The 256,757-nt window shown below is 45.2% G+C and overlaps 9 protein-coding genes across 15 annotated transcripts; 7 read left to right on the forward strand and 2 right to left on the reverse strand.

Annotated features, from left to right (window-relative positions):
• Positions 1 to 6,321: 6,321 nt before the first annotated feature.
• Positions 6,322 to 20,030, reverse strand: BDH1 (3-hydroxybutyrate dehydrogenase 1). The gene is made up of 7 exons (XM_065747838.1): positions 19,931 to 20,030; positions 18,743 to 18,873; positions 16,808 to 16,880; positions 15,272 to 15,382; positions 9,908 to 10,049; positions 8,970 to 9,122; positions 6,322 to 8,153 (listed from the first exon to the last, which is right to left on the reverse strand). Exons 2-7 carry the CDS (start codon positions 18,823 to 18,825, stop codon positions 7,684 to 7,686), a joined length of 1,032 nt encoding a protein of 343 aa, XP_065603910.1. The 5' UTR covers positions 18,826 to 18,873; positions 19,931 to 20,030; the 3' UTR covers positions 6,322 to 7,683.
• A 62-nt stretch (positions 20,031 to 20,092) lies between these two features.
• Positions 20,093 to 37,557, forward strand: LOC136055953 (D-beta-hydroxybutyrate dehydrogenase, mitochondrial-like). Of its 2 annotated transcripts, none has more exons than XM_065747839.1 (5): positions 20,093 to 20,179; positions 23,695 to 23,805; positions 30,755 to 30,896; positions 33,910 to 34,062; positions 35,478 to 37,557. In XM_065747839.1, exons 1-5 carry the CDS (start codon positions 20,093 to 20,095, stop codon positions 35,957 to 35,959), a joined length of 975 nt encoding a protein of 324 aa, XP_065603911.1. In that variant the 3' UTR covers positions 35,960 to 37,557. The 2 variants fall into 2 exon arrangements, with proteins under 2 accessions (XP_065603911.1, XP_065603912.1); XM_065747840.1 differs by lacking the exon at positions 20,093 to 20,179 and adding an exon at positions 21,753 to 22,577.
• Positions 37,558 to 44,065: 6,508 nt separating this feature from the next.
• APOD (apolipoprotein D) lies at positions 44,066 to 47,265 on the forward strand. Its single transcript, XM_065748144.1, has 5 exons — positions 44,066 to 44,134; positions 44,523 to 44,676; positions 44,958 to 45,079; positions 46,010 to 46,098; positions 46,495 to 47,265. The coding sequence occupies exons 2-5, from the start codon at positions 44,554 to 44,556 to the stop codon at positions 46,728 to 46,730; spliced, it is 570 nt and encodes a 189-aa protein (XP_065604216.1). The 5' UTR covers positions 44,066 to 44,134; positions 44,523 to 44,553; the 3' UTR covers positions 46,731 to 47,265.
• Positions 47,266 to 48,113: 848 nt separating this feature from the next.
• Positions 48,114 to 59,201, forward strand: PPP1R2 (protein phosphatase 1 regulatory inhibitor subunit 2). Of its 3 annotated transcripts, XM_065748519.1 has the most exons (7): positions 48,114 to 48,304; positions 52,045 to 52,152; positions 52,594 to 52,671; positions 52,962 to 53,065; positions 54,353 to 54,535; positions 57,265 to 57,315; positions 58,650 to 58,738. In XM_065748519.1, the coding sequence occupies exons 1-6, from the start codon at positions 48,138 to 48,140 to the stop codon at positions 57,267 to 57,269; spliced, it is 645 nt and encodes a 214-aa protein (XP_065604591.1). In that variant the 5' UTR covers positions 48,114 to 48,137; the 3' UTR covers positions 57,270 to 57,315; positions 58,650 to 58,738. The 3 variants fall into 3 exon arrangements, with proteins under 3 accessions (XP_065604591.1, XP_065604590.1, XP_065604589.1); XM_065748518.1 differs by lacking the exon at positions 57,265 to 57,315 and having other exon boundaries at positions 58,650 to 59,201; XM_065748517.1 differs by lacking the exons at positions 57,265 to 57,315; positions 58,650 to 58,738 and adding an exon at positions 55,570 to 55,862.
• Positions 59,202 to 60,783: 1,582 nt separating this feature from the next.
• Positions 60,784 to 116,209, forward strand: ACAP2 (ArfGAP with coiled-coil, ankyrin repeat and PH domains 2). 2 transcript variants are annotated; one of them, XM_065747835.1, is made up of 24 exons: positions 60,784 to 60,886; positions 75,429 to 75,486; positions 77,055 to 77,174; positions 78,482 to 78,535; positions 81,479 to 81,537; positions 82,028 to 82,211; positions 83,644 to 83,688; positions 84,700 to 84,795; positions 88,505 to 88,579; positions 94,854 to 94,966; positions 98,312 to 98,332; positions 100,938 to 100,989; positions 102,332 to 102,432; positions 103,243 to 103,348; positions 103,750 to 103,958; positions 104,163 to 104,232; positions 105,424 to 105,518; positions 106,703 to 106,890; positions 107,715 to 107,807; positions 109,047 to 109,234; positions 109,597 to 109,706; positions 110,763 to 110,873; positions 111,104 to 111,165; positions 115,825 to 116,209. In XM_065747835.1, the coding sequence occupies exons 1-24, from the start codon at positions 60,834 to 60,836 to the stop codon at positions 115,926 to 115,928; spliced, it is 2,367 nt and encodes a 788-aa protein (XP_065603907.1). In that variant the 5' UTR covers positions 60,784 to 60,833; the 3' UTR covers positions 115,929 to 116,209. The 2 variants fall into 2 exon arrangements, with proteins under 2 accessions (XP_065603907.1, XP_065603909.1); XM_065747837.1 differs by lacking the exon at positions 98,312 to 98,332.
• Positions 116,210 to 118,695: 2,486 nt separating this feature from the next.
• On the forward strand, positions 118,696 to 152,031 carry XXYLT1 (xyloside xylosyltransferase 1). Its single transcript, XM_065748109.1, has 4 exons — positions 118,696 to 119,127; positions 122,343 to 122,490; positions 136,384 to 136,516; positions 150,887 to 152,031. The coding sequence occupies exons 1-4, from the start codon at positions 118,732 to 118,734 to the stop codon at positions 151,281 to 151,283; spliced, it is 1,074 nt and encodes a 357-aa protein (XP_065604181.1). The 5' UTR covers positions 118,696 to 118,731; the 3' UTR covers positions 151,284 to 152,031.
• A 22,837-nt stretch (positions 152,032 to 174,868) lies between these two features.
• Positions 174,869 to 176,248, reverse strand: FAM43A (family with sequence similarity 43 member A). Its single transcript, XM_065748059.1, has one exon. It carries the CDS (start codon positions 175,988 to 175,990, stop codon positions 174,902 to 174,904), a length of 1,089 nt encoding a protein of 362 aa, XP_065604131.1. The 5' UTR covers positions 175,991 to 176,248; the 3' UTR covers positions 174,869 to 174,901.
• Positions 176,249 to 179,133: 2,885 nt separating this feature from the next.
• Positions 179,134 to 190,575, forward strand: LSG1 (large 60S subunit nuclear export GTPase 1). Its single transcript, XM_065748525.1, is given in 14 exon segments — positions 179,134 to 179,342; positions 179,418 to 179,535; positions 179,700 to 179,820; positions 180,827 to 180,913; positions 181,785 to 181,871; positions 182,945 to 183,005; positions 183,731 to 183,907; positions 185,089 to 185,511; positions 185,793 to 185,894; positions 186,669 to 186,828; positions 187,128 to 187,256; positions 187,842 to 187,921; positions 188,518 to 188,691; positions 190,030 to 190,575. Coding segments are annotated over 14 exon segments (1,980 nt in total). The 5' UTR covers positions 179,134 to 179,261; the 3' UTR covers positions 190,210 to 190,575.
• Positions 190,576 to 204,743: 14,168 nt separating this feature from the next.
• Positions 204,744 to 252,786, forward strand: ATP13A3 (ATPase 13A3). Of its 3 annotated transcripts, XM_065748221.1 has the most exons (34): positions 204,744 to 204,821; positions 206,084 to 206,133; positions 221,571 to 221,664; positions 223,510 to 223,683; positions 224,439 to 224,609; positions 224,928 to 224,998; positions 228,535 to 228,615; positions 229,759 to 229,828; positions 230,669 to 230,803; positions 231,442 to 231,514; positions 231,890 to 232,021; positions 232,963 to 233,142; positions 234,638 to 234,795; positions 235,433 to 235,621; positions 236,467 to 236,528; positions 237,088 to 237,238; positions 237,672 to 237,788; positions 238,395 to 238,412; positions 238,516 to 238,669; positions 238,755 to 238,875; positions 239,615 to 239,739; positions 240,524 to 240,702; positions 241,159 to 241,281; positions 241,365 to 241,444; positions 242,213 to 242,255; positions 242,352 to 242,461; positions 243,290 to 243,386; positions 243,947 to 244,019; positions 244,906 to 245,083; positions 245,717 to 245,907; positions 246,932 to 247,020; positions 247,425 to 247,505; positions 250,598 to 250,687; positions 252,199 to 252,786. In XM_065748221.1, the coding sequence occupies exons 3-34, from the start codon at positions 221,614 to 221,616 to the stop codon at positions 252,394 to 252,396; spliced, it is 3,765 nt and encodes a 1,254-aa protein (XP_065604293.1). In that variant the 5' UTR covers positions 204,744 to 204,821; positions 206,084 to 206,133; positions 221,571 to 221,613; the 3' UTR covers positions 252,397 to 252,786. The 3 variants fall into 3 exon arrangements, with proteins under 3 accessions (XP_065604293.1, XP_065604291.1, XP_065604292.1); XM_065748219.1 differs by lacking the exons at positions 204,744 to 204,821; positions 206,084 to 206,133; positions 250,598 to 250,687 and having other exon boundaries at positions 221,498 to 221,664; XM_065748220.1 differs by lacking the exons at positions 204,744 to 204,821; positions 206,084 to 206,133; positions 237,672 to 237,788 and having other exon boundaries at positions 221,498 to 221,664.
• The last annotated feature ends 3,971 nt before the right edge of the window (positions 252,787 to 256,757 follow it).

Here is a 256,757-nt window from a genome sequence, read left to right on the forward strand (position 1 = left end):
ATGGCCAAGCCCTGGGGCATCTGGTGCTGCCAGTCCTTGGCCAAACAGCTCTTCCCAGAGCTGCTGCACCCCGGCTGGGCTCTGCCAGGCACAGCCTGCTCACAGCCCTGCTGCTGCCCCCCCCGTGGCTGTTTGGATTTGATCAGCAACAAATGACTTTTATTGTACCCAAATTAATCCTGCTCCTTGAAGCTATTGCAAGGGCCGCCATGATCAAAGGCCAACAGGGACACTGCTGGTGGAAACAGCTGGTAGCAGTGTGCCAGACACAGGGATGGTGTAGGCTGGGCTGAAGATGAAGAAGACACCGTGGCACCTCCCGTGGTCCATTGTTCCAGACTTCAAAGGGCCGTGGATCCGCAGCACTGCTACTAGCTGCTATCTTCCAGCAGCAGCAATTATGGGCTGAATGAGGCTCAGAGACAGTGACTGCAAAGGGCCCATAAAGCTGCACCTTTTTGGTTCATTTCCTTGATTGTCTCTGTTTCCATTATATCCGCCCCTCCAGGATATGTCTTTTAATCCTCCGAGCTGATCTATCCCCATGAATATTCACAGTCCATGGCACACTTATTAGTACTGCCTGCATGTCCCGAAGCTGCTATCAATCATGCCTTAATCTTGCATGCAGCTCCTAGGACTTCATCTAAAATGCAAATGGAAAACATGGAAAATGCATAGAACCAGGAGAAGAAAAAGTTGAAGTCAGTAAATGCTGATGTAGGGGCTCCTGGTTCAGCTTCCTATTGATTTTCACATTATTGATACTGGAGCACTAACTGATCTGGAAGCATTTGCTGAAAGGTCACATCTGCAGCACTGTCCCAACCCTTGCACAGGAGATGTTCATACCCCAGCTGCTGTCTCAGCACAGCTCTGCTCTTCCTGCACTGATGCCCTTTCCCAGAGGCACGAGCAGCAGCACAAATGTGAATCCTCATTGCTGCTGGACTGCTTAAAATTGGATGGGAAGTCCGGTGCAGATGGATTTTGGGTACAAATCTTTGTATGTACGGTGACCATCCTTCCTATGTGGGGGGCAGGCTGATCTTTAACAGTTGCTTGTTCTATGCTGTGTTAGTACAGCTCAGTGGCCGTGCCGTGTGCCTTAGGAAGCACTCAGAAGAGGGGATGCTGGGGCACGCCGTAAGGGCGGTTGGTGGCACACAGATGCAGGAATTTGCTGATGTTTGTGTGCAAGCGGGCAAAGTTGCAGGGCAGAGCTGCTCCGCTGGTTAGCTCCCGCACGTACTGAGCTGCTCCTGTCCCCGAGTGCCGCCCCGCTCCTGGGACCAGCAGCGTGACAAAAGCCGTGCTCATGCAGGAGGGGCTGGCTGTGTCGCGCCGAGTCGCCCTCGTGCTCAGCACAGGCTGCGGGAACCGGAGGGTGTTCCCTGAAGCAGAAACATTAATCACCACTGTTATACACATCGCTTTGTTCGCATTTCTTCTTCTACATAAAAAGGGTAAGAACCCTTTTGTCATCAAATGACGGGGAGGAACAATAGCTCTGCTCACTCTGTCACCGCCCCGCGGAGGCTGAATCACCACCGCAAAGCGCATCATCCCCGGCCCGCTGCTCAGCTCCTGCATCCCGGTGATTCATTCCGGAGCAGAGATGGGAGCGGAAGGCGGACGCCGCAGCCCCCAAATAGCAGCCGTGAACTGAGCGCTCATCTGCGGATGGCATCAGTGGGGCAGGGCAGCGAAGGGGCGGTGGGGCTGAGGATGATGCACAGCCACGAGCAGAACTGTGGGGGAGCCACTGGCAGCCCCTGTCTGGCAGCTCTGGGCTCGCAGTGCTAACCCTGGGCTGGAGAAGATCACCTCAGGGCTTGGATCTTGCCGCAGCCCCCTCTGCCAGCCCAGCTTTGCAGTTAGCAGTGGAGTCCTGAGCCGTGTGAGCACCCGGTCAGCCCGGGGCCTTGGCTCTGCCTGGATTCTCCCCAGCACAGGGCTCTGGTGGGAAGGCAGTGGGCGCTGCAGGCTGCTCTGCTGTAAACTGAGTGGTGCAAGAGAAGGTCAGCACATTAGCTCATTGCTAACAGAAAAGTTCAGGCAATTAAGCTTTAAGACACATTGGAGGGTACTGGCAGTGATTGCAAATGTCAGGAAAACATTTTATGGCAATAAATAACAAATGAGCACAGACTTTTACCAGGCTCTTGAAGCCTGGAGGAAAAGGTCTTTTATTATTTTTTTTCTTAGAACTTATCCTCTGCAAAGGCAGTCAGCAAATCCTAGCCATTGTAGGAAGGAGCCTCTCTTACTCCACTGTCTCTGAATAGTCAATTCTACCTCCAAGACAACAAGTTTGCTCAGAGAGATCTTATAAACAGACCAGAAAGTGAGCAAGAATGGCAAGCTGCTGCTGCCCAAAGGGCAGTGTGTGTCCAAGGGAGCTGTGGCACCACTGGGAATTGCCTCTCCCCAAGTGCAGTGCTGGCCCTGCAGAGTGGGAATGCTGGGCATGAGGGAACAAGCAGGGCCAGCTCTGCACCTCACTGCCTGAGAGGGAGAGTGGCATCTCCTCATGCCCTGTGCATAGGTCCCAGCAAGATCAGCCCTCCCCAGCCACGTCAGGGCCACTTTTCCCCAGAAAGAGGAAGGGACTTCAAATAACATCCTGGGACTCCCACTCCCTCCCTTGATCTGGAAGCTGCTCCCAGCAGCTGCAGCCTGCTCCATGGTGAGGGAAAGCAGAATCATATACAGGGGCACGAGCTGGCTGAAAGTCTTGCCCTTATGCTGCCTTCCCTCGCAGAAATCCCCCAGGATGGCCGCAGTCTCTTCAGGAATGCTGCTATCTGCACAGCCCTCTGCCCACTGCTGCAGCTCTGCATGGGCTCCTGTGAGCTCTCCCACCACATCTCAGATCAAAGCCAGCCAGCCTGAGGCACTGCTCAGAGTGGGTTTTAAAGTGTTGCAGCTCAGCCCCAAATAAATCCCATCTGCTTGCAACCTCACTGCAGTTTAACAGACATTTACAGGCCCCTGGGTAGAGCCTCGTGGATTCCCTTTCTCCCTGCTGTATCAAATGGGGACGAATCCCATTGAAAAGCACATTTCAAAGACAATCATCGTCTCCTCTGTCCCATCTGCACGAGCAGTGAGGCAGTGCAGAGCTGGGGCTGTGCTCTCCAGGAGCACATCACTGTGTGCTCCTGTTGCCTGCAGCATTCAGCTCCCAGTCCTCGAGTTCCTGCTACAACAAACCTGCTGCCTCCTGTTAGCAGTGCACGGACCTGGTGTGCTGGTTCGGCTGTGTTTGCTGGCAGCATTCAGACTCCTAAGGCCTGAAAAACTGGCTGCAGGTCTCTGTGGCAACATGTTATCTCATAAGATTTATGGCCCACCTCACTCCAGGTGAAGTCAGAAATACCACTGCAGTGATCCCTCCTGATACTGCCACATTTCTACACTGCTGCTCTGACTCTCACCCCTGAGGGAAAAGCGATGATAGGAACATTGACACTTCCACCCAGGGAACTTTCTGGGGGCTGTGCCGGTAGTGTGGGGCGATGACAGCACTGTCTTGCTATTCTCAACTTGCTGTTCTGGCTGGAGATTAGGTTGTGCTCAGGGAGGAGTACCTGGGCTAGTCTAGGAAGAGAATGTGGGCTTTTTTTCTTCTATTTCCTCCTTTCCATTGGCGTGATGGAGGTAAGTGAGGGGAGCAAACACCCCAGGGACCAGCACGATGGATTTGGTCAGAAATGCAGTCCCTGCATTCCTGGGGTGGCCATGGTGAAAGCACAGCTCCCAGGGCACAGTTTCTCAGCACCATCTGACCTCAGCTGGGCTGGGGACGAGGTGACCTGCATGTCCCATGGCTGTGAAACAGGGCCAGCCCCGCCTCGGGAGAGCACTGCTTCTCCAGGACTGAGCTGGCGCCTGATGACAGCTCTGTTGAGCTTTTCTGCTAAAGCTTTCCCACGTCACACCGGGAATTACACAACCTTGTGCTAGAGGAGGAAGGAGAGAGCAAAACTCAGTGAGCCTGCAGTTGGGGCAGCTGCATGGCACGTACTGGTCCGATCCCTCTTCCAGATAATTACGTATACCCAATGGTAGAGCTCCATAAGCACAGAGACTCATTTGTGATCAGAGACAGACGCTGACAAAGAGTCATCTTCGAACAAGCACACAAACAGCAAACAAAACACTGTGTTAGCAAACACGATTTTAAAATAGCAGCCTACATCTTACCCAGCTTCCCTGCCCCTCCGCTTCCTGCAGGCTGCCCTGAGCTGCAGTCTGGGAGCAGGAACCTGGTCTGCATTTTTCCTGGCTGTCCTCAAGTCCTGGGGCCCTTGCAAGGTGGAACAGGAGGCGGTAGTCCTCCACTGCCCCCAACGGGTTGTGCAGGAGCTGCAGAACGCATTGTGCCACCGCCGCCTCTCACCTCACATCTCTTTCTGTGGGTGAGACCAGTGCTCTGTCCCCCGGGAGATGCTTCCAGAGAGCTGCTGTTGGGTCTTCAGTGAGTTATGCGTACGATCCCCTCCTGGTTTGCTGGAAGATGCTCATTTTTCAGAGCCACAGACCCTGAAGTGCCAGCAGCTGCATATCTGCTGCTGCAGGGTCTGCTTCAGTCAAATCTCAGCACAGACAGGGATTGGGCTTCGTGGCACAGCAGCTGAGCCATCTGCATGTTTAATTCAGGAACTATTTCATTCTTACATTCAGTTCACTTGGGGCAGGCATCGTGTGCTCAGCTATATAGCGCTGCCAGGACTGGACTGACCCCTTTCACTTTCTGTTTCCAGAGCAGCAAGCCATAGACAAACCCACAGGGACAGCAGTTAGATCCCTGACTGTGAGATAATTTTCTGTTTAATCAGGAAGGTCTAGCAAGCAGTGGCCACCAAACGCTTGTCTCAAACACCACTCACCACCCTCAGCACAAGGAACAACGAGATCTTAAGTGGGTAGGGCTTCACAATTTCCTCGCTAAGGCTTAGAACAAGATGTAACAGCTGTAGTTAAAATTACCCCATCTCTGCTGCCTCCCACCACACCAGAGAAGTTATTTTTAGGCTAATAGAGTCTTACCACGGAAAGCACTGGTGACAATCTGCTCATCTCTCAGGGAGCTGAGGCAGATCTCAGCCATACAGCTGCACGGAAAGCAGTGCTGCAAGCTGGCCAGTGGCTTCCTGATGGCCTCTGCTCAGGGACTTGTGCAGTGAACCATCCTTCTCCCGTTTGGTTTGTTATGCAAAATAAAAGCAGCAGATTCCCCATTACTCTAGTGAAGAGGAAGAGAAGGGATGTATTCCCCAGCAGCAACGTGGTCTCAGCCCAGCCTGCTCTGAGGTCCCTCTCCCACTTTTGGGTGAATTTCTCTAGCACTGTCCATTTTATTTTCAAACAAACTTGGTGAGCTGAAGCTACTCCAGGAGTTCCAGTGGCACCACACAGGCAGGACCCAGTGTGCACCAAGTTGCAAGGATAGTCAAGCAAAGCCAAAGGGGATTAGCTTTTAATGCGATTCTCAGGGCAAAGCCTTAAACTGTGGGATTGACAGGATTCCAGCAGGAAAACCACCAAGCTTGCTGCCCCCATGGCCGACAGTCAGACTCTCTCAGTGCCAGGGAAAGTCACAGAGAAGCCTAGGAATGGCCCAGACACACAGCAGCATCCTGGCCATTGCCTCCCACGTCACAGATTTGGCAGCACAGTCCTCTCTGAACCATGCTGCAGTGCAGCCACTGTTATCCAGATGTTTTGCTCTGCTCTGCAAATTGGTGCCTGCTGAGTCTCTTGTGGTTTATCTTACATTCTGTCCCAGAGAGAGGACCACGTACTGGAAAATGTGGCAGTGCTCCTCCCAGATGCAGCTACCACATCCCTGTCACTTCAGGACTCTGGTGATCACAAAGGTCTGCAAGCTGGCTCATCTCACCCAGGGGTTTCTTTTAGGTTTGCTGGGGTCCTGCTGTATGCTGACATGCTGAATCATTGTCATCACCCTTCTCCCCTCTTCATAGCTCAGTGCCTCTTCCCACATGTGGAAATAATCCATAATAACCCTTTGCAATCTGTGGGAGCCTGGTACAGAGGCAGGCTTAAGAGCTGTGAACACACACAGGCCAGGGGTTAGACATATCTGTCGAGAGAGGCAGGAGGAGATGTCTGCTCCTCGTACCAAAGCCTTGCACAATTGTGGCCACATAAGACTGCAAATAAAGCTCTGAATGAAGTGTGTATGTGTAACAATGACCATAAACTGCACCAAATTAAACAAACTAACAAAACAACTGAAGTATATAAGCATTTCACCTTAAATATCCACAAATAAGAGAGGGAGCCTCAGAATTTTGTTACCATCCATGTACACATTTATTAAGCCAAAGGAGTTTGATCACGTCATGGTATGTCACTGGAGCACGAGATCCCTTCTCTTCAATTCACTAACAACAATTAAACTACTTCATTTTTTTTGCCTTTTGAGCTTAAACAGATTAACTCTTTCTACACTTCCCCACGAAAGGCTCTTTTGTGACTTTTTCTTTCTCCTATCCTTTCCTTTCGGTACAAAACAAATGTTTCACAGATATGTAAACATAACCATCATGGAAATTAAACTGCTCTAAAAGTTACCTTCATTATGTTATGGACGTTTTGTTAGACTTATGTCCTGACAGATGTACTTTGGCTTGGTGAGTCCTTCAATGGAAGTTATTATTATCTCCAGCACCTGCACTGTGATGGTGCCTAGAGACCCAGGAGAGGGTTAAGGCCCTTCTGTGCAAGGTGCTGCACAAATACTTTGCTGTAATACACTGAGATCTCTGGCAAAAATGGCATTCACTGATGCTACTGTGACCTTCTTTGCTTCCCTCTGATCAGTGGTGACCCTCTCAAATGACAGGAGATGGAGTGAAACTCTACTCCAAATGTCCAACTACTGTTGAAGAGAAGAGAAATGTTACTGAGGGCCAATCCTGATGACTGCAGTCTTGTCAACAAAGCTTTTCACGCTCATGGAAATGCTCATATGATTAAGAAACTTCTGTGGGAAGGGTCTGCCAAACTGAGTCCCTTGATCACTGAACTGCTTCCTTTGCAAGAAAGCATGCAAGAAAAGCAGACTGGTTCCTTTCTCTAGTAATTATTGGTATTATTCTACAAGAGAAAGGGATATGGTCAGTTGCTTGGTTTCAACACTGTGTTTTGAGTTCTGATCCCCAAATTAAACAAGTCTCTGCTTTGCTTTGGGCTACTGTGACCAGGCCTGGAAAAGCCTGCTGGACACTCACAGTCATCAGGAGGCAGTGGTTTGCTGCTGCAGCATGGACGGCCTCTGCTATATGGTGTGCAGGTTGCATCTTAAGCAGGAATTCTGAAGACAGCAGATGATCATCAGCAGAAAATATTTTGATACCATTTCAGAGCAATTGCAACTTAAATAATGATTTTTTCTCAGTATTTGAGGTGAAAACAAAAAGATCACATGAAATAAATAGCAAAGAAACAATGCTCCTGCAAACGTAATACATTCCTGCCTATGAAGCATCCCTTGCAAGTTACTGCCCTTTAGGTTATGTCGGATGTTTAAATGAACCTTTTAGAGCTACAGTACTCCGAAATGAGGTTAGAAAATTTAAAAAAATGGGAATTGTGTACAACGCTCTCCTTAAAACAAACCCCCCTGGGGTAGCCTGGGAGTGTGAGGCCTCAGTAGACATAGAGCCGATCCGAAATGGCTGCAGGCATGTGTGTCATGATCTGCATGCGCAGCCACCAGTAGTAATCCATGGGGTGGTAGCGAGTGTAGGGGGCCGTGGAGGTGAGCGCGTGGGCGACGCTTTCGATGACGGGCGAGGTGTCCGTGGAGCCACTGTTGCAGTACGTCTCCATCTTGCTGACCTGCTCATCAAAGTACTCTCTGCCATAGTCTTTGCGCACTATCTCAGGGAGCTCGTCCCACATTTTATCGGCTATGGCTTTGATTCGCTCGGGGCTGTACAGGTTGGTGGCAGCTATGAAGTTGCCGGGCTCCACGATGCTGACCATCACCCCCTGGGGCTGCATTTCGTACCGCAGGCAATCAGAGAAGGCTTCCACACCAAACTTGGTGATGCAGTATGGTGACCGGGCAGGACTGCCCATCCGACCCATCATGCTACTGATGTTCACTACACGACCTAGGCAGAGGTCAGGGAAAGCACAGCTGAGCTGACACGTGTGGAGCAGACATCTGACACACACCACCCACCGGATTCATGAAAGGGCATCCAGCTCGCTCTGTGTATCTGTAAGAGCTGCCTGGCAGACCTGCTGCTGGCTCTGCCTGAGCACTGCTGTCCTATATAACAGCCTTCAGGCAGGAGAACAAGCCCACTGCAGGGTGCTCCCTCTGCATGTGGGCATAGGCACGTGGTGATGCAGAAAGCACAGAGCTATGGGGAACACAGAAGAGGATGGGACAGAACCTGCAGAGTGGGAAACAGGATTGCTCAGCAGCAATCAGGACTGAGCTCAGTCAAGAGAAAGCAGCATCAAAGCACGTCTCTGTTACCAAGCTTGGTTATTTGCAAGGCTCAGACACAATATTCAGGAGCCCAGTGGTGCCTTACACTGCCTGCCTCCCAGAAGCAATTGTTCCTGTACCACAACAACATTCTAAGTCCACTGCTTCTTTTTCTACATGACAGCTGAATTGTGGCTTCAGAAATAGAGCTAGGTACCTTCTCCTTTTCAGAAGCCACCCATTTTGGCAGGGGAGAGTGCTAGCAGGAGACTGTGGGTGCTGCAGCATAATCAGAAGCTGCACATCACAGCACTGTCTATCAGCGTTCTGTGCTGAGTTGCATTAAAAAAGAGAAAGTTTGACCACAAAAATAGTTACGTTCTCACAATGGAAGAACTGCTCCCTGGGCCACATATAGCCCAGGCATCCAGCAAGACATGGGGCAAAGGAGAGATCCATTTCACAGAACACCAGTCAGGAGATCACTCACCCTTTGACCTCCGGATGAGCGGGAGGAAAGCCTTGGTGGTTCGCACGGTCCCCCACAAGTTCACTTCAGCTACTTCCATGTAGGTGTCCATACTGGTGAACTCTACCTCCCCAAAAGTGGAGATCCCAGCATTGTTAACCAGCCCCCAGAGCCCTAGAAGACAAATCAAACAGAAAGCTTTTCCCCTCTGAGACAAATGAGTTGAGCTTGGGAAAAGCTTTGCTAACAAATTATTGAACAATGTAACAGAGCACTCATGACCTGCAGCGATGAAGCCAGACAGAAAAGAGTCCAGAGTGAAACTTAAGTCTTCTAAGCAAATATAACCATAATCAGAATCTGTCTTCACTGCCCAACACAGTGGCCAGAAAGTACTGGGAAAAACATAGCTTGCCAAAGGGTGGAATGGTTTCAGAAATTGCAAAAGCAACTGGGATTTCCACCATACTGGAGCAAAACATGCTCATCAGAATGAAAGACCGCTACAGCTACCCCTTGAGCTTTGATATTTATGGTAACATCTACAGTAGCATTAACAATAGCCAGCTTCATAAGAAAACCTTTGAATAGCTTCTCCACTTCCTTCGCCAATCCTTGAACACTGGCCAGACTTTATAAAGGGAGTCACAACAAACGTCAGGTCACGAGAACAAAGCACCAATCCCAGGGTGCTGAAACAGCACTCCAGTTTCTGCTAATGTCCCCTACAGCAGCTAGTTGAGAAAAAGCAGAGTGTTTTTTTCGTTTTGTTTTCTGGAGACATTGTCTTACAGTGCAAGGGGGAAGCTGTGTTCTGATACCGCACATTTAAACAGGTCATTTCTGCCCTCCGATCACATGCACGGCTTCTGAAGTATGCCCTGAAAATGCTCTCAGAGCCCAGCTGAGGGAGCTCTTGCCACCTGCATGTGACTTTACAGGCCTTTGAATGCGCCTACCTTTCTCTGGGTCCCCCAGGCTGCTATTCACGTGCTCCACTGCTCGGTCCACTTCCTTGCTGTCACAGACATTGAGCTGCACAGTTCTCATTCGGTCACTGTTCATGTCGTCCAGCTCCTTGGAGCCACCCTCTCCCTTATTCTAGAGGGGAAGAAAGCTGGTTTGAATTTGACCAAAGAGTTGTGTAGAAGACCAAATGCACAGCAGCCACCAAAACAAACAAAAGAGTATGCAGGGCAGACAGCATCATCAGGACAGCCCCGCAGTTCAAAGAGAAAGGAGACAAACAGGGCTGCAGAAGAACACTGTTCCCTGAGCCATCTGGCCATCAGCCCTGCCAGAGTCAGCTGGCACCAACTGCTTTGACCCTAGGAAGCAGGCAGAGCTGGATTTGCCCCAGCTATGTAACTCTTGCCCAGTACAAGCCCCTGAGATCAAGCTATGATCCACCACCACAGCAGTGTGAATGTGGTACCACTGCTGCTTTTGCCTGCATATGGTGCACAATCAATAGTGTGGTGGTGGTGCGGTATAAAACAGTTGGTGAGTGGCTGCACATGCACATTGCATGTGTTTCTCAGTCACACTGCCAGCTCTGGGAGTGACAGTCCTATAAGAGGGACCGCCTGCCTACTGCTCTCTCCCTTCAGCTGGTCTGTGCACACAGCTCCTGATGCCTGGAGATACATCTGCTGCCTCCAGCAGACTCCTGCAGAGTACAGTCATCAAATGTCTGACCAACTTGCCTGTTAGTAATTCTCCAGGAGTCTTCTCCAGCATCTTACTCTCTTCTCTCTCCACTCCATGAGCTGTTTCTCACTCCTGCTTCCCATCTCCACTCCTTTCTTCCTCATCTCAGAGCAATATCATCCCCAGCTTACCCATACATATGTGCTCGTAGTCCAGCCATGTAATTGCAGACAGCCCCTCAGATACCTTTCACATGGGCAATCAACAAGGCAGCCATGCCCTATGTGCTCTACTTCAGTGGTCCTGCAGCCTAGTTTTGCTACGGTGCTACAAGTACACAGAATATTAATAGGAGTTTCTAACTATCCCTGAACTGCTTTAATGACTACGAGCTACTGGATTGTGCTGGCCATGACAGAGTACTTTTGTAGAGGATACTGTAGAGGACTCAGATCTGGATCTGAAAATGAACACTTTTTTGGAACATCTCTGTCTTTACTGTAAGAAGCGCTCCATGTCCCTTAAAATCATTCCTCACTAGAAGTCTTTACTTCCCATTAACAGTCTAGCCATGAAGCATGTTCCACAAAATGATCTGATGACTGCTCCCCTAGTTGAGCTCTCAATCCTTCAGCTAGCCCTGCTTACTTCGTTAGCATCAGTAGGTAAGCATCACAGTGCTATTCACTCCTCAGCTTTTACAAGGCAGAAGTGTAGATGAAACCACAAGGGTGACTGTGCATTGCCATCTCAGTGCCACCTTATCTTTCAACACACCTTCTCCTGGCTCCCCTTGCTCATGTGCTTATCTGCTGTGCTCACATGCAGTACCCTGAAATTCATTAACTTGCCTGCCTGGTCTCTCCTGCATATTTTTCTCCACCCTCTCTTATTCCAAAGCAAACTGTTAACACTGTTTAGTGCTTTTCTTTAAGAGAAGGCATTTACTGCACTTGTTCCATAAGGAAGCATATTGAATACAGAATTGAGCCACTAAAAATACCATGCATAGTTTAATGAAGTTTAGTTTCAAGGTGACTGAAAATAGAGCTTTGTGCTGTTTGTTGCTCACTTGAACCCACTTTGGTGCTGAAGTCAGTGTACATGGCAAAGCACTGAAAGGCATAAAGATGGCACATGTGGGAACGCCAAGAGGGAATCAGCAAATGCAAGCATACAAGCCCCTTAGAATCAGCAGATATAGCTAAGAAAGAATGGACAACAGCAAAGCCAGTGTGCTTCTTCCCCCAGCCCCATATCTGCGAGGTCACCTCCAAGAGAAGAAAACTGCAGGGACCACCATGAGAGCACAAGGTGGAAAAGGCACACGGCTCAACATGTCAGAAATTCGGGCAAAAGATGTGCAGTGGTGAACTTGGTTCTAAAAAATTCAATTCTCCTTGCAAAACCACAGCAGCACACCAGCCTCAGAGGACTCATAAGCTTCACTGGGAACTCCACAACGCCTTCATCCTCTCTCACAGAGCTGTCTCAGCAAGCCAGCATCCCTTCTGCCTCCCACCTGCATACAGCTAGGTGCTTGGACAGGGACATCCTGGGCCAAGATCCTGACTCTGGAGTTGAACTCCAGACACTAATCCAGGCCCACAGGGTCATTCCCTTGAGTAGATATGTGGTGGTTTAGTCAGGTACACTATGACTGCATCATGCTCTCCTGGCTCAGGACTCAATCCCTTGGCCCATAAGCAGCAGTGAAGGGACCTCATGCTATGCCAAGAGACCAGTGCATCTCTGCTGTCAGCCCCAAGGTTCAGACCCCACAGCAAGAGGACCCAGGTCTGGCATCACTGCCTCATCTTCCTCTTCCCATGGTCACTCTCTGGGGCACATAGCTTCAGCTTGGATCTTTATCACTGTGTCCTTGAAGTGGCATGTGGCTCTGAGCACTTTCTGAGCCCACCAGTAACTTGCTTGCACGCTGAGCTGGTCACATAATCTCTGGCTCTCCACCCTCTGTAAGCCCCAGCAGATCTGAGCACACAATGCAAAGCAAGCAGAGATCCCACAGCACTCCTGACAGCAGTGACAAACATCACTGGATGGATGGACATGGACATGGACAAACATATGTCCACTGGTAACAGATACTGATGGAAAAATACCTTCTTCATCTTGTGTCAGCTGGCTCCTCCAGCTATTAACCAAAGAGGAAAAACAAGACAGCTGCAGTGTGATTGTTCATTGAATCCACTGTCTTTTGGCAATGAAACATTAATTTAACTCTCAAATTAATATATTTGTTAGTGAAAATGTTAGGAAAAAAAAACCTGTGAAATAGCACTGTTAGTACAAATGCACCCTTGGGCTACCCCTAGCTGTGACTTTAAAAACCTCTCAGATTTCCTTCAGTAAAAAATATAGTCAGGTGCTCAAGATCTGCCCACTCTAGGAAACTCTCTGAACAAAGAGTCAGCACTGCACACACTTTGTATATGCAAGGAGAGTGCATACCCTGGGGATATGACAGTGCCCTGAGCTGGAGTATGTTCCTGATGTGCAGCTGTGCTCTGACAAGTAGTAATGTGAAAATAACACTGAAGTTTCATATTCATTTCCTCTTAGTCAAGATAAGATCAAAGATATCCAGTTTACAAGCAAAACACAACAGTTCTTGTTTCCACCTTTATTTTTCTCTGGAGCCAAAATAAATACTAGTATTGTTCTGACCCTAAAATCAGCACCACCAATAATAACACTGGTTTTATAGCATGTGGTTCTGCTCACAGTTTTGCTAATGAAACCTGTAGCATAAAGAGAAATCAGCTCAGTATCTTGGAGTTCAGTCCTGCAGGGTTAAGAGCTTGTTTTTTCCATAATGAATATGATCTGAAGACACACAGTACACCAACTTGTTGACTGTGGCATTTATAGTGTTTTTCTGATGACAGCTGCTGTTACCAGTCTTGCTGTGGTCACACAGACTTTGGAATGTGGTATGTGAATCTAGCTAAAAAACCAACAGTCAGTTACAGAGATACAGTAAAGATTTTTGCTGATTCTTGGAGAGGAAACAAATGTTGATCAAAGAGTTCTGGCATGTTGCTTCATGTCAGCTTCTGCTGAAATTGTCAGAGGCCAATACCTTTCACTAACATGCTGCAGTGGAGATGCTAAGTCATGGCCTGAACCAGTGATGGAGCACCTGGTGGGAAGGCAGGGCCAACCCAGGGGAGTTCAGGTGCATGCAGTGTACCTGAGTGATGAAAGGGGTGGAGCCAGGATCCACCCCTTCCCAGACCTCATTTAATGGTGGGCAGTGGAGATGAAGCCCCTACTTTCTGGAGGTTTCCTAAAGGTAAGCAGTTTTTTCTTCCACTATTTCTGTGTTGGTGGCTGCTGCATTTGGGCTTGTTCTTATTTGCTGCAGTCTGAGATTGTGCTACTCTGCTGTTATTGTTGTACCTTCCACCGCATTATGGTATTGCACACCTATTTAGCAGCATAGGCGCTGAAGACTCCAAAATGGAAGAGAGGCTTCAGTACCAGTTAAGCATGTGCTTGTGTCTTTCTAGCAGCTCAGACTGAGGAAGTGAAATAAGGAAGTAACCCTGTGGCTCTGAATTTTTTGTCTACTATCAATATATAGACAGGCTACTGTTCTGAACAGTGGCTTTTAAGTCTACAGTATTATCTTATCCAATACTGACTTGTAGTTATGAAAGCACAGTAAAAATATCTCTTTAAGTCTCTTCTATCCTTTCTCTTCTCAGAGGCTTTAGAAAAGCAGTAGCTCATAGCATGTATCCTGTTCCTCTGTGAAGCCTGTAGAGGGAGCCCGGGGTAAAAAAAAAAAAAAAGGCACTTGACTCAAAACTGAGACCACAAAAGACAGCATGACCTAAATGCTTTCTATCTCAATTTTTGAGATGTAATGATTCAAGCAAAACTTGTTAGCAATGGCAAGGCTAACAGCAGAAGGAATATTGATATCACTTATAAGAGCGCCTGATGAAGTCTCTTAAAAAATAAAACTATTTAAGAGATGTTCACAGTGATAAGTGAGCTGAATATAAGTGAGAATAAAAGGAGTAAGTTTGTTTCTGCTAGGATATGACCATGTAACTGAAAAAGTAGGGAAACCTCCTATGGAGATGCTAAGGTGTTCCTTCTCTGTGACCAGGTAACTCAGACTGCTCTTAGCTCAGTGATGCGGTCTTTGGTTCACTCTGTGTGTCCTGATTGTTTCATACGCACTAGTGAAATTATCACTTTCACAGTGATTTCAGCATGCACCCTCAGTGCACACTGGAGTATGGCTGTGCTCATGAACATAAAAGAAAACTCATACCACATGCTAGGACATCCACCAAACCACTAGTGATTTTATTACTAATCAAAATAAACCCTGCATAATTATGTATAATGAGTGCGGCTTCAAACGTTCAAACTGGGCTGATTCTAAAATCACTTACAGGTAAGCCTATAAACTCAGATTTGGGGTTTGAGTCAATTGTGTTTGAACACTTCCAAGCTCTGATCAGTCTCGTTATGGTCCAGACCAGGTTCAATTCAAGCATGTATGTCTCTTACTTTGAGCAATCAACAACTCTCCCTCTCCTTGGCAAAGTGTTGTGGAGAGTGGAGATGGAAAGACTGGATTTACTGTGTCTGTTCATTCCACAGATGAAGAGTCAAGTTTTTAGTTTTCTTACCTTTTGCAGGCAGCCAGCATAGATAATGAAGCCTTTGGCATGCAGGTGCTTGGCCAAGGCAAATCCAAACCCAGAGTCACAACCTGTTATAAGCACAGCTCTGCTGCCAATCTGCAAAACAGAATCAAACAATGAACTGGAACTGAGTAATCAAAAATGGTGATTTCCATTCACTGAACAAATTGTGTTCTTGGCCAGGAGCAACCTGTTCTAGGGACATTTGCTATGTTCACTGCCAGCTACTGCCACCCAGTGCCTCCTGAAGAGAGGAAACTGAGGCTTCATTCCAAAAATCACTCTAGTGAGGCAGGATTGCTGTCCTTTCAGTACCTTTGGCAGCAGGCTTTCAAGGCAAAGAGACAAAGCAACCCAGCATTTTCTGTCAGTTCCTATCCATCTTGGAATCTAGAACTATATTAAAGAGCTCTCAAGAAGTGTTTTCCCTTCAATAGGGAGCATATATATATTCTATATATATAATGTTACTATAATTTTCAGAGCAGGCAGGAATCTGCTCTTCCCTACCATGCGACCTGTAGGGTTTGAGGAATATAGCTTGACTGAAGACAACAGGTTAACATTACTGAGTGATCATTTATCCTTCTCTTTCCAGCACATACACCCTCTAGTATTTCATTTTAAAAGCTAAGCAGTATCACAAGGATTGCATACTTGAAATTATGACCAATTGTTTATTAGTTGTACTTCTATTTAAATTATGGGTTTGAATGATAAGACACCTCTTTCCTTTTCCAAATTCCTTCTCATGACACAAAGACACCAGTTAGTGCAGTTCTTAACACAGGACTTGTACCAACCATTTTAGCAGCCACAGGTGTGCATACAGCAAGGTGCTGCTGTAGGTGGGATTAGGTAATGACTGTTTGCAACTCATTTAATCTTATCTCTGTTAAAACTATAAGCTTGGCTTTCCCTGGGATACAGGAGGACTGAAGGTGTTTACACCAGAAGCCTGACAATGACACAAGGGCCACATCTGAATTCCTTTGAGAGTCTATTCCAGGCAAGATGTGCATGCTCTGGTATGGTTGTAGTGCTGAGTTCTGTGACACATGACAGCACCAGGCAGAAGGAAAGAGGGTGTTCTGCCATGTTTTTTTTTCTAGTAAGCCAGCACTTTCAAGGAAGGAGCTATTAAAAGGGTCAGTCTCCAGAGTGAGATGTGAGGACACACCAATTTATTTACATCACTTTATACAACCATACTCTGGAAAGAGTGCTTTATTAAGAACTTGTCATGCAAATTCCCTCCACTCTAAGGTGGAAGATTTCATCTGCTGAGTAAGTTCCAAAAATAGAATAAAAAGCCACCAGTCTGATTGTTTACTGCTATCCTTAGTAGCATGTACTGTGTTGCGTCAATGGAATCTCTGCTAGGAAAGAATGTAGAGTATGTTGAAGAGGTCTAGCTCAGAGTCTTTCTGGCACATAGGAAAGAAGAATTTGGTCACCAGGCTTCAGGTTTAGAGCCTCAGCTCAGCAATTCTAGATCTTGGAAACCACAGTAATACTCACCTGATCAACCTCACTTGCATAAGAGCGGCTGCCACATGAGGACAAGAGAGGGAAGCAAAGTTTTGGCACAGGTCTGTTTAAAAAAAAACAGAACAATCAAGCATGGAACATCCTGACCATACTTTGGTAGTGCAGCATGCATACAAAAAATATGGTGTTGCCTTTATACCAAATGTAGACTGTCAACTGAGAAGACAGAATCTCACTCAGCTCTCCTTAGTCTGAGCCTGCCTCTTTCTTACAGTAGCAAACATTTGTTTCTCAAAAGATTCTGATGCTATTTCCATCTGCATGGATATAAACAAGAATTAAAATAGCTCCTGGCCTGAAGGCACAGAGTTGCATCCACCTGCAAAATGGGCAGTAGTGTTTTCATTTTCAGCAGCAACTACATTCTTGCAGTTGCATAAAGCAGGGTAGTGGAAATTCTGCGTTTGTCTATTGAAAGCATGCTGCTGTGGCATTGCCTCTGATATTCATCCTAATGCTGAATTTGCTTGGAATCATCTCACTTTTTTACACACAGCTCCACCCTTCTGTCATCTGTGACATTCCTTCTGCAGTGTGTACCCATTAGAGCCTCTTAGATCTCATATCCCCTCTTAGCAGCTGTTAAAACAAAGATATGTTTTTGAGGAATATGTGCCATGCAGATCTGAAGTCCCTCTGCATATATGTTTGACTTTGAGGAATGTACAGTGTATTCAAAAATACAGATTGGAGCAAAGCAACAATGCCTTCCAGGGGCGTGTGTGTTTAGAGAAGCTTTGTTACCAGAAGCATCTTATTATCTGAAGTCTTGTTATCATGCAGCAAAACTGGGTCTAGAGAACATACCGGACTGATCCTGCCCTCTGACCTTGCCAGCCACCCCTTTGGATTATATAAGCTTTTTCACAGCTTTTTTCTTCTAGACACACTGTATTTTAGCTGCTGCCTGGTTCCTCTAACATCTATTCTTCAACAGAGCTCCTCTTCCTGGACAAATTTGCTTAATCACTCAATTATTTCCTGCTCAGATATTACAGGCACTCCCAAGGTGACCTGTGCAACACTCAACTGCAGTCTGTGGACACTGACTTCTGAGCTGCATCTTCAGAAAACAAGGCTACAGAAATGTTCTAACAGCAGAAGCTTTGAACTAGGTGGGAAAGGAGCTGATCAACAGTTACTTGATACAACAGATGTCTGCTGCTGATCAGCATAGAAAATCTTTAACAGATCAGCTATCTTTGCTCTTTATAACTCTGTTAGAGAAGCTATCTTTGCTCTTTACAACTGTCTCAAGATCCAACCTTGATAGCAATGGTGCTGTTATCAATAGCAGTGGAACAACACTGGAGGTGTCAATTCTTGCTTAGCACAGACCATCAAATGGCTTCTCTACAATTAGTGACACACACACTGTTATGTGGGAACCCTGTTCTAAAGCCAGTGAAAGTACTCGGTTTGCTCTGAGTTTGGACTAGCAGGGTTCCCATCACAGACTGGTACAAAGATTTGTGGGTTTCAGAGTTAGGCAGGAAATTATCTAATTCTAACTCCTATTTATGTTCAGGAAAAGAACAACTTTATTCAATCTACCTCTATTTCTCACTAAAATTCTCATGAACTTTTTCATTTTACATGATTAATTATTTTTATTAAAGTTATAGAAATTACAGTTCTTTGTACTGCACCAAGGCCTACTTACTGGTATTTAGGAATGTCCAGAAAGGTTGTGAAATCTCCATCCTTGGAGATGTTTAAAAGCTGCCTGGACGTGGTCCTGAGCAAGCAGATCTGGCTGGCTCTGCTTGAGTAGGGTGATTGGCCATGTGACCTCCAGAGGGCCTTTCCAGTCTCAGCCATTCTGTAAATAACTGCCCCACTGAAATCAAGTGAGCCCTCAATGTGTGCTTTACTTAATATTTTGCTCTTCTTCAAGTTACTTACCTGAAGCTGTTCCCTGGGTTCTTGACATTCAGGGTTTTTACAGGGAGGCTCAGGAGAGGTCGGGACAGCTTGGTTGCCAACATGTTTCCACTCAGCACACTCTATTACAGTGAGCCTGTTCTTCCTTAGCTCTGCAAGACAAGATAGTGCCTCACCTTAAGTTGCTCAATTATTTTGAAAGTCATGCTGACTGTGTATGTTTTAAAGACAACATAAAGTCCAAAGGAACACATCTTTCCTTGTGGTTCCTCACCCTGAGATAAATGGCTCAACCTTCAGCCACCTCAAGTTGCTATTAAATAAGGAAGAAGCTATATGCAGGCTGATGAGCAGGAAGTCACTTAAAGAAAACATCTTTTTCTTGTTTAATGCATCTTAAACTGCACTCTCTGAATCAACTGTGAATTGAGTTATTTACTCATGGGATTTATGATGTGGTGTAAGATAACTGAGGTAAAGCAGAAGCTCAAGGCACAGGTGACACTGTGCCACATGTTCCTGAAGCAATATAGCTCATGCAGCCACGTGGTTAAAAGTGCACTTCCTTGTAATGGAGCAGCTGTGATACTGGGTTGCACACAGGAATCCCTGTTACCCATGGGAGAGCATGGCTCAAGAGCGGGAATGGAGCACTGAGAGTCCATTTCACTCGTTTCCATTTTGCTTAAAACCGATCCAGTGCACACCCAAGCTCAGAGCACCGTCTCCTCCACTGTAGCTGAACAATGGTACCCAATCGTTGGGCTTTACGCATGTCTCCGCTGAATCCCGCAGTTTCAGGGCCTGCTGCTAAGCGGGCCTACACTTAAACATGTGAATTGCTATGCAAGAGCTGCTGTTGGCCGCAGCTCAGCAGAGAAAGGTCTAGAAACCGTGCATTAAAGCGCGCCTACGTCGCTCCGCTTACAGGAGGGACCGGGCGGCTCCGGGAAGCCCCGAAACGCTGCCGTGGCCCAGGCGACGTGTACCGGTGCCGGGGGCGTGGGATGGAGCAGCGGGCGGCCCCGCGGGCGGCTGTCACTCGGCAGTCCGGCCCGGCCCCGCCGAGGTTGGGGGAGGGGGGGGTGCGAGGGAAGATGTCGGCGGGTACCTCTAGCCGCGGAGCCCGGAGAAGGAAGAGGAGCGAGAAGGGGCCTAGCTCACTCGCCCCCTCCCCACGGGCACGCAAGGTCATCGGGAGCCCCTTACCTGCAGCCGGCGGGCGTCCCGGGCGCTGGGTTTGAATGAGGCTGGGCCGCGAACCCGGCGGCTGGGGCGCGGCGGGGGGCGGGCCGGGGGAAGGGCCGGGGCGGGAGCGGGCGGCGGCGGCGATTGGCGGCGGCCATAGGCTGAGGCCGCATCACCGCGGCCATGCGCGGCCCCGCCGTGCTGCTGGCGCTGGGCGCTGCCGTGTGCCTGGCCCGCCGCCTCCTGCTGCGGCTCCGCCGCTCCCTGCCCGTGAGTACCGCGGCGGGGGCCGGGGGCGGCCTCGCTCCTCTCGCGGGTAGCGCCGTACCGGGACGGCCGGGCCGCTGAGGGCCGCGTCCCGGCAGCTGCCGTTCTCAGCCGTAGTGCTGTGGCCGAGCTGAGTGCTGCGGTCAAACTGAGCGCTGAACGCGGCCTTCTCGATTAGGGAGTGAACGTCACGGAGAAAACAGCCCCGTGAATAGAGTGACTGCATAGCCGGCCTCCTGCAGTGTGTTTAAGAAGCTCGGGATGCCCTGGCGTGCTGTCAGTGTGTCGGGGTGAGCTCGGCCCCTGGTTGTAGGTTGGATGCCTGGAGCAGCCTGGCTTCAGCTCTGTCCTCTCGCTTTGCTGCCCTTCTGTGCTCTCTGTGCCATTGCACCCCTCTGCCTTCAGTGCCATGTGGACCCAGTGTTGATAGCAGTACCTGAGTAAGGACGGCACCATGGCCTTCTCCAGAGACCCAGGGAGCAGTTCAGTGTCTCTCCATCATGAAGGTGGTGGATGGTGCACAAACTGGACCCCAGCCTTTGCCTTTGGAGGCCTTCCAGGTGCAATGACTTGTGCCTGACTCCTTGTGCTTTAACGTGCCTGTATGACTTTGCCCTGTGAATGTTTATTGTACTGAACAGAGGCAGTGCCTGTGCATCATAACCAGGCAATCCGTGTGAGCCAAACTGCGGGAAAGTTAATAATTCAGAGATTCCTTTAGCAAAGGAATCTTGTGTCTGCTGGGTGTTCTGCCAGCAGGGATTTATGTGTTGGGAAAAAGACCTCTTTAGAAAATATCTTCAGTTCCTTTTCCTGGGGTTGAAAGCCCCAAATTCCTAAGCATGGAAATAAGGAACAAGGCAAGTTTACAATGTAACTGCTTGTTCTTATATTCAAATTAACTTACCTGATAAGAAGGAGATGATTGTGGAGGTCATCCAAGGCAACAGGATGCAGAAATTAACATGGCACAAAGGGAAAAAGGAAAAAGTCGGGGCAAGCTTAGTGGTCTCTTAAATTGTGGGAAGACAGGCTGATGAAGTAGCTTTCCTTTGCTTTGCTTAACTTGTATTGCAATAAATGTGTATACTTTGGATAGATCACCTATGTGGGTAAAAGCTTCTACTGTTTAACAAAGCACTGGTATCCTAGCAGGAAAAGCTTATGGAGTGTGTGTACCTTTGAGTATAATAGCAAATAATTAACAATCACAGAAGCCTTCTGTACTGTAAATTGTTGCTCACCTTTCTAGTTACTGTAGGTAGCTGGGATGATTTTTCCACATCCCTGTTTTTTCTTTTGGTGCTTAGTTTGTTATGCTGGTTTTTGTTTGTTTGTTGAAGAGGTCAAACAGCTACTGTGAGTTAAATTTGATGGAGATAGGAACGCAGCCCAGCCATTTATAGATGGATGTTTATTTCATGCACATGGGCGTCACTTACCAAACTGGCTCACGAGGGAGCTGCCTTTGACTGAGGGCTGCACTTCTCCTTTTGCCTTTTCTGATTTTTGCGTATGATCACAGCTCTCTATTAGAGCTCTTTTACTCATTTTCTCTGCTTTCTCGAAGTTGTCTTCAGGACTCTGAAGCAAATGGTGAGGCAGAGTGAAAAGAGGTCAGGTCCTTTCTTTAAGGGCCAGGTTGCTGAATTAACGTGGGGAGTAACCTTGGCAGATCTGTGACCTGGTTTATTACTGATCCTTGTTTTTCTTAGAATTGTGTAGATTAAGACTGAGCACTATATCTAGTTCTCACCTACCATGTGTCCTTTAGCTGTAGCCATCTTTAAAGCTTCAGTGGAACTAGCCTGTAGCTGGGTGCATTTTTGTCCACCTATAGGAATGGGTATTTGTGTGGATGTTGATATGATAAATGCAGAACAGGCTTTTGATCAGTTCTCACTTCAGCTTCATTTCTTGACTCTTCTTTGAAACAAAGATTTGTGGATGGGAGAGGGCGTTGCTCATTTGCCTGTTGCTGTTTGCTTGGGCTCATTTAAGTATGTGCAGTGATCGCTATCACCCTGCAATTATCCCTTATTGCCGTTTCACTACCAATGTCAGCAAAATGAAGGATCAGAGCACTGGGGGTTGTCTTGTTTCTGTCTGAAACAGTGCTTGGGCAAGATAGTGCAATTCCTACATAGGTATTATAAAGTACCTATGTTTGTATTCCAGATGCCATTAATATGGCAGAGGGGAATTTTAGTTTTGGATACCTCCACAGGGATGGAAATGACCTAACTTCCTAACTGCATTCTCCAGATGTTTATTGCCATGTTACATTATCAGCTGACAGATACGGTGTCAGTTTGAAGCAGTCTGGAACACTGCATTTGGGTGGCTGCTGATTGGGATGCATGTTAAGAGTTCACTGCTTCACAGCGATGCCAAAGAGAGGGTAAGATGGCTTTCAAGCAAAGAAAGAGGATGAATGTGCAATGTTTTGGTACAGAATTCTTTTTGGGATTTTGAATTCTGTTTTCAGAACTATCACGAGCCTGTTATGTCAAAGCAGATGTGGTATCAAATCTTCTCTCTCAATTTAGTTGTCAGTCAAAAGAGAATAACGTAGGAGAGAACTGCAGGATTTGATAAATGGTTCCTGTTAAGAGTTCAGTGCTTCAAATGACGGCCCTAAGCTGTAGAAATGCTCCTGCGTGCTAAAATAGAGCATGGAAAGTACTGCATAGAGTGGGAGTGAGAAGGGTACAGACAATAGTCTCTGCAGTTAAAAGAGCTGCTGTACAGCCTGGACTGGTGCCATACTGTCGTTGTAACTTTTTCTGTGCTGTTCTTTCTAATATGCCTATGAGCTGGTAGATCACTATTTTATTTTAAAACACCTCTGTACAGTTTTGGCCACTGATAGTTGATAGCTGCATTTTAGCTAGGGAGTCAAGATAACACAAGTTGTTACAGACATCAATAAAATAAGCTTAGGATTTCAAGGTAGCTGGGAGCTGGTAATATTTCTACACAGGAATCTTGTCATCTCCTTTATGCTGGTTGACCCAGCAGAAGCTCCTTAAAATCATTGAGTCTAGATTCCTATGAGACAGGTCAGCAGTCATTGTGACTTATCTATGCCCACCACCATGCACAGGGGAAGGGGGCTGAGCTGCAGAGAGGTATGACCAGGCTTCATTGCATTTAGGTTATTGCTGCATTCAGAGTGATACTTGTTCAAAACAGTGTACCAGGTCTGAGCTGGTTGTCTGAGCTCTCTCTCATCTGTAGGGAGGTTAGCCCAGCTCTTCTGGATACGTTCTGAGGTGTACTATAGGGGCTATCTTTCCTTCTCTGTGGATTTCACGAGGATGTTTGACTTCTAGTTTGAATGGCCATCTTTCAGATAGCTCAAATCTGGTGAGCTCAGTCCCTCACAGTCTGTGTGTCAGCCATACAGTACCTTCTGCAGATCTACAAACTGCTCCTTTGCTGTGCAGCTCAGTGCTGCTGGTACCTGCACCACTGCAATGTCTGATGATAACATATTATTCTTGTTCCCCACACAGGCTGAAGGGAAAGCGGTGCTCGTAACAGGCTGTGACAAAGGTTTTGGACATGCCTTGGCAAAACAGCTTCATGCAAAGGGCTTTACTGTTTTTGCTGGATGCTTGCTAGCGGTGAGTAATAATATTGATGAAAATTCTTCTGTGACTGGAGAACAGTTTTTCTCAATTAACAGCCTTTCAATCTGCAGCTTTCATTTGCCGTAATCCAAAACCTGTGGGAGGTAAGGTGGGCAGGGATCTTTATGTATCTTCTGTTGCTTCATCCACCTGTTGAATCTTGTTGTTCCTGTAATTCTGAGTTCTCTAGGGCAGGAATTGTTTGTCATCTGTATGTCTGTACAGTAGCTTGCACAATGGGATGCGAGGTTTGAGCTTGCTGCTGGAAGTGTCTCAGCTGCAAAATACACAATAGATCTGATGGCTCAAAATTGCTATGGCACCATACTTTCCTGTCGTTGCTATCTTTCATTTCTTCTCTAAGGACATTTTTCTCAAACTTGTCTCTGAGCCACCTTGGTTGGGTTTATCTCTGAAGTGCTTCTGCAGGTTCTCTGAATACTGTCTGCTTTTTGGATAGATGAATAAACCAATTAGCTGTACCATTCTGATACCAGTAGGTTTTACCCTCTGTCGTTTGTTCTTGGTAGGTGGTACCACCTGTAAGAGATTAATTTAGGCTCTCTGGATCAGAAGGGGCTGATGGCAGAGCCATCAGTCCAGTCCCTGCTCTTGTAGGTAATCATGTTGTGTAATCCTCTATAAATTGGGCAAGGTCCACTTCCATCTGAAGTTTTATCCTTTTTTTTTTCCTCTTTTGACTGTCAAAACTTATGTAATTTCCAGCATGAATTGTTCAAAATCAGTTCATGCTCACTTGTTTCTCTATCGAAAGATCTTTAATTTCTCATCTCTTCTCTGGATCCTATCTCTGTGATATAATGACAGTGTGTTCAAACATTCTCTCAACATTTGTTTTCCTAATCTAAGCAAAGTTGCCCATATAACTTCTGTTAAGTGCCCTCCATTGCCTTAAACACTCCCATCTAAATGAGTGTCAGGCTCATAACTGGCTTTTCTTATCATCTGTAGTCTATTTCACACTGTATCTTTCATCCCATTCTTCTCCATTCTTCATGGCCATCCATGTTTACCATGTTTCTCTGTACCTCTAATTTTAGTCATACACACTCCTGTGTTATGGATGAAAGTCACTGATGAAAAATAGTGAATGAGGTTTCTCCTTTGGTAACTTCACTGGTGACTCTTAACAAAAAGAATATTTTCTTTCCAGTATTGTCAAATGCCATCTTTCTTAAGGGGTACTTCACATCCTTATTTCAGTCTCTTATTTCTTAGATGTTTTATTTTCTTTTGGTGCAGTGTGTCAGCACAAACATGGGAGAGTTCGAGAGGAAAACTGACTTACCTATTTCCTTAAGCCAAGATAAAAGGGAAGTAATCAAGTGTAATAAGTAAATTCGGTTGGCAGTGTAACAATCATTGCTTCTAGTGCTAACAGATGACATTGAATAGTGCAGTTTTTCTTTGTTTTGGTCTCTTACTGCTTCTCAGTTGAATAGATTTTGTTTGAACGTGTCTGTTCCAGACTAGATGCTCAGACTGATGACCACAGATGGATGAAAATTATGAAGGGCAAAGACAATAGAAAAACAGTGTGGCCATCCTTGCCTGTGTGATTTCAGAGGAGGTTACGTTCTTCCTCCTGAACAGCAGGGAAATTTATTATCAGCTGACATATTGTGTAACATGAGAGCAAATGTGTCCTGTTGGAAAGCTGCCATTGATGGAAAATTTCCATGCAGAGGCTCTGTAAATCCTTCAGTAATCCTGTCATTTGCTACTTTGGGGTGTCTGTCTTTGTAGTGATAGCAAGTCAGGCACTCATTTTGCACAAGAGCAGGTGAAAGGTACAGAAAAGAGGTGATGGAGTGGTTCTGGGGAGGCTTTTCCAGGAGGCAGCACACTTTTGCATGACAGAGGAACAATCTCTATTTGAAGCCATGTAAATGAAGTGCACCCAATGTGAGCCTTGTTTGCTCACTTTATTGACATGCTAAAAAAGTAATTATTTCTGATTATAGACTATTACTTGCTCTCACACAGGCCTGGCCACTGTTGGCATCCTCTCTGATCTGGTCTGGAGGCTTTTTACTTGGAGCCAAAATTGCTGTGATCCCCACAGTGTAAGTGGAAAATTCATCAGAGATCATAGCTGGCCTGCCGGTGACTTTAAAGATGTTAACTGAGTGCTTTGATCCTGAAGAAGTGGAGAGTGGAAACAGCTTTGGATTTTAGATGGTTGACGGGGGGAAAAAGTCCTCAGAGCACTGAGCAGGAGGTTGCTGAAAGCCTAATGGTAGAATGCATTTGGGATGAAAGGTTTTAAATCTAAAGCTAATTCTTCCAAGAAAAGGAAGCATATAGTCACTGCAGAAAGGAATGATGGGTCCAAATGAAGTAAGAAACAGCAGTGAAAGCTGGGAGCTGTTAGGTAACATCACTAGTGAAGAGTAAGATATGAGCCTGTGAGTGATTATTACTAGTAAGTGAAGTTGTTTGTATGCAGTGTGGCTAAGGATGCAGCTACCAGAGAATCGACAGTGTACACATAACTGCTTTGGGCAAATGCAAGGAAACTTATCATCAGAAACGCCTGAGAAATAGAACAACCTGCTGTAGGTTCGCTGCTGGGTCAGAGCTGGTATTGGGACAGTTGTCACACAGTAGGTGCCTGGCTATTCGTTCACAGTTACTCCAACATCACTTGCTTCCTTTCATGCTGAGAATTAAAGGATCCCTGTCATACTACCAGTCACAGAAAGCTCTTACATTAAATACAAGTCAGTACACTGTGAAGTCCTTTAGGAGCATTTAATGAACGGAAAGTAAAAATTGAAGACAGATCAAGAATACTGCAGGCAAGTTGGGCTAGACCTGTTCAGAATCAGGTGCAGGAGGAGTTTTGTTTAACAGAGACAGCTAACTCCACAGGAAATATTTCCCTTAATGTATTAGAATTAAATGAAAAAATGCACTGAACTCAATTACAGAATAACTGAAAAATAGGAAGTACTGAAATAATTAGTCTTTTCTTTGATTTTGCTGAAAAAATGTTCTTTTCAGATGCATATTGATAGCAGCTTTCATGAGGAGATAAGGGTTTTTGTTCTGCAAGAAGCAGAAAGGGGAGAATAAAGAGTGTGTACATCAGTGTATGTGTTGAAATTCACCAGGCCTGATTAAATACAATAGAGTAGTTCAGCAGGAAGGGACCATCACAGATTATCTAGTTCAACTGCCTGATTGCTTCAGTCCTAACCAGAAGTTAACACATTAATGAGGACATGATCCAAATGCCTTTTGAACACTGACCAGTCTGGGGCATCAGTTACCTCCTAGAAAGGCTGTTCCAGTGTTCGGCCACCCTCATGGTGTATGAGAAGTGCTGAATCACAGTCTGAACCACTGATTGGTCACCTGAGGTGAGCACCAAGTCAGCCATGGGGCCACAGGTGGAGGTGATATACCTGTGTGATTGGAAGGGGTGGAGCCTGGCTCCACCTCTCCCAAACCCCATTTAAGGGCTGGCCACCACCAGGGAAGGGTCTCTTGTTGGAGATCCCTCCCACGTGGAGTCCCCTGCAAGCCTTGACATCCTGAAGGTGAGCCATCTTCTCTTTTGTATTATTTGTATACTATCTATATAGCACTACTCAAAATATACCATCATCTATGCTATTTCTTTGTGAAGTACCATCCTTGGGAGTTATTTACCCCACACATGGGCAATATATTTTTCTTAATGTAATAAATGTACCAAAAGAGCATCGAGGGGATGAGCCAAAGTGGTTCCTACCATGGGTGATATCTTCAGGAACTCTTGAAGGCTAGTGCATTTCCAGAAGGCTGAAAAAGGGCAGATGCTCTGCTTGTCCCTGAAAAGGAGGTAGACCTCTGGAGTTATCTACTAGGCAGCTTACCTTCTGTGCATGAGATGAAGCAACATACTGAACTGTCAGTGTGATAAATGCCTAAACCATAGTGTCATGTGCACTGTACAAGTTCACTGGGAACAGGTTGTGCCATGTCAGCCTAATCTCATTCTGGCTAAGCAGCAGCGTGGTTAAAGTGAAAGGAATAAATGCATCTCAAGTAAGGCCTCTGATGCAGTACCTCGTAGTCTGATGAGCAAACTTATGTTCTAAGCCTGTGACTGCTGTTCATCCCCAGTGAAATTTTCTTGGAAGTGCCCTGGAACAGGGTTCACACGGAGGAGCAATAAATAAATATGTGCATGGTGCTAAGCATGGAGGACTGCAGGTCCCTGAGGGAGTAGGATTCAAAATGATGCCAACAAATCAGTTGCAATCTGAAAACAAGTAGCTGGAATCTGGTAGTGACAAATACAAGCTTTTTTTTCCTGAGGAAGTGTGGAAGTGGAATGCAAACCCCATGAGTCAACTCATGTCCTGCTGTGCTGTGTCACTTTTGCTGTGGGGAGCAGTCACAGTGAAGCTGTGCCTGAGTTGCTGTGTGCTGCAAGTAGGTCTGAGGCACATGGGAAGGAGAAGGAGCACAGTGATGAGGCGTGGGAGGGCTGCCTGTGGGATGGATGGCATTCTGCACTGAGTATGTTGCTTCTTGATTCTCACTGAAATCATTGCAGGTGTCCATACCCTCGCCAGGGCCAGTGCTGCTATTGGAACCAAGATATTGTGCCCCATTTTGGTGGCAGCTTGGATGGGATTGCTTGTAAGGGTAGAAGAACCAGCCGGTGTGTGAGGAAGAGCAAATGCCAGGTTCAAAACTTGTCTGCAAAATACAGGGAGGAAGAACCGTGGGAGTGTAAGAACTGTACAGTGCTCACTGTACCTGAGGTGCCCTGGAGAAATGGTTTTATGGCTAAACAGTGTCTGGAATTATGTCTTCTTGCTAAAGTCAGTCTTCCAAGATTATTGTGTTTTGTCAACAGTGATTAAACTGTAGCTTTACAGATGGGCTTGTATTGGCAGAAGGGGAAAATTTGTTTCAATGTGAATAATACAATTTATATTGGATTTTTAAGTTATTGATCTGCAAGTTTTTCTTAAAAAAAAACAAACAAACAAATGAACTAAAAAACCCACCAACCAAGCAGTGGAGCTATTTTTTTATGATGTAAAGAGTGAAAGATAAAAACAAACAAAAAAACCCAGCACGCAGGAAGGTGTGTTCTGTGCTCTGTGGTTACAGCTGTAGTTAAGTGCTTGTTTGCACTGAGATGCAGTAAACCTCTTCAGAAGCAGAATTAACTCCGCTTTATTCACAGTTATGTATCTGAAAGTCACTTTGTGTAATTCAGAGCTGAGATGCAAGAGCATCTTCCAGAAATAGTGAGGCATCACACAACCTTCACTCATTTCAAAGGGAATATAGCATTTTGATGACTGTGTTATTAACTACTCATAATGTCAGTTTTAAAGGTTCCTTTCATGGCTGGATAAGGGTCACTGTGCACTAGAAAACTTCAAGTCTTTCTTCTTGTGATACTTCGAAATAGATCAGTTGTGACGCCATCTGCAGCCATAGGGGTAGAAGCAGATTCCTACTATTACCATAAATCTGGGATAATTATATGCTCATATTAACAGGGATAGTGTTTTTCTCAATACCCAGATGGGATTTCAGCTCTTTTCCTTCATTACATGTCAGTGTTCACTGAACTGAAGGTGTAGAAGCAGCGTGCTTTATGCTGTATTCATAGAATAAGTAGCTTGCGGTACATGTAGAAAAGCAAGTGATTACAGTTTTTACATTAGCTTTGCTGTGGAGGCAGTATGTTGCTCTCCTTGTTTGCCCTTGTGCCGTGGGTGGTGTCAGTATCAAGTACTAAAGGAAGAGTGGCAGCCAGGCATGTGACTCACCTATTCATAACTTCTTCCTCCCTAACAAGGCAGATCCTGTAATTCAGGGAGTAGTTTGGTGAACTAAATCTCAAGCCTACTTAGGAACTGCGTGGCTGATCTGTGCTCTATTCAGTTCCATCTTTTCGTGTGTTATCTGAATGTGGCTATCTATCCTGTCTGGAAGTGGCCAGGTCAAATTTGAAATGTGAACCACATTTAGGTTTGGTATACAAAAAAAAAAAACAACCCACCAAATAATAACAATGTCTGATGGTAACAGCAGTAAGCTATTAAGACATTAAGGGCTTATAGATCTTCATCATTCTATTCTAAGTTAATTGCTTTATATACATTAATTTTCTTAAACATTTCTATATCATTCTTTAAAAATGAAGTCGTGAGAAGGATCTGATAGAAAAGACTAAAGAAAGTAAAAGGAGAGAAAGGAAGCCATATTATCTGCAGAGTTAAGAGCCTTGTTCTTGTTTCTTTGGTCAGATCTTCCCCCTTTCATACTTCAACCATGCAAGATGAAATTATAGATGTCTTCAGTGCTTATGCTTTCCTGTGCATCCTGTTCTGCTGCATATTTAGTGCAAAATATCACTATTATATAGGTTAGATTATAAATGCTTTCTGCTGTATCCTGTAGCATCAAACTGTTTCCTGGAAGGCATGCCAGAGGCGACCCTATTGTCTTGTTGTCTGACAGTACTATCTCATTAGAAGCCAAACAATATTTTGAAATTGTATGAGTAAAATGCCTAATTGGCCTTTTGCTGTTAACCCTAGAAAAACTGCCTCTGATTTGTGTATAAATGTTAGCTGTGTTACCTGTAGAGCATGGGGATTGGGGCAGCAGAGCCACCTGTGCTTATCCTGGACTGATGCAGTATTTGACATTGATGATTGTGAAACCCTTCACGTGAGGAGCAAACACAAAGGGCTGTGGCCCTTCAGAGCAGTGGGTCACCACTGTAGATGTAAGGGAAGGAATGGGTCGTAGCCGTGGGTTGCACAGTGGTTCGTGTGAATTGTGTGCCTATTTCTGCACCAGGTTTGCACCTCTGCATGCAGTTTCAGTAGGTGGTGCTTCCTGTTTCTGTGGTTATCTCTTCCACCTCAGCAAAGCATCTTTCTTTTCTGCTGAGCAGGATAAGGATGGAGATGGAGCCAGGAAGCTGAAGGACATGAAGTCAGATCGCATGAAAGTGCTACAGATGAATGTATGCAGTGACCAGGAGGTGGCTCAGGCTGTGGATTATGTGAAGATGGCCCTGAAAGATTCAGAGGAAGGTGTGTGGAGATCTTTGTTTTTCTGGGCCAGGTAATCCTTTGGTGCACTCAGAGAATCCTTCGTATGGATCAGGCCCAACTCTGGCCAGGTTGTTTCTGCTATGCAGTGCCAAAACATGATTAGCAAACTTGGAGGCCTGTCAGTCAGGCAGTGCTGTATTTGGGTCAGTGAGAATTCCCATGTGGCCAGCACATCAGTGCCAGGATAAGGACCAAGACTGGCTTAGATGGTAAGGCTCAAACCCAACATCCCATAAAAAGTGATGAGCGGCAGCAAGTCCCTAACAGCTTATTTCTTTGAGTGACCATAGTGACATAGAGTGGCAAGACCTTGATTCCCTTCTGATGCTCCTGCTACACAGATGTTTGTATAGCAATCCTGCAAGTGGAGAGGCTGCAGCCCCTGGCTCCTTACTGCTATACTGGTACAACCCTGTTCACGGGTCTTAGGAGCAAGTGAAAGAAGAAACATGCAAAAGGAATTTCTTCTTTCTTGGGAATGTGTGTGGGGCTGGGAAGGCAGAAGAGGAGCAGCCCATGACAGCACTGCCAGCTCAAGATGCAGGTGACAGGATGCTCCGTGTCTGCCCTTGCACTGATATCTGGCTTGAATGGGGCAGAGGTACTTGGGAAGAAGGTAGCTGACTGCATTGCTGCTGCAGCACAGCTTGGCTCCTGGATTTGGCTTCGGACAGCTTCTGTGAGTGGTTTGGCAATGGGATATGAGCTTATAGCCAGAGCCTATGTGACACCTCACCTCTTCCGACATGTTGAGGCTGTAAGGCTTTATTGCCCTTTCTTGGGTTTCTATGTGTGACCTCTGTGTGAATAACAAACTGGGCAGCAGCTACAGTGTATGGCTGAATGTGGACTGAAGTTCCACATCTGTGTCTCCAGCATTAATGGGTTGTGTGGTTGGAGGGTGATTGCTCCTGAGGCTGGGATGAGACTGCCGTGAGCATAGCATCCTTATTCATATAAATGCATAAAGCAAGTAAATAACAGCTCTAATCTTCTTGCTAATTATGTAGCACACCCTTCCTCCTAAAACAAGCATATGGAACTGAGTTACATACAAGCTCTGTTCCCACACATGCTCTGCATGATTTTTCGTCCTACACAATCATCCAGCCCTCGTCATGCATTTCACAGCTTCTCAGGCTTTTCCTGAAGAGCCCAGCAACAGCAGTGGTGGCACAGTGCCATTTCCCACTGCGCCCACTTGTAAGGGTGCAGCTCTGTTGCTTCTATAAATGCAGCAGTGTTCACAAAATCTTGTGTGCAGAATGAACAGCAAAAGCCTGTGTCCTTGATCAGCAAGTTGGACCGGTTCCTCCTGCTCCTGAGAGCCTTACCTTGTAGTTGGTTGCTGCAGCATGGAGTGCAAAGCAGTAAAGACCTCTTTTTAGGAGGCATGTGACTGAGGTTTGGAGCTTGCTTATAAATAGTGCTCAGTAAAGTACTGGAGTATAGTCTGCATTCACACTGAGGTGAGTTGCAAACCAAGTGTGGCCCTGGAGGAAAACAGTTCTTGTGTTAGACTTCTCTACCTCTCTGCACTGTGTACTTAAGCCTAAACTCATTCTGATGTTGGGAGTGCCACTGTTTGTCTTCAATGTTATGTAGTTCCCACTGTATTATTGACATTAAAGAAGTAATAGTGATAAGGCTGTGCTCTGTCCTGCATGCAGTCTTGTGACCATTTAAGTATTAGCTCTTTGTTCTGTGTGTAACATGGCCTGACTGGGACAGACTGTCAAGGAAGGTTATCAAGGAGTAGGACGTTACTTCCACTGTCCAGAAGCTTTTTCCCTGTAAGAAGACAGTGAGGGTCCCTACTGCCATCATGAAAGCCAGTCTAGCAAGGGCAGGTTGAGCTTTTAAAGTGAACCAGGAGGATGCTTGCTTAGACTGTATTTAGTAAAACGTATGGTTACTATCTCACTGCAGATAAATCCAGGCTGGAAGACTTTCATATATGAGAGCAGGGGAGGTGTGGAGCAGAGGCTGGGTAAACAGCCCAAATTTTTTTCAGAGTTTGATAAGCTTGTTATCAGGGTGGCATGACATGGGTACTTTCAATAGCAATATCTGGAAATGAATATGCTTTCCTACTTCTGTGTATGTGTTCTTAGTACTAAGAAGAAGGTCAGAAAGTAGAAGGGGGTCCCAGTTCAAGCTTGCTTCTTACATGAAAGGTAACAACAGCTGGACATCTAATTGGGACAACTCTTTATCTTGTTCCAGCTCTTCTGTTTGTTCTTCCTGCAGTTTATGGCTGTGTAGTCCTGTGCTTAAGCAATTTCATGAAGTCTGGACTCTGTCCTAAAATATTTGCCATGGGGACTGCTACTGTAATCACTTTGAAGGGTCAAATGCTCAGTGACCTGCTAAGTCTTGGACATGTAAGGGGCTGAGTACAGGAGCTTGTGGTAAGTGCAGTCTATTTAATCTTGATGGGACTGCATGCACAGTAGAAGTTCATTTTTTAATTCTAGTAGTTTAAGGGTTGGTTGTAAATTTGCCATGTCCTGCAATAGTTAAGACTGAGGGAGTCCAAATATCTGGACTGAAGTACAGGAGCTGGTAACTGGGCCATGACCCTGCAGATCAATACCACATGCTCTCCCAAGTACTGCATCACATCCTGGAGTTGTGAAGTAGATGTAGAAATCTAAGATAGCTGTTTTCCTTTTGGTTTTTTTTTTTTTTTGTTTGTTTAATTGGAGGAAAGTCCAGCTCCCTCTGAATGCAGGAGACATGATGAAGTCCATGAGAGAACACAAACCTGGGACCTACAGGAGGCATAAAAGAGGGTCAGCCATATCCAACCAAGCTTTGTATCTGGTATCTTTAGTTTATTTTTATTCCTTGCTGAGTTCTTCTCTATAACTTTTTCTATGAAAGTGTCTGGTTCTTTGTCAAGGAGCTGGGTTACTTTGAACAAAGAGAGCTGCTTTTCTGTGTCATTCTTCTTTGTTGTTTTCTTTAACCACTTCTTTGTTGTTGGCAGGTCTGTGGGGCCTGGTGAACAATGCTGGTGTCTCAACTTTCGGAGAGGTGGAATTTACAAGTTTAGACAGCTACAAGGAGGTGACAGAGATCAACCTGTGGGGCACTGTGAGGGTGACGAAGGCTTTTCTGCCCCTCATTCGCAGAGCTAAAGGTATATGCTGGACAATGTGGCAAGGTTCAGGAAAACTTTGTCACACAGCAAAGAAACGTGGCTAAGATTTATGAATCAGGCTGCTTCAAAGAATGCCAAGAAGGGCATCTGTGGCATGCAGGCAAAATAGCATTGTTTGATGCAATGTGTTTCAGGCGGGGGGTCTGTCGAAGCACTACACAGCAGGTGTTATCTTAAACATGCCAGGATATCAAAGACCTTCAAGCATTACTGGCAGATAAGACAGGGAAACTTTGGTCCACCTTTAGAAATAGTGACTGAAGGCCATGCAAAATACTTCTGGCTTCCAAAGTCACAATGAGTCCTTAAGTTTGGACAGCTGAATCTTTCCCTTCATGTTACTCAGCTCACAGATGATTGCAGAGGAGTAGTCATGGAATAAATGAGTCTGTAACAGCCAGTTTAGATCTCATGCAAGAAGATGGTTACCATCAAAATTCTGTTTTATGGAGGGGAGGAAGATACCTATGAGCAAAGCTCTGAAGAACTTCTTTATTTAGCATGTGTGGGAGAATGCTGGCACAGCTATATGTTCTGTGAGGACAGAAAGAGACTATATTGAGCACAATGCTCAGATACCATTTCCAGAAAGTACCCACTAAATAAGCCCCATCTTACTACAAAATGCCACTTATCCGTCAGGTCAGTAAGTGGTTCTCACAGTCCCTCCAAAGTTTGCTTTGCTCTGTAATAAGAGAGCAGAGCCACCCACTTGGTTCTCAGCTAAAATTCTATGCTGCACAAAAGTGTCATATGGTTGTGAAAATCCTCTCTGCAGGAATAGCTGATGAGATTTCAAGGGCCTGTTTCATAAGTGCAGCCGAAGCTGTAATCCTGCACATCTTGGGGAAGGACAGTTCCCCATGGAGGGTGACTACTACTACTGCTGCTCCTATGCAGTGCATGATCTAGCACAAGCTGCCAGGGCTCTGCTATTAGGCTGATAGGAGTCTGAACTGTTCTTTGCTGCTCTGCAGACAGAAGCAAATCAGTTCTCTTCTCTGTTTATCCCAAGCATGTTCAGCTGCAGGCAGTCCTGGCCAGCCAGTGGGGTGAGCAGGTTACAGTGCTCGTGCTGCAAGTTCCTCTGCTGGTGGACACTGGTGTAGGAGCGTACAGCTCGTAGGCTGAGGAGACACAGATACTGACTTTCTTGGAAATTAGAGGGAAGGAGGTGTCTTGTATGCTTTGTATATCCTTTTCTATACTGAGGCAGGTATGTGTACCACCCACAAAAGAGGTCAGAGCTGAGGCTGGCCTTCTTGAGTCTGGTGAGAGAGGCACCTGACAGGATTTGGACAGTGCTTCAAGATACAGATTTCACAAATCAGTGCTATCCTCTGGCACCTCACTGGGAACAACCGGTCTGTCATTTCTCCTTGCTTTCCCTGCAGGCCGTGTAGTGAATATCACAAGCATGTTAGGGCGGATGGTGAGTCCATCTCGCTCCTGCTACTGCATTTCCAAGTACGGGGTGGCAGCCTTCTCCGACTGCCTTCGGCAGGAGATGTATCGTTGGGGTGTCAAAGTCATCCTCATCGAGCCCAGTAACTTCGTGGCAGCGACCGGCATCCTGACAGAGGGCAGCATCGACAAGCAGGCTGAGGTGCTGTGGAGTGGAGCCAGCAGCACCGTGCAGGAGGACTACGGGAGGGAGTACTTCACTCACCACGTGGCCCTGATGAAGTCCTTTGTTAACAGTGGCCTGAAGGATATGTCTCTTGTCTTGAATGACATCACCACGGCGCTCATTTCCACACACCCAAACAACCGCTACAATCCCATGGAGACCTACTGGTGGGTGAGGCTGCAAGTCATGACGCATCTGCCCACTGCCATTGCTGACTGGCTTTACGTTCCTGGAGCCACGCTGTGAGTGGCCATCCTTCAGGCATCCTTCCAGTGCTTGTACGTATGCACAGCTTAGAGTCGAGTTAGATCTACACTAATTGCTGGTGCAGCCCCTCTGTAGATGTTTGTGCCTTTGGTCTGGGTTATGTCTTCACATCTTCTGTTGTGGGATGCTGAGAAAAGTTATATTTTTTCTGTCCCTTTCCTAACGTGGTCTTTGTATTTCCTGCTGCCCCTTATTAAAGTTGAAAGGTGTTTTGCTGTTAAATGTGGAGAAGACAGAGGAAGGTTAACATAATTGGTCAAATATGTTGCTAATGTAACTAGGTCAACTGAGTTCCCCTAGTGATAAATTGGACCCATTAATGGGCTCTTGGTTTTCCTTACAAGGATAGGCTGGTAATAGCAGAGTGAAGTCGTTGCTATGAGATGTCTCAAAGGGAAAAAGCTAAAATGGGAAACAAAAGCAGTTTTCTATTTGATTAAAAATGGGTCAGTCACAGCCTTATTTTGTTTTCACAGTACTGGTAGGTAGCTCTGCTGCTCCATAACTGTTTGCTCTTTCCACAAAAACAGCAGGACTGCCTCTCATCAGCCTCCTTACCTAACTACAAAGAAAGGTTCTTCCCTCCCTGCCCTGTGACCAGGAGCTGCTGGAGCTGGCAACCGGAGGCAAACTGGGCAGGCAAAAACCCTTGCAGTAACTCATGGTGTCTGAGCTGCACCTCAGCCAGTGGTCTCTCCACCCATTGCTGATGAGCTTTGTGAGACAGGCTTGAATCTGATGTAGCAAAGAGATTTGGCTCCTTTAATCACTGTGTCAGGTACCAGTTGAAAAAGTCACAGTGCAGTCAGTTTGGCCTGGCTGTGAGCTCTGGAAGGGTGTTTCAGGTGATGCACTTCTTTTTGACTTAATGTTGCACAATGAAATGTCCATGCACGCATGATTGTCTCCTCAGAACTTCATGACATCTGATATGAGCTACTTTTGCAGAATATCCCTGAGGGTCTCTCCTGTTGGCCATACCCAGAGCATTCAGTCATTTTTCTAAGTGCTGAGGCTGCCAAACCTCACACCTTATGTCCTCTTTCCAAGCAGAGACCACCAGCAAAGCAGCTAGTGGAGATCTGCACTCCCATTCTAGGGGGTCAGTTTTCCATTCTGCTGCTAAATTTTATTCTGTTTTGTCTTATGTGAGATTAAACGAATATGAAAAGAGCTTATTTGCTCTTTCCTCCTCTATCTCAGGTAGCTATGACTTTGAAACTGTGTCATAAACTTTTATATGCCATTGTTTGTAACTGCTTGGAGACTGAGTGCAGCTGTGAATGCTGTGATGCCTTAGGAGGCAGCAGGCTTCCTTTGGATATGCTGTGGAGGTAGCTTGTGTTACAAATAATTTCTGAAAATGCTGGCCATGCAGTTCTTTTTTTATTTCGGACCCTCATCACATGGGGACTGTCTGGGATTCAGTACCCTGAATGATTCCACAGTCCCACTGAACTGCAGCTTGTTTAGGCAGTGTTGAAATCACTTCTGCCCCCTGCACTGTGAAATGTGAGTAATGTGAAGTAGCACTAATTTGCACAGAGAAAAATAAACTGTGAGATTTGTAAAGCACATGTCCGTGACTCCAGTGCTCGTTTCTGTGATGCTTTTTTCCCCCTGTGAACATCTTCGTGTCCTGAGCAGTTTTGTGTTGGTTGGTTATACACATTTTTTGGTATTTTTTTTTAACACTGAAGTAAAAAATAGGGTGAGGAGAAGGGGAAGCAGTGAAATTGCTTGAGTTTACTTGGAGAAATGGGCAGCGAGGTGTTTGAGCTGCTATTCAAGTTGATGGCTTCAGTTACCAGACCAGCTCTTCTCTGCAAGGTGGCTTTGTACTGAGGCAGTGACAATAATGAGATCCTTCCTCCAGCAGCTCCCAGTCTGGACTGCTGGTAGGGAGGGAAGAAGGAATTGTAGGTAAGGTTCTCCAGAAGATCCCTATTTTGGAGCTGTGCTTGAGAACCACTCACTGGTGGCTGTTTGTGATCCGTCTTTGATGTAGAGCAAAAAGCCTCTTAAGTTGTTCTGCCTTTGCTTAGGTCCTCTCAGCAATCCAGTTCAGGGAAGCTGTGTCTGTGTCTCTCAGTGAGTGCACTGCCTGTGTTGCAAATACCATTTCCAGAACAACAGTGCTCTTGCAGTTCCACAGGTCTCGTGTTTAGTGAGCAAAAGGCAGTTGAAGAAAGGTCTCTGCAAACACACATCACAAGTGTTTGTATTTTATGTGGTTTCCCACAAGTGACACTGGTGAGAGAGCGTTGATGCAAGTTATTCATTGCCTCAGCATTCTACATGTAACTAATCCAAATGCTACAGCTGTCAGGTAATAAGGATTAGCTCTTCTTACAGGCAAAACTGAGACTTGCAAGCCAAGAAGTTCCCAAGGCTGTGCAAGGACCTCATGCCAGAGCCAGTGTTAGGATTTCACAGCATGTGAGGTCCCTTCACCTGCCCCTCTAGGAAGTGCTTGGGTGAGCTGCCACCACCCAGTCTGATTTGTGCCTCACTGGGAGCTCTGCATGGATGGCTGGGAGTGAGAGGAGCGCAGTGCTGACGTGGAAGAGTAAGTATCAGATGTTTCTGGACAGTATGTGAGCACTGATCCAGCAGGGGAGAGACAAGCTGACTGAGCAGGTCCCTTTCCATCTTGAACTTTCAGCAGCTGTTTGGTGCTCAGTGAAAACCTGGTTTTAAAACCTGCTTCCTGAGGCAGTTAGATCACTGTAGCAGGTTGCATTTCTGCAGTCATTGTGGGCAGATCATTGTCTTGCAACTTAATTCCTTTTGAGAATGATCTTCGAGTCTGGAGTACAGAGGGGTCAGAAGCTAAGTGATATCCCATGGAAACCCATGCTCATTGCTGCCATGGTATCCTGTGAGGAGTTAGGCTGTGGCCTTCCTAGAGGGCCAGCTGCTAAAACCATGGCAGTCCTGCTTTTTTCCTCATGTTCTTTGTGATGCTTTGGAAGACATACAGCTCCTTCAGTCTTTGCAGAATAGTTTTGTTCTCCTGTTCACACCGGGTTAGTTCTCTATGATGCCTCTGGGAGCCAAGGAGTGGTTGTCTGCATGTTATGTTTGCTCTGGTCTGGCTTAACACAGCAAGAGTACTTCTGCAGCCTCCCAGATGAACTCTGTGAATCTGTCTGGGTGCTCCAAATAGCTCGAGGATCTCTGAACCACAGAACAAGTCCCAGAACAGTGACAAGTCCCAGTGCATGTCCCTGACCTCAGGGCACCTGTGGTACTTGGCTTACACCCAATGTAAAACTTCCACTGGCAGCACAGGGAGAGAGTTAAGAGGGTGAGGTTCACTGGGGGTAGAGTAAATAAAGATCATCTCTAGAAGTCCAGATAAACCAGAAAGCTCTTCTAAGCAGCAAGAGCAAAGCAGCGGAGGAAGTGGTTCATCACAGGCAGAGAAGAAAAGCAAGAGGTTGCTATGGAGACCCCTCACTGATGGTCTTGTGTGTGTAGCTGTAAAGGGAGATGCACAGAGGAAAAAGAATGTATGCTTCTTCCTCTGGGCATCAGAAGTTGTTACCCCTGCTGTGAGTGAGTTTTCTGTTCTTGTATGGCTAGAAGAGCTCAAACAGGAGGCCAGCAATTCTCACACACAACGTGTCCCTGAAAGCAGCACAGGATGTCCCCCAGGGCTGCTCTCCTCAGTGCCACTCCTCTGTTTACTTGGGTACCCAGGGCTCCTGGACTTCCAACCTCAAATACCACCTCCACCAGTGAGGGACGCAGACAAGAGCCTGCTCCCTTCGTAACTGCTTTCTATGTATCTGAGGGCTGCACTCAGTCTTGGCTAACGAACCTTCCATCTTTGAACCTTTCCATCCAGGTCATTTGTGAGTACTGAAGTGCACTGCACAGGCAGCTGTTGCCTCCTGCTTAGATGAAGAGCAACATTAAGTTTGAAAGACGGAGAGGGTTTGACAAACAAATTCACGTGGTCTGGCAAGGAGACAAGGCTGAAAAGGTGCTGAAGCTGTACGTGCACGTGCTGTCCTACCAGCTTCTGCTAGCTGGAGCCACTGGGTTAAACCACCACACGTGAATTCTGTTGGATCTTGCCCTTGAGAAAAAAATCAAAGATGAACATCAGCATTATAAGCTGAGAAAAAAAAGAAAGGATTCAACTTGTTAAATGAAGATAAGAAGATTGTACTCAAGATTACTACAACTGCTACATCTGCTCTGCGAGGCAGCTGAGCCCTGCCCTGCACTGACTGCTGCTGGCCCAGCTGCACCCACTGCAACAGTGCCACCCAGTGCACCTCAGCTGGAGGCTCATTTCAAAACCATTCCGTGTGTTCTAGGTCTTAATCTTTCTAGCCTGGGGGCTGCCCCAGGTACAGCGATGCTGTAAATAGTGAGACTCCAGCAGCAGCAGCACCTGTCTTTCTGGCTGGGGTTTCAAAACGTGAGTATTTAGCTTTTTCTCTGACCACAGTGCTGAGAAATGCCTTTCTAACAAACCAAAACCCATACTGGCGTGTTTCTCAGCCAGCAGCCTGAACGCTGGGCATGGGAGAGGTGCTACAAATAGCATGAGAGCCTGCAACAGAGCCAGAGTCACCTCTGGGGCCTGGCCCAGAGCCAGGTGGAGTGCATTCATTCTCAGAAGAGCTGGAAGAGCCTCAGGGGTGCTCCTGACATGGCAGGACCACGTTCTCCCTTGGCATGTGTTCAGGGAGGTGGCACAGCTGTGTCTTCCCTGAGAACAGTGATGTGAAACAACAGTCCACCCCCGAGAGAAGCTCAAGGTGCACAAAGGTGCAGTGCCTTGATTGTGAGCAGCTTTTCACATTGCTCTTCAGCACCCCCGTGTGCACATCCCCTGCTCAGAGCCACGACAGCATCGCCTCGCTGGGAGGAGGCGGCTCCAGGCACCGCTGATCAGGTGTGGTTATCACATCCCTTGTGCAGTGATTCACTTCTCTCAGGGAGGATCATTTCGCTTCCCTCGAGGTGGTTCATCTCCCAGCGCTTACTGCCGGCACAGCAGTGGCAGAGTGGGTCTGTCTCCCACCAGCCGTGTGTTTCCAGCTGCGAGGCTGTCCACCTCGAGTGCTGTGCCAGGTGCTTTGGCCCCGTGTCTTTCTCGTGCAGGACGGGGCAGGCGGTGCTGCAGGAGTGCTGCGGTTTCCCAGTGCTTGCCAGCTCCTGAGCGTGGCCAGAGCAGCGCAGTGATCTGCAGCAGCCCGGTCCATCTTCACTGTGTGCAAAGACATCGATGAAACAGGCGAATGTGAAGAAAATAGCTGCTTTGGTTGTAAAGTGAGCGTTTGGGCACGTAACCGTGAGAGCTGCTTCGTTTTAATGCTGTAACACGGACTGGGCTGTAGCAGTTCTGCTCCTGGCGCTGCCGTGAGAGGTGTCCGAGCAGCTCCCTCTGCCTGTGCTCAGCTTCCTCACATCTCTGCTGCTGTCTGCAAGGTTGAAATCCAAACTGTACGAATTGCAGCCTAATGCTGCTCAAATGATTTTGTTGTTATAGCTGATGTCCAAGTGGAATGGCTTTTTGTGGCAGAATAGAATACATTGCTCCAGCACAGCGCGGCACAACCACGGGAGCAGCTGGAGGACTCCTCTGCCCTCTGCCTCACCCCTCCTTGCTCCTGCAAATGGGGCTGAACGCATGCAGTGCCTGGTGCCCAGTGCAGAGAGCAATAGCACAGCAGTGAAATGCAAGATAAACTTCCCCTTGCAGCCTGCACCACTGGGACTGCCCTGGAACGGCAACATCTTGTTCAGTTTTACAACTCCTTAAAGCTCTCTTTGCCTTCTTGTGTTTTCAGTATGTAACTGGATAATTTCCAAGGTGGAAAATTACTCACCAGTATACACACATGAATCATAACATCTTTTGTGCAGTCACCTTGGACCACATTTCTCCATCCCAGAGGCCAATTCTTGCTTCCAGAGCTTGATTACTTCCTTTGGCACTATAGCTGTAATTGGAATTTTTACACCATTTTGCACAAACAGATTTCAAAGCACTTTCTGCCACTCCTAGAAACAGAGGAGAACTCCCACCTGCCCTTCTTTTCTCTGCCTTTTCCCCTCCAGGCTCATTTTTTGTATCTATACATGTTTTGGCCTGTTTGGCCTTCCCAAACCGTATTTCCTTTGGGGGAGGCAGAAAAACAACCCAAAGGAACTTGCAGGGGCAAAGACAGAGAAAAGGAAGGAAAGAACCTTCTGTATGAGGAAGGGCCATTCACGCACAGTGTTGTCTCTGTGCTGGGACTCAGCCCTGGCCCTGGGATGTTTTTGCCCCAGCACTGGAGCAGGAGCTGCTGGCATCCCACAGCAGAGGCTCAGTTATGAGACCTGGTCCCCATGGTGCCTCCACCAGAGGCTTTTCACCAGCTGCTGCAAGCTTGGGCAGTTTCTGGGCTGCTCTCCCATCCCATGCAGCTGGGATGTCAAAATCCCAAGGCAGCTCCAACACACTGCTACAAGCAGCAGCCTCAGGACCCATCCAGCCCTGCATCCACCACAGCCTTTACTCCATGAATAGCACTTCCACCTGAAGCTTCCGACCAGCACCACAATCAGTTTGCACACTGCAGTGCTCTCCATGGCAGACATGGATGGGAGAAGATGGCATTTGGAAGGACACCCCTCCCTGCTTCAGGGTCTCAGTGCGAGGAGGGGTTCTGGGGCACATGGTGAGGAGCAGGCAGCAGCATCTGCTCAGCATGCTTTGTCACCTAGACGAAGGGAGAGGCTCCATTCCTGCAGACAGTGCTCCGGGCACCTCCTGCTCTCCCTTGGCCCCAATTCTCCCCACCTCTCCTCCTTCCTGTGCTCCCAGCCCTGCCCCAGCTTCCTGCCCTTTGATGTGCCTCCCTCCTCTGCCCCGGGCCAGGAGCCACCTGCCAGGTGGAGATGAGCTCTCTGCACCCCACAATTAGGCTGCTCCGGAGGCTCAGCATCCCTCTGACCCTTGGCTCTGCGTGGCTGGGCTGACACAAAGGGACAGCCCAGGCACCAGGCAGTCCCAGCAGCAGAGCCCAGCTGCTGGCTCACTTCGGTTCTGCCTCAGTGCACCCGGAGGGGCACATGGCCTGACTGTCCCTGCTTGGGCTTTTTGGGAGGGATTTTTTTGTCTCTTGGGGCATCATGTGGGCAGCCAGGGTCTCCCTAGGATGTGCACACACATGTAAGGGCGCACACAGAAAGTTTCAGCAGAGATAAGGTATTAAAGACTGTAGTTAACCACACGGGGCAGCTGGCTGGCACCAGCTCCTTGCATAACACATGGGCCGGGCGGACTCACAGATGACTGCACTGCTGTCAGAGCCATTTGCCGGGCACCTGTTGGAAGAGCCGTCAGGTCGGAGCACGGCTAATTACACTGACACCTTTCACTCGGGATGAGACACGTCTGGAAAAAACACTGCCAAAAGACCTCACGGCTCCTCAGCACTCCTGCAACGCCTCCTGTGACTTCATCCTCGCCGTGCACGAGGACTGAGCAGAATGGTCGGGAGCTGCCTTGCACTAGCACCACACACACTGCCAGCCCGCGTCACCGGGCAGACCCCGTGCAGAGATGGCTGTGAGGAACCGGTGCTCCCCCACAGCAGGAGGACCCTCTGTGGGGCGCCCATAGGGCAGCACCACGCCACAGCCCAGACCCCATCCAGTGCCCTTGAGCACACAGAGGGTCCGCGGTTCGGGGGACAGGGGACCGGGGACTGGGGACAGGCTCTGCGCGGGGCAGGACGGTCACATCTCAGCCAGGAGCACAGTGATGGGCCAGGGGAACAGGGCAGGGCTGCTGCGCCTTCTGCGGAGCTCTCCCTCCCGCCGTGTGCAGCCGCAGGGCTGTGTGCGGCCGGCCCAGGCTGCCCGGCAGCACGGAGCGGAGCGCAGGGACCCGGGGTGCTGTTTGTATGGGTGAGCAGCCAAGGCGCAGCCCATCCCTGGCCCCGTACCAGCTGCAAATCCAAGGCAACTGACCGGCCCTCCGCAAAGCAAAACACGTCCAGGGCCAGGGAGTGGCTAGTACCGGTGCTGAATAATGAGAATCCCGACACGCTTATAAAACGAGGGGTGGAGAGCTCCTCGCAGAGCTGTTCTGTGCTGACTTGGTCCTCCGCGGAGCATCACTGAGTCTCGTCAGCCAAGGTATGTGTCTGAGCTAGGAGATGCTGTGTTTGACAGCAGAGAGGCCGTGCCCTGCAGCTGGAGGCAGACTGGGCTGGCCTTCAAAACCTGGGGAAATGCCACTGCTGCTCCTTGCTGGACGCAGAGTGGGGCATGTGGGCAGGGGCCTGGTGCTGGGTGTGTGTGCGGTGGATGGCACAGATCCTGCCTGGCTCTGCACTGGTCAGCACATCACGAAGGATGCAGCATCATGTCCGGGGCACGGGGCTGGAGGGAGCTGCAGGGAACGTGCCCTCTGTCTCCTTGCAGGCGTTGGATCACTTTTATTTGGTGTTGATGGAGTTGTGAAGCTGTGCTGTCCCTCCTGCCGCATCTTGGGGGCAAATGCAGCTGTTTTCCTCCTTCCCAGGTCTGTTTCCCACCTGCATCCTGTCACGGCCATGCTGGGCACAGCAGTGCAGCTCTCAGTCCTGCTTGGACTCCTTGGCTTGGGGAACGGACAGATGTTCCACATGGGACCATGCCCAGACCCACCAGTGCAGCAGGACTTCAATATCAATAAGGTGTGAAGTGCTTCTTAAACCTCACGGCAGGCAGTGAGAGGGTTTAGGTGGCACAGGAGTAGAGGCTCAGTGCCCAACTGTGGGGTGGTAGTCACCTGGATGCCCCAGTGATGCTGGTGCCCTCCTCTCCTGGTCCCCAGCCCTGTGCAGGAGCAGCCACCCTGCTGCAATGCCCGTGGCTCACACAAACCCAGTGGGCTCAGCTGTGCTGCCAGCAGAGCCCAGCTGCTCTGCTTCAGCCCCTTGTGCTTCAAGGTTCTCTCTTGACTTTCTTTTCTCAGTATTTGGGAAAATGGTACGAGATAGAAAGGCTGCCCTCAAACTTTGAGAAAGGAAGGTGCGTCCAGGCAAACTACTCGCTGAGAGAGAACGGGAAGTTTAAAGTGATCAACAAGGAGATGCTGTAAGTGCTGGTGTGGGGGCTGTGCTGGTGAGGGTTAGGGTGAGGCTCCAACCTCCCATCCTCCTGGCCCAGGGGATGATTTTTCTCCACATCCCCTGTTTCTGGCTGCTGGGGGAGGCACAAGCACAGACGTTGATGTATCAGGCTCCATGCTAGCCCTGGTGCCATGGGGTGCCAGTGGCAGGAGGAGCACGTGAGCAACTGGGGGGATGTGCGGTCCCCGCGCTCCCTGGCATGGCATGGGGACTTTGTTCTGCCTCACAAGAACAACAGCATGGCACCAGGCGCCTTGTGGCCGGAGGGGAGCTGCATCCATGCTGCTCTCTAGCTGCACAGCATTGTCCCTGCAGCTCCTGTGCTGGCAAACAGCTGTGTGCTGTTTGTAGGATGCAGGCAGGGAGCCAATGGGACTGCTCACTGCTGTCCTCAGGGTTCCTGTTTCACAAGAAGCAGTGAAACTTTCCTGCCCCACGGATCAGCCTTCAGGTCTTGAGGCATGTGGCGGATAAAGGCAATTATCAGATGGGTGGCCAAGTGTCAGAGCCTGCTGCCAGCAGGGCCGTGCTCGGCACCTGCAGTGGAACAAACCCCAGCTCACCGAGCAGGGACGGGTCATTGGTGTGCGGAAGAGTGTGTTGACCTGGAAAAAACACAGGTGATTAAACAGAGGTGAGCATGCACAACCAGCAGGGTCTGGCAAGCCCTGGCACACTGCAAAAGATGCTGGGCTCTGCCTCTCCTGCACAGGGAGGACTGCATCCTTGGTGTGTTCTCGGTGCTGCTGGGTATAGCCTTGCAGTGGTAGGGTCAGCCCCTGCTGGTAGGCAAGGCTATCTGGAGGGATAATTACATGCACATAAAATCTAGCAGTTGAAATGTGATTACAAGCATGCATGATACAGTATCTTCCCTGTGTCCTCCTGCCCTCAGTCCCAGCGGCAAAATTAATGAAATCGAAGGAGAAATCATGCACACAGATGTGAAGGAGCCGGCCAAGCTGGGTGTCCGCTTCAACTGGTGTAAGTACTGCTGATGGGAGTGGGCTCGGCTTGCTCACAGCAGAGGAGCGAGGCCATGAAGTGAGGGGAGAGCCCCAGGGCCTGGTAGCACAGTGAGGTGAGGGCATGGGGCTCAGAGCAGGCAGGAGCCTGAGTATGGACTGCACTCTGCCAGAGGACTGGGCAAACAAGTTGGGTTATGGCATAAACTCCACAGCTAGAGCTTCCCATGGAGGCCTTTGTGGCATTCTTGGGTCCCTCTAGGCAGAACAGAAGTCCTGATGGGGTTTTGTCAGCCAGAGCTGCAGTTTCACAGCTCTGCAGAAGCAAAAGTGGGGGCAGCCCCGAGCCTGAGGCTGTGGCCACCTGCTGTGCTGGGATTGCTGCCCCTGGTGTAACTGAGCCTCTCTCCTCCAGTTATGCCTTCCGCCCCATACTGGGTCATCTCCACTGACTATGAGAACTACTCGCTGGTGTACTCCTGCACCAACATCCTCTGGCTTTTCCATTTTGACTATGCCTGGATTATGTCCCGATCTCCTGACATGCACCCAGACACTGTAGAGCACTTAAAGAGCATGCTCCAGTCCTACAAGATCGACACTGACAAGATGATGTCCACGGATCAGCTCAACTGCCCTGCTGAGATGTAACCCTGCCCTGCACAGCAGGCCAGCTACAAACTGGGTTGCTTCCTTTATTAGCCAGTAGTGCCTCTGTGTAAGAGAGCAAAGCAATGATCCCTTCGCTCGCAGTAGTCTGCTAGCCCTGGGCACTCTGTGCATCACTCCCGCTGCCGCTGTTGCTCTCGGTCCATCTCACCCCACCTGACCTCTGCAGTGTGGCTGACTGCAAGCTGATGGGGGAAGATGACCAGCCCTGATGTGCAGGCATGGGGCTCTGCTGCTGCCATGGGTCCTGCAGCATGTGGATGCAAAAAGCTGTGAGATGCAGGGGAGACTCTCATCATGCACCCAGTTTTGGTTCTGAACCTTCTAGGTCTGCTGGGAGCACAGAGGCCAGTGCTGCAGCTGGGGCCAGGAGTTTTGCGTGTGCTTTCTCTGTAGGTTGCAGCCACGCGTGATTTCCTCCCTAGAATTCATATTTGGTCTTTTGTATTTAAAACCTGAGAAGTCTCCAAATGCCCAGAACCTACACCACAGCTCCTCCCCAGGGTCTGCACGTACCCCCCTGCATCCCCAGCAAGGCCTTGCAGAGCCCCAGGACCAGCAGGCAGCCCATAGCGGGCCCTTCCTGGGGCATGCTGTGTCCTGCTCCTGCAGCCTGCCCTGCTCAGCACCTCCTTACTGCTGCAGCTCTGCTCACATAGCACCGATGCAACTCATTAAAAATGAAACCAAGCACCTGGTCCCAGCCCTCTGTGCCTCCATGCTGCGCCTCCCAGCCACTGCTTGCAAGGGGCCCGGCCAGCCCCCGCCTCCCTCCTCTGCCCCTGGCTTGGGGGCCCCGGGCTGCACCCCACAGCTGTGTAGGGCTGCACGCAGCTGCCATGCTCATGCCATCGCCCCTTCACACCTCTCAGTCCTTCTGCCATCACCCCATGGCACAGCCCAGGCCCCTCCTGCAGCCTCAGGTTAACACGGGGACGCAGACAGCTGCACGGCCGCTTCCCACCGCGTGACATTTTGGGGCAGATCACTTCCTGGTTTCTTTCGGGGTTCTTTCCCAGTTTCTTTCCCAGTTCCTGAGGCAGCATTCACTGCGCCGAGCTCTGAGATGCACGGGGACGGGGACGGGGACGGGGACGGGACAGCCGCGCAGCACTACCCCGCGACAAACCGCACCCACGGGCCGCGCACGTGAACGCCACGTGACAGCGAACGCCACGTGACAGAGCCCGGTGCACGCGCAAGAGCCCGGCGCTGGCGCGCGACGCCCCACCGCGGTCACGCAGGAGCACCGCGGACGGGCAGCGACAGCGGCGGTCCTCCGACCACCGGGGGGCGCCGCGGCGGAGGCGGAGGCGGAGCGATACTCGCCCGGCGCTGGCGGATGTGACGCACGGGGACGGGGACCGGAAGCGGGCGGGCGGCGCGGCCATGGAGGCGCCGTCGGTGCCGGCCGTGTCGGCCGTGTCGGCGGCGGGATCGGCGGCTCGGGCGCCCATTAAGGGCATCCTGAAGAAGGGCGGCGGCAAGACGCCCGCGGGGGGTGCGGATCCCGGGGCCCGGCAGGCCAGCCCGGCCCGCGACGACGACGAGCACGGGTGAGGGCCGCGCCCCGGCCGAAGGAGCGGCGGTGCGGGGCGGAGTGCGCTCCGGCGTGGGGCGGCTCGGAGCGCGGCGGGGCCGGGGCCGCTTTGCAGAGGGAGGGCTGCGTGCACGCCGAGGAAATGGGCACGTGGTTTTCTTTATATCGTAGTAATTCCCCTTTGACTCGTCAGTCGTTCGTACAAACCGAGTCTGCGGGGTAGGACAAAAAGTTTTCGGTTTGCTCTCTTGCCTGTGTGAAAGGTTCCTGCTGTCCAGTGAGGAATTACTGCAACTGAAGGGATGACGTGATGTTTTTTGGAGTGGAATTAAACGTGAATAGGAACGTGCTACACAGAAGTTGTAACTTTTCTTATTTTTTTTCCTGTTCTTTAGTTTTAATATAAGCACGAGAAGCTTCCTCTGACAGCAGGCATAAAGTCAAACTGGCTGTTAGAGCCACTGCTTCGTTTTGCTGGAGTCTCTTTTCTACCACCTTGCAGGATGAGCAGCAGTTAAGAGTACAAGCTGCCGACCTGAGGACGTGGTACATTTAGTTTTGCAGTTAAGTGGGCAGGAGTCCATCTTTTGTTGTGTGTTTTCCAATGTGAATCAATAAATGCACTGTTAGATAGGTTCTGAAATTGCCTTGCAAGTTAAAGTACACTGTCTAAACATGGCACGTTGCATTAGAAAATTCCCTGGGAAGATCAGAATGGGATATTTAAAGTTAGACTGTGTGCAGCTGTTATTTTCTGGTTGGCAGTTCTTCATTAAAGTGATTTTTCTCAGTCAGGAGTAGCACCGTTTTGCTCTCTGAAGGAGTTACAAGCAGTACTGCAGTTATTTTCCTTTAAGGTTAAAAAATTGGTTTATAAATTAACATATCTATTTTCTTAGTGCAGCTCTATCAGCAGCCTGTGTCTTTCTAATGTTAAATGCAAATCTGAGTGCCTTTAAAAATAGCTGTAGATAAAGGAACTTATTGTGTCAGCTGTCATCTCCTGAAGTACCGTGTTCAGAAGAGCTGTGCTGTACTTTCATCATTATCAGCCTTGTGCTATTTTAGCAATGGCAGTGTTCTTTGGAAAATGCCCTTAATGAAGATGTGATTCAAGAGAGAAATTTGCAAAATTGGGACTTCGCTGGGACAGCATCTGAAGAGCTGAGTTGATGGCTTAATACGTTCTTGGCAAACCAGCTACAAAGTATTTTTTTTTTGCCTTCACGCTCCTGTTAGAGTTTCTGTAGCATCTGACACGGTGTTGTACAAAGTAGCTGGCTGTGTTTAGCTGGCTCCCTTCCCTGGCCAGGTTTGCTGGGTAGCCCTGCAAGTAGCTGTGCTGGAACAGGCAGGAGATGTGTTCCTTCAAGTAATGCTGCAGAAGAAACCTCTGACCTGTCAGCTCATGGTCTTAAAATAAATGATTTATACATTTGAAGACGTGAAAGAATGCAAGTGAACACTTGTGGAATTTTTCATCTTTTAAATCAGATTTTAGTAAGGAAGATTCTATTTCACTTGCAGAAATATGCACCTGGCCCTTGGAAAGGATGTCAGGAAGTGCTTTGTGGTGATGGTCTTAAGTATTAGTGTTAGGCTGTAACGGCATGCTTAAGCATTCTAAATTGGAGGCAGTCAAGGAGGTGTGTTTTTTAGAGCACTTAGTCACCCTCCTGTGATGCTGTTTTCCACAAAGGGGTGCTTTATCTTGTCTCTTATCATTCATGCATACTTGCATACTTGTCTCTTTATCATTCATGATCATTTTTTCCCTAGCTGAATGTTGTGTTCTGAGTGTGTGCACCACAGCTAAGGCTTTTCATGTTGAAATGTAAGTTTAAATATGTGAGTGTGAAAAACGAGGCCACCAAAATCTTTTTCCGTGTTGTATTTGCAAGTTACTGAATTGCCAGCTCTGGACCATCTGATTTCCAGACTGGTATATGAGACAGAGATTGGGTATTGTGTTGTGAACTCGTGCAGATTAAACCTGGATGTCCTCTGAGCAAGTGCAGTGAGCACCTAGGTGTATGATGTTTCCACTCTGACTAAGCTATGGCTGGTAAAAATTCTCATGTGCTCTCTGTAACCACGTGCTTGTGTTACTTTAGTCACAGGGGAGCTTGAAGAAGGTGTTCAGCTGGTGTTTAAGCAGTGATTTTTAGAACCTTAACTAGGTAGGTTTGAGTATTGGCCATTCCTAGACTAGAGCTGTTGCTTTGTCATCGTGAACTCACGACTCTCCACCCTGCAGAACTCTGTGTTTTGTCCACTCAAATTGCAGTCCTGGTGTTGCAGTTTGAACAAAGTGATTAAATAGGAAACTTCAGATGTGAACTTATGACATTGGTTAGTTGATGCTGAAGCTATTAAGCTCACTTGTGTGCAGTTCTACAGTACAGGTTTGTGGCACATAGGATTCAGCATCAACTCCTCCACTTGTTTCGTTTATCCCTTCCATTTTCTTCCACTGTATTATGGAGAGCTCTCCATGAAGGCTAAATTTAGTTTGTCCTTGGAATTTCACATTATCAGTTTTGTATTCTGCTTAAAGGCAGCAGTATTACTGAGGCTGAGTTCATATTCCACATCTGGTGATTTGTTGTTGGAGCAGTCTGTACTTAAATAAGGGTACGTGAGCTGAATTCTTTCAGCCAACTGTCCCCCTGTAAGGAAAAGAAACCTGTAGTGGAATTCAGTGCTGTTCTAAGATTACATTTCTTGGTTTAATCTAAGGGAAAGGCCAACTCCTGTGAAGGTTGTGCTAATGCTTCAGGAAAAATGTGGAACCTGGTAGGTCCTGTTGGCTAAATCTTCCATAGGCTTTGGTTGGAAGGGGTCTCAGAGATCCACCCCCCCCTCTGCCACGGGCTGGTTGCCAGCCACTAAATCAGGCACTGGATCAGGTTGCCCAGGGAACCTTTCAGTGGCTTCTAGATCAGCGGAGCAGGGACTTTTCCACAAGGCAGTTGCTTCCCTTGTGGCTTTCATGTTGTGTCAGTCTGGGTGGGCTTTTGTTCCTGCAGATATAAAATGATAGGCTCTCTGACTAATTGAGGAAACTGTAAGTATTGCAGCATGACTGGTGCCTGGCTGTATAAAGCACGAAACTCCCTTTGCTTAGTTCCAGCCATGAATCAGTTCTGTTTTACGATTCCAATTCAAGATGACAAAAGCTCTATTAATAACCACCTGGTTCAGTCCGATCAGTTTTCCTGCAGGAAGTTATGTGTTGGTTGCTACTGTTTGTGCAGCAGTTCTGCAAATGATCCTAGCAGCTCTGTGAGCACTGAAGTGGAAGTTAGTTGTGGTTTTTTTTTTTTTGGGGGGGGGGGGTTTGCATCAAGTGCTATGGGCTGTAATAGCAGGAAGAATGACTGTTACAGTAACTTGCAATGAGCAGCTGGTTAATGGGGCAGTGCGTGGAGGGACTGGTTGTCTCCTGAAGATGTGCACGGGTGTGTGAACATATTTACGAGCACTGGGTTCATTTAAATACTGTGATTTGTTAGGAGAAGGTAAGTCACAGTGGTAACGTGTCACGACCCAACAGAAGTATGTATGAGGTGGTGCTTAGTAACCATGTTTATACTTTGAACATGTCCCCGTGTCTTAACAACGCTCTTTTTCCATAGAGTAGAATAGAGGACAAAAGTCACTCTCAGCATTCATTTTCTGTGGCCAAACAGAATGAGCTGATTTTAGGGCATTAAAAAAAACCAAAAAACGAAACACTTTGCTTTCTTGTTTCAGTAAAAAATCTCAGAAATGGGACGAAATGAACATCATAGCTACGTACCACCCAGCGGGCAAAGATTATGGCTTGATGAAAATTGATGAGCCTAGTACTCCTTATCACAGGTAGGTTTCTGAGTTGCTGTCCGTCGTGAGGGCAGCTGACAGAGCAGTTTTGCAGTGAAGTAGACTTCCTGGATGGCACGTTATTTACTGTGCTATCCTACTGATTACATACAGCATACTTGAATTTACAGAACTTCTGAATAAAGGCTTATGGCCATCAAGAAGGACCATCAGAGTAAAATTTTGGAGACCTACCTGTACTGGAAGGAATATGCATCTCAGCTTTCGCTCTTGTAATTAATATCTTGTTTGAATTGATTTTTTTTACAGTTAGCATCTGTGCACTAGAATATAAATTGTCACTCATCAGTATTTAAATTGAAAGCTTTTAAAGTATGACAGGAGTCTTTTAATTGAGCACTATAATGTTTTGACTTTGACCAACTGAATTTTAAGCAACAAATGATTGATAGAGGCTGCTCTCTTTGTTTGTGTTCCAAGCATGGTAGGAGATGACGATGAAGATGCAGTGAGTGATTCAGAATCAGAGCCCTTAAGAGCAGATGTGTTGAGTAAGAAGTAAGTATTGTCATAGAAAATCAAATAAATATTAAAATCATTGTCTTGGAGCATTTTGCTTTTTGTAGAGGTATTTCCTTTTTATCTAGAGGCCAAATGTTGGCTATTGTCATACAGAGTCGTATTCTGGGTTGATGGTTCCACTGATACTTAAAATCTCTTTCAGATTGTTAATATACATAAGTACAGCAAAAATAATGAACTAAGTTTGTATGAGTGTTCTGAAATTTCATGCATTTTATACAGTGAAAATCTGAATGGTTTGTGACATTGTATTTTCTCTTTGTTAGGCTGGCTGCTGCAGCTGAGGGTAAAGGACCCAAGATTATAGCGAGGCAAGAGGAAAGCAGTGAGGAGGAGGAAGAGGAAGAAGAATTAACACCTGAAGAACGAGGTAGGCATAAGTCAGTGGAGTTTTTTGGGTGGCTTTTTTATTATTTTTTTTGTTCTTGTTGGTTTGTTTTTGTTGGATTTTTTGATACGTGCAGTTCTACCTCTCAGTTGGAAGGATTATTGAATAAAAAGTACTAGCTAAGAAAGATTTTTGTGATTTGAAAATGGAGCCACGTAGTCTTTGAAAGGTAAGTAAAAGATCAGAGACAAGCAGATCAGATGCTCAGTCAGAACTGTTTGGTTTGATATATGTGAAGAGAAGTTGAATGTAACTGGCTCTGCCCCCTTGTAAGCAAGTGTATCATACAGAAATTCCTCTTGAAACCTGGACTTCTCAGATGGAAAGCTTTTCTGTTTTGGAGGTGAGGAAGTACTTAATTTTAATATATTTCAGATAGTACTCACTAAATCGTTACATCTACTAGTATAGACTCTATAATTTGCAAATACAGGTTTTGGTTTTGTTGGTTTTTTTTTTAATTATTTTCAAAGCAGCTGGTGGATGGATCCAGAAGGATATCAGCAACTATTCCTAAGAAAATTCTCTCATGAGTCCTCAACAAAGCAGTAATGTTACATTAACTTAGAAAACAGTAAAGCTAAGTAAACAGTAAAGCTTCTGCTGTTTCAAGCATGTGTCATTTAGCTGTTGCTTTCGTCTTTCCTGGCTCCAGTCATCAGCTTTGTGTGTAACCTTACAGTTCTAGAGGAAGAGAAAAACAGTGTTGGGGTCAACAATAAACAAAGTTTAGTTAAAAAATCTACTTGGGGGAATGTTGGATGTACAAAGCAAAGATAAACTTCAGGCGACAGGAAAGAGGAGAATGTTTTCTTCTGCATTTGGTAAATATATCTCTTATAACTAGCTTTTGATAGCTGGCCAGGAGTCATGTTAGACATCTGCAGAAGATGGTTTTCTGTTCCACCAGTATGTCTTGGTTTGCCCTTCAGTTTCCTTAGAAACAAGGTTTGTGAAACTTGGGAATTTTTTACTGTTACTACTTGCTTCTCTTGATTCAGACTTCCTCATGCTTGCAGGCAGTTCTTTTAAATGTCCTCCAGCCATTCCAGTCCATTAATGACTACATTTTTTTGTAAGTCAAACCCATTTAAAAACAAGGATTGCTTGGTCATATAAACAGTGTATTTTCATGGCAGGAGTAGAACAGACCTACAAAGCAGTTGATACTGGTACCTCTCTGAAGAGGAGAAAATTGATGTTGAAAGTAAAAAATAAATTAAAAAAAAAAATATATATATATAAACTTTTGTTTTTTGTTATCCACAGAAAAAAAGAAACAGTTTGAAATGAAGAGGAAAATGCACTACAATGAAGGACGAAACATCAAACTTGCAAGACAGCTAATTGCAAAAGAACTACATGGTGAGGATGAAGAGGAGGAGGAAGAGGATGAAGAGATGCATGATGCTCCAGATGTAGAAACAATGAATACGGAAGCTGTCGAACATGGTGAGGTGCTGATTAATCAAATGCCATGTGTAAACATTGGTTGTCCTTTCATCTGTTGGGCCGAATACACTGAACTGTACAGAATGAATAGAAAGATTATGCATATAATGCTTAATGTGCAGTGCTGCCTGCTATCTTGATAGGCAGATCTGTAGTGTGATACCAAAGCAAGCATTATTGTTAATTAGTCTGGGCTTTTGGTTGTTATAGCACAACAGAAGAACAAACACCTCTGCTTCAGGCCAGTACTGTCTCTGCAGCATAAATGACACTGGGAAAACTAGCTTGAATGCTTCCTCCCTGTTGAGAGCAGCATATCTAATGAGCTTCTGCCTGTCTTGCTATAACTTAAAACTGTTAATGAGTTCAGTGTGTGTTTGTCCTTAAGCAGTAATGTTCATTTCTGTATGGGCTGTGAACTTTTTAGCGCAGCTGCTGGAAGAAAGTCTGGGACCCTTGGCTGAGAGCTATTTCTGGAGTCTGCCATCTTTAAGCTTCTCTCTGGGACTGTATAACAGAAGTCTGATTTTTGTGGTGGCCTTCTGGTGAATAACTACATCTGTTTAGTACACACATCTGTTTGGAACAGCGCACTGAACAAGTTTCCTGGCATTAAAAAAAAGACATCTCTTGTTTATGAGAGTAGTGTTGATGAATCTGAAATCTGTAAGCCTCATTCATCTGTTGCTTGGCAAGGCTGTGAGACATTAGAACAGCATGCAGACTTGGGAATATGCTGCATGGGTTTAGCTTTGCTCACAATTGCTATTCACAACCATGTGAACTATAAATTCTTCCAAAATAAGTTTGAATTCCACCAAATAGAAAGGTGATTTTCCAAGTAGACTTCTTGTATTTTAAGTTCTGTGGATTGCAGTTTGCCTCCATTGCATTTTCCAGGAAGGCTGATGCCTTCATAATGGCTTTGAGAGGGTCATTCAGTATGTGAGCCTGAGACCCATTCGTGGACCAAACTTCTGTGGTAATTTCTCATGCGCCTTATAACGGCTATTTACTAGAACTTCACTCTCCAGGGGAAAGGAGTACTCCAGTAGGCAACATTATGACCTTTCTCCGTGGCTTGAAGCTGCCATCTGTCTGCATTCTGCTGTAAAACAGAGGCAACTCCATTCTCCAGCTGCATTCTCCAGGGAACAGAAGGCACACCTTTGCAGCATTTTTCCATCTCTATTGTTGAAGTCCATTCCACCTTGCCTCATAAGCAGCTTCTGAGCCACAACTGGTAACTATCAATTTTAGGCTACTCGTGGCCAATGGATTCTATAAATATGACTGTACACCAGTTTATCAATCCATTAACTAACTGGTTCACCCCTAAGACGTGGCATATAGAAATACTCTCCATTAATTTGATGTGATTCTCAGTTCTTCTGTTTTGTGATACTCTGCTTAACAAGCCCTAGTGTTTTGTTATCTCCTAATCTCTACGTCAGCTATCACAACTTTGGGTCTCTGGATTCCATCAGTTCTTCACAGGTCAAGTACTGAGTTCACTTCTGTAATGGCTGGTGAACTGTACACCCTTGAACTGATTACATGCAGGTTTTTTTTTGTGGCAGGTTTGCTCTAAGGACAGTGGAATCTAGTAAAAACTGTTGATAAACAACTGTCTTCTACCACTGCCCATGCTTTAAGAAATTCCCTACATTGAACTGGGAAGTGTTCAGCAGCATAACCATTACAGTAATGTCAAAATTTTACTAGAATTGCTTTTTCCAAGGTGGTATCTTTTGATTATTTCACTTTTATTCATTTATTTTGGCTGTGGAGCATTTCTCAAATAGCAAGTTTTAAAACTAGCTACTTGGATTCATTCATTCTGTACTTTTGATCATGCTAGGCACTTGGATATTTAAACAGTATTGCAGTTTGACTGTTTCCTTCATGGAAGTGGATTGAATGCTAATAATATTCTTCCTGAAGTTCCCTCCCTGGGACTGTAAGCATATTAGGATATTTTTGGAGCTTTCTGAAGCTATATGGAAAGTCTGTAATTCATTTGGATGGCTTTTAAAGAGTTCTTTGACTTAAAATTGTGTCTTAAAATGCTTTCTTATAGTGCAGAGGAGGGTTTCCTTCACTCATTGTGTTGGGTGTTGCAGGCAGTAACCCTTGAGATGGCTTGTTTTGGCTTCCTTTTGTTAAACTAACAGCTCTCACATTTGCTTTTACCTGCAAAGGAAATGTCTTTTATTCTGCATGTTGTATTGGAGCTACAGTTTAACATAATTTTTTTCCCATTGACTTCTGAACTTGCAGAGATCACCTGGTGATGTGACTACTGTTTGTTAGAGCTGGCATGCAATGTCTGTTTGTCCCAGTGGAATAGCTTGGCTTCCCTTGTACCAAAGATAACTCCAGAGATGTGACATGAGGTGTTTCTTGGTGTCTGCTGTGACTCTAGGGCTCCTCTGGTTCCTGAGAAGTTTGAAGGGCAAGTTGAGACCCCCTTTTCACTTGGAAGGTTTTAATCTATGAAGATCCCTTCAAGGTTCTTTGCATCTTTTATCCAATGCTTCTGTCTGCCTTCTAACTCTTTCCTTTTTTGGTTTTCAGTAAAACTAACAGTGCTGTCCTGATGACTGCAATTTTTCCTTTTTGTTATGTCTATGCTGAGGAGGGAGGTAAAGACTTGGGACAGGATTTTAAGAAGTTTTCTGACAGGTACCACAAAGTCTGCTAATTTAAGTTGCACTTCTTGATTACAGACTGAGATTTGTTGCTGTATGAAATGAAGATGGCCAGTCCAGTCAGTAATGGTGAGAACTATTTGTACGTTTATGCCCCTGTTTTCATCTTGGGCTACCAAGTATTTTAAATAGATGGGTTGTTCCTTTCTTGCCTTAAGTAGCCACACCTTATCCCATACATGGATTCTGCCAGCCAAGCTTTTTGGAGAACAGGAAAGTTAAAGTAGACTGTGTTAAGGCTGCTTGCTTCGGCATCTCAGCTTCTGTGGCGTTTCTCTGGCTACTCCTTAAATATAACTCCACAAACAATGTGATGGACATTGCCAGAAAAATAGTGACATTTGTTTCTCTCCAGGAACACCTTTCATTTAAAAATTGTTTGAAGTCACTGAAGGGAAGGATGCCAAATGTAGGCTGACTTGACATAAAGATTTCAATGCAGACGTGTTTTCTACTACATCACAGTATCTCTCTTCAGCAAGTACAAGGGTGTAACCTATAGAATATCCACTGACAAGCAATAAAACTGTTCTCTGCTTATAGCTCATTAGCATTCATTGCTATGATAATCTTCCTCAGATAGTGCTGATCCACTCAGCTGTCAGCTGACTGGGTGTGTTCTGTTGGACTTTGAGAGATGCAGAATCCATTGTGTTTTCTTAACTATAGTGAGCATCACCCTAAAAATGACTTATGCCAGAAGACTGGGAGCCTGTGCAAATTGTTTCTGCTTGTCAGACATGCTATTTGCTTGTTAAATTGCACTTGGAACCAAGTCTAACTCTATGCATAAGCCTAACTGGCTTTCTTTAAGAAGGGCTGAACGTGGCTTCCTCTGATCTTTGCATTAGGCAACACATTTATTTGTAAATAATAACCAGAGGCAGTGGGCTTTTTCATTTGGTAATTGATAATGAAAAGAAATCTTTTCTCTGACTTATTGACGTTCTTTGCTTCAAAGCTGTGAGTTGAAGGATGCATCAGACTGCTACCTCATTTATTAGCCTGTTTTGTTTTAAGGGTCTTATGTGGAATTGAAACTTGACCTGAAAGGTGCTATGCTTACTTGTGTTTCAGGAACCTTGTATGTTGTATGTTAGTTCTGTAAATTGATCTCTCAAGTCTTGAATTAAATCATCTCAATTTCAGGGGAGGCAAGCATCCAGTGTTTGGTGTGCAGAACGATAGCAGTGGCTGTGTCTTCAGAACACAAGGGTGAAATAATCTTAATAACCCTGAAGGTTTCTCACTCTGAAACTGAGAGGTGCTAAAATAGGTTCCAAACATTACCTTTGAGGAAGCAAAAATGACTTCTGGAGTACATTTTTGTGTACTTTGGTTTTGTTTTTTAAATATCCAAGAAGTGTGAATAGTTAACTGTTTTTGTAATCTTTCTTATGCAGCACATGCTACTCATGACCAGCTGGAAAGCAGAGCACGCAGCGTAGAAGAAATCTGTCCAGAACTGTAACTGCTTGTCAGAGACATGAACATAAACACTGCTTCATGACTTTTGCAATTAAGGCTCTTAAATATTGAGAAGCATATCACTTACAATATTGTGTTGCCAAGATTGTTAATTTTAGACTTGTCCATTAGGCAGAAAAAAAAAAAACACCTGTCTAATTGATTTATTCCTGTGCCTCGTATTTCATGGAGAATACTGCTTCATAATCTGTTCAACCAGAATGGCATTCCCTGTATGTATAATACTGATTATCTTGCGTATTGTACTGTTACTCTTCATGCTTTGAAACACAGACAGTATCTCTGTTTTTTCACTATTTATTTGACAGTGCTCCAAGCGTGTTATCTCTTATGGAAGAGTTTGGGATTCAAGAGCTTAATGGTACAGTGTATATCAAACTGACACGCAAGCTGTTATCAGGTGTGTTAAGCAGTTGAGAAAGGGATTCAAGTTTTACAGCATTTTTATAAAATATTGACCTCTTAAACTAGATGTCGGTGTATTATTACTTGTATTTTCATAGACTCTAGAAGAAGAGCTGTATTATTTTTCAGAGCAGTGTATGGAATTGGTTATTTGCTTTTGACTAAGGCAGTACTAACATCTGGTGGAGGGAGTGTTTTACACTGGAAATGTGTTAACTTGAACTTTGAATTTATCTGTCATTTTCTCTTCCACTGGATGTTTTCTTTTCTTAAAACCACACAAACTGTTATTTGTCTGGCTCGTTTCACACTTTTAGTCTTTTCCAGTTGCATGGAGAGTGCCTGTGCTACTAGCACCTGAAAAAGAAACAGCCATGGAGGAAAATCCACATCAGGACTGAAGTTGGGCTGTGTTTAGACTCCATCTGTTCTTTATATAAGGATAACTGCTGGTGATTTCCTCACTTGGGGTTTGTAACCTGCATACTGAAAACCACTGGCTTACATCTTTCTGCATCCAACGAGACTTAGAGCAGCTGTTGTAAAATGAAGGGTGTTTGAAAGGATAGAAGGGAAACTGCCTAATTCAGATACTTGTTTACAGTGGTCGTAGAGCCCTGGCAGAGAGGGGCTCTGAACCTCGTTGCTGTAAACAATGATGGAAATTGACTGGTGAATGTTCTAGTGCTCAAAATAGTTCCTGGGCTTTACTACACGAAGTATACACTTAAGCTTAAGCTTGGTTATGAAATACAGTGTATATCTTAATTTTAGTCCGAATTTGATATGTTGCAAAAATCCATATAATTAAATATGGATCTATTTTAAAATGTTTTTGTCCACTGTATATGTGACGTTTGAATAAAGGAATGAAAGTTATTTTACAGATACATACATCTCAGGTGTGAGCTTTCTGAGTGTGAACACCGACAGGGGAACAGTGAGAATGGGTGCATCGCCAAAGAGCTGTGCAAGTGAGTGTTGGTGCGTGGGTTTCCCACGTCTCCCCTCAGTAGCTAACACGGTTGCCAACTGTGGGACATTTTGTCTCCTAAAAGCGCCTGAGAGGGCGCGACCCGGGGGCACCGCCGCGCCCTTCCCGCCGGCTGCTGTGAGTGACAGGCGGCTCAGCCTATGGCAGCGCGGCGGCCGCCCCCTCCTTAGTGCTGAGAGCTGGCATTGGCCTTTCGGGTCGTCGTGGCAACGGAGCCGACCAATTGGAGCTGGCCGCTCTTCCATTGGCTAGCCCGGCTGTCACTTCCGGAGCCCGAAGAGGAAGTGATCCCTGTGGCGCCGCGGTGGTTGGCGCCTTCCTCCCAGAGAGCGTTCATTGGCCGCTCTCCCGCTGTGCCCGCCTCTTCCGTTCTGCGATTGGACAAGCCGCTGCCCCCGGGTTGCCGCTCTCCCGCCCTGCGCCTGTGCGGAGAATCCCCGCCTACCTGGGGTCTCTATTGGCCGTTCCCGCTGACGGCCGCCTCCTGTTGGCGGCCGAGCCGTCTGCTCCTGCAGCGGGAGGAGGATCGAGGGGGCTCCCGCTGAGGCGTCCTCGCAGCAGCCGCCTCCCGCCGCCGGGACCCCGCTCCCCGCCATGAGCGCCGCCCCCTCGTAGCCCCGCCCCGCCCCGCCCCGCCCGGCCGCCGGCCTCGGCGCGGCCTCGCCCCGCACTCCGCAGCGCAGCCCCGCCGCTGGGCAGCATGAAGGTGACCGTGGACTTCGAGGAGTGCCTGAAGGACTCTCCGCGCTTCAGGTGTGCGGGGCCGGGAGGCGAGCGGGGGGCGGCCGTGCGGAGCGGACTGCGGGTCCCGCCGGGCCGGCCCCGCTGCCTCCGCGGCAGCCAGCGCCGTGCCGCGCTCAGGCCCCGCTGTGCGCTCTGCTAGCTCCTCTCGAGCCGCCGTCGCTCTGTGACGGCCGTGTTGCTGATGTTTCCTGTGTGTCCTCGCCGGCACCGCTGGGTCCGCCCCGTATGGTGGCGATGCGATCGCTGACCGGCTTGATTTCATCACGGAACTGTATGGTTAGGCGTTATTCGCTTTGATTACCGATTGCTGTTAGGTATACGGTGCGCTTAAGAAAGGAAGAAATGGGAGCAGAGGTTTGTCAGCAGAAGTGTGCCATTTCTAAGAGTTATGTTGAGTTCTCATCGTATTTATCCCTCAATTCTCCTTTTCTCCGTTCTTGGCCCTTTACCTTTAAGGAGAGAAACTGTGTGAAAGCCCCTGCCACAGTTTTCTGATACTCAGTGGTCTTTCTGACAGCCTCAGACACTGCTGCCTTTGGAGAAACTGCAGAAAACTTATGGTGGAGTCATTTGGTGCCTCCAAAATGTTCTTCCAACCTTTGAGCGCTAGGAAGTGCTTAAAGCCATGAAGCAGGAATCCTGCTGGGGGGGAAGGACATTTATATCTTTTATTATTAATTCGTATTTGTTGTTATAGCATAGGTCGTTCTCAGCGTTCCAGTTGTTCACCTAAGGTGGGTGCTCAGAAACCTTCCCCTCACGTTGGGTTCTGGTGAGTGTCGGTGTGTGCTGTGCTGCTGCAGGGAGCAGTGTCCCTGCACTGTGTTCCTCGTAGCAAAGTGGAGCTGTGGCTGTCTGCTGGCCCTGCTCAACAGGTGGGTGCAGTCCCACTCCTTGACACTGCTGCACCTGTCAGAGTGGTTAAATGAATGCAATGGGAGGTGAGCAGGGCACGGAGGTGTCATAAGCGTACTGACATCTGTAGCTCTGGAGACAACTGGAAGGAAGTGGGTGAATCAGAGTTCATGAGTCACCAAATGCCTTTTTTTTCAAAGAGAACAACTTAAACCTCTTAAAACATACTACAGCCTACAGCTGGGGACGCATGGCTTCCTTGCTTACCTGCCTCTCACAGACATCATGCTGCTCTCTCATTGGCTTTGACTGGTTGGGAATCTCATAGTTGCTTAGGTTTGATAGTTTACATCAGATGCATATACAGTAGCACGAGTTGTGGCTGATGCAGTGATCATTAATGGGTTGAGGATTCACACTGGCTGTGTGGTGTGTTGTGTTTTGGTAGGGCACGTTTTTTGCCCAGTAGATAAAGAAATCTGCAAATGATAAAACCCGAAGCAAGGGTGGCTTGTTGCATTGCTGGGTTTGTGAGCTGAGTCATACCAAATCTGTTTGTGTTTGGGAACTTGGGGTTGAGAAACCGATCTCTGAAAGGGCAATAGGAGGCTGTGAATTGAAGCACATCTTTGATGCTCTCTTCCTTTGGAGCTCTGAAAATAATCTCACAGAGGTCATGTGCTTTTCCTCCACGACTCCCTTTCTCGAAACGTGGACAAACCAGAGTTAGCAAGGAAATGTGCTTGCAGTTCTCCCGCAGCATGTTGGTGACTTCCCATGAAATGAAGAAGTTGCTGAGGGTGGGGCCTTGGAGCAGTGTTTGGGCAGCAGGATCTCAGCTGTGCTGACAAGTTCCTTGTGTATAAGCAGGAATTCCTGGAGTGCTCTTTAATACGCAAATAGTGTTGTGAAATAATATGCTCTCCTTATCTTGAAGCAATGAGAATTGCAGAGTTTCTTGGAACAGTCTTTCGAGCTCATTACGGCGATTATTGTGTCTGTCGGTAAATGAAGCACACGGCTGCTTCCAGTGCTTTGAACAGAAATCTCTGGGAAGGACAAGTGTGGTTTGGTGACGTGGGAGTGCGTCTGCTGTGACAGTTAACAGTCCTGATAAATAAGAGAGGCATCTCAATCCTGTTGCTTGTGATATGTGCAATCGTTAGAAGTTGTTAGAAGAAGAGCAAAGCTTTTGTCTACTCTAGTCTTTAAAATACATCAGGAGAGTGTTGGAATTCCTGAGGTGATTTTCTATCCTTATCTGTCACTCTGTCACTGCTGCTGAATTGTAAGGTTCTATTTTCTTATTTTCTTTTGGTGAGTGTGTGCTCTGGAGGGAAAGCTGAGTTCCCAGACCCAGCTGTGGAGCAGAGGATGGGGCAGGGAGCTGGATGTGCATGGAGCTGCTGCCAATTGTCACTCTTAGTGAATATATGTAATGGGCAGTCTGAGGAAGAGGGGTGGCTATGGCACATCATCTTCAATGGGCCCTGCCTGAGAAACCTTGGTTTGGTCCTGCCAGGCCAGGCCTCTCTGCGAGGGCAGCACAGAGTGGGAACGTGCTGGGGAGGTCTGTTTGCTCCTGCTGCGGAAATCCAGGTCTGCTTTTACCTCCCAGCAGCATCTTGTGCAACTCATTTGCCTTTAGATAAGATTGAATCCCTTTTGCTTGCACATACAACAGGAAGAATAGGATGTGTAGATAATAATATTGCTTTCCTTCACTAGGATAAAGGACTTGATTCACTTTGGTTTGTTTTTAGTATATCTTATGTTTATAAATGTACCAACCCTGCTGTGAACGAGCCCTTCTAAAACCATTGATTTTTGCTGTTGTAAATGTGCCCCATCAGCTTTGGTTTTAGGTGTTGCATTTGATTACTTCTGCCACCAGATCAATGTACCTTTTAGGTATGAATTCATAACGCTTATAAAAGGCAATAACTTGAAAGAAATCCACCCTAAATTTGGTGTCTTTCAGTTTTGCACTAAATTATCGCTTAATATTTATTGGGAGACCATCTCACTGCATATCCTGCTTGGGAAGGATGATTTAGGTCGGGTATGTGAATAGGTCACTTGTTCCATGTAGAGTTTTTTACATTCAGGATTGTTTTTCTCTACATCATACTATATAACCGAAGTTCAGTCAACAAGCATCTGTTCCCCACGTGACAGGAAGGGCTGTGTCACATGGGGATGTGGAGCAGAGGAGAGTGCCTTGCTGAGCTCAACTCACGCTGGCCTGCCAGAGAATGTAGCCTGCCTGTCATTAGGGCTGGCACGGTGCTGTGACCTCCAGGGGCCGAGTGAGGTGGTGTCCCGGCCCTCCCATGATGGGAGGGAAGGGCTGAGCAGATTCATGACCCACCTAGCTCTTCCAAGAGCAGTTTTGAAAGAAATTCTCTCTCTGAGCTTTCTGCCCTTGGTGTTGGCACTGCAAAGTGGGTTTGTGACTAACTTGGCAGGGCAGTCTGGAAAATATTGCCGAAGAAGGAAGTGAGAAAGATACAGTAACTGAAAATAGAAAACTTTGTAAATATGGAGCAGGTAATAGCAAACTGATGCAGTTGTTTTTGTGCTTATAATACCTGGTGAATGACAGCAGACCAGCACGTGGAATGGCACTGCTCGTGGTCTGTTGGAGTTACTTAGCAGTGCTTCCAGTTGCCTCATCCTTCACTTCTGTGAATGCTGCTCTCAGCTACCTGCCAGCCACATCTTTGTTTTCTAGGTCTGGCTACATCTTTCAAATGTACACAAAGAAAATCATTGAGCTAAGAAAAAATTTTCTGGAATAGAGGATCCAGCGAAGAGCATTTTCATCCAGAGCAGTTGTAGCAGGGCAATGAATTTTCATCAGGACGCCTTTTCAAATACGTTTCTTCCAAATCTCTCACACTGGAATCTTATCCGAGTCTTCCAGATTTAATGCTAAGCTGTCACAGTCCTTCCTGATGGAGGCTGAGGAATCTGTGTCTGGAAGTCAGGTTGTAAGGGTTAGGTTAGTGTACCTAAATTGTTCTGTGGTGGTGGTGTTGTTTTTTAAAGAGGCCATTTGAATTGCATTCTACAAATACTACTTTTTTAATGGTAATTACAATTCTGTTTTGTTTGACTATAGTTATTAAGATTTTTCCATTTGATTTTTCTTAACCATACCCCAAATTGCTGATAGGCACCTCAGATGTTTTCTTGGTTTTGGTTTGAGGTTCTCATGAGGGAACGCAGTGGTGGGGTGGCTGTTGTTGGTTGATGATTGCTCTGGGAGGAGTTTTTGTGTCTTTTTCCTAAAAACCAAAGAAGTGAGCTGAGTGGAAGCAGTAACAGCCTGTTGCTGTGTGCAGGAAGATGATCATGCAGCTTTGTATGCAGAAGATGCTCCGAGGGGCTGTGAGTGCAGCAGTGTCAGCAGGGAGTGCAAAAATACAGCCGTGTGGTTACCTGATGGAATGTCTCACACCGCCTTACATTCACTGGGGCAGGAAGCAGAAGACTCAGTTCTGACAGACTTTAGTTTTAACTCACTTGTATGTGCAGAAGTCAGTGTAAAAGTGTGTCCAGAAGTTTAAACGTGGTGACTGCAGAAGTAAACTTGAGCCGATAGCGTGCTGTGCGCTGGGGAGCTGGGGGGCCCTCTGGGCTTGGGTTGTGCTGTGGGTGGCTTTTGTTGGAGAGCAGCAGCTCGTGCAACAAAAAGCAGCAAATGGAGCTGCCCAGAGTGGGAGATGTTGGAGGAAATAAAGATTAGCGTGTGGACTGTGATGTTTATTTTAATATCTGTAGGAGTTTTCCCTGAGCTGTCTGTGGGGCAGTGTAAATCCTGCGTTGCTTGCTACTCCCTTATGTGGCCAAAGGATTAAGTTGAGAGCAAAGCAAATAGCAGGTAGTGTCATTGTGCTCGTAAAGTGTGCAGAGTGCAATAAAGCAGATTAAATGCTGCTTTGCCTCGTGATCTCTTCAGGAGTCCTCGCGTATTCACTAGAACAGTTATTTTCTGGGTAGCATTCAAGCTGTGAAAACTAAGAGTAGCCAGGCCTCAGATCTGGGGTAAACGCACTGTTTTGTTACGCTGCCAAGTACTCCTCTGCAGGGGCAAAAGCTGTTTTGTTTATGGAACGGTGCCCTCTCTGTTTCCAAACTGACAGGACGCCAGCATAGACTGAGAAAACAATTTGCTGCAAAGCATTCTCTTTGAGTGCTTTGTGCCCCAGAGGATGATCTGTGTGGAGCAGAGGCCTGTCAGAGGAGGCTGGCTGGCTGCTGATGTGGCAGGGCTTTTTCTGGGGTTGAGACTTGCTGCTTAAAGATCAGATGGCCGAATGCTGCAGTGTGCAGCACGGTGTGCAGCACGGTGCTGTTGAGTATTTTTTAGCGTTAGAACATTAATAGTAATGGGGATTTAAAATAGTTGCTTGTGGCTTTGTGTGGGATGTGCAGTCCAGCAGTGTGTAGTGTGCATGCAGAGAGCTCTTGATTTTCTTAGGAGTATCTAGTATGTGTTCAGTAGGTCACCACAGGAAACTTCTGCCTGTGTTTTTGTGTGCATAAACACAAGGCAGTCCATTTGCATGGTGTGATTTTGAAGTTTCTAAACCTCCAAAATGTATTTTTGTATTGTACGCTGGATATGATACAAAGAGAAATTGGAGAAGCTGCGTGCAGTGACATGTATTCCATCTGTCAGAATTAAGGAAGAAATGTTTGTGTAAGGAGGAACACATAGATATCAAACACGCTAACATTTCTGTGCTTTTCAGATATCCTAATTTTCAATCACTAGGGAGCTTGTTCCTCTTTGGATAAGGACTTGCAGCTTTTATAGCACAACATGGGTCACATAAAGTTGTGCAGTGATGTTCAGAATGGCATTCTGTGGATTGAAGTTTGACCCCAGCTTCCCACCTAGGACAAAGAGGAGGCCAGCTGTGCTCCTGCTCTGTTCCCAGGCTGTTTACAGGCCCAAGCATTATCCCTTCTGTCTAGCAGAGGGGTGAGGAATGTGGCTGGGGGCTGGGCAGCCCAAAGGTGTCCCTGCGGGGCCAGGGCTCTCCAGCGCCCTCCTGCTGCTTGTGGTGTCCTCTGCTGCCCTGTGCCCTGCCAGACCTTGTCTCCCAGGGGTCTCCCTGCCACCGTTGCCCTGCTTCGTTGAGCAGCAGTGACAGAGAGATTGCTGTGTGTTAGGGCAGAAAGATGTGGCTGGCGTGTGGTTTTGGCTTTTGTTTAGTGTACTTTCATGCTGTGTGTTGCTGGATTCTTCTGATGAAATTCAATGTAAGGTATGTGTTGAGCATTTACAATATCGTTTTCCATTTCCATTTTTTTATATTTTCTAATATACTTTAGGTTTAAGGCCATGTAAGTAAGAACTGAGTGGATGAAGAAGGAAAAGTAATGAGCTATATAGATGGAAAGGTGCTGGGGCTGACAAAAGCCATTCAAGACCCACTGTTTACCTGGCAACATAAGCAGTATCTACAGTCTCTGTAGTGCTCAAGTAAGGCTGGTACAGCTCCCATCTTTATAGAGAATTTATTCATGAATGAGATAGGCCCCTTCTTTCTGCATTTTCTTGAAGAAGAAAAGTGGATTTAATCTCATCTCAGCATAGCCATCACTTTACTAAGGGAAAACTTGGGCTGTGCTCCTGCCATTCTGGATTCCTGATTTATTTTAGCCACGTATGTTGAGATAAAGTGAACTGCACCTTGGTAGCATTGTGTTCTACACCATTATTTCCAAAGGAGGTTTAGGTGACTAACTTGGGTATCTGTGTGCAAATAGCCTGCTCTGATCGGGGAGGGTGTGCTGGGAGAGCTGGCCAGAAGTGTTGGCCTTGCTGGTCAGGATCACTGAGGGTAAAACCTGCTTAAGGTACCGAGGAGTCTATGATGTGTCACTGAGGATGTGAATGGCAGCCAAACTTGTGTGTTGTGCGAGGTAGGTGTCTACTTAGAAAGTGTAAGTGTGCATGGACATGCTCTCTCTGGGATTTATATGGCGTGCCATATGCATTTTGTAGTTTTTGTTTTCCAATATTCCAAATGCTAATTCTCTCTGAATCTATTGCCCATTATCACTTATGACAGTAAATAAAAAGAGAGGAGACTAATTTTTCTGACTGTGAACACAGTAAACTTGAGGAAAGCATCAGATCATCATGTTTGTATATTCTCCTATGCCTCATACTTACCTTGAGATTGAATTCAGTTGGCTTTAGTGCAAATGCAGAGGAGGCACAAAGGGCCACAAAAGATCATCAGTTTGAAGTAATAATGTCTGATAAAGCTACAATAAAGCCACTCATTTGCATGTCAGATTTGTTTATTGTATGTGTGTGTGAGGTCTGTATGTGTATACACCTAAAAGCTGAACTAAAGGTTCAGGTTAGAGCTCATCTACTGCAAAATTGCTGTGGCCTCCTATCTGACTTGAATAGGACATCTCAATTTTGAGAAAGCATACTGCAATATCTGTGTTTTTGAAATATACAGAAATAAGTACTTGCTGAGAACAGCCTGCACAGTGCAGCTAAAACTTTTCTCTGGATTCAGTAAAGATCCACCTGATTTAACTAATTTCTTCAGTTCTAATGCTCCTTAGCCCTTTTAATGCCCCATAGGGTCTGTTATGAAGGCCTTGGCCTCTTACGGTGGTTGAGCATGACAGTACTTTTCTATCTGTAGTGCAGTATAAGCTAGAAGCTGAGGAAATTAAAGAAAGGGACAGAAATCGCCTTATTCACCTAAGGTAATGCAACACCTGTATGGAGGCTATAGGAAGTCTGTAAGAAAAGGCCTTTCAGTGCCCGCAGAGTACTCTGACCTTCAGGAGGTGTTGTGTGTGGATGTGCTAAGTCTGGCTGTGAGCAGCTCTGGACATTTTGGCACTAAGCAACTTAGACCAAGGGAACCTGGTGGTATTTCCTTTTTCTATTTTTCAGGCACTGATAACTTGTCTTTTACGTTAGCTGTACCTGAGCTATGTAAGGGCTACCTCTACAAATCAGGGATTAATTCCTCAATTGTTCCTCAGACTGTTACTGCTTCTGGCTGTTGAGTCATGTCAGCTTCCAGCGTCTGACTTGGAACTCCAGATCTTGAAGCCAATAGTGTGTAGATGGTGAGGTGTCCTATCTTTTCTCCTTGTCAGCTGGCTGCTCAGTGGTAATGTTTGTGGTTCCTCTTGCTCACTTTGCTTTATGGCTGTGCTTTCAAATGTTGAAGACCCTCATTTCTTCTGCTGTTTCTGTGTACAAGCTCTGAGATAGCTGCTGAGATTTTAAAGATGGGAGCAGCTCCTGATGTTTGCAGATGTTAGCAGCAAGAAGTTTCTGCGTGGCACCCTCAGCATCTGGAGCTTGTTTCTGTCTTCGTTTTACTATTTTGAGATAATAGCCCTGCCTCCTTATCTGATAGTAAGGCCTCCCAGAAAGCTTTGGACTCATTCTTGGTGTTGGCATTACCAGTCAAAGTTGTCCAGGATGGAAATTGTGATGTGTAGCATTCTCAACTGAGTTTACTCCTAGCATTGTAATCAATCAGCTTGTCTGAGAAATGTTTGTGGCTGCTGCTGACATTGTGTCCCATCTTGGTAACAGCTCTCCCATAGTGAATAAAGCACTTAAGTTGGAAGATGAAGGAAATCCCAAATATTATAATCTTTGTGGAAGAAAAATGTTTCTAATTTCCTAATTAGGCTTACTGTCAGGCTTGCTTGAGCTGTAAAATATTTAGGGGGAAAAAGTCTTAGACACAATTATTGGGAAAATAGAACTATTGCAAATTTTTGGCAGTTTACTGCAAAAATGTAGTGAGGGTGAAGCTTGACTTAGGGCCAGCGGGCAGCACGGCTGTCCTTGCAGGCTGTCAGTGCCCTTGGTCTTGCTGCATGTCCAGTGGCATTCAGTGTGACTTTCAGCCATGTACCCGGAGTGCAACAGAACTTCCTCCTTTTGGGCAATTACTTTCTTTATCATGTTTGTTATCCTTTGAGCCTGTGTAGCCTTGCAGTAAGGAATAAATCAAATGAAGCATGCATCTTAAAGGGGTTTGTCCTGTTTTGTTGCAAGCTCATAGAAAATCCCTAGGATTTCAGAGTAGAGATTGAACGTCGTTTCTGAATCTGGTTCAGGTTGTGAAGCTTTTCTGAGCTATTGATAACGAGTTTTGTGGTAATGACTGAAGAATTAATAATGCAAGGCATACTAGCATGACTGAGGCAGCTCATCTCAGCATGTCTTGGAGCATTTGTCATCTGTCCTTCTGCATGGAGGGGCTCCATGCCAGCAGGGAAAAATCTCTGTGGTGCCAAACTGGAGTTTCAATGAGCTCAGTGATGGGCTGCAACAGCCTTTCTTCAGACCACACTCATGGTTGTGGGTTGTGCCATGAGTCATTCAGCCACTCTTGTACACATCCTTCGTGTTACTCATGATTTTTGGGCCCTATTGGTCAGCGTGTGTCTTCTGTCCCTCAATGTATCGTGCTTCCTTTTTAATCTGTGATTTTCTCATACCATTTCACATGTACCAAATGTATTCCTTGTTACCTTTCTTAGTAAGTTAATTCTAGATACCTTTTAATATCCAATTATAGATGAAAGAGGTCAAATTAAACACATAGTGGAAGGAGGGAACAGTTGACAAGCCTGAGGGTGTATCTTAAAGTTCCCTTCCTACCCAAACCATTCTTTGATCTGCCATTCAGAGGGTCAAGGTGAAGTAAAGAACTGGTGGCAGCCTCCTGTTTCTTTGTGCGATGGCACTCAGCCCTGATGGGCTGTGTTTCCCCAGGCCTGATTCTTACCCTCAGCCATTATTGTGTGGCTGTTCCCAGACCAGTGTGCAAGCAATTGCTTAGCTTCGGAAGTGTGACAGCAAGGTGTCGCTGCTCGTATTTGCAGCTTGTAGTTTGTCCTCTACTTAATGTCTGCTGGCCTTTTTGCTGTCACTTGGTGGACTCTGACAGAGTGGACAGAGAGGAGGAGGTGTTGCTGAAGTCATCAGGTGCATATCCTTATCTTGCACTTCTGCATCTTGTCCTGTTTCCATGTTTTTCACATTCAGTAGGACTCCTTTTCAAGTTGTCCCTGAGGTGTTTTGAGTTCTCTTGCTTTGAATTCTTTCTTGGAAAAATGTAGTGACTTATTTGCTCCTATTTCCTTTGTCTTGAAGAATGCAGAATGCAGTCACTGTTACCAGTGATTCATAAACAACTCCATGGCTGATTTTGTTCCAGTCAGGTAACTGGGATCAGGAGTCATTTCTTGGTGACCTTTAAATGTGGATCTCGATGGGCACTGCAGATCTGGATGGTACAGGTTGAAATCTCATTTTGGTACTATATAAAATGGTAGCACGAGTGCTTGGTAGTTTCGATTGATTTCTGTGCACATCTAGAACAGTGGGATGCACAGACAGCTTGCAGCTAATCTCCCATAGTGTCCATACTGGGAAGTTGCAATGATAATCACTTTTACTTTATCCAGTTAGGAACCAGCTTTATCTAGCTCTGGTCTTTGCTGTTAGTGAGCTGTGTGTAGCTTTGTAACTGCTTTTCAGTTTTCCTATTGTCCTTAAGGTATAAAATAAAATGCAATTGAAGAGGACAAAAGGGAGTTGATCACTGTTCCTTTTACTTGTTGGTTCATGTTCAGTGGTCTTTGTCCAAGTTGGAATTGTTCTCCACTGCCTGTGGGCAATGGTATTGCTTCCTTACTGACTGGTCTCCTGTAACAGTACTGCAGTTAAAAACAGAACAACAACGACAAAACACCTGAATATGGTAATGTGTTTTCAAGTACTTTTGATTTAGCTATTGATAATTTGTGGCCAGGATTTCATGTCAGCTTTACACTATTGAACCATAGTGGATGTTAGTTGAAAGGGAGTACTAGTGGCTGTGAGTTGAAATCAGGAGTGCACCAGAGACCGATTCTATGCAGAATATGTGCAGGTGGGAGATCCACATCTTTCCAAGATTTGAAGACAACGCTTCAGCAATAATAATGTTGGAATTGTAAAGGTGAAAATCTTCTGTTCTCACTACAAACCCTAATACATGAAGGTATTCAGAAGTCTCAGTCTGAATAGTATTTGCTTTAGTGTATTTCTGTTCTTCTGAAAGCATATTTAGGAGGTGAATATCAAGATTTAGACTTCAAATTTTCCTTAATTAAAGTGAAAGGAAACCCATGGGAAAATAATAATATTCTTTTGAATAATTTTTGATACCAGGCTGTACTAATTCTAGAATTAGCAGTGATCATTAATTATCCTCAGCACTTTTTACTTCTCCAATTGCCTTATATTCAGCATCTGATACGTCGTGAGTGCTGATTCCTGCCTCTTTGCTTCCAGGAAGATAGAAAGAGTGTATGGGATGAATGAATGGAAGATGTGAGTCTAGGTGTGGCTTTGGTTACTCAGATACTTAAACAACAGCTGCATTTACAAGCCTTGAACATTGCCATCTTATACGTGTAGAGGTAAGGAGGAGTCATACAAGCCAAGCAGGCACTTGTCTGACCATGGGGTGCCTGGCCTTGTGCTCAGCAGTATGTGGTGTTCACATCTAGACTAAGTGAATTCCTTAAGGTGTGCCTGCAGCTTGTGGCCTGTGGGTGACTTACTCCTAGAGCAGAGCTCAGCTGTTGTCTTCCTTCATTTCCTGGGGTTCTTGGTCCCCCCCAGTGCCTGAGCCTGGGAGCAGGTCACCTGTGCTCACTTGTGGGAGTGCAGTGCTCAGCCATCCTTCATCACCTGCAGAGCCAGGTGCCTAGTGACACCGTCCTGCTGCCCAGTGACACCAAGTCAGGTTTCGAGTTTCCTTCCCTTGTATCCTGTATTCCTTCTGCATTGCAGTACAGCTGTACAGGAAGCTGTATTCTAGCAAACTGGGCTGAGTTTTAGGAGAGGCGAGGAGAGGAGGAGAGAAACGCATTCCTGGGAGTCCTTGTTTTGAAGCATGAAGAAACTGGGAGACTGCTCACTTACAGAGCTGTCCCCCACCCTTAAGCAGCTGTTCTGCTTTTGTGCTTTGCCATACAGTGCTCAAACATCCCACAGCCACAGATGTTTGCCTTTGGTTCATACGCTGAGGCAGATTTGAAGAGTTGATCCTTAATCCTGGTGCCAGAGCCTTTTGGCCAAGATTAACCTGACGCAAACCCTGGTCCCAGCTCCTGCTTCGAAGCAGCAACATTCCTGGTACATGTCACAATTGGCACTTGGTCCTCAGTGTTGTTTTGGAGCCATTTCCTGTGTTTATAGCTGGAGGTTTTGTCTTGGCTGAAGATGTGGGATTTACTCAGGCATGACAATTTTCGGTGAATTTGAATCCCTGACACGGGTGTTTTAGAGAAGGATCTGCACCTTTGTGTTTTGTGGCTTCATGAACTATTAAATTAAGAAAAAATAATGTTGATGTAGCACAGCTCTTATAAAGTGTTCTTAATGTGTTCCCTAACCCAGTATGCAGTTAATTGCCGTGGATAAATGGGTACTTTCACGTTTGTGCATTACTAGATGCCTGTATCTCTATTCTGATGGGAGAGCGTGCTCTCCGTTCTTAAGCTCACAGTCATGTGTGTGTATGAAAGTAACTCTTCTATTCATTTTTCTATGATGGAAGTGGTAAAAGATGGCAGTTCAATGCAGAGAAGTGGGGAGGCATAGAGAGCTGGGTCCTGGAGCCCTCTGATCCATGCCCAGTGCACCATCCCTCCGTGGTAGCAGGGGCCAGCCTGAGCTGGGGGCTGCTGTGTCCCATCTGCAGGGAACGAGTGATGGAGGGGCCGTGTGCCCACCCACCCCCTGAGTACAACTGTAATTGCTGAGCAGATGTGCTTTCTTCATTCTCCCTGCTCTAAGTGCCCTTATCTCCTCTCTTAATCTCAAATCTCTCTCAAACTTTTTAGCTCATTAAGTCCTGTGGAGCTAGAACTCCCTGCTAGTTAAATACACACAAAACATTTTTCTTATCAGATCTTGCAGCAATTCTGTAAACAGACAACTTAATCATGCTTTTCATGTCGATGCCAGAGAGGCAAATAAAATTGGCTGCACTGATTGTAAGCAAACTAATACAAAATAATATTCTAAATATTGAGATGTTTATCATTTTCTTCCCTTTTTTTGAAGTGTTTGTTTGTTTATGTTCTCTTCCATAATTCTTTCAGAAACAAGATTCAGTTCTGTAGACTTAAATGCAAGATAACTGTTTATGGAAGAATTTTGTGAGAGAGATGTTGCCCCAAATCCTTTTTGGTGTGAAGCTGGAGAGCACCAGAAGCCAGAATGTAACTGCAGGGGAATGTGCTTGGCTATAGAAGTAGTATGTCACTGTGGGAATGCCTTTAGATACTGAATAGAAATGCAATTCTCTATTGAGGTGAACTGCAAAAAGCTGGGAATATCATGCATAGTGTTGGAGCACTGCAGGCAACTGGTAATATTTTTCAGATCTGTTCTTTTAAAATAAATAAAATTGCTTTTCCTTAGTTTGGGGCTGATCCAGTTTTTTCATGTTTTATTTTTTTATTCTTGGCTTGAACTCATGTGAACTAGAATGGAATTAGCAGGAAGAAACAGTAAAGCTGCGGTCCCGGGTGCTCTGTCCTCAGTTTAAAGCTGGCTCAAGGAGTTCCTGCTCCAAATTGTAGTCTCAGTTTTTCCAGGAGGAGGTTATTTGGGGAGGACAGAGGGGATGATGACTGAAATGTGAAATTTATCCGACCAGTTTTCCAAAAGCCAATGCTGAAAGCTTGCTGTTCCCTCATGCTTTCCCCAGGGCAAGCTGCAGTGGGTGAGCAGTGTGTGTCCCTGGGCACTTAAGTGGGAGAAGCTGACAGAGCAAGGTGCCTGGTGATGGGGCAAGGGCTGGGAATACAGCTGTTCCTACCAAGTGTTCTGTGACTCAAGCCCCACTGGGTAGGTTTTGTTGCGTAGCAGTGGTTGCTAGAAATGAATACGTGCAAATTCTCAAGGTGATAGAGCCTGATGTAACTTATGCTTGTGAACTCCGAACAAAGTGCCTTCCTTTCATGGTCTCCTGTTGGTTTTGTCCAGGTAGCAGTAAGGGAGAGAGTGTCCAAGGAAATGTCAGCTATCAAACCAAAAGAGGTTATTTTTTAGAAATGCTTTATGAATACAGCATTTAGTGGAAGCTCAAATTTGACTGGCCTAGCCTTGACTTGAAGCAAGAGCTGTATTGTGAGTGCAGCTGATAGTAAGTGTGGGATTTTTCATTCTTACTGCTGTAGTTTTGCAGTAAAAAAAAGAAATGAGGGGCCTGTTTGCACCAGGAGCAGCACCAAAAGATTACAGAATTTCATTCAGATTTAGTTTCTTTCCCTTGTTATTATAATGGGTCACTGTCTGTCCAGTGGTAGAGGAAACATTTTAATGTGGCAGTGATAAAGGTATGACACAATTTGATTTCAAATCCTTCTTAGTAAGCTATCTGACTTATTACTGTGTTTCTGGTAATGTGTTTTTCCTTTTTCTTACTGTCTTTTCTTTCCTTGCACTTTATGTAGTTCTTTGAAGTCAGTGCTGTCTTACACCTGAAACTTAAGTGAAACTGCAATGCCAATAAATCAGTTAAATGAATATGTCCTTATCCCTTCCCTCACCCCCTTGAGTATATGTATTTTTTAAACCAAGTTTTACATGGATATGTTTTTAACCATGCAGGGCAGCTTTAGAAGAAGTAGAAGGAGATGTGACAGAACTGGAACTGAAACTTGACAAGGTAAGCTTTTTTAATTCAACAATGTCTGCTTTGGGGAAAACACAGGATCCTTGTTTAGGTTTGTGTAATTGAAGTCCACAGCTGGGAAGTGGCTGCTGCAGAGGGGATGGATGTGGGCCGAGCACACAGTGGGGCCCCAGGGACCCGAGCTCGGGTAAGGCGGCAGCAGGCAGCGTGGCCGGTGTCCTGCAGCTGGGGCTGGGCTTGTGCAATCCCTGCCGACCCTCTGGCCTGGACCCTCTCTCACATGTGACAGCCCCGTGAGCTGCAGGAGAGCTCGTTCAGCTTTCCCAGGCTTTGCTATCCGTGCACTGAGAGCTTGGCTGGGTATTTCTTGTGGTCTGCAGGCACGGTTATATCTTGATAGGTGGTGTGTGCGTATACATCCATCCTGCCCTGCAGTCTAGGGGACTTAACTACTATAAGATTTGTCCTGCTTTGTGCACGTATGTAAAATGTACATTGTGTCGGAGCATCCCTTACGTGCGTAACAATCCATTTGTTGCTCTTTTTCCTCTAACAAGCAGTATGTAGAGGCTTCTTCCTTTCTTTGCAGCATTTCATGCAGCTTGCTTTTCTTTCACATCTATAAGAAGATTGTTTCTTCATTTTTTGCTAAATGTCTGAATTTATTTCCTTCCAGTGGTCAGATATGGTAGGCAGATGCCATTTGCTGATCTCCTCAGCTGCTTTTTGCATAGGAACCTTTGTGTGTTGGCTGCATGCTGACAAATGAAGTATGTGCTAGGTCTGGTGGTAACTCCACAGGGTTTTCCTTTTCTTGTAACAGTGTTTTTAGGTTTGTGGTTAATAGTGTAACCATTTGCCTTTTCAAAATAAATAGAAGTTACTTAATTTCAAATGTCAGGTACCAATGATGGTGATGCTGATGTGTGTAAGAGACGTTGTTGCTGTGGAGGTGGTGAGCCCTACAAGTATTTAAAGGCTCTGGGCATCTGTCTTGGGAGTTTGTGTTTCCCACCGATGTAGAAGGCTCATTTGAAGGACTCTGGGGGAGGGTTCTCCATTTCCATACAGGACTTTGCCTTGCAAGTCCAGACTTCTTGCAGGAGTTCTGTGCCAAAAATACAGTTTTTTTTTTCATGTAAAATCCCTTCACTCTTTACCCTGGGACAGTGTTCTAGCACTGTAAAACAGAAACAAAAAAATTCTTCTACTCTTCTGGCAAGAGAGGTAGTACACAAGGTAAGTGTTTAAGCAGTGTGCTGGTAATGTGAAGCATTAGTGATTTAGTCTAATGCTTTAATCTAAAGTGTGAGCTAAGTGACTGTGGCCTGAAGGTGATGGTTTGTCTTGGGTGGCAACCTTGTTGTTTGCTTGGTCATATTACACTCAGCTTTATTGTCTCACAGTTGTGATTTCTGGATAAAATTATCTGTTTTTTCCTCTTCCCTGGTAGAAGGACATTGTGATCAGAATAATGAGCCATAAGCAAAAGTGAGGGAAAAAGAAAGATTATATTGGTGGTATTTAGAGAAAGTAAAAACAAAACAAGCAAAACCTCCTAAAAACAAACTGCTTACTGTATCATTTTTTCCTCTTTTTAGCTGGTAAAGCTTTGCATTGCAATGATTGATACTGGGAAAGCTTTCTGTATGGCCAACAAGCAGTTTATGAATGGAATTCGAGACCTTGCACAATATTCCTGTAAAGATGCACTGGTGGAGGTAAGTTAGTGGTCAAAGTGGACTTGGAAAAATGTAACTTCAAAAAGGCATAGTGTAACATTTGGCAAGAGACATAGCTGAGGTTTCTACTATTGGGCTGCTGCTCATTTATCTTTGGTATATACCTTAAGAGAGAGAAGTGAGCTTTTTGGGTTGTGCATTGCAAATACATATTTCACTTCAGTGTTACCCTTCAATGATGAGGATTTTTCAAATCCCAGAATATCTTAAGACAGGAGCAGTCATCTTGGGAGGAGTGGAGCAGAGAACAGCTGTGCCCTGTTTACTTTGTTACAGTTGTTCTAGTTACAGAGTGTAAAAGCAAGCTCTGTACAGCTGAGTTCCTTGAGTTATCTCTGTGGAGTTGGGCCTAGCATGTTCTAATCCATAGAAAATTAGATTTTAGATGTGCAGAGTTCAAATTGATCAAGTTGTAAACTCAGGCTGATGTCTTGTTAAGCTGATTTGGGAAATGTGATATTTCCCATGTATTAGTGTGAAATGAGTATGAAGTTCTGTAATGTGCAGCTATATTATGTGTGCATCTCTGTATATCGTGCATGTTTAATGCATGTTACGTAACAGCATCGATTGCATGTATGCATCTTCACACTGGTTTTAATACGTAGTGCCTGTGAGCTCCAGTATAGCCTTTGAGTGTTACTGAAACTAGTTGTCTTGAAGCTTACTTAAGATGTAGCACAATGACAAAATCCCTGAAATTTTGCCCAATTTTACTTCTAATCAGTTGTTATTTTTTATTACAGCTAGGCTTTTCTTCTTCACTGTTAGAAAAGCTTTTCAGCAAAGATGTTAGCGAGCATTATTTTCTGGTTTTAGTTGGTACTTTGTTTCTACAAATTCATATTGGCTGTGCTAACCATATCGGTTCTGAAGCAGCACTTATAGATGTGTTTGTTCTGATGATTACAACATACTTATCAGGCTTTTGGGGTTACTATTAAATGTTAATAAGTATGAAGTGGTGTAATATTTTAAATTGTGTTTAAATTATGTGAACTTTGCATAGTTTAGTCAACTTAACTTGAATTTTTCCTGCTTTGCTTCAGTTTGGTCCTTTATATGTAGGTAGGTAGCAAAATCTTTTTGTTTTGGTTGTTTGTAGCTTTAATAGATTTGCTTGATATGTATCCCCATGTTATTATAACATACTGGTTTTAGTTTGAATAATCATGTGAAGGGAAACCTTTTCCTAAGTTATTTTCTTTAAAGCTGTAAGCATTGATTTTGTGGTGTGTATTTAGTAGGACTGAACTTAAAACAACTTTGTTTTTCTCTCATTACAGACTAACTTGACAAAGTTCTCTGACACCTTACAGGAAATGATCAATTATCACAATGTAAGTGATTTTTGGCTGGAGCATAACCATGATGGCTCAACTGCAGTTACACTGGTGCTCTTTTTTCTGTTTTCTTATTCTTTCTTTGGCCCCTGCTGCTTCTCTTCTGTTTTCCAGAGAATTGCTGGAAAGCAACTGAAGTATTTCCAAGTGCTGAAGATACGTAGGGTTTTCTTTATGTCATGAGGAACTTAAAATGTAGTGAAAAATGTAACTCAAACAGTTTTAACTGAAATTAAGCTTGTTAGCATCGACCTAAAGTTGTCCCATAAGGCTGTGGGATGTGTTTTTTGTTTGAGATGCATGCTTAGAAGGAGAGAGAAACTAATCAAGTTGAATGTCTGCACCTTGTATAATGAAATAAAATGATAGTTTAAGGATGGGAGTAAGTGGGCAGTGACATTCTGGCAGGAAGAAGTAATGCAAAGGTTCAAAGCAGCAGATGTTGGAAAGGGTTCCTTTCATGTCAGCAGTTTCTGCAGATTAGAACAGGTGAATCCAGTTGTCTGTCTCTTACTGTCCATTGTTCTTGCTGCTGGTTGCTGCTCTTAGCCATGTCTTTGCATCACAGTGTGCTCCTTTTGACTCACATGACCTAGGCCCCATGTTCCTGCTTTTATTCTTCTTCTGCATGATTGTGACTTGCAGTGCTTTGGCTAAGATTGTGTGTATCCCAGCTCTTCCTCTGGGGCAGTTTGAGTGCAGATAGCAAAGGAGGATACGTATTACGAGAAGGCTTTGCAGATGGATGTAGAGCTACTTGTGAGTTCTGCCTTGCTTTTCCCCTCTGTCTCCTTGGTGTACTTGAGCATGCTGAATAGAGCAGTGGCTCTTGTCAAAAGGCACGAATGTTGGAAGTGAGGCATGGCACAGGATTTTAAAGTAGAGCTTTGCCAGATTTATACTGTGGCCCTGCTTAGCTCTATGTGAATCTACTTAGTTCAGCAGGACTTATGAGCTCAGTGTCTGCTCCGCGCTGAACAAGTTGGCAGGAGAGTTCTCATGAGTGAGGGGAAGCTAGAGGAGGAAAAAAACAGAATCAGGCGCTGTCCAGAGAAAGGAGGAAAGGGGTAGGAGAAGGTCCTGCTGAGATGGGAATTACTGCCAATTTTTCAATACGCATCTTTGCTCCAAAAAAGACTGAGACCCAGACTGATGCAGCATGTGTGCAGATTTGGCAGTGGCAGTGTAACTTTCACAGCTTACAGCGAACAGCAGCTTTCTCAAATTTGGTGTGCAGTGTGAGAAAGGTAATGTGTTGGGAAGGCTGTAAGCCTAGTGAAATTATGTTCTGGGCGTTTTTTTTCCATTCATTTGGGAAAAATAGGCATTTTCTTTTTTTTCCCTGACATTTTTTCCTCTTGCTTCTCTATTACTGTAAGTAGAATTGCAAGGCTTATACTTCTGGGAGTCCAGTAATCAGTGGAGTTGCCATCTGGTTGCGTTCATTGTATATTGATCTTGATTGGTGCACTCCTCAGGCACTGGCATGCTTAAATGTCAGCAGTGGGAGTAGTCCTAGTGTGATTTCCAGCTTGTAAAGAAGTGCATTATCTCTTCTAGTTATCTGTTTCTTCCTGTTTTTACAAAGTGAAAATATAAACAGCATCTTCCGAATGCTCCTTGTCTTACTGTTAGATGTTGGATAATTCAGGTCGGATGAGGCCTCAGGGGGTGCAGGTCTGTCTGCCTGCCTCAAGCAAGATCAGCTGTGACGTTGGGTCAGGCTGCTGAGTGTTTTTATCCTGCTTGGTCTTGAAAACTATCGAAAACTGAGACAGAATAGTTGATGTAGTACCACTGTCAATTGGTGGCTTAAACTCAGTTATTTTTTCCTTCCTTTGACATTTTCTTGAAAAAGGAAAAAGCAAGCTGGTAAGGGGTTTGCTGCAATACTTGGTACTACTTGGTTGTTTGTTTTTTAATCCCATATTTCATGTACAGGGAGACTCAAAATGAAATCTTGACTTGTTCTTTCCATAAGATTATCTCACACTCAGATCTTTATATTTTGGAACTGGTTCTGTTCAGTTGGGATAACCCCCACTTCCCTGTATTCTTTTTACTTAATCAAGATGTCACAATCAAGCATATAGTTCAGCATAGCAGCAAAACAGAGCCTGCCAGTCATCTTTAAAAGACAAGAACTGGATTTGAATTATAATGTGGCTCAAAGCTAAGTTGTCTTAGTGATGCTGTGTAAAGTTTGTATTGCCATTGGTGCTGTGCTTGAACTTGAGTGCACATACCATCAGAACAGGCTGGAACATGATGTACGCTTTTGCTCTGACATGGTTTACTAGGTTTTTCGCTGTTGCTTTGATGATTCCAGTCTACTTTTCAGACTTTGTGCATTGAGAATCTCAAGCATACATCTCAACATCTCAGTGCTGTGCCAACAGTGTGTTGCCACAAGTAGAGGTACAGCTGTGCTAGTTCTGGCACGCTGATTCAAAGCTGCCTTTTCCAAGGGTGCCCAATCACTGAAAATCTAGCCATGACTCATTCAGAGGAACTAAGAAAATTATTGTTTTACCTGGGTGCTACATCAAAAAACAACTTGTGCCATCATTAATTTATATATCAACTTTGTGCCTTCCTGTATAAATGTGTGCATGTGGACCGATATCATCAGCTTTTTCTTATTGCTATACTACTTTTTTCTGTTTTTTTTTTTACTACACAGTAGAGTTTGGCAAAGATTATTCAAGCAAGTTGTTTTTAACTACAAAAATGGCATGTAACGTGAAAAAGTATTCAGTTCGTCAGACAGAATAAATTCAGAAACTGTTGCCTTAGATTTTCAAGAAGTTGAGGATAGCAATGGCTTAGAATGGATTACAGGATGTAGGGATTCCTAAACACTGTTGATGTGCATTTCAAAGCTGAAAAGTTATGAATACCCTGAAGTTACTGAACTACGTATTAATGCTTTTCTTTCAGATCCTGTTTGACCAGACCCAAAGATCAATTAAAGCACAGCTTCAGACTTTTGTTAAAGAGTAAGTTAATTTGCACTTGTTTTGGGAAAACCGTAGGTAAAACCGAACTAAAAGCATCTGACATGAGTGAGTTGGTGAAACATCTTTCCTGAATCTCATCAGCTGTAAGTTGAGAAGAGCGTGTTTGACTTTGTCAAAAATCACTCAAAATCTGAGAGGTTTTTGTTTCAGCTGCAGAAATGTTTAAATGGTAATGGTTTAAATTACTAACCATAAATGATGTGTTGTCATTCTCCAAGTTTAGAAAAAAAGTGCTTGCTAAGGCTTTTACCACTGAGCACAGATATACTGATGTAAATTTCTGTTTTTTCCTTTCCTCAGAAAGGGACAGAGAGGCTGCAGAAATACTTTGATTTTTTTGTTTGATCTCAGCATTTGTTAAAGAATGTGAAAGCAAAGGAACAGTCACAACACGGGTAGATTAGTGTATCTTTAAACACTTATTTCATGCTTTGAAATCAATTTGTCATCCATTTTTCCTTTGTTGCAGAGATATTAAGAAATTTAAAGATGCAAAGAAACAGTTTGAAAAAGTTAGTGAAGAAAAAGAAAATGCTCTGGTAAAAAATGCCCAAGTTCAAAGAAATAAGCAACATGAAGTAGAGGAAGCTACCAATATTTTGACTGCAACACGAAAATGTTTTCGACACATAGCTCTGGATTATGTTCTTCAGGTAAGTGCAGCAATAATACTATCTTGTCAAACTTGACATTTCTGGCCTAAATGTAAGTTGGTTATGCTGTAGTTCCTTAAATATTTAAAATATGAACTGTAACCTAGCCTAGGAAATATGAATGATAGAAATCATTCTGGTGTGGCAGTGCAACCTATTGGAGGGCTGTGGGGAGATTGGCAGCTATTGCTGCAGGCTGGGTCCTTGTACCCATTGACCTGCAGCTCATTTGTCTTCTGGAATTTGAGTGTTGTAACATACAGTTCCTATGATAAAGGTGCCTTTATAGTAGCAAGGCAAAGTTTCAGCATCTCTTAATTAATTCAGGCAAAAAATGAATTCACCCTTAGGAATCCCTTCTGCTTGGATGACTCTTTTCTGCTGGAAGAGTGGCTTCACAATAGCAGTCTCTTTGCAGCTGTATTGACTTCAAACTGTATTTCAAATCCCATGCTTTTCTCTTATTTTATCCCTCTAGTTGGGGGTTTGTTCTGTACAGATTTAATTATTTTCACTGCAGACAGTTTTCCAAAACACCAACTGTGGAACTATAGAACTACATTCTGCTTTGGGTGTAGAATTACAGTCTGGTTTTGATTATAGCTTCAGTAAGCTTTCCTTCTGCTGGAATCTTTGAACTGATACAGAAGTGTTAAATTACAAAATTACACATTATTTTTTTTGCTCTATGGGGCCTTTAAAGCCAACATAGATCTGGATGACAGCTTTGAAGATTAGGAGACAAGATAAAATTAAGCGTATGTCAAAAATTAAATCTGTTCTTTTATCTATACGAAGTGAAATATCCCAAGTTGTAGGGCAACGGCATTGGCCAGTTAGTTCAGCCAGCTTAGAAGTACATGTGGAATGTGACTGAAGTTATTGTGATGTTGCTAGTTTCAGTGTCTGGGTGTGTATCCCAGTTCTGGAACACTTCAGAAGGTGTCAGACAAAGGGAAAAATAAGTATGGCCCAGTCCATTCTCCATCTCTAGAAACAGAAGGCAGTGATGTTGTCGGCATCTTTGAGTTCAGTGAGCAGGATTAGTTCATGCTGTCAAAAAGGGTATTTGAAATGTTCAGTTCAGTTTCTTGAAAATGAGTACAAATTTTCCTTTCTTCAGAGGTTTATTTTATTCCTTCTAGCTGATGTGAAGTGTCTTAATTTTCCCTTATTGCCCAAGAAAGTTTGGACTATCATTGCAGAATTTGGGCATTGCAAATGACCTTATGATTGTATCACTTTGAAATCATTAGAAAACTCACGTACAGCTCCTACAGTTCTAGAAGTGCCACGTGAAATCAGATATGGAGTTATACTTGTTTGATATCTAAGCTTTGATATGATTATTTGGAAGTAACCTGAAGTTTACCTCTGTGGGGGAGAATTTGTAAACTGAATGAAATCAGCAGCTTTTTGTTTTTCTTTTTAGATCAATGTTCTTCAGTCTAAAAGAAGATCAGAAATCTTAAAATCGGTAAGATGTGCTTTGATTTCTGTATAGAATATATTTGAATACATCAAAATGATAAATGGCTGCAAAGCAGTATATTAAAAATGAATTTGTCCTTTTACCTGTTACGAGCACAGCTGGCACTTTGATAGTCAGCTTGATCTTTACTGTAAACTGGCATAGAAACTTAGTTACTTTTAGCAATCTCTTGGTTTGGATTTGAACACTTTAATAAGGTTTTCATTGTTCTTTGGGATGTGTTTCATGGTTAAAATCAAACTTTTCTTGCCAAGAATTCTGCTATTTAAGTCTGCTACAGTCATTTATAAATACTTTTCATAGTCTGTTCTAAGATGGATTAAGCTATTTGTACAGAAATGGTATTTTTATATAAATAGCTTAGAGTCAGCTAATATACAATGTGCTTTAGTATGCTGACTGCTAAACAGACCACAAAATTAAATGGTGCCTTTCTTTCCAAGCTCTAAATTTGGCTTTTTCTTAATTTCTTTAAATAATGCAAAGTTCTGTTGGATCCCAGCAGTATAGCTGCTTGTCATTGTGCTCTAAATCTTCCCAAATTGTTTCCTTTGTGACTGGACAGTCTTATCTCAGCTGTGTTCATAGAAGTTATTGTTTTGGATAGTTGGTAAATAAATGATGTAGTCTGTCTATTGTACACATTGTATATATGCTAGTTAAACGGGCACTAACAGATTTTTAGATGACAAGAATTAATGTAACTTTTTGTCCTCAGTTAGCATTTATTTGTTAATGGGATGAATTCTATAAACATGTTCTGAAATATTTTGGCTCTTTTCTGCCTTTACCTTGAGTATTTACTTTTGGCACTGGAAGCTCTATGAGTTATTGACATAATTAGTGGGATGCAACACAGCAGAAAATAACCCCAATTTTTTTTTTTGCTTTAATTTTTTATTTATACGTTCTGTTCACATGGATTAGTTAAGGGGCATTTATGCAATATCTGTCTAACACTGAGCCTTCTTAAAATGTCTGCTTTTTTTCCTCTAGATGTTATCGTTTATGTATGCCCATTTGACTTTTTTCCATCAAGGCTATGATCTTTTCAGCGAGCTTGGGCCCTACATGAAAGATTTGGGTGCACAGGTAAGACTTAATAAATAATGCTTTATCAATTCATAACTATATGCTGATGTGGAAGAAAGGTTGATCTGTGTATACGTGGGAAACATACTGTAGGTTTATTCTTCAAAAAAGAAAATGTAATGTCATGCAGACGGAGCATACAATCTATTTTGAGTGTTTTGAATTAAAATTGCTAGAAAGCTTTTTCCTGAACTTAATACTGCATTTAGTATTTATGTTCTTAAACATAACTGTATATTGTCCTTTAAGTTGCACTGGTTCTCCGGATTCTGGGTTTTCTTCTTTAAAATTTTTGCATGTGCCATGTGTTACAAATGTCATGTTATTTCTTTAACAATAAAAGTAGTATTTGTTTTGTTTCCTCCTATTTGTGTGCGTTATATACTGTGTAAGTTATGCAGTATTATTGAAATAAGTTGATAACGGCAGCTTATAGTTAGACTACGAAACAGAAGTCTGATTTGAATTCATTCAAATTTGAGTTTGTACACTGAGTCCGTCTTGCCCTGCTTCATTCTTCAAGTTTACGAACACATAATTGCTACTCTGGGTTTTCATTGAAGGATTCATCAAAAGGTTATAGGGACCATGGCTGACTGCACACAGCAGGGAGTGAAAGTGGTTATGCAAAACTGGTTTAGAGCATATGTTTTTAGACTGAAGATCTGTCTCTGGCACAGGGAGAAGGCTCAACAGTGTGACTTGACTTGATTTCAGTGCAGGTTGAGTGGGCTTGGAATCATTTGTATGATTTTTTTTTTGCCTCTTATCTGAAGACTTGGAACAGCCATACTGTTTACAACCTGATCTACAAAACAAAAGCTTGCCCAAATTCTAAATGTCTATCAGTGTATGAAAGCAAATAAATGACAGCAAATAAATGCATCTGCATTCACCTCAAGCAGATATGTTGCTGAATGTTTATGAAATGCCCTTGTTCTGGCCTGCCATCAAGAAAGGAAAATCTGCATTGGCTGCAGCCCTTGGCCTTTGGTGCACCAGTAGCAAGTTAAAGGTTCAGGTGGATGTGACTGTCCTTAGCACTGGCTGCATGCCTTTTATTCTTTCACATCCATCCATTTTGGGTTGTAGTTGTTGAACTACAGTGTTTTGATAGTACAGAGTTTGTTTTGTACCTGCTGAAAAGATGGGGAAAGCAAACAAAAGTCATACAGCTAGTAGTGCTTTACACTGCCAGTTAGGTTTCATGTTTGTATTTAATGGAGATCATTGGAGTCAGGAGTATGTGGTTATTTTTGAATGGCTGATCATGCATTTGCTTCATCTGTCTAGTAATGAGTTTTCTGTAACACTCACTTTGGTTCCTGTATCATAGCAACTAGAGGAGTTAAATATAGAAAACCAAAGCTGAGAATGTTTAATTTTTTTTGCAAATGGAACAACGATGGATTTAAATCTCTAAAGTTGTATAACTTGTTGAATTTTCCTGTGGTAGATGTTGGCTTTTAAGTAACAGATACAGACTTGTAAATAGCTCATGAAAATTTAACTGTTAATGATTTTTCAGTTTGTTTTGGTTCAATTCTCTGTGTTTGACAGGCAGTAATGGAGGTATGGTGAGACATGAAGCAGGCATTTGTTAGGTTTTTCTGAAGATATTCTTGGCTGCTTTTGTTAGTAAATGAATTCTCGCTTTCAGGTAAATTCTGTATTCATAGGAGGTTTAATAGCTCATGAAATAGTAAAGCTAAAGCAATCTTAAGTAGTACAGTTGTGTATAATTCTTCTGTGTTTTCAAAACAGCTGGTTTACATGACAGAATAGAACTGAGCGTCTTCTGTGTACTGAGTGTTTGAAGTCAGTGTAGTATCACTTGTGAATCAGATCACTGTAAGAGAAGCTTTAATGCCACATAGTGTAATATATGTTTTTGCATGGAAATTTTGATATTTGGCACTTCTTGCATGAAATATGGTATTAGTTTAAAAACAGAACTGACTTGAATTTTCATTCTAGGGTGAAGATGCCAAAAGTTAAACATCTCACTCTTAGTTCTGCATGGAGTACCACTTAAAGCACTGAGTCTGTATAGAATACATTTGCCAGTTAATGCAATATTTTGAGAAATCTAACTTTTTGAAGGCTGTGGATGTGGAATACCAATATCAAAAATCATAAAACCATGACATTAACCAGTCACTGGTAGAAGGACTGGGATTTTGATGGTTGAGTGATGTGATTACTACAGTTGTCAGTAGCTGGTTGCTGTTTTTTTGTTTGATGGTTGACGTGCTGCTGACCAGAGTGAAAGAGTAAGTACTTGTCTGAGTTTTGTATCTGGAATGATGCAGTGCTGTCTTTGTAGTGAAAAGCAGAAGATGGAAAGAGATGTTGAGAATCTGAAAAATTGACAGAGATGGGACTTAGATGCACATGTCCCAGCTGTGTGGTGGTTCATAACTGTTGGGCTGACCAATGCAGGGGTGTGAGAGCCATTTGGTGTCCCTTTTTTTTTTTTTTTTTTTTTTTTTTAATTTTAATTCTCTTTTGTATCATTTCAAGCAGGGGAACTAGAGCAGTGGGGGACACGACCGGATTTGGCAGAGGTTTCTGTTTGTGGTTATGGGTGTGGGTGGAGGTGATGTAAGTGGTGTGTAAATTAGGGGCTCTGTTAGTCACAGGGTGCTCTCTGCCACGTGACTGACTTGTGCTGGCAAACTGGAGCTGCATGCTGTCAGTCTCCTGCATTTAGGCCTGGGGTAGAACAGCATCTGCCCTCAGATGCAGAGCTGTGGGCTGCACTGCTGCGGAGGCAGTGCAGCTGTGTCATTGTCCGGTAACAGTGTGACTGGGGATCATGGAGCTGGATACAGGGGAGCTCGTCAGTCCCTTCAGTGTTTTGTCAAGCTACCAAGCTAGCTGATCTGTCAGGTGGCATCTGTTTCTGCACCCTATTCCTTGTTTAAACATCAAAGCTTGAACAAACAAACTTATTGTCTAAGGGGATATCTTAAATTTCCTGCCTTATTTTTCCCTTGCGGTTTCAAAAGTTTATTTTTTATGGTGGCATTATAGATATGGCAACTTTTTGTTAGTGCTATTTTTTATCACTGACTTGATAAGGAAGCTAACTCCAATCAAATCCTCTCTATTGTGACAGTCCTCCTGCAGAATCAGTTATTTCTGGAATGAGAAGCAGTTTAACGGTCCTATCTGAGATGCTAAGGAGCCTTGCTCAAGTACTGCTGGTGTCTCGATGAAAACAACCTATACCAAAGCCTGGTTTGGGTCAGTTCCCTCCTCTTTCTGAAAGGGAAAAATCACTATCATTTGCTCTTTCTAGTTTTGGCTGCTGAAGCTGGTGCTGCTGCATAGGCCAGTCAGCCAGCAGGAGCAGCTAAAGCATGAGTCATTCCCTTCAGAGACTGAGCACCAATGCGGTATAGGAGTCGCATACGCTTGGCACCATGCTGTTCTTTGAAACATTTCTCCTAAAGCTTACAAGAAATGTACACCTTTCATAGAAGTTAATTCAAGATGATAGTGCAGTGCTTTAAACAAGGCTTCAGTGGTCATTAAAGGTAAACACTTCAACCAGAGAGCTGATTTTTACTATGCAGATGAAACAAATAATGAAATGTCTAGACATAATGTGTTCTTTCTTTATTTTTTTTGTCAGCATTATGGAATCTACAGAGCCAAATTTCTTTTGAAAACTAAAGATCCCATTTTCTGTTTCTCTTTACAGTTGGATCAGTTGGCTGTAGATGCTGCGAAGGAGAAGAGAGATATGGAGCAAAAGCACTCCACTATTCAACAAAAGGTACTTCAGAGAATGTAAAGGGTACACTGTACATCCATTTTCATGTCTCAGACATCTATGCCCGAGAGTGCATCTCTGCATTGGAGCTGTGAAAGATGTTATCTTGAGCACAGAGAATTAGACACATCATAAAGATTGGATTGTAATAATAAGATTGGATTGTAGATACTCATTCTTATATTACAGAATATGGTATTATGTTTAGTTTTGACTGCAACATAAATAGAATATTAAGGCTGCTTTTTTTTCTTTAGGGATCCCTAAACATGTTATTGTAGTTCTTAATTTCAATCACATCTCAGATTCAGTATATCTGTAGAAGTAGCTATCTCCTCCTGTGTACTGTAGGAGAGAAATACACTGCACAGTCATACAATCTTGTGTTGCTCTCCTCCTGAACTGTACCAAATGAGTACATCACTTTCCTATAGCCTATAAAGATGCAAAGTAAACTTTTGTATAGGCTTTCTCATGTAAGAACTTCATTTACACACAAATATGAAAATGGTAACGTTAAGTTGCTGTTTTGGACAGATTTTATGTATGATTCTTATTTTTGCGTACTGACAAAAATGAACATTATTAACATTATGGGGGGAATAACTGTTGGATGACTCGAAAGCTCTAGATAGGTATTGATTTTGCAGGTATGGTGCTAGAAATTATGTATTTATATACTGAACTCTCTGGTAGTGAGCTAATACTGCAGGTACTTTTGAAATTACTTAGATACCAGCTCAAAGGTAATGGAGCACTTCTTACTCTCATTCAGATACATTCTGTATCCGTTCAGGTGTTGTAAATTACAAGTATAAGTGAAATCTGAGTACATAAATTCAGTAATGAAAACATGCTAGTATTCCAATTGTAGTTATCAGTAGTTGGAGTCAATATAAATGTTACTGGGAAATGGGGAACAGGTGAGGTCAATGCTTGTGTTCAAGTTTGAATTTGTTTGGGCTCAGTAGTGCTAGTTCTAGGAGTGGGCAATAGTTGGGGGTTTTGCTGTTAGAAAATAGCAGTGTTTGGTGAAGGAATTTAGTTGTTGACAATTAGATTTAATGGATGGAAGAAATAATAACTTGTTAGCATTTATTGTGGTTGTTGTTGCCAGTAGTGTTTATGTTCTTTTTTTCTTTAAATGCTGCTTAAGGCTGCTTTACAGGTAAACTGTTTCTGACAGTATTAGTATTTCTTGAATCTTTCATGCTTTGTGAAACTTGATAAACTATAGCCACGTGTGTGTATTTATTTTTTCTTGCATTTATGAGCAAACAGCATTCATTATGAGGTGATTAATTTATTATTTTAATTAAATGACAATTCTATGCTGTCACCGGAATAGATTCAGTATATTCAGTTGTTTTGTGTGTTGTCTTCTGAAGTTTTGTGTTTCATGTTGTAAATGTTGCCTCTTGTCTTTATCAATCAGTTACTGATGTGTTTTATGATAATGCCTAGATTAATGCAACTAGGCTTTGGAAGGCATGCTTTACTGGAAATTCCTTTTACAGCTCCTCCTCTTTTTTTAAATTTTTTTACATTTTTTATTCAAACCATGCTGTTTGTTTTATCTCCCACTTGCTTTTCCCTACCTTGCCACCAGGTTTGTTTCCAGTGAATCAGGAGTTCAGAATCTTGAACTGCCTTAGACCTCAGATCTTGTTCTTTACAGCATTTTGTCATCCATTCAACCTGACCAGGATGTCAGTCTATTTTCTTGTCGTGTTGCTTTCCACTGGGCTACCCCTTAAGAATATGTTCCCAAATCTTCCAGTACCAAATCCTTACGTGTTTTATAACTATTGGAACTTCTTGAGTTGAATTCATCTCATGAAGTGTTTATGGATTTAATATACTGAAGTTTTAATCTGATGCTTCAGAATGATGCCTTTTCTTCATTGTGTGGATAGACAGCAGTTCCTTTTCTGAAATCTATAGGTAAGTGCATGTGTGCACACCTACCCACCCACTACCTGTGTTTGCATATATGTGCATATGCATGCGGAGTAATTGCACTAATTAAATAACCCATCACACCTTTATAATCATCATCTTCTTTTAATACACTGTTACCAGAGTAGCTAGTGTAAATGTCACAGAAGGGTTTGGTCAACACTATAATTTGTTTTCTTAAGATAATTGATGTCTGATTTTTAATTAAAATTTGTGCTCTATTTACTCAACAATTGTGCAAAAAGCCATTATTGTAGTGTAAGAAATGCTTTCTTCCTCCTTGTTATTTGAAGTAACATGTAGTAGGAATTAGCTGTTACTGAAGTAACGTGTTGACTTAGGAGATTTGAAAATCACTTGTGAACAGCTTTATGGCCTTTTGGTTCTGTGACAGAGTAACATTTTCTTCTAAAACCAGGGAAGTGGCACAGGAAGCATTTACATCGAACCTCAAGTAGTGTTTTAGTTCTATTCAAATTCCATTTTCACTTGAAAAATAAACCAAGAACCCTACCTGTAAAGAACTGTTCAGGAAGCAGCTGTAGTGAGAGTGATTTGAGTAAACAAGGTAATAGGGAACCCAATACTACCACAGTCTTAAAGCAATTGTTAACCAGAACTGCAGTGGAGTAGTAATACGGACTAGTTGTTTTAGCAAAAGTAAAGATGTTCCAGTAATTCAAGTGACTTTTATGTTCAGTGACGATTTTGACTTCTGGCCCTTCATCTTGGACTGTAAGCCTTGTTATTTGAATGTGGTGTTGTTCTGAGCCCTTCCTCAAGAGACTTTCATCTTGAGCATAGCAACCTTGTAGGGATGGGAATGGAAGCAACTTCCTAAAAGGAGGGGTTGCATGGTGAATGTCTTCTGTTTTGATATATACCAGAGCAACTTTTCATATTATTATTTTCTTTGCTATTTACTCTCCCCTATTTACTGTCTTGTAAAAAAAGACTTTTGTTTTTCTGTAAATACAAAATGTCAAACAATGTCTTTGCATACAAATTTAAGTTTAAAATACTGATATGCTCCTGATGGTTTCTGAGTAAAATGATTCATGTCATGGTATCTTAGCAGTCTTTGTATTGGAAGTGAATCTAAAGCTCTGCCACTGAAAACTAGGGTTTGTGGTGTTTTAGTTGCAGAAAAATTATGTGTGGAGAAATGCAAAGAAAATATACAAGCTACAGAAATTGATAAGCTGATATAAAAATGCATTCACTGAAACACTGTCAAGGGCAGCACGTGGTGTTCCACCAGGTTAACTGTAAATGTGGAATTTTTTTCCACTGCCAACTGATTTCCTATTCCTCGTGGACACTTTTCTTTGTTGTTTTTAAGTTATAAACAAACATCAGCACCAAAAACTGCCATGAAAGCATGCTGTATAATTCATTTGTATTTGCTCACTTTTATGTCTTCCATTAGATAGCCAGCCTTGAAAATTGATACCAAAATAAAAACCATCAATGTTAATTCCTTTAATCTTAATTAAATATATGGTATCATACTACAGTGTAAATTTCATAATGCTAGTTTAATTTTTTAATTCCAATTAGGTGACGCATACTCAAGTCCTCAGTAGCTCCTAATGAGCAAAGAAATGATATTTAAAACATTCCTTATAGGCTGTGTGTTTGTTTAAGGAATATAAGATTCTGAGTCACACAACGTGCCTGGATTTATTAGCATGTGATTCTCTTACGCGGGTTACTGGAAAGATAAGGATGTATTTCTCTCCACCCCTGATTATTTTTTGTGATTCATTAAACCTTTCCATGATCCAAGATAAAAATAAATTATGATGTGACCTCTTTTCCCTGTTCTTTAATTATGAAATAAGACACATTAAGATCAGACTACGGCTATCTAATCTATTTTTCTACTTTAATCTCTTTAATTGGAATGAAGGCAGTTAAATGTTTTACTGACTAGAGCGTTCAATGAAGTTTTATGGAAGAAGCACAGGGAGGCTTTGCCCCCTCTCCCTCCCAGCTGTTGTGTGTGCACTGTTAGAGTTGCATGTCTGCGTACTCTTCTGTTCTATCTGCTCTGTGAAGGTGCGAGTCATTCAGGAAAGCCATTAAAAATTACACCAATTGCACTTCATGAGGAAGGCTTATTATTTTAGATTACTTAGGCCAAGAAGGTAGCAAGATAAATAATCCTGTTAGGATAGTATGTGTCTTCAGAGCTTAAATTAGTTTCACTGGAAAAGGCGGTTGCATTTTCTGCAGAAGTTTTCCATGCTTGAAGGAAAATGTGATTATGTGGTAGTTTGGGTAGAAAAGACTGAGCCAAGGCATATTATCTTTCACTAGTCAAGGAATTGCAGGAGTCACTGAGGCAGGGAGATGCAAATCTTTAGCAGGTTTCACTATGTTTGGGAGCTGGTAAGTTAGAGGAATTTGTGATATAGGGGTGGGAGGGGTTGCCTTGTTTTTGGTTTTTTTCCCTCTTCTCCTTAGAAAGGAAACGACTTTTTTCCAGAAAGGACTTAAAGTGCTTTGAGAATGTTTTCATATATTACATAAGCTGTATCACTATGGTAAAGCTACCAGGATAAAAGCTTTCTAAAGTCTTTAATGCTCAGTGTGCTCTGATCTAGAAAACACGCAGAAAATCGAGCTCACGAGATATTGAATAATGCTCAAATTTGTAATTTTTGAGAACCATTTGTTTGTAATCTATCTTCTTTTAGAATTTTTGCAGTGATTTTCTACCACTGAATTAATAAAAAATCTAAATTTTACATTTCAAATTTAGTCCCATCTATTAAGATGGGTAGTTGAACACGTGAGTTACTACATGAAATCTCCTGCTGTGCAGTTTGTGTGGAAAAATGCCTGCATTTTCAAAAATGTTTGTGAAATATTCTGCCTCTCTCATATTTAAAGGTTTTTTGAGTTATGAGACTTCATTTTCAGTGATATCTCTTATGAGGAGAAGCCATATGTTGCTCCTCTAACTTAAGGACATATTTTACTAACCATGAGATTCAGTAATGGCATGAATTTTCTTTTGATCTCTGGATACAGTTTATAACAAATGATATAATTCCATGTGCATCTCTAGCAGCAGTTAGCCCTTGCTCAATAAACACCTGAGATCAGCTAGTTCAGACTTAATGAAGCCAGTCCAAATACAAGTAAGGAAAAAGTGGGAGAATGTTGTATTTCTTGTCTTACCTAAGGAGCTACGGAGATAAGTCTTGGAGTTACTTCCTTAAATCCCAAATCTATGGGGAGATATATACTTTAGCAGAACTGTCTCTATTGTTCACAAAGCTCCACCACTTCAAGTTGATGAGTTTTCTTCTCCTAATCTTTGACTGAAATGTGTTTGTTTATTTATTTGTGGGATTTAAATAAATAAATAGCCAACTTCATAGTCTCCTACCCTGACTTTTCAGTGAATGAGAAGAATCACTGTTCCTTCTGATGTGCATTTATTTATGAGTTTATGTTTGCACAGAACTTGAGGGAGATACTGGAAGTTTAATGCATTTGAGTGTCTACTTGCTGCCCATCCTGACATAAATGAGAACATAGGATGATAGAATGAGTCATAGAATAGTGCTTAGGTTGGAATAGACCTTAAAGACCCTTCCAACCCTCTACTGTGGGCAGGGTTGCCTCCCACTAGACTCCATACAAACTGGCCTTGAATATTTCCTGGGATGGGGCACTCTCATCCCTCTGGGCAGTAGTGCCAGTGTCTTTGGCAGTGCTAGAGGAATCCTACTCATAACTATGTGTGCAAAGCTCAGGAAAGATACGAGGACAAAGACTTAAAATGTGGGTGATAATTATCTACAAATTGCTCACTGTAGGTTTTCTGTAGCTGTCAACATTTATTAGGTATTAACAACACATGCTAGGTATTACTAAAATGATAGGACTTAACATGATTTCTTTTTTACATGTTGATCTTTCACATGGTTTAGCTTCTTGAAAACATGTTAGTTTTGTTCTCTAGAACGTAGGTAGGTGTGCACCTCTTTGAGCTACAGCCTTTCTGATTCAGAGACTTTCCTTGTCCTCCCTTGTTCTTTCATGCACTTTGAGAAGATGGTTAGTAAAATAAATAATGATTTCTGATCTATTAAAATAAAAATCATCTCCAGCATCTGATCTCCTGAAAATGCTTTTCGAAAAAGTTGTTGGGGCTTAGAGTCATGGCATGGCATGACTGGCGGGAGTTGCAAGCTAAACATTTTTCCTAAATAATTACTCTTTTTAACGTGGCCAATACCTCAACTTCTAATTGTATCCACAATGTGTTGGTTTTTTTTCTCCTCTTGTTCCTTTGTACTAGGATTACTCTGGTGACGACTCGAAACTAGAATACAATGTAGATGCAGCCAATGGTATTGTTATGGAAGGCTATCTGTTCAAGCGAGCCAGCAATGCCTTCAAGACTTGGAACAGGTAATTACTCAGAACCTCTGGCTTTTTAAGATACTGCTTGTTAAGCTCAGTTCTTGTCTGACTTACAATCTATGCAGCTTACTGATTCCACTGATCCAACAGAACCCTTGGACTGCTCTGTGAGTTTATGTAGAGAACGCTTCATAGCCCTTTCTCCTTATTGCTTCTCCTAGAGGTTTGCAGGCCTTTAGTAAGAATGTATCTTGAAATTTGGAGAAGTCCCATGTATGGAAGGCTGGCTTTATTGTCTGCGGTCTGGATCTATAATTGTGCTTTGATCTTTTATTTTGAAACTGAGCAATTGTTATGATTATATGTAGTATGCTATTTGAATGTTTATGCTGGGAAAATAAGTGTTTAGGTGATGGTGTAGAATAGAAGTTGCAAGCTATTGGAAGCAGGAACACGTAGCGAAGGACTCAAGGACTGTTATTTTTCCTGAAAGATAAGCATTGTTGTTCTTTGCAGTTCCTATGCTGTGCAGTAACTTCTGCATTCTTTAGTTTTGATGGTCATGTTGGGAATTCAGAATACGCTGTCAGACTTGTCTGTTTAAAGATGTTTATTTTACTATTGTTTATATGTTTTTATTACGGAACTGGATTTCGTTTGCATTTCCAGTGGTGTACACTTCTTTCACCAAAATGTGTTCTTGAGCATTTACAATAGAGTTGAGTACAGTTCTTAAATTGTGAAGTTAGTTCGATATAGAGCTGCTCTTACTATCTCTCACTCCACAGTTTTGCAGCAGTGCTTCTGTTAAGCAGTTGGCTGTGCTTTGGAGATCAGAGTCTGCATTTGGATCTGTGAGCTCTTCTTAATTCTGTAGTTCTTTGAATATCTTGGAATGTCACAAGTCAGTAGAAAATCAAATTATTTCCCCTAAATCCTAAATCAGCTGCAGATGATTAGGGTGCATTTACATTAGCAAGTGGTGTGCAGCTCCTCTAGGGGGTTTGCCTTGGACTACCTCTAGTCTGGTCCTGTGGTCTGATTATTTGTAATTGTGATGTACCTTCTGTGCTGGTTTCATCCACATGAATCTGGAGTTCTCCAAGACAACTCTGTGAGGCACCTAAGAATGAAGAAGGGACAAAACTAGCAGATATGTTTCAAAAGCACATTTCTGGTCAGAGGTAAAATGTTAGACTAAGTAGTGTAAGCACACTTTGGGAAAACTCTGCAGTGACAGGGCAGGAAACTGTTGTCCGCTGAATTTACAACAGGTACAGAGAGTCCTTCGTGTGAGGTGTTTTGCAGGGTTATCTGCAGCCTCTTGATAAGTGACTGAGAACGAAGCTCCTGCTTCACATCCTTCTGTTGCGTGTTATAAAGGCTTTGCTCACTGGGAATGTAACAGAGAAGTCATTATTAACAAAAGTCATAGTGTAAGTTTACATGTTTGAGCAAATACGATCAAAATGTTCGAGCAATATCATTTAAGAGAGCCAAGGTAAGCAGCTCAGAAATGAGTCAGAGCTAACCTACTTTATTATATAGTTTATATTTGCATGTTATTTTTTCTATTTATCCTGTGAACACTCACAATTCAGTAAAGCTAAGCCTTTAATCTTTCTTAATCTGAAGTTCAGAACTTATTGTCATAGGCTAGTTGGATGTGTCAGAACTAGGCAGTGAGTAGCATTTGATAAGCCATCTATAAATGTGGCTTAGAAATCGAAACCATGATTTTAATTCTGTACTTCATACAGTCCAAAACCATTGTTGTCTGCTGTGAAACTATTACTATTAAGCTGTGTAAAATAAAAACCTTCTTAATGAAGACAGCTGCTAGTAATTTGTTCTATCCTCACTCTTCATGTTTTAATAAAACAGAAAAGTTTTAATCCTGTTTTTATTTCTGAATAGAGTTGTTACTGCTTGCTACGTTGTAGGCACTGAAGTGGCTTTTGCCTTTCTGTTGCTGGTTTCCACTGACGGAATGCTTTACTTCCATAGTATTGCAATTTCACCTTCGTGGCGGCAATACTGACTGAAATTCAAACATGCACTAGAGGCTGGAGTGCGATTCCAGCCACAGGAAAGCACTGTCTCCACTTTAAACAGTTTTGAGTGTAGAAATGTATGAAGAAATATTGAAGGAGAAAACATATAGAGAATGATGTATTTTATATGAGGGAATTCAGAGCAGAAATCGGAGGCCCCTGTGGCAGACAGGCTGCTTTCAGTGTCCTTGTCAGGTAGGTAGTTTTCTGCTTCATGGTGTGCCTCTCTTTTGTGAGAAGGCAAGGGATAGAGAATCAACCAGCTGAAACAAAGCCATGATGACTCTTCTAGAGGGAAATACTGGAGTTTCCTGATGGTCTGAACCAATGGCAGTTTGTTAACCAAACCACTGGCTACCTGCTGTTTGTAATGCCAGCTGTAATGTGGTATTTTGTCAGTCCCCTCTGTCAGTATCAGTGTTGTGATGGTTTGAGATTCTTTAAAGTGTTCCTTGACGACAATGTTATGAGAAGGCATAAAAATCACTGCATTTGGCAATGTTAAAAACGTAGACCAGGAAATGGTACAGTGAGCTTTTCCTGGCTTGGACACATCTCTGTGATCCCATCAGATGATGTTGTGATACTTTGTGCATCCTCTGTTCTGGATTATCCTTGGGCAGTGCCAGTTGCTGTGGCGGGAAAATTTCCAAATCCCAATTATTTTTTGCTAGGATGGTGTAGTTTCTTCCTTGGGCAGTTGGCAGCTTGGTTGAGTTGTCCAAAGAGTGCAGTTGCAAATTTATTTGGGATAATTCTGTATGGTGCTCACCTGAGAAACAGTTTGCAAGCAGGTTAAAAAGAAAACTATGAGAGCTGTTTGTCATTTGACATTGCTTTGTTCTGAAAGAGCTTAAGGTTTTGGAATCTTCTTTATACTGTATCTTCTGGTATAGTGTATGTGTCTACTCACAGGTACTTCAGTGGAAGGCAGATTCAGTCTTTATACCAGGAAGTCACAACTGGCATGGAGACCTGCTTTTAGAATGTATGCATATTTAGGTGGTATCTTTTTGTACACAGATTTTTTGGGGTTTTGGGAAATGAAATCAATTGAATTTACTGCACAACAATAGGTGGTAAACCTTTGGTTCTTAGAAATTCAGATTTAAAAAGGGTCTGTGTTAATAAATGTATGTGTGACTAAGAAAAGCATTTATGAAACACTAGTACATTCTGAATAATTTTAAGTTGGATGCATTAGGTAGGTGTTTTCCTTTTTAATTCGGCTATTTTCAGATCATGCTAATTCTTTGCTTATTTTGCTCATTTTGCATTTTTCATTCCTGTTCCTCCTTTCCCTTATGTTTTAATCCTACCCCATTTTTTCACATGACAGGAAAAAGCCAGATCACATCAGGTACCAACCAGCTTCTTTTATACGTTCCCAATGTTTCTTTGGCACGCAAAAAGCTCTAATTAACCCTGCCTTTAATTTTGATTACTTGCAATGGATGTAAAGTGGCTCAGTCTAAGAAAATAACAGAAGGATTCTGCCTGGGATGCCAACCTGCTGCTCAGCACTTCTAAAAGAATTAGTAAGATGGAGCTAGTTTTAGCTAAAAAGGAATTAAAGCAAAGTTTATGCACTCAGACTTCTGAGCATATGAGATCAATGTTTTGACTTTTTCCTCTGTAGATTGATGGGTTTTTTCTCACCAACTACACTGGAAATAGAAATAACTTTTGAATGTTGTGCATTCTTAATCACTGATGTGAATGCTGATGGCAACCTATTAAGAAAATAGTTTCCTTTTGAAAATCGATAAGCACAATTCAGTGTAACATTCAAATAATTTAACTTTACTTTTGTATTTTTTTAGCACTTCTTGTAGCTCTTGTAAATTTAAAATGCTTTTTAATTAATGGTGTTCTTTTCTATTTAAGAAACACTTTTATTTTTTAATTGTGCAGGTGAGAATGATTGGAAGCTATTTAGTTTGTAAACCCAAACAGCTGAACTTAAGGACTCCTATAAACTCCATGGGGCAGTGCCAGCTGCTTTGGGATTTCCCCTGATGAGTTTTCTCTTTTACTGTGCCTTTCTCCTACCATTTGACAGAAGGTCACATTTGAAGAAACTTTGATGACTTTCAGCATGACAGCGTGCATGTTGCTAAAGCTGCACAAGCAGGGGATGGATATACACCACAACAGCCCCTTCAGTGCAGGTGTTAGGGGTTATAAGTTCCTGCCTGTTAGCTCTGAGAGCCCCCAGTACTCTGTTTCCTACAGTAATTTGTTTATGAATTATTTCAAATGTTCAAAACAACATCAGATTGTTGTCCCAAGTAAAATGGCTGTGATGCTGATATGGAAGGGAGGCTGCCACCTTTGTTTTTTAAAGCATATGGTGGAGTGTATTCGCTTATCACCCTCAAGAAATGTGAGCTACGAGTTATACTGCACTCTCAGTTATTTATCCTCTTCAGTGGAAGTTCCTTAAAAGATAAAAATCCCCCTCACGCCCCGCTCCCAAAATACTTTTTGACTGAACTTGGCAAGTTCCCTTAAAGATGTTGTTTCCCCCGTGCAGGAAACTGTTCTGCATTGTTCTGCTCAATTATCTTAATGCAAAAAGTTGACGGCTATTATGGTGGAAATCCAATATTGAAAGGAGATTCTTTTGTTATTTTTAAAATTAAATACATTGCACAACATTTGAAAGAATACTTGTAAAAAGGTAGAATCTCATCTGTCTACTAAATATTAACTTTTCTAACAAATGCTAGCTTTCCTGATTGGAATCTAACTGTCTCATATATCTTTAGTTTTTCCTTTTCTATTTTCTTAACAGTCTTTGTGTGCTTCTTTCTATGAATGGCCTGTGGTGATTGAACAAACTTATGGAGCCTTCTTGTTACTAATTTTAGTGAACCATAGCTTGATATTCACAAGTTTGTACTGCAACATATCTTGTTCTCCACAGTATTTTGTGCACTGTTGGCACTCAGACTAGTTGGCAGTGCAGAAAACAGGGATGTGCAGTCTGTATAAATGGGATATCTGAGGTAACTGAGCCATTATGTTACGGTGAACACAGGTTTGTATTATAAACCTGTACAAAAGCAATGTATGCTAACTTCGCTGCAGGGCTGAATTGATATTTGTATTATGAAATTTTTGTTCTGTTCAAAGCCAGCTTTTCTTCTGTGCATCCCCAGGAGAGCCAGAGGCAGATGGCCATGTTTGCTTCTATTTTCATATTCAGTGATGTGATAGACATGGTTCTAGATCTGAGATGCACAGAATTTTTTTTCAAGAACACCAACTATTCATCCATTCACTACGAATTGTATCCCATCTGAGCAGGAGTTGGACAAGGAAGGAGGATTTTTTTTTCCTTTAAGTGTTATCTTTTGGATTTTATTGGGTACCTTAATTTATTTTAAATTGTTTCCTGTAAAACTAATGCTTAAGAACCTACTTAGTAGTTGCTTTGTGTTTATATGCAATGTTTTCTATCTAAAATTCTAAGAAATACCAATATAGAGAGACCTCCATGGCATAGCAATACATTAGTTCTGTCTGATGGCTAGGTAAGTTATTTGTTAGCTCTACTCCTGAAAATATTTCAAGAGTGAGTAGTTCAAATGTTTTAGTACTTCCATTATTTAAACTATTTTAATTTGTGTTATTGAATTACTTAGAAGTTGTAGTGTGCTGCTAAAATACAGATGTAAATGTTCTTTGAAACGAAAATGTTTTGTATCTTAGCTTTACTAATGTCATAACACGAATGTATTTGTCCAGGATTCAAATTATTTGAACTTTGCACTCTTTTTTTGTTTTGTCTCTGCTCTTCCTTTTACTCCTGAAATACTTGTCCAAACTGACTGCAGAATTAATACCACAAATTCTTTTTCACTTTCATTCTCTCTATAGACTGTATCATAGCATATTTGAGTCAAATAAATACAGTGAAATCAGTTGCATATTGTTTGGATGTCTTTTTGTTTGAATAGGCGCTGGTTCTCCATACAGAACAACCAACTTGTGTACCAGAAGAAATTTAAGGTAGGTATGAAAAGCTGCCTTGGGATAATTTGATGTCGATGTTGGTCTTCCTGGTTCATCAGAGAAAGAAGCAGAAAGTTGGCATGGATGTCCTGTGTGGTCTTGAAAAACCTACTTGATTTTCTCAATTAGTTTTTCCCTTTGTAAAATGAGATAAACACTTGTATTGCAGATTTAGAGAGTTGTGAGCAGTACTTGATTTATTGTGGTTATTTTTGTTACCTTGTTGCAGAGAAGACTCACAAGGAGCCTTGAGAGCTGTTGATCACAAAAGGCTTGTGTATGCTTGCTGGCTGACTGAGGGCTGCATAGTGTTCTTTGGGCAAGTCCATAAGGATTTGCTCTTTCCAGTTACTGGCTGGGCTCACAAACCCAATTTTGCAATCTGAGAGAGGAGAAAATGACACAGAAGTATTTGTTACCAATGCTATGTCCACATACCTAATAGTGAAAGTGTAAGGCTTAGCAGTCGATGTCCGTTGTGGCGAAGTATAGTTTTTCACACCTGCTGTATACAGCAGCAGCTTGAGCAAGACTGCCCCAGCCTAGAAGTTAGTTTTGTCAACTAGCATTTGGGCAAGTGTCTCTCTGATTTACTCTTCTAGAATCAGTTTGTGCATCACATAGCTGTAACTGTTCTTTGTGGGGGAAAAAAAAAGTAGAAGTAGAGAACTGAATGGAGAAGGCAATAAGTAAGTAAAGGGAAGTTTATGGTTATTCATTGGTCATCAGCATTAACAGCCTAGGTTCAGAGCCTGCTGCTTGTTAACTGATGTGCTGTCAGTTCAGGGGGTGTGGTCTTTTTGTGGTTGGAAACAAGTGGTGCAATTATATGCTAGTACGTTTTAGGCACTTGTTGATTGTGAATTGCAGTCGCTTTTGATACATTTTTATATTACAAAAAGCACCTTTAAAAATTGCATTATTTTAAAATGGATGTCTTTGGAGTTGAATCAAATTGTCACAACCACTGCATCGCTTCTGGGTTTTTGTACTTGGCACTTAATATGTGGCTTATTTAGTGTAATCTGTCTGATTTCTGTGTAAGTTAATAGCACATCTTCTAGGAATTAGCTCTGAACTCCTTTGAATACTGTTTTTTAAGCTGTTGATTATTCAGTAGTTTGGATTGTAGATGCAAAGACAATCTCAAAATTCTCACAGGATATAACCAAGCATGAAAATTGAAATAAATATTTCCTGCCAACTGTGTCCAATATCACTTATTTCAAATTTAATTTTCAAAGGAAAAATGTATACGGAGTGGTGAAGTTAAATGAGAAATAATTTGAGGGTATCAGCAACTTTTTTCATCTGTCCCTTTTACTTTTTTTTCTCTTAGGATAATCCCACAGTAGTTGTTGAAGACTTGCGGCTCTGCACAGTTAAACACTGTGAAGACATAGAAAGGCGTTTCTGTTTCGAGGTGGTTTCTCCAACAAAGTAAGGAGAAGTGATGGAGCATGTTTATTTAAACATGAAGGGGTTAAATTAAATCGTTAGATTTAGTTGCCTTGAAACACAAGATGAGCGTGTCTCTTGGGACAAATCAAAACAGGGAAAATATTTGAACAATTCTGTTCTCTAAAACTCTGGCTGGGAGAAAGTGATGCTGTGAGAAGTATTCCCAGTATTTAGTTTACTTCTGGCATTAAAATAAACATGTGTTCCTATGCTTTACATATAAATGTCTTGTAGTCATGGAGCTGTTGTGTTTTAGTAGTGGTATCTGGTATCAAGCTGCTTAGTAGCCTAGAAAGTAGCTAATGAGAAACGACCAAAGAATGAGTTTTTCTTTGACTGTCCATGTAAAAAATATTTTTTGTTGTTTTTTTGTCAAGGCTTTCCAATCATTTTCTCTTGGCTTTGGTGAATGACTTAAGCATTCAGAGACCGATAGCTGTAGACAATTGTGGAGGTAAATCATGTGGGAGGATGAGAGATTTGGAATAAGAATAAAAAAAAGAAAGGAATAGGAGATTAAGATATTCTCTGGGTTATTTGAAGAGTCATGCCCATGCTTTAAGATTACCTATAAATAGTTGAAACAAGGAGTTTGTAGATCATAAAAGTCAGCTGCATTATTATCTGGAAACAAACGGATTTATTATTACATGGTGCATAATAAGCGACATACACATGTTGACAGCAACAAACTTTGCCAGGGCTCTAAGTTTGATTGAAGAACGTGTTGTTTGATGTAAGCTGCTTGCTTGGCCTCTGGCTCTAAGAGCATTATGTGATTCCTCACAGAAGCTGCATGCTCCAAGCTGACTCAGAAAAGCTGCGGCAGGCATGGATTAAGGCTGTTCAGACCAGTATTGCTACAGCATACAGAGAGAAAGGGGATGAATCTGAGGTGAGTTTAAAAACCAACCAAACAGTAACTATGTTTAGATCTTGAGAAGTAAAAATAGAGGGAACTTCTCCTTGAGAGAGGGGAACTAAAAATAAAATCCATTGTTTGTGGAAGTGCAATGAAATTTTGAAGGCTTTAATTGTCTAATTTGTCTGTAATTCCATCTCACTAGAATTGCTTTGGCCTGTATGTGTTGAAGTTTTTCTGTAGCACTATCTAAATCATAGGATTATTGACTCAGGCTCAGTTCTGTATTTTTTCTAAAAAGCTGAAGGTATTTTTCAGTTCTGTGATTTCTTTGGCTTTAAATGCAAAGCTTTTTTCTAGAATTCTAGTGTACTGTCAGTATTTCAGTATTCATAGGATCTTCTTCTCTAGTGTATTTTTTGTTTCTTTTTCAGAAACAGGAAAAGAAGTCGTCCCCTTCTACTGGAAGCCTAGAGTCTGGCAGCGAGACAAAAGAGAAGTTGTTAAAGGGAGAAAGTGCTCTACAGCGAGTTCAGTGTATTCCTGGTAATGCTGCCTGCTGTGACTGTGGGTTGGCAGATCCTCGTTGGGCCAGCATCAACCTTGGAATCACACTGTGCATCGAGTGCTCTGGGATACACAGGTTGGCGAGCTTTTCAGAAGTGTAATTGATTGAAATAGGAAATGTGGTGGTTGCCTCTTAAAACAGATTTTAAGGCAAGGTTAGAGAGTCCCTTTTAGTAGGCAGAGTGAAGGAAACATGCTTTATTTGCATAAACCAATATAAAATCATATGAAATCAGATGGAGTGCACCTGTACAGGCTTATGTTTCTTTTTGCTATTTAGGAGCTTAGGAGTCCACTTCTCAAAAGTAAGATCTTTAACTCTGGATTCATGGGAACCTGAACTTCTGAAGGTATGATGTTATTTTTGAAAGAAGAGTTTGTCTGGTACTTAGGTTGTTTTTCTAAAGCCAAGGATGAATGTTCATGCAAGAAAAATTTGCATTTGTACTGTGTGTCTTCTGCTTCTGAGTGGAAAATATTTATAATGACGACATATTTGTTAACTCACACTTCTTTTATACAGTTTGCTGGATTAATAGTCCTTGATACAAACTTGCAAGTCAGACCACTTTGTGACACTTTTAGGTTCACAAATGCAGTGTGAAATACTAGGTTTGATACTTTCAGCATATGAAAACGATGCAGATGAATAGCATAGCGGGCTGAAAAATCTCGAGTTCTGTGTCAGGTGAAAGTATGAATATTTTTCAAAATTGGAATGCCAGCTATTAGAATGAGATCTTGATTTCAAACACATTCTGGCTTCTGGGAGACTACATGTATCTGCTACTGTGTGCTGCACATGTGCCAGAATTCTAGTTTGAAAATTAATATTGTAGACGTTGAAATACAGAAATAGGAACTGATGCATGGATGCATGTGTGCAGTTGGCTAGTTGATGCACTGCACTTGTTTCTAGCTCATGCTCTCATACTGACGCATTACCTTTCTGTTCTGAGCAATAAAAAGACAATATGAGCAGGGATGTTGTTTGACCCTAAATAGTTTTAGTACTAATGTGTTCATAATGAGGGGGGAGGGGAAGAAAATGAAAAGAAAAATACTTGCTATGCTTCATGTCCTGTTCACGTACACAAGACCTTAATGTTCTACCTGGTGTTAGAAACAAGTCATCTCTCCACTCTTGTCTTGGACAGGGTGGAACAGAGTTGAGTGAATTGTGTCTTGTCACATAAGAGTAGCTAACAGCAGAGCTGGTGGAAAGTAATGCTTTCGAGGCCCACAGTTCTATTATGGTTGCAGAAAAAAATAAAGATTCTTGATATTCATTTTCTTAATCCTATTTCGGAAGGGAATTGTACTTAAAAAAATATATGCAGTTATTGTAATCTTATTCTGTTTGGTCCCTCTATTTGCTGATATTTCTTTATCATGAAATAAACCCATGCTTATTTTTCTAAGTGAACTGACAAAACTTGGTGAAAATACCAAGCTTTAAAAAATAGCCTAAAGTAAAACTACTAGATAAGTAGATAAAGCCTTTTGCAATTGTATTTGAATTTATTTATTTTTCTTCATAGCTTATGTGTGAATTAGGAAATGGTGTTATAAATAGAATATATGAAGCAAAGTTGGAAAAAGTGGGAGTAAAGAAGCCTCAGCCTGGAAGCCAAAGGTAGTAATGCACTTCACTTTCATTTGTTCATCCTTTCATTATAGCTATGACCGATATTAAATTAAACAATGTGCATCATCGCTTAATACCAATGCAACTAAACTTCACCTTCCTGGTGTCTGATTTTTTTCTTTTCCTCTGAGTCTTACTTCGGATTACTTCAACTCCAGCACTCTAATAGCTGTGCTTGTTTCCTTTGTCTTATTACTTTCTTCAGCCTCCAGCTTGTAAAAGGTGCTGTCACTTAACTGCGTTTAACGCTTCTTTGATTTACTTTTCTTTTCTCCTTATGACCAGTATATTTCTCTCTCCTGTTTCTTATGGGTATTCCTTTTGGCTTCTGTAGTGCACTTCTTTTTCTGATCTCACTTCCTCCTTTTGATGTCAACCCTATAGTGTCCTGCTCTGCCACTTCAGTGTGTGCAGGTTGGTTTTGTTTCCTGTTTGCTTTGTGCCATCTCAGCCAGCTCTTGTGTAAGGTGCCCCTGGAAGGAACCTGTGGCTGTGACTTTTGTTTAAAGTGATATTGTTCTTTCTTTGGCTTTTGTTCCCTAATCCCCTGGAATGCTCTTCTCTCTCTGGCTCTAAAGGCTGTACTGCTGCCTACCATTTCTGTTTGTTAATTTGTTTGAAGATAGTTTCCTAATGTTTCGTTCCACTGTGAAGAATAAGTCTTTTAAGACGTTTTTACTGGCTTTCCAATTCTGTGCTGCTTGCTGTTTTATGCAGTATAAAACTGTGATTTATAAAGTACTGACAATTTGGAGGTATTATAATAACATGACTACTGTAGGAGATTTGCTAAATATCCTTTCTAGTGATAACTGCTTTTCAGTGATTTCAGTAGTAGCAGTACTTCTATAAGCTCTTTCATCATTTTGTCACAACTGGTGTGTCACATGAAGATAACACTGGGCTTCAGGAAAAAAATACATAGCTTGCATTCTGCAGCTGGTGGTTGTAACCTACATGGGGCTTTCGTTTTCTTTCCCTCATGCAGTCCTGATGTTCAAGAATCCAGAGTTGGACAAAGTGCTCTTTGTTGTTCTGCAAATGTCATTAAGTGCCCCTATGTGTGGTGCCAAAGTGCAGTTTGATTCCGGGCATTAGGATAAAATGGATGTTCTCATATTAAAAATGATAAAATCTGAGCTTACTAACTCCAGGCATTTTGTATGTGACAGACAAGAGAAGGAGGCATACATCAAAGCAAAATACGTGGAAAGAAAATTTGTAGAAAAGCAGCCTGCAGCAGCGGTATCTCCACTTGAGTCTGGAACAAAAGTTATACCTCAAAGTCGGGAAGAGAAAAGGCACAGTGCTCCTGAGAAATCCCTTTTGGCAGTAGAACAAGGTGCAGCATCTCCAAAAGGTATTCACACATTTCTCTCCCTAGCTGCATTACACATGTTCTTTTTAAAATATTTTAAAGCTTTTTGTACTTACTGATTTCCTGCCCCAAGCAGAGTAGTCCAAACCCTCTATCAATGGGTCGTGCCTAGTTCAGAGGTATACGAAAGAAAAGGCTTGTTGAGAAATGTGCACTTTTTAGGCAGGAAGAGTTGTGGACTTGGGGGTGCTTACCATTCAGAAAAGTATATACCACCTTCTTTCCTCCGTATTTTCATTCTTTATTTTTTCCAATAACGTTTTCCTGCCCTGTTCCTTCCTTACTGCCTGCTTTGTGCTTTGCTAACTTGCATGTCCCAGCGGTTGCTGTAAGTAGCGACGAGGCGAGGCGGGAGTCTCTGTTCTGTCCTGATGAACTAGATTCACTCTTCTCCTACTTTGATACCTCTTCAAAGCTACGTAGTAGTAAGTACTACAGCTGTGGCATGTTCAGTATTTGCACTAGTGATCCATTGTGTGTTGTGGCCATCTCCCTGCCTTTAATCCATTGTCTCCGGGCTACTGCGTTGCTTAGTGTTCTCATGAAATAATTTAAGCTTTTTTACTTATCCTGATTTTCTACCTTCCTAATAATCCTTGGCACTACTGTTACGGATTTTATAGTTTAAATGTGTGACTTCAGATTTATTTTAATGGACGTGTCATAAGAATAATGAATAATTACTTGTCAATGGGGAGAAAAAAATAATTCAGGACCAAGTATAAGAGCTTGCTTTATTATCATGGTGTCTGTGAGGAGTGGGTAACTTATAATCTGCATAGTAATTGTAATTCTCCCCAAAACAGTAAGAAGCAGTGACAGTGGGATCCAGCAAAGTGTTGATGACAGCAGAGAACACCTTGCCTCTACTGTATCAGTTAACAGCTTGTATGAACCAGGTGTGTGAGGCTTTGTATTTTAACACAAGACTTAATCTTTTTTTTGCTAGCGCATTCTTGTCACAGGGTTTATTACCTAATGGTACCGTTTTTTTTTCTCCAGTGTGCTGAAACATTTTAATAAGGGTATACTAATTGCTTGGGTGGCCCTTCCCTCCTCCGTGCTTGGCAGCAAGAATGGCATCAAATCCTTCTAAATAAGTTCAGTGAACTTTTTAGTCTATGATACTGAGCCAGAAGTTTTTTTTTTAGTAGAACTGAGCTTCATCTTGACACAGAGAAGTCCCTAGAGAGATGCATAAAGACTTACACTGTTGGAGATGGAATTCCTGTTAAGTCACAGATTATAAGCTTTGTGTGTTACTTGAACATTCTTGCTTAATTTTTGTTTACTACATATATGGAAGCAAACATACCTCTAAACATTACCCCAAATATCTGAAGCTTTTATAAACTGATGAAATTATCTAATATTAGTATCCTGGGCTAACAGATATATAGAGTGTAGCTTATAAAAATATCCTAAGCATTTAAGTATAAAGCAGGCTTATACTTGTACATCACAGCACACTTCTGAGGTACGTTTTAAATACAGGAGTTCACAGCTGTGGTTTGTAGGCAACCAGCATGTGCCTTAAATGATCTGACTGCATTGTAGAAGCACTTATGAAGTAACTCATGAAAGCTTATGTATAAAATGTCTTCCCACAATTTACTGTGTATAACTGTTGTTGAGATAAATGGATTTGGTTTAGTCCAAAGGATTATAGCCCCAGCAAGTCATTTATATGTAAGGAAGATACCTAAAAAAAACCTCTCAAAACGATACTAGCCTTGATATATTCAGCTGTATTGAACTGTCACAAATAGATATATTTATGTGACTGCATCTCTGCAGGAAATTTGTTATATTCGTTATCCTGTTTGAGACAAGATGCACTTCTTAGTTATAATTATTTTTTTAAGAAATGACATGGGATAGGTAGATTGAAGGATATTCAGAAATACCAGTAACATGAAGAGAAGGTTTTCTGGGCAGAATTCCTAAGTGTCCATGCTTGAGTGCTAGAATAAGCTAAAGGCATGTGTGAAGATTTCTGGTAGAGTGGGGCACCAATGCAGACCTTTCTGGGAAGCCTGAGCTACCTCATGCCAGAGATGTTTTGGCTACAATTCCAGGAGGTACCTTACAAAACAGGGATTACAGACAAGCTTTTTTCTTTTAAAAATTTCTTTCAGAAGGTGACAAGCAAGAATCTTCTGTGTTCTGTGACTCCAGGCAGCTTAGTCCAGGATTGCATCTTTATCGAGCTGCCTTTGAGAAGAATCTTCCAGATATGGCAGAAGCATTGGCCCACGGAGCTGAAGTAAATTGGGTCAATCTGGAAGAAAACAAAGCAACTCCACTCATTCAGGCAGTGCGAGGGGTATGTGACATACAGCATCCTGACTGCTGTGGGAGGAGGGGAGAGAGGGAATAATAGGGATATTTCTGTGTCACTGCTTCTTTTGAACTACTTGCTTTGCTTGTGAATGATAATGTGATTCTGAAATTGCTTTTACAGAGTTCTTACAAAGTTCTTTCTGAACTATTTTTCCCTGGTATTGGTGTGGTTGTTTTTGTTGATGCTGTTCTGTGGTTATACCACCTAGTAGCATTCAGTAGTGATATGGAAGCAGTCCCTTTAGTTTCTTTTACCATAAGACTCAGTGGTAAGAAGGCAGGATGGTTTTCACTCTGATTCTAGAGATCTGGTGCTAAATTGTTTCTTTTGCTCTTCTTCCATAGGGTTCGTTGGTTACTTGTGAATTCTTGCTGCAGAATGGTGCCAATGTGAACATCAGGGACATGAAAGGAAGAGGGCCCCTACACCACGCCACAGTTCTAGGACACACGGGGTACCTCATTGTTCCAGAATATGACAATAGTTACTAGTTACTGTCTTAATTAATGCAAAGCTTCTTCAATTACCCCATATATTCAGGTGTTTTAATATATTTCAGATCATAGAGGTTTGTTTTTTTTCCCTTAAACTTCTGTAATGAGAGTATTTTAAAACATCACTTCCCCACTCATCTCCTAGGAAAATGCATGCCTGTAAAAACTTCAGTCCACGCTGGAAAAATGTATGTTTGGTACTACTTTTGAAATAATGTGGGCTTCTGGGGAAGACTCATGTGATGTAGCATGTTTCCTATGAAAATGAGAAACAAGTGTGAGAAACAGTGGTGAGTGAGGACCAGTGCTGTTTCTGCTTGATCTCTCACAGATATTTCATTTTGAAATGTACTAAATCACATTTTTATGTTGGAACCAGACCTTGTAACTGAAACCTTGAGCCAACTTAATTCAAATGAGGACATAATCTGTTCTGTGGCACACGTTCTCTTTGCATACATGAATTCTGAGCAGATTGCTAAGTTGACAGCTTGAGAGTGTTTAAGGTCTAAGCTTAGTCATCATGCTCTGCTTATGTAGGTGATTTACCTACACATGTATGCATATATACAGGTATATAGATGAAAAAGAGCAAAGAAAAATGGGGTGAGCTTCTACTTGGTAAAACAAGTATCTGTACCTAAGGATTCTTACTGTATTAATTTATCTTGCTCAGTATTTCTCTTTTATTATAGTAAAAGTGAAGTTTTATGGTTCTGTGACCTCAGATGATACAGGAAAGAAGAGGCCTACTTTCTGAGGGGTTCAACTCTTAGCTGCATTAGCATGGTTTGACAGTTTAAATACTGCTTAATATATATTTTTTTAAAGATAGATAAAAGCTTTGCTTAATTGTTTGTTGGTATCTTATTATTATGGATGAATAGTGCTATTCTGATATGTTCAAAAGGATTTTGGTGTTTTAAGTAAGATATATTGCATCCTTTTTTTTTTTTTTTTTTGCCTTTCTTCCTTTATTGTTGTGGAAATTATTCTTAAATTGTATCTCTAAACAGGCAAGTGTGTTTATTCCTAAAACGGGGAGCAAACCAGCATGCTACTGATGAAGATGGGAAAGATCCATTGAGTATAGCTGTAGAAGCCGCAAATGCAGATATAGTGACATTGTAAGTTCTGTGTTTCATTTTTAACTAGGTGTCCAAGTCTTCCTATTTAAAAATGCAAGGTATGTCAAAGTTCCTATGCATAAAACCAGGGTGAGCACAATAAAACTGAGTGCATTACCCGTAGATGACCTCAATGTGAGGTTGAAGAGCATGCTGTAGGTCTTTGAATTGCAGTCTTTTTTCACTTCTTTCCAAGTGACCTTGCTCTTTTTCTGTTTCCCAAATCACAGGCTGCGTTTAGCAAGGATGAATGAAGAAATGCGTGAATCTGAAGGCCTCTATGGACAGCCAGGTCAATACTCTACTAATAACCATACTGAGATGCAGTATAAGAAATGTATTCAGGAATTTATCAGTTTACAGCTAGATTCTTAGAGTCTGAAGAAGATTTAAGATAGCTTCATACAGTGTTTTTTTTAAACAGTATATACACGTTAAAGCTTCGTTATGGTGCAGCTTTGTCAGATTATTTAGGAGACCTAAAAGAAGAGTGTTTAAAGCACATAGTTAAGGTAGTTTGTTAGTACAACTGTTACCAGTCCTTTTTGCTGCTGGCTGTTTGGTTTTCTCCTACTGACATTTCTCTGAAACTGAAGTTAATGTTAGGATTTATCTGACACTTAGTGGCAGCCTTTTAAGCCAGGCTGCTCAGAAACACTTGAGAGATTCATCTTACTTCAAGATACCATTCTCCTTCCTTTTAGAATGAACTTTTTTTCTCTTGATGTTTTTTTTTTTTTTAAGAAAAAAAATTCTATGCCAATACAATAATGTGTATCAAATATTTCAAAATAACTCCAGACAATTCTGAAAGTGTTACATTTTCCTTTTAAAAATATTCTGTTAGTTAATATCTTAAATAAGACAGGCATTCTTAATTATGTACTTTTCTAAGCATATCTTCTCACCATTCAATTTTTTAAAAACACATATGTATCAGGCAATTGAGTCAAGTCACACAAGAAAATAACATCACTTATTGACCATGTGCAACTTATTCTCAGGCATTTAGTCCCAACTTATAATGTGTTCTGATACGACATTTCTGCAAGGCATTTCCTCTATTATGATATGCTTCCATAAGTACCTAATTTAATCTCATGCAGATATCAATAATGAATGCATGGTTAATTGTCAGGTTATTCAAGGCGATCATAAAAATATGCTATCCCAGGCAGTAGTGGTAGAAAAACCTTTTTAAGGCTGAGTGCCAAGTACTCTTGGCTCACTTCTCATCAAGCCTTAGTATTTGTCATTGATTCATAAGGACCATGCACTTATGCCTCCTACCAGTGTGGGGCTGGAATATATTCAAGGGGCCGTGTGGAGTGTCCAGCATCCCGTATCAATGGTTTCAAATGACCAAAACTTCCACCTATCATTAAGCTACTCCTGAAGAGCAGATGTGTTTCAAAATTATCTTTAAACAAAATTCCTAGAAAAATTCAAATAAAGGCAGTGAAAGCTGTAAAGACCACCCAGACGTTTACATGCTTTCTCTGGTGCGGCAGCAAATAATTTTGGAATACTCAGTTATGAGCATGATGAGGAAGAATTCTCCACTCAAAATGCAACAGGTTACATATGTGAAAGAAAAACATGTATTGGCTGCTTGCCCACATTGAATGTGAAGCTGATAGGCTGCAGATAACAACTACTGGAGGATTTTTGATTCTCCTAGTTTTTATTTTAAGTGTTAAAGATAACGAGTACTGGTTTCAAATAGTGGAATGCATTTATTTTAGGAGAGATGATACTTTGATTCAGAAGTTATATTCTAAGTCATAAATGAATACTCTGGATCACTCAATTGACATGAGAAAATCTAGAACTACTATAAAGCAGAAAATGTATTTCTGTAGTTTGTACAGAAGCCGAAGTTGGTTCCTAAATATTATAAGGCTTACTTTGGCTTGAATTCCTAAGAAATTCTGGCACATGAAAATATGAATGTCTGTGTCTTTAAACTGAAGATGAGGGGAGTCTGTCTTGTTATATTGTTTTAAGGTGTTCTGGACAGATTCTTCAAATAAGTAGAGAAAAGAAAAAGCGTGGTATGTCTTTTATCAGAGATACCTGGACTCTGTTAACAGTTGCAGTAGAATCTGGAGACTGCAGCTGATGCAGTCTGGTCCAGATATTTTTGCACAGACAATCTCTGATAGCTGTAAAGGGGCAAGATTGATCATGGAAAGTGGAGCCAGCACAAGGCTTAAAGCTTGCCCCAAATCAGAGCGAGGGCAGCGGTAGAGTCGCTGTTATAACTCTGACCGTGAGCTGTACAAGCCAGTGTTCCAACCAGAAGTTCTGACTGTCTCTTTGGATGCAGCAATTCTTTACTGGCTGAAGTCTCCTAGAAAGGTGAATAAGTATTTGAATGTTTTACATCTTAATGTCTGCTAGCCTGCTAGGATTATGCAACTGTGTGAGTGGAAGCACAAAGCCCCTCTCTGCTGTTAGAGTAGTTCAGTTGGAAGGGACCTTCGGGGATCACCTAGTTCAGCTGTTCTGATGGATGTTCCCTTCCCGTGGCTGTAGACAGAGCAGGTCTTTTTCTCTGCACAGGCATGCTTAATTATCTGCACTACACTTATTTTTAAAATCCTCTTTTCCAAAATTGTGTTCCTCAAAGAAGATAAGGATTTTTGAGACAAGTATGTTTGCTGGGAGATATACGAGGGTAAACATTGATGTAAGAGCTTGTCATCACAACGAAGCAAACTGAATATTCCTCTGCTTCAGTAATGCAGTTGATAAGCAATTACTATTGTAGCCAATAGCGTCAGCAGTTCTGAGTTTAATATACCTGGCTGGTTTGAGCTACTTAGGGAATGTCTGTGTTGCTTTGCAAGGTATAATTGGTCTTCCAGAATAATATCCTTAGAGTGGGAACTGGCTGAAACTAGCTTGTTCCATAAAATGCTCATTTCTGGTGGTAGAAGCCATATGCACCATTGTACTGATTCTCGTATAATACTTGAGTGCTCATCTTCTGGTGCTGCAGTATGCCTGCTAACTATTTGATATTAGTACTGCTACTCTTTCTTCCTATCCTTCCTATCTTTTCTTGAATGTATCATGTGTGCCTTTTAATTTATTCTGGTGTTAAATGGTAAAGCAGTGTTTCAGTATTTTTGTACATACAATCTGCACTTTAGCGAAAACATTGCTTGGAAAGGGAATTTCCAGAATTAAACTTTAAAGTAAGATTTTAAAAGAATAAGGTTTACAGCATTAAATATTTTAATGCAGCATACAAACTAAAGGGGCACTTTATTTTACTCTATTTTTGTATGTAATATTTTTGTTATGTAATATAGTCAAAAACAGAGCCACAACGTACCTTACAAAAATAGCTTTTTTCTTTCAAGTTTATTTAAGAGAACTAAATATGGCAACTTGAACTACAGTACTAGTTCACAACTGGAACCCATGTCTGTATTAAAAGCCTCGTTTCTTGCATCATACTAGTTTGATTCTGATTTGTGCTCCTCAAACCCAATCTTTGGATGGATCTCAACTTCTTTCATCCTGTGCTTATTCTCTGGTGCAGTGCCTGTTTCATCTCTGGGGCGTACATGAAACTAAACCTGAAAACCAAAAGAGAATTTTGCTAGACTTAGATATTCCTAGTAGAGTAGCACTGAATTTGTCCTTTAAAATCCAAGCAGAATTGGAAATGTGCATTAAAAAGATTGAAAAGCAATGTAACTTCTCGCTGTAGTACAATCTTTTACACACAAAAGAAATCCTTTTGAAAACTGTCCTTTTGAAATGAGTGGTGGAAATCTGATTGTTGTGCAGTCCTGGTGTTGGTGGGGGGTGGGGGGAGGGGGAAAGGAGGGGCTGAGAATCGCATTCAACCTCTATGATGGTAGATACTGTTAGGTTGATTTCTTTGTCATATTAATTAAGCTGTCAGCAGGGAACAGTCATGCTGGGATCTTGTCCCACGTGGACATCTGCTTTGGGAAGACAGGAAAATCTGGATGGCTGAATATTTCCTGTCTGGACTGAATGCTTTATGCATTTAGTTCCCTTTGAAGTCAATTGGGTGTGGTTAATGTTCTAAAATGGAACGAGAACTCAAGGCCCAAAACGTTGCAGCAAATGGAAAACAAACAAGCAAACAAACAAGAATTCTTCTACCACTTTAAAATAATAGAAGAGTGACCTGGCCATGACGCAAGAAGAAATTACTCTTGAATGTGATTTTCCAATTTGGAGAGAGAAGGGGAGGCACAGCAGATGTAAATTGCTGCCCTCCCTTTCTCCAGAATAGACCCATGCTCATTGTCAGGTTGTTCCTAAACACAAAGGGTGAAGAAACATGGAAAAATGTTGAAGAAAGGTATCATTACTCTTAGAGGTATTAATGGATGTCCAATGATGCAGTAAAAATCTATACTTGCTTAAGTAGTAGTTGAAAAGCTTTTATGACCAACAATTTCCCTAATTACTTAGGATTCCTTTTTATAGTATTGCTTGCTAATTGTTTTTCTTGGGGAGTTCTGTCTGGCTGTTGGACTTCTGACCTCTGTTTCCAAGCAAAGCTTCATTTACATTGTAATTCTAACTTCCTGAGGAGTCTTGGTTAGCAAGACCTTTCAAAACTGACTTTTATTCTTCAATAGCTAATAAACATTTTTTGTTTTACATTGCTTTAAAACGCTTGCACTTTTCCTTTCTAACTCTGGACTTCCCTCTGTGCGGCTGCCTTTGAGGGACTGTTTCAGGTATAGTTTGGCTTTGTTTAATTTGCTTCTACAGAACGTGCATGCAGTTAAACAGTTTCAGAGTTCACATCAGCATCATTCCATCTATAAGCAGTCTTTACACCATCAATACATGTTTTTATGGTGATTGGTAGCATGGTAGGGCATTTGTGTAGTGATGGGTGATGTTTCAAACATTGTGATAATTAACAGTTTCTTTTCTTCTTTTCTTTTAGGAGATGAAATTTATCAGGACATTTTTCGTGACTTTTCTCAAATGGCATCAAATAATCCAGAGAAGCTAAACCGGTTCCAGCAGTCAGATTCCCAGAAGCCTTAAGTGTCAAGAAGGCAAAGAACCTGCTCCTTATAGTGCAAGTTGTCTTTACGTTAACAGTTCATAATGAATTATACATGTTTTGTTAGTTTGGATAAAATGACCACTCTAAATGTAGCTGTAGATTGTGGTAGCTGGGGAATTGTATACAAGTTTTTATGTTGTACAGTACATATACCTCAGCAGCTGAAAAATATGTTTATTAAAAAAAAAAAAAAGGAATACCAGCTAGCTCAGTATAGAAATAGCACCTGAATAGTACCTGTTAGCAAGTACCAGTTCATCTGTTACTCGTACGTGAAGTCAGCAGAGCACAGCTGTGTGTGTTGTGTATGGTGGGCAGAGGATTGCATCAGCTTTGCTCATCAGTATCCTCTGCTGACACCTGTCTCACTATTGCCATAAAGATGCGCCTCTGACGAGCAGGTCTAGGTTGCATTTTCTTGGACTGTTTGGGAAGGGAAATCAGGTAATGACTTGCTGAATTGTCCTTCTGCCTGTGGGCCTGTAACATACAGGATTCTCTTGTTCCTACGCTGGCACTGCTTAGAGGCAAGCTGTTAATAACAAGGTGTGGAAGCTTTTCCCTTTTCCAAGCTCTTCGGCAGCAGAAGCTTTAACACCAGGCTGGCCTTTATGCTGGTGACTGCAGGTCAGTCACAATAGGTATATACCCTGAAGGACCAAATTTCCAAGAGTAGTTAATTTTTCTTTTTTTTTTCTTTTTTTAATTTCCCTTTCTAAAATTGAGACTTGCTGTGAAGGAAGTAACTTTTAAATGAGCACTTGGAACCTTTCATGAGGAAAAATAAATGTAATCCTGCTGGACATCATGTGGGTTTTGTCAGTATTTTGACATCTGAACATGAAAATTGAGACATTAAAATAAAAACTGGAAAAGCTGAAGATGTTTGTGTAGAACAATCATGCAAAGGTCCTTTGTCACCTTTTATCTTTGCTGTTCTCACTGCTAGCCCTAAGCAGCGCATAGAAAACTCCATACGTAATACAGCCATCCTATATTTGTCTAAGCTAACATTAACAGCAGAAAACAGGAATTCTGCTATGCATTTTTGCAGAGTAACAAATGGGCACAGTCTCCAGATGTATTGAGCACAGCAGCACAAATTGCTTTTCTCAGTGAGCTCCACTCTGCTGATCTGCATGCATAAATGGTGTCTGTAGGTATGTGCTTATGTATCAGGTTAGGTAGTGCCTAGATCATCATCACCTGAAGCCACGAAGCAGCAGATGCAGTTCTTCATGCTGTATTTACCCTAAGGAAAACTTGAGGAGAATTTTTAGTTACAACATCCGTGTGAGTTTTTTGTAGTCCTGTTAGCCACAGCACCCTGCTAACCTTCTGTTCAAGGGTGTGTAGGAAATGAATGGGTTTTTCTCCAAGCAGGCTTAATAACCAAAACTGGGCAAAGAATTATTGTAGATTATGGTAAAATTAAACTTCCTATCATGTTAATATTTAACAAGGCTCTTCACGTATTTATCATTTCTCAGAAAATGGTTAGCAGTGCATTTAATCTGGATGATTCTTGATGAAAAGTTAATAGCAGCTGAGAAGTGAGCAATAAGTATTCCAAGCAAAAGAATCTTAAAAGCAGTTTTTGCTTAATGTGTGGTCTGATTATGCCAGGAAAAGCAGATCCTGCTCACTTCAGGGGTGTGTTTAGCTGAATAATAAGTGACTTCTTAGAAAATACTACTCACAGATGATTCTTAACCTTTTAAAATAATTGCCTATGAAATGATAATGTACCTCCTTGTCTGAATTTAACAGCAGTGGATGCTTAGTTAGGTTTTAGAGGAAGTTAAATGCCTTATGTACAGAAGGACCGTGTAAGATACGGCTGTGTATAGTGTACACTTCAAACATTTTCTCTCTCTCTGAAGATTTGTGTCCTTTGCTGCCTACATGACAGGCAGTGTTCAGTGTGATTGCCTGTAAAGTAAAGCTCCCTACAGCTTAGTGGCATAATCTCTGTCTCCTTGCTGCTGAGACACCCAATCCACACGGGTATTTTCCTCCCCAGCCACAAAATCTGTCAAACTTTGCAGGATAATTTCCCAACAACACAGGCTTCATTCCCATAGCTCTGCAGATCCATTTGCATTCTGCAGTATCAGACTGTTACGTGGGGTCTCGCTATCAGACCGTTCATGCTGAAGGGACAGAAACATTTCTGATCTTTAGGTCATATGGCTCTTTTTCAGGAGTTTCAGGGGATCAGGGATTAGGTGCACCACTTCTGATCCCACAGCTTTGTTCCCTGATCTTTTTAGGTACACTAGGAAGTCCATTATAAATCCCAGTTTTCAGGTCAGGTGCAATGCATACGTTAAGGATCCTGTATTTAATAGCGCTTTTTCCACTCCCTGGAGTTGTATATTTTACCCTTTCCACGTTGAGCTGAAGCAGCTGTAGAAAACGCATCTTGACCTTCCACGCATCGGCGCCTCCGGCAGGAAAGGAGCACTGCCCGACTTGCAGCGACGTTAGCACGCGTCCTCCGAATCACCGCTCTTTTAAGGAAAACTGCCTCACTGAAGAACAAAGAGCGACGATAAACCCAGCGGGGGCTGCGGCGCTTCCAGCCCTCGGTACGGACGGGAACCCCGCCTTCCGCTACCGGGAGCCTCAGCGTCGGCGCTAGCGGTGGGCGCGGCACTCGGGCCCGATGAGCCGCGCGTGGCCGCTCGCCGTAGCCGCGGGCTCGTGGCGGCAGCGCCGCCTGGCGGCGCGGGGCGTGGCGGAGCCGCAGCATGGCGGCGCGCGGCGCGTAGCGGCGGGATGGGCTGGGCGCGCTCGCAGCCGTGCGCGCTGGCGCTGGCGGCGGCCGTGGCCGTGTGCGCCTTCTACTACCTGGGCGGCGGCGGGGAGACCTTCTCCAGCGCCACCCGCCGCCTCCGCGCCACGCCGCCAGGGCCCGGCCCGGCCCGGCGCCAGAGGACGGCGGCCGGAGGAGAGGCGGGCCGCGCGCTGCACGTCCTGATGATGTTCACCAAAGCGGAGCGCAACCCCGCGCTGCGCGCCAAGGCCGAGACCGCGCTGCGCTCCATGCTGCGGCACGGCACGCCGCGCCGCGGGGACGCGCTGCACCTCCACCTCGTCACCGACGGCCCCGGCAGGGACATCGCGCAGGGAATGCTGCGGGACGCGCTGCGCGGCGCCGCCTTCCGGCACCAGGTGCGGTGCGGGACGGGGAGGAAGGGGAGGGGAGCGGGACCGCCCGCCCCGCTGCGGCCGTGGCCGTGCTGAGGCGTCGGGCGCTGCGGGAGCGTTGCCCTTAATGTTGGCTGGACTCAGCGCCGGCCGCTCCTGCCAGCGTCTCTGGTGGCTGCAGCAGCGACCATCCGCACCCTGAGGCCTCTCCTGGCGTCTTCTGGTGCTCGCAGGGCTCTCTCCTGATATTTACGCTGCTTTCCCGGGGCAGACGCAGGGCTGAGTGCCCGCAGAGCGGCCAGAGCTGCGGGGCAGGGCTGCTGAGCTCCGAGCTGTGCTGTTTCTTTGCGGGGAGGGGCTGTCCTTGGCGAGCCCAGCCCTCCTGGCAGAGCTGGGATCAGGCAGAATCTCTGCTAGAGGGAAGGAATCAGAAAACCTTCCCTCAGGGGAGGTAACAGCCCAGTTCTCAGAACTCCTTAGGCACGTTTGCAGTATCGGGTACTTAGAAAACTATCTGGGGAGTGCAGCAGCCGTCTGCAGCCTCCGCGCAGCGTGTGGGCAGTGAGAGCAGGAGTGCTTTGGGGTGCACACGGCAGCGTGTGCGGGACAGCATCTGCACGGGACTTTCCGTGCTGTGCTGAGGGCAGGCGTGGGCTGTCCCAAGTCCTCGGAGCGCGATGGCACGGTGTCACCGGGCCTGTGCTCTGAACTGGCTTGAGAGCGCTGGCTGCGTGCGCGGGTCCCAGACGCGAGCCGTGCCGGCAGCGAGCAGCAGGTGGAGCTGGAGCTCCACAGCACGGCGCTGCGTGGAGCCGCGAGGGGCAAGCGGGCAGCAAGGCTGCACAAAGGGCTCGCAGCACCTGCCCGTGCCGTGCCCTGCTGCTGCCCCGGTGAGGACCCCTGGGAGCCGCTGTGGGGGGAGCCTGAGCTCTCCTCCGTGTGTCCTGCACAGCCACCAAGCTGCTATGACCCTGCTCTTATGGGATTGCTGCACCAGAAGGTGGCAAAGAAAAGAGAAATTGAGGCCGTGGCAGTTGTTCACTGGTGAGCCAATTGAAGAGGTCCTTCCTCAGTGTGAGATGTGTTTATAAAATATGTGATCGTGCAGGAAACTGAACTTACTTTTCTTAATGTTCTCTGTGAACTTGGCCAGATTTAGCTACAAGGATTTACTGAAAGCTGCTCCACAAATAAATAGTGAAGCACAAAATTAGCAACAGATAAACAGGCTGTGTTAAAGTCAGGGGAGAGGAGAGGCCTCTGCAGCGCTGCGGTTGCGGAAGGGAGATTCCTTGTGTCAGGAGTTTGCTTTGCAGCAGTGCTTCACCAAAGGATGGGCAACAGGAATACATTTTCCACTGTTTTCTTTGGAAGCAGAGGGAAGACACGTATTGCTGTGTCTGGACTTCCAGGAGTGCTTTTCCCACGATTTTGTCCACTGGCGCTTGGCATTCCTCTGTCCATTTCCGAGGTGACTAGAATTGGGTGGAGCTCATTTTTCCCCCTTCTGTGCTGTTTATTATCTCCTCAGGTGGGAGAGGGTTGAAGCCTGGCTGCTTGCAGTGGGAGGGCAGCACCATAGCACTGCAGCTGTGCCCCTGCTCTGTGTGTTTCTGCAGTGATCCTGGAGCTGCTGGTGATGGAACAGTTGGCTGCTGCTGCCGAGGCACCGTGATCTCCCATGGGTGAGATGCTCATGGCAACTGAGCTTTGATCGGGGCAACAATTTCAGCAAGAAAGTGTGGAAGGACAAAGCTCTGAGCAGCTCAGGCTCCAGCAGTGTTTTTGTCTGAAGTGCTGGACTTTGTTTGAGGATTTGAAAAAAAAGAAAAAACAGTGCTCTGACCTACGTGTTTATATGTATAGTGCAGTCTTCCTAGCTTGTAGGCAGATGAAGTTTTATAAGGGAAAAGGAGTGAAGCCACAGAATCATTGAGTAGTTCAGTTTGGAAAGGAGCTCTGTGGATCATGGGGCTGGCAGGGCCAGCTGGGGGAAGTATCTCAGCATCCCTCAACAGAAATAAAACACTGCTGCCCCAGCGTTCAGTTCCTGCTGGAATTTTCCTACTTTCTCCTGCCTGAAGAAGGCAGCATGACCTCAAGTGTCCAACTCGGAGTTGCTGAACTCTCTAATCTGTACCAGGTCACATCCCTTGGGTCTGTTCGTTACACTGAAAGTTCCTCCAGTTATCTAGTGTGATTCAGTGACCTGCACCCTTCTGCGTGTGTAGTAATGAGCATCGGCCTGCAAGAGAGTTCCCATTCATCTGACTTGGGCTGAAATTAATTATAAGCTTGTAAAATTTCATTAGCTGACACAGTTTATTTACAGTTGCTCCTGGTTTTGGAGCGGATGTGGTTTGCTTCATTGCTGAGCTTCCAAGTGACTCCTGAAAACTAAGTGCAGCGGGCTGCTGAGGTTTTTGGTTTGGTCGTTTGTAGCCAGAGTGCAAAGGTTTTGTTTTGTTCTAAAAGTTTCCCTGTGCTCTGTCAAGAGTACTAACAGACCACAGGAGTGCCAGAGGTCTGTGTGCCCTGGGGTTCCTGGTTTTGGCCATAGCAGTGCTACCTGCCTGGATATGGCACAGGACACCCCATCCCTTGGCTGTTTGTTGCTCAGCATGGGGAAGCTCCACCACACATGGGCTCACCTCCTGCCAGAAGAGATGCTCAGCTCTGCAGTAACTGCTCAATGTCTGGATTTTCCCCAGCTCGCTGTGGCCTGCCCTTCTGTTCCTCCCAGCCCCAGTGAGGACATGCTGTGGAGCTTTCTTCGCTGCTGGGCTGAGGTTCAGGAGATCTGGGCTCAGTTCCTGGCCGTGTCACAGCCTGCCTTTGTGGCAGGGAGCAAGTCTCGGTCCTCAGGGTGCATGACGTGGGCTGGCTTGCCTCAGAGCTGCAGGATGCCAGAGCCTGGGGTAAGCTGTCACCTCTCTGATTGACTCCATATGGAGGCCAGCTTTGTGGTTACATTTAGGCAGCGTCAGCAGCTGGGACCAGGGGCTGCGGGAAAACATCAGCTGAGCAGATCTGATGGAGCTTCTCTATGCCTGCCTCACTTTTACAGAGTGGCCATAAAAACCCTCCCCTCCTGTCCCCCTACACCTAGCTGCCTGTTGTGGCAGGCACAGCTGGAACAGCAGCAGGCAGCTCTGGGGCTCTGCAGCCTCCCACCTGTGTGCTGAGCTGGGGCTGCTGGGGGCAGCTGGGTGTCATGGCGCTCCTGCTGTCTCTCCTAGGTGATAATCCACGATGTCAACGAGCTGACTGAGAAGCTGTTTCCAATCGTTGAAGACATGCAGAAGCACTTCAGTGCGGGATCAGGGACCTACTACAGCGACTCGATTTTCTTCTTGTCTGTCGCAATGCATCGGATCATGCCCAAAGGTGAGCCCCAGCTGAGCTGTGAGCACGGCCTGTGTGTGTGTGCTGTGTGGAGTGCAGAGTTAACAGACTTCTATGAAAAGAGGCTCCATCATTGGAGGATGGCAGGAGGTTTCTGTGCCATGCAGCAGGCTGCTGCTGCCCTCACACCTCAAGACGTTAGAGAAGGCGAGACTGGAGCTTGCCTGGCCACATGCAGCACTGTTATTTGTCACGCGTTTTTACAGCCTCCCTTCCCCTCACTGTGTCAGCAGAAAGAGGTGCCTCGTGCTGCAGTGCAGTGAGGGTGCTGCCTGCTCACCCGTGTCAGCAGTGCTGTTACTGAGCGCACCTTCCCTTCCTGTGGCTTTGGTGAGCTCTTGGGAGGTTTTGCTGGTTAACAGCCCCTGATCACTTTCTTTATTGTGTCTTCACTGCATTTAAGCAAGTAATCAACAATAAATCTGCAAGAAAATGAGGCAGCTGGCAAAAGGAGCTTGGTTCAGTTGCCCCACTTTCCTCCCCAGCTGTGTGCAGTTATTTCTCCCAGGACCTATGTGCTCTGTAGCCTTGGATCAGCCAGCACTGCTGCTGCCTTCCCCATCTCTCCCATTTTGTAGGTCACGCTTGTTTTTCTTACACTGAGGTCAGGGCTGGGAGGAAGGTTGGAGGCTTTTCCTGAAGACCGGTGGCCGACGATCTTGTTGCTCTTGGCGTTTATTCCCTTAGAAGTGGAGTGCTGAATGTGAGCAGTCGCACATCAGCGCAAGGGCTGAGCAGAGGGCACGGTGTGAGGGGTCTGTGCCCTCTGCTCAGCAGGACAGGTTGCACACCTGAGCCCTTGTGCAGAGCTCCCCCAGCCCTGCCCGTGGGGGCACTCCCAGTGTGGGGCGCGTGGTTTGTGTTCGCCGGGCTGCTTCTGCACAGGGTCAGGTCTGAGATGGAGCCATTTGGGAAGCTCTCTGCAAGAGAGTTAAAATCAGAGGGGCCTTCTCTGGGCCCTGGTATGTCCTGTAGCCACTGTGCTTTCACAAACAGCGTTTGCTTGCCAGACAAGGAGGAAGTGGAGCAGACACTGCTTTCCTTCCTCTGTTCCCAGACCATCCTTTTGGGGAGAGTCACTGCACCAAGCTTGCACTGCAGGGGCACTGGCAGAGGCCTGGGTCACCCCGCTGCACGGCCTGCGTCCACTGCCCTGCTACTGTGGGGCACAGGCAGGTGGATGCAGTGGCTGGGGGCTCTCTGGTGTCAGTGCTCCTCATGGCACCCTGCTGCTAGAGCAGGCTGCCCGCTGTGCTGGTGAAGGCACAGCACTAGCACAGTTTGGAAGTGGAACAGCCGCTGAGTTCAGAGGTTCAATGCTGCCGAGAACAGGAGTCAAGTTTTCCCTCTGTAGATGTGCTCCCCATTCATCACGTTCCTTCCTGAGTTGCATGGCGTCCATCCAAGAAGCAGACAGATGCCCTTCTCCCTGGAGACCTGGAAGGCCTCGTGCTCACCCATGTTCCACATCTCCAGGATCCAGCAGCTGCTTCCCAAACATCTGCTGAGCGCGTGCTGAAGGCAGCAGACTGCTCCTGGCCGCCCTACCAGCCCCCAGCTCACCCAGCCCCATGCCTGGCACGCTGCAGGTACAGCTGCAGGCTGCACTGTGCTGCAGGCACTTGAGGCTGCCTATGAGCAGCACAGCTGGGCACGTGGCAGTGGCCTGCTCCTGCTGCGTGCCAGTGGCATCGCTCTTCCCTCGGCTTGCTCAGCTGGCACCCACCGCTTCCTCTGCGGCCGGAGCAGAAGCTTGTGCTGGCTGCTGCCCAGGCATAACATTTCCTGCAATCTTGCCACCACAAATTTCAGGCAAAGCCTTTCTCTTGCTGAGCTGTGAGCTAAATGTGGAGGATGCTGGCTTTGTGGCTGCATGTCACTCATGACATGGGGCAATGGGGACAAACTGGAACATGGGAAATTCCTCTTATACATGAGAAAAAACTGTTTTCCAGTGAGGATAGTGACCAGGCCCAGAGTGTGCTGTGTCTCCATCCTTTGAGGTCCTTAAAGCTGCAGTGGGTGATGGCCTGAGCTCTGGGTGACCTGCTGTGTGCAGGGCTAAGACTGGGCAAGCTGGAGAGGTCCCATCTAACCTTGGCTATGGTGTTATTCTGTGGTTTGAAGTGAATGTGCTGTACCCAGCTCTTTATTAGCTGTTGGTAATTCTTTTGTCTAGTGATGTCTGCATCTTGAGTGCTTTGAAGTCTGTTGAATACAAATGACAGTATTAATTCTGTCTAGTTCACTCGCCCCGGTACCTCTGCTGCATCTTTACTGTGTGCAGCACCCGTATTACACACTGTACCAGCCAGAAGCTGCTCAGACACTCTGAGATGTCTTTCCTCAGTTCACCAACTGTGGGCGGTTTTGTCTCGGGAAAATGTTGCTTGCTGTCTGTCAGTCTGACAGGAGCTTGCAACGGCCTCTCTGGCACACAGGATGTTTAAAGAGCATTTTACGGTTTCATGAGATTAGTTTTTGTTTCAGAAGCTGCTAGTAAGGCTGATTTATATTTCCCTTGCAAGGGAGGTCACATGCAGTGCGGGGTGCCTGCAGCACCGGGTGATTTATGACCTGGCAGGGCTTCCCAGCCCGTTCCCTGGTTCCCAGTCATGCAGCAGGGCCTGGCAGGAGCAGAGGCATGCAGAGGACTGGCAGTGCCCAAGGGCTGCTCTGGGTCTGCAGGTCGGGCTGGGTGCTTGCTTCTTCATCGCCACTACAGCTCAGCCACCTTAGATGTGAGCTGCATGAAGGTCAGCACATCTGGCATTTCTGCTGTGTCTGTGTTTTTACCTACCTGTTTTTATGTGCAAATGTAAAAGCTGTGATGGGGAGGGCTACACATCCACTGCCCCCCTGAAAACTCATGCATGGTATGGGAATGGTGCTGTGCTCTCTGCTTCCCTCCTGGCCGTGCCTCATTTCTCTGGGAAGCCAAGCCCTGGGAGAAGCCGCTTTGCTAAGGTGGAAGGTAAGTGTTTGAAGCTACACTGCAGCTCTAGCATTTCTCCTGGTGCATTTCAGTGCCACCTCACCCTGCGTCTTTGCAGGTGTGGCTGGCTCCCAAGCTTCAGCACCAGTTTTTGTGGGAGCTGGATTTAATTGCAAGCTTTAATATCAGAAATCAGCAGAAATGAAGGCTGTGATTTGAATATTAAATTCTCTCATGTTTTGTTTGCATTTGTATCAACATCTGAAGGTTTTTCTGAGGACTTGCAACCTTTGAGCTTAAGTTGCCTGGCTTTGGGTTCCCTGGTTCATAATTTTGAGGTGATGTGACATTTCTGTCCTGCCATAGCTTGGAGCTATGCTTGAAGCTGCACAGTGGTGATGGTGCAGCTCAAAAACTGAACCGTAGTCGGGCTTTTTTTTTTAATAAAGATTTTTGTAGAGCATGTGCATGGCTGTGTGCATATTGCACTGAGAGTAAATGTTTTGTGCCACTCAGCTCTTCTGCTTTTCACTGCTGCTTTGGATCCTTGCCCACAAAACTTCGCATCTAAAACCTGCTGCTGCCAAACTATAGTGTAACAGCCTCTTAGCTGCTGTAAATCATGTGACTCTTGCCTTAAATGTCTTACATCGGTGGAGTTAACCTGATTTAAGCCAGCTGGGGAGCTGGTATGCAGCGTGCAGAAGTGCAGACTGCGTAACTCTCGGCTGTGCCTGCGACACATAAATCCTGTTTTAATGTGGCGTGGCCAAACCCAAGGGGCTGGGGGTGGGGATGGTGCGATTCAGCGATTCTGCGATGGAGAAGTGATGGGAAAGTTACACAGAGAGGACAGGCAGGGCTCAGATTTAGGAGGAGAGTTGCCAAGTTGAAGATGATGCTGGAATGAAACGGTCCTGGGATCTGTAGAGCTCGGGTTGATGAGGCTGTCTCTGGGCTAGAAAGAGAAACTAGACTGGCAGGGAATAAGACAGATAAGCAATCCACAGTTGAGCAGCCCTTTTGTGCCCCTGCTCAGGATAAAGACCTTGCCTTGGTTTCTCTGTAATCCTGATGCTACAGGGCTTTGTCTTGGTAAGCCTTAGGATCCCAGCCCTTAGCCCCAAAGCTCTCAGAGAGAACTATCTCAGCAGCATCCACCTTCCTCTTGCTGCCTCTTCAACTCATGCATGTTAAGCTGCAGCCACATCCTGGCTGCATGTGAAAAACAGATGTTACTCCACCTAGTTCACTTCCCCACTACATTTCCATTCATTTTTTCTGGCATTGGATGAGATCATCTCATGCCAAAGTGCCATGTGGCTGAGGGAGAACGCCTGGGAAGAGCAGTCAGAGCTCGGGCAGCATGTGTGCTTTGTGATTTCTGTGGGCATGCTGCTGGAGATAGCACAGCACTGTAAGTACTGCTTCTCTCTGGTGTTGAATTCTCTGTACCTGCTCATCTCTCACAGTGTCCACTGTCATCCAGGAAACCCTTTCCCTGTTGTCCCAGTGAAAAAGCAGCTTTCTTCTTTCTGAGTGATCACACAGGCTCTGCAGTTCAGAGCTGCTGTCTCTTGCTGCAGCTATGTACTGGGGAGGATTTTTAGGCACAGGTGCCTGGCAGTGAGCCTTCCAACAAGAAGCAGTGCTGCTTCATGGCAGAACTGGTCCCTGCATGGGCTGCCTTCATGGTGCTGTCAGCACTCCACAGCTGGGCTGGGTTGTCCAAATAACAAAGGCAACAGCTCATCTGGGAGCCAGAAAGGGAGATGCAGTTGCAGAAGCCACAGGCAGAATTTGTTTGCCTTGGCTTTGCTGGCTGTTTGTTGGCAGAATCACTGTGTTGAACAAGAGGGGAAGGAGCAAAGAGAAAATAGGACAGGATGAAAAAGTGAAGTCCAAGTGAATTTTGTCTGAAGTTTCTGCAGTTATATGGCTAACGTTCTCAATGAAGCATCTCTGTGGCTCATCTCTGTTGACTGGACCAGAGGAGCTGTGTCTGTTAGCTGCAGGGGAATCTCTGAAAAGCAGCTTGGAGGTAATGTGTCATGTGGAGTTAGGGTATTCAGCAGAACTTGACTGAAGATGGCATTTGACAAATTGGAGACAGCAGGGTTTCCTAGCTGTAAGAGCAGCTGGCAGCCTTCCTGAGGGGTTTAGCATCATGTCTGTAAGTAAGCTCCCTCCTCCCCACCCAGCAGGGTGTGGGGAAGCCCTCAGGTTTCCTTTCCCACTGACAGCCCAGCATGGAGGCAGAAGCCCTGACAAAAGCTGCGGTGAGCACAGAGTAGAAAAGGCCCCTGGGTTTGTGCTGTTCCCACAGTGCAAGAGGTTAGCCCTCACGTGGCATCTTCCAGGTGCTTGAGAAGCCCTGACTCATTAATCGTGGTGTTGTTCTGGGTGGGCAGGGGAGAAGGGCAGCCCTGCTTCTCTGAAGCTGATGGGCTGCAGCTGAGCAGAGCTGCAGCTGGGATTTCTCCATGGAGAGCAGGGTGACACAGAGGATGGGTCCTTGCTTTGCTAATGAGGCTTTATATCTTCACAAGGACACTTCAGAGCAGGATGGAATGTGAATGTGTTGTTTATTCAGTTAACAGAATGTCTTATGAGCATGTATCAGGCTTGGAGATCTCCAGGAAAGCAGCTCAACAGGATGGTTCCTTCCTCCTTGTGCCCAGCCTCTTTACTTCTTTGATGTCTGCTGCATCCTAGACATGACACATGTGCATGTGGGAGGCTCTGAGCGCCGGCATCAGGTGTGAAGCTGTGATAAGGGTGTCTAGCTAGCAGACAGGAGGTGAACATCACTCAACTTACTCAGTTTTAAGTACTTGGAAAGCATGGGGGGCGAGGAGGGGAAGAGAGTAAATTGCCTCCTTTATTTAAGTATTCAGAATCTGAATAAGAGGCTACGTGTGTTGGGAAACAGTTAAGAGAAAATACGTGGTGAGAAGATACTTGACATAATTTTCACTAGTGAAATTGTGGGGTGATGCTTCTGACTACACAATTAAAGTCACTGATGGCAGTGTTTGCTTTAAGAGGTACAATGGATAGAAGTAGGAGCTGGGTGGTGCATTGCAGGCACTGCTGAGATGTGGTAGCCTGCAACCCTGGGATGGAGATGGAAGAGATGGAAGAGCCAGTGGTCTCCCCTGGCCTTGGACTCTGAACCAGATCATTTCTCCAGCTTATTATCTATAGTTGTCCTGGTTATTAAATGCAGACCAGATTGCAACGATGTTTGTCCAAACTGCCTGTTAATGACAAAGCCACAAACCACTTGGGAATTGGTACGGCTTGGAACAGGCTCCAGCTGCTGGCTCCAGCTCAGTGGAGGGGACAATCTCCCACGAAACTGCTATCTGCCTTGCAACTGCTCTGGGAGTCTCAGCCTGGACACAGCAGCCATTGTGAGCTGCAGCTTGTGCTTTTCCCACAGAGCTGAGCTGGGGGAGGGCAGAGGGCAGGGTAGGGAACACTGCACCAAGCCCTGCTGCATCATCTGGTGGCAGCAGTGATCTCAGCCCCCGCAGGGAGAGGCAGGCAGTGACAGGATCCCACAGTTGCGCTGGTCACGTTTCAGTGGCCAGAGGTAAGGCACGAGCCTGGCCAAGCACTCAGAGCAGTCCCTGCAGTCAGTGAGAGGCAGCAGGCAAGGTGAGCAGCCTTTGCATTGAGCCGTGAAGGATGGGGTCCAGGAGGAGTGCTCTGAGCAGAAACATCAGGAAAAGCAAACGTGGTTGTCCTCTGTTAGTGCAGTTCTGTAAAAGCAGAGGTATAGTATCTCAAAAATGTTATACCTTACCTTTGTATAACACAGATTTGTGCCTGAGAGAGGATTTGCATGTGCAGCTGCAATTCAGGAGTGCCCAAGTGGGTCTGCAGGTCTTTGTTTGCCCCTGGAATGCAGAGAACTGCCTGCAGGTGCTGGTTCCTCACTCGAGCACCTGTTTGCAGGGAGTTACGGAGCAATAACCTGTGTCACACACAGACAAGCATCAAAGGTCTGTAATGTGGAGGCTGGCAGACAGCAGCATGCACTCCTCCTCTTCCTTCTGTCAGCTGTGTAGCAACACCCTGCATGCTGTCCGGTTACCTGCATAATTCAATGATTATTAAATTTTAATTAGCATTTTCAGAGCACTTCGCTGTGGCCTTTTGCTGCCCCAAGAGCTGCTGTCTCTGCTGAGCTGTGCTGGGTCAGAGCATCCAATGAGGCCGTGGCATTGGAGTGCCTGCATCCCAGATGCTCCGGGCCTGACCATGCTTTCTAGGGGTGGAGATGTTGGTAAGAGGCAGAGAAAATGTGGGTCTGTGCTGGAGCCATTTTTGTGGCTCCAGAGCCCTGTGCTCCCAAACCACAGCTCCTATGGGATGCTGCAGTAGCAGAAGGGTTACTCTTCTGGCAAAATGTTTCAATTTATACATGGATAGAGGGAGAGCTGATGGTGTCTGGTGTGCTCGCAGTCTCCTCCCTGCTTTGCATCTCGCCCACATGAGGAGTGGTTAGATTCTTTCGGTCTCTGAGTGAACTTGTGTGTGGCAGTGCTAGCGAGGAAAAGGGGCTGAAGAAATGGGTTTAGAATCGATAGGGCGGTAGTGCCAGCCATTGTTCCTTGTTGGGGTAATCCTGTTGTGATTTGACAGTTGCTTGTGTGTTGCATTTGGGGAGCAGGCAGCAGCTCGCCTCCAGTGAACCTCAGGTGAAGGCTGCAGGCTGAGGAGTGGCAGAGGCACAGCACGTGCCTCCAGCTGCAGGGCCCATCTGCTCCGAGTGTCACAGGCCGCTTGTCAGTGCTGGGGCTGCTCTGGCAGCATGCTGCTGCTCGCAGGGAGGCTGTGCTGGGGATGGTGTGGTGCTGGGACAGCGGTGCAGGGCAGCCCCAGTGCCCGTGTCCTGCTGCTCCATCCCTACTCGGCCCGGCATAGCCGCAGCCTTTCAGGGTGCGTCACTTCTCATTACTTCCATCAGCTGCTCCTCACTGTAGGGCTGGCATCCGTTATTTGGGGTGTCCTAGATCTGTCAGGCCAGGGCAGGCGTGTTTGGTGATTTCACCTCCTGCAGAGAGACGAGGGCTTGTGTTGGCCTGGCTGGGGCAGCTGTTTTGGTGGGTGGGGGGGGTTGCTGGAAGCTTCCTTCTGAGATGGTCTGAGATGGGGGGGAACTCTTCTCTCTCTGGTTATGCAAGGAAAGAGCATGGGAGGTGCTGGGACTCACTCTGTGCTGAAATCCCACGCTTACTCAGAGCTGGGCCAGCTGGGGACAGGGCACTGATGGCCCCCACATCTCACTGGTGGCTCCGCCTCAGCTTTTTTGGATTTTGCAAGTAGAAACAGATAGTATCTGTGGCTCTGCAGCCCCTTCCCCCACTGTTGTGAGATCATTTATCTTACTGCTTTTATTTTCTTGTATCTCTTTGATTTCCCTTTCCGTCTCACCCGCCCATTACTTTACAGCTTGCCATCCATGCTGCTTTGTAATCTATGGCAACCTGGAATTAAACCTTATTTTGTCTGATTATAAGGTTTCCTGCTGCTTTAGCTCTAGCTCCAAGAAATGTCTTCATGCTCCTCCTCCTGTGGCACTGTGTAATAAATAGTCAGCATGCAGTGTGACAGCTGTGCCCCGAGAGCTGTGGGGTGCCCCCAGCCCTGCTGCAGATCTGGGGGGCGTAAATGTTGTCCCTTGGGTTGGAGCCAGGCAGGATGCAGGACCAGGGATGGAGATGCTGAGCAAGTGGAGCAGTGTTGCTGGGGTCCTGGCTGCTGCCTGCCCCAGTGCTGGGGCTGCTGGCCAGAGCTGCTCAGCTGCTGTGCTGTGCCAGTGCTGCTGTGTGTGTAGCAGGGGTTTGTTGTCTCACTGGCAGACAGCCTAATTTTTTAATTAGCTGATAGGCAGGAATTGCTGTGAAGGAGCTGCTGTTCTGCTCCACTGGATGCATAATAGGTGTTAGAGAAATCTGCTTAATGACATTGTTAGCAAGCCAGGGCTCTTCTGCCTGCCTGGGAACGTCCTCCTTTGACTCCTGCATGCTCCTGGCTCCACACCTGCAGGTGTGCATCTGGCCCTCACCCTCCTGCTGCTCTGTGAGCCAGGCAGGGAGGCAGGGACATGGCTGGGGTCTGCTTCCAGACTGCTTAGAAGCAGAGCCCCAGCGAGGAGGGCAGGCAGAGTGGGCTGGAAGGATGCTGTGAAGAGCAGAGCTGCTCCTGTGCTTGGCATGGCTGGAAAGGCAGCCTTGAACCAGGAGGTTGGAAGCCAAGCTGGCCAGTCCCACTGAAGCAGGTTTTCTGGGCTGTTTATTTCTGGAGAAGACAAGCTGCAGAGCAGCACTAGTTGTGCTCCCTGCTCATAGCCCAGATGTGATGGCAGCAAGTCACATTCCTACACACATATGCTCATCCTGGCCTCACCTCCTGCCCCAGGGTAGGGCTCACTGGGGGGCAGTGGTAATGAACACTGGAAGTGGAGGAGCAGACTTCATCTGCCAAGAAAACAGGGCCTGGAAAGGGAGTACACAACAAAACAGGAAGCGCTCACAGCTCTGTGACAGCAGAGGGAAGGCTGCTGGGGAGAACAGGAGTGCAGGGTGAGCAAAACAAAGGCAGCCTCTAACAAAGGGCAGGCAGAGGAGTGGAGTGTGGCTATGTAAGCGAGCGTGCGTGGCCGCATCTGGCTGACTGTGGCTCTGACGTTTCTGCTTGGCACTGCATTGCCCTTGGACCCTGCAGCAGCTATGACAGTAGGCTCTCAGCAGCAGCTGGCCTTGTTCAGTGCGCCTATGTCCGGCCTTAGCACTGCTAGTGGGGGTGGTATTTCTCTTGGCCATGTCCCTCTGGCCCACTGGAGGATCTGGGTTTCACAGCCAGCACATCAGCTCTGCAGAGCCACATGGTGCTGATGAGGTCAAGGCTGACTGCAACCAGCCCAAGCAGGGCTTGCACTCATTTGAGGCTGGGCCCAAGGTTTGGCTTTGCTGGGCTACCAGACAGGCTCGTCCAACTTGTCCACAGCCAAGCTCTGCCTTTGCTTCTGAGCATGCTGGGACCTGGACCAAGCATGCAGGCGCTGTGCTGTGCCTGCAGGTGCTGTGCAGAGCCTTGTGCCCAGAGCTGCACAGGAGCAGGGAGCTCTCATTTGTTAGGAGAGTAACTTCTGGCTGGCAAAAATCATCAGCAGAGTCAGAGACAAACTCAAAGCAGTGGGAAATAGTGAAGAGGAAGCTGTCCCAGTGTGCCCAGCATTTGCAGACCCCTACTCTGGGAGTCAGGGCAGCCAGCAGGGGACACTCCTGTCCCTTGGCTGGGCAATGTCACTGCCGGCTGCAGCCACTGCTCTCTTTGCAGAGAAGTCTGAGCTGTTTGCAGCCAATACTGCCTATCCCTGCCTGCCACTACGTCTGCCTGGGTCGTGCAGCCAGCCAGGACTGGTTGGCAGGGCACCATTGGGAATCAGGAATGTCAGCTTGATCTCACATCTTCTGCTTTGCAGGGCAGTGGGTTGAGCACCAGCCTCTGGTCCTGTATGTTGCTGCTGTGATGCAGAGAAGGTGCAGAGAGGTTGGTGTGTAGTGCTGCTGTGTGCCACCCTCTCCACGTTTATCCCTTGATTAGCCTGTCATAAGCCCTTCAAAGAGACCATCAATAGCTGGAGAGCAGCACCAGCTCCAGTCTGCTTCAGTTTTCTTGTGTCTTTTGGTCTGAAGCTGTCTTAAAGCACTGCTGGACTTTGTGCTGTGATGTGGCAGCTCTCCATTATTTGTTACTTGACACAACTTGTTATTACTTTCACTCATTTCCCCCCTTTTGCAGAGTGGTGTGGTTGAGGTGATTGCAGGTAGCGGTGTGCCCTTGTTCCCGATCTGGCTTGTTTTGGGTAGAAGATGAGTTTGGAGTGACCATGGTAGCTGCCTGCTGCTGGACTGGCTGCTGCAGTGCCAGCTAGGCAGTGCTCACTGGTAGTAGAGGCACAGGGGCAGGAGAAGGCAAAATGCTGCCAAATAAAGCTCCTGTGCATTGCTGGGCAGGCACAGCCAAGGAGCATCCTTCAAGCTCCATCTGGATCAGCCAGAGCAACTCCTCCTCCTTTGCACCTCAGCTGCCAGGCACGTTCACCCAATTACTCAGGGTAAATTGCCTTTTTTTTTTTTTTTTTTTTGAGGAGAGTGATTTGCTCTTGAGGGATGCATTGCATCAGACTTGTTCCAGAAGCTCCTTCATGCCAGAGGTGCTCCTGGCACTGCTCAGAGCAACCCACCCAACCCCTGGGTATGCACCCAGCACCTGTCCTCATGCCTGCACCACTCTGCTAGGGCCTAGGGGAGCACTCTGGATGCCAGCACATCTGGAAGTGACTTCTGTCTGTGTCTCTTTGCTGGACTGAGGCTCACAGGGGAAAGAGGGAGTGCTCACATGAGAGTGGCTCGGTACCAGCATCTCTCCTGTTTTGAAATAACATTGATTTCCCCCTCTCCTCTGGCAGCCAAGCTCCAGTACGAGATGCCTTGGGCACTACTGCTGGCTCTTATTCTGCACAGCAGGAGAGCAGCAGCTTCCAGCACGGCAGGCCCTGCTCTGGGATCAGGCACTCCTTAAGCCAGTCTTCCACCAGTCAGAGGGAGGCTCTGAGCTGGAAGGTTCCAGTTGGCATGGCAAAGCCAGGCATTGTGTGCTGAGTTAGCACTGCAGCCATCCTCCTCGTGGGGTGGTGTGTCCCAGTATGCAAGGCATATGACTTAGTGGGAATGTGAGCAGAGCCTGCAGGCTGCAGCCCTCTGTGGCTACTGTTAGGAGGCTACAGAAAAATATTACAGGCTTTAAGTGGGGCCAGCCTGTGTCATAAAACTGTCACTAATAATGGAGATCTCCTCTGCTTTGAGTGGCTTTACTCCCCTTTATGCGCAGTGACTGGAAGTACCACAGTTGAATGGAGTAAAGGGTAAAATATATTGTGACAAAGTTAGAAAACTTAGTTTCCGAGCAAAGCGCTGTCATTGTTTTTGCACGTTTCCAGCTGGACCCCTCCAAGCAATTTGTGCCAAAGAGGGGAGAGCATGTGATTCCTCCACCCCCACGTAGCAGTCAGGGTGAAGTGCTTGGTGTAAGGACAAAACACAGTGATAAATCATGAATATTAGTGCTGGCCCCTTGCCAGGCACAGGCAGCAATCGCAGAGAATTCATCTCAGCCATTAATCTGTTCGTGCAGTCTACATCTGGCAGCGTGGTGGTTAGTGTTACCCATGTTCATCTTTGTCTCAGTTAATGCTTTGTTAATGCTTAAAAAAATAATAAAAAGTAGAAGAAAAAGAAGGAAAGTACTTTGTGCTCTGTCTAATTTGTTAGTTTTTCCCTGCAGGGTTTTGCCAGCCCAGCATGGGGTCCAGAGCAGGGTGCTGGTGCTGGAGCAGGCAGGGATGGGAAAATGGAGGAGACAGGGGCTGAGAGCTTCCCCCCAAGCTTAGCTTTCATTCTTGGTTGTGATTAATTGCAGTTAGTGCTCATCTGTAATTTTGGAGAACAATCAGATGACGTGCCTTGTGGTTGGTTTAATTGAAACCCGATGAGCCAGCTGAAGGCTGCTGTGCACTGGGGTGAGCTGTGCTGGAACGCTCCCTGCCACGGCCAGGGCTGGGAACGGTGCCCAGAGCATTCCCCTGGCCCTGCAGCACTCGGACATCTCCAGCTCTCCTCCCTGTTAGGGCTGAGCTTGTGCCATATCATGCTGGAGCTGTCTTTCTCCTGATCTCGAGCCATGGGTTTGGTAGCTTTGAGGTGAGATCTGGGGGTTCCTGTTCCGTCCAGCAGTTCTGTCTTTGCCCCTCACATGAGAACAAGTTGCAAGCTGTGGCTCTATGACCAGGTCTGGGTGTGCCCGAGGGCAGTGGTGTTATGGATTTGGGGTTTTGCACTGCTGTGCTGTGTACTGCTCAGGTGGTTCATGCTTCGCTCAGGAAAAGCTTTACCAGAGAATTAGATTTGAGTATTTGGGATCCACATCTTGTTCCCTGTTTCAGAAATCCTCCGCTCTGCCTATTCATCTGCTCAAATTGTGCTAGCAATTTCTGAGGCAGTTAGGAAGGCTGAGGGAAATTGCTTTCGGGTCGAGACCTGCTTTAGCCTGTGGTGAATTACTACGCCTGGGTTTTAAATCTTTGCAAACAGAGGATTACGGTGGTGGTAAACACGAGGTGGGCCTGGGGATTGCCATTCTGTGGGGTGAAGTGAGCGTGGCCTTCCCCTTCAGCAAGTAGCGAATGATGAATAGTTAAAAGATTAAATTGAGATACAGCCTGGATTGTAGCTTAGATACTATTTCTCCTTGATTTATATTTCTGCTTTGATACTTCACAGACTAAGCAGTATATTTCTTACTTAACCTCATGGGCCTTTTTCCATCTTAAATGCAGACAGTGTGTTAGATATGGCCAATTGCTGAGAGTTTGGGATTAATGCAGGATTTGCAAAAAATTCAGTGCTGCTGTGCAGCCCAGTGTTCGCTTGAAACACAAACACGAAGTGACAGATGCGTTTGAGATGGAAAGGTTACGTTCCTGTGCTGGAAAGTAGCAGTGTGTGCCTGGTTGCTCTCGTGTCAGGTCTCCAGTCCCAGCAGTTGCTTTGGAGGCTGAAGGCAGGGCCATTTCGTGGTGCTGTCAGCAGCACAGTGATGGCAAGCACTCTGTCCCCCACACCGGGAGGCAGTGAGAGAAGAACCATGGTGGTGGTCCATACCTACAGGATGAAGCAGTACCATCCTGATGGCAGAAGGTTGGTAGCTTGAGAAAGAGGTCATCTCTGGATCGCTGCCCTGAATCGGCTGAGTCTGTGTGAGTGCACCAAATCTTCATCACGTGTGATTCATTGCATCACCATCAGTAATCGCTGGCTAAGGTTTTGTCTCATGTTACTCATTTTTACTCTTTGTGCTTTCAGAAATAACACAGATCATCCAGGTAGACTTGGACCTGAAGTACAAGGCCAACATCCGCGACCTGTTTGAGGAGTTTGACAACTTTCAGGAGAGAGCTGTCATTGGGATTGCCAGGGAAATGCAGCCAGTGTACAGGTACAGCCGTGTGCCCAGGGCATGAGTGTGGGGAGAGGGGCTTTTGCATTTTCTGTTCAGCTCTCATCAGTCTTTGGAACAAAATCTGGGATGAAACAGTCTGTTGTAATATCTGCAGGTGAATTTAATCTGAAACTTCCAGGCCAGTCTGAACAAACCATACAGTGTGGTGTGATTTCCTTGTTCTCCCACACTGTCACAAGGCTTTCAGAGCCAAGTTCCTGATAACAAGTGCCTAATCCACAAATAGATTCACCAAATACCTGTTAGAGGTGTGTTTGGCCAGCCGTTCCTGTTCGGGTGCTCTGACTGAAGCTTGGCACATCGGTGTGTGCGTTGGGGTTCAGAGGTCCGGGCTGTACCACTGCCCTGCCCAGACAGCAGATGTTCCAGGCAGACCCAGGCAGCACCTCCCCTTTTTACTCATACTCTTAGATTTCCACCCATGTTTTCCACAAAATACTTGAGCTAGTATTTGGGGAATCCCACTGGCGTGAGGTTTAGGTGGAGCAGGCTGCATTCTTCTATCATTTACTCCCTTATGGTGTTTTGAGCTACCTATGAGAAATCTTCAAGGAAACACCAAAAATGACCAGCACACTGGGGAGATGGGTCCTGCCACAGTTAGCAAGTGGTGCACCTGTAGGTCCTTCAGAGTTTGACCCTGTGCTTGTCTTGGCAGGTTAGCAGCAAGCAGGCACTGTTTTCAGTTGCAATGCACATTTTATTGAAGAGTTGTTCACCCAGAGAAGCTTACGGGGGATGATTCTTGATGACCTGGGCTTGTGAGCATGCAGATAGCCCTGTGCTGTGCTGAGCAGATGTTGAGATCTCAGGGAGGGGAGGGTACCTTTGGGACTTTGTCACTCCCAGAAGAGACCTTCAGCCTCTCAGAAGCAGCAGCCAGTTCTGCCTCAGCTATTTCCAGTGTTCTGGTGCTGCTCCATCATTCATGCACAGCTCTGGAGCCGCCTGGCAGAGGCAGGCTGCCTGCTTTCTGAGCGTGCTCACGGTGGATTCGTTCCAGCTGTGCTCCAGGGCTTATTTGGTGCTGTCTGTGTCTGGTGCGAGACGTGCGCTAGACAAAATCCCAACTAGGCGATCTGGATTTTCTGTTCACACACGCAGATATTTGGCAGAATCAGTGAGAGGTGAACAGGCTTTCCTAGGGCTGCTGGGAGCTCCGATGCCCTGCACAGACTGGCGTGGCTCCTGGTGGCTCATGCTGCACTTTGTTGCCAGAGCACGTCTGCAGCAGAAGTCAGGCACAGTCTTCTGCTCCAGCGTGGTGCCTCTTATTAACCCTGCCTGCTGCTGCTTGCCTCGTCCCTGCAGAGCCACATGCAGCACAGCCAGACTGAGTTAGAGGGGTGGGTGAATGTGGAGTCATCTTCAAACGTCATGAGATGTTCTGGTCCTCAGAGGGAGCATGAAAGGAGAGAGGTAGATATTTGAACTGGTGCTGTGCTGAGTGGGATCAGATTTTTCCAGGCTGGTACTTAAAGAAATTGATTTAACTTAACGTGTTGTTCCAAGGATGAACCTCAGTTTTGTTTCAATCCAGTGTGAGTCAGATCATGAATGCCTTAATGACTTTTCAGCTAAGCTGAGTTTGAGTATCTGAGATAGCTCAGCTAGATTTGCTAATCCTAATGGAAATGTTCTCAGAGAAAGATAAAAAAGCTTAAGAGCTCTCTCCTCTTTTCTTTCCCTACTGGAAGCCTCAGTAATGAGATCAATAAGTGAACCTGCCAAGGCATGTCCAGAACGCTCTTGGGCAAGGGCTAAGCTTGAAGCAAATGTGATGTGGCAGAGGATGCAGTCTGCTCTGTAGGCCTGGTGTAGGACAGCCTGCTTGCAAAACAGGGAGCCATCCCTCCACACCGAGCTGTGCAGTGGGGGGAAGCTAGGGCTCTGTGGGAGACTGTTACTGGGGTATTAGTTTCTTCATAGTGTCTCCATTCTGAGATCCCTGCTCAGCTGCTGGAGTCCCATGTGGCCATTCATCACCAGTGGTCGTTTCCTAGAAGCCCAAGCCAAATGAGAGCATACGAGAGCATTTCTGGTTGCTCCTACTTCAGAAAGAAGACATCTCTGTGTTTTTCCTGGCTTGTGGGCTTGGCAGCAAGCTAGAAGCAAGGGACAGCAGGTGCTGAGTGCTGTGCAGTGCACCACACCCAGAACACGGAGGGCTCCTGTATCCGCTTTGGGTGCCCTGGCAGGATTTTGGTGCCCAGAATGGTAAATCCAGTCCTAGCTAATTACATCCAATTGTTAGAGCTTAAAGTAGAATACAGAGAACAGCTACAGCTGAGTACCACAGTGGGGCTGTGTCGGATTGTGAGCTTAAGCCTGCCTTGCCCAACAGGGCAGGTCCCTTTTGCTAGAAGCACAGCCTGTAAGAGTTAAGCGAGTGGGGTAACGTAAGCATCTGTTTGCCTGCAATTAGTTTGAAGTGGTATTGCTTCACGTTTCTGCCTTTGCATGGATCAGCCTTGTGTTATTTCCGTGTGTTATTGAGTGGGGATGATGGCCAGCTCCTGGGATGTGCTCTGTACAAAGGGCAGCTGTGGGGGTGCTGAGTTAATCTGCAGGGTGCTCAGCTGAAGGGGAGGTCTGCAGCACAGCATGGACAAGGCAGGGTTGAGCCATGTTGTTAGCAAATACCTGACCTGAGGCAACTCTGTGCTCCCCGACCCGTGCTGCAAGCAGGGGGTACAGATGAGCCCAGGAACAACAGTCCTCTCCGGCTGTGTTTAGGGGCTGAATGTTCTGTCGGCACAGTTTTGATGTTCTGGGTCAGATTGGGCTATGTTGTGTTTTCCTTGTTGTGCTGTTTTGTTCTCCATGTGCAAACAAGTCCCTGGTATTTCACGTCAGCAGGTCACCCCAGGAGGGGTGAGCCTCCCCCCACAGGACCTCTGCTCCAGGGGCTCACACATCCTTCCTCCAAGGGCTTCCAAACAGCAAAGCGAGCTGACAAAGTGTGAGCATCTCTGCAAAACTCTGCTATTTTTACACTTCTAGCAAAATAAAAACATGCCCTAGGTGTGAAGCAGAGGTGCTGGCTCCAGCCCTGTGATTTGCCATGCAGGTTGGGAGCATCAACCATGGTTGGGAGCATCAAGCATGGGGGAGCACTGTTGGGGTGCAGGGCAGCTGGGGGTCCTCAGTACCCTCTTGTCTTTCCCTCTGTCCTTACACAGCTTTCTGTGCACCCAGCTCTGCCTGTGTGCCACCTTCCTCTGCTTACTCAGAGCTTCTCTGAGCTGTTGCTGCTGACAGAGCATTGGACTAACCCCTCCAGGGCTGGGTGAGCCATTTGCCGCCTGTGAAAGGTCTGTGTGCCTTCTTCCCCTGCCTACACAGTGTTGGGAAGATGGATGGAGATTGACTGGGTCACTGGTTGGTGCTCAGACTTAATGCCTGTTACCTATTTGGCACACCAGAGAATGTAGATATGTGCACAGAGCTTTTTTGTTTTTGGTGAATGATGCAGCACCTTCCAAGAAGTAATTCTGTCCTATCCAGCTGCCTGCTTGCTGCCAGTGCAGGCTGTGCTTTGCGGGCAGTGGTTGGGACTGCACAGTGCTTCACTTCTGGGACGGGGCTCCCGCAGCACGGGATGCAAATGCTTACACAGGAAACAGAGCAGCAAGAGAACAGCAGATAGGAAATGTCCCAAAGCCTGCCGGCACATCCTGGAGGTAGGGGAAACCTCCAGACAGCAAAACAGGATGGCATTGGAGTGTTTCCATTCAGTTGACTCATGCTGAAACAATGCCCGGGTGCTGTTTGTCTTGGACAAATGTGTTTCTGTGAGCAAAGAGATCTCCTGGCCCTCCTGCAATGCACATGCTAGGATTTAATTGTTGCAGAGGCAGAGCTTCAGCCTGCAAGGGGTGAGTACCCACAACTGCACTCTGCTCCAAAGGAGTATAGCACATCCAGTGCTGTGCTCTAGGCCCTTGGATGTCTACGGCTGGTTCCTGCTCCCTCTCGGGATGCAGACAGAGCCTCTTCATAACACGAGCAGGCATCTGCTCATGTGCCTGCTGGATGGGATCCAGGCCATGGCCAGGTCTGGGACCTCATGCTTCGGTGAAAGAGGTTTTGATGGATAGATTAAAATCTGCATCTGATGTTTGTTTGATCCAAAAGGCTTTCCATGCAAAGAAGCACTTCTGTGCAGTCATAATCTTAATTTAAAATCCTGTTGTCCCCTGCAGCATTTCAGCTACTGAAGCATGCTGGCAGCGACCTGCTCAACAGACTGCAAAGGGCAGGTGATGATGCTCTTTTTAAACATTTATGTTGTGCTGGGGCTACAGTGTCAGATTCTGAACAAATTTTGAAGTGCAGGCTCTCTTGTACTCTGGTGTCAGCAGCCTTGCTAAGAAACATGCAGGCAGATGTTGCATATGCATCCTGCCAGCAGGTTGTCAGATGGACAAGCAAGTCACTGTCCCTAGCACATGTACCAGATGTGTTTGTGGACCGGAGAGCAGCCTGGCAGCACACATGAGATCCCTGAGAAGGTAAGGACTGCAGGGACATAGGCTCCAGCAGCTGTGCTTGGGGCTGTCCCAAAGCAGACATCTCCATTGAGACACAGCCAAGGCTCCTGAATGAGGGTGCTGCTGTAGACTGCTCCCACCACCCAGAGCCTCCTGCCAGCCCTGCTGGGCTCGACACTCATCCCTGGGTTTGGGGGCTGGGTGCTGGCAGGTCTCAGGGAGAAACCTTGCAGTGTTAAAGCAACCCTGTAGCTGAGGTGGAGTGGGGAGTCATTGCAGCATTCCCAGAAATGTTCTTCAAACTCTCATGTTACAGAAGGCTTAAACCTGATTCCTGCTGAGTTTTCTGGTTGCAGATCACCCTGCTGGCACCTGAGATGAAGGAGGACTGTACTGCTGATGACACTGCAGCTCTCAGCAGCTTCAGAGTGACCCCAGATCAGCATGCCAGCCAGGCTCCCCACTCTCATCTAGCAGCCACCCTAGCCTCTTCACTTCATCCAGTGCAGATGTCCAGCCAAGGGGCAGCAGGGTGGCCCATGGATGTGGGCTGTCTCCTGGAGCTGCTGCTGTGAATGCCTCAGCAGCTGAGATGCTGTGAGGTCCCCACTTGGCATAACCTGGAAGAGCCTAGAGGGTGACAGCAGGGCTGTGCTGCCTCTCGAGAGGTCTCAGACCTTCCCGGGTCCAAGGTGCAGCTGGGGCCAGAGTGGTCACTGCTGTCTCCATTTCTCCTCCCTGATGAGATTATCACTGCTGGCCCTGATAACAAAAAGATATTAAAGATGAAGGCATCTTGGATATCAGCAGTGCTGGAAATTCAAGAAGTTTTTCTTGCAGGGAAAGAATGTCTACATCAAAGGACACCTACTGACTACAAAGGGCTGACACTTGAATCCTTTTATAGCTGCAAGGCCATTTGCCTTTGCTTCTTCCTAAAAGTTAGGGAGAGCACAAATAGGGTATTTTTTCATAGGAGTCAGAAACGTGAGAAACGTTTTTTCTTACTGTGGTCATGCAGGAGCTGCTGTAGCTGTGTTGTGTGCTCAGTCTCACAGGTCTTGATTGTGCTCTTCTGTATCTGTTTGCATCTACTAGGGCCAGACTGCACTGCTCTTCCCCCCCCAGCCCCTTCTGCTGCTGGAGGAGTGGGGAAGCCTGTCACTCCTACAAGCCAGATGGGCTTAGAGCCACACAGATAGCCAGGAAGATAACCAGGGCTCAGCCAAAAGCCAAAATAGCCCTCAGACATGCATTAGGAATCAGTGCAACCTTCTTACCTTGACGCCTGTCACCTCTGGTGTTTAATGTTTACTGGAAGCTTAGTGGCAGCTGGATTAAGTCAGTTTGTCAAATGTTTAGAGAAGAAAGAGAGTTAGCCTGGGCTGTGAACAGGCCAGTGCTGATCCTGCAGCCAAACTGGGCTGATAGATGTCTGTGCTGAGACAGTACATCCTGTACCCTCTCTCTGCATTTGAAAAGAAAAAGCAGAGTTGACAGCTGCCAGCAAGGTGGAGCTGCTGAATTCCCTGCGTGTCAATTAGAGTGGTTGTGGTGTTTGTGATATTTAGGGCTTCACAGCTGCATAAAAGCAGTCACCAAGTAAAGCCAGTGAGGAGTTGTAGCAGAGTGCAGGAGGACTGCTTGGGATCAAGCTTTCTACGCAAGGGAATAACCATCTCTAGAAGGCAGCTTCTCCTGCCTGCTTTCTCTGAAGGCTCCATGGGCCCCTCGTACAGGCAGGCTGCCCTGAGCTGGAGGCTTTGCTCTTTTCCAGAAGCTTTTCCCCTGGGGAGCAGGGAGCTCTGCCTTTCTCAGTCCCATTGGAGAATGCTGCAGTTTGCCTTTCTGTGTCCTGCCAGGCACAGTGACGCCTGTGCTGCCGGCAGCCTGCTCACAGCTGGGAGTCAGAGCCAAGAACCTGTTGCACTTTGGGTTTTAAGCCATTTAGAGGATTGAATTGATTTGTAGCGAGTGCTGCTGCTTGATGTGAGGGGGAAAAGATTCTAGGAATTCTTTGGCAGTCGCTACCAAGAAAAAGCCAAAATTACGGAACAAGCAGAACCTGCAAGGAATTGGCAACAGAACTGATTTAAGGAATTCAGCATTACTTTCTGGTATCTGAAATCCAAGAGGGTAAACATTTTCATTGCATACATCTGTGCTCATCTTGAATATGTAGAACCTGTTTCACTTACTCCAATTGCCAACTGAACTTGCAGTGTCACTTAAAAACAACAGATGAATTAATCAAGATCTAACAACCGCAGATGTGCATCGATTAGCATGAATGCTATTAACATTAGCACTATTATAGTCCTGTTTGAGATGCTGACCATTGCAGACCCTTTTTCCAACAACCACACTACCTGTGTGGGGGGGTAAGGCAGCTGGGATTCTCCATGGTTGGGGCCGTGCTTCTCATTCTTCCCTGGCTCAGAACTTTGCTGCGGTTTGCTGGTTTTTGTTGGTCATCACACCCAGGACCAGAAGGTGTCAGGTGAGCACACGGTGTTTACTTTACCTGGTACTGGTCTTCAGTTCCTGAGTTTCTCAGTTTCCATTCCTGAATGTCTCAGGTTCATTGCCTATAGATCAGTGTCACACCGCTGGCATCTCTCCCCATGAAAGCGCCCACCTGCAGGAGCACTTGGCTGAGCGAGGGGCAAGGAAGGGACACTCCCTCAGCAGGAGATGCAGTCATGGCCTGTACTTTCTTGGCCAGGGTGGGAGCAGCTCGCTTCTTCTGGGGATGCAGTGTGCTGCTGCAGAAGCTTCCTGCACTTGCCATCGGACCTTCAGAAATTGTCTCTGACGTATTCCCAGTGTTCCTGCAGCTCCTTCAGCCTCCAAACCCTTCTTTTTAGGTACAGTGGCTGTCACCATCCAGCAGAGAGACACCTCCAGCCTGCCTGTTTTTGCCATGGGTATCTCCTGGTTACCAAGTGTCATGAGTGGGGTTCTTGTGTGCAGCTCAGCCCTGTGCTGGGGACTTGGAAGGGAGCAAGGCACTGTTTGGAGTTCCAAGGTGACTTGGCTGAGGGCAGCTCTGTTGTTTGCTGCGAGCACAGGTATTTCTTTCCATTGTGGAGTGTAGCAGAGCAGATTTGCATGGTACAGGTACTGGTGGCTCAGTGCACCCCAAGAAAAGCTTTGCAGTGCTGCGGGGCCGTGATGCCTGCAGGATCTCAGCAGATGGTGAAGCAGATTGTGACTGCTCCTGCTGCCAGGGCCTGGTGCCAGGCCTCTTCCACAGGCTCCTCACCAGTGCTTGGTGGAGAAGGAATTTCCAAGGAACTGAAGCCCTTTGATAGAGGAACAAACAAACAAACAGCAGGAAATTGAGAGGCTCTGCTGCATATCTGAGATGTTTCTGGAGTTGTGCACAGGGACAGCTCCAGGCAGTGTCCTTTCGAGGGTCCCCAGTGCTTACTGTTGTCTGGGGCTCAGATGTAACCCCCCTCTGTGCAGGCAGGCCACAGTGGGCTGTTTCTGGCCGACAGCACCCCAAGCAGGGCACTGTGTGCTTCGCATGTTGGTAGCAAGAAGTATTGCACTTGCTTCTATTAATCACCAAATAATGACCCATGTTCACAAGTTGTTACTAATCATCCATTTAAGCAAGGCCATTTTCAGCCTGCTAAGTCCACACAGGAGTGTAATCACCCAGCATTGATTTCCTGCTCCACATACAGCCTTGTACACGCTCAGCATGCCGACTGCATTCTGATAGAGGCTGCTGTTGTACAGACATCATTTGTGCTCTGCATGGGAGATTTATCAGGGAATTACTGGAGTCTCATTGAGGGACTCAATCCATCGCTTTGTCATTGTTTGCAGGTGAGGACTGGTGATGGAGACGCGTGGACTGGATGGAGGGCTGGGAAAACCCAGGCTGAGTGCTGGACCTGTGGCACATCTCTGCATGAGCCGTGCTCCGTGGCAGTGAAGCTGGGATTTCCTGGTTACACAAGCTGCTCAGCTTTAGCTAAGGCGCTCTGGACCAGGCTGGTACTGAACCTGTCTCCTCAGCTCCTTAAAGGGTTTAGCGTTTGCACATGGGAAATCAGCAATTAGCAACAAAGGACACTTTGTTACAAAACCTTCTCCAGCAGGACTGCTTGTGCTGGCCAGGCCTGGCAGTGCCTGAAGGGAAAGGGAGCATCTTTGGTGCAGGAGGGGCTGTGGGGCTGCTCCAGTGCAGCAAAAGGAGGAGGAGGTCACAGAGAGGTTTCTTGGCCACTCTCACTTCTTGCTGAGCGTGATTTGGGAAAGCTGCCTGTGATTGGCGGTAAGGAACAGCAGCACCACCTACCAGAATGGAGATGGCAGTTCTGTGTAGAAGTAGTGATGGGTTAAAGGCACATCTGTCTGCTCAGGAACAAATAGTGTTCAGAGGGCTGGCTGTTTGCACAGTATTACTCAGGTTGCGGCTGAAATCACAGAAACTGGGGCTCCTTTAGAAAGGTTTGACCTCTTACTCCTGCAGTGTTTACATGGTTAGAAGTAGCAAGATCTCACACTTGTTATTTTAGCCAGTGTGGCATGGCTGCAGCTCTGCGAGCATCTCCCGTGGGTACAGGTACACAGGCAGTGTTTGTGGGCTGTGTGAATCGGCACGGTGCAGGGCCCCTGAGGGCACGATCTGCTCCACAATTCCCTGTGGCTCTGCTGATCCTGCGCCAGCTTTCTTGCAATGCTGCTGTCCTGGGGATGTGGGATCCACACTGTGGGTGGCTGCTGCAGCCGTGCTTGCTGCAGATGAAACCTCCCCACGTTTGGTCAGGAAGCCTTTAGTCCATCACTTCATAGCAGGCCCATAACCAAAGGAGACAGTACCTTGGGCACTCAGGCTGGGCCATGCCTTGGCTTCATGGCAGAGCCTCCTGCTTTGTGACCTTGCTTTGAAGGCTGCCTTGTCAGGGCTGGTGACCAGGGAGGTTGTCTGTGCAGGGGGCCAGGCTGCAGAAGCGTGTGCTGGGCCAGCAGGGGAAGTCCTGGTGGAAGTGTTTTTTATCTGGGCCCCGTGTTTGAATGCTTGGAAGTGTTGCTCTCCAGATGTTTCCTCGCACATGCAGGCTCTGTTTATAAAAAACGCCTCAAAGCATGGCCCCTTCACACAGCCCAGGGCATTGGGCTGCAGATGGATGCTGGCAGCTGAAGCCCCACACTGTGTCAGTGTCAGAGACACAGGGTCACGTTTGGGAAGGATTTTTCCCCTCCCTTCTGGAGGGGCCACGGTCAGCCCAGTGGTTAACAAACCCTGAAATGCTTTCTCTTCCTTTCTCCCCTCCTCCAGCAAGCAGTTTCCTGCTGCTTTTCATCCCCGTGGTGGCTGGGGTCTCTGGGCTACCTTCCTGCCTCAACTGGAGGCTGCTGTGCTGGGGGCACAAGCAACAAACCACCAAAGCCAGCAGTGCTGCAGCTGAGTGGGCACGTGGAGCCCCAGCACCGGCACCGCTGGTAGCCTCGTACCGATGGCGCCAGCTCTTCCTTGGCCTTGTTCTGGATTGGGGTCTTCCCACTGAGCAGCCCTGTGAGTCCCATCCCTCGCACACCATCCATCCTGCTGCAGTGCCCAGCCCTGCCCTGGGCAGGTACTGTCCTGCCACGTGGGCCTCGTGATGTCTTTCCTGTGTGTTAGGGGAACTTTGTGTTTTACACAGCTTGTCCCATTGTTGCCGAGCACCTGCTAACGCATTTTTTCCAGAAGCACTGAGATGTTTCCATGTGTGCTTTCCCCATTGAAATGGACCTGCAGACTCATTTCCCACAGGGAATGTTATACAGAGTACAGCGTGAAGAAGGAAAATCGCAGGTGGTCCCCAACGCTGGCAGGGGACAGGTTGTAGCAGCCAGCAGTGCCTGCTGGGGACAGCAGAAGGCAACCCTTTTCTCACCAGGGCTCATTACACAGCATAGGCACTCCTGAGTCCCATGCCCACAGGGATGCCCTGGCCTGTGTGCAGGCTGCCGCATGCAGGAGCTGGGGGTGGATGCTGCAGTCCAGGACCTGGTGCTTAAAGGAAGGTTATAGTTTCCCCATCCCATCGTGCCGTGCTGCCCGTGTGCTGTGAGGCAGAGCATAGCTTTTGTGTCAGCCTGGCTGGGGCTGGGAGGAAGCACTGGAACAATTGCTGCTTGTTTGTGTGTCTCCTCTCCCTGCGTTGTTACCTGGATTAGCCATCACAGGGTAATCCGCTGGGGATTTGCTCAGACCGGGGTCATTTGATACAGATCTGCTCTCCTGCACTGGGCTGGGAAGCTGCAGCTTGCAGCAGGCTGATGCTGGGGGCCACAGCTCTCTCCTTTTCTCTGTTGTAGCCAGTGACTTGCAGGGGATGTAATTTTGTCCTGTTGTAGACAGCCTGACAACAGCTTGGCCAGTGTGTGTTTTTGGAATGAAGAATGTGCAGCAAATGATCCGTTCCACTGCTCTGGAGCTGGAAAGGCAACTCCCTCTCAGGCTCTGCACTGCACTCTGCCAGTCACTTTCATTGGGTTTTGAGAATGATGATTACTTTCATGGCATTAGTGGGGATAAGGAGAGAGAGCAGAATATGCAGAGATGGGCTTGAGCCAGGCTCTGCTCAGAGCCTGGGACTGCACAGCTGTGCTCAGATGTATGCGCACCACTCCAGCCTACATCCCAGCAGCTTTGCACATGGAGCTTCCCTCTAATGCCACATCTAGAAATCGTGCGTCCTTTTCCCAGGAGTACCCACGAGTCATCTTTGTAGTGGCCTGGTGCCTGTTCCCTGGACAGAGCTGCTCTCTGCACTGCCAGAGCCCTTGTACCCCTTCTCTCCCCTTGAGATCTAGATGCTGCCTGTGCTCTCCCACTGAGGCAGTGAGCCCACAGCAAGTGCTCTGCTGAGCCTTCCTTTTAGGGGAAATTGGCACTTTCAAAAACCCATTCCATCCTGAACCAGATGAAAGGAAATGGTATAAACACCCTGAATGAAATGAGAAATTTCAGAGTTCCCAATCTGAAGCATCTGAATGGAAGTTGGTAAGGAAGGAGTGGCACGTTACAGTTCTGGTTCTCTTGCCTTTATTTCTCAGGAAGTAAAAACTCTGTGGCTGACACCATTAATAGAACCACTTTTTTCATCGGGATCACTCACCTGCTCACTGCTGCCTCCCAGCCCCCCATGGTGAGCCCTGCACAGGGCTGCAGACTCTGGGCATCCGGGGAAAGGCCAGAGGGTGTTTCCTTGTCTGCTCTCTGCACAGCCCTGGGGTTCCCTGAGCATCAGAGCTGAGCACAGCTCAGTACAAGAAAAGTTTTGATTCAAATTTTTCTGGTGCAGGAATACCAACCAGGACTCTTAAGCTGTTCCAGGCTAATTTCCTTGTATCTTCTTACGGCTGAATTAGTTCAGCTTCCAAGCACTGATGCATGTTAAACCTTTGGGTACTAAATCCAACTGCATACCATCAAATTCTTGTTTTCTGTGTCAGTGTATGGAGGCTTTGGTCAGCGCCTGACAAATTCAGAGAGCTGTCAGGCATGCTTCATGTATTCTTTGTATCCTCAGCAGTGTTTCTCCCTGACAGCTTCACAGCAAGGTGCAAAAACCTGGTGTAGCTTTGCCCAAGGTGTTAAGGCTGGAGTGAGAGAAGAGCTGCCTGGCTTTTAGCAGAAGATGCTGCTTGTGGCCAGCAGACCTTCCTTCTGAATGGGAGTGATTTGTGGGGCGGATTCAACCCCAGCAGAAGCTGCTTGGGTAACAGCATGGGATGGGTTCAATCCCTGCAAGTGGGAACAGCTCGTGTATGGTGGGGTGTGCTCGCTGCCCCAGGGCTATGGAAGGAGCCAGAGACATATTTGTGCTGCTTACTGAGGTAGTCTAATTTTTTCCCAATTGAATCACCCTCTAGAATTAATTCTGTGTGTTCCCAAACTTGCAGCACTCTGTTCTCTGTGGCAGCTGGAAATTAGCTAGGGGAGATCATGCCTGCCAGAGCTGCTGCATCTGAGCCTTCCTAGGGCTGCAGACACTGAAGCCACCACTCATTTAGCTAACAAAACGTTGCCGTCTCATTTGGAAGAAAAAGAAGAAATATTTCTATGGCTTGGTGGGGTTTATTTCAAACCTTATTGCATGGCCACAAACCCAGGCCCAGTTTTGATCTGGAGCTTCCCTGGAATCAAATAATAACAGTGGTGCCAAGATCACACCAACTGCAGTTAGTGTTAGGCCGTTATGGAGCAGAGGTGCGTGCCTTGCTGCTGTGTGCTGCTGTGCTGCTCCAGCAGCGAGGCTGGGCACGTGGGCAGCATTTGAGTGTCCCAGAGCCATGCTACGTGCCAGGGAGCATCCACAGTGCTGGAAGGGGACCCTGCGGGCCCTGGGCTCTCTCCTGTCTCAGCCGCTGCTCTCCTGAAGCTCAGTGCTGCCCCAGCCGCGGCTCATCGTGGCTGTGCTGGCACATGGGCCGGGCTGGGCCGAGCTGGCTGTCCCTGCAGCACTGCAGCTGGGGTTCACTCCGTGTTTGTCCTGAGCAGAGCCTTTGTTTGAGCAGAGCCTGCGATACTGCTGCTCGCAAAGCCCTGCATTGTATCTGGCACAAACAATGTCCCCGCAGGAAGCGCGGGAGTTGGGCTGGGCCGCTCGTGGGGCTGCTGGGAAGGACGAGGCTGCTGCTCGGGGGATGCTGCTTTGAAGGTCTCCATGGGAACAGAGTTAACTTGGGCCTCCGAGGCCGTTTTTGGCAGGAACAAGAAGGGGCTGAGCTCGTTCCGCTGGGAGCTCTCATCCTGCGGTTCCTGCCGGAGCTGAGGGGACGTTTAGTGGCTCCTTGCCGTGTGAAGCGGTGCAGAGCGGTTCCTGCTCTGCGCGTGGGGCTCACGTAGAGGGGCTGTGGCTGACGCTGTGGTGAGACAGTGAGTGCCAGGGCAAAGCGAGGCCCTCCCCTTCCTCACCTCCCTGTGCAGCAGCGGCCCCAGCGTGCTCATCCACTGCTGATGGGTGGCAGAGATAAGGACGACTGTCTGCAAAAGGCTGAACCTCAATATCTAAGACCAGATAACATGGAAAACGCACCACTGTATGCATATTTATCAGACACCAAAAACCCTTGGCTCAGTGTCAGGTTCAGCTCTGTCCCCGACGTTTCCCATCTGCTGGTCTCGCCAGTGAGAGACGCAGAGGGTCCAGCGCTGCTGTGACAGTTGTGGAGCACGTGTGTGGTAATGTGGGGCATTACCAGCTTGTTGGGAAGCAGGTGAAATGAGCGAGGGCAGCTCTCCTGACACCGTTGTCTTCTTTTTATTGTACTCAGCCCACTTCTGTTCAATGTTTTTACCAGTGCTCTGAAGAGAAACAAAAAACGCTGGTAAGATTTGAAGCTTGCATGCCAGCACCTGAGACTGTCCTGCAGACAGAACTGACCTACTTTGTGCAGCTCGCTTCAACACCTTGTGTTGCAACAGGACGCTGGGACCAGGGATCACCTCCCTTGCCACGCATTTGTGGTGTAAGTCACGGAGGGCTGTGGCCCAGGAGGGGCTGTGGGACCTGGCACAGCAGTGGGCACACGTGGTCATTTGGCCTAAGAATGAGGGATATGATTTCCTTTCCATGCACAGCCATGTGAGCAGCCACACAATCCCGTGTCCAATTCGCTCACCATAAGATGCTGATGCACACAGAAGAGGCTTTAGGTGAGAGCAGGGTGAACGATTTGAGGTCTGGACAGTATCCCGTGCAGGGAGGCAGAGAGCAGCAGCCACGAGGCAGCAGGCTGGCGGGCGTGGGGGCTCATTTCCAGCCTGCCTACACTTTTGGTGGTGGCTGCACTTCAGCTGTGTTCACTGACCCTGCTCTTGTCTCCCCTCTGTCCCCAGGCACACGTTCTGGCAGTACCGCCGCGAGAACCCCCAGACCAGGGTGGGGGAGCCCCCTCCTGACGGGCAGCCCGGCTTCAACAGCGGCGTGCTGCTCCTCAACCTGGAAGCCATGAGGCACTCCAAGCTGTACAACCAGCTGCTGGAGCCCGCCATGGTGCAGAAGCTCACGGAGAAGTACCACTTCAAGGGTCACCTTGGGGACCAGGATTTCTTCACCATGGTGGGGATGGAGCATCCAGAACTGTTCCATGTGCTCGACTGCACGTGGAACCGCCAGCTTTGCACGTGGTGGAAGGACCACGGATACAGCGATGTGTTTGAGCAGTACTTTCGGTGCGAGGGTGAGGTCAAAATTTACCATGGGAACTGCAACACTCCTATCCCTGAGGACTAGGGCACCTGTCCCCCTGGGAGCAGCTCTGACTGCAGCGATCCCTGCAAGGCTGTGCAGGCTGCAGGGGCTGCACGGTGGTCCCTCCTGAATCATGGCCAGCCCAGTCTGTTAGGCTCTGATCCCTGGCAATTCCAAAGCGTTTGGTTTCCCACTACCTGTAGTCCCACCCATCCAGAAGAAGGTGCAGTCTGGTAGCTGGCACAGGACATACAAGGTGCCTGGGCTCAGCTCCATGGCTCAGCCTGGGACAAGAGCACGGTTCCTGTCTGCACCGCAGCCTCCGAGCACAGGGACAGCTGCAGGCCTTCCAGTGACTTTGCCTTGGCACCTTGCAGGGGGTGCTGGCTCCGTGGTGCTGTGCAGCACTGTGTTGTTAGCTGGATTTTAGAGCCAGGCAGTCGGGTTTTGTTCAGACATTCCTTGGTGACCCATTTCTGCAACTTACGCAGAGCATCAGTCTGCTCTGTCTCGAGAGCAGACACTGTCCTCAGGTCATCTTTCTTTTCAGCATTCCAGAAAGGCAAGAAGGCTTTAACGACTGAAAAGCTGCTTTAAATTTGTGTTACTTATGAACAAAAATTGAATGTTAGATGAACATTAAAGCCTTCCACTTGTTCTTCTTAGCAATAAAAGCTTTATTGCTGTATCTTGTCTTAAAAGCATTCAGCAAGCGTGTACAAATTGGTTCATTTTTCTAGCTTTGCCTTTAACCTTTTGTACTATAATAAAGCTGCAAACATAAAACACATTTTGCTGTTTTTCTGTGGCACAACTGAAGTCCTGTGCCATAGGAGGTTTTGTGTTCTTTTTATCCTGATTAATAAGTAGCTGACATATATCAGTTGGGCAGATGAAAACAGTGCCCTGTGCAGCTTATCACCGTGCTTAATCACCAGTCTGTTCTGAGTGAGTGGTGCAATAAATTGCACCCTGCTCAGGCACTGTGCTTATCCCAGCATGCGTGTGTGAGAGCGGCGGGTGCCAGCAGGGATGGTGGTGCCAGTGTGGCACTGCTGCAGCCATGTGTGTGAGAAAGCTTTCCAGGCTGGAACCCACCTATCCTGGGTCTGCATGCCCGAGGGATGGTCCCTGAGCTGGCATGTGCATGTGTGTATATGTGTGTGTGGCACATATGTGCTGCCTGTGCTCGGTGTTGTTCCACATGCATGAGGAACTGTGTGCAGAGCTAACAGTATCCCCTGCTGCCCGGTCGGCTTTGCTTTGAGAGCTGTGCTCGAGCTGCCTGGGATTGCTGCTCGCCTCTTCTGCGTTTCGTAACACTGTCAGTGTTTATTCTCTTACTCATTTGTACTTCTTTCCCATTTGAAATGATCAGTTGTTGGTATAAACTCACCTAGGGAGCAATTACTGTAAGCCTAACCCAAACAGGCGCTGGGGGTGATCCATTAAGCAATATAAAAGCCCTCCCCTGCTCACTGCTCCCAGAGGATGCGATATTTACTTCTCTGCTCTTTGCTGTTCATACCGAGTGCACTTCGGTCAGCGTGCCAGGAATAACACAAAACATAACAACAGGCTTCAACCTTAAGATGTAGTTTCAGACTTTGCAAAACAAAAAAGCCAACCTATTATTTCTCCCTCCTCAGCATTGCCCGCTGCAGCACAGCGAGCGGGGTTCTTACCCACCCCTCCACCTTCAGGAGCAGTGGGTAACCTTAACTCTGCCCCGAGAGGGAGCAGAAAGAGGGAGGAAGGAGGTGTCCAGGGCAGTAAGATTTCTTTTTCACACTGGTCTTTCCCAGGTTTCTGTACTGCTTTGTGAGGTTTCCCTTAACACTTTGCAGAGCCTCAGAGGGGCACCTGGCTTGGGGATATTTCAGCCAGGTTATAGCAGCTCCATCTCCTACCATCGGGGCTTAATTACTAACTGCTGACAAATTGCTGCCTGGTCCTGTTATTCATTTCAATGCTGTCAGGGTTGGCTTTGTGAAATTTGCTTGCTCTGGAACGTATTTATTTGCCAAGCAGCTGCTAATGGGGGAAGCACTTTGAGCAAATTACATCATGGAGATATTTCACGGGAATTAGCTTCATTATACCTAAAACTGCAGAGTTAATTGAGGCACTTTGCTTGTTGGGCAGCAAAAATAATAAAAGGAAAACTGAGACAAAGCGGAGTTCAGAGGTGCCAGGACACAGTGCACTCTGGCGGGTTTGTGCCTGACATGAGAGGTGCTCGGCCATCCTACAGCTGCGACTTGTCGCCCTGATGGTGACAGTCCTAAAGCAAGGCAGCACACAGGGCCATGCTCATGGGGGTACTGCATGGAGGATCTCCCTTTATCTCCTGCAGAGTGCTTTCTCTAATGTGTTTTGCAGATATGGAAAGGCTCAGGGCCTTCTTGGGTACATATCCCTCCAGTAGGGCTGGTCAGGAACATGGCAAAGACGTACATCTCCCAGTACATGCTGAGCAGTTTTATTCAGAGCACTTACCAACACCAGCAGCAGTAGGGAAAAAACACAAGGGCACACGGGATGGAGCCCCTCACCTCTGGACCAGTGGATGCTGATTTCTGGGGCATCCAGCACAGTTCCTGAGTGCTCAGGGCACTCAGGACAGTGACAGCCATGGGCAGGGACCCTCAGGGTGCACTGCACCGTGGGGGTTAAAGCAGCTTTGCTCACACAGGGACAGTGTGATCCGGGAGAACCAGTGGTGTTTCACAGTGTCCCAGGAGAGACACTGGGGAGTGCTCACCGGGAACGGGGAGGTGGCTGCAGTACAGTGAGGAGAAGTGCTGGTGCTGTGCCCTTAGGGCAGAGCCTGGCAGCTGTGCTGGGAAGGAGCCCCACAGCCCAGGGGAATGCACCTGCAGGTGGGGATGCTCCCCAGCAGAGCTGGCCTAGAAGGAAACACGAATGGGAAACCATCCAATGGGGGCTGGCACGCTGTGCCCACCCCAACACATTGCTGCTGCGTGCTTTCAGAGCAGCAGGCACTGCAAAGCAGGGAATGCCAGGAGTCAGCACAGTAAACCAAGTGCAATGGTACAGGCTGTCTTGAGACATTCACTTGTAATCTGCAAACATTTTTCAGCAGATGCCGCTGAATTTCTTCTGCCAGTCATCACTGCGGTGAAGTTTTTCCAGCAAAGAACAAAGGTGATAAAAAATGCACAGTGTTTGATCTTCCTCTTCCCTCAAAAGCTATATGTAATAGGATGCGTTATCGAATAATAATAGGGAGAGCATTTAAATAGCACTGGGGTGAGGAGGGAGTGCTGAGGCTGTCATACACTCATCACAGAAACCGAGCACCGGAGTGTTAATGAATTTATGTCATGTCAGCTAAATCCAGGCAGGAGCAGCACTGGGTGGGTGCGTGCCTGCAGCATCACTGGGACATCGCTCCCCCATGCTCTGGGGTGCTGCTGTGTGCCATCCTGCTGCCCTGCTGCCTGAGGGTCCCTGCAGCCCACGCTGGGGGAGCAGCAGCACTATAATGCAAAGCCTGCTGTCCCCTGAGTCACATCTGGGGCAGGACAGGAGCTGGAGCTGCCATCAGGGCAGGAATGCTGTGGGCAGATGTGAATTATATGTGATGGTCTCAGCTGCATTTATCCTTCTTGAAATAACTTGGCTTTTTGTAGATCAGTTGTTTGAAAACCATAATTGATACCCTCTGTGCCCTTTATAGTTGCCTGTAAAATACAACCTCGTGGTGATGCAAGAGCGGGCATGAGCCTGAGCGGAGGTGCCTAGGCTCAGCATGGCAGATTCTGTCTGTCCTGCCCCTGCCAAGGAGACGTCTGTCCGGTGCTGCAGCTCTGCAGCTGGGAGCAGGCACTGCGCAGTGCAAGGAGACAAGGGCACAGCTCCTCACGCACACAGTCCAAATTCAGTGACAGGCGTGCTTGTTCCCCCAAGCTCCAGAGTTCAGGAGGATGAGGTGATTGGCTCGTGTTGCCCACAGAAGCCCTACAGTCAGGCACCCCACTGTGCCGCAGCATGGGGCCCTTTTCGTTACGAGCCCAACTCATTTACTTCTGTCCAACTTCTCCTTCAAAGAGCAGATGTCGCAGCCTTTCGCACACAGGAGATCAAACCATTATTTTTCCTCAGGTCTCATGAAGAGGACGAGCAGCAGGGCCGCAGTGAGGAGCTGAGCAGAGCTGAGCATGGGGCAGCACGGGGTGTGAGCACAGCCTGGACTGCACCGCACAGCAGTGGCGGCGGCACACGGGGCAGCAGTTCTGAAATGATAAACGAGGCTGCAAATGATAAACGCTTGAATTCCAAGGTTGGTAGCACAGGAGTAATTAATCACCACGGTGGTGTGCAGTGGTGGATGTCAGCTTGAGCGGAGCCATCCCACCTGCTACTTCAGCTCAGGGCTGCTGTCCTGGGTTGGGGTGAGGCCGTGCTCCCCACGTCCCAGCGCACTGCCCGCCCCGCACCCCCACCTTGCACAGCAGGGAACAGCTCCCAGCTGGGAACCGCCAGCAGAGCGCTGCAGATGGCAGAGGCACTCAGACCCACGGCTTGTTGGGGCACGCCTCTGCCTTTCCAGAGCCAAAAACATGAAATCTCCCCTGTAATCCCGAATTCTTTTGATGATGAGAGAAGGCAACTGAGAAGTTTTGTTGCACAACCTTCAAGATCAAGTGGTAATTTATTTAGAACGCTCTTTGTTTCCTTGCACAACGTACGGGCTCTGCAATTAGCTGGAAGCAAATATTCCTCCTCGTTTTGCTCGAGTGTACTTAGAGCGGTGTCCCACAAGTTTAGCATTAGCATTATCAGCTGCAAACATTGCTGGAGCTCGAACCATTCGCTTGTAGTCTGTTTTTATATGCTGAAACATTCGTAATACAGTCTCGTTGCTGCCTGGGAAAGAACCTGGGAGGTTCCTTCTCCTCTCAAACTGCCGTAACAAACAACTGTTGGAAGTGCTCCGGAGCGCGGCTCCGTGCAGCGTTAGGACAACACGGAAGGAAAGCTTCACGCAGGCTTTCGTGCAGGGCTTTGTTGTTCCCATTCTGCCTCCTACGTGGAGCTCCAGGTCCCCTCCCGTGCTGCTCAGCATTGCTCTGCAGTGGTTTCTCCAACTGCGTTGGCTTTCTCCTGTTCAAACAAGGCAGGTTATGTAAGAGCCGTGTCTTCAGGAGAGCGCCCGCTGCCCGCTCAGCCCCCTGCACGCGGCAGCTGCTTCCCAGCAAAACACAACTGAGTATGTGGGGGCACGCTGCATGACCTGTGCTTGTTGGGGGAGGAGTTTGGATTGGCCAGAGGTCTTCAGTCAACACACGTTTGCTGATGGACAAGAAGATTGCAGAGAGCTGTGTGAGCAGTGATAAATGCTTCTCATGGAAAGGGCAGCTAATCCCAGAGGCCTCCGCTATTTTTCCTCCTTCAGAGCAAGGAGAGGTGAAATTACCTGCCAGCACCTCCACTGTTCAATCCTGAGAGCTGGAGAGCTGACTGTGCTGATGCCCGTGAGCAATTCAGCACCAGAGAAACTCTTCTCTTGCCTGGGAGTCTCCACATGAGGAGTCTTTGGGTAGAAATCAAAGAGCAAAAATAAGTCACCCAAGCACAGGAGTGGTGCAGAGCCCGTTGCTGGCCAGTGCCTGTGCTGCACCTGGTCAGATCTGAGGTGAGGCCACACAGGTCTGGAGCACCTTCTTGATTAGGTAGATTAGATAATCATCTTTAACCCCTGTATTTGGGTATTTTGAGGTCTGGGCATCTTCTGCTGCAAGTCCCACACATGTGTTCCTGGTTTCCAGGCCATGCCACAAACGGATCTCACTCTGCACAGTGCGTGCTGCATGAGAACATCAGCTGTGCCTGCAGCAAGGATTTGTGCTTTCCATTTCTGAACCTACAGCTCCAGAGGGAAAAAGGATAGCATGGAAGATAATAGCTGCTGGCAGCTTTTACACCAGCCAGAAGGAGGCATGAATTATCTCCAGTATTTACTGGCCACACTTATGATGCAGAGGCTTCTCTTGAGATGCGATGGGACATGGGCTTCTTACACATTAAATGTTAAAAGGTAGGATCAGCTTTCACAGTAATTTAAGGCTTCCTGCCTTATTCTTGCTTCCTAAGTGTACCAAGGGGCATATGTCATCTTTTTGGGAGGCTTATCATTATTAGACTAAATAAGAAAAAGGCTTTAAACAGTCCCACCATTTCTTGTGGACTGGCTTCGTTCAGCACACAGCCCGAAGTGTTGGGTGTCCTGCAGGCAGCTGTGGGATGTGGGTGAGTGCATTTCTCATGTGTACCCTTCCCTTTGCTCTTGCCAGACTTCTCACCCTGCAGACCGCCCTGGCCCCACTCCTGGAGGGCAGTGGCTGTGACCTCAGCTGCAGCACTTCCTGGCAATCAGCAGCCAGCCGGGCTAATTAGCACCAGGAAGGGCCCACGCAATGAGCTGGTGCTGGGAAGCACCGTGGGTGCTCGCCAAATGAGCCCCTGCAGGACAGGGGGAGGAATGTGCTGTGCCCCAGGAGGCCAGCCCTGTGTCCTGCTGGGGTCCATCAGCAGTCAGCCCAGCCTGTACCTGGGGCTCTACAGCGAGTTGCTGCAGCACTGGCATGTGGCACCTGCAGTCACATGTGGATGACAGAGAAGGCAGCACCGACCTGTAATCGCCTTCAGAATTGAGCTCAGCTACTTCCTGCTGGGAGCTGGCGTTCATTTCCCTTGGTGGGTCTGTAATCACACTCGTGACAGTCACCCTCTTAACCACACTTCTATTCCTGGCATGCGTGCATGTCAAAGATGAGAGGGTATTCATCAGCCAGGTATTCTTTCTTGCTCCCTGTGATTTATTTTCTCCCCAGAAACCAGAGCTGCTCTGCCAGGGCCCGGGCATCTGCAGTGCTCGCTGTGGAGTTGCAGCAGTGTGAAATTTCAGGTTGGATGTCAGGAAAAGCTTCTTTTTGCAGAAGAGTGGCGGTGCACTGGCACTGCTGCCCAGGGTGGTGGTGGAGTCATCGTCCTTAGAGGTGTTCAAGAACGTGGAGATGTGGCACTGAGGGATACGGGCAGTGGTCAGTGTTGGTGGTAGGTGGATGTTTGGACCGGATGACCTCAGAGGTCTTTTCCAGCCTTGGTGATTCTGTGGCTAAGAGGAGTTAGGATCAGTCCTCAGCTGTGTGAGCTCCAGCGCTCCCTCCCAGCTCCCACTGCCAAGCACCGTAAACATGCTCCTTCCATCAGCGCCGTCACACGCTGGACCAGTATGGGTAACACTAATGACACAGGAGCCGAGATCTCTTTTCCATAAAGCTGCACTAATTGACACTGATTACGTTTCCTTACTTCAGGACCGTGTCCATCAGCGCTGGCGGCCGCCGTCCCGTCCCTCGGTGCGGCTGGGTTCCAGCGGGGCCGCACTGACGCAGGACATCCTGTTTACTCGCAGGCAGTGATGGCTGGTTGTCATCCCAGCACCTGGGGACGCCCATTAGCCGGCTCCTCACCCACTCCTTTACACTCTGCCATGTGTCAGAGCTGCTGATTTGAAAATCCAAGCTCGGCAGCTATTGTTTAACATCTTCCTGAAGCCCTCGTAGGGTGGGAAGTGTTTTATAGCCATTATATTTTATAATGTGCTGTATTGTTTGGCTTTTGCCCTCCAAACACTGGATAGAAATAATTATTGAGTACCCCTCCTTCTTACAGGACTCGTCATCCCCTGGATGGGCTGGCAGAGGTTTTTCCTCGTGCACTCTGTTCATGCTCCCCTGCGTCATGAACTCACACCTGCATCCCACTCTGAGCAGCTGTCTTACTGCACAAATCTCATGCTTGGATGGACACAACTGCAACCCCGCACTACCAGCCCACCACAGCCATTCACCTTTAGTTCATAGTTGAGTTCATAGGCTGCCTCATACCCCAACCACCTGTGCCAGCCCTTCCACCTCCACCAGCTCATCCCAGGCCACACGCAGGGAGCAGTGAAGCCATGGCTGCCCATCATCAGAAGGGATGGGACAGGTCTGGCTCACTCCTTGGCCCCATCATGCCCTTAGACACTTCCACTTGGATGGTGAAAGAGCTCCTACGCTGCACTCACTGCTATCTTGTGGGGCTTGAGCAGGGACTGACTCAGGGTGAAGAAGGAAATAGGAAGGCACCAGGGGAAGGGCACATCCCAGAGCACGCAGTGCTGTTTCCTGGTCACAGCCCCATACACTAGAAAGCCGTGGTGATGAAGGTCTGTAGGTATGAGCAGCACCAAATCAGCTAATGCTAAGGTGATGGAAGGCAAATCCAGTCAGTACAAGAGCTTTTCTGCCCCAGGCAGCTGCTAACAAGCAAGTATAGCTGACAACTACCCTAACACCAACCCTAATACAACTTGCCTGTGCATTGCCCTGCTGACTTTTTTATTGGGCATCCATGGGCTTCATTCTGTGATTCACTCAGCTGGTGCTGGCCAAGCTATTTAGGTGATGCCAGCAGCTGCAAGCACTGCTCCACCTGTGGGGAAGTGAAGGGTTTTCTCTTTATTGCATCACCCAGTGCTTGGCCACTGTGACCTGCTCCTGGCTGTCCTCAGGTATGTGGCAGGGTGTGGTGCTGCTGTAACACCTGTCTCCACCACTATGTGGGAGCTGGCACTCTGGGAGAGGCACTGGTGATCTGGGCTCAGGGAGTCAGAAATTTCTGGGACTTTTGATGAGCAGGAGGGAAGATCTGTGGTAGGGCAGCAGAGCTCCAAGGAGTGATAGGAACTTTCTGCCTTCCCAAGGTGAGGAAGAGATGTCTGAGACTTCCATTGCAGACTCTGAGCCTGGGCCATGCTAGTTCTCCAGTACTCACAGCACATCTTCTATTTTTAGTGGGATGCTGAAGTCTGAAAATCTTCAATGCATTTTGTTGAAGGGCTTGTATCCCCACCTTGTGTGTCTGTGCTCTCCAGTTGTGCCTGTAACATCTTCCCTTCGCTGTTGAAGGCTTACTGTATCAGCAAGGCAACTTTCCTTCTGGATATCTCCCCTCCCTCGTCTTTCTGTGCCAGGGGCTGGTGCAGTGTTGGAACAGGCCCCCAGAGAGGTGTCTGTGGGGGTCCATGTGCTTAAGGATCTCCACAACTCAAGTGACTTGTTCCAGTGTTTGTGGTAGCCCTGAAGGAAGCAGGAGATTAGACCAGAGCCCTCCAGAAGTCCTTTCCAGCCTGTCCTCGTTGTTGTTGCCTGGACACAACTATGATTTAGTGGTGCTCTTGCCATCCTGCTGCAGGACAGTCCTGTTTTGAGGACTAAGTGCTTTCTATCAGTGGTGGCTCTGTATCATGTCTTCAGTTCCTACTTCCCTGCAGCAGACCTCTCATCCTCTGCATCATCGTGCTCTCAGCCTGACCCTGTCTTTATGGTGCTCTAAGGTGCTCTTGGGGCCGTGGCCACCCCTGGGTGACTCAGATGGCTGACATTACAACATGTGCTCTTTGCTGTTTATGGCATTGTTAACTCTGTCATCTGCTTGTCTTACCAGGAAAGATTTTTCTAGCCACTTTGTGGTTGAAGAACTAAATTATGCAACACGAGGAACTGATCCCTAGAAGCAGCTTGTAACAGCCAAATAGCATCTCTAATTCTCTCCCATGCATCAAATTTGGTGAGAGCATCTGTTTGCCTTCAATATTTTTCCTCAGAATGTCAGGTGGCATTAAAAACCTGGAGGAAAATGGATTACAAGGCATCAGAAAAACTTGTCAGGCCGGGCTGCAGTCATTCCAAAAAACAAACCCAGGAATGACAGCTGGTTCAGAAATCTCTTTCAAGAAAGGTGCTGGCTGGCAGAAAGCAATGTGTTGGGATGCCATCACATAGATTTAGGCTTGACTTCTGGCTGTGGGGAGGAATTGGCAGCACCTGGACATCCTTGCCCTGCCCCTGTCTGACAGGGGCTGTGTGAGGGTCACAACCCCTGCAGTGTAGGGCCTCTGGGAATTGGGCCCTGAATGAGAAAGCCTCCTGCTGTACAGTTTGTCCCCTCTGTGTCAGCTCCAACGCTCGGTGGAGTAAGCTGCATGAGGATGGCCCTGATGTCGATGTAACGTGCTGAATTATATAACGCTGTGTCACAATTATGCATTTATGAAAGAGAAGTAGGGCAGGGAGCTGCTGGAGAAGGCAGGGGATCCTGGGTCAGCAGCCCCACAGCCCCACTGCTGGCTGAGCTGTGATTGCTGCAGGCCTCCTCTGTGTGTGCCCTGAGTGCCAGAGTTCCCTGCAGGACCTGCAAGTGCCTGCAAAGCTTGTGTTTTCCTTAGATGTGGCAGAGGGAGCAGGCAGGTGATTGCTGTGGGTAGCATCAGCCACTGGGCAGTGCAGGGTCAGGTCAGGCTTTCTACATCCCCCAGCTACAAAGCTTCTCTTGATGGTTTCTTTAAAAGTGCACTAAGCACTCGTGTCCCATTGCTCTCACTGCGTCAGGAGAAGAGTAAAGGAGTCACAATTTCTGCAGACTGTCAGCAGTGTGTGAAAGAGGTGCAGGGGCTGAACTGCATGCACTGGTTTGGGAAATTCAGAGCCTGTAGGAAGAGCCAGGGAAGGCTGTGCTTCATCTCATCTGCTCCTCCAAGCAGAAATGGAGAAAGAGGAAAAAAAAAAAAACCAAAAAACAGGAGGAGGAGGGAGGGGAGGTGAAGAGAGTGAGAGGAGAGAGGGTGAGAGATCTGATACAGCATGAGCAGTGCTGCTAGAACAAGCTGAAGCTTTTGGAGCAGAACAGTGCTTGGGAGTAGTGCAGAACTGGAAACGGTATTTTAATTTTTCTGTTCTATTGTACAGTAAATGACTGAAATACCTTTTTGCCCCCTCTAAGAGCAAGGAAGGAGGTGGCTGGCAGAGGCTGTGCTGCTGCAGGTGGATACTATGGGACTGCAGGTATTGCTGCAGTAGCAGTATCAGGGTCTCTTCTGGCAGCAGCAATCCACTCACTGCTCCGAGACAGGTGTCTGGGGCAAATGCTCCAAGAAGTGCATTGCACAGAACTTAGACACCTGAGATAGGAACAGGTACCTGCATGGGGAGATACTGGGAATCTGGGTTGTGTGTGTGATTGTGAGCCAAGAGGAGTAGGGCTGACCACGGTGTGCTGAGCACATCACATCTGCCAGAGCCCTCTGCACAGCTGGGGAGGAGGAAGAAGTTCTGCCTGAGCTCACTGGACACTCAGGGAATTGCCCAGAGCCCGGCAGTCAGGACCTGTTCCCATCATGCAGAGGTGCACTGGGCTACTACATTTGAGTGTTGTGCACATGGGCACTTGTGATGTTGGTGATGGAAGAGGTCACTCTGCTGGCTGTGTTGGATCAAGTTCTGAGAACATTTTTTCAAGGTGGAAGAGCGTGAGCAATGTTGCTCCTTTTCTGACTCCTCCAAAGGCCATCAAAGACCTCCAGGTAAAGCAAGGAAGTCAGGACACGGCAGCTCTAATGTAAAACTGCAGGAAGAGGAGACAGCTGCTTTAAAAAGCAACCTCTGCAAGGTCGTCTCTGAGCAACACAAAGCAGCAGCACACAGCTCGAGCACTTTTCTGCAATTCAACTTGAAAAGGCTGCATCTTTCTCTTCCTTTATGGGAAAGAACACATGTGATGACAGGTCCCTGGAGCTTTTATTTTGAAGCCAAATGCTTAGAGTGCATGAAGACAGCAAAAGCCTTTTCCTCCAGGCGATACAAATCAAATAAATGGAGACACTGTGCTGCAATTCTATGCAACAGTCAACACGAAATGCATTTGTCTGAGCATCTGAAATGCAGCCCTGATGGGAGGTGCTGTGTCCTGTCCTGCCCCAGATGTTTCCTACCTGCTTGGGAGTCGGGTGTCTGCCTGTAACTTGACTTTGCCACACTGTACAAATGTTCTTGAATCGTAAGCTACACTAAAGGCAAAAAAAAAAAAAAAGAGCAAGTGGATTCTGGAGTAGCTACAGAGCTCTTATCCTCTCATTAATGGGGTTTTACAGCTGTCACATAAGTGAACCATTTCCCTGGGAATAGGACATTTTCTGTACAGATAACGCTTTAAATGTTGCAGGCTATTTATCAGGGGAGATTTGTTTCTAGCTAAAGCCATCCTTCTCTGCTTCCCTGTGCTGGTGTGGTTTGTGCATGGGCCACCTTCCACAGAAAGCAGTGGGCCATAGGAGGTCACCATGTCCTGTGGTCCTGGGGACCAGAGCTCTGCTGGGGGCACTCAGCTGTCCTGTCCCCATGCAGCTGCTGGCTCGCGATGCTCTTTCCTCAGCCCTCTGGCTGGGAGCTGGTGCTTTGTTTAATCACATCACAAACAGCATAGGGGAGAAGGTTTTATTTAAAGCCCCTGGAAATGAGAGGGAGATGAAGCAAGGCTTGATGGTGTTGGCATAACACCAGCAAAGAAAAAGAAAATAGCATTTAATCCTACAGCGTTGAGTCTGCTATGGTTCCCCATCTGATTTACGGGACCGGTGTGATGCAGGCTGTGAAATAACAGCAGCTCTTCTTGTCCCCCTGCCAGCAGCTGTGAATCACTCCCATCTCCCCAGTTCTGCTGGAGGTGTGGGTCCCTGCCCAGCCCTGCTGCAGGACGTGGCTGTCCCAGTGGTGGCTATGGCGGTGCCTCCGTGTCTGGCACTGACTCGTGGTACAAACCGAGGAGTGGTGTGGCCCAGGACAGCTGTGGCTCTGTGTGCAGCCTCTGGCTGTGCCCAGCAAGCCCATCCCAGCACTGCAGAGCTTGGAGCTCCTCACTGCTTCATCACACTGCTTGGACTATGGCCAGGCAAGCTCTTATCTTCCTCCCTACTGCAGGCTGTGCAAGCTCATGCTTGCTGCTGTCTGAGGAGCTGCTCTCCATTTCAAAAGAAATCAAGCCAGCTCTGTTTCCCAGCTTCAGTTAATCATCTTTCCCAACTCTTCTTCTAGCAGCCATCTCTCTGTGGCCATCTGGGCTCGACCTGGTCTGGCTGCAGCCCAGCTCCTTGCTACCACCCCTTGGTACTTTGGTCCCATTGAGTGCTCTCTGCTTGCTGCTGTGTCCTGCTGCAGGAGCAGCTGCCAGGGCTGCTGGCATCTCCCTGTGGTTCACACGTAGACCCGGAGGCCAGGTGGAGAAGGGTCTCACCCTGGTGGTGAAGAGTTAAGTGGTGGCTGGCATCCTGTCCTGTTGTCATTTGTCAGCCTGGACACACGGAGTCGGTGGAGAAAAACAGGCAGGGTAATTTCCTGGTTTAAATGAATTTCAGAGACCACCACAGGAAGGAACTTGGGAGGTGTCCAAAGGGTAACCAGGCCATGGAAAAACACCAGGCCAGGAATGGGGCAGGGGAACAGGGACTTGAATTTTCCTGTGTCATTGCAGAGGTGCAGCTGCTATTGCGCTTCCCAGTTCCATATCCAGTGTAAGAAATTTAGGACACGTGTGAAGTTGGGCTGTTGAAGGATCAACCATCTGTGGTCACATGGACCTGTGCCTCTGCAGCTGGTGGGATGCTGCAGGGAGCTGTCAGCAAGAGGCAGCGCGTGGCCGTGTCTGAGTGTTGTGGGTGCCTACAGCCAGCACCAAGTGAATTTATCATCCTGTTCAGGACGCAGGAGTTAATAGCAATAAAAGCCTTGTAGACAGTATGGAGCTTATTATTTCATGCTATCATCAGCCTTAATTTAAAATCCTCATTCCAGAAATTCCTGAGTGAAAGCTTTTGCTGTGTTAAGAGCTGAGTAAGCCTGGCTTTTCATAAATTATCTTGCTATTTTCCTCTCTCTTGTGATATAATTGTATGGTTATTATCTAAATAACTTCATAATCAATTGCTTTTTTTAGGGTTTGAGATTTGTAGAAAATGTAACATGATAGTAGAGGACTCAGTTTGCTGTCCAGGACTGGCTTTTGTGTATAAAGAAGCTGTGAAGCACACGTGGGAATCCTTCAGCACAGGGGTGCATTTGGAGATGGGTGTTTGTAGGCTCTCACACCAGGTCCATATGCATGAGCTTGCTTTTCATGCTGGCATCACACTGCAGTCTCCCTGGTTCCCTTTCCATATGGAGGAGCCCTCCTTTCAGGTGAAAATGCTCTGGAAATGCTCTGTTCATTCAAATATGGATTTACCCCTGGCTGAGTTCTTGGGTCTAGAGTGTTTCTCAGAGCCCTAGGCCTTCAGCTGGAGGAAGCAGCTCCGTCCTGGTCACCTAGAGCCTGAGGTGGTTGCCTGGATGCTGGGAGCTCTGTGGTGACCCACACTGAAGTGCCTGGCTGCCTTTCCTTTCTACAGCTGCACACAGAGATAAAACCCACAGAAGCCCCAGCAGTGCTCTCCCATGACTGTCACGATCCCACAAAGTGTAGGAACCCAGGAACTTGGGAGGGAGCCAGGCAGCAAGGTTTTCCTCATGGCACCTCAGAAGAAAGCAGGACAGATGCTTGCAATAACTTGCAGTATTAAGCTTCAGGGCAGCTTTAGCATCTTGAAAGGGAGTGAAGTAATTTGTGGTATCCAGCACTGGCAAATGGAGTTCTGTGCAACCGGGAGGGACAAGTCATTAATGGCACTGAGAAACCACTTGGGGAAAATCTGCATGGATTGATCTGCTGTTGTAAACAAGATAGATTCTGCTGTCCCTTAGCAAGAGGCTGCATCTGTGACAGGCTCCTGCTTACTGTGTATTAAAGATCCCACTGAAACCTCCCAATCTATTTATGAAAACACTCCTGGGGCACTGGCTGTGCTCTGTGCAATTCCTCTCAGGATTCTCAGTGGTCAGAGCTGGAATTGAGCATGCAACTGCCCACAAAAAGCCATTTGTTTTATTGCTCTCCTGGTGACATGACACAGAAGCGTGGCTGGGATGAGGAGGGCTGTGCTGCAAATCTACCACATCTAGACAGAAATTCAACGCAGTGCTGGGGGGACGTGGCAGGGAGAGGCGTGTGGTAGTGTGCTTTGTGGGGCCGTCCCTCTGGCCTGGCTGTGGGGCTTAGGGCGGGTTAAACATTTACCTGCTGTAAGCTCTTAAGACCTCTTTGGTGGCCTCAAGAGCAGCTCAGGGCACAGTAAGAGCTTCATGCTCCCTGGGGAGCCCTGAGGTGCCTCGTCCCAGAGCACTGCAGGGGATTTGTGCTGCACAGTGTGGCTCAGCTCCTGCCTGTCCCAACAGGATGCTCTGAGACCGCATCTTGTGAGGGCTGGATAGCCCTGCAGTGCCATGCAGTGAGCTCCCATGCACTGCTTCCTGGCATAGCCACGCTGCCTACCAGACTGTGCCAAGGCTGCCTTGGCTCTCACAGCACATCTCTGCCCTGCGGCGCTAATTAAACACCCTGGGAAGAAGCCCTCCCTGTAATTAGAGGCAGCCACCTGCACTGGGTGCAGGGATGTGAGCTGTGGCTGGAGCCAGCTCTGGAGAAGCTCTCCTTGGCGCCCAAGTTCTGCTTTGGATGGTGAAGGCGTCGGTGGGCCTGGCTCCACCTTTAGCCCCGAGGCTATGTGTTATTAGCATTTCTTTTAACAGTATGGCTGCATTTTAAAGGAAATCTAATTTTACATCGTCTGAGCATCTTGGACAAAAGCAGAAAGGCCTCTGGACGGTAGCAATGTGCTGGCTGCCAGTGGGGCTATTTTGGTGCCCCAGGGCAGCAGAGCCGACAGCTGGGGCTGAGTGGTTATTTTGGTACAGTGGGGCCAGGGCTGCATGGTGGGGATGGAGCCAGTGGTCCCCAAGCACACAGCCAGCAAGGGACAGCTGCCCGTGGGTTGCAACGTCTTTCCTTACCCAGGCGGAGTGGGGCTGCTCTGGGTCACAGCCCCCAGCACGTTGCCCCTGCCTGGTTGGCAGCTACAGGTACACTTTGGAGCTGCTCCTGCTGGCCAAGGTTGCCCAGCTGCCTGGCAGGAGCAGAAGGCTTCTGGCAGCAGCACAGAGGAGAAATCCCATCCGTGTGCTGGAAGTCAAAAACATTAATTAAACCACAGTATCACTGATTGTTATCTCAGGGGAGAGGCAGAGGGTGAGAAAAAGCTTGGGGGAAGGAAACCTGGAGGAGGATCTGCTTGGAGCCTTCCTTCCCCTTGGAAACAGGGCAGGTTATTTCCCGGCCCTCTCCCCGTGAGACACAGCCAAGCCCTGCGCTGTGCCTGCTGAGCAGGGCAGCACTGGCACAGCAAAGCCAGGGTGCATGGAGCTGCAGCTGGGCTGCCTCTGTCTGCCTTGTGGCATGGTGATACTGCTAGATGCATCAGTCTGAAAGTTGACTTATGTTGGACTAAAGCATTGTGTAGCTGGGGTTGTGCAGAGCAGGGTCATCCAGAGGAGCACAGATGTAGGATGAGGCCAGTGCCCAGCTGCCCCACATCCCCACAGCCCTCCTGCCACCTGCATGGAGCTGTGTTACACAACCTGCCCGCAGCACACTGCACAATAGGCACTATTTTTATTGCCTTTCTGCTTGTCGCAGGCAGCACAGAACTCCACAGGGTGGAGGCTCTCCTCATGCTATTATGTAGGACAGTTCAGCCACTTGTCCCTGTGCCCTGCTTCTGCCTGTCCCCGCACCCAGGCAAGCAGGGCAGGGGGGTGGGGTCTGTGCTCGCAGGGAACAACCCCAGGCATGAGCTCCCCTTGGCCCCTGCCCTGTGGACACCAGCCTGGAGGTGGGCTGTGTTGAGGGGGGATGGTGCTTTTGCCCCTCCTTGCCTCATCCCAGAGAAGCAAAGAGTGCTACACTGTGCCCACCTGGTACAGGACTGGGGAGTCCCTCTCCTGGCCCGCTGTGCCAAGGCACTGCTGCTGCTTACCCAGAGCAGAAATTCCTCATGGGCAGGCTGTGGATCAAGCAATTTTCTGCACAATTACTCCAGTTTATTCAGGGTGATAAGCTGGTATGAAAGGAGGAGATGGGGCATGGGAGTGATGTATCTTCCTTCTGAACTTATTCCATGGTATAACGGAGCCTGAGCACTGCTAAGAGGCTGGAGGCCTGCAACGTGGGGAACAGGTCAGACTAGGAATGCTCAACATTTCCACCTCCAGCACTACACTTGGAACCAGCAGCGAGCAATGTGCTCTGCAAACCCACAGAAATTAGGAAATGGGAGCCCAGGAGCTGTGCGTGTCATCCTGAGCCTGGAGCAAAGCCCATGGATTTGCTGTTGTCCCTTCCTGTATCTCGTGTTCTTCCAATGGGAAGAACCACCTGCCTAATCAAATGGCACTAACGAGCTCTGCATCGTCAGCCATGCCTGAGCACACTGAACTTCAGCAGCACGCAGAAAAGGCAACGTGCCGCCTTCTGGGTCTGTGTGTGTGTTCAGAACCTGACAGCTGCGTCCCCAGCCCAGTCGGCACAAGGTATAATTAGAGGAGCTGCCTGAACACTGCTGCTAGGAAAACGATGCTAAAATAGCGGTGTGGAAGGAGAGCTGGGCCATACGTTTCTGGGGTGTGCTCTGCACCAGGTGCTGTGCAATGATACGGTGGAGGCAGCCTCTGCTGAGGGAAATTAGCATCTTTGTGCTGTAGCAGGGTACACGCTGTTCTTCGGGTACAAGTTTGGAGTCACATTTAAAGCCATCCCACGGAACATTTTCCAATTTTTATTTATCAACAAGCGTCTGCACGTACTGCTGCTGAATGAAATATTTATCCACAGACTCACGCATGCAGAATGTGAGAGTGTCGATGTATTATTTATTGCCATCTCCCTCTCGCTGCTCATAAATAACTCATCATGCCTGGTTTCAAGTCCATCCTGTGGCTGGCTACCTACAGCCAGCACTGCTCGCCGTGCTGGGGCATCTCAAGGGAAGGGGTGGCAGATGGTGGCACAGCAAGAGGCACTGCCCTGGCTGCAGATGCTCAGGCACAGATCCCTGCCTGTGGCTGTGCATGGTCATGGATTCCCACCTGCAAATATGGACAGGGGACTGAGAAGGCAAAGGGAATGCATTTGGCCCTTGGGCACGTTGGGTGCGCAGAGCATGGGGCCTTCACTACGCTGTAATGTAAATGCCAATGTCAGACAGTGAGAGCTGCTGTGTGAAGATTATCCCCTGTGGTATGAGATACGTCATCTGTAATGAAGCTTTGAAAGCTGCAACCAGGCACAATGTGCTGTCTGGGAAGGGAGGCAGCAGATCAAGTGGCAACTCACTTAGCTCCCAGCAGCGGGCTGGAGAGGTCCCATCCTACCCCAGACATTCCATGACACTGCAGTTCTGTGCCTCGGATAAAACAGAGCCCAGAGAGTGGGGGCAGCCGTTGGGATGGGCGTCTTGGCCAGGAGCACACCCCTCGGCACAGCATGCACCTGCAGTTCCTTGGAGGCTTGCTGGTTTGTGACCATCGCTCCAAAGCTCCTCGTGTGCCCTTCAGCAAGGCTCACGTGGCTCGGGTTCCCAGGCCAGGCACAGCCTTTGTTTCTGAGCAGCACTCTGCACGGAGGTAGCCTGTGGTTAAGTAAGGCGAGAGGCTGAAAGTGGTTTGATTTTGCAACAACAGCTGAGAACAAAGTACAGATTTTACCACTTAAAACTGGGACAAAACTGGGCTGGAAGGTTTTTATGGGTTCCTTTTTTTTTCAATCCCCATTTTCTTTTTAACATCAGTAGCCTTTTATGAATGGAATGAAATAGTGTCTGTAGCCACTGCCTCTTGCCCCAGCACTGCTGGGATTTTCTCCTCTTATTTTACTATGTCCTGAATCTGTGCGTGGGGTCCAGGGAGGTTGCACCAAGGCAAGAGATAAACCCTGTGCACGAGCTGTTGCACAGCCAGCCCCGTGACCTGGGCTCCCTTCTGCACCATGATAAAGGGTGGCTGTGTGTTAAACAGCTCCGAGTCAGCACTGCCTGAACTCTTCTTGTGACAACACAGCAAAAATGAGCTCCTAAATGCCCTCCTTGCTCCATGTATATCCCTCTGTTGCCACGCTGCCTTGCACCTGCACATCAGCTTATGGGCTGATAGTGGCTGCAGAACTTTTCCCCCTCTTACAGGCTGAATATTAAATTTCCCCAAAGCCTTTCACTTGAAAACACACAGAAAGTACAAGCAGCATTGTGCAATTTTGGGTTGCAAGATGAAGAAAACAAGTTCTTCTTTTTAACAATTACCAAATGATTCTGTCAAGCAATTTCCCTGCCTCTGCTTTTAGCAGGCAGTATTCCTCAGGGAGGGAAAGCACCGCCGCGCAGCCTGCTGCTCACAGGGCTGCCATGGGGGTTGGGAGCAGCTCCCAGCACCTCTCCTGTCCCGGGGACACCACCAGTGCCTGCAGGGGCTGTGGGGTCCTTGTGGAGTCCCCTCTGTGTCCCGCAGCCAGCAGCAGGCTCTGCTCCAACCCCTCTGCACTTCCTCTGTTTGTTTCGTTGGAGCTATTTGGGGGAAGCAACGTGTTGTTGTGTCTTCAGCTCATGGTTATTTGGAGAAGGATAATGCCATTGTGGTGGGGGACAGTGCAAAGATTAAATGCTTCAAATTCTTCATCTCTCACTGTTGGAGCAGCTGGGAGGTGTGCCGGGAGAACCATGTGAGCACTTGGGATGTTTGAATGTCATTGTCCCACCAAAGCGAGGTGTCAGGGGGCTTCCTTTCCCTTATGGGATAGAGCTAATTGGAGCCAACATCAAGGGAGCATATTGTTGGGTCCTGAAATAGTTTTCTGCACGCAGAGGTGCCATGAGGAAGAGTGAGTGTCAGCGTCTGCTGAGCTCATAGAGCTGCCTCAGCCCTCTATGTACCAGAGATGGATCCATGTGGGTTCTGGGGGGCAGAGGACAAGGCCATGGGGTGCTACTGGACCCAAGCCAGGATGAGGAGGACAGAGGTCCTACCAGTTGGGTCACAATGACCAGCTGAAGGCAGATGGTGTGTTGGGGAAGGGCTTCCCATGGCTCTGGCTTCTCTCTGGGGGTCTGCACACAATGGGAATGCAGTACATCCCCCCTTGCTCATGCTGCCTTGTGGCTGTGGTGCCTGTCCTGGGGCTCTCCTGGGACCCCAGAGAGGAGTTGGGGCTGCAGAGGAGGAAAGCATCCCTCAGCCCCACATCCCCGCACTGCCAGCTGTTCTTGGGGTGAGAGGGAGAGCAGGCAGCTGTGTTCACATCACATTCTATTGTCTCATAATTATTAGCAGAGAGATTGAAAATGTAGTGATGATAATTAAGCTAAATCACAATCTTCCTACAGGAGCTACTGAATTATTCTTATCAACTTTCCATCCTAATTCCCTTAACTGTTTCCTGCTCAGAGGAGCCCTTGCAGCCATGTGCAGGGAGCTGCCTCCATGCTGGGACCAGCGCACAGAGCTCAGCACGTGTGTCTGCAGCCTGGCTCTGTGCAGTGTGGACGCTTGCCGTTCCTGAGCAGCCTCAGCTTTGGCACTGCTGCTCCCCCCAGGAGCACTGTCAGCTGCAATCAGTGTCACCGCTCCGCTGGCTCATGCATCCCAGCAGCTCTGTGGGAAGAGCCATGATTCCCTTCCCCCTGGGATGAGGGCTTTCTGGAGGAGGACGTGATGCGCAGCGTGTCCCCCTCGGTGCAGAGGTGGCTGCAGGAGGCAGGCTGCCACAGTCCCACTTAGGAGCAGGAGCACTGGGGGAGCGGCACAGTGCATGGCTGGGGGAAGCTCCCCAGGGCAGAGCTCACACTGTGAGCTGGGGACATGCCGAGACAGAGGGACAGACCTAGGGAGCCACCACAATGTGCCACCCCTGTGACCAGGGCCCATGGGATGGAGCCGAAGGCAGCAGGGTGAGGGATGCCCACAGCAGTCAGCCTCTGCCCTTCACCTTTCTGGAGCAATCCCAGACCTCAGCCAGCTCCTGCCAGCGGGACCTTGCCCTGTGGGGCTCTCCTATGCCTAAACCCGTGCAGAGAGCACCAGGCTCTGCCTCATTGAGGGACAAAGCATTCTGCAGACTTTCTCCTGTCCTCAGCACAGAGTGCAGCCCAGCTCATGGCCGGGGCTGGATCCTGGAGGTGTTGGGCAGCTGCAGCATCTGCATGAGCTCTGCATTGAGGGGAGGATGGGGCCGTGTCCTTCCTTATGTAACCCTTTTCCTGGTGTTTTTGTGGCTGCTTGCTGGGCAGAGCTCCCACAGGCAGAGGGGATGTCACAGTTTTGTGCATGCGTAACTCGGATTTCATGCTGGCTTGTAGCAACATCCAGCCCACCCCGCAGCTCCCCCACCTTGTGGGGCACGACCTGAGCTGCAGCCCCTTACCTCCTACTGCAAACCCACTGACAGTAAGCCCCACGTGTCACCTTGGGTTGAACTGCCCTGGCCCCACACTGTCCCTGCCCTCACATTCCTGTCTTGCACAGCACCCCCTGATATTGGAGTGTGGAGGGGCTGTACTCGCAGCATTCTGACCCTGAGCTGTGGGTTTGGTGTGATGGCCAAGATTTAGGCAACAGGCCCCGTGGCCTGGCTCACACCGCTCAGCCATCGGCTGATTTTTCTGGTTGTAAATGATACTTTTTCCTGTTGGGAATGAGGAAGGGTTGAAGAAGGGTGTGCTAAGAGCAGAGGAAAGCAGGCAGCTACCGAGTTGGGCCGGGTTCTCTCTCCTTACCAGGGGAGATGCTTCCCTGACCTCACTGTGCAGAACGCATGAGGATCCTTCTCTGCCCACTCGTGCTGCGGTGCCTGCCCATGCGTGCTGCTCAGGGCAGGGCACAACACACATGAAGAACCACACATACCAGCCCTGCAGAAGACTGCCTGTGTTTTCTCAATAGTTCCAGTGTAAAAATATGACATAGGGGTTTGTGCTCCACATTTGCAGCTCATGAGTTGTGCCAGACTTCCTCCCATGAGAATGCTCAGGGGCTGCTAATGGCTCCAGGGGGAAATGCTCCAGGCCCGGCTGTGGGCCCTTGGGGACTTCTGCTTTCAGCACAGCGTGCAGGATAAATGTTTCCTCGCTTTTGCCGGCACGGAGGCTCTTCTGGAGAGGGGAAAGGCATTGACTGAACTAATGCCATTAACCGCCCTTAAGCACACACAGAGGATGCAAAAGCAAACACCGCGGTGTGCTCAGAGCAGCCTGCTCAGGGCAGCACCGCCGCAGCCGGGATGTGACCTGTGCTCTGGGGGAGCTGGGACAGGCGGGATGCAGGGCTGCCTGCAGCTCATCCCGGGGGCAGCAGCGCAGCACTTTCCCTGCCACTTTCACCCTCATCGCCTCTACCCCGCGCTCCATCCCCGTGATCTCCTGCGGACCGCGGCGCCGCACTGCCCTCCTCGCACCAAGGCAGTTCCCGCAGCTGCTCGCCGGCTCGGTGGCAGGTTTTGCAATGCGTTAATGAGATATTTACAGCTTGCACAAGGTGCTCACGCTGGCCCTGGTGGTTGGGCTCCTGGGTGACATTCCTGCAGCTTGCAGGACCAGGGAAAACATGTAGACATCACAAGAGCCACATTAATTATCTCTTAATTGATACCTCCACTTGGGGATGAAACCGGAACATCTCTACTGCTCTGGGAGCTGCGAACAGATTTACAGCTAAAAATACCCTGGCAGTCCCGCGGTCAATCTACTGTACTGCCTACACGGGCAGGTTATGAAATTCTCGATTGTGAGCATCGAGGGTCCGGGGGTGCCACACGTGGTACTGCCCGGCTGCAAACCCTGCAGTGGGGACGGCACAGGTGCGGGGAGCCCCGGGGACCGCTCCTAGCGTTAACAGCAATAGTGCTGGCACGAGAGCCGTGATCCAGCGACAGGGAGCAGCAGACGCGAGGCCCTGCGCACGTTCCCGTCCCTATCGTTAGAGGCAATCGCAGCCGCGTGTCTCAGAGCTGACCTTAAGCATTTCCCCCATGCGTTTCCCCACTGTGACATCCCCACCCCGTGCGGGACACGTCGCTCTGCCCCCACAGCTCCTTTCAGCAACGCGCACAAATAAGGTCACACGGCCGCAGCCAGCCCGCTTCTTTTAAATTATTGTCTTTATTTTCGTCACGTATGTGCGAACAGAGGAGATCGCGATGGTGGTGTTCTTAAAAATAACCAAATGTATTTGCATACATTTCCCTATGTACAGGTGAACAGCCACGAGTAGAGATTTCTTTTGCACAGCAAAAGATTTAGAGCACTGAGACCAGGGGTGGGACCGGGGCCCAAAAAAAGGGTCTAAATTGAAAACGGTCATAAAAAATAAATTCACAACAGTGCAAACCTCTCGGACACGACAGCACGATGGAGTGACTTTAATGTATAAAACGCCCCCCCCCCCCCCCCCCCCAGCCCCCTTCGGATGTGAGATTTCTAACTGTAAACAAGGCGCAACACCTCCCCTCCCTCCCCAGGGAAAGCTATTCCAGGAATTTGGCAGATCTTCAAGGGCCGGGAAGGAGGTAAACAGCCCGCAGCCACCTCCCGTCCGCGGGCCACGGCGCGCACGGACGGACCGGGAGGGGCCGGAGGGGCTGGGTGCCGCCGGCGGAGCGGATCCGACGCCTCCCGCTGAGGCTGCAGGCTGCCGGTAGGGACCGCGTGCAGCCGGCGGAGGGGGCCCGCAGCTCCCCGCTGAGGCCGCGAGCTCCCGGGGTACAGCCGCTGCTCCCCGGCGGAACCTCGCGCTCCCGGAAGAGCCCGAGCGCCGCCGTGTCGTCCCCCCCCACCCCCCCGGCGCTCAGCCGCTCTCCGGGTCGCCGGGGGAGGGCTGCTCGGCGCCGTCGCAGGGCGGGGCGGCGCCGTCGGGGCCGGTGCTCTCCAAGGAGGACTCGCTGCCCGTGCTCTCCCCCGAGAGCAGCCGCCGGACGCCGAGGTCGGCGCGGAGCGAGCGCAGGTCGTTGCCCAGGCTGAGCTCGCCCAGGTCGCGAAGCAGCCGGCCCAACTCCGGGCCCTCCCCGCGGCCGGCGCCGGCACGCAGCAGCTCGCCCTCGGGCTCGCCCAGCGCCTCTAGGATGTCCTCGCAGTCGCAGTGCATGGCGCGCTCCTCCTGCTCCTCGCCCAGCAGGTCCTCCGTGATGGAGCCCAGCTTGGGCGCGCTGCGGCTCCGCTCCACCGGCGGCTTGTAGCAGCACTGCCCGTTGAGCAGCTTGCGCAGCGGCACCAGCGGGATGCTCTGCTCGCCCACCAGCTGCTGCTGCTGGTGCCGCGCGTCGTCCCGCTTCTTCAGGCGGCGGAACTCGGCCAGCGCCGTGGCCGAGGTCTGGTAGAGCAGCAGGGCCATGGCCTTCGCCTTCTCGGGCTTGGAGACGAGCACGGCGTGGCAGCGCAGCATCACCGCCTTGTGCTTCAGCTCGTGCCGGTAGATCCAGGCGAACACGCGCGGCAGGCGCGGGTCGGCCACGCAGTAGGTGACGCGGTGCAGCAGGTAGAGGTGGCCGGGCCGCCGCAGCCCCTTGTCCTCGGCGTGGGCCATGCGGATGCCCTGCGCGCTGATGGTCAGCTTCATCTTGGTGCCCTGGCGACCCGCCTCGCTCTTGCTCCAGATCTTGCAAACGGCCAGGTCGGTGCAGCCCTCGCCCTTGGACTGGATGGTGGTGGCGTTGCCCAGGTAAAGCACTGTGTACGTGGGGTCCTCGCTGGTCACGCGGAATTTCCGCCGCTTGGAGCGGAACATGCTGCCCACGCGGTGCAGCGCGCTCTCGGGGCAGGCGCGGGCCAGCGAGGTGAGCGCCGAGTAGTGCACGCTCACCGCGTAGCCCTTGGGCTTGCTCTGCCGCCGCGCCTCGCCCGCGACCAGCTCCACCTTGCTCCGCTTCCAGGGCAGCATCGCCCCGCGGAGCCGCGGCTACGCGCCGCGCCGACGGCTCCTGCCGGGGGAGCGCATGCCACGGCTGCGGCGGCGGCGGCTGCGCTGCCCGCCCGCCTCACATCCTTGCGGGCGCCGGGCCGCCGCGCCGTAGATATAGGCGGGCGCCGGCGCTCCGCGGGCGCGGAGAGGGGAGGCCCCGCGCACCGAGGGCGGAGCGCCCGCTTCCCGCGGCCCGCGGAGCCGCCGCCGCGCTGCTCCTCGCCCGCCCGCCGCCGCCGCTCTGCGCCGCCCGCCGCGGAGCCCCGGGCCCGGCCCCGCCGAGGGGAGGGAGGGGGGCGGCGTCGGCCCCGCCCGGAGCCGGGGCGGGAGTGGGGGGGAGCGGGGCCGCTCCGCCGCGTCCTGCCCTGCCCTGCCCTGCTGTCCGTCCACGCGTGAGCGTGCGCTGCCGGCCCCGCTCTTGCGACACCGCGTTCCCTCCGGTTCGGTGAGCCCGGCTGCGGTGCCTGCAGCGAAGCCCGGCTGTTACGGATGAGTAATGCTTCGCGCTGCTCGTGTGCGGCGGCAAATCGTGAGCAGCTCCCTGGCAGCTTCTGGCTGAGGTTACGCGAGAGCGCTCACGTACGTTATGAGGGCTGTGGGAAGCTGCTCTGTGGGTCGTGGTGGAGCTCCTCGCGCCGTGTGTCGCATCCTCTGCCAGAAGAGGAGCGCGTTCTGGAGCTGCAGGGAGTGGCGCTCCGTCAGGATTTGAATGAATGCAGAGTGAGAGCAGTGCTTCTTAGTGCAATAAGAGGTACACAAGTACGCTTACTTGTTCCCCGCATCATTTATAGAGTCCGGATCAATTGCAATAAAGTGATATTATTTATTAGCATGACATTATGCCATCTAGCAGGTTACTCGGGAACTGCGCGTCACTGCAGCACCCCGTGCCACGTTAGCCACAGCGCTGCTGTTTGCCTCCATCCCAGACGCAGCCCTGCACCGGTGCGGCTCTGTCAGCGTGGCCCCAAAGCACTGCACAGGGGACATCCTGCGTCTGTGCTTCCAGAGGCACTGCAGGATGGTGCCTTGTGGCACCTGGCGATGGAAAGCGTCTCCGTTCAGTTCCTCACCAGACTTCCCCTCCCACTGCAGTGGCTCTTGCTCCATCAGTGCTCCCGATGGTGGTCTTTTTCTGCTTCGTTTCCCAGCCTGGTGCTGATGCTGCAAGAGCAGCAGCACAGAGCTCTGCAGGGCATGCACAGCCCAGCTGCCCACAGGGAGCAGCCTGCTCTCTACTAGTGTCACACACCAGCAGCTACCATGCATTGCCTGCCTCTGTGCACCCACCCAGAGAGCTTTTCAGTGGCGTGGGAAAGTCTGGGAGATATAATCTCTCCTGAGCCACCCAGCCTTCCCTGCACACAGTGCTGCGCATGGCTCTTGGCACAACTCCCCCTTCCTGCCCCACTCCACCTCCTCCTCCTCCTCACTGCTGCTGCAGGACCACGTTCCTGATGTTGGTGTCCCACAGCTGGAGCTGGTGTGGGGGTCTGCGTGGCTTTGTGGAGAGCAGTGAAAATATGATGCTTCTGCCAGGACAGAAGGGAAAAATGGATACCATGAGGCCACATTCATAGGGATGTATTGACTGTCAATGCATGAGTTATGTGCATGCTCTGCGTAGTAGTGGCTCTCATCTTGCTGCTGCAGCAGGCAGGCAGAATGAAGCACTTCAAATTGGCATTTTGGTATTTTTCCAAAACAAAGTGGTTTAGAGGATCTGTAATTGTGATAAACTGAAGTTTCAGCCCTTTGTCTTAAAGGAAGTGTCAGGATTTGCCATTGAATGGAAAGCCTGAGTGGGTCTCAGGCCGAGGGGCAGGATGGGAGCTGCGTCTGCTGTGCCAACGCTGCTCCTCCGGCCTTGTCTGTCAGCTGGATGCTCAGGCAGCCCGAGGTGTGCCAGCCGAACGGGACAGACGGCATGGGGCATGCTCCGCTTCCAAGGAAAAGCTTATTAATGCCTCTAACTGACACTTCCTGACAACCTACATGGGTGCCAAAGGGCAGCATCACCCATCCCGATGGACCAGAGATTGGAACAAGCAATGTCAGGAGGGAGTGAGGACCATGTGGTGACAGCCCTGTGCCCCCTCAGCACACCAAGGGCTGCTGCCTGTGCTGGGGCACACCTCTTGCTGCAGTTGTTTTTCAGCCACCCAGGGCAGGCACACCCTACTTCCTGCACGGGCGGCCCCAGCATTTCCTGCTGCTATAATTAGAATGACAGCGGGGAATGGGGTGCAAACCCTCCCCAGCCTTTGGGGATGCACCGGGCACTGTCCTCCCGCTGCAGCTGAGGGGCAGAGTGGCACCAGGGCAGCATCCTGTGCCCAACATGCAGCGGGCAGCAGTGGGGAGCTGCAGCCAGCCCTGCCAGCTTCCTGCCCGCACCAACACATAGCCCTGTGGTTGACCTTCCTGTCTGTGCCAGGCAGGAGCGTGATTTTATCTCTGCAGCTGTGGAATGACTGCAGTCTAAACAACTCACCCAAGGGCTGCAGCGGGATCGGTGCCATCCCAGGGCTCAGCCTGCAGCATGCAGCTCCCTGGGGTGCTGCTGCTCCAAAGAGGAGCGAGTCCCTGAGCGCAGTGACCCCAGGTGTGGCACAGACACACATCGCATGGCCCTTCTGCCAACAGCAGGGCTCTCTGGCCCAGCTGTGCTCTGGACCCACAGAGTGAGGCCATCATCCCTCCATGCTGATGGGTTGGGATGCGGCTGAGGACAGGGGGAGCCGGGCAGATGCACCCCACACAGAGCGGGATTGTCTGTGTGTCATCTGGGAGGGGGGAAAGTGTGGGGGGGGGGGAGGATTGTATAATGCTCGTGGGGCTGGGGTTAGTGACACCGCTGAATGGAGCGTTGTGAAACTGCATGAATAATGAATGGCCGTCACATGAATGTTTCAGGCACAGTGCTGAGCTCTCGCAGCGCTGCCTCGGAGGGAAACGGACGAGAAGTTGCCCGGAAAGAACAATGTTCCCTTGAGGCAAAATGTGCCGGTGTCACGGCGATTGGAAACGAGCTGCCGCTGCCGAACGACTGCAGCGGTTAGCACGCTGAGCCCGACCGGGCACGAGCCTCCATCCCCCCGAGGCGGAGCGCCGCGCCCCCCAGCGGCGGTGCGGGGCCGCCCGGAACCTCAGCGCCCGGAACGCGGCTCCGGGGCGGCGGGGAGCGGCGGAGCGCTGTGGGCAACGGGCGGGAAGCGGGGCGGACGCACTTCCGGTTCCGCCGGGCCGCATGGGAAGGAAGCGGGGCGCGGGGCTGGGTCGCTCTCTGCAGCGGCAGCGCGGCTCGGAACGGCGCGGCGACGCGTCATGGGTAGGGGCTGGGGTGCGGAGGGGGCTGGGGGGAGAGTCAGGGTTCGCGGGGTAACGGCAGTGTCTGTCCCGGCAGCTGCACGTCAGCGAGGTGGGCGGCGAGAGCGGCCCGGAGCGGTTCTCGGCGGTGGAGCAGAGTCCGCTGGAGGAGTTCCTGGCCACGGCGGAGCTCGCCGGCACGCGCTTCGTTGCCGGTGAGGGGCTTGGGGGTCTGGGAGGTGGCCGGGAAGGGGAGCGGGGCTGGGCCCGGGGACGGGCCGTGGTGTCCGGAGCCAGGGAGGGGTCAGAAGGGGCGGGAGTGGCGACGGGTGGCTGGCTCGGGGTGACGCTGCCGTGGTCTCTCCCACCCGCTCCGCAGAGCGCCTGAACATCCAGTTTGTGTCTGCCCAGAGCCGCACTGGCCTGCTCACTGCACAGGAGGCCCGGCACGTCCAGCAGCTGCATGAGGAGAACCGGCAGTTCCTGCGCATCCCTCGGAGGTGGGTCCTGCAGGGTTGGGCCGAGACCACGCTGTGCGGCAGGCTGAGCTGCAGACCTGGGGTCAGCGTGCTGCTTCACCAGTGCTATGCTCGTGTAGAAGCCATTGCCTGACCTGCACGAACCTGCTCTAAGCAGCAGTGTAGCTGCCTGCAGGTGCTGCTAGCCCCAACGTGTCTGTCTTGGTCGGGTGCTTTACGGCTCAAAGCCTGACACTGCTGGAGCTGCAAACTTTCCAGAGCTCTCACAGCCCAGAAGGTCAGCCATATCCTGGGCTGCATGAAAAGAAGTGTGGCCAGCAGGTCTGTTCTGTGCTGGTGAGACATTTCACCTCGAGTACTGTGTCCAGGTGTGGAGTTCTCAATACAGGAGAGACATAGACCTGTTGGAACACGTCCAAAAGAGGGCCACAAAAACAATCCAAAGGATGGAACACCTCTGTGTGATAACAAGCTGAGGGAGCTGGGGCTATGCAACCTGGAGAAGTCTCTGGGAAGACCTGAGAGCATCCTGCCAGTATCTGAAGGGGACAGACTCTTTAGCTGGGTCTGTTGTGATAGGACGAGGGATAATGGTTGCAAACTAAGAGAGGAGAGGTTTAGGTGGGTGTAAGAAGAAGTTTTTACTATGGGACCTGATGGAGTTGTTCATCGTGGGGGGGGGTTGGACTAAATGGCCTTTGAAAGTCACTTCCAGCTTAGATGATTCTATGATTCTCTCTGTGTGGTGGACCGTAATTGAACACCCTGCAAATGTTAGCTGCAAAACCAGCTTTGTGAGATCTGTCGCGTATGGAACAGCAGCCTCTTGTGTTAGCTGGTGGGATTTAGAGGGAACAAGGAAATGGAGGGGTACTTAAAGCTCCAGAAAAGAGATGTTGCACGAGTGAATTACAGCCATGTCAGTGTAGCTGAGTGAGTAGTGCCTGTGTTCTTCATAAACGTATTGCATTATTTAGCAGTTATACTATATACAACTGACCATTCACTCCAAAATTGCTTGTTTCAGGCCATATTGGGATAGGACAACCACTTCTGAAGACTTGAAGCAAGCTGAGAGAGAGAGCTTTCTTGAATGGAGGCGACAGCTTGCCCAGTGAGTATGTCATGTGTGCCTGCAGCAAGTGAACTGGTTGGAATCTGTGACACGGGCAGCAGTGGATTGTGCTCATCCTTTCTAGACTTCTGAAAATGATTTTTCTCAGTGGCATTATGCACTTATTCTTGAAGTATGGACATTCCAGCCACAGTTCACATGCATCTTCACCATGAGCTCTGTGTAGTTCTCTTGTGCGTGCATGATCTTGTACTGTGTGTAGCCAATATTCTTGCAGTGCCTACCCATAGTTGCTGCTTCCCGTTCTTGAGATTCTGTTATCTGGTTTGTTAAAAATGCTTCATGAAGCTTTGTCCCTGTGGTTCCTCAATGTTCACAATGTTCTTCTCTTGCCTGCGGAGTGAAGAATGTGTTGTCTAGGAGCAGCAGTGCTGCCCTGAATTTCTATAACATGATGCTGCCAGCCCCGTCTAGAGCGGATTGTGCTGCTCCCATGCTGGCTTGGCAGGTTAGGTTGTATTATTGCATGCACATGATGAACCCATTTTACCCTGAGCAAAGTCACTCATGCTCTGGTGTGTTAAAGATTGTATAGACCAGTTTCAAGTACTGCCCCAAAACACATTGTTTTCTCACAAGTGAAACCTGATGGCTCTGAAATTTTACAAGCGTTCTTTTTGTGTGTGTTTGTGCTTTCCATGGTTTACTGCTTCTCCCTTATTGCAGACTGGAGCCATTGTATCCCCATTGGACCAGTTTTCTGTTAGCAGAAATAGTACTACCCACTGTTTGAGTCTAGTTATTATAGCTCTCTCTGCAACTAATGCCTCCTGGGTCTGAGGAGGAATTGATGTTGTGCTCATTGCCTGACATAAGCCAAATATAACATCTTTTCTCTGTTTTGCCATAGCCTTGAGGAAGAAAAAAAGTTAATTCTAACCCCATTTGAACGAAACTTGGAATTTTGGCGTCAGCTTTGGAGAGTCATAGAAAGAAGGTAACAAAAAAAACCAATTTGCTTTTTAAAATTATTGTGCATTGTTCTTTTTTTTTTTTTTTTCCACGAATTGAAGCCTTTGAGTCAAGTATCAAGTGTCTGAACACAGGGAAAGCAGTTACAGTAAGTCATGTTTCATTATCAGCTCTGAAGTGACTTTGCTTTGAAGTGATCAAAAGTTGATGCCAGAAGGAGCAGCTGATTGTAGTGCATGTTGGGTCTGGGCATGGTGACTGTACAGACTGTATGATTTGAATCTGAGGGTTATTCAGATGCTGCTGCCCTTGGCCTCTTCCAGTAACCACCACGTGGGAGGCATCTTTTGAGAATGTTCATTTGAAGTCTCTTGCCAAGATTAACGCTTGCCCCTCTCTCTCAACCACACAGCTATATCCTGACTTCCAGGGGTGAGAGGCAAGGAAGAACAGCTAAATAGCACTTGGAAAGAAAGAAAGCCTTTTGGTCTTTGGCTTTCTGTCATGCAGAGAAATTGCAGCAGTGCACAAAAGAGAACAGCCTGTCATATCACAGAAATAGCTTTGTTTGCTCTGCAGAGCTGGAATACAATAGGAGCGCTATCTCCTAAGTTAATCTGATGGAGGCATTTAATTTCACTGGTCATTAAGTTTGAGAACATCTCTTCTGATTTTCTTAAAATTGAAAAATACTTGACCAGTGAGGTCATGGTGAGCTGATCCTTTCACAGAAGTGGCTTTGTACTGGGTTGCACTGGGGCCGAGTGGGTTAGGAGAGCTGGGTTAGAATCATCTGCTGCACTGTATCACCACGTGCACTGTGAATGTGCAATCTGGGGTGGCTGCACTGTGTTATTAACGCCTTTCTGCTCATACTGCAATGAGCACTGTGTAGCAGCATTGGCTAGTGGCATACACACGGCTCTTGGGGCATGTGGGATGCTAAGATGCTTTGTTAATTAAGTGAATGTACTTAATAGGATAATGCAATTAAAATAAGTGAAATTCATAACAAAACCTGGAAGTGAGTAAAGCATTATTTATTTTTTTATGGCAGTATAAAGAGGAGTATTTTACAGTGTTCCTTTTATTTTTCAGTGACATTGTAGTCCAGATTGTGGATGCTAGAAACCCCCTTCTGTTTAGATGCCAAGATCTGGTAAGTAAACCATCTTCCTGCTCATTTTCGTTGTTATTTCTAAGAGCTTATGCATGTGATTTATTTATTTTTAATACATTAAGCAGTGTAACACCTTGAAACTGTTCTACTTTTGTGCTTAACTGAATACCTTAGGCAAGTATTCTTAAGTTCCTTTTCATGTTTCACACAAAGTATAGTTAATTTAAGGGCAGTTCTGCAGGCATGACGTTGCAGATATCGTATTGTTCCTCCTTACCCACTAGCAGTGCCCATGCTTAACCACCTCACTTTTAATTCCGTTGTGCTGTGGGTGATGGAATGAGCAGTGTGATGGAATAAAAATGGTGGTTATCTCTGTAATGAAAAAAAGGATTAAAAATTACTGAAGGGACAACTTTGTAATGAAAAACTGTAAAGTACTGCATCAGTGCAATACAAAATTGCTCCGACAGCTGCTCTTAGGAGTGCCTGCTGTGATGTGCTGGCTTATATCTTGCCATCAGTCTAAGCAGACAAGACATTTGCATTTGTGGCCAGAAATAATGTGTACTGCAGTAGTTGAGCTCTTCGGCTTTGTGCTTGTCGCTGTCTGCACAGCACTGCATCTGTCTAGCCCAAGAGACAGTAAACCTAGCTATGGTCGCATGGAGCAGGATGGTGTAACTTGTCTTGCTGCTTTTCTGTTACCCTGGGAGAGGAGTTGAAACCTTGGTTAGAGCTTATTCTTCCCTTGCTTTCTTCAGGAGAGTTATGTTAAGGAGGTCAGCAATGACAAGGAGAACATGATCCTGATAAACAAAGCGGATTTGCTGAGTGAAGAGCAGCGGGCTGCTTGGGCACAGTTCTTTGAGAAGGAGGGTATTAAAGTGGTGTTCTGGTCGGCGTTAGCAGAGTGCAGACGTCTCTCTGGAGAACCACAGGTACTGTGGGTGGCCAGTTCAAACTGGGCATGTGCTGAGTGCCTCCAGTAACTTGTTTTGCAGTTACCTCTCTGGTATACCTAAGCTCCTTTCAAGGAAAGGCACAGTCTCAGGGAAGGATTTCTCTCAGGACCTGTGTGGCTGTAAAACAGCATTTTAATAATTGATTTGGGGGCAAAAGTGAGGGGGGTAAAAAAGTTCCTCCTAACATGTAATCTAAATCTCTTTTAATCTTTTCTAGTTTAAAACCATTCCCTCTTGTCCTATTTCTATGTAAAAAGTCAGTCTCCCTCTTGCTTATAAGCCTCCTTCAGTGACATGGGGTCTTTTCCAAGAGAGACACTGAGGAACAGAGTTATTTGTAAGAGGACTTTTCTCCCCTGGGAAGCAGTGGTATTTCTTAACCTAAAGTAGCTGAGAACTTTTCTTTGTCCAGTGGATCAAATGTACTGTTGCCTTGAGTTACAAGTTACCAATAAATGCCACTTCATGTTTTACTTGCTGCATTTAATACAACCATCAGTATTCAGCTATGGAATGTCCTGCATTTCCTTTCAGGAATACCTGTTCCTCTGGATCACACTACTTGGGTAGAATGTTTTTACAGATTGATACAACTGTTGGTTGTGTTGTCTTTTTCAGAAAGACTGGACGAAGTACTGTTTTATGAGGAGCTCTTTATTCTTAAGTGTGAAATATTTGCAGGGAAAAAAATATAAAGGATTGAACTGAAAGCAAGGCATCTTGAAATTACTTTTGAAACATACAGACCTGAAACAAAATGTTTTCGTGTTCAGAACGCTTTGAAAATATTTCTTCCATTCTAATGCCTGGAGCACTTGATAATTTTCAGAAAAGCATTTGCTAAACTCTGCTGCTACTGTATGCAGTGTGAGCGTGTTCACAGTTGTACTTCTAGACATGGAAAAGCCTCTAATAACTTCACAACAATGCTGACAAGACCCCTTGGAATGTTTTTTCAGTCTCCTAAAATGGACTAATTGTTTGTACGTTCTACTTCAGTCCCCTAAATCAACTAATGTGACATTAGGAGTTAATTGCCAGTCCTTGGGATCTGAATGACAAAAGGATGGTTGACTTGCACTACAGCAAGTGCAGTAAACAGCCATGCTCTTTGTGTGCTGTCTTTAACTTTCGCCTATGAAATACTGTTTACGCAGGAACTCGGTGCTGACAATGGAGCAGAAGACCTGAGTGATTCTGAGGAGGAGAGTTCCAGCCAAGAAGATGTCACTGCAGAAGATAGTGCAGAAAGCACATCCACGGGCAGTGCTTTGCAAACTGAAAACCAACCTTTGCTTAGTGATGAGGACAGTAGTGATGAATATGAAGACTGTGAAGATGATGAAGAGGATGCCTGGCAAACCTGTTCTGAAGATGAAGGTGGGGACAAAGTAAATGCTATTTCCCCAAAGAGTGTGGAAAGGAGAACTGATACTGTTGCTGTACAGTGTGTAGTTCAAGAGCAGAACAGGAACGTCAGGAACTATAGCCATCTGGTACAGAGAAATGAACTGCTGGAGATATTCAGAACTCTGCACAATGGACCAAGGGTGAAGGATGGGGAAGTAAATGTTGGACTGGTGAGTTGGACCTTGTGCTTAAAATGGGACTGGCTAAATCTGAGTTTTAAATCTATAAAACTTCTAAGGGATGCATTCATGCTGTAGCCTGGCTCCTTGTAAGGGTAAAAAGCTAGCAAGCACAAATCACTAAGGGTTTTGTGGAAAGATGAATTCTGAAGTTGGTGGAATGCAATATTCCACACTGCTTGCCTGTATTTTCAGTACTTCTTATTAAAATGCTTTTGTGTCAGAGCATGATCCTGCCTATTATCACTGTTACCCTTCCACTTGTCATCCAGGTGGGTTACCCTAACGTTGGCAAAAGTTCGACAATCAACACAATTCTTGGAGATAAGAAGGTGTCGGTGTCTGCTACACCAGGCCGCACGAAACACTTCCAGGTATGGCTGACAAAGAGCTTTGCTGTATTTGCTTAGTTCTGTGGTAGAAGAGAACTTCATAATGAAATACAAATTAACACATGAACTTACTGAGAGCTCTTTTTGCCAGCTGATCTCTGCCCAGCAGAGTTTAGGTTAGAAAGGGTGGTCTCAATTTATATAATCTTGCAACTTCAGGCCTTGCTTCTAAACTCGTGCTATGCTTTGAGAGTGTCTCAAGAGAGCTGCTGTCCCATGGGAAATATTTTCCATGTCTCAATCTTACTTAGGTAGCTTCACCTCCTGAAACGAAATGTTCCTGTAAATAGCTGAACATCAAGCTTCAAACCATCCCTTCTTGTCCTTAGTTATTGCTGGGAGCATGCTGCCTTTTTCTTATTAACCAAGTGCATAATTTTGAATTTGCAACTCCATTGATATGGTAGACATTGTGATATCTGTACTTCTGCAGTCTCCCACCTATGTCAAAATGTCCAATGCTGAAGTTAAAGATTTCTGGAATGCTTTCTCTTCTGACTGCGACCCATGAGATTGGAGAGCTGGAGATCTGCCTACCCGGATCTGGGCACCTTGTTTAGGAATTTAGGAAGGACTGCTGTGTTCTGCATAGGATTTTCTTAATTCACTGGGGCCAGCAGGACAGGCATTTGTATTAGTAAAGTTTCTGCTTATTCTCATTTGCATCTGTTTCATCACTGCATTTGATCTCTTGTTTCTTTTTTCTCCATGAGCACTGACTTGCCTTGCTGAACTCATTGTGTATTTGTTGTGTAGACTCTGTATGTGGAGCCTGGCCTGTGCCTCTGTGATTGCCCTGGTCTAGTGATGCCATCTTTCATCTCCACCAAAGCAGAGATGATTTGTTCTGGAATTCTGTCTATAGACCAGATGAGGGACCATGTTCCACCCATTTCTTTAATATCCTTTGCATGAGGTTTGTGTGAATGGCTGCAAGAGGGTCTGAAATACGGGGTGTAGCATGTTGCAGCTCTTCTAGGTGTATGCGTGCTCATGCATTGAGAGCAGAGGGGGTGCACGTTGGGTAAAACAGCTCTGCTGTGTTTTTCTTTCCTTGTCTCATTGTAAGTTTATCCTGTTTGTCCTTTTATTGGACTGGCATTACTTTTCTGGTTTGCGACAAAATCCAAAATAATTTTTAACCTGTGCTCTTAGAGTGATGTGGGCAAAGATTACTTTCGTAGCCAAAAGTCACAAAGTGGTTTCCTTCACTAGTTTATGTTTGTCAGCATATCCCACGAAACATTTTGGAAGCAACCTATGGAATAAACATCGTGAGGCCCAGGGAAGATGAGGATCCAGATCGAAAGCCGACAGCTGAAGAATTGCTAACAGCATATGGATGTGAGTGGTGATCCCTTTAAAACCCATCTCCTCTACTGTGTGTACGGTCCTGAAAAATGGCCTTAGAAGATTTTAATGTCAGGTTTGTTATGCATTGAGCCTCCTTACCCTTCTCTCATGAAGGGCTTCCGTTAACAGCTAGTCTCATGTGTTACCATGGTGCTTTGCCAATTTCATCCAACAGATGTAATGATTGTGTTGTGTTGGTTCATGAAATGTCCTGCCAGTCTGTAGTACCGTGCTGTACCTTCAAGTTGTTCTCTGGCACTCATCATTTTAGATACTTCCCATCAACTGCATCTTGAATTAGACTGAAGAATTGATGCAGTTAATCTTCTCTGGCCTCGAAACTAATGTGGTAAAACAGCAGGTTCCCTGGTGGTAGGGAGATGTCAGCCCCTTTCAGGTTAGGATGCTTCTGCATTTCCTCTGCAGGCATCAGTGTTGTTTTCCTCCACGCTTTTCACAACAGAAGCCTCTTCCAGAGGGAGTTTTGTTTTTTTTTGTTTGAGAAAGGATACGATGTGCAGTTAGGCAGCTGAGAGGAACGAGTTAATTCTGTACTGGCATTTTTTTCTCTTGCAGATATGAGGGGCTTTATGACAGCCCATGGGCAGCCAGACCAGCCGAGGTCAGCTCGATATGTGCTAAAAGACTATGTTAGTGTAAGTTCTTCCTACATTTGGGTTTTCTTTCCTACTGGGAGGTGAACTGGAACTTCTACTGGAGCGTGAAATAAAGTAAATTCTGTTCCTTTGGATAAAATCGTTGTACACTGAAATGCACTTTAGATCAGGCTATTTTTATGTTTTAAATAAATGGAATCATCATCTTTTTAAAGCAGACAGCAGTTCTTCTGGAAGTGAAATCATTTTCGTTTAGTTGAGTCAGTATTTATATACCAGAGGACTGAAGTTCTGAGTGTTGTAGTACCGCGTGCTTCCATAGCACCTGTCAGCAACTTGGTGTTGACTATTTTTTAGTAGAGTCCTCCAGTACTCCTCTGAGAGATTTGTACTGCATTGTTTGAAGGTGGATGTTGCAGCTGAAACAGCTGAAGGAGGTGCTTTGGATTAGAATGATGCTTTAACTTAGAACTTAGTCAATAGGTGCCTGAGAAAAGAGACCAGATGTGCTGACAGGCTGCCAACATGAGTCCCCTGGAGATCCAGGGCCCTTCTTAGCTGTGGGGTTGTTCTCTATCATCTATAGGTCTCTGATTTTTTGTTTGTTTGTTAACTCTGTACCATTATTTCCACAGGGGAAGCTGTTATACTGCCATCCACCTCCTGGCATTGACCCAGATAATTTTCAGCACCAGCATAAAAAGTGCCCAGAGAGCAGAACTGTCCAAGCCAGTGGTCCAGTGAAGCCTAACAAGAATACCAAAGCAAAACAGATTGAAAATGTGGTGGACAAAACGTTTTTCCACCAGGTAAATCTGGAGGGGATATTGTTCAGGAGTTTTTACAGCAACATTGATGTGTTACAGATAATTTAATTTTTTTTTTAAATTATTAGGCTTTGAGGGCGAAGGAGTACTGAGTTGAGTTGATGCTGTTTTGTAGTAGGAGATCTGCACATAACTTCAACCCAAGATCTCTTTGTTCTTTCATTACCTTGTAAATCACTAGGAATGTCATAGGTGACTGCAAGGTAGCTAATGAGGTACACAAAAGTTGGTTTTAAAGGGTGCCAAGGTTGCCCTTGTAATTATGGGCCTAACATCAGTCTTGAGCAAACAAGAGAAGGACAGAGAAAGGACACAGCAACCAAGAATGTGGTTTTGGAATATCTGGTTCTCCAGTCTTAACTTTCCTTGAGAGCACTTATTTAGGGGACATAATAAGCTTCTTTAAGGCAAATTGATTTAGTACCATGTGGTCGTTTTGATTCAGAGCCTTCAGATCAGATGAAAAGAACATGGAATCTGAGTTAAAATCTATATAAGAAATCTGAAAATGAGGTGGAAGATGGCAGTTTCTCTGGTGTGCTTGTTAGGTCCCATAGGGATCCGTTTTGTCCCTACACTACTGAAAAGAATTATTAATGACTTGGAATGAAATGTCAAATCCATAACTGATGAAGTTTGTGTACCTGACTAAGTTCAGAGTGGAGTGTTAGCAGTGATGAGGATGTGTCAGACAGTGTGATCTGTTCTTCTTGGTTAGCTGGGTATGAACAGTGTTTGTTACAGCACAGCTAATGATAGTCATGCATTTTGAAACCAATAACTTTTCAAACCAAAGACCCTTTTCAAAAACAGCTACTCAAAAAGCTGTGACCTGAAAAGAATTTTTGGGATTACCAGATTCTTCCTCTGTCTGCCCAAAGTGCTGTCATGTCTGGCTGTGAGCCCCAGCAGCACAACCCACACTCCAGACTTGAGCAAGTTATTTTAGTCTCCGGCTTTCACAGACGCCAGATTTGTTTGCAAAGACAATGTGTTGTGTGCAAAGCAGAGACTGTGAGAATTGATCTTAGCACCACAGCTTGAGTCTGTCGGAGCTCTGTGTCTGGTAAACATTCCTGCTCTGCTCGTGGTGGTGAGCACTGAGGATCTGGCTCAGTGAAGCACGGCTGCAGGCAGAACTGGAAAGCACTGGCAGACTTCACTCAGCTGCATGGCTTGACCTTTCCTGCAGCTCTGGAGCTGGGGACTGAGCAAGTCTTGTAGGGTTTGAGCTCGCCCGTGCCTGGTTTTATCAATGTATCACAGATTCTTGAGATTACATATCTTATTGGTCACTGGTGACCGTGTCTCCCCTTCCAGGAGAATGTTCGTGCTCTGATGAAAGGTGTCCGGGCTACGATGGGATACCGGCCTGGTGGCGGCCTTGTGTCTGTGCCTGCACCCAATGCTGGGAGCGTGGTGGGAAAGCCCTGGAAAAAACATGGCAACAGGAACAAGAAGGAGAAGGTTCGCAGGATCACTAAGCACCTGGAGAATTAGCCATGGCCCTGATACCCGGCCTTCCCAGAGCAGGCTCTGCACTGTCCTACAGGCGTGGACTAAGGGAAGAATTCTAAGTGGGCATCACTAGCTCACCTTGGGAGCTCTGTGCTGTGGGTTTACCTGGGCAGGGGATAAGAATGGGCTTGATACTTGAAACATCTTCTCTGAGAATGAAAAAAAAGACCTCCAGTATTACCTGGAAGACAGCCCACACATTCGGGTGCTGCTGAGATATCCTTTGAAAGGAAGGAGAAGGAGCTGTGCAGGAGTGTTTTTTTCCTTCCATAAAGGATGTGTTTTCTGTTGGGATCAAAGCAAGCCCTGTAAAACTGACTAAAATCTTTATAAACAGTTGAATCTTAATGAGTGATGTTTGTTACCTTGTGATATCATATTGCTCATCTCCTGGTTTGTGTGGTTTTTTTTAAGCTTGTTTGTTGATGGGACAGGACACTTCAGTGTGTTGAAAAATTCCTTTAAAGTTTTTTTTATTGCCTTCTTCCTCTTTTGCTCAGCCCTGTTTTATGAAGTCGTGTTCTGACACCCCTCCCTGTTTCCCAGCCGGAGGTAGAGCATGGAACACCATGTAAGGAAAGCAGTCTGTATGTCCTTCACACTGAGCTGGTATCAGTTGATTTTTTGATTTCCCATTGGTATTTTAAAACACTAATTTCCATGTGACTGGCAGAAAATCTGCTGGTGCTCATTTGTCCTAAAACATGGTTAGGATTTTGTTTTGTATATCATTGTGTATATTGTCTTGCTGCCTGTTATATGTTGTCTGATCTCAGAAGTATCTTAACAGCAGATATCAGTACCTCAGTACTTGATTCTAAACAGATTCTGCTTACTTGGGGCTGGACTTAAGCAGGACATACTCCTTGTTTTCCATGCTGAGAAAATATTTGTGTATGTGATCAGTGCTTTCATTCCTCCTACAGTACAGAGTAATGACAGCACTAGAAAGGCTCACAAAGTCACTTTGGGCTTTGCTTTTAGGTGGTGGAGCACAGTAACAGATGCGGACACTCTGGTCTCTGTTACTAAAAAAGGAATGCAGTCTTGTAATTTTTTCCTTTGCTTTAAACATGGATATCTCCATCCACAAAAGCAGTTGCTGAGTGGAGCCACAGCACATGTGAGTCATGCAAGCAGACTGCTTTTGCCTTTGTGACCCTTTGTGCACTGGTGCTCTATAGATGATTTCACTGCACTGTGTATGCAAAGGGTCTCCTGACAGCAGAGCTCTTGCCTTGGCTCCTGTTTTCCCTCAAGTCTCTGTGTTCAAGTTCTTAATTACATAATTGGAGGGGAAGATACTTCTCTGCCAGCCATAATTACACTGAATGAATACAATTGATGGTATTTTAAGTCAGTGTCCCATAAAGGACACTGGATTCTCAGAAGACACTATTATGTCTGGTTGTCCTGGAGAATATTTTTGCCTTTCATTCCTGAAGAGAATGTGCCTTAGCTAAATTGGTCGTACCAGACTTTCCCACTCTTGTAGGTGTGGGTTGTGCATTTGTCCCCAGAGCTATTCCAGGGACCTCTTTGCCCAGAAATGTCCCTTTCTTTTTGCCTTGTCCTAAGCTATTGTGAAATTATCCATCAGACTAACTTTGGAGCACCCTTTACATTTTTTTCTGTTCCACTTCTCTCTCGTCGAATCATTTTGAATTCTTAGTTCACACTGCATATGCTTGAGGTTCACATTGGATTGTTAGCAGGGCACAGTTATGTCTCTGAGAGCCTCCTTGCTGGATAGGCTCTTCCAGATCTTCTCAAATGATGGACATCCAAAGCAGCAGGCCCTAGGGAATTCTGCTTTTTGCACAGAAACCTTCTGCTATAAAAACTGCTGTGCCACTTATGTTTGCATGAGTGAATGGGGGATAGCATAAATCTGACTGAGCCAGTCGTGTTTGCTGAAGTGTGTTACATGCAGACAGCTGCTTGCTGTGCTAAAAGGCTCTTGCTTCAATACAGGAAGGATCACAAACGAGAGTTCTGGACCCAAACGCTTGTTAATGTTTTATGCTGCTACTGAGCACTGGGCAAACTAACTAATAGGCAAGGACTGTGGTTCAGTTAGTGCTTTAATGCTTTCCTGTGGTGGTTTGGTCTGTTGCTGCATCCACCCTGCCTTGGCCTTGCTGGGAAATGTCGGGCCAGCAGTGCTGACAGCTCAGCATAGCATCCCTGAGCAGCTGCCAGGCGTGAGGCAATGCAGAATTCACTGCTGCCATGAGCCTGCACAAAGCAGGCATTGTGCCTTGCTGCAGCCACCTGCTGGGTGAGCCTCTTTCTGCCTCTCTGTGCTTTCTGCAGGCATCAAGTTTCCATTTCTGAGTGCTGTTTAAAGCACCTCGTGCACATGGAGGGAGTGTGCGGGCTGTGAGGAGCCACAGCTCATGCTGTGAGTGCAACACCGCAGCACCCAGAGCTCTGCCTCTTCTCCTGGGGGCTTGGCTTTGCTATACAGGCAGCTCATTTTGCTGGGCTAATGTTGCCTGTTGTGCTGATACCCGGGGGCTGGTTTGGGGTGTGGTGGGGAGCTCAGGATAGAGAGAGAAAGCACGAGAGGTGTGCCAGCACTTCAGTGCCTGAGTGCTCCTGGATGAGACGGCCAAAACAGGATTTGAGACCTGGGATGTGGTGCTGAGTGCTGGGCCCACAAGTGCTGTACAGCTGTGTGGTCATGACAGTTGTGCTTTTTTGGAGGAGGCTGAAATCCCCTTTACTGCCGTTAGGGGACGACCTTGCCCAGACGGAGGAATGCCAGAAGTGCCCAACGCGTCCTGGGACGCGAGCAGGGGTCATCGTGAGGGTGAGGAAAAGAAGCTGCGCCTGAGTCAGAGGAGCTCTGCCCCAGTGGTTCTTCGTGGCTGTGCAAAAAGGGCTGTCTGTGGGATGGTGTCAGTGTGGAAGGCCTGTGCTTGCTGTGGGGAGCAGACCTGGCTGCGGGCTGCTGCACTGGAGCTGGCCACGTCCCCCTGCACTTTTGTCACTTTGGTGCAGTAACAGTTGCGACAAATGTTTCACTCAGACAGCAGTCCCTGGGCTCCTCAGCCCTCTCCTTACATTGCCCAAGAGGGAGGGAGTGCGCAAGAAGAATCAAAACCTAAATTTGTTCTGCTTTGAGCTTTGCTTGCATTGCTGAGGAGAAATTGGAAAGTTTTGGTTTCAGTTCCAGCCCGTTCCATTTCTCTGGGAAGAAGTGGCTCCCGTCCAGCAGTGACCGCCTGTGCCTTCCCTCACACGTGGGTCTGGAATGGCCGACTCCTTCCCTTACCAGCTGGGATTTGAAAAAGGGATTGTGCCTGGGTACCTCCCTCTCTAGGATGGTTTGGTGCCTCAAAAGCTGTGTGGTGTGGGCCAGAAGAAGCTGTAGGGTTGAGGGTGCAATCATGGGGAGGTGGCAGCCAGGCTGAATTACAGCACTGAGCATGTGCAAGCACCGTGGGCCACCTGTGCGCTGCTGAGGCCTCAGCTGCAGTGTGTAACATCCCGGGACCCCGCAGCCCACACTGATGTATTTGTGACACACAAAGTACTGCTTTGTCTGCAGCATACAAATCTGCAGTCCATGTCCTGCTACCCCAGCCCTGCAGCTGGGTGGGAGGTTGTGGGTGCTTGGCCTGAGCTGTGTCAGAGCTGCAGAGGATCCGGGATGGGGAGCCGGGTAGCTCTGTGCTGCATTGCACTGCACAGGTGAGGAGCAGAACTGGCAGCTCCCTCGGGCAATGGGAAATGCTCTGCAGTGTGAGGATGGGGCACTGGGAGGCCAGACCCTGCCGTGGCAGAGGGAGACTTTGTAGAGCTCAGGCTGATAAGAACCAGGTTTCCAAGGGCCCGTGCGAACTGCTGAGTGGCGAGGCTCAGAACTCCAGACACCAGACAATGGAAAGGCTGGAAAGATAAAGGAGAGGAAATTCTTCTGCTGTATTGCCTTTCCTATAGCGATAAGATAACACAAAGTGAAACAAGTGGTGGGCACCCCAGCTGCTCCCTGGTGAGGCAGGAAGATGTCTACTGGGGCCCCCACGGTGCCTGGTGGGTGGTCCTGGGAAATGTGAGTGGGGTCTGCACGGGGAGCGGGGAGGTTTTGAGAAGGGGGTACGATGGGTTTGGTGCCATTGGAGCAGCATAGGGAAGGTAAGGATGAGCACCATTACTGTGCCTCAGAGCACAGAGACAGGCAGGCTTGACGTGGGTTTGGCTGGAGGCGCACTCAGGTGGCCCAGATCAGTTGAGGAAATCGTTGTGGGATATTTTGGGCAGTAGAACTTGGATGAATTGTAAGGAGAGTGCAAGAAGCCAGGGCTGCCCCTCTAGCTCAGGAAGTCCCAGGGCTGTGCCGCAGGGAGCAGAAGGGTGGGTGACAGGAGGTCACTGTGCTGCCATCTCTGCTTTGTCCCTGTAGCTCCTGCTGTAGCCATGGCCTGGCTCAGGTTTGCCAATACGAGGTGGACCCTGATCTGCAACACTGGCTGCTTTTGTAAGCACCACTATAAATGAACCTTTGGATGGTGGCTGTGCTTGGTGGGGCAGGTGCAGGTCCCTTCTTGTGAATGTTCCTGAGGAGCCTATTGGCACTCTGGCAAGAAGTGCTTCTTTCAGGTTGGATACTGGAAAACATTTCTTCTCAGAAAGAGTGGTGAGGCACTGGCACAGCTGCCCAGGGATGAGTTGGAGTCACCGTCCTGGAGGAGTTCAAGAACTGTGGAGAAGTGGCACTGAGGGACATGGGTTGACAGGCATGGTTGGGATAAGTTGATGGTTGGGCTTGATCTTAGTGCTCGTTTCCAATCTTAACAATTCTGTGCTCTGTACATAGCTCCCCACTTGAACATCCCTGCACAGTGGAGCAGCTTGCAGTGAAGGTGGCGACACCATGGTGAGCACCCCAGCCATTGTGGTGGTGGAAGGTGAGTATAACACGGTGTGAGTATGGCCATCACCACAATGAAGAAGGCCCAGAAAGAGGGATTGATTCCAAGACCAGTGGGTGCAGACCCAAGGCTGGGAACGGCACCCATCTTGTCCCAGTGGGTGCTTTGGGCCTGGCTACAGGCTCATACAGGGACCCCAGGCCCCTTTAGTGAAGTCACTCCTTTGATGTGCTATGAGGCTGCCTGGTGCCGCTCTGCAGCTTTGTTGGGCAGGATCTGAGCAGCCATTGTACGATGCAAAACAAACCCTTCCTATCGTGGTCAAAGGCTCACGGGGTGGCTCTGCTTCCAGCTGCCAGCTGCAGCACCAGCACAGCCCTGCCAGAGCCTGCTGATAACGATCTGCTCTTGCAAAAGGGTTCAAGTCCCCGCTCTGGTGGGTGATGTCACCTTATCAGCACTCAGGGCTGATGATAAAGGGATCAATCCAAGCCCAGCCGCCTCCCCTCTGCAGTGCCAGCTGCAAACACAATGTGTGGGGCCCTGCGTGCTCCTTCCCAGCAGGAGGGTCGCGCAGCCCAGGCCCTGCACAGCGCCAGGATGGGAACAATAGTGGCCGTGGCGGGTGGGCGACTCCTGAGAATCATGTGCTTACCCTAGCTGCAGCAGAGGCAATTTGTCAAAGTCCTATTTTCCTCTCGCTGATAAGATAGGGCTCATGGAGTACAATAATGTCTTCCTGAGATACAATTGTGGCTCTTCTACTCAGTGCACGAAGAGGAGGCTAATTTTGGCTAGCAGGGGTGAGAGAGGCCAAGTGGCACTCCATAGAGACCAGGACGGCATCACAGTTCTAGCTGTGCTGCTGCAAGTGACAAGCCTTTGGCAAACTTTGCCCCAGCAGCATAGGGAACACTTTGCCCCTGCCTTGCTCCATTGTCCCACCTGCCAAAGCACGGTCATCTCATCCCCACTGAGTGCAGTACCAGACTGTGCCTGTTGGGACTCTCCAATGCCTCCAGCCTCCCTGCTGATGCTCCAGCATTGCAGTCACTCAAGGAGCCAGTGCAAGCGACTTTGTGGTCATGCAGCAGGTATGGTACTGCTCGGGGATGCAGTACTGTCCACCCCATGTATGCGCTCAGCACGTGCAGCTGTGCCTTCACCTCAGTGCCGTCACAGCTGCAGGCAGCACAAGGAAAAACAGTAAAAAGGTACAGTTTGCAAAATCTGACCCCACCCTCCCTGGGATCTGGGCCTTTCAAATAAGAATGGAGAGAGCACTGCAAGGAATTGGAGTGGGACATTTGGTAGGGGCTGGATTCTTCTTCCCACAAAGGGCAACGTGCAGCACTGCCTCCCAGCAGCACGGCCCTCTGGCAGAGCTGATGTTTCCATTTTGGCAAACTGCTTGGGATGCATTTTCAGCACAGCTTGAAATCTGAGCATAATGCTATCTTCATGAACCATATTCACTAGCCTGATAATGTGACCCAACAGAAGGTTAATGGAAAAGTTAATATAACTTATTGGCTGATTTTAAAAAATCTAATCATCTCTTTTTCCTTTTTCCTGACCCCCCCACCCGCACCCAGTGCCCTGATGACATTTTCCATCTATTCCCAAAACAATGGCAAGGGTGGGAATGCTGTGAACAGACAGAGCTGTGAAGAAGGCTTTTCCTGTGCAGCTACTGCCATGTCTTGCTGCTCTGGGATGGTGCAGGCAATGCTCAAGCCAAGGATGCTGGCACAACCAAGGACAAGGATGGCACCAGATTGCAAGAACAAACTCTCCAGAGATAAGGCACATGCAGGAGAAAGACCTGGTGCAGTGTGTAGGTGGGTGCACACCTTTGCACGTGTATGTTTGTGGTGGAAAGCACTGTCACGCAAGCTCTGCTCTTGCACATTCCTCTCTAGCCACCACGAGCATGCTTCCACTTGCTTGCCCAAATGCGTGGTGTTGAAAGCCACAGGAAGCATCTGCTTCACACCATTGCTGTTCTCCAGCCGCTTGTCTCCTGCCCTGAGGCCTGTGCTGTCTGCACAGCCCTCACTGTGTCTGGAGCAATTGAGCAGCCAGATGGTTGTCAGGGCATGACCTATCCTGATGATGCAGGTGAGGTTGCCTCATCAGGGTGGGGCTGCAATGAGTCATCTCTTACACAAACATTTTACACATGCAAGAGAAAGGACCTCAGGGAGCAAAGAATGACAAAGGATCTGGGGGCTACTTATTCAACAAGAACTTGGAAGTGGAGGCTTTGGGGTTGCTGCTGAAGCCTGGGAGAGAGCACCAGGGAAGCCTGTTCTGGTGTGGGCTTGGGCAAGAAGAGAGTTTGGGGGGTTTCTGTTGGGCTGCAGTGAATCCCTCTCACTTGAGCGCTTGCCAAGGAAAGGGGCTGCCTTGAATCCTGACTAGGAGGTGCTCCCCATCTCATAGACAGGCAAAATTGAGGCACAGGAGCAGAGCTGAAACCATAAAGTGGGCCTGAGCTAACAGCTTGCCCTGGTGTTCTCCAAGCCCCTCTCTCCCTGCTCTGCTCTAACAAGGCTTAATTTAAGGTTGGATAAAGAATTTGGTCTGAGTAAAGCCACAACAAATCTTCGCTGTCGAGATGAGTTTGTGTGCTTTTGTAGTTTCATCTTAATTACTGCCAATGTAAGAACATTGCCTTCTTGCCAGGGGCTTGCTTTCATCCCTGCTTACACATTCTGTTGGCAGAACTGTGGAAACACCGCAAGTATCCCACAGGCAAGAATTCCTCATCCTGCAGCTGAAAGGCTGTGGCATGGTGCCTTAAATCTTCCTTCTGCCTTCAGAAGCACGTCAGAAACTTTTGGATATTGCAGGGACAAAGCCAGGCTGCTGTGACTCAGAGAGTCACAAGTGCTGGAGATGTAGCTTTGTCCTGCATTTCAGAGCACTGTCACTGTAGCTGTGCCTCTTCCCTATGCAAAGTCCACACGCTTTATGCAGTGCCTGGTGCTGGCTGTGCTGCAGCCCTGCCCAGCGCTGCCATTTTCCCTGATATCAGGGCTGGCCTTTGGAGCTGGGTGGGCCTCGCTGCAAGGGTGTGCACAAAGAAGGGCTGTGAGGCTGTCAGGTCCCACCCAGAAGATGCCTCAGGCAGGAATAGCAGGAGACGATGAAAATGTGCTGTAGAAATTCTGTCATAAGAATAGTGGGTTGCGTGGACAGTGAGGGTGCTGTTTCAGGTCACAGTTATATGGCATTAAAGGCCAGGTTGGGTGGGCCCTGGGCAGCCTGAGCTGGTGGGGGCAGCCAGCCCATGGCAGCTGTTGGAACTGGAAGGGATTTAAGGTCCCTTCCAACCCAAACCATCCTATGACTCTATGCACTTGTCTGAGTCCTGTGGTCCCCTCTGGGCCAGGTCCTGTCAGAACCAGACAGGTGGTGGTGTGTGCAGGCCCTCAGCTGAACATGGGGCAGCAGCAATAGCTTCTCTACAACCAGTGTCAAAGGACAGAAGGTGAGTGCAAGCATTGCGTGCACTGTCTGATCTGTCCTTAAAAAAATCATTGAAGCTATGGTGGTGTTTTTATTTTTCAGTTCAGTAGTGGAACTGTGCTATGATAAATATGTCTTGGAAACTGGGAATGCAGACAACACTAGTTCAAAGACTTTTTTCCAGCGCTGCATATCTAAAGCTACTCATCACAGAAGAGCCTTTGCTGGACTGAGTGTAACAAGGATTGCATTCTTGTTCCATGCTGAGGATATGAAAGCAAGGCACTGATCTTTGCAGATCTTGAAGAATGTGCCAGTGGTATTTCAGTAATCTAATGCTCTGCAGCCTGTGAAGGCTGCACAGTAACTGAAAGGAAATATCTTTGTTTTTATTCACTTGGCTTTATTCCTAATTCATTCTTTGATGCCATCAGCTTGGGATAGTACATTTTCAGAGATATGCTTGAAATTAAGGAAATGAGTCTGATTAAGTCTTTTAAACATACTTTCAGAGAGAAATGTACAACAATAAAAGTATTAAAGGCCTGATTTTCAAGCAATTCTAATATAAAATCAAAACATCATGCTGCTAGACGGTGAGATCCATTAGCTGTGTGTGTGTGCATTCTCCAATCTGAGAGGATATCTGCTTTTCCAGTTGTGAAAGCTGCTAGATAGCTTGAGTCTTTCCTCTGTGCTAGCTGGGCAGAGGCAGACCCGTTCCACTGTATCTTCACTTGCAGCCAAATAATAAATGCAAGAAAACTTGCCTCTTCAGGCAAAAGCAATGGTTTCCTCAACTCCTGTGTTTGAGGTTTGCCAATGTTTTATTTATTTGTTTATTATGGTAAGTCTGTGCTGGCTTGGGTTTTACTGGAATACTTCTTAGTGAAGTCAGTAGCTGTATGGGTACCTACCTGAGCAGTAAGCTGGAAGCAGGCACAGCCTCCTTGCAGCTTTGTATGTCAGTCATGGAGCTAGAAAACAACAATGGGCAAGCACGATATTTATTCTATCTACTGTAAATGTGACTATTTAAGATCTTGCTCCAATAAATGGAGCAATGAATTCCCCTTTCACTGCAACTGCTGGTAAAGACGTGTGACTTACTAGATATGCTGCTGCTGTAATGAAAGTAACTAGCAAAATAATTTTAAATCAAGAAGAACTGAATGTTTGGAAAAAGGAGAAAAAGGATAGAGTGACACAAGAGAAGAGAGTCTTCAGCTGTGACAATCTTGGGCACTGTGTACAGTCTGCTCTTTACACTGTTTCACAAGCTCTTCTGGCAGAGAAGTGATAATAAATTGTTTAATGACTTGGACTTGCCAGTGTAGTTTAAGAAGCTTTAAAAGGAGACACTGAAAGGCTTGTGGCTGTGTATGATTCATCTGGAACAGTAAAACTGCAATTGCAGATTGCTCACCTCCATTTCACGGGGCACTCTGTACAGCTGGCTGTGCCCTCGAGAGCTCAAGCACTTGGCTCCAGGAGCCTCTGTTCCTTGCAGGTGCCAGGTATGTGTGGGAGCACCTCGTACATGGCCCCGATGCAGGTGCTCTTGCCAGCCCGGCTGATCCCCTGCTGGCAGTGAGCCCCAACCTGCAAGCAGCTGAGGTCAGGAAAAACAAAGGAAGGAACGGTAGGAAGAGATTCTCCTTGCTGGGAAAGTCAAACAAACAGGGCTGGAGGCATCCCACTGGAGTCCGTGTGGTCATCCCTGTGGAGGACTGGGTGGCACTGGTGGCAGTTTTGAGGGCCAGCTGTGGCCAGCGGCATGTACGCCTGTGCACTACAGAGGTGGGTCCCTGAATCTACTCTGAGATAAGGCTCATATTTGTACAGTCCTCCCAGAAAAAGCAGGGTGGAACACACTAATATATACACATTAAGGAGACTGAATAAATAAACAGTAGGTTTTGATTTATTTTCTCTGCTACTTGGATATCTTAGTTTTGGCACAAGATGGATTTTGTACACAAATGTGATCTCCAGTTAGGCTTTTGTGTTTGCTGATTTAGAAATCATGTACAGAGGAGAGAAGCCTTGCAAATGTTCTTAAAGCAAAAAGACTTTTGTGCTCTGTACTGCAGAAGCACGTACGATCCCTGGCCCTGGCAGCTACGTACTACGCAGCAGGTAAAACAGATGTTCTCTGCCCTCAAGAATCTGCAGCTGAAGATGAGAGATAACAGTGGAAAAACATGTAAAATACAGCTAGTCAGCTTGAGAGAGGGCACTTGCTAAAAGCTGCACACCTGATTAGCATCATTCAGCAGATCTGTGCCTCCAAGGGGAAAGTGCGGGGACACAAAGGAGTACAACCATGCTGTACCAGGATGTCACACATGAAAACTGTTCTACTCAAAGGAAGTCATAAAGGAGTTGGTGACACCCAGCTTTATTGGGACCTGTACTCAGCTCAGATTCACGAGAGTAAATTCAGGTGGAATATATATGGCTATGAAATCAAACTATTCCTGGGAAGCCTGTTAAGAAAGGCTGCCAGACTTGATTTGAGCAGGCAGTTAGAGCTACTTCTGTCTTTCAGTCCCAAGCTGCTTCTGTGTTCCCACATTTTTTAATTGTGCTGGCTGTAAACGGCTGTAATGTTTCCAGAAGCAGTGACAGAACTGGAGTGCGTGCCCTGGCTCATTTCCTTGTTAGCAAATCTCACAAAGGTGAACCGAACAGAGGAAAAACTGCTATTTCTATTATTTATTTATTTATTCATTATTTCTACCAGGTTGAGGAACTGATGCTTTAAAAGAACAGAACACAGGGATTTGTTGGTAAGACAGAATTCATTACATCCTGTGACTGTCCCTTTCCTAGAAAAGACATAGCTAGCAATGCTAGGGTGATCTGGGGCTGCCAGACATCTCCAGTGCTACAAACCAAAGGTGTGCCAAGAGAGCTGGAAAGCAGCTGAAACAGCTTAAGGAGATGGGTGGAGGGAACATGCCAACCACAAAATTAATTTTTGAATTAATAAAAGCTTGCGTGGTTTGAGGTTTGTGAAGCAATAAACATGTTCAAATTTGCCAGACACTGAAAAAGAAAGGCAATTAGGTATAAGGGAAACCTTTGAGGGTAGATAAGGATAATAAACTGGAATATGGAATGGGTTGAAAAATGTTATGAGAAGTTAATCTTTAATTGAAAATGACTAAAATAATTCTGATGAACGTATGTAAGCATGTATCAAAGCAAACTTTGTTGCTCTTATTTAACAGGGAATGATGGAATAAGAGCTTCTGGCTAATAGCAGTAACAACGTCATCATATTTTTCTTTTTTTTCAAAAGCCAGGCAGAATAGCACCTGTTTCAGCCCTCCTGCTTTCCTATGCCCATTCTGGACACTGCCACATAGCTACCTCCTTCCCTGTGCACTCCACTGCACCTTCCACCTAACGCTGTTGCTCGCTGCACAGTCTGTGAAGGAAGTGCAGTCTTTAGCCTGTTTTGCCAAGTCAACTCAAGAAGTGGTCTGAGTGTGCTGAAATGCAGTGGCAGCTGTGCAACAGCTTTTAGGTAAGTTATAAAGGCAATGCAACCAACTGTAAGGGCACGTTTAGAAAGGCCAACAAGAAGCTTAGGGCAGCACTGTGCTCCATGTACCTCTCTGGAAGTTACTGCAGCACAACATGTTGAGTGATGAGTTCCATCAGGCAACACATGTTTGGGCATTTAGTGCTTTGAAAGTGCCAAACTGATAAAAATTATGATTAAGAAAGACTGAGGAAATGCTTCAGTGCTGTCATAATGAAAACAGGCAGAGTTGTTCATAAACGTGTTATTCTGTGACACGATTTCAGTGTCACAAAAGGAGTTTTTTCTGGCTTTAAAATAAAACAAAACTGCTGTTCAGAAGGGGAGGTATAGCAACAATAAGGAATTGCATATAGATGAAAATTTGGAAAGCTGATAGCAATGGGTAACTCAAATTTGGAAAGAGGGGTAATTAATTAGGGAAATGCAGTGAAAATATACACAGCCAACACGTTAGGTCTCTACCCAGTGAAGTTTCCACAAGGTCAAAAGAAAAACACAGCAGTGATTTAGTTGTCAGATGCAGATAACAACTTCAGTGAAAAAAATAAAATTATTCAGTGAAATTTTCTTCATGTGGAAACTGGACCTATATTTAATGGAGATATTTTTTCTCTTCCACATGTAACTGGGATGAACAAAAAACACTGGTTGATAACAATCTTTACAACTAGAGCTGGGGAACTCGCACACAAAACTATTTTTAAAAATGCTGAAATCATCAAACCTTTAATACTGATTTCTCACTAAATCACTCTGAATTTCCAGAAATTCAGGGGAATAACTGTTGAGTCCTTATCCTGGAATAGTAACTGCTACGTCCCAGGTAAACAGTTACCAAAACACAGCTAATCTGACCCCAACCTTTGGCAAAAGCAGTAAGGAAGTTGATGAAGCATGCTGCCAACACACAATTCAACTGTGACATGAGCAGAGTTAACACATTAACAGAAAATAGTGTTGTAAAAGTTGCTTTATTTTTGTAAGAAGACATTCTGTGTTGAGGAAAGTGATTGTTCTGATTTAAGCTCAGTATTACACCTAATCCATGAGTGGCAGTTCTGTTTCTCCTTTTCTTTTTTTCTTGTTCCCTTAAATAGGGGTCATGAGCCTGCCTGGTGAATCAGTTCAACTCATTGGGCCAAGAGAAAACTATTCCTTTTCTACCTCATATTGGCACAGCTTCCTGTTGGCTCACCTTGCTGCCTGACTCATCGTGGGAATGTGTGATCTACCAGAGCTGGTGCTTGGGGAGAACTGTGAGCATGCAGCCAGGGCAATGGCTGTGGTGTGCTCAGCCTGTTCCTCTGCCTGCACCTGCTGCAGTTCCATGTGGTAGGACCTAATCCTGACTGACTCCCTTAACCTGGAAGGAAGAGAACTATTAGGAAAAAAAAGCAGTATTATATGAAAATAAATACAATCCTGTTATGGCTTACTGACCCCGAATGGCTTATGGCATTCTTCAAAATCTTTAAATGATGCATCCCAATATAGATGTCTGTATCTCAGGAAGTCTTTAGAGTCCTGTGCAATGAAAAGGTGGCAAGTTGTGCCAGATTAATATTGCTTCCTTTGCATAACACCACTTCTGCCTGAAGTTCTTCATCTGCAGGGCAAGTGCAGCAGAAGAGTGAATCGTTGCCTGTGCTATGGTCTCTGTCCTGGCAGGAAAAGTATCACATTTAGGATGAGAGGTAATGGCCTCAAGTTGCACCAGGGAAGCTTCTGGTCAGGTAATAGGAAAAACGTCTTCTCTCGAAGAGTGGTTGGGCACTGACACAGCTGCCCAGGGGGGCTGTGGGGTCACTGTCCCTGGAGGTGTTCAAGAACCGTGGAGAGGTGGCACTGAGGGACGTGGATTAAAGGGCATGGTGGGGATGGGTAGATGGTTGACTTGATCATCTTAGAGGTCTTTTCCAACCTTAATGGTTCAGTGGTCTGGAAAATGAACCTGTCAGTCAACTGAAAGTATGCTTAGTAGAGCCACATGGTTTTTATATATTACCTGGAAAGTTTTTATATAATTTCTAGTAAAGTGCTTAGAAAGGTGTATACAGTGGTGGGGTGCTAATTGACAGCAGGACAAGTCAGTCACACTGCCCCAGCTGGCTTTCTTGGCTGCTTGTATCTGAGCAATACGTGTATCTGACAATATTAAACAGGAACGTAGGATAGGCACACAGTTCAGACACCATTATCCTTCTCGATATGCGTATCGTTAGCTGACTGCCACGGTGCTGACACAAGTGGAGATGCGCTATCAAAGGCAGGCATGTGCCAGGCCCTCTGCCCTCCTGCTGGGGTCTGGCCCTGTGCCACCTGTGGCCATTTGTGTTGCCCGAGCCAGCGGTCCCCACGGGGCCACCACCTCCACGTGGCCGCCCCCCGGCACCCCCCACCGCCCGGCCTCCCCCACCCAAGCCTCGCCCACCACGCGCCAATCCCCGCCCACCCCCGTTTCCCCCTCTTCCGGGCGACGACGTCACTTCCGCGCCCCTCCCTGCCCCCGCCCAGCGCGGCCGGCGCGTGTAGCCGGTTGGCGGCGGTTCCGGTCGCGCCTCGGGAGGCAGCCGCGCGCGCGCCGCCGGGCGAGCGGGCGGGGGCGGGGGTGGTGCGGGGGAAAGCCGGTCCCGCGCCGGTCCCGCGCCCACCCGCCGGCATGGGGCTCAGCTGAGGCGCCGCCGGTGAGTGGGGCCGCGCAGGTGGCGGCGGGCGCGGCCCGGCAGGTGCGGAGGGGCCTCTCCACCTCCGGGCGCGGCCCCGCGGGGCGGGCGCTGAGGTCGCGGCGGAGCCCGGGAGGCGCCGCCGGCGATAACGGGCCCGCGGTGCGGCTCGGCGGCGCGTGGGGCCGCGGCACGTGCGGGGCCTTCCGGCGGCGGCCGCCCCCCGGGGGCACCTTCGTTCTGCTCCGGTCCCCGGGGCGGCGCACGGCGCCGCGTTGTGCGGTTCGGCTGTCGGTGCTGCGGCGGTCTTGTGCCGGAGGGAAAGGTCCCGGCCGAGCGCGCGGGGAGGGCCCGTCCGCGTGAGAGCGGCCGAGGCGCTGCCGCTGCTGTCAGCGGAGGGCTGCTGTCCAATGGGCCCGAACTGCGGCCCCTGACAGCCCGCGCTGCGTCCTTGAGCCTATGGGAATCTGCTGCCCGCGTGGAGCGCCGGAGCTGGAAGCGTTGACAGGGCCGTTCTTAGAGCGGTGGCTTCGATCAGGTGGCATTGCTGGGTTCCAGAAAATACCGGCGGCTTGCCTTGCTGCAGTAAAGGCACGCTGTGGCTTTGTGTCCTCCCGCCCGGAGGAGTTCGGTGTGATGTACTGGCCCGTTGTTGTGCTGGTTTTTTCCCAAAATCAGTGATACCATTTCAGCTTCAGGCGCCTCTGCAGTCACGCTGGCAGGTGAAATGAGGTTTTTTTCTTTGCTTTGGAACTTTGAGCAGTTCCAACGGGGTGTTAACTATGTAAAGCTCAGTTCCCTTCTTTAATATGGTAGGAAATATTTGAAGTACTCCAGGTGAAGAGGCAGAACTTTAATACCTGCTGTTCTGGCTCTAAAAGCCTGCTGAGCAGCTGGGTGCTGGCAGGATGAGCGCCACGTACCTGTGGGATTGTGGTTGGCCACCTGCTCCCACGCGTGGAGCAGTTCAGGAGGCCATTGTTCCCCTCAGCTGAGATAACTCATCCTCCAGCAATGAGAGCTGCTTGACATCCAGACTGCTTAACGTGCTCAGTGCTGCTGGTTGGCTGTACCCACTGCCTGCCTTCTCCTAACATGTGGTTCTTAACATGTGGTGGTTGAGAATTCCGTTCTGGGTGTAGAATTCTTTAGAACATTTTCACTGCAGCATGCACTCAGTGGAAGCGTATGGTGTTTTCTTTGCTAATTCAATTAAGATCAAGTTTCGTGTGGTCTGTTCATCCCTCTGACTCTGCTTTTTTTTAATTTTGTTTTATTTGCAGGTGACTCTGCCATTGTACGAGATTTGTCCACCCACTGGCTCTTCAGACAGGTTAGCTATAATTACCTGCCATCAGTTTCCACCGTATTTCAAGGAGTTGCTACTTCTAATTAAAATAAACCTGACTGTTGTAAGGTACTGCGTTTCTGCTGCTGAACACAGAACTTCTCGAACCTGTGGATAAAACCCCTTTTTGATGTTCTTTAGATACAGTGCACATTATGTCATACTCTGCTGAACTTAGTGTCCACATGTAGCAGTGTCATAGGTGATAGCAATGGACTCTTAGCTGCATGTACGCTGAGGAAGTTTTTGTCTTGGTGTGTAGTGTGGCAGTAGAGGCTCCATACTACTGTTTTTGTAATCTGTGCTTTTAGTTAACTACAAATACAGCTTTACAGTGTTTGATGATCATGTCCTGCATAAACTTTGAAACTGAAACTGTTTTGAAGATTTATTGGTACCAGTCTACCTTTCCTGACTTCTGAGAAACACACTGATAAGATGTCTTGGTGGAACACCACTACTGAGGAAGAACTGTGAGGAACATCTTTGACTTCTGACAGCATGAGGCATTCCAGAGTGAGAGCCCAGATTAGCTAGGGAAATCTGATGTCATCAAAAGAGCTCAGCTTTTGAAGTTGTTCAGAAAACGGGTAAACATCCCAGTTATGATGAAATAAGTGGTTCACAAGGCCGTGTCTGATGTGTTACAATGGCAGACCAAGGTTATTGTTCAGGCCATTACTGCTGCTGGAAATGAACTCTTGCCCTGGCAGCGTTTCTGCTTCTGTGCTCTGCCAGTTTAAGTGTTCTGTGGCTTGGGGCAGCGTGCAGCCCAGACACAAAGTAGGAAGACTTGCCTTGCCACAGGTAATTTGCAGGTGAAGTCATGTCATCAGAATCACCTTTCTATTTAATGTGTAATTTGCTGCTACTTATTTCTCTTTTTTGATGTCTCCCCTTTCTGTCTAGATTAGTGTCTGTTTATGTAAAAAGCAGTTTGTAGGCTAGACTGTTAAACAGCATGTTTTTATTGCACTCTGTGCACTGCTATTACTAGTTACTCCTTTTGATTTGACGTTGCTTGGATTCCTACAGTGCTGCTATTACCATGGAAACTGAGTGTCTCTGTCTTTTAGAGCAACTCTGTCCAACAACTTCATGTGCATTTAGGGTATCACATTTGAATTTAGTATGGTGAGCTTTATGCATCTCTTTCTAGATCTTTATTTGTTCCTCTTTCATCTCCTTCAGAATCCTTTGCTGAGGTTCTGGCTGCCCATCTTTCTTCTGTTTATCCCTTCTCCATCCAAGATCCCACAAAGCTGTGAGATCCCATTGACTTTGATTTTGGTTAAAGCTGTCCGTCAATGCTATGAGGAAAAGGGAGCTTAGTGAAAGGATTGCAAGCAACTTCCTGAGTGCTTTCTGGAAGTAGTGGTACTGTTCTAGGCCCTTTGCTTGATTTCTTGCAGTAGTGTCCTGCAAGCTTCTTGAGCTTGTGCTCTCATCCTGTATTTTCTGTTAGCTCTTCTCCAGAGTATATGTTTATTTCTCTAGTTTATTTTTTTTTGTTTGATCTTTTCCTCTCAGGTGAGGGTCTGATGGTTGGGCAGGCACTAATTCATCTCTAGCTGAAGAGAGAGGAGTAAAGAGCATAAGCTGTGCTGGCTCAGCCAGCATGCAGAGCCTGATGCTGGAGGAAGGGCATGTAGCAAAGGGTGAAGTTACATCACAGTAGCTGAATGAGACTGAGAATCTGTGATTCATTCTTCTGCTAGCATGCCATGTGACAGGCATGGTGCATCAGGCAAACTCTTATATGAATCCAAGGAATCCTTAAGAAACATTAAAAAAGAAAAAAAGAATTGCCTTGAGGTGATAGCATCATCGCTGTCTTGTGCGTGGAGTACAGGGCAGCCAACAAGACCCATTTTCTTAGTGGCATGGAGCCAAATTCCAGTTATTCCAGGGGATTCTATGGAAATGAGTTTTTATTGTCAAAGCCAGGTTGCAGTGGGTTGCCCATGTCATAGAAGGAAATTTGTACTCAAACTGGGAATTGGCATGGAAAGGCCAGCTGTTCATCATGCATAGTAACTAATAACTTCCTCCTTGTTCTGGGATCCTTCAGACACTTTAGCTTATTTCTGAAGAGTAACAGCACTGGGTTATTTTGATTCCCCTAGGATCTCTTGCAGGAACCACTGCTTCTGGCTGAGTTGATAGGTGTGCTCAGATAGCTTTGTCAGTAATTTTTAAGTAACTTTTATTAAAATTAAGTAATTTTTGTAAAACTTCTACATCTTGGGAACTAGAAAAAAGGACTTTCAGATTTCATTTCCTCTGTACACAGACAGTGTATGTGTAATGTGCAGATAAATGCTTCCTCAGTGTCAAGTTGGGTGGACTCATCCTTTGGGTTGGTTAAAGATTTGCATAGGAGAATTGAGTAGATACTTCCGTGTGCTTTTTTTTTTTTTTTGAGATTGCCACAGCGTGCAGTATAGTTGGCACAGCTTTGTTTAATAGTTTCAGTGCCTTCCAGTGAGGAAATGAAACCCAGTGGTTTGATTAGTGCTTCAGTGTGGTTACATTTAGCACAGTAGAGGAGTGCATACAATGTAAATCCTAGTTCAAGAATTCTAATTTCCTAATTAGGTCTTTTAGAGAACATTTGAAATTATGGTAATGGTGAAGTGTTTCCCTTTCACTGTTCTACAATGAACTATAAATACTTTTTCATTCATTAAAAAAAGCTGCTTCCTTTGTTAAGTAATCTGCTTAGTAAAGAACAAAAGTTCAGTGTGTAGGAACCCTAGTTGTATTATAGTCTTAACACCCTTAGTCCTGAGTGAAATAACACAGCAAACTTCTCCCTTTGGTAGCTGTAAGGCAGCCTTAAATAACAAAGGATAGGTGGTTTGTAGTTACTGCTTGGGATTTATGCACATGATTCACACAGAAATTTGAAGTGCTGTCTCTTTATTTTGTGATTTAAGTGAGGGACTTCAACACTGTATGTGTGGAGCCCTGTGTGTGAGATTGGTGGGGTGTCCATGGGTGCTGGAACTGCTTGCTCTGATGTGCTGCAGTGTCACTGCATTCATAAACCTGTCTGCCCAGAAATAGCTGTTTTTTCAATTCATCTTTCTTGCGTAATTTCCCTTGTTTTTCTTTAAATGAATTTAGAATTAGTTGCAACAGTGGGAAGGTCAAAGTGCAAATGAAGTAGCAACTAGCAAGAGGAACAGAAGCTGACAAAGTTCCTGTGAAAGTCCATTAATAGGAGAAGGAAGATTGGAAAAAGCATTCTTGATTCAGTGGAGAAAGTGTGTATCTACAGGAGATGCTGAGCATTTAAAATGCTTCTCACCTGATTTGCTTGTCCTCTCTAATATAGGTCCGAGCAGGTGGTTAATCTTATTCATGCTTGAGTGAATACTTGTGATTTTGGACTGGAGTATAACGGCATTAAATGTTTCTTCATCTGTTGGTCCTGGTAAGCTTCAATGTGAAATTCTCAAAATGGCCTAAAAAGCTCAAAAAAAAAAAAAAAAAAAGCTAAAAGGTTACTCGAAGTACACTGAAATACTAGAAAGCTGATAAAGGACAGCTCTTAGGAGAGTTGTGATGGATGAGAGCCAAAGAAGAGAAGTTTGATGTCTGACAGTTCACTTCATCCTAACAGATGGAAAAAGCTGCGATAAACAGGCAAGCATTCTATTTTCAAGTGCTTGAAAGATAAGTAGCAGAAGAATAGCAGCATGAACTGATGTGTGCGGGAACTAATTGCATCCAAAGTCTTGATTTCATTTTATTTCAGAGCAGAAGACCGTGGATATGATGGAGGCAGTAGTGGTGTTCTCTTTTTTTCCTTTCCAAAGTGAGATTTTTCACGTTTTAATGGCCTTGTAAGTAAAGGGAGACAAGATCTGGAGGGAAGTGGACTTTGAGAAATGTGAAATTGAGTAGGTGGTCCTCTTCAGAGAACAGTAATTAATGATTCGGTGTTGAAGTGAGGTTATACTGAAGAAGGTTTCTGTCCTGGATATGCTAACTTTTCATGAAAGCACTGGTCAGATGGCTGATTAAATGTGCTTGTTAAATGTGGTGTTAGAAGACACAATGAGAGTTTAAAATGACCTGAAAATAATGATGAAATTCTATGGGGACAGATACAGGGTATTGCATTAGGCAGGAATGAGCAGCTGTGCGATGCAGAGTGAGGAATAACTGGTTAGGTGCTGGAAAAAAGACCAGGGGGTGTTCTGGATCACAAGTTGAACATGAGTCACTGTCACACTGTTTTCAGAAAAGGCAAGTATCTTGCTGGGGTGTTTAAACAGGAGCAGTGTTAGTGAGGGGTAAAGTTTTAAATCTTTTGGCTTTGTTTACCATCGGTATAGTCTCAGTGTGCAGACAGTATCTGAGTGCCAAAATCCATGAGGAACTTGGACCACTCGGAAAGAGTTCAGAGAAGAGAAATGCAGGTGATTGGAGTTTGAGGAAACAACTACATAAAGATGGAAGAAAATCCAAGTCATTTTGGCAGGAGATGAGGTTAAGGGGAATGTAACAGATTTAATGTATTTAAGAGATATGAGAAGGAAATGCTGTTTTCCATTACCGTTATGGGCAGGTTGACATGGGGTTAGATTTCCTTAAGGAAAGCACTGGTTGTGCTTTCAGCTTTCTTACATCTTAAAGTACCATTTTTGCTGTCTTTTTATTGATGGCCATTAAAAAGTAGTTAGTTTGTTGGGAAAGGCAAGTACAGTTGGTTTAGATTGGGGAGAAGACTAAACTCTTTGTTTTGCTGTTCCTTTCATCCCAATTTGGTGGATACTAGTTTTAGTTTGTGGTGGAACAGGGAGAGAAAAAGCACAAGATTCTTTGTTTTTTCCATCATCTGGACATACCAAGTGAATTTAGACCTTGCAAAAGCTCAGTTGGCTAGCCTGTCCTTGGATTAGTCTGGAAATACAGTGTTCTTGGTGGTGCTGTTTGCAAATGGCACGAGCTGCCTTGTGCTGTCAGGAGGTTCTCAGTTGTGGAAGTACTACAGGTTAGGAGTGTGTCAGTTACTTCAGGGCAGTAGAGCTTTGAGAAATTTTCGGTTATTCTAGAAGTTCCAGTGGTTTCTGATAATTGCTTTATATTCAACCGTGAGTGCAAGCACTTCTAATAGTGCTTAGAAGGGTCCACCATTGGTTTTGAAGATCGTTGAAGGGCGTGTTCTTCAGTACTTGCACCAATACAGGTAGCCTGAGTGAGCACAGGTAAAAGTGGAAAGTCCAATTGACAGCGTACACATGCTATTTTATCTGTCATTATTTTCATGCACTCTACCAATTGTTTTCGATAGCCTGCAGAAGATTGTATGTCAAAGCAAAGGATCTGAGTAATCCTTCTCTTCCAGTGATAGATTTTTACGGTAGTTAGAATGTGTGGAAAAATTAATCTGATTCTCTACATTTTGGTGTCATCCTGTACTTCCGAATCAGTGAGGTATGGTAACTGTTGGAACTCTGTCCTCTAGCTCTGTCACAGCTATTAGAATCAACAATAGCAGGAGTTTATCTCTGGGAGGATACGTTTAATGTGGCAGTAGATAGCAGGAGCTGAAAGTTTGGTGATGTAGATAAGGGTTGGCTTCCAATAAGAGAGGTTGTACAGTACCTCGCAGTTACGCTGCGTCACCTATCTGACTTTTCCTTCACCCCATAACAATATTTATTGAACTGTACATCTTTTAGGTACAGGTGAATTTCTTTAAGTCCTATTTTGAATTGCTTAATATTTTCTTCAAGTGGAAGAATGTTTTTTTCTGAGCTCTGCTTCTCAAATAGAAAAACTATTTGTGTATTAGGAAGCGGAGGGATCTTACAATTTTGTGGCAATGGCAAATAACATCTGAGGTTTAATCAGAAGCCTAGTAAATTCAGAAGGTTTGTTCCTTTGGATGGAGCAGTTTTTGGCTGCTGTCTAAAACTGGTACTTCTGTCACTGTAGCAGTCATCCAGGTCTGACAAGCCAGCGAGCAGTTCTTCGAAGGCCAGCTGGTAATTCATGTGCTTATGAAACTCCATTGGCAGAATGAGATCACAGTAGTTTTTTTGCTCATCTTTCAGTGTTAAGTAGCTTTGTTTCGCTGTGTCTGCATCTTGCCTCAGTTTCTTCTGCTTCCTGTTACCATACAGCACAGAGCTGTGGGAGGCAGTGATACAGCAAGTGCTGTGGCCTGCTGTCGAGCTGAAGTCAAGTAACACTTGACTATAACATAGATAAGGTAGGAGGACTTAAGGTAGCTGAGCAGTGACTGTGCTGGTTTGCCAACAGCTGTCAATGGAAGCTGGCTGTATCAGGCTGAGAATGTGTAGGTCCATACCCCGTGGAAGAGCTTTCTGTCGGCTTGTTGCTGAATGGAAGCCACCTCTTTTTAAAGCTCCTTTTACCTGGAGATGCTTCAATACTGCGGACAATGAGACACACCTTGACAGCTAGGTTGGTAAATTCATGTGACAGTATTTTTATGGTGTATCATCTCAGTGTTTCACTGTATCCTCTCATCTTACCTATTCTATATTCCTGAATTGTGGCTCTTAGATCTCTGTGTTAGTTCATCAAGGAACACAACCTAATGCCTTGAATGCTAGTTTTTAAACCTGAGTTTATATTTCTTAATTTGAAAGCCTTACAGTGTGTTTATTAAATATAGGATGTACAGTGAAAGCTGTTTATGCATTTAATGTTTGCAGAGGATGATGACAGTCATTGCTGTGCTTTAGAAATAACTAGAGCTCTTGTTTTTAGGGCTCTTCTGGATGCCTGGGCCATCATAGCTAGATAGATATAGGCCAGAGATGGTCCACCGTGCAGGCATGGTGGGATCAAGTTCTAAATTAGAGCTTTTGTGAAATTAAGTTTACGGACACAGAGAGTAACTTCCCTCTCTGTTTTCTCATCTTACCTCGTATGGTAGCTTGGAGAGTAAATTGATCATTTTTAGGAGCGAAGCTGTCAGGTTATGAGCATGGAAAAATACTGATCCATGGCAGTTCAGCCTCTGAATGAAACTTGTTGGCAGATCTTTATTATTTTAGTTACTAGAATTCAAATAAGGCAAGCAAGTTTTCTGCTTGACATCTTGAATTATGTTTTGATAACACCCTTTAATTTTAATTTGTAGCAGTCCTAGCCATGCCATGAATGTATATCTGTTGCATACAAGAAGAGCTCTTTCCACAGAAGCATTACAACTGAAGTGGGTAGTGCAAGCTTAATGCTTTGTATCAATTCATGACTTGTTTACTGAAATTACTATTCTTCTAAAATTCAGAAAATACAGGTTTAAGTGCTGAAATTTAGTGTGCTTGTATAGATGTATTTTTATATTAAAATTAATTTCAGAAGTGAATATAATTTGTTGCCATTTTTTATTCATTTGGAAGGCTGTGTTTAGCAGTTGCATAGATGTCCTTCAATAAATTTGATGTCGTGGCTTTAGAAGAGTCTGAAGAACAACTGCTCTGTCTTATTCAGAGTGATCAGCGGAGAGCAACAAGTGTTACTGGGATATGTTATGATGAGGGAGAAAATAAAGGCATGAAAGCAGTTTTCATGATGATAATGAACGTAACTGGTGCTCTAAATATGCCTTTGTCGTGACTATGCCAGCCAGATGCACCTTTAAAGAAACAAAGGTTAAATGCCTAAAATTTTAGTGGCACGTTCACCCCTTGTAATCAATCTGGTTTTACTTGACGATCTCCTTGTAATTTTATTCAAATGTTTTGATGTTAACCTCAAAAATATTTTCCAAGAATTCAGAGGAAGCGGAAAAGAAGTCATTGCCTCCTTTTACTGAGCATCCATACCACAAAAGCAAATATATCCCAGGAAGCAGATACTCTATGCGGCACAATAAGGCGGCAGCCACACAGGAAAGGCTGGGCTCTTGGCACAGCCCCTGAGGGGAAATGCTTCCTTGAAAGGACCCATTGTTGCTGGACTGGGGTCTTTGGGCTCCCAGTTTTCCTCTGGAGCTTCTGGTTCTCTTGGTGCTTGGATGGGGCATGGTTGCCATCTCTATTATTTAGCTATAGTAGTATTGGTTGTTCAACCAAATAGAAAGACTGACAAGTTCATGCCTATTGAAAGTGGAGTGTCTCTTTGGAAGCAGCCCAGCTATTGAAGGCTAACGCTGTGTGTAATGGCATCATGCCTTAGCCAGGATATTTGAAATGGTTTTAGCTTTCTTGTCCAAGAATAAAAAAAAACATTTCTTTTGTCCCCGTTGTCAGAATCTCTGAATTATATTCTTAGCATCTAGTGTACTCTTCCAAAATAGGAAAGAAAGAGTATCTAAAATAAATCTGTTGTATTGGAGTCCTGAACTGTGGAGCAGACCCTCATTCTCATATGGTAGCCAGGTAAGGGATCCTGAAGTCGAAAAAGGAAACAAGGAAAAGCTGTATTTCTGTGTGTCTGAGAGGGAGCAAGCTCTGGAGAATGTTGACTTTTGGTGCTTGATTTATCAGATGAAAAATTCTGTTAATGGGAGTAGCTGCTGCTTGAAGTAAGATAAATGAGATTACACAATAGCTGATGAAGTGCTCGAGTAGCTGTCCTTTACGTGACCAACTTTTCTTAATTCACCTTCCAACTTCTTCAACTTGTGCATGTGCTACAGTGGTGGTAGCAAATCTTCATGATCTGAAAATTACCATCTGAAGCATTCGAAGACCAGTTAGAAAGTAAGTTTTTGGGATGGCATTGGCTGCAGCACTTTGTTATTATGATGTATTATAATACTGAGTTTATTGTTAGTTGTAGAATTATCTTTCCTTAATGTAGCATGTATTTTACTATAAACATTGCAGTTGCTATTACAGCCTGCAGAAAGTATACTTTACAAAGAATACACTCTACAAATGTAAATACAATTTTGGTTTGGTGATTGTTGGATACAATGGTCTTCCTTAAGCCTAAACACAGAAACAAAAGCTTGTATTATAACAGAAAACCCAAGATGGGAAGTGATAAAATAGGTATTGAGTGGAGGGCTTTGTTAAAATTTAGCTCGTGTACTTGTAAAATTTCCATGTATTCATGAAACTATTATGTCATTCTTATTGTTAGAGCTGGGTTAGTTGACTAAAGTGTTAAGCTTTGTTTGTGGTACAAATTATAGCCTGAACTCCCCTCAAAATATAGCTGGAGGATTTTTGGTATTCCATGGTTCTTTCAGCTCATGTTTTACCCAACTTTTTGTTATACGTGATGTGGTTAATTCCACATTTACAGGTGTAACCACAAGCAGCGAGAGATCTGTAAATGGCAGGAGCTTCCCTTCACATAAGATGCATTCCTCAGGTTGAAGGTGCCTTTCTTGTGCTTCAATAATTTAGGTTCCAAATTTACAGTGTTAAATTTATTGATAATGCTTTTGGTATTATTTTTAATTAAGACTTGTGAGCTCGTAATAGCGTATGTTGAAGTTAAAATGTTATAAGCTTTGTTTTCTGTGGTTGTAAAAATGTGACGTCCCCAGGATTTGAGCAAGTTGCATAACAGGTATACAGTATGTGATCTGTTTCAGTTTTGAAATGGTATCGAGTGACATGACTGTATGTTCCAGGGCAGGCAAAGACAGGATTTTGTGCACGCTGTTGTTCTTGCCAGGTGGTGTGAGAAGCCTTCAGCCTTGTACTGCTGCTCAGATGTGGATCCCACTGGGAGCAGTGTGTAGTGTAATCCTGTCTGCCAGAAAGCGTAGTGCTGCTCGTAGAAACCAAGTGGAAGTTGTCACTGTTGGTAGGACAGTCAGAGATGCAAAAATGCCTACTGTGGGTACATCTGTGTTCAGAAGTTCCTCAAAGTCAGAGAAGCTGTAAAAATGAGCTTTGGAAACTTTCCTGAGTGGAGATGCCTTGACTGAGTGAAGGATGGATGCATCCTGCTGCCAAACTGTTTAGAGGCAAGAAGGCATAATGTGGATTTCAGCTGGGTAATCTTATAGCCTTTAAAAACAACTCTGAGCATTTGTAATTCCTGGTCTTTTTTTTTTTTTTTTTTTTTTAAAGAAAAAGGTCCTTCATTCATTTGTTTGCAGGGCTTGCAGGTTTTGTCATTCCTTTCAAAAGCAGCCAGTGGAGAAATTTTAGGAAATAGTCGATTATTTTTGCCTACATTAAAATAGCACCTTTTATTTAAAGGAGAGGGACAGGAGTGTAAATGTGGGACTGTTCTTAGCTAAGACACTGAGCCAAAGCCTTGGATTTAGCTCTTGAAAGTTTGAGATGTTCCCTTTAAGCTTTCTTGATTCAGTTATTTGTCTTAGGGTGAAATAACTACGTGTTGCAGTTTCAGAAGTGTGCTCCTAAATCATTTGCCGTTGTTTCTTTGCTTACCTCTTAACCTCGTGTACTTGTCCGTTTATTTATTCGTACAGCACATTTTGAATGAACTCAGTGTTTCAGACTCAGCTTTTTGGATATTGTTTGAGGAACTCGCTGGCAATTGACATAGGCAGGAGCTGCAATCTCCTGCAGTAATAGCTGATAAGACTTTTCCTTCTATTTTTGTGGACCCATTTATAAGTGTGCTTTTTTCCTTGAGCATGGTCTTTTAAATCATACCTAGAACTTCTAGCAATTCTGACATCAGGTTAAATATTACACACACATTGGAATCAACTTGCTGTATACAGCCTTGTGCTGAGTGCTGCCAAGTGGTGCATGGACCTGGCAGTCTCAGGAGCAGGATGGCAAAGGAGACCTTGGGATGAGAACCAGCTTTTTTGTCCAGTGAAGAAATATTTCTGTGGAGCATTGTGAAAGTTTGTAATCTTCCTGGAATAATTTCAGAGAAGCATTTTTACTGTTTTTACTGCTTCTCCTCTGGTTTGGAAAACTTACTGCCATTCTCTACTGTCAGCCACAGCCCAAGTGGTTTTGTTTTTCTGAAGAAGTTGGTGATTTGGAGTTGAATCTATTCTCTAGAGAATCGCCTCTTGTGGCCTATTGCTGTTCTAGCTTGAGGAGCTCTTCAGTTTTGAATTCCATAGCTTCTGGTATGGCAGAGATGGTGTGGTGTCTTGTGCACGTAAGGCAGTCACTTCCCACTCATAGGTGCATCAGTTGGCATGCTGAAGGTCTTAGCTGTAATGCACAAAAAACTCTACTCAGTTTGGTAACTGCTGTAAATATGTGCAAATGGCATGCTACTGGACCAAGAATAATGCCTGGTAATATACTCTGCCTTTGTAAGGACTGCCACCTTGGTAGGCTGATTCCTTCTCTTGATAAGGCTTTGGAAGAATGTAAAGTGCAGAACTGCTTAATTCCTGAGCGTTGGGCTCCTATTTTCAGAACAATAAAGAGTTTTCTGTGTTCTGACAGCTAGTCAGGATACAGCTGAATGTCTGCTTTATAGCAGGTACTGCCTACTGTTCAAGAAAGTTAGAGATCTGAAAGACCTGTACCAACACAGAGCTATTTAGAAACTTACTTCACAGCTATGGACTTGAGAATCATCTCTTAATAGAGAATTAATTGTTGTTCCTAAGTTCTAGAAAGGAATGTTTGGTCTTTCAATGGCCACTAACAGTAGCATAACGGATCCTTTTGGCTCCAGGAAAGCTCGAAGCTTATTAAGACACTGGGTTAAGTTTCACCTATGTGATTCATATTTGATCTTCATCATGTTTTCCTAGAATGGTCAGTTGTTCAGGTGATTTGTTTTAGTCTGAATTCTCATCCTGTAGAAATGTAGGTGCTAGGCTTATTTAGTGACAGGTTGTGCAGGCAGCTGGGGAAGATAACGTGCATTCATCTCTGCATGTGTGTTTCTTATATTAGGCCTTTTTCATGTTTTGTGCCTGTAGCTTTTCCTGCCTGGTGTGCTACATGGCTGGGTTTGCACTTTGGCATCTTCCCAAGGCAGTGCTGCTTGAAGTTGTACAGCACTGATTTCTGCAGTGCTCAGGTGGTGACCAGGTTACCTTCTTCAGCTTTCTAGAGCTTGATTCCTGAAGCTCTTCTACCTTGATATGTGTGATCACTTTGTTATGCACTGTGATAAACCCCAAAATGCTTAAAGTGAGAAACGTGTGCGTTTTTGGAACTGCATACTTTATCACTGTTTTTCAGCTTAAAGTGAATTTTGTTGTATTTACTTTGGGACAGCTGTAAATACAAGGAAGTGTTTGGTCAGAAGCACATATGCTTTCAGCTATGCAGATAGTATCAGGGCTCATGCACAGACCTGAAACTGTCTGTAGGAGCCTTGTGAGGCAATTGTGGTTTGAATAGAATGAGCTGTACCAGCAGGCTGATGCCTGGAAGGGCTGCCTCTCTATGAGCCCAATTACAGGATTGCAATTGTTCACAGAGCGGAGGGGGGGGGGGGAAGCACAATCCAAGCAGTGCCAAATCTTCTTTGATATGTTAATCTTTTGATAACAGTTTGAAAAGCCCTTGGAGACTTTTTTTAGATTTTAGACAAAATAGTTCATTTGTCAGGACTTCCCTTCTAGATAGGGTTGCAGTTATTAAGAACGGCCTTGCAACTCATGATGACAAAAGCAAGTGCAGGGAACGGCTGCCGGACTGCGTGCTGGTAAGAGAAACTTTACATTGTCTTGGGCTTTTGTACAGATCTCTGAGAACAGTGAAATAGGGGATATGTAAGAAACAAGTTTGTAAGTTCAGTTACTGATGTATTTTAAATGGGTGAATGATCACAGAGCATAAATGTGTGTAAAAAACAGTGTTTTTATTATACATGTATGCATTGTTCTAAAGACTTGATCTGTCAGTAAGTTTTATTATTATCCCTGGAGCTTATAAATTATCCAGGAGGTCTCACACTTCGGGTTTTCTATCTGCAGTCTTTATAGCTCTTGATGTTTTTCTCCTGCTATTGTGAAATTTCCAGTTGAACTGAAAAAAAACTGGAGGAATAAACTGATTTGCAATTACATATGCTAGAGCTGAGTTAGTTTGTTGTGGATTACGGACTTGGGACAAGTGCTGTGGAGTGTACTGGGAAGAACTCTCTGCTTCTTCCCTTACAAAGCAAACTTGAAGGGTAGCATTTGAAACGATTGAATTTTTTTTATTTGTTGTTTTTTTAATTACACCATCTATTAGAAAGGTGACTGCAGATAAGCTTGTAGGCCTTACACCTTCAGGTGTACTGATCAAAACTTACCATAGTTCTTTAATGTCATTTTTTTTCTCAATACATGTGTTACAAATCCACTTTTACCATCTTTACACTGTTGCTACAAATGTTTATTGCTTATAAATATTTTGGTAAAAGCATTCTGCTTGTTCAGTCAGCATAGATCAGCTAATAGTAGCAGTGCAGTACCTCGGGAAAAGATGCAGTGTTTCTTCTATTGCATGCAGTGTTAGGGTTTTTTGTGCACTCCTGTAACTTAGACAAACTTCATTAATTGGTTTCCTTCAGTGTTTTTTTTTCCTGATTAAAAGCTGCTTAGTGAATTAAAGTGTCAGTTTAAGAAAAAAATTGTGGTTTAGAACCTGTGTGGTATACCTCACAGTTAAAGAAGTGTCATTTGTGTATATCTTATGGCTTAATTTCCAAATCTGCAGTGACAAAGGTATAGTTCAATATTGGACAGTAATAGAAAATGTTCAACTTAACAGTGCAACAGTTGTGAGCTGGTGTTTGAATCAAGGGGGACTGCTGATAACCAAAAAGGTTCCTTTGATACAGAAAAAAATAAAAGCTTGATCAAGCACTCAGTTCCTGAAGTGCTGCGTTTCTCATCTGTGGCAGAGCCGTATGTCGTGCAGTCCTTAGCTCTGAGTGTGCATTTCTTCCACTGGAACCTTTCTCAGAGTGGGAACAGATTTCTGAGAAGCCCTGGATTTGGGCAGCAAAAAAACCGTTGCTGGATTCCTACGTCGCGTGTTGGCTTAGCGTGAGAGGTGGCAGTAGTTTGCAAAAGCCGTGCAAGGATTCGATGATGAACTGGGGGAGTGGATTGGAAGGAGCTTTTGAAGCTGATGTTGGTGGATGTAATGGTCTCTGTCCAGGAGCTGGATTTGAGAGGAGCTGGCTTGAAGTCTGGTGATTTGATTTGTGAAAGTGCTGAGGACTTAAGCATAGCAAAGAACTTGGTGACAGTTGTGTTTCTGTCATAATGCTACTTAATGTAAGTATTTGTAGTGCCTCCTAGTAATCAGCAGCTAAATGAGGTGAGGTCAAGTGGATGGCTTTCACTGTGACTTTTTTTTTGGAGCCACTTTAGTATGAAAAATAGCAATTTAAATAACCTTGGTTTTGGCTACGCTATAGAAGTGAATTCTTAGGACTACTTATATGCTATGGCAATAAGTGCTGACTTCAGAGGTGGATGTGTGTGCAGTAAATGAGAACAAGGTTGGTGACAGTACAGATAATGTTATCTAATCAATACTTTGGCAGGTAAGCAGTAGCTGTTTGATATTTTTAGGTGGGAGGTGGTCTTGTGGAAAAAAGGTAGAGGCTCTTGAATTATAAATTATACACACTTAATGTGTACAGGGGTACTGAAATGAAAGTTAGATGCAGTTTTAGTTTCCAAAATTTCACTTTTGGACTTAGCGTTTTTTATTTTTCTTGCGGTACTGAAACTTCTGCTGAGCCTCATAGTAGGTGTTGGTAGCCTTATGTCTGTAGCTCTTCACTACTGGAATAGGAATCTATTAAATTATGTTTATAACATAGGCACCTTGACATTCACTTGCTTTTCTGTGCTTGTGTAACTTATTTTTCTAATCTATCCTCAAAACACCCCTGAAGATTTGCAATTGTAATTAATTTACTGTAAGAGGCAAACTTGTTAATATCAGCAAGAGAATCATAGGATGGTTTGGGTAGAAAGGAGCCTTGGAGATTGTCTGGTTCAAGTGCCCCTGCTGTGGGTAGGGACTCCTCCACTAGGTAAGGTTGCACAAAGTAGCAGTAAAACAATTCTAAAGAAAGCAGAAGTCTTAACTAACCATTAGAAGTGACTTGATTTAGAAACGTTAGTCTGGGGTTGTGAAGACTCTGTGATTTTTCTAATGTTATTTTCTAATTATTTTGTTTGTTTGTTTTTTAAACACATAAATATTTCTGCTTAGTTGAGAAATGCACATCCCAGGGTTACAGTGCCTTTCCTTGAGGAGGATAGCCTGGCTTCTTAAGGTGTCTGGTTGAAGCCATTACAGTATATAATGATGAGAGTGTGTAATCTTTACTTACTTTGAAGGGTGTTCACACATGCTGCGTGTAGAGCATAACCAAGGTAGGTGAAGGTAGGTTGCTACTGGAAACTACTGTGGTGCAAATTCAAGATCTGTATTAATATGTTGTCAGTGTGTTTCATGTGTATGCACTTAAAGTTAAAAAAAAAATGCCTCTAGACAACCTGATACTTAGAATCTGTTACATTGCTTCAAGTTTTCATGATTTTGTTTTTAAAGGTCTTCCATATCTCACGTTGAGAAGTTCCATATCATACTGAACATGGAGAAGGAAGAAAAGAAATTTGTCAATAAGGCAGAGGAGGAGGAGATGGTAATTAATTATGTATTCTGTTTTTATACTGTGAGATAAATGTGTTTTTATGCTTTTGTGTATATATGGGGCGTATTCCATCAGGAAGTGTTATGTCTCAATTTAAAACAAGATTTTATAAAGTTGAGTTCATCATTCTTTCTCTAATTACTAATTTGAGTGTTGGGATAGGTGATGTTTTTTTGCTGAAAGCCTTTGTGGAGGTGCTAGGTTGAGGTCAGCAATCAAGCAGATGCTGCTTTTTAACAATATTTTTAAAGGAAAAAGGTGGAAGTGGAACGGAGTAATTTCTTCTGTTCTCCAGACCCAAACTTTTTTTCTTGTTAGTTAAAGCAGCTTAAGTACCCTAAATTTGCCTCTGCTTATTCTTGCATATTCGTGTTTATGCAGTTAAGATTCCACATCCTAAAACAAGGAGAGCATCTCTGTGGGTGTTTGGGAGCATTTCAACTTTGCTTTTGACTAAAGCAAAGATATCTCTTACTGTTCATCCTGGAAGATTCAGCAGCTAGATTTGACAGAAACAGTGTCAGCTGGTCTTTAAATTTAAAGTCCTCCTTATAGACTGCTGAAAATACTTGGGCTATATAGGGATTTTTCTTTAATGTTGAAGTCCTGCACGTTGAATTCCTCACTCTTTCTTTAAGCACACTGCTAGGAAAAGGTGCTCTTCGTTAGACCATCACAGAGATGATCATAGAGTAGGCAAAATGCACCTTACAACAAAAGTGAAAATGCACTGCTTATGTCCTGATCATTAGAAGAAGATCTTTTTCAATGGGATAATGCTCAAAAGGAGCAGTAGTATTTCCCTCTATTCTTTTTTTTTTCCTTTTAATGATAAGGAATGAGGATTAACTCCAGTGTTTTAGGAGTGGGTTTGGTCTGTTTTTAGTAAGCTGAGAAGTCTACAAAACAAACCTGTTGAAAAGCCTTTTCTTAGTTAAAAGCAATGAAAATCCCAAAAGTTGTGCAGAAAGTTGGTGTTAATACGAACAGTTCTGGTGGGGCTCAATGGGAAACATCACTGCTGTTTTACAGCAGGAAATATAATCTGATGATGTAATGTGAAGCTCAGGAATGTTAGCATTGAATCAAGTAAGCCACTGAATTATGTTCTGTTCTCAATTGTCATCAGGTTAAGTTGGTACATGCCTTGATAAAGGCACACTTAATATTTTGTGGGTTTTTTATTGAGAATATTTTACTATCTGGAGCAAGGTGCATAATCTTGGAGAGTTCTGCTTGTTGTCTCTGTTTCACATTACTATTTCTTCTTAAATAGCAGACAAAAGAATACAGTTCCTTTAATTAGGAGTAGTATTTTACAGGTATTGTTACACATATGTTTAGAAAGTATTATGAAACTGTGTTAGCACCAGTAATTAAAAACTGTGCTGTTAGCTAATCAAATGCTTGTCTGGTAAAACTGATGCCTGACAAAAAAAACGAACAAACAAAAAACAATACTTTTTTTCTGAAATGCCTGTCTGGCTTGTGCTATATACTGATCATAGATATGACGAGACTCAAGGCTGGTTTTGTTACAGCTCGAGTCTTCATGGACCAGTGCAGCAAGGAGACAGGTTCTGTAATGAAGTGTTTTGAACAGTGTGTACTTGCTGCCTTTGTGGGGCTTTTACTCACCTTTGTGTTTCTGACTGAGATAAACAGTCCTTTTTGTTACTTTCCATCACTTAAAAAAGAAATATTTTCTTCTTCTAGAAAAGTAAACAGAAAAAAAATAGATTTCAGATTTAATATCCTTTATTGCATTTTGTGAAAAATTAATGTTGGCTTCTCAAGCCAGAGGAATTAAGGGTGTCATTGCTGTTTTCCATGCAGGAGATCCACGGCTATGAATTATGTCAGTGGAAACTGGTGCTAGTTACTGTGGGTGTGATCTGTTCTGGTGGCTTCCTCCTCCTCCTCCTCTACTGGATGCCTCAGTGGCGTGTGAAAGCAACGTGCAGAAAGACTACGCTTAAAGACTGTGAAGTGGTTCTGCTGAGAACAACTGTAAGTCTATAGATAGAAGGGTGTGCATAGGCAAGGTAGGAGTTGTTTCTCATCCTGCTTGCTGAAATACGCAGACTCTGGTCCGACAAGTAGACACAATTGTAGTGCTAAAGAACTGTGCTCCTTAGTACTGTGCATAGCTTTCCTGCCTGTATGGGAAGAGTGCCAACTGTTTGCAGAGGATGTTGTGAGAACAAAGTCTTTGCTTTTGGATTTTAAGAATTAAATACATGAATTACATTTTCATGGAAAACTGTAGATCAGATGCCTTGTTCCTATAGCCTGATACACAGTATTCTGTTTTTTGACTCTTCGTGAGCCACTTGAAGTTTGCTGAATTAAGGTGAAAGCATAGATCCAAGTGTGGTATATTTCAAACTATCTTTTTCCTCTGCAATTGCTGTGTGCAGGATCTGCTTATGATTCTGTGGTACATCTTCAATTCTTTGAAGTGGCAGAGTGGGTGAAGCTGCCATTGTTCTTCCTCTAGTGTTTTCTGAAGACCATGATAGGTCAAAATTCAAGTACCAAGTTTCATTGCTTAAGAGAGAAAACAGCAACAAACCCTTTAAGTGTGGAAAACATTATTTCAGAACTGTGGAATTAAGTGCATTCATAAGGCATTTGACATTAATTTGAAGTTATCTTCCAAAACTATGTATAGACTCTGTTATCTATTTACTCGTTATTACAGTTACTGTAGTAAAATGCTGTTGAAGTTTTGTAGTAACTTCCTCTTTTTTTTTTTCCATAAGGATGAATTCAAGAAATGGTTTTGTGCAAAGGTTCGTGTTATGCCTTCTTCAGGAGCCAGTCCTTTACAGAATCCTGACCCTGTTGGACACAAGGTTTCAAATGGCCACACTGTTCATTTCTGTGAATCTGCTGCAGAAGGGAATAAAAATTATTTGAGAAAGTATTTGCCTGTAAGTAGAGCTGCAGTGCTTCACTTGCTAACTTTCAGAGTGTCTGCAATTAGTATCCGCTGCAAACGTGCAGTACAGTATGTGTCAGTTACTTCATTTGTCTAAAAGCTGAACAGACTCCTTGGGTGGAAAACAGCTCTTTTCCAGAGTAATTCACTACTAGGCACGGTGGGACGTTTGAAATGTTATTTTGAAAGAAGCCTGTTAAGTTTTCAGTAACTTCTCTAAATTTGTCTTCTATCTCTGTGTCAAACAAAGGTCAGACAGAGGAGGTGCTGAGTGGTGCTGGTTTAATACCTGTGTCTGTTGCCCTTGCAGATTCGTTATTTCACACATCACAGCACGAAGTATTTCTGGAATGATTCAGCTCAAAGTTTTGATGTTGTACGGTAAGAATATTTCTTTCTTATTTTACTTGAAACTGCATTTTTGGTAACTGCCTGAAAGTGTGGTGAAAAATAGTGTCATGTTCTGACCAGCTGTTCTAGCTCAGTGAGCCTTTGAACTACAGTGAGAGAAGGGAGGTTTTAACACAGTGTGACTTCTGGAAAGAGTTTTTGTTTAATCTACCTTTATTGAGCATGATTTATATAGGGTGACATGCTTTGTGCCACTGCAGGCTTTTGCTTGTTCTAGGAGTGTTATTTGATAATGTGAGCACCTGTTTGTAGACAGCAGTTCTGTAGACTTGTAAAATATTTTCCTACTTTTGGAATATCTTAGGCTTCTTGCATTGCTGCTGAACTACACCCAGAAAGAGTATCTTGGAAGAGGGCAATTCAGTGGATGCTTGTTGCTCACCTTTATGTATGTGTAGCTGTGCTTAGCCAAGCTGAACTAGAAGCAATGGCTCTTAGTAACAACGTCAGTCTCTTGCAGTGGTGGAAGATGCCTTTTAGTGGGTCGTACAAACTGTGTGCTGAAGGTGATGTGCTGTAGTTACTCTCAGCCAGCAGCACAGTGCATGGTAGGAGGGTTGAAGATGGAAGTCTTGTTTTCTGGTGTTACTGGTGAGGCCTTCCCATAGTCATAATTTAAAAGCTAAATGAACACAGGTTTCTCTTTGTGTTTTTTTTTTTGACAACTACTTTTTAAAACAGGAAGTCTGGATGAGAAACGTACTTTTCTACATGATGATTCAAAGTTTCATTAAAAGTTACAAGGACTACATATGGAAAAAGTTTATGACCATTGGCAGAAGGAAGAATAATTAAAAATTTCTAAGAGACCTACTCTGCAAACATATGAATAATATGGAAAGTTATCAGCAGTGACCACAGTTACAAGAAGTGATCATCTTACAGGCAGTTAAGAAATTCAGAGCTCCTCTGGGAAGATGAAGATGTCTCATTTCATTTGTAAATAATTGAAAGCTTTATATACATCTCTTTCTTTATGCTAAGTCTCTCTTGAATTACAGTGGTACAGATGCAGGGAACATTTTTACAACACCACATGGTTAGAAATAGGTGTCGTGCCTTAGCATGAAAGCAATGATTTGAAATTTGGCATTTGCTGGCTGTCTGACCGTGCCTTTTGATGTTCTTATGATAACTCAGCCAAGTTATAAGCCCCTGAAAAATGTCAGATATGCCTGTGAAGTTGAGAGCATTTATTCAGTCACATTCTTGCTAATATGCCAAATTTTCACTGCTATGATGTGTCAGGAATTGCTCAGCCTGACCAGCCACTTGATTAGTCAGGTACTGAATCTGAACTAGAAGCCACTACTGAGCAGCTGGGTACTGAAGTGGAGAAAGAGCCTCATCTTGGACACATCTGAGACTGGTGGAGTACTGAATCACTTTGGGCAAAGTCAAGTGAGAACAGGACTACGGTGTAGCTACTCTCAACAGTGAATTAGTTATGGTCACGTAGGGAAATCCTCGGTATCACCTGGGAAATAGTAATTGAACTTAAGAATATAAACATTCTGAAAAGACGTCTTAAACATTTATACTGGTTGCCTTCACTGGGATGCATTTCTTAAGCTGCTGTTCAGTTTTTTCTGTAGTAACATGGTAGAGAATCAATTTGTAAGGAGATGGAACTTCAGACTGAGGGCTTTGTAGTAAAATCCTAAGCTAAGCAATTCAGCTGTAGTTGTGTTCTAAGTATAATACTGCATAACAAGGATAAGTCAGTCTGCACAGTCAGTTATGCAAGTATCTGGAAGACAGAACGGTTTGATTACATAAAGAGTAATCACAGTGCAGAAGGGAAGCAAATAAAGATTTCTTGGGCAACTACTTCAGTTATGAGAGCTTGAGTTTCATTATCATTGTTCTTATTATAATAATGTGACATTAAGATCCCTGGTTTAAACACAGGAAATGCAAGTGCAATTGTTCTTAAACTAAATCAGACCTGGCCATGTAGCCAAAGAGGATGCACCTTTGACCCTGTCTGTCTGTTTTGTTTCAGCTAGTGTCAAATGAATCTTTGAGTGAGTTGATGAGTACTTTATTACATAAAGTATGTGCATACTGGGATTTTCTTAATGTCTTGGGAATTCAGTACTGTGAACTTAAGTGGAGTGAGGCTAGTTTCTCTCACTGTGGACTGAAATCTAAAATGATTTCCTTTTCTGAGCAAAACTGGGAGAGAAAAACTGCTGAGGGAAAATTACAGGAGAAAATAGAGTAGAAGGCAGGTCTAGGTATAAAACAGTGAAAGGGGGAGTGGAAGATACTCTCTATGCTGAGAACTACAGCTAAGGTCTGATGGCTGATATAAAATGCAAGTAACGCCCTGTTGAAGACTTTATCTTAGCATGAGCATTGCACACAGGCACATTTGCATTAAAGCACTTTGTTTTAGGGACCCTTCTTAAACCCACTAGTATATTCCTTTTCTATTCAGGGAAAGAATAATCAAATTGTTTGGGACAATTGAGTGGGGAAAAAGGCACACTTACTACAAGAGAATTATATACTGAACTAAAAATAATACTTTAAAATCCTTGAACCTGAGATAATTTAGAGAAAACATATAAACCTGTGATGAGGTTTATATGTTAGCATTTTCATATTCTCTAACAATATCACCAGAAGTTGGCAGAAGCATAGTCTGAGGCTTTGCAACAGTGAGAGTGTTAAAATTCTTGCCCCATGTTCTAGGGAATGGAAATAATTCTTACTGTTATGCATGGGGTATTTCTTCACTGGGATGCAACTCCGAGTCCTTTTTAGTAGATAACATAAGTTTTCCAATGTAGTAAAAGACCTGTGTTGAGAAGAGCTGTTTTATCACGTCATCTTTGAAAGCCTTTTGAAAGGTAATGATGTTTTTCAGGGCATACAAATTATGTCCACTAGAAAAATACGTGGACAGTGAGTTTACTAGTTGAAATGATCCCGTACCTATAAACGTAACGATATATCACACATTATTTCTTATCTGAGGGTCTTCTAATTTACAGCATTTACTTTCCCAGCATGTAGGAGCCCTATTAAGATGAGTCTTCCAGTGTTGAAATGTAGGCTGTGTTTTACCTAGTGCTGGCTGGTATTTTGTTAGCAGGATGCTGTGAAATTGTTTCAGTATAGTGTTGTCAGATAGTGATTGATAATTGTTTCTGAAATGCTTCCAGTATTTGTTAGAGGCAAATGAAACAGATAATTTGAAGAGATAGTAGTCTATATTTATTTCATATGATGTCTTAAAACTTCAGAGGATTTGAATATTAGTTATGCTAGTATTTTAGTTCATTTTTCAAATGTATCTCTATTGTGATTGAAATAAATGTATGACTATCCTCCAGAGTAAAACATGTCAAGAAGAAGGCTTTTAACATGGGATTTGTATCTACAGTTATGTAACACTAGAAAAGCATTAATTAAGGGTATAACTCTTGTGTTAATGAATACTTGATTTTTAGATATCAACTTTCTGAAATAACTCATTGACATTTTCCTCTACTTAGAGGATTAGATGACTCTACATTCTGTTCTTCAATTCATAATGAGCACAGCAGAGGACTGACGAAGGAGATGCATGATTATAGGTAATGTTACAATATTTGAGGGAAGAATTGCTTTTATCCAATTGTCTCTCCTCGTAAAGCTATCAGAATTTAGGAGGCAACTATGAGTGTTACATAGTTAATCAGGAATATTGAATGCCAGTAAACAGCAGCGTGACCTTAATTCTATCTAGTTTCTTTATTTAGAAAGATACAAATGAAGCTTGCCAGGTATTAAGGTTTTGGCTCTCATTATAAAAGCTTTGCAAGTTAGTTTCAGAGATGTGTCCCTTAATTTGCATAGATCTACCTACGGTTGATTGGAGCTGAACACATTTCCACTTCTTAAAGTTCCAGTTGGCAAGAAATAACTGGAAAAAGTATTTATTTTGTTTGTAACAGGCTGTTCTAGACCAACTGTGTAAGTGTACCTGTCAAGGAACAAATCTTTGAATACCCGTTGAGAAAAGAATCTGAAGTGTAAAATTTGAATCCAACCAGCTGGAATATTTATTATCAAAACATTCATAGGTACATAAGCCTTGGTTTTCTAATGTATTGCTACATTACCTAAACTAGAATAGGTTTGCATTTCTGTCTTTTTTTATAAATTATTATTATTTTGCGTATCAGACCTTCCCAGTTTTAGATATGGAAGCATATTCTTGCTCCTTCCATGTTCTATTGATTTGTGGATTTTCCTTTAAGATTAATAATCTTATTAAACTAGATCAGGTCCAATCAGAGATTAGTTTTTTGCTTACAGTCTTATGATTTGCAATTCTTCATGCTGTGCTTAAAACTAAGGTAAGAACCATGAAAAGAGCATCTTGCTGCAAGAGTAGGAATTAAAGTTAGAGCTTAAGTTGGTGAGAACCTTATACTGGGTTTCAGATTGATATGGTTATTAAAATCATACCTATATACAGTTCTTCGAGAAATCTGATCGTGAAAGAGCCTAAAAATTAAAAGACAGTTTAAATTGAAATAAAAAGGTAATGATCTTCATATTGGAAGTATGTAGCATCTCATTGGACGCACATAATGATAAATGCCTTTTGAAACAGTAAATGTGATTAAAGGGGCTGTGGATTAGATGATATTTTATTTTCTAGTACTAATGGAATTTATTTGAAATAATTAAGACCTATAAAAATTTTAAGTTTTTGTTTTGTTTTAATGCAGGAAAATGTTCTTTGGAATAAATGAAATTGCTGTGAAAGTGCCTTCCATTTTTAAGCTTCTGATTAAGGAGGTAAGTTTTTTTTTTTTTTTTTTTTTTTTAAGAACAAAAATGCGTGTCATTAGAACTTAAAATTTTAAGTACAGTGATTCTTAAACTAATATTCAAATAATAATGTGAAATGAAAACCTTAGAGAGCCCAGCACTTATCAAGAAAAATGGTAGGGAACTTTGTTCCTAAGAGCTCCAAGTCTACGAGGTTTTTGCTACAAACTCTTCAGAGTTCAGTGTGGTGCCCTAGTTAAGGACATGAAAAAAACATGCCTGAAATTTTTGAGTGGCAATGCATCTTGTTTTTATGGTTCATTTCAAACTTGATGGAGAACACGATCAGTGGCTTTATCAGCCTGGGTATTTTGCATTACAACACACTCGTAAAATCAAATGTGTCCTTGCATGTATGCTTGATTCACTTGGTCCGTTTCCCTTTTATAACATGCATTTGAGTAGCTATTTTGTTATCCATGTGTTAATAGGTGGTAGAACATTTTGAACAATGAAACTCTCCGACCTGAGCTAGCAATAAAAGTATTTATAAATAATAAAGAGATGATAGCTTTAAATATAAGAAATGTAATTTATGATGCAACAGATGTTTTTATCATTTTTGCTTTGAGGTGTAGTGAAAGGTGCATGCTATCTTTAAAATAGCATGCAGTTATATGTATTTATGAGTACTACTTTTGGAGGGTTGAGGAATTTGTGAAAAAGAGCAGTTTGGCGAAGCAGGCAAAAACCTCATTAAAAAAAAAACAATTCTTCTCTACAGAGATAAAACTTACTGTGACTCACTTCTGACTGAGAACGCATTTGACCATTTGGTTTAACTTTAATGTTCTGTCATTCTTCTAGGTTCTCAACCCTTTTTACATTTTTCAGTTGTTCAGTGTGATATTGTGGATCACTGATAAATATTACTACTATGCATTAGCAATTGTGATCATGTCGGTAATATCCATTGTTAGCTCACTCTACACTGTTAGAAAGGTAAGTTCAAAGTAAACACACATCTTGTCAGCATTTTATTTATCAGATTATTTTTATGTCGACATTCTATGAATCTTTAAGAATTTTTTAGAAACATATATAGAATCTTTTTATGGATTTTCCTTCTTTGAGTTGGAAGAATTTGGATCCAGCTGTCTACCCACCACCAATATTTACACACTTAATTACATCTCTTAGTACAACATCTAAACATTTTTTTAATACCTCCAGGAATGGTGACACAACCACCTCTCCCAGCAGCCCATTCCAGTTCCCGATTGCTCTTTCTGAGAAGAAATTTTTCCTAATAACCAGCCTGAACTTAGTACAGTTTGAGGCCGTTCACCCTAGTCCTACTGCTATGTATGTTACTGAGCAAATGTTTTTATAATTTGTGTAGCAGTGTGTATTTTCTTCAAGGAATGCTATTAAAAGTAGGAAATTGGCCTGTACAGATTACTTGAACTTTATTTGCCTATGAATTTCTTGCACTATTTTCATGCAAACACTTAAAGTAATATTTTGTTGTAGATGTATTAGTAAGAAAACTGATAATTTTTGCTTGTAGAGGTACAGTATGCATTTAGAAGAGGAGAAGCTGTGCTTTGAAATATTGAACTGTTTTCTCCTCTTTGCAGCAATATGTTATGTTACGTGACATGGTAGCAGCTCACAGCATTGTCAGGGTTTCTGTCTGCAGAGGAAATCAAGGTAAATTTCACAAATGATTTCTGGACTTCTGCTCATTTGGATACCAAAATAGCTGAAGATTATTAGGTTATAGTGTGTGATATTGTTTTGTAAGACATGGCTTTCTGTTGTATTTCTGTCTCTTTAATGAACTTGATTTAAATCTGTATGAGCTTGATTGATTTCATTTGTTAGATGAACTATACTCATATGTTCTAGAATTTCATCTGTAATGGCACTGTTCTTATTTATGTTGGCTTTTTTGCCCCTTTTAAAAGATTTTCATAATGCCACTAATAAAACAGAATACGGTGTTAAGTATCAACAGCTGGATCATAGCTGTGAGGTTCTGTGGTGACTGTTTTCAGGTAAACTTGTTTGTGTTCTTACACTTAGAAATTGAAGAAATTCTTTCTACTGATCTTGTGCCTGGAGATATCATGTTGATTCCATCTAATGGGACAATTATGCCCTGTGATGCAGTACTTCTCAGTGGTACTTGTATTGTGAATGAAAGCATGTTAACAGGTAAAGTAAACTTGATGTGCTTTTATGGCTAAAGATGTTTTGTACCTGTGTGCATGCTTGTCTTGCAGCTTTTTCTCACAGAAGTGAGAATATTTATTTTGCTTCAAATGCGTATGTTCCTGCAATTACTTGTGCTCGTAAGTACTTACGTGCTTAATGCAACAGGCACCTGGTACAGCTTGGTAACTCCAAAAATGATTTATAGTATCCTGTTGAAAAGTTTTCTTCTTAATAGTGTGTCCTGCTCCCTCTTGACTTAGTGGATTGAATTGTGCAGTATGTTTCTTCAGAAAAGTTTAGCACCAAGTTTTTAACTACTTTCAGTATGATGGTAGTGAGTAGACTGTTCTGCTCTGTTTCTTAAGCAGATGATTGCCTTGCTAGGTTTGTGTCTGCATGTTCAGAAAGCAGGATCCTCATGTCATAGTCAGACAGCTTCTGTGAATAGAATGGCCTTCTTGTTGTTCCTAGGGTAATATGGCCAAGCTGACAACATTTAAAAAATTGCAGTTTGGAGATGAATTGTTCCATCACGTTCAGTTCATTGAATATATCTGAGCCTCTTGCTGCTACTAGCAGCAGATAAAATTGCTTGCTACCTTGATCTGAATATACTCAGTTGACAAAGGAGATCAGAGTAATTTCCTTCAACTTGTAATATTTCTGAGTAAAGGTCAGGTAATGCATTGCAGTAGGAGAGGTAAGCTCACCCTGTTTTCTTTGTGAGATGTATTTTGCATTCACTGACTTCAGGTAAGGTGGACAAATTGGAGAATAGAGAATCAGATTAGGTAGAATTTTGATAAGGAACCTGGTGAGCTGAGGTTGATAGGTGAAAGACTGCCTAATACCTGTGTTGAAGTGAGATTGTACTGTTCCACTTGAAATTGTGAAGGGAAAATGTTCTTCGATTTTACTTAGATACTGTTTATCCATTTAAGGTGAAAGTGTTCCTGTAACGAAGATTAATCTGCCAAATCCTTCAGAATATCCAAAAGCAACGGGAGATGAAATATACAGTCTGGAAGTGCATAAGCGGCATACTTTGTTTTGTGGAACCAATGTGATCCAAACCCGTTTTTATACTGGAGAATTAGTCAAAGCTCTGGTAGTGAGAACAGGTATAGACTTTTAAGTTTATCACTTAATATAATACTCAGTTTTGTAGGTGCTCATCAACTGGTATTTCATTGCAGTGCATTGAATATTGCTAAAGTATGGATAAATGATCATACCCCAACTAATTTGATAAATGCCTGTTGTGGAATGCTTGCAGAGCTAGATAATGGTACAGTGAGAATCCATTGGCAGACAAGAGAATGAATCAATCTTCACCATTACTTTAAAACCTAGCTGTATGCATTTTCAAACCTTTTACGTATCTTTTTACAATGTGTTGCACTATGTATGCCTCTGTTCAGAGATTTAGGATGCTGTTGGATTGGGTTGGTGGTGAGGTATCACTTATTTTAGTGGAGTTGCTGGTAATGCAAAATGCTTTTCCTGCCCATAGTTTGTCAGTGCTCATAACACTTGCCTAAGAAACTCAAGCGTTTGTTGTTGTTTTTTTTACAAAACTGATTATTTATACTAATATTTATTGCTTTGGCTTTTGATAGGAAAAAAACCAACTACCTATTAAAAACAGCTACACAGACTGTGGTACTTTGGGATTGTGTTTTATGAAGGTGGTCTCGAATTACAAAGCATTTGTGATTATACTTTGTTACATAATGGCAGGCTGTACTCTGAGCAGGTCCCTGGTTTCTATCCTGCAGTAACAAATTCAAAGCCTGGAGGCTTCAAGTCTTGTTTGTCTTGTAGTGAACTCATCCTCTGTTGCAATAGCTCCTTCCTTCTGGTAGAATTTGGTATGCCAAATGTTGGCATGGAAAGCAAACATGCTTCCTGTAATGCTCACAGGCTTAAGAGAGGCTATTAAGGAGCCAGTAGACCCAACAATTGTACTGAGGCTGTAGTAGTAGACTTTGAAGTCTAAGTCAGGCATACAGGACTTGGCACCAGTGTTGGCCTTCCCTTATTTTCAGGCATGAGATCAAAGAAGATCTCAGGGTGCCTGGTCATCTGACTCTAGGCCACAAGTCTGGTCTCCTAACTTAAACGTCTAAATGTGATCTAGAGGCTGATTTCTCTAAAAGATAACTCAGTGCTCTGCAGTTCTCTTTTAATCCTTTTCTGTTTGTTAAAGGAATGTATGGAGACTTAGCATTTAAGTACTTGAAGTTGGACTTTATGAATAACTTCATTTTCTTTTTACAAGGACTGATACAGTTATCCAACTACTATATACACCCACTAGGTCTGCACTGTGAGGGACAAAATACAGTACAACCGACTCTTTCAGGCAAACCATTTGAGTGTTTACTGCCCTTGTGGAAAAGGGGTGGATTTACATCAGCTCTGTGCTCTTGACATGGTAGAGAAGCAGTTTAGGATCAGTGCTATAATTTAAGTATTGCAAAACATCTGCTACTGTATATTGAGAAACAGTCTTAATGGAATGAGTAGCTTAAGGGTTTCATTGAGGTTTTTAATATATTTGAAAAGCTTTGTTCTTTTGTGTGCATCTAATAAGTCACTCTTTTTTGTTTCTAGGCTTTAATACTGCTAAAGGACAGCTTGTTCGTTCCATACTGTATCCAAAGCCAACTGATTTTAAACTCTACAGAGATGCCTACTGGTTTCTTCTGTTTCTGGTGGTGGTAGCAGGCATTGGGTTTATTTACACAATTGTCAATAGCATCTTAAATGAGGTATGCTGTCTTCTCACTATATTTGTGTCCAGAAGTACCTTATTTTACAAAAGCATTGATTAGTATTTCCAGAACTTCAGATGATGAAAAACAATTACATTTTAAGTGAAAATACTTTATTTTCTATCAAGGGAACAAGACAAAGAAGCCTACTGAGAATAAGATTCAGTAAAAAAGCAGAATACGAATATACCTATGATGCAATTTGAGTGGGTTACCGAGCCAATATTCCTTTACCTTTGGGGCATGAGATTGCTATCTGTCTGATTCTCAGCTGAAAGAAGTTTCATACAAATCTAAAACGTGCTCTGGGTGAAAAATCCTCATTAAGAAGTTGGTAACTGATAGCTTTAATTATTTTCTCTCAAATGTTTGCATTATTCTATCAGTGGTTTTAAGTTTTGCAGGGGAAAGTGAGAACTTGAAGTTATGGCTTGGGGATGTATTAGGACTGGATTATCATGGCTGTTAATGGTGGGAGAGGATTGTGCTAGGTATCTGGGCACTCCAGATCTTGATTTCCCAGGGAATGCGCAGTGTAGGTTTTGCTTTTGCTGAGTGTGAGAGAACACTTCAATGAGATAGTGTCACCATAAAGTATTGAGTTCTTGCTCATTAACTTTGAGCTCTATTGCAGGTTCCAGCTCATACCATCATCATCGAATCTCTTGACATTATCACTATCACGGTGCCTCCAGCACTCCCTGCTGCCATGACTGCTGGCATTGTTTATGCACAAAGACGACTGAAAAAAATAGGCATCTTCTGCATCAGCCCTCAAAGGATAAATATTTGTGGCCAGCTGAATCTTGTGTGCTTTGATAAGGTTGGTTGAACTTTGAAACTTTGTGTTGCCACTTGAGGAGGCAGAGTGTAAAAAGAGGGAATTCATGTAGGCTAGCGACTATTGAGAAACATGTTACTTCCATGTGAGTGTAGGTCACTTGTTAGCTATCAAGTATCCAATATTTACCATCAGTTAACTCACTCAATTTAAGATCTCCGCTAAAAAGTTTATATACTGTATAAATTTTGTCTCATCTAGAGGCTTCTAAGTCCTGGTGAAGTACTGCCACCCGAAAATTATGAGCGTTCAGGATTATAAGAGTTTTATTTTGCACAAAGGCTTCTGGAAGATTGAACTGTGAAGTCAAGCTTGTTTTTCATTTGAAGTTACTCAGAGTTTTTTGTTCTAACAGAAGCAGTTGAAAGACAATAATGCCAGTAGCCAGAATCCTCGGGTTTTATTCTGAGATTTTTCCAAAATCTTGAGAATCCACACCAAACTTACTTTCCTTGTAAACGTGATTGTAATATTTGTTGTAAATATATTTCAACAGCAGTTTTAATCATGTAGGAGAGTAGTACTAAGGGTTCAGTATCTGTTTTCTGCTGCCTCCTCTCTCTAAATAGAGAGAATACTGACCTATCGTGACACAGTTTTAAAGATCTGTTTCTTTGGTCCTCAAGTTGGAACCAGGTTGCTTTAAATGCTTTTTAAGGTTTGTAACAAAACTGCAGCCTAGTTATTAGCAGAAAGCTAGGTAGCTAATTGTAGTTTCAGTTTTTAAGTGAAGATGAAATAAAATCTTCAGGTGAATGAGGGTACCTACTTGAGGGTAACTTTGTTCTGAACTTTTTTCTTACACCTCTCGTTGGTTTATTTTGCAGACTGGCACACTTACTGAGGATGGCTTGGATCTTTGGGGAATTCAGCGGGTGGAAAATGCTCGGTAAGGATAAGAGTTGATAGCAAATTGGATGTAGTGTTTAGCAACTTCAGCAAAGTAAAATGGAAGGTTTAATTTGAGCTCCTCTGTTTGTATTTCTGTAATAAGCTGTAGGAATGCAACTGAAAGCATGAAAGTTGTAAATCTGAAGAGGATGAAGGGGAATTTAATCAGTTAAAATCTGAGATGTCATTAGCTTCATACTGCAGAAACAATGTAGTTAAAAGTATATCATGTTCTTCAACCCTGCCCTCTTAGTGGTGACATTTTGGGCTGCTGAGATGAGTTGGCTTTTCTAATTGAATTACATGTAAAGAGGCAAGGCCTCTGTAGAAGGGAATCAAACTAGAATATGAATTAATATTTTTGAGTGAGCTGGAGGAAGTTTTGACTATTTCTAAAGGTTTCAGCCCAGAGTCTTAATCTGTCTTCTGTGATGTGTGAAAATAGACAAGAAGAAACTTGTGCAGTCAATTATCCTCTGTTAATCTAAACAAACCTTTTGAATTGGCTCATAGTAAATAATTATAGCGCTAAGTATGTTATAACTTCATTGTTTTAGTTTCCTTTCGCCGGAAGAGAGGGCTTGCAGTGAGAGCTTGCTCAAGTCTGAGTTTATTGCTTGCATGGCAACTTGTCATTCACTTACAAAAATTGAAGGGGTGCTTTCTGGGGATCCACTTGATCTGAAGATGTTTGAGGCAATAGGTTGGGTAAGTGTTTCTGTGATTCAGAGTAAGTAATGTTTTTATGTTCATTTTTAAGTGTCAAATACAAGCTGTGTTATTATGTGACACTGCAGTGGAAAAGTAGGCTTTTGGCAATGCCTATCTGTCAGTGTGGAAAGGAAGTCATAATATGAAAATGTTTCTAAAATGTAGTGTTCAACAATTTATAGAAACGAAAAAATGTGAGCAGCTAATTTACTGCTTTCTGATGATGGAAAGATAGTGGCAAAATGTTACCTTATATAATAAACTCGTAAAATAGCTATGTGTGCCTTGGGTTAACTGCTGAATGAGAACATTGAACTTTCACAGTGAATTGCTGCACCTTGGGCTCATTTCCAAGGCTGTTATTTTCCTGAAAATTATGAAAAAATAGAAGTTATTCAATGCATTAAAAATAATGTACTAATTCATACAGATTTTAGAAGAAGCAACGGAAGAGGAAACAGCACTTCATAATCGAATCATGCCAACGGTGGTTCGACCTTCAAAACAACTTTTTCCAGAATCCAAGCAAGCAACTGATCAAGAAATGGTATAGAGATTTAAAGCATTTTGTCAAATTAAACTAATCTCTGTTACAGAAGTATGTTTTAGTATATACTTTCCTGGCTGATATTATTCAAACATTATTGGAATTGTTTGGTGATTTTTCTTGATGGCGAAGATGGAGAAGACATGTTTTAACTGCTGTTGAAAATAGTGGCTCAGCATATATTGCCACTGATAGCATTGTTATCCCAGTAGACTGATTATAGAATGCCATGGTGCTTTTTGAGTTTAGTCATTTGAATATTAGTATCATTACCAAATTCTTAGTGTGCTAATAAAGTGCTTGGGTGAGCTTCCCTTGCATCTGCAGTTAGAACAATGTTTTATAATTGTCACTGCACAGTATGGAGTTCTTGCCAGCTTTGTACTTTTAGAGATGTGTATTTTAGTGTCAGTGCTGACTTGCATAAAATCAAAGTGAAAGGTATTAAACACGTGAAGTATCTCCACGTTCACCTTTTCTGGCATCCATTGCAGATGTAATGTGACTGAGATTGCTGTATAAGTTGGTTTACCAATTTATGTTAAAATATTTTCTACGTAGAAAAAATCCTTAAATATTTACAATAATTCTTTTTTTTTTTTTTAGGAATTATTTGAGCTTTCGGTAAGTGTTGTTTGTTTTTCTTTTTTCTTCAGTAAAGCATCTACTTTTTTTATTTCTCAGAATTTGTGGATGTAACCCTTTTCTTCTGTTCCATGTTACACAGACCGGTTATGAAATTGGAATTGTGCGCCAGTTTCCATTTTCTTCAGTTTTGCAACGTATGTGTGTAATAGCAAGAATTCTTGGGGAGAAGAGAATGGATGCTTACATGAAAGGTGCTCCTGAAGTGATTGCAAGCTTGTGTAAGCAGGAAACAGGTAAGGGAACAACCTGATTTTTCTCTCGTGTAGCTCAGCTGTAATATAACTAATTTTAATAACTTTTAACTTGACCTTTTTAAAGTTCCTGTTGACTTTGAGAGTGTCCTGGAAGAATATACCAAGCAGGGCTTCCGAGTTATTGCTCTTGCTCACAGAAAATTGGAGTCTAAACTTACATGGCACAAAGTTCAGACTATTAATAGGTAAGGGTGGCTTTGTTTGTTTTTTAAGTTAAATAACAGCAGGCTTTAAAAACTGCATGCTTTGGATTAATCCTGATTGGCTTACTTTGGTTTAAATCAATTACTCTTCTTCTTTAGCTTGTTTTTGTCTTGCTATGCAGTTTTTTGTGTTCATTAATTGTACCCTGAGCAATACATAGGAATTTGGGGAAGTCTTTAATAGCATTACCAAAATCTACAATGGCAGTAGCATACACAAAACCTGCAAATACATTGAGTTTCATGTTAAGTGAAATTAAGGGGTCACTGAATTAGCTAACAGCTATTAATCTCACTAACTTTGGCAGTTTAGTATGGTAGTTTGTATGTTCTGTCTCAGCTAATTGGGAAAGGGAGTTCATAATCCATTCTAAACATTTTAAAATTTGACTGAGTGCTGCTTCAGAGCATTTTTTCCAAGAGTTCTTTTTGGAAATATAAGAACTTCTAGAAAGAGTTTTGGTTGCAGAGCCATGCAGTTGTGCTTGAGAAGGAACACCGCTTTCTTATACTGTTTTTTGTTGTTGCCTTAATTGTAAACAAAGGAAATGAGTGTAAGTGAATGAAGATAATGGTATCTCTTGGATCACTTTAAAAAAATTAATTCTTCACACTTTGCACAGTAAAAATAAATCTCTTTGATAAGTACAAAATCTGGTTCTTTAAACTATGTCAAATAATTATTTTTCTAATGTTCTTTTTCTTACCTCCTGTCATACAGAGATGCTATTGAAAGTAACATGGATTTTATGGGATTAATTATAATGCAAAACAAGCTAAAGCAAGAAACCCCTGCTGTACTTGAAGATTTGCATAAAGCCAACATTCGCACTGTCATGGTTACAGGTTAGCATGCAAACATTCATATAACAAAAAAAAGTCGTATTTGAACAGATTTACTTTTAAGTGTAGTGTATGAAATAAAAAAATTAGTGCTGATACACTGGGGTTATGCAGTGTTTATGCAAGAATGAAGTTTAGAAGCTATTGTGAAACTAGATGTCATTTTGGTTGGGAGGTGCTTTAGTAAGTCAGAGGTCTGGAATCAGTAAGGGGTTAATTCTGCTCCGTAGAATTTACATGATACTTCATATTGAATTGAAGGATGAAAAGCTTGAACGTCTTTGGTCTAGGTAAAAGTTCAGGTCTGATCTCATAACTAGCTTTCAGAAGGAGTTCATACTACGTGACCTCCTGAGGGTCCTTCTCTACCATTTTGATTTACTGTACAGTACATTACTTAATATTCTTTTGTAAGAGTGGCTTCTTCACCTGCTTGTGGTTTGGGTTTGCCTGTGTTTTCTGTGTAACATGGGTCTTCTGTAAGTCACAAGCATTACAACTTGTAACATACAGGATAGGCACATATAGTTACAATTGGGTGGCAGTAGAATTCTGAGTTCATCTTGTATGAACCATTTTTGACTGGTGGTAATGCTTGTGAATGGAGGTGTTTAAGGGCTATGACATCTGGCTGTAGACTGTTGGGTTTTAAGGGTGTCACTGCTATATTAAACAGCCTTCCTTCTGTTTTAAAACTGTCTTCATTAGCTTTTTCTTTTATGCTGAGTATTGATGTATTGTTTATTTTTTTTTAACTCAAACCTTTTAAAATGCAATTCTTTCACAGGAGATAACATGTTAACTGCTATCTCTGTGGCCAGAGATTGTGGAATGATTCTACCTCAGGATAAGGTCATTATTGCTGAAGCACTACCTCCAAAGGATGGGCAGGCTGCCAGGATCAACTGGCATTATGCAGATACCCTCGCAAGATGCACTAGTTCATCACCAGCCATAAACTCAGAGGTAATTTGATTGTCGTTGTGCCCTTCATGTATAAGCACTTAGTTTTGCTGTTCAGTTTCTTTTCTCCCCCAACTTTTTATTATTCTGTTAAATAATGAGCCTGCCATTAAGTGGCAACTGTAAACTGCTACACTATTTATCTTGCAGACCTTAAGATGTTGAAAACTATAGTAAAACAACCTGGGTAGCTAGTTTTTCAACTTCTTTGCAGTATTTGACGTTTTAGCTGTGCAGATGTGTTCTTTTTTCCAGTTTTCAATTTGTCTGCTTTAGCTACGTGTAGTGGAAGCATTAAGCCATATTTCTTGTTATTAAATAAATGCTTTCAATTATGAGACTTTCTTTCAAGTGAAGCTCATAGAAACCTTCACTAGAGTGATATCTTGAGGAACAGTCCTCATTATTATTTAGCTGTAGTGCATTCACACAGTATGAATATTAAACTACTTTTGATAGGATATTCCAGTTAAATTGGTCCACGAAAGTCTTGAGGATCTTCAGATGACCAAATACCATTTTGCAATGAATGGAAAGTCATTTGCAGTGATTTTGGAGCATTTTCAGGACCTGGTACCCAAGGTGAGCATTTTACTTGAATTTGGCCACTTTTAATGATGAACAGGCTTGGTCTTTCAATCACTCAAGAAATGTCTGTCTTTCAGCTCGTGTTACATGGCACTGTGTTTGCTCGCATGGCTCCTGATCAGAAAACTCAGTTGGTGGAAGCTTTACAAAACGTAGAGTAAGTATTTCTTTGAGTGCAGAAGGGTGTGTTCTGTGTGATGAGAAAAAAAAATTGATGCGCTGATAGCTCTTGCACCAAATGAAAAAGATTGGGCTGCGCTAACTTGCTAGGGTTGGTGAGTCAGCCTGTTTGCTGAGCTAGAATGTGAGAGTGCCGCCATCTGCTGGTGAGTTGTGAATAAATAAGTTGTACAAGCATTGTGAAGTTGAGTAGCTAAAGTAAATGGCCTATCTGTAAATCTGATTTCTTGGCTTAGTGAACAAATCTATTGAGAGACTTCTATGTATTGAAGAGGTACCACTGTGGTGCCTTCTGTTCATTTACTGTTGATATATTGTCAGTCAGTTTCAAGGCACAAACTGTTAACTTTGAGACTGTTGCTCATGTAACTGGTTCTTACCTTTGTGCTTTTATCAGAAGTTTGTTTTTTATTTTCATTGACACTTTTAGTGTTATCTTTATAAAAAATGTATCTATATAAATAGTAGAAAAGCATCAGCTTCTTAGGATGAAGATGCTTTAGACTTTCTTGGAATGATAGAGGGCTAATGACTATTGTTGTTTAGATTGAACTGGCTAAGTCACATTACTTTTGTCTGCTTCCTTGTATGTATAATGGAAACATTAGTTTTTAGCGTCTGGGATCATTTAGGTTTGTACAAACCCTGAATATATCAAATAATATGAAAGCATTTAATGAAATGAGTTAAATGGTCTGTGACTGGAGAACAGTCCAGAATGTTAACATCTGTTTGTTTTCTGTAGTTACTATGTGGGCATGTGTGGAGATGGTGCAAATGACTGTGGTGTAAGTACACTTCTCTTTTGCACATAGAGCTACTCAGTTCGGGTTTACAGCGAAAATGTGTTTTAAAACATTCTCTTTTTCAATATGAATTGGCAGGCACTGAAGAGGGCACATGGTGGTATATCTTTGTCTGAACTTGAGGCTTCTGTGGCATCACCATTCACTTCCAGGACACCTAGTATTTCCTGCGTGCCAAAGCTGATCAGGTAATGCCACTGTGAAGGTAAATGTATCTGTGTAACTCATTCTATGTATCCTGTGTTAATAATATACATTTGATGTCATAGTAGGCCCAGTTGAATTGAAGGACAAGCCATATATTTTTAGTAGTTATTTCTTTGCTGAAAGTGCTTTGAATGAGGTGTTGCAATAGCATTATTTTGTTTTAAATCCTGTCCGCATGAAGTTCATTTCAAGAATGAGTTCTACAATTAAGTACTAAGACATCAAATTACGTACTAAAATTTTCACAAAGGGTGTGTGCAATTGCAAGCAGTAAAATTGTTGAGATGGCCTTGCTTCTCAGTTACATACTAAGTAGAAAACAATTTTCTTATGTGGGGTTTGACCAAGTTTTGATTATAGAATTGGAATCTAGTTAGTAGCTTAGATAGAAGTCAGCCAGAGAAAAATATCTTTTAATCTGTATGGAGCTAACAAAGCTATGCATATGCAGAAGCATGTCTAAGGTTGGCAATTGTGACTACATTTTCACTCAAAATCTACATAGTCATCTTGCTCTATATAGAAGCATTTACCATCAGACTTTCATTTTAAAAACTTCTTTGACCTCACATGGTTTTCCAGCAAACATTGTGGTGTGGTGGTGGCTCAGTTCAGAGGGCGTACTCACAGCTCTGCACCTGAGAGTGTATCATTCTGACCCTCCTTTTTTCTCCATGTGTCTGGGCACTCTGTCTTCACCCTTAGCGTCCCTCAGAAGGTTTGCTGAAACATTGAATTGCCATTAATTACATTGAAGTTTCTGCTTGCATGTAAAGCTTCTAGTTACATGATTGCCTTTGTTTTGACAGGGAAGGCCGTGCTGCTTTAATTACTTCCTTCTGTGTATTTAAATTCATGGCACTATACAGCATTATCCAGTACATCAGTGTTACTCTGCTATATTCTGTAAGTATTTAGTTGTGATTAAGCATTGTCAAAGTAATACAGATTTGAAAGCTGATATTTATAAATTGTTGCAGGTCTCTTTGAATAAACACCACCCACATTCAAAAATTTGTCTTAAATTAGATTAAAGATATCGTCAGTCACAGTACTTGTTTCTTAATGCTAACTGAAAAACAAGCTATGTGTATTTTGAAAATGCACTAATTAATGTCTGTAAAAAGAAGATCTCTACAGTTGGAAGTCCAAATAAGTTGACTAAAAATGCATTCAATAATAAAAATATGTTTTTTAAAAAAGGAACAGCTTTAAATTACAGAACAAAACAAAAAACCTCAACAACTTATGTTTCTTGAAACTGGAATTTTCATATACTCATACTTCAGGAATGGGTCTGTGAATTGTACAGTTCTTAAGGTTTGCAGATAAATGAAACCAGCTTGGAAAGAGAGTAACTTGGTATAGAGGAGGACTTAACCAAAGTAACGCCTTAGAAGTTTCAGTGTAGAATGCTTCTTGGTGTCAAAACAGTTACCAATATTTCAGTTGTGATTTCTCTTCAGATCCTGAGCAATTTTGGAGACCACCAGTTTCTCTTCATTGATTTGGCAATCATTTTGGTGGTTGTATTCACTAGTAAGTATTGTGCTGAACTACTGCTGATAGCTTCTATGAAGCAGTTTTTGCTTTGTCAGATTTTTTTGACTGCTTACTATTGGTTGGAATAAGCACTGGAAGTTGCACAGTTAAGATGTTGCAACTATTACTGTGTCTGTAGTGGAAAAGTAACAGTAACCATTGTACTGAATCAGATTCCACTAAAGTTTGTGAATTGTCCTCATGTAAGAAGCAGGTCATGGGCATGAACATAGAAAAGCAGTTCTTCATAGTACAGCAAGTCAGAAATCTGGCCTGATGTGAGGAAGGTGTTTTGGGAATCAAAACAGTATTTGTTCCAGCATCATCTTTCTCAGATGTTTTGACTTCTTGCCTTACTGGTTGAACTTCTGTCCAGAGGGTATTATTCTTGCAAACTTTTATCTAGTGAAGTACTTGATTTCACCTGTGACCCTAGCACTCAGTTTACAGTTTAACACTAGAATTTTGTTTTTCAAGTTCAGGGGTGTTTCTGCTTTGAAGGAGGATCACAACTGAGGAAGCTAGTTAATAAGAGCTTGTGCCAGATAAATGGGAAATTTGCTGCAGGAACTTACAATTGCCCTATCGGGAATTAGTCCAGGCACATTGCCAGTTACTTGTCTCATGGTTTCTATGTTGTCCCCATCTGCCCTGTGCTGCAAGAAGCAACCAGCTTATAAATGGCACTGTGGCATTCATCTAGGGTGGTACAATCTTTTTTGGGTGGTTTCACATCTGCAGTTTGGAACTACAGAGTTAAATGTTGTCAGTGTGAAGCTCCAGAGGTCATGAGTGAGCCGTTTCAGTTCTGCAGAGTATAAACAGAATAACTCTTGAAAACCATAACGATGCAGTAAATAGTATGTTCTTTTCCTTCTTGCAGTGAGCCTGAACCGTGCTTGGAAGGAGCTTGTTGCGCGAAGGCCTCCGTCAGGTCTTATCTCAGGTCCACTTCTGTGCTCCGTTTTGTCTCAGATCATGATCTGCCTTGTTTTCCAAATACTGGGTTTTCTTTGGGTCAGACAGCAGCCCTGGTTCGAGCGTTGGACGCCAGAATCTGAGTAAGTGTTTCAGTGATGTTTTAAAGGATTACCTTTCCAATCAGAGAGGGATCACCATTAATACTATTGCCTTTATCTGGAATTTTGTAAGTGAAGCTTTTTGCATGGCAGCTTGTTGGTCTGCTCAGTTTTTTGTTACAAGCATGTACCTAATACACGGGTGCTGTTCAACCCTTGAAATGCAGAAGTGGGTCAGAGCCTGACTGCTGGGTCTGAAGATTCCTCAGGTCTGGGACATTTGAGATCTAAATTCTAAGTTCATGGGTCAGGCCTACTTTAACTCAATTATATATATGAGTTCCAGTAAGTGATATTCTGAAAATGATAGCGGTTTAAAATGTTATTTTACAATATTTTCTTACCTATCTTCAGAATCTGTATACAAAGTGACAGTCCCTATGCAGTTCATGAGGGGATTTTACAAGCTGAAAACAAAAGCAATTAAAGCACAGAATTCGTGATCACTGCCTCCCTGCCTCAGACTTGAGCTAATTCTTACTGTCTGTAGTGGGTTTTTCATGATATGCTTTTTTAACCTACTTTAGTAATTTCTTACATTACTCTTGCTTGTAAATAGGATTCAGCCTTGTTTGGCTTTTCTTCTTAACTCAGTCTTAAATGTTTATGTTGCAGTGCATGTAATATATTGGATGCCACAAACATCAGCTCTGCACACAATGGGAGCGAGACTCTTGATGATGATGAACATAACATTAGAAATTATGAAAACACAACTTTGTTTTTTATATCCAGCTTTCAGTACCTCATAGTGGCAATTGTCTTTTCAAAAGGAAAGCCCTTTAGACAACCATGCTACAAAAATCGTAAGTCCTTTCTTACTATATACAGTTAGATATTTAAGTCATCATGTTGTATGTGGTCAAGAAAAAAATCCCTGTCACTTCCTTTGCACTTACTTGTCCATGGCTTGCTTATGATTCTGCATCCCACTTCAGTAGTGGTAGGCTTGCTAGGAGAACATAGTACAAATATCCTCTCGTGATCATAGACAGAAACAGGGAAGCATCAAGCTGTGTGGAGAAATTTGTGTTAATAGTTATTTTGTTTCTGTAAGACTAGAATATAGATGTCTTCAAAGTAAATTGCATAAAATATACTTTTAAAGTGGATGTGATTGGAAAGAATCTAGTTTATTGCACCCAGCCATGGCACTGTATGAAGTTTTCTCATTGACTCTTGGCATTTCTGACAGGTCGTTATGACTGAACTACTTGCTTTTTGCACTAACCTAATCTTGAATTTGTTGGCATATATGTTTGCTCTATTTACTTGGTACTGTTAAAATATTTTTGAGAATGTATCTGGTATATTGTGGTAGATTATTATTTGACTAGTCTGCAGAAATTGGAACTTGTCACTCTAAGCAGTAGAAAACTGGGAAAAATTGCCCAGTAGGAAGTTGTGCTTATTTGTGAACGAGTAACAGGAGTTTCCATTTGCTTGCGGCTGTCTATAGGTATAGACACAGATATAAGATTCTGTATGCCTGTATGTCTGTGTACATACATTCCAAAAATAAGGAGAAGATAGTAATGTTGCTCAGCTGAAAGCTTGCTGGAAATTTTTTCCTAAATCACTCTGGCTTGGTGGATTTAGTGTTTCTAAAGAAACCCAGTTCCAGCAAGTAAATACTTCAGTCTTTTTTGCTCTATCTTTTCATGACTCGAAGCACAGCTTGTATTACAGAAATATATCTGGGAGAAGTTTTTAGGTCAATAATATTTTCAGAGTTGAATAAACCTATGGTATATGCAAGACCTCTGTAAAACTCTGATTGAGGGATGGTCTAAATAAAATACTTTAAAATGTTTTTTTTCTCTTTTACAGTTCTGTTTGTTATTTCTCTGGTAGTTCTTTATATCTTCTTATTTTTCATCATGTTGCATCCCACTGAACTTATTGACACGTCTTTTGAGGTAAGATTCAGCAGATGTGTGTGTACTTCTTGAGACAGCAGGCTGCCTCTTGGGGAAACTTAACCCTTCAGAGTTTTAGCTTCTAATCTTAGGGAGGGGAGGTAATTTCCTCAAAACTTGCGTGTAGAGATGCAGGTGAAATGCTTAAATTAGTTAAAAGTTCACATTTAATTTTCAACTGGATGAGCTGTGAAAGACCTTAAAATGTTCTGAGAGATAACGAGCATGAGAAGCAGGATTCTGCAATAAGTATTGATATGCTGTATTGCATCCAGTTTTGTGTGCATATGCACCTAACGCTTCCTTACATGTACATATGAATTTATAACTTGGAGCCAATTTTGAATGCATGTTTTGACCTCTTCATCTGTGTGGTGTTAACCTCTGGCAACTTCTCCTCACAGCTGGTATGTGTGCCATATGAGTGGCGCCTGAGAATTCTCATCATTGTTATTGTCAATGCTATTGTGTCCGTGCTGATGGAGGTAAGGAATACTTGGAAAATGGAAAGTACTGTTCAGTGTTTCTCTTAGGGTGTAGGTTTGTCTTTGGTTTAGGTTTGTTTAGGTTCCACAGCATGCCAGTGGAAGTGGAACAGTGATTTTTTAATTTGCATTTCTAAAAATGTCCTTCCAGGCTGGACTTAACATGTCGAATGTTTTCTGTGTTGAAAGCGTAACTTTAGAACCCTTAGGAGCAAAAACTCTTTAACTCCCAATACACTATTGTATTATACATTATACTATATATTGTATTACTCCCAAAACATGATGTTATGATGTGGAATATCAATAATATAACAAAAATAATGAAACCATAACAAACCCTTACAGAAGTCCATCTTCATTCAGTTGCATCATACATGCATCTTAGTGCTCAGATCTGATCTAAGAGCCAAATAGAGATGTTTGTGCAGATCTGCTCTTTGCAGTCCTGAGCTTGACCAGCATCAGTAGTTTTGGATATTTTAACTTCTCTGCTCTGATTCCGTAGTTAATGTGGTCAGAAACTTGATCTGCCTTTCATCCGTGTACTCCTCGTGTAGTTTCCAAGAGTCTGTGTTAACAGAGGTGCTTCTGCTGGATGGAGACTGGATTCTTAGCCACTCATTTACTCCTTTGGTTCTTCCTGTTAAAATGATGCCTTATTTCCAACCTGAATATATTTATGATTTTGGTTTCAGCTGATAGTTAACATTTTTCTTCTGCAAGATGAAAAAACCTTCAAACCTTATCTTACCTGCTACAATTATCCATTTATACTGTAAAACGTTTTCTGCAGCTTCTGGTCAGTGTTTCCATTACTGCGTGAGGGATTGCTGTTACAGTAACTAGAACAGTGTTTGCTAGGATCATACCACTTTGGCCTTTGAAGATGACTACAGCATTAATATTCTAGTTGGCTGTTTTTCCTTCAGTTAACAACATTAAAAGTAACATCAAATGGAGTTCTTGGCATACTTTGTAATCAAGGCATTGAGTTCAGAATGTAGTTCCAAATATAAGTTGCAAGGTATATTATTATATTCCTCCCTACCAGAACATGGATTTCACTGGTTTTGTGTACGTGGCGATAACCTGAGCTTTACGTTGATAGATAAAAAGAAATAAGTTGTACTTAACCATTTTCAGCCCAATGATAAACTTAGTGGAAGGAAATAAACTAAAAATGACCTTGTGGCTGAAAAAGTGCTGTGTTCTGTGGAAGATCTTTCCAACCTCTGTACAGTCTGTAGACGTTTCACTTTGGGTAGCACAAGAGCTCATTAGAAAGAGTGTATTCCTCCACATATCAGCGTGTGTCTCTTGAGGAAAAATGTTGATAAGGTTCCTCTCCTGGGCCTTGTCAGTTGCCACATCAGTCTGTAAACCTCTGAATACCTGGTAAGCATGACCTAAGCAATGTTTGTAGGCAATTTCCTGTAAAGGGTTTGCTTTCACCAGGTATTTTGAAGCCCACCTCCTCTTCTTTCTCTGCAAGTTTTAGTTGATATCTTTTCTAGATAATATCATTAGCAAAACTTCTTCTTTAAGATGATGTATCACATTACATTTTTCTATTTTTCTTGTTGCATGTGCTGTAGTAGTGGAATAGAATTATGGAATTTAGTTTTCTTGACATTATTCGGACATGTTGTATCTGACTTTCTGAGCCTGTTTATTCCACTTTCATTGCTGGCTGAATACTTTCTTCAGACGAATTCCCTTACAAAAGGTGTCCTGTGGGAGTGTTAGCTAGTGATCCTCAAATCCCAAACCTGGTTTTACAGTATACACATTACTTTCCATAATTTCAGCTGCCTTGTGTCCCATTTCAAACTGTGTTTGTCCTACTATATGAGTACTCCTCTGGGCGTCCAGAAGCTTTTTCATATGGTGCCAACTCATTAGTTCCAACAGTGCACATAGAAATCACAGGCTGCTTCATTCTTCTGCTTCCAGCACAGTTCCATGTCCTCCTTGTGTGCATGGCTGTATTTTCTTCTCAGTCTTTTCACTACTAGAGTTATATTCTGAGTATCTTAAGAGAAGCTGCTCATGGAATTGTCATATTTCTTTAGCAGGGCACTGTGTGTAGGTGTGTCACCTGTTCTTTGTTCTGTTGAGACTTAATTCCTTGGTAACTGTCCCGTAAGTGCTTCATAGTGATGAGGTACAGGGAAAGACTGGATCTGTCCACTCTTGACACGCTTCCTATTTGACACTCTTCTCCCTGATCCTGTGTAGTTTGTTTCTAAAGCAGGAATTATTTCAAAATCATTGTGCTTGTCCCAAATGTACTTTCTTAAATGCTTTGTGAAACTTCCGCTCCTTCCACCTGCATGCCAGACTAGATGTGCAAAGTGTTGCACCTTCTTTGTACCAGGCTGATTTTAAAACAGGCCTAAAACCTGTTTTAAAATCCAGTTAGTCAGCTCCCTTTTCTCAATGGCAGAACTTAGGCAGCTGTTAAACCCAGATTCTGTGTAAAGATCGGAGAGTCGTAGACTTAAGGCCTTTAGTGACACAGGTTCACACCTTCGTAGCTGAGTTTGGTCATATGGTAATGACAAGATGTACAGAATAGAGTGCTCACCTTCTGCCCTCTGTTCCAAAATCTGAAACAGTTCCTGCTGGTGGCTCAGATTTGGCACCCTCAGATGGCTTTTCTGTGCAGACCACTTGTGTTTAAAACAGACAAATCACAGCTACAGCGTGAAGTATGCTATCATGTTTAAGATGGTTTGAAGCAAAATGACTTTACTGTTTAAAGTCTGTGGTGTCACAGGTGGTTTTTTTTGAAGTTGAAACACATAAAGAATGTATTAATTATTTTTGTTTGTATCAGTGCATGCAGTTTTGGTCATTATTACTTACTGATGATTTAAAGTTTGTGTTCATATTCTTAAATTTCCTGTGAGCACTTCAGAAATGAGAACATGCATCACTTAAGTACTGACAGATAACATAAGCTCTCCGTTTTTCCTGGCACTTGGTTATGTCTAACACAATATTTAAGGTTTTATTTGTTATGTGCACTCTAATAACCAGTGATCATTAGTTTCTTAACTCTTCCTACTCACTGCAATGTCTCACAGAATGTCCTCCTTGATATGATCCTTTGGAAGGTTGTGTTCAATCGAGACAAACAAGGAGAATATCGCCTCACCATGCCCCAGCCGCCTCAGGTTGGAGACTAGTATTTTGCTGTCTTCATTTGAGTGCATGCAGATTAATTAATTTAGTTTTGTCTTTTTTTATGATCTATAAGTGTCTGTTGCTTATCTTATCTTAAGCTTAAGGCTGTTTAGATTTCTCTAACTCAAATTTTAGAGGGAAAGGGTTCTGGTTTTGCATTTCTCTCCGTGTTGACACAGGACTTAGCTCTTTGTGAAAGAACTGAGAAGCAAACCCAGAGAATTGCTTTTGAGACTTTTCCCACTTTATCTTCAGTTTGCATATTAGCTGATTTCATTGGCATTGTCATAGATAAACATGATAGGTCTGGGAGTGCCTTGATTTGCTTGGAAGCTGCACTGCTGACTGAGTACAATCCAGTTCCTTATTAGTTTGTTTTAGTACAGTAACTGTGTAACATGTAAAAATGGGAGAAAAAATAATAGGCACAGGTACATTATTACTACTACAGATGGTTTAGTAGACTTGAGGATCTAGCTTCTGCTTTTCAGGTGACGGAGTGTTAGTCAAGTCTGCCCCTTTGTTGTTAATACACAAAGGAACTGTGTTTGAGTCCTGTAGAAACTAGCTTTGTGTTGTAAGCCTTGACCTGCTGCTTTTAGCTGGTTGTACATTTGTTCTTGCTAAGAATGTCAGTGGTTTGTTTTCAGCACTGAATTTTACTTGAAGTGTTCAGTTCAGGAATATGTTTGACCTTCTGGGGCTCTTTGGGAACAAATTGCTGTGTGCTCACTGAAGAATGGAGGTTGTGCTTAAGATTCTGATTCACTTCACTAATTTATAGTCATGGAAAGCATGAAGAAAACCAAATGGAATGTACCTCCATAGAAAAGTCATCCATTCAGGCTCTAGATTTTGAGAAGTGAGACGAATCAAGTCTTGAGAATGAGAAATAGTGTTTCTTTTCTCCAGCTACTTAAGTTATGTCTATTCAGGACTGGGAGGAGAAAATTAGAACAGAAGTTCAGTAATTTGTGTCAGTGTCTGTCGCTGTTTTACCTGTCTGTAGGACTTTTTTCATACTGTTGAATGCACTGTTAGGTCTCACAATATCAGCAAGTTAAATTCTGCCTCTTGTGGCTGGCTGGATGCCTTCAATTAGACTTCTTGTCTAAAAGTGTTTGGAGAATCTTTGGTAATCCTACTAAATTTTATAGACAGTGCTCTTATTCTTCAATGGTGACATCATTAAATGATTACTGTTATACCCCTGTTTATTAAAACTGTTATTAAATATGCATGACAGCTGCTGTGGACCTTAAATGTTACTATAGTGTAGAACAATTGTTTTTCTTAATGCGCTTGTTATGTCGTTGCTGCTGTAGTGTAGAAGAGATGAGTTGACAGAAGAGTTTCTGTTCTGTGCTGTCTAGGTCTAGCAATGACAGTGATTCAGTAATATTTGCAGTTAAATTGGTAGCTTTTTGTCTAGTAATCTACTGTGTTGTTACATTAATTTTTGGTACGGTATGCTAATGTTAAAATCTGTTCACTTCTGCAGGAGGCTGTGGATCGTCGTGGAGTCTGTTTCCTTTCTTCCCTGTTTGGTTATAGAGAGAAGACACCAAAAGCAAAGTATATGCATCTAGCTCAGGAACTGCTGGTTGATCCAGAGTGGCCACCAAAACCCAGAACAACAACGGAGGCTAAAGTACCATCCCAAGAAAATGGCTCATATCAAATCATCACTCTAACGTAACAGTGGGTCTTGGTGGCATGTCTTCGGTCGAATTGAGAAGAATGTAACTTTAAGACTTTATTTGAAGTTGCAGTATCCTAAATGTTAAATACTAACGCCGATTTTTCCAACTGTTTCATCTCTCTGAATACAAGTTCAGAGCCAGACATCTTATATCTGTACATTTTAAAAATGTAGGCTACCTTAGGCAGAACAAAAACAATTGTTTCCTTCCACCTTCTTTCAAATTTCTTTATTCCTTTATGAGACGCCTTCGAAGAATTAAACTGCAGGGCAGTTAAACATGTTCATTTTATTTGCCTGAAGTTTCTCAGTCATTGTTCTGACTTCCTTACAGGGTCACGTGTTAATTGTAAGGTCTGTGATGTAATGGTTTCATGATAGTACCAGGGTCATACATGATAGTACTAGTGTCATACACTTGTTTGTTTCGTTTCCTAATATTCACTGCTGAAAAGCTTTGTGCCCCAAAGGGTACTAAAGTTTTGGGGTATGTGTACCTCTTAAGTTTGTCCCTGCTGGTAAGAAGTGTTTCAGCTGTAAATGTTTGAAGTTTATTTCTTCAGTGTGTCACAGCAGGAACTGGGAATGCTACAGAAGCAATATGCCCTGTCCTCAAGAAGAATGCATATTGCTTTTGAGTGGGTTCGCAGCTGCTTTCCTCACTAACCATCAAGAAGGACTTGAGTGGACTTCAGAGGAGGAGGCATTTGGTGATACTCTCAAAGTTTTCAGAGAATCTAACACTTCTGTCATTTTAGTGTCTTCAGCTATGCATTTCTCCACAGACCTTGCTTTTTCCAGCAGGTGGGCTGGACTGTCACTTTGCGGACCATGTTTTATTTGTAAATCTTAAAGTAGTTTTCTTATATATCTTGAAATAATAAGGCCAGAGCTGTTGCTGCAAGTGGAATGGAGTGGGTGGGAGGAATATTCTCACATGCCCGTGCTTGGATTTGTGCATGTTAGAACATCTGCATTTCAAAGAGGCTGCTAGTGACTTAAGCAACTTAAGCACTGTATGTAGCTGTATGAAACAAAGTTAAGAGGAAATAGATGAGCTAAAATCTGTCTTGCTGCAAAACTGTAAATCTTATAATGGATACCATTTCAAAGGTAAAAACGAACAAAAAAAAACCAAACCCACCCTAAACCTTGTGTCATTAATAATGCTGCTTAAGCACTTGGGATAGCGATGCATCGTTTTGCCATTAGGTGGTGTCAGGACACAAGACCACTCGAAAAACAGGTCTGCAACAATGTAATAGGCGTTGTCTTCACTTGCAAAGCTTTAAAATGGTGGGGGTGTTCGTTTTTTGTTTGTTTTTATAAAGGTCAAAATACTTATCAAACCATCTTCAGCTTGCTAAACTTTCAGGAAAATCTGTGGTGTCTTTGAGAAGATAAAAATACTGACTTTGATCAGTCTGTCCTGGCCAGATGAAACTTTCTGATTCAGACTCCTTCCTCTGGGAAGGGATCTGTGATCCAGAGAAGTTGTGACACTTTAGAGAAGGAACTTGTATCCTTCAGAAGACTTATGTGAAGTATGGAAGGAGGGCCCTGAATATCCCTGGCTGGCTGGCATTAGTTTGAATTATGTGTATTCTGATTTGCTTTTTAAAAAAATCCTGTGGAGATGATTCCAGAATTATTCCAATGAATAGGTTCGTTATTCAGGTTGTGCCTAATATCCCTGTGCTGTGCTGCAAGGCAGGATAGGCAGCATCCCCCCACTGCTACAGTTTCTGTGATGTTGAACATACTGTGCCATTGGGGAATTTGAAGTGGTGCTAAATGGTTTGGAAGACTTTTCCTGGAACTTGGGGGTTTAAGTTATTAGCACTTAACTGCTCATAAATAGTATGCTTATGTGCTATCCTCTGGTGCAGCTGTCAGCTCTTTTCCTGATATTTTTTGTTTGTTTGTAAGAATGAGGGGAAAGTGTTTTTTCTTAGCATTCATTCAACAGAGCAACGTAAGAGTCATATTTTCCTGGCTTCTCAGGGTCGTGAACGTTGGACAGCATTGGTAGCTTTAAGGGGTCTGAGATCATGAGCGTGGATAAACTCATTAATCGTGAACTTGATTCAGTTGGCCTATTTTTGACAGTGTTGATTTTATGAAATCTTTGTAGCATGGAATAATTGATGAAGAATAATTCTAAGCTGCGTAAGTAGTATTCAAATTTAAATAAATTTATTTTGGCTTAATACTGTTGTGAAGCTACGTGTCTTGGACCTGGGAGCCCTGTAAGGCATTAAACTTATGTGCTTCCTTTCACCGATCCTTTTAGGTTGGTTGTTCTATCAGAAGTGAAAGAATAAAAAGTCTTTTCCTTTTTTATGCTTTTGCTTAATGCTTTCTCTGGCCTGCTAATTTTTCTCAGCTTATTTGGTTTGTGAAGTTACTCTAATTCATTAGATTTCTGTAGGGAGTGAGGAGGGAGTGACTTATTCTTGTTTCCAGGGAACGTGCTAGGGAGCTCCTGAATTGCCATGCGTTCTCTGCTTAGTTGAGTGGTTACTGGGTCACGAACCTATTAAACTTGAAAGTTTTGCAAGTGGAAGCTGGTTTCTTCAAGGTATGCATTCGGAATCAGTAAATGTTCTTGAGGTTGCATGCTTGAGCTCTGACCTATTTGCTTCTGCCATCTAGTCAAGGGTAATAAGTCAGCTTTTCCTAGAATTTTTCTTGTTGTAACGTCAGCCACAAAAGCAGCTTTTGCATCTACTGCAATTACTGGGGTCGGTGCCTTTCTGCCCAAGGGCTGAATGTGGCCACCTATAATTTTTCTCATTTTGAGCAGTTTGGGTTTTCTGGTTTTCAGAAATGCAAGTGACTGCTCTGAAGGAAGATGCAACTCATATTGTAGTGAAAAATTTCTAGTGTTTGTCTTGGAAGTCTACATTCAGGCAAACAGACCCATTTAGTGAGCTCCAGTAGATATTTAGTAGTCATTTTCTTTCCTGCTGTATATTTGGGCCTTATGTTGAGGAGTTTGATTTATTATTAAATTATTTGTGTACGCAGACTTTAATCTGTATGTACTTTACTTTGATGTATTAGGATTTGTAAATAAACTGATTTTTAAATATTATTTATACACATACTTAAAGGACTGGTCTACCCAGACAAGAAATTGCTAAATAATACATGTTGCTTTTTAGAAATAAATTGCAAGATCATTAAATGGTATATCCCTCAGGGTTATTTTTAAAGGTTTTCTTTCTTCCCTTCAGATTTAATTAGCAGTTTCACGTAATGCAGAACTAAATCTACTGTAGAAAGAAAATGCTGCGAACGACGCTCAAGTAGAAGCAGCTCAAACACCCACACGACTCAGTGTCCACATTCACTGTACCTTTAAACTGGGAACTTCTGCTGTTGCACTTTTGAAGAAGTTGTTGGATTTTTAATTCTATTTATTGTTTTTCCTTGTGAAGGTTGCGCTGAGCAGTCATCCCAAATTGGGTAAATACTCCTGTGCTGCGTGTGTGTATACAGTATAATCCCAAGCAGATGTGGAGTCCCTTTTTTTTTTATTCTGTCCTGCAAACATTTAATGCTTTTGTTGGTCATCACGAATTGAAAGAGCTGAAGTTCTGTAGGATTTCTCCCATGAAATTCTGAATTGTAACCTTAGGTTTTTGTATGTCTAAGGGAAAGCTGTGGGGATTTGACAGTTTTAAAGTCTTGAATATGTTGATTTTATATGGTAAAGCTTCAGGTTTTTAGATCTATTTTCAACAAACTACATCTTCTTTGATAATTATGTGAGCCAGAAACTGCTCAGTTTGTCGTGAATTCCTCAATCCTAATACAGATTAAAAGAATCATCATTTCAGCACTCCCTCGAAGCTCAGCTTCCTTTTTATTTTTAAATCTGAAATGATTCTGCATCTTTGTATTTAAGATATGTATTGCTGCTCTAGAATGGTACCCTGTCAAGAAGCATACATAAATAACTGTATAATAAATTGTAAATAGTCTTGTAAATCATTTTTGTGACTGAAACTCTTTGAAAATAAAATTAAAATGAACAGATATTTTAACTCTTTTCATTAGTTTCATGAAATTATTTTTAATCACTCATTATACAATTAGATCTAATATAGAGCATTCTGAAGAGTGTAGGCTTACTCCTTCTGATGCCATGAATTTATCCTGTTCAGTGCCTTTAATCCTTGAAGCTGGGAGCAGTGAAGTAAGTGCCATGTGCTGGTGGTGTGTGTGGTAGTGCTGCTATCTGATAGGGTGACAGTGATCTCAGTTTCACCTGGTGACTTATGAAAGCCACTCAAAAGCCAGACTTAGAGGTGAGAGACTCATTCCCACCCTCCCTATCCAGATGGTCTTCC

This window comes from Cyrtonyx montezumae, unplaced genomic scaffold (genome assembly GCF_038088225.1).
Source record: "Cyrtonyx montezumae isolate F1298 unplaced genomic scaffold, pur_monq_1.0 scaffold_5, whole genome shotgun sequence".
NCBI lineage: Eukaryota > Metazoa > Chordata > Aves > Galliformes > Odontophoridae > Cyrtonyx > Cyrtonyx montezumae.

Bases quoted from the DNA above. Each gene is read 5' to 3' on its own strand.
- BDH1 (XM_065747838.1), bottom strand. From the start codon at position 18,825: ATGTTGGCAACCAAGCTGTCCCGACCTCTCCTGAGCCTCCCTGTAAAA. The intron at 16,881-18,742 runs GTAAGTAACTTG...TTTTTTAAACAG, and splicing joins AACCCAGGGAACAGCTTCAG to ACCTGTGCCAAAACTTTGCT. The intron at 10,050-15,271 runs GTAAGAAAACTA...CTTCCCCTCTAG, and splicing joins ATGCTGGCTGCCTGCAAAAG to AATAAGGGAGAGGGTGGCTC.
- LOC136055953 (XM_065747839.1), top strand. From the start codon at position 20,093: ATGCGCGGCCCCGCCGTGCTGCTGGCGCTGGGCGCTGCCGTGTGCCTG. The intron at 23,806-30,754 runs GTGAGTAATAAT...TCTGCTGAGCAG, and splicing joins TTGCTGGATGCTTGCTAGCG to GATAAGGATGGAGATGGAGC. The intron at 34,063-35,477 runs GTATATGCTGGA...CTTTCCCTGCAG, and splicing joins CCTCATTCGCAGAGCTAAAG to GCCGTGTAGTGAATATCACA.
- APOD (XM_065748144.1), top strand. From the start codon at position 44,554: ATGCTGGGCACAGCAGTGCAGCTCTCAGTCCTGCTTGGACTCCTTGGC. The intron at 44,677-44,957 runs GTGTGAAGTGCT...TTCTTTTCTCAG, and splicing joins AGGACTTCAATATCAATAAG to TATTTGGGAAAATGGTACGA. The intron at 46,099-46,494 runs GTAAGTACTGCT...TCTCTCCTCCAG, and splicing joins GGGTGTCCGCTTCAACTGGT to TTATGCCTTCCGCCCCATAC.
- PPP1R2 (XM_065748517.1), top strand. From the start codon at position 48,138: ATGGAGGCGCCGTCGGTGCCGGCCGTGTCGGCCGTGTCGGCGGCGGGA. The intron at 53,066-54,352 runs GTAGGCATAAGT...TGTTATCCACAG, and splicing joins ATTAACACCTGAAGAACGAG to AAAAAAAGAAACAGTTTGAA. The intron at 54,536-55,569 runs GTGAGGTGCTGA...TTCACTCTCCAG, and splicing joins TACGGAAGCTGTCGAACATG to GGGAAAGGAGTACTCCAGTA.
- ACAP2 (XM_065747835.1), top strand. From the start codon at position 60,834: ATGAAGGTGACCGTGGACTTCGAGGAGTGCCTGAAGGACTCTCCGCGC. The intron at 77,175-78,481 runs GTAAGTTAGTGG...CTCTCATTACAG, and splicing joins GTAAAGATGCACTGGTGGAG to ACTAACTTGACAAAGTTCTC. The intron at 88,580-94,853 runs GTACTTCAGAGA...CCTTTGTACTAG, and splicing joins ACTCCACTATTCAACAAAAG to GATTACTCTGGTGACGACTC.
- XXYLT1 (XM_065748109.1), top strand. From the start codon at position 118,732: ATGGGCTGGGCGCGCTCGCAGCCGTGCGCGCTGGCGCTGGCGGCGGCC. The intron at 119,128-122,342 runs GTGCGGTGCGGG...TGTCTCTCCTAG, and splicing joins GCGCCGCCTTCCGGCACCAG to GTGATAATCCACGATGTCAA. The intron at 136,517-150,886 runs GTACAGCCGTGT...CTCTGTCCCCAG, and splicing joins GAAATGCAGCCAGTGTACAG to GCACACGTTCTGGCAGTACC.
- FAM43A (XM_065748059.1), bottom strand. From the start codon at position 175,990: ATGCTGCCCTGGAAGCGGAGCAAGGTGGAGCTGGTCGCGGGCGAGGCG.
- ATP13A3 (XM_065748221.1), top strand. From the start codon at position 221,614: ATGGAGAAGGAAGAAAAGAAATTTGTCAATAAGGCAGAGGAGGAGGAG. The intron at 237,239-237,671 runs GTAAGTGTTTCT...TAATTCATACAG, and splicing joins TGTTTGAGGCAATAGGTTGG to ATTTTAGAAGAAGCAACGGA. The intron at 247,021-247,424 runs GTAAGATTCAGC...TTCTCCTCACAG, and splicing joins TTATTGACACGTCTTTTGAG to CTGGTATGTGTGCCATATGA.